We start from the raw sequence: 232,615 nt of genomic DNA, 5'->3' as shown, positions 1-232,615 counted from the left end.
CTCCACCGGGCGTCTCAGCCCTTGCAAAGGCTTTGGGTTTCCTGAGGTCCCTGCCATTTCTGGGCGTCTGGAAGAATCTGCAACCTCTACTTACTTCTGCCGCTGGCCCTTGCTCACGCGTGGCTCCTACCGCGTGTCCACGTGCTCAGGAAGTTTCTTGCAGCAAAGGCCTAACCCCTTTGAGATAAAAATCGCTCCCGTTTCCCAGATAAAGAGATACAAACACTGAAGTCCCTTTGCCAACCAGCCAGGCCACTATGGTTCTTGCATTCTTACCAAAGCTGGGTTTCTCAGCCATTTGGCTATGGTTTGTGTATTGAAAGAGTCCTCTACAGCTGTCTTCCGTGACTTTTCCTTCAGGCTGCCATCTCTAGCCTTCATTTTGTCTGAGTCATTATCTCCTGAGATAATGTGCAATACCGTATGTTCTCCCTGTGCACTTGGAAAGTGACTGACCTGCTTTCTCCAGGCGTGTTTACATTTAGACTGATGGCAATACCAGAACATTCTCTTGGTTGTTTCAGAATTGAAGTGCTCAATAGCAGCTGCCACCCCCTAACATGGGCCTTTCTACCCAGTCTCCTTCTGCCTGGTGTTATCTAACACTGTTACACACACACACACACGCGCGCGCGCGCACGCACTCACACACACACACATACACACACAGCCTTCCTCACTGCACAAGCACCTCACTACCTCCGTGGGGTGCCTGCTTCTCAGTGTGACGTACAGGCTTGGAGGCCATGTTTGCACACCCTTGCTAACACATAGATGCCCCTCCTCTGGAATCCACTAGGGCAGCTCACGGCTCCACATCCTCCCTTGTGTCTCACCAGGTTTTTATCGCATCATCTCGAAATGTCTCTCCTAGCTGGCATCACTGCCTGGTACATCCTATCCAAGTCTCTCAGCCTTCCTCAGTCTTTGTCAAGTCTCATGCCAATATAATCCATTTTCTGAAACCTGATTCCTCAGAGTACCAGCCAGTATTCGGGGCTGATGGCGTTCTACCTGGCATTGTTTTATCTGAGTCCCAGTCCTGGCTTATCTCACAAGACCTGTGTCTCACCCTTTGCATCGCGTGCTTGAGAGGCACCTTGCAGATATGTTATGCCCATATAATAAATATGCTCTGTGCAAACTCACGGAGAATCCCAGGAGTTGGGAGTCATCACTATCTCTCGCTCAGAACTTCGTCACATGGCCAGCATCTGAAGCATCACTTGACACATGCTACGTCCAGGCTTTATGGGGCAAATACCCCAAAATGGGTAAATAAGAATAAAGTACGACTCCCATTTTTAAAAGGGCATCTTGGACCTTTGAAAAGAGTCCATTTAGGAAACCTGGCCCCCAGGAAGAGGGCCTAATAGAGAATAAAACATTCCCTTCCCTTTGCTCACCATCTCGCCCCTCACCCTGATACCTGAAATCCCCAAACACACCGTAGTATGTGGTGGCCAGTTTGAGCAAGGTAGGAATGGTGTCCTAGTCCCAGCTGCCTACTCTCTATAACAACCCCACTCCCTCCTCAGGACTTCTGTTTCTTTACCAGTAAAATTCAAGTACAAGAATTTTGCAATATTTTTAATAGGTATCCTAAAAAAAAAAAAAAAAAAAAAAAAAAAAAAAAAAACAGGGGAGAAACTGTTTCATGGCCACATCTTGGAAAGAACACCTTTCAACAAAGTTAAATTTTCCTTTACTCCTAAACTCTGTGGCAACTTTGGTGGCCAGGCTAAGAAACCCAATGTCTCTCTATTAATATCTTTTTCTTCAAGATATCCTGGAATGTGGTACAAGAAACCAGTTTGGGAACATAGGTAATGTCAGCCACTATCACCGACGTCCCTTCTAGCCACACTGGACCCTGACCACCGGTGCTTTTATAGCTAAATGTTCTAAAAGATTGAAACTAAAAGAAATACACTAGAACTAGGAAAGTAGCCAGGTGCCAAGAACCCTTGCCTAGCAAATCAATCTGCAAGTATTTATCGGCTGCCTGGTCTGTGAAAAGCACCTAATTAATCCAGCTGTGTTCTTGGCAAAAGGCATTTTCTTTTTTTTTTTTTAAATTGGGTATTTTATTTATTTACATTTCAAATGTTATCCCCTTTCCGGGTTTCCTCTCTGGAAACCTATCTCATCCTCCCTCTCCCTGCTTCTATGAGGGTGCTCCCTCACCAGAAGTGTCAGCAGAGCCTTTACCATGTGTTCAGACAGACATTAAATACCCTCCCTTCCCCAGGAAGCCACAGGTCTGAGCAGCGATAAGATGCACAGAGCAGGTGTATGGCTTGTTAAGGTTTGTGAGAAGAAGAGAAACAAAGTCCCCAGTTTTTGCTTTTAAGATATTGACTTTGTTCCTAACTGCATTGCTTGGGGCATTTCAACTTCTCTTCCCCAGATCTGGACTGTAAAAGACAACGTAATCTACTTCAAGGGTTCTCTGGAACTCATTCAAGTCCTGACACCTTGAGGGGCTCTGCAAAGAACTTAGGTACACCACAGGAGTCCAGGAAATGAAAACAAGAGAAAACCGAATTTTCCTCTAGTATTGAGAAACGACTCAATGACATACGGGCAAAATAGTTGTGGCTCTCAATCTAGGATCTGCATGTGGATGCAAAGCTTTGACGATAAAACTTCCCATCATCCCACTGGCAAGAGTGACAGCAGTTGCCAAACATGGTGGTCACACCTATGATTCCAGCAGTTAGCAGAGGGGCAAGAAGACTGCCATGCATCCCAGGCCAGCCTGAGCAACAGCGTGAAGGCATCCCCTAATCAGAAAAAGGGCAGAGAGATGGTTGGTGTTAGGTTTGGCACATGAGTAAACTGCCAAGAAATACACAAATAGAAGACAAACTGCCGAAGTTCTTGCGGTGACCTCCGGGCTCTTGACAGCCTCTCCATGCTCTGAACAAAGCCACATTTGAAATCTGAACTCTTAGCACTGTTCTCACCCTTGCATGAAACTGGAAAACATCCGTCTTTCCGCAGTGAGAGTGGTCCACTTCCTTCCAGAGAACTTGCAGATGGGATTAGCATAGGCATCAGCCCCGTTTGCCCGCCCTGATCTCTTGGCCTCCTTTTTCGGAAGACAAGATTTTAGGAATTTCCATAAGAAGCTATGTCTCCTTTAGCGCAAGTGGTGAAACTTGAAACATAGCCTGAAGAGGAAGCTGCAGAAAGAGTCTCAAGGAAGACAACTGACATTTGCATTGCTTTAAGGTTTACTGAGCACTTCTCTGTATACTTTCGCCTTCCCCCCAGTATGTGGGTAGGACACTCTGTGCTTTAGCGGTGATGGAGGTGAAGCATAAGCGGGTCACTAGGAATCATGGGGCTTTTGTGTGGAAAGCAAATCTGGGCGATTCCCTACTTGAAACCTCTCATTTGATGAGTAGAGAGACAGACGCAGAGGAATTTAGTGAGTTGCTTCCTAACCAGAGCCAGGAGAGGAAATCCAGTTTCCCTGCCCAGGCCATGTAGGGATCCTATGGACAGGAAGACTGGCTGTCCGGAAGCCAGGTTGCACTAGATTCTTTCTACTGATCAGCTTTGAGTCTTTCTAATGGCAGTCAGACGTCTGGTCTCCAGAGCCTTCTGGAATGGCGTAGCTAGAGCAGAGCAAAAGCGCATGACATTAAAAGTGCTTCGTATGGGGTTGGGGATTTAGCTCAGTGGTAGGGCGCTTGCCTAGGAAGCGCAAGGCCCTGGGTTCGGTCCCCAGCTCCGAAAAAAAAAAAAAAGAAAAAAGGAAAAAAAAAGTGCTTCGTAGACATTTCCAAGAGCCTCATTCTGAGCAAGAAGACCACAGTAAGATCAGAAGCACAGCACGGATATGATAGATGCAACGCGTCGGCGCAGTATATACCCAGGAGTGTTCCATAGTTCCATAGCTTTTACCTCAGCAGTTCGGCTCTGAGAGGCTTTCGTGGCATCTTGTCTTTTATACGGCTTGTTTGCCAAATCTGCCCTGCTACAAGTTAGGAACAAGCTCACCTAGGGACAAGGAACGCCGGAAAAACATGTTCCCCTGAAAAATAAAATAAAATTTTGCCACATCTACACCGTATGCCTACACCTACACCCGCCCTGACTTCCAAGCCTGTGCCGAGGCCAGCTCCTCCGGTCCAGCTCCTCCGGCCCTTGCAATGATCGGTTGGGGAACCCCGTGCTTTCCTGTGCTTACTACCACTGGTGTTGGGCTCCTCCCATTGTATCTCTGGGGGCTCTATTTGCATTTTTTTTGGAACAGTGGGTTCTGGGCCAGGCTTCACACATCTCAGAATAAACCCTCTCTTCTCCCTCTTAGTCGACATTATCCTCCCTCGCCTTCCAAACGCCAATCATAAGGCTAGTAGCACCAAGAGAGCCTCCGAGAGTTGTGATTCAAAGAAGCAACTCTACTAGGAAATGCAGAGAGGGCTGGAAAGAGGTGCTGGGTGGGCTCAAGAGAAAAGGGGTGGAAATTGAAGCTGATTAACAGTTAATCAAACTTGTATTTGTCCTGATCAGAAAAATCAAATTAGTGACAAGAAAAAGGGGAAAGCCAAAAAAAAAATGATATTGTAACCAATTTTTATGAGTGTTTGTGCATGCACAGTTATATGTTGCATACACGCATGTGGACGCTGGAGGACACCCTCAAATGGCATCTTCAGGAACATCCCCCACCTCCTTTGAGACAAGGTCTTTCTTCTGCCTAGAGCTCACCAATTGGGCTCCATGGCTGGCCAGCAAGCCCCAGGGTCGGCCTGTCCTCACCTCCCTAGCGCTAGGAGTATCAGTCACATCACCGTGTCAGGTTTTATATGAGTGCTGGGGATGGAAATGGGGTCCTGGTCCTAGCAAAGCAAGCTCTTCCTTGACTGCACCATCCCCAGTCCCTAGATATTGGACTCCACAGAAGGTCAGAAACTGGAAGGGCAATGGAGGTGGCCTGGTGAAGACAGTTTGCCCAGGTTACAAGAAAACAGACCAAAACCAAACCCAAACGAAAGAGAAATCTAGTGCCAGGCAAGTGCAGGCCACTGAGTGGTCTCACCAACTGCGGCCACCTTCCTTTCTTTTCCCCACGATCCTTTGCTTGTGGCTTGCGCCTCTCCTTATGTTTGCAACACACCACATGTACACATACAGACACACAAATTCATAGACACACACACACACACACACACCTTTTTCCTCCTTGCAAAAGTCTAGGAAGACCACTTCTAAACAGAAAAACTAGGCCTGACATTTTGACACCACACCTCCAGGAAATCCCTGGACTCTGCAGCCGAGCAGAACCAGAAGCATAGTTGGCAGTTCTTCAGCACAGCGGACAAAGCTGTCCTCCAGATAGGACCTAGCAGGCAGCAAGTTCCTCTGGGAACTACAAATGCAGAGGAAAGAAAAATAACTGCAAAGGGGACAATAGGTCAATATTCCTGCATACATACATGTGTCTGTGTGTGTGTGTCTGTGTCTGTGTGTCTGTGTGACTATGTGTGTGTCTGTGTGTGTCTGTGTATGTGTCTGTGTGTGTGACTGTGTGTGTCTGTGTGTGTGTGTCTGTGTGTGTGTCTGTGTGTGTGTCTGTGTGTGTCTGTGTGACTATGTGTGTGTCTGTGTGTGTGTGTCTGTGTGTGTCTGTGTATGTGACTGTGTATGTGACTGTGTGTGTCTGCGCATGTGTCTGTGTGTGTGTCTGTGTCTGTGTGTGTGACTGTGTGTGTCTGTGTCTGTGTCTGTGTGTGTGTCAGTGTCTGTGTGAGTACCTGTGTGCATGCCTGTGTATGTGTGTCTGTGTATGTCTGTATCTGTGACTATGTGTGTGTGTCTATGTGTCTGTGTCTATGTATGTATGTATGTATGTGTCTGTATCTGTGAGTGTGTGCATGGTATTTTTAGATAGTTCTCTTTGAAGACAAGGAATCTAGGTCGATGTTTTATTGATGCACTTCAAATGGTGTAAAAGGTTTTCTAACTTTTATGCAAGTTTAATTATGAACATGCATTTGATGCCACAGCTGCTTCATAATATTTTTCTAAAGACAGCAAAAAGGATCACATCACCAAAATGGTCAAGGTTTGGGAAATGGTACCTATTCTATCTAACACTCGGGTCTCCGTTGAGGTTGAGGGCGAGTGCTCCACCAGAACGGCCCATTCCTCTGTAGGGTGAGCCAGGAGCAGCCCCAAATACTAGTTAACTTTCCCAGGAAAAGAGCTGCAGCCACAGTGAACACCTGACAGAGCTGCTTAGCTGGTAGAGCGTCAGCAGCTGTGGAAAGGGTGGGACGTTGCAGGTCCAGAGATAAATTCTCTCTGGCTGTTAACCCCTTATGTGGCAATTTACTGCCCACCTCTGTGTGTGACCGCACATCCTTGTGACTTTTAGTTCAATTTCTTTGGAATGTACAGAATGCCACCAGACGGCTTATAAGACCTAAACCAAGGGCTTTCCTCTTCCTGTTACCACCTACCTGAGGAACCCGCTGAAGCATTTGAAAATTATTTTAACATGACCTTTGTTCTGTCAGCATGAAAAACTAACTGGAGCTGGACAATGGTGGTGCACACCTTTAATCCCAGCACTTGGTACAAAGGCAGCCAGACCTCTGAGTTCAAGGCCAGCCTGGTCTACAGAGCAAGTTCCAGGATAACCAGGGCTTCACAAAGAAACATTTGTCTTGGGACAAACAAAACAAAAACTAACTGGAACAGTTCCCATGTTGAAACTGGTATTTACTGTAACCTAAATTTGTGTTCTTAGGTCATGATCATATTTGGCTCCAGAATAAATTATCTCTCATTCCCTTTGAGACAAGAGCAGTGCATTTATTTTACATCATCACAAAGCTTTTTTTTTTTTTTTTTTTTTTTTTTTTTTTGTAGACCGGGCTGGTCTTGAACTCACAGAAATCGGACTGCCTCTGCCTCTGCCTCTGCCCTCTGCCCTGCCTCTGCCTCTCTGCCTCTGCCTCTATCCGCCTCTCTCCCTCTGCTCCTCTCTGCCTCTCTGCCTGCCTCTGCCTCTCTGCCTCTCTGCCTCTCTGCCCTCCTCTCTGCCTCTCCTCTCCCTCTGCCTCTCTCTCTCTCTCCCTCCCTCTCTCCTCTCTCTCCCCCTCTCTCCCTCTCTCCCCCTCTCCCCCTGCCTCTCCCCCTCTCCCCCTCTGCCCCTCTGCCTCTCTGCCTCTCTGCCTCTCTGCCCTCTGCCTCTGCCTCTGCCTCTGCCTCTGCCTCTGCCTCTGCCTCTGCCTCTGCCTCTGCCTCTGCCTCTGCCTCTGCCTCTGCCTGCTAAGTGCTGGGGTTAAAGGCATGTACCACCACAACAGGCCCCATCACAAAGCATCTTTAAAGGAACCCCAACTTTACTAGAATTACGGTGGAAATGCTACTTTAGGACACCCCAGTAGTTACTCCGGTTACGCACGGAAGCTACCTCCACTGAATCACTATGCCAGCCACAGAGGTGCAGTCTCCAAAAGCTTTCTAAACAAAGGCACAGCCATGCCACTCACGAATTTATTGTTTAAAATCCTTGAAGTTCCTGGGGAGGGACACCACTTGATTCCTCTGGAGATATGCTCTGCAGCATTCTGCGAGTTTCCTGTGATTTTCTATAACGCGGGGCAGAGTGAACGCCTTCACCCTGGCCCTCTTTGTGCCCATTTCCTATTAACACCTTGTGGGGTGCACAGAGGAAAACACCAACGCAAGGGGATGGAGTTTGGTGCGGTTTCCAGGTCCACTTCGGAGGCTCCTTGTACACGTGGCCTTAGGTTTCCACCCTCATGATCTCCTCCTAATACTTGCTTTTTAAAAAGTACGTATGTGTGCATGTCTTTGTGCAGATTCATGCACATTAGAATAGTGTCCACCAAGGCAGAAAACAATGTTAGATCGGCAGAGCTAAAGTCAGAGATGGCCGTGAGCCTCCTGGTCATCGGGAAGACCAGTCTGCATTCTTTTTTTTTTTTTTTTTCTTTTTCTTTTTTTCGGAGCTGGGGACCGAACCCAGGGCCTTGCGCTTGCTAGGCAAGCGCTCTACCACTGAACTACATCCCCAACCCCACCAGTCTGCTTTCTTAAGCACTGAGCCATCTCTCTAGACCCCCAAAATAATCTTAGCAGACGATGTAAGAGTCTGCTTCTAGGCAGCCCTTGTCCACATTTACACACATTTGCAGCCAGGAGGCTGCATGGCAATCAATGTTTGCTCATAAGCCTCCTTCTCTTAAGCGCCCCACAGAGCAGCGCCTCTCAACCTGGGGTCACTACACAAGGGTCACCTAAGACCATCGGAAAACACGGATATGTATATTACAATTCATAACAGTAGCAAAATCACAGTTATGAAGTAGCAACAAAAATAATGTTATGGCTGGGGGTCACCACAACATAAGGAGGGCCACAGCATTAGGTTGAGAACCATTCTGCTAGAGACCTCAGGAACAGGCTCACTGGGTAAGAGTACTTGTTCTTTAGGCAAAAGGACCAGGGTTCGATTCCCAGCACCCACAAGGCAGCTCACAACTTTATGTGACTCCAGTTCCCAGAGAACTTAGACCTTCTTCTGACTTCCTTAAACGCCAGGCACATGCATGGTACATATACACACTCACACACGGGCGAAACACTCACACTCACGAAAACTAAATCTTAGAGATATAAGGCAGGTGTTATAGGACCGAGAGGAACCAACACGGCGAAACTTTGTCAGCATCATGCATGGTGAATACTTGTGCTCAAAGCCACAAGGTGAACTGGATCTGGCTGGCTGGTGGCTATAGACATTGATGAAGCTGGTTGGTTTGGAACTATACAACTGCTTTGAAACCAAAGTTTACCAGGCACGGTCACGTCACAGGACCTTCACAGACAAATGTGACTTCCTTCAAAGGGGCAGTTGCTCCCAAAAATACTGTTACCGTCCAGAAGTAGATCTCCTCCCTCAGAGTGCTGACTCTAGCTGTCTTTAAAGATGTCTGAGTCACTGACAGCCCTGAGAGCGACTTTCCCAGGGGACGCTACAGGCCTGAGAAGACGTTTAAAAGTACTGCCTCTGAAATGGCTCCAGCTCTTGCCTAATCGGTAGGGAAGTAGCCCCGGGGTGGTACATTAAGACCGTGTTTGCTTTCTGGATCCTAAGTCCAGGAAGCCTTATAAAATTTCTACAGGCAGAGAGAAGGGAGGAAGACCTATTTGAAAGTAGAGGCCGCAGGCCTCGAGGGAGCAGGGCCAGCCACAAGCTAGAACTTGTTCCATGGAAAAACTTGTTCCCAGCCACAGCCGTGGTGGTTTATGTGACCTGGTAGCCAGGGAGGACCGCGTGTCCAAGCAGGCTGTGCTCAGCATAGCCTCCGCCTCACTCAAGGAGCCGTTTGAAAACACCAATCTTATCTCCTCTCTGCTCCTTAGCCTCATGAAAGCTAAACGGGTTACTTCCCAGATGAACTTTGCTCAACAAATAAAATCCTCGCTCTGAGCAAGTCACCTCTCACACCCACTGTCCTCGGCCTCCTCTCCTGAAAACAGAGAGCCGTATGGCGTCTTTTGCACTAGGGCCAACGTTCGAATTAAACGAAATAGTATTTGTAAGGGTCTTAGTGGGGGAGCCTGACATCTTGCAACACCTGGTAAATAATGGTGTTTGGCTGCCATCAGCGTTTACTTCTCAAATCCTGACTGAGCCTTCGGAGTTGAGTGATTTTTTTTTTCCCCTGGCTGAGCCAGGGTGGACAGGTTCCACCATTCCCTAGCTGTCTGTGTAGCCTCATGCTGGCCTCTGGGCTCTGCTTTTCGTTTTGACATTGGTTGTTCCATCGGAATTGTGGATTTCTGAAAGGCCAGACCTTGGTGCCTGTAGGCGCTTGCCAGTAAATGTTTGGTAAAAGAGTAAAGGAACGAATAAAACTTCTATTTCCTGTTCAAGAGCTATGTGGGGCTGTCCTTAGGGTTTCACTTCCGGGTTTGGCCCAGGCCATCCCTGTCGTTTGCTGGGTCTGCAGGGAGCTGTTCAGAGAAAAATACTGCAAGCAGTCTTGGAGACAGCTTGCAGCGGGAGCCTTACTGTGTTGTGAACGAACGCGCAAAGAGAGGGACTGGTGCCCTTCTCTCCCCCGCAGGCCCACCCCAGGAATGCAGGAAGCTGAAGTCCTCCAGGGCCCCCAACCACAAGGGATCCCAAGCATCAGGATCAAGTTGACACGCCCGGCTGGCCTGGGCTGAGGCAGAATTGAGAGGCCAGTCTTCTTCCAACCAGTGAGCCTGCATCACTGGGGTGAGGCCTGCTTCAGAGGAAGAGCTGACAAAAACAAAAACGAGGTGGCAACAAGCTACACAGGAAGTCGTGGGTCTGGGAGCCAGAACAGAACACAGTTGTTTAGGTGACTCGCCACAAGAAAAGCTCACCGACGGCAGACGCAGAGCCAAACCTGAAGTCTATTTGCACTCAGGAGTCCCTTCACTCAGAGGGTGAGCCTGAATGCTGCTGTTTTGTTGTTGGGTAGATCTAGGCTCAGGGCCACCTCTACCAGAAAATCGGGTTGGTCATCCCACAAGTGACCTCTCCAAGACTCGCTTTCCTTATCCGAGAGCCACTGGGAGAATTACAGAAGATATGCATATGCTAAAAGTAAAGATTTACATAAAAACATTTTTGTCCTTATTAAAACACAGAAAGTGAAAACAGCCAAGGTCTTACTATGCAGTCTTACTATAGACATAACACTACACACCACACCACACACACACACACACACACACACACACACACACACACAGGAATCAAGCACATGTACATACAGTTGCACACACTGTACATAGGCTACACACATGTACATCATATACAACACATATACACAGACATACCCCCTCTCTCTCTCTCTCTCTCTCTCTCTCTCTCTCTCTCTCTCTCTCTCTCTCTCTCTCTCTCTCTCAGTTGAACTTTGACACTTATGAAGCAACAACAACTGTCCAGTTCTCCTGTTGGCTGTTTGTTCCCTAACTAGAAACAGACCGTCTCCCACTCAGCCGCAGTTCCTCTAAATGTGGGTCTGCTCACGATGGATTTTGCTTCCCTTTTCTCCATCCACGGTCTTTAGACACTCTTGTGTGGGTGTCCTCTGCAGCCCTGACCTTTTCACTAGTTCACAAGTCTAGGAACCAAAGAGATACTTAAAGGAAAAATTCATAGGGACTCTGCCACTTACTGGCTACTATGTGCCTAGCACGATACGGCGTCTCTGTGTCTTTGCCAAACCCGGGAAAATGCTGCCGTTGTCCTCTTTGTGCAACAGATAAAGAAGCTAAGGCTAAGAGGTTAAAAAACAAAAACAAAAACAAAACAAAACCGACTCGCCTATTCCCACCCCAGCAGTGACAGGCAGGGCTGGGATCTAAACCATCAATCAACACCAAGTTTTCTGCTGTCATCTGCTGCCTTGTGACACAAAACCTAGTTCAAGTCCTCAAGGAGCCCCTTATTTGCCCTGAATACAGTCCAGACCATTTTTCCTTCGTATTTCCACTTAGGCTTTGCTTGGCCCAAGCCACCCCATCACTCCCTCCCCTTTGCTCTCTTGGAGTAAAAGGTTCAGAGGCAAAGAAGACTGGAGACCCTCCACTTCCCTTGACCCCTAGCACCATGGCCAACCTAAACTCCTCACGGGGAAACACCACGGCTGCCTGCTGGGTCGTCTGTGAAAAGCCCCAGCTGGGGTAGCTGGGGTAGCTGAGGTGCTGGGGCTCAGACAGGCAGAGTACATAAACAGCTCCTCCAGCCACATAGCTGGAGGAATGGCCTGCAGCCAGCTGCTGCCTGTCTGGGTGCCTAGACCCTCCCAGGCCTGGCCAGCCAGAGCCCTTTTCTGGGAAATCAGCAAAGCAGTTGGATCCTCTGGTGTGGGGTTATGGAGTCATTCATGGATGGAAAGGGGGGGGGGGCTTCTATGTCAGGGAGAGCCTGGCTTAAATGTCAGCTCCCCCACCTCCTACCTCACTTCTCCTGGCCAAATATTGATTCTCTTGGTTATAAATGAAGTTAACCACACTAACTGTCCAGCCCTGGCTTTCTGTCTCCTTGTTTTGGAGGAACTGAGGCACACGACACTGAGGTCTCTGTCTGCAATGTTCTCTGGCCAGGCTAGAGTGGAGGTGTTCTTCCCACAGTGGAGAACTGGGGTTCCTGGCTGCACATCTAAGGGTGAACCCTGTGGCTCTGTTCCTGGTCTACTTCAACTGCATTGAGCATCTCACAGCAAAGAGCATATTAAGGCTTTGGGCACATAAGCTAAGCAGAGGTCTTACCCTGAAGGAACACACAGATTAGACCAGCGGGGAAAAGACGACCCACAAAAATAAGTATCGTGTGCGGTTAGGAGTAAAGAGTACTTTAGGAACGCCTCAGATCAAAGCCTAGGAAGGGTGAAAAGCAGAGAGGAGGACTCGAAGGGAGGGAAAGTCACAACTAATCTCTCATAATCTTAAGTGGTAGGTCAGACATGTGAGGACCAGTGGATGGCTAGCAGCCCAGGGTCATAGGAGTTGGAGCAGGGTGGAGTCTTTTGATAGCCCTCTATAGAATTTCCCAAAGTGAGAAAAAAAAAAAAAAAAAAAAAAAAACCAGAAAACATTTTCCCAGTGGGTATTTTGTTCTCTGAATGAAATAGCTCAGAATTAAAAACAAAAACAAAAAATAAAAACCGTGCAGCCGCGGAAGGCTGCGGCTTGTTGCTGGCCAGCTCGGTAGCCTTACGGCTTTCTTCTCTGCCCTCTCACCCAGCCATCTCCCTGCTCGAGAGAAGTAAAAGTGAGACATACTGCGTGGAGAGTCCTTTCTTAGTAGACAGACTCCCTCGGGGCCTTTGTTGCCCTGGCCTGTCTTGGCCCAGTTCTCCACATTCTAAGAAGTGAGCCTTCTGGGGACAGGATGTGTCAGTGAGAAGCTGCTGGCTTCAGTTGTGTGGGGTGTGTGTTCTGGACTAGGTGTTTTGCAGCTGATTTCCGCCTGGGTCGAACTGTGCAGCCCTCAGCGCATGACTACCTAGAGGAGATAAGCCTGAATCGCCGCCGCCCAGCAGGACTCACCTACAACAAACCAGCACTCCAGAGATAAACACGGCAATCCAGAAAACGAATTCCTGATGCTTTATCAGCAGAAGGGTTCCGAGAGGATCATGAACCGCAGTGAAGCTTCCGGGAGACACGGGGTCTACATCTGGCCCCTGCTGCTCAACAAACAGTCTGGGACGGTTCTAGGGAGCTCTGCTCCAGCCGAGCATGCCCAGGGTCTCATAAGAGTCCAACCTCAGGAGAGAGAGCATGGGATTGAGGCAAACACTACTGTGTGTCACTCACTTGCTTTGTGTTCTTACCTGAGTCACTGTCTTACTGGTATGCATTCTTCAGCTGTAAAGTGACAGTATCTCATCGCTGTGACAACCAGGAAGAAAATCCCCCCTCAGAGACCTGTGAAGGAGTAAGATCGAGAACCCCAATCACCTCAGACCTTACTCAGACAAAAGTCCCATTAGGTTTGCCCCCGGAGAAGTGCTTTCTTTGTTTGCATACTGACAATAGGCTTGGTGTCCCCTACCCCCACCCCCGCCCCAGACCGATCCGGACCCTTGGTGACATGTGATTATTAGCATGAGTTTGGCTGCTGGAGATAAACGCACTGATTATTGATGGAAGTGTTAAAAGGTAAAAGGAAGGAAAACAAACTGTAGAGAGGAGGGGAAAAACAAACTGTAAAGAGGAAGGAAGACCCTGAAATGCAACAGGACCAGTTTGATCCGGGACAAACAGGTCTATACATGTCGCTCACTCGGACAACGTAGTGGAATGATCGCTCTGGGGGCTTTGAAGACATTTCTAATGGTAGCAAGTCTGTAGAGTTTAACAAGGCGATGCTTTACAGAATGTCATTTTAGAAAACAAATTATCTTCAAATATCTCCACGCATTAAAGTTTGAGTATTTAAAGGGGAAACTCTCTGGGGTTGACCTCCAGCCCCAGGGAACAGCAAGCCTCTTCCACAGTGCTCTGGCCACAGTTAGGTCAGCTGACTGCCTATCAAGAGTGGCCCCGGGGATCATGCAAAAAGTCAGAGATAGAGACGGTTACTCAAAAGGAATAAAGGCAACCCCAGCTAACCACGGGGTGGGGACGGGCAAGAACGTTCTTGCCCAACTGTATCCGCAAACAGGTCAGATGGACCAAACAGGCATGCTCCTTGATCAGTTGGACCAGGATGCAAATCTGTTTGACCTTTACCCACGGTTTTAGAGGGTAAATTTCCTCCAAACGCATGTGGTTTACCCAGCAGGGGAGGAAAGGGGGCGGATCAGGAAATAAGATTTGTGGCCAGACCAAACACCTAAGTTCAATGAGTTGATCTGTTGTCATTACATCTGTGTGAATCCTGTGGGTTTTTAGAGAAATGGAACCAACTGAGCAGGTGTCTGCCATGTTTCAAGCCCAGTGTTTGAGGGCAAAAGGCACCAACCACACTGCCCAGGGCTGTCCTGGTCAATCTCCAGCCTTCTAGCCAAGACAGCTGGGCTAAAGGGAAGTCCTGGTTATAAAAGCACCTTCTTGACACTGTTTCTCTAAATATATTTCCGTGTCCAAGTAAATATCATTTATGTACAACAACACAAAAATACAAATAAAAAGAAGAAAATTTAGAAACATCTGCAATCCCATTACAAATAACCAGTTACTGCATGGCGTACATTAATAACCACTGTTAACAAGCTGTCACGTCGCGCATGTAAATGAGTGCATTAATGAGAGTTATTTATTTATTTTGCCCAAAAATAAAAACCTTCCAGAAGGGCTGCAAAATCCCACCTTCAGGGCAAGACACGCAGTTACGGTCACAAATCACGGCAGCTGCAGATGCCTGCAGCTTGTAAAAGGACGGACCCATCAGTAGACTGGAAAGCACAGGGTATTCAGGGGTCCCTACCCCTCACTGTTGATCTATTGGCTACTGATAGATTCAGGGAGAAGGAAGATCATTGACTTGGGGAAGACCAGGCCACTGATGGTTCCAGTAGGCACTATTCGATAGTTCTGATCCAGCGGCTGACAAAACCAACCCAGAAGGCATGAACTGGGTAAGGGCTTGGTCAGGACAAGGGCAACAAGTCTGGTCCTTTGTGGTCTCCAAGTTTTCAGGGAGAAACCCTCACCAAAGCTGGATAACGTTTTCTCAAAGGAAACATAGCTTTGACAGAACAGCAGATACCTTTGTAACGGCCCCAGCCACTGACTCCTGTAACAGGGGAATGGGTGGGAAGGAGAGCGGGCACTTAATAGGGATGGAGGAAGAAAAGGCAAGGTACGGAGAGAAAGAAAAACATGCTGTGTATATCCATGCCACCACCAAATAACAAAGTCAGTTAAGAAACCGTCTCCCTGATGCACTTAGGGATAAGAGAAGCAGCTCTGACAGTATGACCATGACTATCCCGCCAACTTCTATCCCTCCTGGGTTCCCAAGTACAAACCCCTATGCCCTCAACACATGCAAGTAAATAAATGAAAGCTATAAAATGAAGCTATAAAAAATACTGCCAGAAAACCCAGGAAACAGCTTGCATAACGAGAAGATGAAGAGGCCGCTTAAGCAAGACAGGAAGCCCAGAAGCAGACCCTGAACACTGGAATGTTCTGAGCTCCTGCACGAAGAAAGATTAGTGCAGACCAAGCTCAAAAACAAACGGCAGGCTAGGGCAAAATATTTTCAGCTTTCAGCGGACAGAGGATTAATGTTTCTCACCAAGCACACAGATGCCTGGTGCCTGCTACAGTCAGACTCTGACTTCCACCCCCGCCTGGGTGCTTCAGAACATTGTCTTTTTCTTTCTCCCTCACTTTCTCAGTGGATAGATTTCCACACATAATGTCCAAAGAGTGCCCAACTTAAACATCTGAAAGGGAAAGTAGGTAAGAAATATAAATAAAGAATTCAGAGAAAAGGGCAATGGTTAATAAACACAAAAAGATGTCCAACCTCACTGTTGTCAAGGAAATACAGAAGCTCAAAAAGTAGTAAGACCCAGTGCTTATGGGAATATGGAAACAAGTGTCCGTCCGCTGCCCTTGTGAGTTCAGATCAGCACACTTTAGAACAAGCCGATCTGGCAGGCTCTTCTAGAATGTTCAGTGTATGTCTACCTTTTGACCCAGCAGTAGCACTTTTTGAGAGATCGAACTCACACGAATTCACACCCACGTGCGTGCCCATCGCAGATAAATGAACACGCTGAATGTTCATCAGTAGGCTGTGCTAATCCACATATGAGGAAACACTAGTCGGTTAACGAGAAGTGTATTTTGTGAGTGCGGTCTTTGATCTCCCGTTCTTCACCTATTCATGTCAATACGAGCTTTGGGGGAAGCCTCGGGGCATCAGAAGCGAAGTACTAATGAAACGTGCCTGGGGATGGGGAGTTAGTTGGAGAAGAGAGGGCTTTTCTCTGTCTTCTTAATAGGTTCGTTTGTTATCTTGACGTCAGACATACATCTAACTTAGAGAGGTTATCGTGTGCGGGGCTTAGGAGATGGCTCAGCGGATAAAGGGCTTGCTGTGCAGGCATGAGGACGTACATTTGGATCCCCAGAATCCACATAATAGCTGGGTACAGCTGCACACATCTATAACCCTAGCACTGATGGAGCAGAGGCTGGGAGATTACAACTCGTGGAGCTGAGCCAGTGAGCTCCAGGTTCAGTGAGAGGATGTATCTCAGAAAATATACAGGGGAAGGATAAAGAAAGACACTCAGTGTTGACCTCTGGCCTCCACATGCACGCATAGGTATGTATATGGACATGCGTGAGTAAGTACATGCTGCTTATATATATGCACATATACCATATATATGTACATATACACATATTCATACATGTATATACATGCACATATTCATGCACATATACATGTACATGTACATATACATGCGCATATACATATATACATACACATATACATGCACACATATACATATACATGCACATATATAATACACATATACATGCACAATTAACATATGCATGTACATTTACACCTATACATGCACATTTACACATATACATGCACATATACACATCAACATCCATACATATACATAGCAAGCTGTTACTTGCCAATTGGCAAACCACTAAGAGACAAAACCTGGACTCAAGGTAGCTTTCTTCTGACCCCAAGCCTACCTTCATTCCACATTGCCAAGCTATTCCCAGGGTGGCTTAGCAAAAATAGCTTACACCCTCTTGCCTAGCTTCTTAAGGACCTGCTCAGGCAGGGGTCAGTCTGTAATCAGCCCTACAGTCATCTCCTCAGTGGCTTCTGATAGCACTGGGCTAGGACGTCCTTGGTCATGCTCCTCTTCCGACCTGATTCCCTCCCTGTCACTGGAGGTCAGAATTACATGGCTTGTGCTGGGATGATCACCAAGGCACCCGGATGTTCTCTCAAAGCACAAGCAGCAACATACCCACAGGCCTTTGCCCTGAGAGGGCCGCCCTGCACTCCTGCTGTACTAAGCCATCCTGGAGCCCAGGAAACTGAGGCATCAACTTAGCCACTCTCTCTAGAGAGTGGAGGGAAAGCCACTGGCCAGGCAGAGCTCTGAGTCCCACATACTTGTTTTCCCTGGGCTGTGCCACCTTTGGCTGACTCTCTGGCCTCCTGCCTGAACCAATATCACAGCGCCACCCCATCCTGGTTGACTTCTGGTCTTGGCTTCTTCCCTGCTGGTCTCGTGGTTCTCACCTGATCCAATCTTCCTTGTGCACACGGAACTGCTCCAACAGATCCCTTCTGGGAAGACATACTCTGGCCAAGACAACCCAGTGACAAGCTGACACATTGAAAGTCCTTAAGCTGTTAGGGGCATTTCGTCTCAACAGCCTATCCACAGCCAGCCACTTTCCACTGTCCTACTCTGGAGGGTAAGCTCCCCAAGGACAGGACCCCGCAGGACTTCCTACAAGGACTACACAAATACCGGATCAGCCTACTTACACCCCTTCTTCCTTGCCACATGCGACTCCTAAAGATGCTGTAGGTGCCCCATTTAAGCACAGACTGGCAACAAAACAAAACAAAACAAAAAAAATATAAAAACAAAATAAAAAAACAAAAAATTAGTAAATATTTTAGAGTCTGTGGGTCTTAAGAGCTAAAAACCAATATAATTATCTAGGTACTTAAAAAGCAACAGGGAAAACAGATTTCTATGATATGGGGTTTTATTTTTCAGGTTTTGTTTGTTTGTTTGTTTTATTTTGTTTCTGTTTTTTTGAGGCAAGGTTTCTCTGTGTAACCCTGGTTATCCTGGGACTCGCTTTATAGAGAGCAGGCTGGCCTTGAACTCAGAGATCTGCCTGCCCCTGCCTCCCAAGTGCTTGGATTAAAGGAATGCGCCACCACCGCCCAGCTAGATGTTTTCAAAGAGAAGGGTTTCATACAGTGCAGGCTGGTTGGGAACTCGATGTATAACCAGGGGAGAACTCGAGACCTAGATCACAGGCACGTTCTGCCAAGCCTCGTCGTGTGGGGTTGGAGATTGGACTCAGGGCTTTGTGGATACATATTCTACTGTGTGAACCACATCTCTAGCCCTTTAAGGGATTCTTATTGGTGAGGTTAAAAGAGTACTAATAATTAAGAATAGCTTTTTATCATACAGGTCTCCTAATGAGAAAAGTTAACTTTCTTTTGAGGAATAATTTTTGGCCTAGTTGGGATTCAAAGAAAGTGTTTTCTATTATTAAAATCTACTTCAAATGTTCATCTACTTATGTAACAAGATGTTATTCTTTGAAAGAAGCAGGTAAATTTAACATAATAAGGATATCATAAAATATTCCTTTTTTTCTTTAAATATTCTTTTTTAGTTGGAAGATGGTAAACTAATGTGTCAATCCTTTCAAGATGATATCAATTAGGATACATTCATTCTTTCTCCTGACTCTGCCTCTAAAATCGCCTGCAGGAGAATGTATTATTATTTTAATTTACATGTGTGCGTGTTTTGTCTGCATGTATGTCTGTGCACCATGTACATGCCCGATACTTACTGAAACCTCTTCTGGATTTTAATTCTTCCAGAACTTGATTTAGAGATGGTTGTGAGCCACCATGTGGATGTTGGGAATCGAACCTGGGTCTCCTGGAAGAGCAGCTGGTGCTCTTAACTGCTACCTCTACGTCCCTGAAACTTTTACACTTTTTACAGAATTCTTCAAGAAGGAAGCATAGACCTAAGAGCTCAGAAAAGCACCCAGGAACATATATACATGCTTCCTGGAAAACTACTGCTTAACAGCAGAGTTCCTGCGGGTTTTTCCTTCTCCATGGCTGGCATTAACACTTTGCCTAATAACACGACAACCAAAAACCACTGACTCTTCCCTAGGCCAGACCACCAGGAGACTGGAGGCTTCCCAGAGGCCGAGTTTAATGGAAAACAGTTGTTCTTGCCGAGTCCTGGCAGCGCAGGGAACAATTTTGAATCTAAAAATGTCATTGCATCTTGAAAAACATATCATCGGGGAGGACAACTGGGCACAGCGCAGAGTCCAGTGCCCGCAGCAGCATCAATAATGTAGGGAGGGATCTGGCTAAGGGGCTTGGAGACTAGAAAGAGCATTCCTCATCCATTGGCTTTTTATTCAACATACTTCTCAAGGGTCTGTGATGGACTGGGCACATATCAAGGCCTAGGCGTACATAAAATCAAACAGACACAGCCTCTCTTCCTGTGGAATTTATGGTATTCATCCCTCAGGATGTTGATTTCAGAAACCCGAAATCCACAAGCCCCTGTATAAAATGGTATAATGTTTGCATAAACCTACGTATATCTTTTCATATACCTTAAATGACCTGTAAACTGTTTGCAGTTATCAATGTAATGTCAATGTTAGGTGACTAGCTATTGAATAGCACCCAGGGAATAGTGTTTCTATACATTCAACACTGACACACATTTTTTCCGTAATCCTTTTGATCTATAATTGGTTGACTACATAGATGTAGATGGGTGTGGAAAATTGAATGACTATTTTTATTTTGACTTCATTTAACTGCGGAGACAGGATCTCTTGAAACCTGGGCTAAGGGCAAACCTCATATGTAGCTGAGGATGGTCACAAACTCGTGGAGATCCTTCCTCTTCCTCCTGAAAGCTGGAGTTACAAGCGTCTGAGGGTCCTCCCAGTTTATAAGGTCCTGTGTGTTAAACCAAATGCTCTGCACATGCTAGGCAAGCACTCTATCCACTGAGCTACATCCCAAATCCATGAAATATCATTCCATGAGGTGCATTTTGGGCACCAAGTCACAAGAAACAGTCCAGAAAACATGGCTCTCAGAACTATTGTAAACTGGCATGTAGGTTGTACAAGAGACAATGCCAATAATAGCATTTACATGGCTAGATAGATAGACAGACAGACAGATAGACAGATATCCATGTAACCCTGAAGTTAAAAAACATTTGCCATGACATCTGCAACTGCAGAGTAAAACCTATATTGGCAGCACAATAGTCATATGGCTCAAGGCCTACTTCTTGATGGTTACTGTTAACTTGTGTGACAAACTTTTCTTGTAATACACATACCTACTCACCCCAGAGAGGGAGCCGATGATAACCTAAAATGTGGCTACCACCACCGAAGTCTAACTTGGTGAGCCAATGAGGTTTCTTGGGACGACTTACGGGGGTATGGGTGAGGGGTTATTTACAGGAGCCGAAATGACTCAAAGAGTTCTGCATCACCAAAGCCCACTCCGGCATGAGTGACAGCTCAAAAAGCTGGGAACCTGGAGTATACTACACAGCCTGCAGGCAGATCAACAGGTTGGAGAGTGACTTTTCCAGGTACCCCAGTTGTTATAAACCGCTTCCAGGCAGCTCAGCTAGTTTCTGCTACTTCCAGGCATCTAGTCTGGTCTCAGACTTCCTTACAGCTTGGCTTGCCTGAATCTTTGCAGCTTGGCATCCTTCAGTGTAGTGAGGATTCTCAGCTTTTATTGTTTACTCTGGGAGGGAGGGGTCTACTAGATCTGCTCAGTTTCAGGGACTTCCTGAAGCTATTTTGAGTTATACACTTTCCTGTGTGAATAGCTTCCCTGTAGTGTGGGATGTTTCAGTCATGGAGGAACTTTTAGAACAACAACACTGTTGAAAAGAAGAACTGAAGCTACTTGACCCTCGGTGCTTTCCCAAAGAAGAGCAGAGGCACCCATGGTTGAGGCACCCAGAGTTGTTCTCTTTATTGCTTTTGTCCTGTCACTTTAAGTGTCAACAAGTGAGAAAGGCAAATAAAATATGATTTCAAAGGGGGGGGGTCAGTCTATCTATCTATCTATCTATCTATCTATCTATCTATCTATCTATCTATCTATTTTAATTTTCCAAGACATGGTTTCTCTGTATAGCCCTGGAGCTTTCTCTGAAGACCAGGCTGGCCTCAAACTCAAAGATGCACCTGTCTCTGCCTCCCAAGTACAGGGACAAATAAAATCTTAATATGACTGCAAAAAATAGTTCTGACCTTATTTTATACAAAGATCTACATTCAAATGATCACAGACATAAGCTGAGTGAACTCAGAATAGAACTTCTCTTTTGTTCACTTTATATCCCATTCACTGCCCCACCTCCCCTCCCCCTTCTCCCACCATCCTTCCCCCTCCCCCATTCTCCTTTGAGTGGATGGAGGACTCCCTGGGTATTCCTCCACCCCAGCACCTTCAGTCTCTATGGGGCCTGGGACATCCTCTCCCACTGAGGCCAGACGAGACAGCCCAGCTAGAACATACCCCATAGATAGGCAACATCTTTTGGGATAGCTCCCATGGTAGTTGTTTTGGAACCCACATGAAGACCAAGCTGCACATCTGATACATATGTGTGGGAGGGGGTGGAGGCAGGAGAGGCATTGACACTATTGGTTTTCCTGTGACGTTCTCCTTTGATGCCTGCAATCCTTCCCCAACTCTTCTTCCACAAGAGTCCCCAAACTCCATTGAATGCTAGGCTGTGGGTCTTTGTGTCTGTCTGAGTCGGCTGCTGGGTGGAGCCTCTCAGAGGACAGCCATGCATGGTAAGCACTCACTTATAAGTGGATAAAATGCACAATACTCATGTTATACTCCATAGACCCAAAGAAGCTAAACAAGAAAGAAGGCCCAAGTGAGGAAACTTGAATCTCACTTAGAAGGGGGGATAAAACAGTCATAGGGGGCATATGGAGAGAGAGCAGAACTTTTTAAAAAAGGTTTATTTATTTTATGTATGTGAGTACACTGTCGCTCTCTTCAGACACTCCAGAAGAGGTCATCAGATCCCATTACCGATGGTTGTGAGCCACCATGTGGTTGCTGGGAATTGAACTCAGGACCTCTAGAAGAGCAGTCAGTGCTCTTAACCACTGAGCCATTGCCCCAGCCTGAGAGTAGAATTTTCCAACTGTCCCTCTCCCACATCAATGAATAAGGATGAAGTGTTCCGATTGCTGAGGTCTAGCTCTGGTTAACAGCTGCCCGGGAGGGATAGGACAGACTGAGTCTTGCTGTTCAAATTATAGGGAAAGGACTCCTCAAAGGTGCAGTCTCTTCAAAGTATGAAGAAGAGAGGGATGTGCTGGGGTTTGGTCTCTTGCTATGTATTGTAATGCTAAATACTAGTCCCCAAGATCTGATGGCCCTCAGGAATGAGGAAATCCTCAGATACACCAAACGATGCTAAGTAACCCCCAAGTTATCCCTGATTGGTCAATGAAGAGGCCTAGAGCCTGTAGCTGGGCAGACTAGAGGTAGGCATGGCTTGAGTTTCCGGGCTTGGGGTCAGAGGTGTTCACCGTGAGGAGAGAAGGGTGGAGAAAGAGGAAGACACCTTGGGGTAAGGGATTCTGAGAACTGACCGTGAGGGGCAGTCAGAGTAAGGGAGGTCCCAGCAGAACATGCCAAGTCGCATCTTAGCATTGTTTGTCCGGGAAGAAGACAAAATAGCTGAGAGGATTGATATCTGCCCAGCTCTTGTGATATTAAAGCTTGATATAAATGTAAAGCTTTTATATTATTTTATCCAGGAACTAAATGATCAAAGGTGGGGTAGAAACCCCCGATTAATTATTTACTACAACAGGGACAGTCATACGAAAAATCAAAGTCTATGTGACTCAGTAAGTAGGTTGGCCTGACTGGGGATTAGATCCGTTTTAGAGGGAGCTTAAGGCCAGCCGCAGCAGACTAGAGAGGGGATAAAAGCAGAGAGGCTCCCCTCCAGGGCCGCAGCTCCCGCAGCCTGTTCAGCAGGACTCAACTGGGCAGGCAGGACCCAGAAGCCAGAGCCCGCGTTGGTCAGACCACGTGTGTTCACAGAGGTTGGCTTTTTTCTTCCTGCAGCAATTCTCAGCAATGGTGGGTGTGAGTGTTTATACATTTCCTATCTTGGTCAGGCTTGGCTTGAGAATCCAATGCCAATGGAGTCTCCAGGGGCGGTTGAGAGCTGAATCAGCCACATGCAACCTTTTGATTTGTTTGTTTGTTTTATAAAATTGCGTGTGCATGTGGGGTGTGTGTGTGTGTGTGTGTGTGCATGTGCATCTGTGCGCATACATATGTGTATGCATGTTTACATCCATGTGGGAACGTGTGGATGAACCTTTGCATATGTACACATGTGTGCACGCCACAGGCTGATGTTGAATATCTTCCTCAGTTGCTCTCTGCCTTATACCCTGAGGCAAGGTCTTGCTCTTGAACCCAGAACTTGCCAGTTGGGCCAGTCTGCCTAGCCAGCCTGTTTGGGGGATCCCCATCTCTTCCCTAGAAAGCGCTTCAACATGAGTCATCTTCACACCCCATGCCCAACCTCTTAACGTTGCAGCATGACTTTTCCATCCTCAGAGTTCATAGTCAGACTTTCAAGTAAGCTTAGGGATTCGTGCTTGGGCCGCACTCACGGCCATAGACACACGTGGCTGACAGGCCACAGGCCGGATATGCGTTCATCTACCGACTGAGGAAAATTAGCTGTGTCGCCCCAGGCTCGGCAGCTCTGAAAAGGCCTTAGCTCAGACACAGCGCTCCCTGTGTCGCCTTTCCCAGTTACCTCTCTGCCCAGCCCAGCGTATGCTCAGAACCACAGTGTGCCTTGCAGATTCCTCAGGACACACACATGGGGAAGCCCAGGCCTCCCCCACTGGAAAGGCTCCCATGGCTTTTTTTTATTTTAATTTAATTTAGTTTATTGTATGTATGTATGTATGTATGTATGTATGTATGTATGTATGTATGTATGTATTTTTATACTCCAGATTTTATTCCCCTCCTGGTTCACCCTCCGACTGCTCCACATTCCATACCTCTCCCCCTCCCCCCCGGTCTCACAAGGATGTACCCACCCCCACCCACCCCACCAGACCTCTAAACTCCCTGGGGCCTCCAGTCTCTTGAGGGTTAGGTGCATCTTCTCTGACTGAACCCAGACCCAGGAGTCCTCTGCTGTGTATGTGTTGGGGGCCTCATCTCAGCTGGTGTATGAGACCTGGTTGGTGACCCATCGTCTCAGAGATCTCGGGGGTCCAGGTTAATTGAGGCTGCTGGTCCTCCTGCAGGGTTGCCCTTAGCTTCTTCCAGCTTTTGCCTAATTCCACCACAGTGGTCAGCAGCTTCTGTTCATTGGTTGGGTGCAAATATCTGCATCTGACCCTTTCAGCGGCTTGTTGCTTTCAGAGGACAGTCAGGATCGGTCCCTTTTGTGAACGCCCCATAGCCTCGGTAATGGTGTCAGGCCTTGGGGCCTCCCCTTGAGCTGGATCCCCCTCTGGGCCTTGCTGGACCTTCTTTTCCTTAGGTTCTTCTTCCCTTGGCTTTTCTTAATGTCATGCTTCCCCAAATTTCCACCTACCTTTCTGGTTGCCTCTTCCCATACCTCTCTGCAGAGCCCTTAAGTGATGCCAGGAGTGGGGGGGGGCTCCACCACAACCCCCCATTCTTCCCTTTAAGGGTAGTCTGATCTGTCCCCGTGTCCTCAATTTCTACCACATTTCTTTCTTAAAACAGCTGCAGGCCGCCCCCACTTCTGCACGCACAAATACATTCTTTGTGTGCTCATGTCTCTCTAGAGCCCGGGATAGTCAGAGCAAGTGACACCGAGAACGTCTGTCACAGCCCAAACATACAGCAGGGGGGACTGAAACCAAACCATTATGAACTCCCTGGCGTGTAGACTATGCTGTGGCAGGCGTGTGAGGGTGCTCATGTGACATGTTTTCTATCCACATTTCAGCTTGACATTCACATTTCTGAGTGTCTACGGGGACATTGAGAGAGGACTGGGCGTTCCTTGAGAGAATGCCATTGCTCCTGTCAGTTGAGTCCATCTCATGTGGCAAGCATGAAGAGAAGGTGTCATAAGGACACAAGGTGAGGAGAAGCACAGATACGTCTGTCTCCGTGGATTTGAAAAACCTGCATAGCCATCCTTGCCCAGAACATTGCTGGATTTTAAAGAATAACTGGCCCAACTCGAGGTCCACCCCATGGAAGAGAGGCCCCCTGACACTATCGCTGATATTCTGCTATGCGTGCGGACAGGAGCCTAGCATAACTGTCTCCTGAGAGGCTCTACCCAGCAGCAGATGGAAACAGAGCCAGAAGGGTCAAGGACACCACAAGAAGATCGACAGAGTCAACTAACCGGAGCCCATGAGGGCTCAGAGACTGAACCACCAACCAATGAGCATACATGGGCTGGGCCTAGGCCCCTACACATTTGTAGCAGATGTGCAGCTTGGTCTTCCTGTGGCTCCCCTAACAATTGTAGCGGGAGGGAGGGGAGGTGTCTGTGACTCTGTTGCCTGTCATTGCATCCCCTTCCCCTAACTGGACTGCTTGGTTGGGCCTCAGAGGGAGAGGGTGCGCTTAGTCCAGTTGTAACTGGATGTGCTGGAATGGGTGGTACTCAAGGGGAGGGGGTGACTGGGGGAGGGATCCATGAGGGTGGGACTGGGCAGGGGGGAGGAGGGGACTGCGACTGGGGTGTAAAGTGAGTAAATAAATGCATAAGTCAATGGAAAATGAACCCAGAAGTGACGCAACGCACGTGGCTGCCGTGATACGTGTTTCTTTTTCACACTTGAACATCCCCGGAAACTAGACGCATCTAACTAATGATGTGTGTGTGTGTGTGTGTGTGTGTGTGTGTGTGTGTGTTAGAGACTGATTAACAGTACTGTTTCCTTTTCCAGTTATCTAAAATGTAAGAGAGAGACTTCTCACTAATAAGTTAGTATTGTCTTGAAGTAAAGGGAAAGTAGAACACGGCTTCCCCTGAAGAGCATGAAATGAGATCAGATCTATAATCCACAGCAGTGTTTCTACGTTTCCTATTCTCCAGCCATATGCAATAAGCCAGCCACGTAATTGTCCCTGGAGAAAGAAACCATTCTTCTCTTCCTTTTCCTCCTCTTCCTCTTCCTCCTCTTTTTCTTCCTCTTCTTCCTCTTCTTCTTTCTTTCTTCTTCCTCCTCCCCCTTCTCCCCTCCTCCTCCCCTTCCCCTCCCCCTCCTCCTCCAGCTGCCAATCTCAGCCATCTTGGATATTTCCCAGCCTCCCTCATCTCTTTTCTCCCCTCTAGGCCGGCTTTTAGTCGGTTCTACTGAACAGGAAAGAGAGGGGGAAAGCTGGGTAGATAGAACTTATTTAGAAAGGAGGGCTGGAAGGAAAGAAGCTCTAAGTAGTCCCATAAGAATAGCTGGGGGCTGGAGAGATGGCTCAGCGGTTAGAGCACTGACTGCTCTCCCAGAGGTCCTGAGTTCAATTCCCAGCAACCACATGGTGGCTCACAACCATCTGTAATGAGATCCGATGCCCTCTTCTGGTGTGTCTGAAGACAGCTACAGTGTACTCATATATAATAAATAAATAAAATCTTTTAAAAAATAGCTGTTGGGCTAGGAATGGGGGCAGCAGGCAGAGGGAGGCAGGTTCCCTAAGCTATGTACAATGAAGGTCAGATGGGTGAAGGGGCAAGGGGCGTTACCCACAGGCATCCGAGGAGTCCTTAGAAGGTAAAGCCCTTAACCATGACAACTGCTCTGTGTGAGCTTCACATGCGCAGTCACACACCTAACAACTGCCCACAAATGTACATGCACATACATGCTTGTGCGTGTGCTTAAACACTAGGTCAAAGCCTTTCTGTGACCATGGATCCTACCTCGAATGACGGAGTGAGAAAGACGGAGGAAGACATCCTGGGAAGAAGTGGCCCCATTAGGTGACCCAGACAGTCAGGGGGAGAGGCAGGTCAGGAAATGGCCCCCGTGTGCTGGCCAGGCTGACTGAGGCAGACAGACTGAGCAGAGAGGTTGGGAATTGGTCTCGTCCTGAGGAGGAAGGCTACGTTGACCCTCCTGGAGACTGAGTTCCATTCCTGTTTTTGTAGATAAACAGTAGCCGCCAAAGGCTGGACAGCAGCTAGGGAGACGGCTCCGCGGTGAAGAGCAATTACTGTTCTTTCAGAAGGCCTGGCTTCAGTTCTCATGCCAACTCACAAGCACCTGTGACTCTAGGTCCGTGGGATCTGACTCCTCTTTCTGGCGCTCGCATGTAACTTATGCCCATAAACTCATCCACACAGACATCCATACACATTCATTACATAAATAAACAAACGTTTTAGAAGTCTGGACAATAAACGGCAAAAAGGCAGAAGCCTTCAGTCAACGAAGAAGGCTTCAGAACTGCTGTGGGAAGCTATAGGGTTGTAAGGAGAAAGAGGAGGCTGGACTCTGGGAGATAATATATTCCCAGGACCCTGGAGAAGTAAGGCCAAAGCTGAGAGGCATCATCTGCAAAAGGGATAAGGGAGGGAGCTCCAGTTAGTCCATCTTATGCACCCCGGTGTTTAGGCCCTCAGCCTCTAAAGTGTCTGTGAGTAGCTGGAGGGTAAGGGCTAGAGATAGACTCTGGGATTTAGATCCCTGCTCATGGTGCGGGTGCAGCCTGACTGGTGGATCCTGCCTCTCTGAGCTAAATGCTGTTCACGGGATAGCATAAGGCAAGGAGCCTGCCCACAGCATGCTGAGTGTGTCCCTCCCTTTTGCAGGGTGCTGGGCAGTGGGACTATCAATAAGAAAGGGAGTGGCTGGGCTCAGGAGGAGCCCACAGGGAAATGGGGAGTCACGCTGGCACAGCTGAAGTCCCTGTCTGGTCTACAAATCTGACCAGAGAGTGGGGCCAGTGATAGCCGCACCCTCGCAGGGGCCCAAGGCTTCCTTGAGTTCAAAGTCTTCGAAACAGTGTAGAAAGGATTCTTTGGAAGAACGTGGAAAGCTTAGGTAGAAGAGTCAGAATCCTCAAGTCCCTGAGGCCTTGTTCCTTGGGAGCTTCCAAGACTGGGCCGGGCTGAGACTCAGCACGGCTCTGAGAGTTGCCATCTGTAGGTGAGCTCCTTCCAGAAAGTCAGCTTTACCTCTTAACCACCTGGCCCATTCCTCCAACCCAGACTACGGTCTCTCTCTGCCAGGGCTCTCCTACTCCATCTTCTGCCCACCCCTGTACCCTGTGCCTTTTAGGGGATTGGAGGAAAAAGTGCCAGGAGCTCCCCACAGTCCTTGGACTGGTATGAGGTGTGGGCATTGGGTAGGCAGGTGTGGTTTCCCAGGTTCGAGGTGAACCAAGGCCATCCATCCAGTGTTGACACAACTATCACAAATACTGCTTTGTTCCAAGCTCTACCTGGGAAGGTCCCGTGGAACAGGGTGAGCCTGGCTAGGTCAGGGATAAGACTTGGGGAGGGGATGCCCCCCAGGGACTCGGAGAGATGGGTCTGTTTAGGAGGCTGCATTTGGGGCAACTAAGCAGGGCTCTGAGACCATCAGAGGCAACTCCCAGCCCTTGGGTAGGGGGAGCTAGAGATGGAAAGATGGGGAAAACAGTGCAGGAATTAGGTGTGGTACCCTAGGGCTTGTAACTACAGTCAACTAGCTAGACCAGTCCTCGTGGTGTCTGGTTACTGGGCAGACACTTGTTCAGGACACTTCTTCTGTAGCTGGTCCCAGGGATGAGTAGAAAGAAGCTAATGATTCTGGTTCTGTGGTAAAGAAAAAATAAACCAAGACCTGGGTACCAGGGTAGTGGCTCCCAAGAAACCCTGGCCTGGGAGGCATTTTGTGTGCTGATAACTGACCCCTTATCAGATTGGGAAGACGAGAGCCAGTGGTGTCCCTCTCCACTCTGCAGCCAGGAGTATAAGGGTTATAACATTATGACACAGTCTGAGGAAGGAAGCAGCCGCCATATCTTATTGGGATGAACTGTCTCAGATTTACTGCAACACCACGGGCAAGGGCGGGGCACACAGGGAGACGGAGGTGGCAGTAGGCGACATTTCCCAACCTCATGACGGATTTGCTCTCTAGGGTCCTGACCCAGATAGAAAGCCATTCTCCTGGGCTTGAGGGCAAACCAAAGGGTTCCTGCAGTCCTCTCTGAGCCACACCTTCTCAGACACCTGGGGCTTCTCACGTCACCTCGGGGACTCCTTACTTCCCAGTAGGCAGCAGTCATCTTTTTGCCAGGACCCCAAGGAGGAATTGCTGGAGAAATTTATTTTCCCCCCAGAATTAAGATATGCAGGCTCCTCACGCGGGCTCTCTGTTGTCTGGAATGGCCAGACACAACAGGGACATGTGAAGGGATAACAGCAGCCTCTTCCACATCGGATGGACATCGGTCCCGGGAGTTCAGCCAGACACAGGAGACAGACAGAACAGGAAAGCTCTGCTGACTGTCGGTAAAGCGGTGATCCTCAGGTAGGTGGGAGGTGGGAGTTTCTGGACACACGGATGTCCCCTGGACAATGAGACTTTCTTAACACAGAGGAAAATGTATCCTAAGGACCTCTCCAGAGAGCTTCCTCAGAATAGAATAGACTCGGTGAGAGCAACCTCCCCCCAGTGGAGATTCTAACAAGGAAGAGTGGCTAGACCACACTTCCTCTTTTGAAGCTCCCAGCCACAGGTCAGTCACCTCTGACAGGTCACACTCTTCTTGCCTTGAACCTTCTTTGGTTATCATTTAACAGGTCTCGGTTGGCTTAATCTGGTCTCCTCTGACTTGCATTGCGCATCTTGTCAACTCCTTGGAAAGGGGTTAGCGGGCAAACAGTTTTCACTGAAGAAGAGGGGGCGAAACAGCTCAAGGTGCTGGCCGCTGCTCTGAGGCCGAGGGAAATCACCTTTCGGTCTGAAGTCCCCTAAAGCCAAGAGAGCAGAGAGCAGGTGCCTTCATTTCCTGACCTGCCTGTTCACGAAGGTGAACAGACCCTTTCTTCTAGTTTCCCCTTGTCCCCACAAGACACGGGCCCTGGGTCAGATCTTCAGAGTAGAGAACAGGAAGAAAATGTTTTTTCCCTCCCTTCTCCTTCCTTTTCTTGTTTCTTTTTCTCCTTCCTTTTCTTCCTTTCCTGTTTCTCCCCTGTGTGGGGTCTTTCCTTGATCTTTCTAGGAAGGGCAGGCATGGGGCCATTGCTGTCTAGAGTTCAGTAATGAGAAAACTTGCCGTGAACACCTGCAGAACAGCTAAGCAATGCCGTTCTTGGTTCACCCAGAGCCAATGGCCTCTAGGAACAAAAGGCAGGCTTGAGATGGGCAGAGGAGACAGAGGTCAAGAGTGTGTTTTTGAAGCCCAGTGTGTGGTAGCATATGCCTAAGTGCCAGTACTCACCAGACTTGGGTAGACGATCATAAGTTCAAAAACAGCCTGGGATACATAGTGAAAACTTAGCTTGAAAGGAAAGGCAGGGAAGGGAAGGGAAGGAGGGAAGGAGGAAGAGAGGGAGGGAGGGAGGGAGGGAGGGAGGGAGGGGAATTAGGAAGGAAGGAGGAGGAAGGAGGGAGGAAGGAAGGAAGGAAGGAAGGAAGGAAGGAAGGAAGGGGGAAAAAGGACATGAACTAAATGTTTCCTTTAGAGTTCAGTTTCCCTACCCACAGCTTGTCCAGTCCTTTGCAAATGACTTTTGTCTCTCAGAGCCTCATTTTCTCCCGTTAGGGAAAATATCAGTACCTATGTTTCAGCACTGTGAAGAAGCCAAGGGACACGGTCCCTGCAGAGTACACACAGGTGATCTGCAGAGGGCCTCGAGAATCAACAGGGCTAATGCTGGGTCCACTGGTTCCTGCAAAGTAGGGAAGAACATACACAGGAGCCTCAGGACTCCTGCTGACATGACATGACCCTGCTCAAGCTCCTCTTCCTGCAGTCTCCCCAGAAGGACCATCTCCAAGGGCTAAAGAGTGGACACTTGCAATCACTCACAGAAAGAGACCCCAGAGAAGAAAGAGTTCAGAGGGGACGGGAAGGGATAATGGGGAATAGCTATAATAATCAAAATACATATTATACACGTTTAAAATTTTAAGTTTATAAAGAAAGAGCCTAAAGGCTATGCCCAGTAACTATGAATGCCTTTAAACAAATCCTGCCTCATACCTCACCCTCTGGCCCTCCACCATACCAGTTCCCACCAGCTCCTGCCAGAGCCAGGCCAGTCTTTCACTAGACCACAGTGCTCTGCACTCCCCTGAATCGTCTCCATTCATCTCTCCCCTGTGTGTGTGTACCTAGTATAATAAAAGTCCCTTCTATTCTAGGAACTGATGGGGAAGTCCCTAGTTGTCATAGAAGGTCACTGACACCATCTGAATTCCCTGGAGGCTTGCAGAGAAGCAAACGTCCGGGCTTCAACTTGACTAGACTCTCCAAGGGAGGACTGAACCTGTCATTCTGGCAAGTTCAAGGTGATCTAGACCAAGGATCTGTCTTCACTGTGCTGCTGACTGTCAATGTCCTGCAAGAGGCTGACCTGAAAAAGTCCCTGGATGATGTAATAGCACCCTGGGTGGCCCAGTAGTACTAACTACTCAGAGTGAACGCCAAGAAGCTGATTTGCTGTAGGCAAGTCACTGCCCCTTTCTGTACCTGCCCCTGTCTTTTCTAGCCCTCTTGCAAAAAGAAAGACTATGCTGGGCCCAGGAGCATGTGCTTGGAGAAGACCTGGGTAGGGATTGAGCTCAGGAATTCAAAGCAGGATGGGTAACATAGTAAGAACCTGTCTCAAACACCCAGTCGATAAACAAAGTAGGAAGGAAGGATCAAGACCTTAGGGTCTTTGAGGTCATCCTACCCTTAAATGCTTGGGGTTCTAAGAGCATCACGGTAGACAAAGAAACTGAGAGCTCTTGGAGGTGTGCCTAGACACCCCACCGCTGCCTATGTAGACATCTGACAGACAGCACTTGCTGTTGATGTTCAAAGGGCACAGAGCAGAGGCTAACATCAGCATCCAGGAGCCCCCTCCTCCCACCTCTGGTGTCCAGGGTCAAACCCAGGGCCCTGCACTTGCTAGGCAAGCTCTCTGCCACTGAGCTAAATCTCCAGTGCCCTCACTAATGTACTGTGAAGAGCGACCCCAGCCTGTACCCCATGAAAGCCAGTCAGGAGAGGTGTGTGTACAAGGTGGGATCTGAATGTAAGGGGATTGGCCCAGAACCAGGCTTTAGGGACTTCAGAGAGCAGATAAGAATGCATAGGCATGGGGAAGCCTAGGGCAAGTCTTGGTCAGAGTATCTACACTGCGTAGCCCTGGAGCCTGGGCAAACAGACTGTGTTCTCCAGAGCTGTGCACATCCAGCAACACTCTGGGATTGAACACCTGACACTGGCCCTGACCAAAGGCAGAAATGCATAAGAACAAGTTCTGGCCCATTCTTGTCTTTGGTCAGTTAGGATACAGACAGTAGCTACCAGGATGTTTTCCAGCCCTGTTGGGAACTAGAGGCCTGGGCTTGGCCCCTGGCTGGCCATACTGAGACTGGGGTATGGGTGGGGCCATAACAGCCCCAACAGAAGCATTTGTTAGATCTGTAATCTGCTACAGTAATGACGGGTGGCCCCACTCTGCCCTCTGGATCCAGGCTGCCATCCCAACCTCATTGACTCATGGGTACTGCTAACAAGAAAGAAGGCATAGAGAAGGTTCTAGGCCATTGGAAACCCTAGCCAAGAGGCCCAGGAGAGGCACATAGCTTCACATGAACAAGCTCGTGAACAGGGGAAGGTTGAGGCATAAAGCAAAAATGTGTTGCCTGCAGGATACCAGAGGCTCTTCCCAGCAAACTACCTCAACCCTGGAGGTGATTAATAGCATCACTTCCTTCTGGGCTCAAGAAAATGGACCCAAGCAAGGAGCTGACAGAGGTGACTACAGCAAAGATAGGCCTCTGCTAGGGACAGTGTCCACAGCAGCACTGACCACCAGATCTTTCTTATCCACCATCAAAGACAGTCTGACCCTACCTCAAGACAAATGGTTCAGCCACCAGAAGATTGGGGAACACTGAGTGACAGCACTACAGGTTTGTGAGGAGTTCCAGAAGGGTACCCTAGACCCACTAGGCCACTGAAAGCCCCATTCTCTCTGGTTACCTAGCCAGAGCCCTAAGTGGGGGCTGGTTTGTAGTCTCTACTCAAACCCTTAGAAGATTCGAAGGCTTTGGAGATGGTGACATTGGCAGTGAAGTGTTGCCCTGCCAACCTGGGCATACATACACACACTGCAAACACATACACACTGCACATACACATACACACACTGCACATACACATACCGCACACACATTGCATACACACATACACACAGTGCACACATACTGCAAATACACTGCACATACACACACTGTACATGCACACACTGTGCATACATACACTGCACACACACACTGCACATACACATACATACACACTGCACACACATACACTGCACATACACATACATACATACTGCACACACATACACACACTGCACACACACACACACACACACACTGCACACATTGCACACACACTGCACACACACACTGCACATACATACACATGCACACACACTGCACACACACTGTACACACATACACATACACACACACTGCACACATACACACACATGCACACACACATACACACACACATACACACACACATACACACACATGCACACACCACACACACACATACATACACTGCACACACACTGCACACACACACACACACATACTGCACATTGCACACACACTGCACATACATACACACATGCATATACACACACATACACACACATACACACTGTACATACACATATTGCACACACACTGCACACACATACACACACACTGCATGCACACACACTGCACACACGCATGCAAACTAGAAAGTCAGAAGACCAAATGCTGGCATAGAGATGCTGTGAGCCCTGACCAGATATTGAATGATCCGGGCATGACACAGCCACTTACAAGCTTTCAAATTCTCTTTATTAAAAACCATTTTTTCCTTTTGTAAAAACAAACACTTTAGGTCAATTATATAGATCAGAAAAGGTGGTGACAATTTATATAAGACACTCAAAATACTCTAATACTTTACAAGTTCAAACTTAACTGATAGTTCTGTTTTTCAAAATCTCACAGAAACAAAGGAACTCTGGTCCAGTTCAAGTATAACCTTACAGATCACCGCCTCGGACTGTCCAAGAATGGGAAACCTGAACGCTAATGGCTGCTGCTCACCCAACAGGTTCACTACAGCCTCTGGGTGTGCCACCTGGAGGACCATCAGGTACCAACAGTGAGCACTCAAGGACACTGGCTTGCTGACACATTAACCCAGGGCACAAATGAATTTTTTATACAAGGTAGCAACTGTTTACGAGCGACCTTGGGGAGAGACGTTTTATAATGATTGACAAGACACTGAATTAATGTTTTAAAAAAAGAAATAAATATCTTCCTGGTTGTCTTTAATACTGCGATGCATGGAACACACACAGGAATTTTAAAAAAATGCAAGGACCATGCCAATGGAATTATATAAAAATATACATGTATATACACACACACATGTATAGGACCATCCATGACTTTAAATATAGAGACTGCTGTTTCTTTAACCCTTCGGTTTTGCTGATATTTATATGATGGTCAATGTATAGCCAAGGGAGCCATCCCACTGCTGAGAGCTGGGCCATGTGGCTTCCTTTAGAAAGGCCACTAGCAGGGGAGCCAGTGCTGTTGGGAGGTCTGCCTCACTCTGCTGGAAGAGAAATCACGTCCAGCCTCTGATGGGGGTGCTGATGGGTGTAGGGATGTGGGCAGCAGTAGCTGTTCCCAGAGGTCAAAGGTTTTCTGAGAAATAGCAGAGACTTTGCTCATGACCACGATGCTAGGTTACCTCCTGTGGGATCCACCAGGGGATGGATATCACCTTCCCGAAGCCCCAACTTCTATCACTCCTTTCCAGACCGGCCCCTCTCTGTCTAACTCCTCTTTCACAGATCCCAGAAGTTCCTTCTCTCCCGCCCAGGAGCCACAGGCCTCCAAGTGGACACATGGTTATTTTAGGTTCTATGCCTGTCTTCTTTCTGTGCCTCAGTTTCCCCGATGATAAAATGTTAGCACTGAACTAAATCATTTCTCCACAGCCCTTCTGTTGGTGGAGAATGCAGAATGTCGGTATAAGGGGGACCAAATAGACGTGCTCCCTGTCTGTTCTACCTTCCTTTGCTTGGGAACATAAACAGGAAACTCATGCAAGCAAACCATCCACATGGGGGGGAGGGTTGGGGGAGCCTTAAGGAGGCATGCCTACCCGTGAAGACAGAGCCAGGCTCTCTGATTTGGGGGTCCACTCTATGGCTCTAGTGGTACTCATGCCTTCTGGTACCTTTGTCCCAAGACCTTTCCCTACAATCCTTCAGCCCGTATGGAAGGGGACCCTGCTGGGAATCAGGGACCTGCTCTTTCTAACGTTTTAACCTCCAAGTCGGCATAAGCAATCCCTCCGTCTCTTGGTTTCTCCTCTGATGGGAGAGCATTTTCAAATCGTTCTAATACCGAGTAACCCAAAGCAGAGGCACCAAGGATGAATGAAGGCCAGAGGCCAGTCCCTTGCTCCTGGGTTAGGCTGATGCTCATCAGCAGGGCAGAGGGCAGAGGGCAGAGGGCAGAGTGCAGTGGTCAGCATGTGATGTTCGTTAGGCCTACATTGATTGCCTCCTTGAGGGAGGAAATCCTCTAGAGAGAAGACATGGCTGACCTCGAGCTTAGTCAATGTACCATATTCACTGTCCTGAATAGAACAAATCCTGAATAATCCTTAAACCAAGAAGCTTGGATTGAATCTATCGGAGCTTCTTCAATACAGGGTTCTTCTTCACTCCATAAAATGAATGTGAATTTAAATACTAATGATGTACAATAATGCATTGTTGCTATAATATGGTGCAATCGCACATTAAGGCATAGCCCAGTGGTTTTCTAGAGTAGCTGAGGATGAATGACTTCCTCAAATAGCGCTGTGGCTTGCCACTTGTGCTGGAAGCCCTGGGTTTCACCCCCCGGCACAATACCTGGGATCACAGCACTCAGTAGGTAGAAGCAGGAGGATGAGGAGTTCAAGATAACCTTGGCTTCAGAAGAAATTAAAGGCAATCCCTGGACTACGCGAGCCCTGTCCCTGGGACATGTTGACTAGGCAGACAGCTCATCGGGAGAGCACCTGTTTAGAATGTACGCCCTTCTGGGTTCCATTCCCAGCACTAGCCAGAAACTGAAAAGAAATAAAGAAGCCTTTTCGAGGATCCGACTGGAGGAAACCTTAGTGAAACCACTTCCACCTCTGCCAACTGATTCCTTGGTTGCAGAACCTGACAGCTTACCTACCCTTGGGATGCACAGAAGCCAGGGTCCAAGGCCACCTCAGGTTCACTGAAGTAACTCTAAGCCCAGACCTTCCACTAAACTTTTTTCTTGTGTGACCCAGCCTCACTTGACGGACCTACCACATCCAATCAAAACTTGAAACACAGCGACAATCCCTGAGAAGTTGGGTTTTATGAAAAGGAAATAAACTTTGGCACAGAAGGGATAGTGAGAGGGAGAGAGGAAAAACAGACTGAAGGAATCAGGAGGCCATGGGAAGCTGGTCACCCTTGGTGGCTGGGCCCGGAAGGGGGAGCCAGCTCCTGGAGAGGCTTCAAGGTGTTCTTCTCATCTCCCAGAACAAGCCCAGGCAGCATGTCCTGCCTGGCTCTCCTTCTTCTCTGGTCTCAGTTCTGTCCCTGAGGCCAGGCTGGCCTTAGCTCAGCAGGCTTCCCATCCACCTTCCAGAGACGGTGGCAGCCTCGGTATCATAGTTTCTTCCTTTCCAAGTGTGGACCAATCCCGCTGCGCTCGGGGCTTGGGCTGTCTGCCCCCTCTGTCTCCTTCAGTCCCTCCTCTGCCAGCTGGGACAGGTACTTCTGCATGGAGAGGGACATTACAGAGAGAGAGATGTTAATGGATGTGATGTGTATGTGTGTTTGTGTGTGCATGGGTGCACATGTGCGTGAGTCTGACTGTCTGACTCTCTGTGTCTGTTTGACTCTATCTCTGTGTGTATGTGTGTGTCTTTCTCACTCTGTGTCTGTCTGTGTCTCCCTCTCCCTCCCTCTCCCTCTCCCTCTCTGTCTCTCTGTCTCTCTGTCTCTGTCTCTCTCTCTCTGTGTATATGTGTGTATGTGTGGGTATACATATGTGTATGTGTGTGTATGTGTGTATGTGCAGGTGTGCATATGTGTGTGTGCATGTGCGTCTGTCTCTCCCTCTCTCTTCTCTCCCTCTCCTCCTCCCCCTCTGTGTGTGTGTATGTGTGTGTGTGTCTATATGCATCTGTCTGTCTCTCCCTCTCCCTCCTTCCCTCTCCCCCCTCCCTCTGTGTGAGAGTGTGTGTGTGTGTGTGTGTGTGTGTGTGTGTGTGTGTATGTGTGTGTGTGTAGGACTGCTTTGCTGTCACTTTTGGCCAATGGGGCCATGTCACTCCTCTCCAGCTATCTTAGGGCAATGGGACCACATTATATTAGTTCACAGACAACGTGAGTCTCCTGTGAGGAAAGTGGAAAGTGTAGATACTAACCACAGCAAACGACCCTCTGGCCCCTCCTCATTGCCAAGCGCTTAGTGGCTGCCTGACTACATGAACACGTTCTTCATGACAATGCTTCCTGTTTTCTAGAGAGAGTGGCAGAAGGAGGGAAGGTGGAGGGCGGCAGAAACCCAGGACTGGTCCTCTGTGAAATGTTGACATCGGAGATGCCCAGCAATCCTGTAGGACAGGCTATGGAGAGTGGGGGTGGGCAGCTAGAGACTGAGAACAGCATGGCCTCTCTCCAATGGAGGACCACCTCCGCAGTGCTGGGAGCACTCAGGGCTGTGAACAGCCATGGCTAACAAGTCAGCTGGGGCTGGTCTGTGCTTGTAATGCATGGGACCAGGGCTGTGAGATCAGATGAGGAAAGCCGTGACCGTGTTGGAGAGGTAAGAACAAGGCGACCAGCGCTTCCTTTGGTAGTTAGAAAGGGTCAGGTCCAGTTCGGTGGTCAAGTGTGCCGTCCCAGCTAACAGATGTCCTGGGTTCAAATCTTCTGTCTCTGCAGACAAGTGACTGAATCTCCCTAATGTCTGTAAAGTGAGGGTAACCATGGCAACCTTGCAAGGAGTCAGGGAGTGGGGGCACAGTGTTTCCTAAGAGTGGGGAACTGACAGGATGCCTCACAGAACATTCGGCATGATGCCTGGCACACTGTAAATACTCAGGAATGTCAGGCTGGGCTAAAGTAGATGTAGGACTGGGGGAGCCCCTCACCTCTCCCCACCCCCACAGACAACGGATCTGTGGAGTGAGAGCGACGTCATCCTCACCATTGGAAGTGGGAGCAGTTTGACTTGGAGAAGGGCCCCTAGCAGACGCCTGTGGGCGAGGCTGCAGCTGGGGAGCCCCAGTTCCTCCTGTGTCTGACTGGAGAATTCTGAGGGGGTGAGCACCCTGTCTGTGTGCATTCTTCTCTGGGGTCTGCAGCCACGTTTGACCCGGTAAGGCTACACTTGTTTTGCCACTCCCCATGGGCTCACAGAGCCATGCCCAGCGACGGCATAGTGAGATTTCTAGAAGCTGCACTGAAACAGCTTTGACCGGCTCTAGCCTCCTGGGGCATCCCAGTGAGACCCCACGTCAGGTCTCCTGATGAATGGTAACTTTCGAAGTTGCCTGACTCGAGTCAGACAGCACATGCCCCATGGGCCAGACTTCATCACTTTCCACACTTGTGGTTTGGAGTGAAGTGGGAGAGGCTGTAGAGACAGAAGCGTTCATTCAGCCAAGGCCCCTGAGAGAAACGCTACCTGAGATCGCTGTGGCCGAGGCTCCTGGCTCCCTGACGTAAGGTATACCAGTGAAACTCGAGCTGAGGCAATGTCTACACCCAGTGCATCTAGGGAGCTCATGGCGGTGCTGGTCTGCTGTGGGGTTGGGAAGCTGCCTGGAGTTTGACCCTAGAGGCCCTGAACTCAGTGCAGGCCACTGCCCTGGAAGTCTCTGAATTCTTCCTACAGCTCTTAGTGGGAGTGAACTTGAACTCTGGGGTCTCCCTGGGGGCTACACAATTCCTCTGAGACTAAAGAGTGAGGAATTAAGACATTCCCGGGAAGTCTGTGAGACACGAAGATTCTTGGCCTTGGTGTGTGGCCCAGGTGCACAGAATAACACGTACCCCGGGTTCAAAGCCCTGGGCTGGGCCTTTAGCGCCATACGCCTTTAAGAATGAAGATTCCTGGGTCTACACTAAAAGGAGTGTGCAAGCAGGGCAGGGGAGGCTCAACGAAGATGCATTTCTAGAAGATGCCAGCAAAGTCGATGGGAAATGAGGACCAGAGAACCCCATGACCCTTCCGGCGAGCAAAAGGTCTAAAAAGGATGATTTCTTTGGGTTGGGTGGCTGAGTGCACAAGCAGCCCTGCAGAGCCCAGCCCGAGGTCCCTGCCCTGGACAAACCAGGCCTCCACTCCCTTTCCTCCCTGAAAGGAGCCAGAACATGGGACCGGTGTGGTCCCAGAACAGCTGCTCCCTACAGGGAGATCCTGTCCCCTACAGGGAGATCCTGTCCAGGTTCAGTCAGAGACAGACTCTACCGGTGAGAAAGCCAGGCCGAGAGGCCACAGCCTTGGTTCTGAATATTAACTATTGGAGTAACAGGAAGAGAGATCAGGGATCAAAGCATCTGCCCAAGGCCTAAGAACTTGCTTCAGCTTCCTCAAGGACAAAGCAGACCCAGGATTCTTAACAGGATGCCTCCCCACCTCCCAATGTGTGTAAGTGTGAGTGTAGATGTTCACATTGTAACTGTTTAAATAATGTTCCCAAATGACACGTTACCACTCCACCCCAGTGCGTGACTGATTACACATGTGCTAAGATTCACACTCCTGCTTAAGAACCTCTAGATTGGGTCCAGTGAAACGGCTCCGAGGGGAAGGGTGAGGACCTGAGTTTGATCCTGGGAACTCAAATGGTAGAAGGGGGAAAGGATTTCTTTAAGTTGTCCTCTGACCTCCACATGTATGTTCCTACTTTGAATACAAAATAAAATAACACACACACACACACACACGATTTAAAAAGAAACCCTGATCAGAGCAGTCACTCTAAAAGACTAACTATAAGAGGAATGCCTGCCCCGAAACAGTGGCAGCAACACTCCATGCACTTCTTGGTCTTGGATTGAGCCATGTGGAGCAAACACTGGTTACTTATTTAGTGTGTGGCGTCCGTGTGTGTGTGTGTGTGTGTGTCTCCATGTGAGTGTGTGTATAAGTGTGAGTGTATGAGTGTGTAACTGAGTATGTGAGTGTATATGAGAGTATGCGTGTGTGAGTATGTCTGTGAGTGTATGTGTATGTGTGAGACTGAGTATGTGTGTGTGAGTGCGAGTGAGTGTGTGGGATTGTGTGTGTGACAGTGTGTGTGTATGTGTCCGTGTGTGAATGTGTGAGAGAGTTTGTGTGAGTGTGAGAATATGTGTGAGTGTGTGTCTGTGTGTATGTATGTAAGACTGAGTGTGTAAGTGTGTGTAACTGTGAGAGTATGTGTGAGTATGTGTGTGAGAAAGAGTGTGTCCGTGTGTGAATGTGTGTCTGTGTGTCAGTGAGTGTGAGTGTGTGACTGAGTGTGACTGTGTGAGTGTGTGTGTGTGTGTGTGTGTGTGTGTGACTGATATTAGGTGTCTGCTTCTTTCACTCTGCCTTACATTTTGAGACAGGGTCTCTCACTGAACCTGGAACTCACCAAGACTGCCTGCAGTGAGCTCCAGAGATTCTCCTGTCTCTGCCTCCCCAGCCTCCCCAGGGCTAGGACTATCAGCGTGTGCCACATCACAGCCAGCTTCTGTGTGAGTGCCCAAGATCCAAATGCAGGTCCTCATTCTTACATGGCAAGCACTTTACTGCCTGACCCAGTCCCCACCTCTCAACTCTGGTTCTGACAGTAAAAATGCAGTTGCCTTGAGGCACCCACTCCCCCCTACCCACTTCAAGAGAGAGAGACAGAGAGACAGAGAGAGAGAGAGAGAGAGAGAGAGAGAGCGCCCATAAATGAAATACATGCAAAGCCCAGCTGTGCCAGAACTTACTCCTGAAAACATTAGGCGCAGACATTGCCTTAGCTCTGCCTCACCTCTGTTCGAGTTTCCCTGGCGTACCCATGAGGGAGCCAGGAGCCTCTGCCATCTCAGATAGGGTTTCTGTCAGAGGCCTTGACAGAACGGGCGAACATCAATCAGCACTGCGCCCTGACTTTAGATACTTATGAAAACCCACAACATCTCTGAGTTAACTTGTATCACTTTTCCTAGTTGGTGTTGAAACAGTGTATCAGGCTGGGGGTGTGGCTCAGAGGCAGCGTGGGTGACCCGTATATTTAAAGGTCCAACCTCCCGTGTGACAAAGAGTAAACATGAAAAACAAATGGTATTTGTAGGTAAAAGCGTCTTAGCTTGGATGACATGTGTGGCTTAGTATATCTGTAAGTGATATCTTAATCAGTTGGCTGTTTCGTTTTGCACTGGTATCCTACACTGGACCAGAAGCCCTACGAGAGATTTGCCTACGTCTGTTGCTGTTGTATCCGCAGAGCCCAGAACAGTTCCGAGTGTGTGCACTGCCTGAGACAACCATTTGTTATGCTATCTAGACATTTCAATAGAAGCGAAACTGTGATTTTTATTCCATTGTGTATATATATAGTTACCTGCGCAGAGGGAGAGACCGGGGAATACCTGCAGCTGAAGGCCCAGGGCCTGGCTGAGAGCTATACCAATGTGTCAGGAGAGTACCAGCAGAGCGCAGAGCGTGGAACTTGATTCTGCTCTACCTCACTGGGCGTGGCAGATGTTTAAAAAGCCACCAGCCGGTCTGAGTACTGTTGTGGGGTTGATGCTCTGGGTGCCCTTAGGAGGAAACCTGGCAGTCGGGTGTTGTCTGCATATTCGGGTTGGTATTTACAGGAGCACCTCAGGAAAGAGTGTAGAGGTGGGGGGGGCGGGGACAAGTCGGCTGGGAGATCTCATCAGGGGCGCAGCGAGCATGGCGGCTGGTTACCTGTAAGTTCCTGTAGTGTACAGTGCTGCGGCAGTGGCTCACTTTGGCCGCCTCCTCGCTTGTGTAGAACAGGCCACACAGCTTGCAGTAAAAGCCAGTCCTGGGAACCACGAACTCCACTCCTGGGGAAGGGTGGAGGGAAGGATAGCGTTAGGAAGGTAGTAGGAGGCCCCGTGGACCCCGCCCCTTCCACTGCCCCGCCCGCCCGCCCGCCCTCCTCCTTCACTGTTGACTCTGGTGGTGAGCAACTCCTCCAAGCCTCACCACATTTACAGCAAGGCTGGAGAGAGACCGCGCCTACTCCATTCACAGGTGGCTGTGAGTGTCAGGGAGTGCCACAAGCAGCAGGGAGGGTACTCAGCAATTATACGCTGAGGCCCTGCCTTTCATGTGTGGGTCCATCAGTCTACCTGGGAGGAGGCAGCGGAGGGGAGGTTTCTTTCCCAAGGATTTCACTTCTGCCGGGTTCCCCTCTCTGCATTTGTGGTCAGTTATAGAAAAATTCTCTATATTTTGCATTGGTTTTTAGAATTGTTTTTATTAAAATAAGAGTAAGAGGAAAGTTCACCCATTCGCTCTAACGTAAACACGTCTTTCCATATGATTTGTTGATATGCAGGACTTTGGGGGGCAGCTTTTGTTGTTGTGTTTGTTTGAGACTGGGTCTTACTTTGTGGCCTTATCATCTGTCCTGAACTTGCTCTGTAGACCAGGCTGGCCTCGAACTCACAGAGATGCACCTGCCTCTGCCTCCCTCCCAGGAACTGGGCTACATGTGTCACCAGAAGAGCTAAGCCTAGGGCACTCAGGTTCTACACCCTTGAAGGAAGTCTTCAAGAACGCAGCAGGTGGTGGGAGAGGGTGCTGCTTCCATCTCCTCTGCTGGGACAATCTGGGAAACCAGTTTGACTGCGATGAGGTACCCATTCCCCAGGGCCCTGAGACAGTCTCCTAACCACAGTCCAGCCCCTGTTCTTTCTCTACTTGTGCTCACTGCACGGGAGATCCTAATTTTGTAAACAGAACTTTCCTTTACATCTCAGTGATAACTGATGGTGGTGGTGGTGGTGGTGGTGGTGGTGATGGTGGTGATGGTGGTGGTGGTGATGGTGACGATGACAATGATAATGATGATGGTAAATGTATTAATGTGAATGGGCAGCTCTGAGGGAGGACAGGGAATGGCTTGCAGCCTGCTAGTGCAGAACTCCACACTGCAGCCTGGGACCCGGGCTGCCTCTAAGCCATGCAGCTGTCAGCCTGCTGTCTGCAAACCCCTTGGCATTCACCACCAATCCCCAGAAGTGAGAAAGTGTCGCTTGGTTCAGCTGCCCCGAGAGGCTGGATGTCCTTCTCCTTCACCCTCTGTGTGCAGAGGGTAGACACGTGGCCCGGCCTGAGGGGGAGGGGAGCTTATGGGATGGGGAGGAAGCTCGAGGCTGTTGCTGGGAAATGGGCATCGAGCGAGACCCACGATCTCCTTCTTCTGTTGTTGTTGCAAAATAGTTGTGTGCTCACTGTCCCTTCCCAGGAGCCTCAGATGTATTGGGAAAGAACTTCAGTCAGAGCCCAGCCTCCCATCCTGTCCCAGACCCTATGGGCGGCGGGGTGCAGCTGGGCTGTACCAGGAACAGAGCGCCGAGGATTCTAGTATCAACCAGGTTCTCCTCACCCTGTTCTGTGGTTCCCAGAACAGGGAGTATAACCACCTCAGGGGAGTCCATGGAGGCTGAGGCAGGAGCCAAATTGAGCAGCCATGGCTCCTTTCGACTAGAGAGTTACAGCTACCAAATATAGGGAGGACACTGCTATGTGGTGTTCTGAGGAAGCACCTGTCACTTCATCTGGTGCTCAGAAAGCATGAATTTAGGAACACAGGAACCAAGCATCCGGACGTTGGTCTTCACCTACCCTCCAGCCTTGCTTTCCCAAGGCTGCTCGGAGAAACGTTTCCATGTTTTGGCAGTGACTTTCTTCCCAGGCCCTGCCCAGTGGGTTAGGTCAATATCAGTAATCAAAAGACAGCATAGCATTAGAGAGAGCCGAGTGGAGGCAGGAGGATTCTCAGGCCACGGTACAGCCCAGGGCTTGGGAGGGCACCACAGGGCCTGCTACCATGCTCTCGGCAAGCCTGAAATGTGAGGACCAGAGAGTGGCAGCACCCATGGATCACTCCCGTAGCCGTGGTGAGACCAGGAGCCACCGAGTCCTCCGTTCCTTCGGGTTTTATTAAGTACTGTCATTAAAGCTGCATTTGCCTCCTAATAATAGCTCCTGGCATGGGTAATTATGACTCCGTCATCCTAGTAAAGCCTGTGTTGGAGAGAGGGGGGAAGCTCACTTTTTGCCAGCGATGCTATTTGGTTATAGTAAGAGCAGGCCTTGGCAGGCTCACGCTGGCTGGCGCTGGCCTGAATCACACAGGCAATGCCCTTCTCCAGCCACGAACACCCCAGTCCGTGACAAGACCGACCTCTCGATTCTCCCACGGGGTGCCCTGTCCTTGGCATCCTGTCTTTCACCTCTGTGCTCTCCACAGGGACCTGGATGTTGTCTCTCATGTTTCTGGAAGTCTCTTTGTAGTAGTGACCAGTTCTGGGGTGTAAAAGGTTTGCAGTCCCAGTGAGAAGAAGCATGGTGGGCCTTGAAGAAGAGTAATTCCCAACAACCTGTCAGCCATTCCTAAGCTTCTGCTACTGGAAAGCTTCGAGACGTTAATTCATTTCCTCCTCGAAATTAGTCTACACAGAGGATTCTTTTACTGGGTTCCTAGAGTCAAAGAGCTTAAAGCAAAATGGCCAAATAAGTTGCTACTCATCCGTCATCCAGCCATCAAGCGGCAGAGATGGGGTTTGAACCCAAGAACACACATCTGTGCTCTTCAGCACAGAAATGGCCTTTACTGTGCCGGAGCCAAGGGCAGATGGCAGCATGGAAAGAGAACAGACACCCCAAGTTCCAGAACTTGGTGTACGATCTTGAGAAAGGCTCAAAAGCCCGTTCACCTGTCTAGCACAGAAACGGTAGCATCCCTTCCTGGGGGTGGGGGTAGGGGTTGGAGCACAATAAGCTATCAGCTTTCTAGACTAAATGAAGATGACGTATAATGGTCCAAGCTAGCAACATCTCCAGTGTCCATCACCAGGCAGACAAACAGAATGTGGTATATCTAAATCCATAAAGCGGCATAGATATACGTATATGTCCAAACTGAGCAAACCACGCTCTCTAAATATGGGACCTTTGTTGTACGCCAATTACACCGTAATCTGGCCCTTTACAAAAACAAAATCAGATACCATTTTCTTCCTAACGGCTTGATAGAGATTAAAGACTGCTATCTGGATTTGGTGAAGAGATAAGAGGATGGGAATTCTCCCCGGAGTTGGCACTGAAAGCTGTTGCCCTCCTTTTGGAGTGTAATTTAGTAGCAATTATAACATTCTCGATGCAAATATGGCCCCACAATGCACCCATGATTGGCTAGCATCCCATCTCCCGGGACTCTGGCGTGTGCTTGAAGAGAACCAAACCACGGCATGTGGACTGCAGCAGAACAGAGACTAAGGCACGGCCCTAGAATCTGAATCCTGTATCAGCCCTTCCAGACCAGGAGGTTTGTTACCGCATCCTAGATTTCTTACCTGTAAAGGGGAAATTTAAAACATCGCCCATTTCTTCAGTGTTTGGGGAGTGCTCAATAATGCATACAAAGCAAACACAGGGCAGTGACGACAAGATACCAGCTTAGCTGTCACTGCATGCTCATAATAGAGAAACAGACAAACAGGAAACCACCCAAGTGCTCACCGGTAAAGAATCAGCAAGTGTGAGTCAGATGGAGTGGTTCAAAAGAGTGTGCACTAGGTGTACCGACACGGAGTGATCCCTATGATCTACCACTGGAAGAAACAAGCAACGTGGACAGGAGAAAACCTCTGAGGCTGGGGAGGGACAGTTAAGACCATCAATGTTGACTTTTTATTTGGTCTCTTATTTTTAATTTGCTATAATAAGTTTTGTAGAGTGAAACATAACAATGAGAAGACATGTTTAATAGGGAAACACTCTCAATTTCTGCTGTGTCATTCGATTCCCAGTTCCTGCTTGAGACTTTCTAGACTCTTGGTTCCCTCAGGGTACAGGGAGCAGCATCATGTGATCCAGTGAGTGCTAATGGCTGAGCTGAAGCCTCTGAAAGGCAGGTTCTGCAACCTCTGAGTGCAGAGTGAGAGTGTCTGAGAACACCAGGATTCACTCTAAGGTCTGTCTGTCATCTTTAAGAGTTTGCATTGAGAGGATCGGGGAGCTGGACCCCTATGCCTGAGTGCTTGCAGCATAAGCATACTGACTGGAGTTCTAATCCCTGACACTCTAGTAAAAGGCCAGGCATAGCTAGTTGCACATTCTAATCCCTGACACTTTAGTAAAAGGCCAGGCATAGCTAGTTGCACATTCTAATCCCTGACACTTTAGTAAAAGGCCAGGCATAGCTAGCTGCACGTTCCCAAAACCTCAGCACTGAAGGACAGAGGGGGCAGATCCCAGGAGCTGACTTGCCAGTTTAGTTGTAAATGCCTGTCTCAAGGGAATAAGGTGGGGAAGACAAAGGAGGATCCATCTGATAGCCCTCCAGACTCTGTATCACATGCACGAGTACACATGCCTACCCGCACTCATATGTGTGTGTGTGTGTGTGTGTGTGTATGTGTGTGTGTGTGTGCACGCACGTGCATGCACGCATGGGTGCACACGCACACACACATATGCTCGTGCACATAAATTTTGTTTGAGAGATACTACTCAGCAACTTTTTAAAGCAAGATTTGTCATGTTTCAAATCTAATTCTATGCAATGGCATACCGAGAGTAAAGAGATAGAAGAAAGGTAACGGAACCATGGCTGGCAAGGTCTTCCCTGGGTGACGAAGGGGTTCATCGGTTCCCCAAGCTTCCTTGCAACATTATCCCACATGTCCCCTCTGAGTAGCGGCTCCTCCTTCATCCCTTTAGCCCTGAGTCTTTCAGTCAGGGCAGAGCTCCGGTTGTGGTCTAGGAAGTTCTTACTAGTGCACCACCCCGATACCTACTGCTGCTTCAGCCCCTGCTGTTGATGGGGAGGCTGGGGCTCAGGAAGGCAAGACTTGTCTGAAGGTGCAAGAGCATCGATGAACAGAAGGACGAGGGCTTGGGTCTCTTCCCCGTACCCTCTATTCAGCGGCTCTCGCTGCTCTGTCAAGGACAAGAGTCATGTGGCGTTGTTCTGGGACAAGGACTTGTGGGAAGATGGCAGAGATGGGGTTCATTTCAGTCGACAATCTGGAGGTGCCTGGGCTCCTGCTTTCCTGCCTGAGCAAGGCCTGGGCTTAAAGTCTCTGCATGGTCAAGACTCAAGCACTCCCTGACAGGGAAACAAGTCTTGCCTGGCAGAATCTTACTACCGTGCCGTTCACGGCTCTGTCGCCTGGTGCCTGGAGCCACAAGCATCCTGACCATCCTGCAGATCGGGGCTCGTGCATCACGCCTTAAAAGCAAAAGCAACACAAGGGAGGAGGCCCTCTTGAGCTCCTCCATACTGCGTTAGAACTGTCCTTTCCTGGAGCTGAAATTCAGGAAGGACTGCGGATTTCACATACCTAGAGGAATGCTAAGTTCACTGAACACCTCTGGTTCCCAGGAAGGCAAAGAAAGGGGCTCTTTCAGCTCTGCTTCGGTGAATTCTGGTGATCTCGCGTTCAGAGATCTCGTCTCCGTGTACCTGGAGTTTTCTGCAAAACATGAGCCCGTGGGATAGGGGATGGGGACAACACACACGCGCGCACACACACACACACACACACACACACACACACACACACTCACTCACACACACACTACTCAAAGAGTCCCTGTAATTCTATTCTGTGCACTGTGTGATTGGGAATTGTCCCTTGGACTGCTTAATCACATGATGTTGGGGGTAGGACTGCTAATTAGAACCAAAGTGCTATAATTAAGAGCATTTTCCATTGCCAAAAAAATGCCACACGCAATAAAACTTGGCACATCTTTGCGCTTGGCACATGGGGACGGATTGTTAATGCCTTCGCTTGGATGATCCGCCCTCCACTACCCCTCAAATCAGTATTGCCCCATCTCTACAGGCAGAAAAATCCTTGAAGGGCAGAAATTAAGCCAACAACTGCCAAGACCAGCCAAAAAGGCCATGCGGCTCTCACCCCACGCTCATGAAGCAGCACTATTAAATATAAGCCCCAAATACTGGGAAAGTTAATAAACCCCCGAGATCAGCACTGGCTGAGACCCATATCACAAAATAAAATGGGCTTCATCAGAGCTAGGGAAAATGCCAGTGTGCTTTATTTATGCCTGCTCGGGATGGGATGGGCCTCTTTGTTGCTCTAGCAACAAGCAGGCAGATCAAGGCGGTTTCTATGGAGACTCAGATCAGGTGAAAGCCTACTCAGGTCAGCTTGACATGGAAGAGAGTCCAAGCTTCCGGCCACCCATCAGCGTGGGCTAGCACAGGGCTCTGGGTTGGAATGTTTAATTTCCCAGCCTTTCCTCTACAGTTTCTGCTCCACAAATCTTACTTTAGCCTCGGTGATACTGGGAGCTTTCTATAAAATGAATCTCTCGTTATTTCCACTGTTAAGAGTCTTAAGGAATACTCACCGATCTCTACTCCCCACCCCCAACCCCGCCATACACATGTACGCCCTGGGTGGATCTGTTTCCATCTGGCAGAGAGGCCACGGCTTAGCCCATTTTAGACTACTTAGTTCATGATGTCATAGCGCTGAGCAGAGACATAACATCAAGTCCGGTGGAGGTGGACTTGTTTCTGGGATAAGTCCTGCTCCACTCTCAGATCCTGGAGGAAAGCGGGTCTGAGATAGTTAGAAGGGAAGCAAGCCAAGTCCATTACAAAGCCTTCGTTCTGTCCCTGTGTGTCATTCTGTCGCCCCCACCCCCCTGTCCCCTCCCCACGTCACAGAAATAATTGCCAAGGGCCTCCACCATTCAGGAAAGGGCAGCAGACCATCAAAAAGAACCCAAACGTTTCTGTACTAGAAACCCAGCCTCATCTTAAGTTGCCCATGCCTAGGAGGGACCCCACAATGCGGAGAAATCAAGTCCATCTGAGGCTGCTTCTCGGAACACAGGGGGCGCCTGCTGGGACTTCTTTTATACTATTTCCTCTACTAGTCTAGCCAGGCCCTCGGAGGCTTGCTTCTGTTTGTACTTGACTTTCTGTCTGGGCTTTACGGTAACTCCCATACATCTGTTCCAGCCTGCACGGACTCACACGTCCTGAGGGAAGTGGTGGTCCAGTCCACCCAACCACCCACGAGGGAAAGGAAGGTAGTCACCCTCAGCCAACACACCTTGGCAAGCCTGGCGTTGGAGGTCGCTTTCAGTAGTGGGGCTGGCTTTTTCTTCCAGGGGGCTGACTTCACGAGGCCCATCTTCTGGGGACCCCCTGGCCTTGCAGTCATCGAGAAAAGGGCTGGACTGCCGGGCCCTCTCATCTGCTGGCTGAGGGGAGGACATTCGCTGGGCTGCAGGGGCCAGACGCACATCTGAGCCCTCCGCTCCTCTTGCCTCCTTCTCGTAGCAATTTGAGACCTCCAGTGAGAGGCCTGTCTCGCTTTCAGCTGGCTTCCGCTCAGCGTCCAGATTTAGGCCAGGCATCTCCATGTCCGTGTCATTGGGACAGCTTGTGGAAGTAGACGGCACTTGTCCCGGCAGCTTCGGGCTGAGTTCTGCGTCTCCGTTCCCTAGGGTCTCTCCCTGCTTGGTGAAGTCTTTGGCCAAGTCCAAACCTAAGGTGGCTGTTACACAGGGACATATTTCGGGGAGGATTTTGTCTTTCTGGTCGATGGGCACGATTTCTTCCAGCTCTGGTATGTCTGGTTCCATGATGAAGTCTTCCTCCCCTACTTCGTCCACTGTGACCAGCTCCTCCATGTTGGTGGGGTACCAGCTGTCTCCCTCAGGGTCACTTCCACTGTCACAGTCTTGTCCCTGGATGAGGATGGAGAGCAGGCAGGTGTCAGAGGGTGGGACCCTCATGTCAGAAGGACCTTGTGTGCTTCTCCTTCTCCTTGGGCTCTTAGGGGATGTGAGTCCCTCAAGCTTCACTTTACTTAGTCACCCTCAGGACGGGGCCCAAGTGCCACAGGCTTCAAAAATAAGCCCTCGCTCTTTGATTTGCCATGTTTTAAACGGCACAAAGAATCCTTAACCCTGCTATGTGATAGGTATTCGTAAATATTTTTGAACAAATGGATACATTACAAATGCTGAATGCTTATCAGAGCCTTTTCTATGTGTGGATGTCGCTAAGGGGACTGGAGAGAATCCACTCACAAACTTCCTCCTCCAAACTCTCCCTCTCTCAGCAAAGGTGCAACGTCCACCCACACTTGCCCTCTGGTATTTTTCCCTTGGTGTTCCCAGCAGCCCTCGGGCTTGGCACAGAGATTCGGAAGATTAGTGTCCCCTGACCGGAAAGGCATGAAGCTGGCCATCATCCAAGGACATTTCTTTTGCCTGTGGAAGCCCAGCCCAGGAGGACAGTAATTGGATTTTGATTTTTAACTAAGTAAAAATGATCTCTCTAAAACACAGATTGTGTCCCGTCAGTCTCTCGGGGTCTGGGCCTGCTGAGGTCAGGGCTCCGAGTTGACTACGTGTGCGTGGACCCACTATGGGACCTGCCTATTTTGGGAGCCTGGCTCTGAAGCCTGAGTCTTTTTTGGGCATGTGTTTTCTTTTAGCAGCTCAGCCAAGTTGTAGGAGAGGGGGGCGGAGCCCAGACACACAGCTGAAGCTCTCCCCGGTGAAGACATCTGAAGATGTCCACTGAGCCACTTCTCCAGAGAGCGCTGGGGCCACTGGTGCAAGTACTTGTGGGGACTTGCACACATTCCATGTGGCCGCTGTCAGGCAAAACCATCTCTCGGTGACTGAGTCCCCGATGCTAATATATGACACCACCACCAAGATGGGGGACAAACTCACCTTCTTTGTCCTTGTGTTTTCTGGATCAGAGGACTCTGTCCCTTCCTGCTGTATGCCCACCGCTGTGGGGCTCTCTTCCATGCCTTCCTGTTCCTCAGTCCCAGCCTTACAAGGGGAAAACAGAGCAAACAAGACTAAGGGTGAGCAGAGGCAGGAGAAAGAGAGAGAAGCGGGGGGAGAGATTGACATGTTTCTCCCCTGCTCCCTCACAGTGCTGGGAGGCCACTGCTGGGGAAAACGAGGTTCAGAAAGAAACATTCTCACTCACATTGACAGAAAACATTTAAAAGTAGGTCCAGTAGCTTTCAGGGGACAGAGGCCCCAGGTGACCAGAGTGTCTGCATCGAAGATGAGAATAGCAAGGCAAAAGTAACTTGAACGGGGAAGGCTGGGGTGTGGAGTGTGGTCACTGTGGGGGCATCTCCCCCAAAGACATCGTTTCCATTAACACACGCATGTGTACACACACACACACACATGTGCATAGGCACACTCATGTGCATACAGACACACATGTGCACGCACACACATACACACGATGGGCATGAGTACAGGTGCCCATTGAGGCCAAAGACTTCACATCTCATGGAACCACGGTTATAGGTACTTGAGTGCTGGGAATCGAGCTAGGGCTCTTTCTCTGCAAGAACAGCATGCACTCTTAACCACAGACCCCTTTCAGCCCTGCCAGGTTACATTTTAGATAATTATGTAAGTGAGTGCCCACATAAAATCTGCAACTTTGCCTCATGGCCTTCTTTGACTAAAATATTACCAATATGATCTTTTGGAGAAGGCTTTGGAGCCTCAGTGGTTAAGAGCACTGACTGAACTCCCAGTTTAATTCCACATGGTGTCTCACAACCAACTGTGTCTCCAAGGACTGGGAATGTGGCACCCTCCTCTGTCCTCCACACAAGGCATGGAAGTGCTGCCCAGACATGTGTGCAGGCACAGCACCCACACATATAAACAAACAAGCAAATATTTCAAAAAGTAAGGGCTAATTCTCACTTTAGAAGCTTCTAGAGCTCGGTCTTCCCATAAACCCTTGGCCATAGTCAAGGCTACTCCCTGGGCTTCTTTGGCATAGGTAAGTTGTATTTTTATCAACACTTGTGGGGCCCAGGTTGGTTCAAGGTAAAAGCTCTGGTCTTAATTACACGCAGCCAGACACACCCCCTTGAGCTGATAAGGAGCCAATTGGAGCAGGAACTGGGGGCTGACTGGTATAACTGGTTATTACTGGACGGGGACAGTTGAAGCAGCAGAATCCTCTCGGAGCTTTCTTTCTTTTCTTTCTTTCTTTTTTTTTTTTAAGATTTATTTATTTTACGTATATTGAGTACACTGTCTCTATCTTCAGAAACACCAGAAGAGGACATCAGATCTCATTACAGATGGTTGTGAGCCACCATGTGATTGCTGGGATTTGAACTCAGGACCTCTGGAAGAGCAGTTGGTGCTCTTAACCACTGAGCCATCTCTCCAGCCCCCTCTCAGAGCTTTCTGACTAGTCCACTGAGTGCAAGCCCAAGAGCAGGACAGCTCCAGCCGTCCTCCCAGCCGCCAGCAGCCTGCTCCAACTCAAGGTTGGCCATTTGCGTCTTTGCCTTAAATTGCCCCTGTTCCTCCCTCGTGGAAATGAACTGCCCTTCACTGCGGCTCCCACAGACGTGCTCCTGATCAGTCGAGTAAAGCATTCTCTTCCTGCTCAAGGTGGCGGGAGAGCAGAGAGCAGTCTGAGTGGTGTAGCCAGACGCCCTCACCAGAAAACCTCCAAAAAGGAGCAAGGGACAATGCACCTATAGGGGAGCAGACAACCTCAGGGGAACAGAGAAATGCACTACACACATGGCTGCCTGCCTCCCCTCTCACTTCACAGACTATGGCAATGGGTCACAACGGTGGTGAGCAGGTCTTGGCCACCACCCGGCCAGGAACCCCGCTCAGCTAAGACCTTCTCTCTCCTGATCTCTGCCCTCCCTGCAAATCTATTTTCTCGAAGGCAAATTGAAAGGATCCTCTAAGATGAAAAAAAAGAGTTGCATCCTCACTGCACTTTCCTGTCGGAACGCTTTGCACACTTCCCCTTTGCTGAGGAGTAAGAATCCTCAATCTGCACACAGGACCCTGCACAGTACAGCTGCTGCGGACAGACCCATCTCGCCTCCCAACACGTTAACTTGGTGCTCCGCTCCAACCAATGTTGGCCTCTAGCAGCACAGAGGCTTTGCCTATGTTGTTCCCTCTGTCTGCTCTTCCTCTGCGCTCCCAAACTGTGGAGGCTCACTCCAAAGGTCCACAGGGAAGCCTGGATACCGACAGCATCTTATACAGCTGTCCTTAGCATGGACCAGAGGCTCCTCCGTTAACGTGAGGAGGAACTTGGTCGTTGCACCGTGTTCCCGAACGCTGGGCTCTCTGAAGTGAGCGAGTGCTTCTATTCTTCCAGATTTTTTTTTTCTGGGGTTTGTCTTCTGCAAGTCTCTGGCTGTGTGAGACCTACAGGCATGGTCCAGACTATCCATTTTCTTGTGTGTGTGCATGTTTGTGTACAGGCACATATATGTGTATGTGTGTACATGCTTGTGCGCAGGTACATATGTGGACAGCATATATATGTACATTAGAAGACAACTCAGGTATTGGTCTTCATTTCCTACATCACTTTAGACAAGGTGTCTTTCTCCTTTGCCCCTGTACTATGATAGCTGGCCCATAGGCTCCTGGAGATTTGAACTCAGGTTCCTATTTTCGCAACAGAAAACCCACTCACTGAGCCATCTTCCCCCCACCCTGGACTTTGTAAAGCATGGAAGACTCCATACAGAGCTGTGGGGCTGGGTCTTGCTGTGAGGAGAGGGCAGAGGGCAGCAACCCTCTGGAGCTGAGCAGTGGCTGGCATCCTCCGACAGTCATCATGATGTGCTTGGCCTCACACCACCTAGCTGGCTTAGCTTCCCTGGACGTATATGGTTGGGGAGGCCTCCCTTCTAGAAGGATGGACCTGTGCTTCTGTCCCTCATTCTTTCTCCATGACCTGGTTTCCTTACTTCTTTCTGGGGTTCTAAGGGCAGGTCTGGACCTGTCCACCCGTCACCACCGGGAAACACAGAGGGGTTCTCCACCTGGAGAGCCCTCAGAGGGTCCGTCATGAGCACACGCTCATTAAAGCACCACGGTAGCCTGAGGATCACACACCCAGCTGAAAGCATAGGGAAAGGGGTGTGACCTGGTTCTCAGGAGTCGGGACTTCGCCCCTAAAGTCTGCTTAGTTATTGCCTTTCCCACAGGTATGCATCTAACACCCACTCTCTACTCCAAGGACAGACAGGGTCAAGGCGATGAACACAAAAGATTCCTGCTTTGAGAGATTGTGTTTGGGGGTTGTAGGGTGAGGGTAGACAGTACATTAGATGAGGATGCTCAGTGCTCTGTGCCATGGAACACAGAAAGGGAGGAGGAAGAAGTGGGTTGGGACATTGAAATGTTACACAGCGGTCCTAAGTAATGACGAGGATGCTAAGAACAAGCAAAGTGGACCCCTGGGGAAGGAAGACTGCCCATGATCGTGTGCAGAGGCCTGCCCACTCACCCTGATGGCCTTTCCTGGAGGCCCCAAGCCACTGCCAGCTCTGTGACTACTTCTGAGCAAAGACAGCTGCCCTACGGTATCCCTGGGGGGTTGGGGGGATTCCAGACTCCTCGAAGATAAGCAGGATTGCAGGCGCCTAAGGCCCTTGCATTAAATGGCTTCCTATTTGCCTATAACCCACACATGTCCTCTTGTAAACCTTAAATCACCCCAGATTACTTTTTATCACTGTTGTCATGCAAATGCTGTGTGAATAGGAAAATCTGCAGGCCTTCACTATTGACCCTCTTCTTAAAATTCCCGGCTGGCTCTCAGGATCCAGTGAAGTCTTTAACAAGGCTTAAAGGGAAGCCTACCCCCATTCTTCTCTAATCTCGGTTTCTGTGCTTTTCCTGCTTTGCCATTGAGAAAACATGGCAGAGTGTGAAATGGACAAAAGAGATCTCTGGGTGTCCTTTCTCTATCTCTGTCCTTCCTCTGTTACAGTGGGGCTTGAATCCAGGGCCTCTTACGGACAGGCAACACCCCATCACGGGTATAGCCACTCATATTTGGGGTCAGGATCTCACTAAGTTGGCCTGAGAGGCCTAGAACTTGAGATCCTCCTGCCTTTGTCTATCTAACAACTGGAACATCTGTGCCACTAGGCCTGGCCCTGGTATCTTTTAAATAGAAAGCTAGGCGTTCATCTGCCACAGTCTTCTAGGGTATCTGACTCTCTGGCAGTCGATACTTTTCATGATCTTTACATCTGTGCTATTTGCTGAAGTCTGGTCAGTGATCCCAATGTAAAGACCTCACACTCCTCAAGATGCAGGTGAGTGTTATCCTGAGAAGCTGCAGTGGGTGCCCTGTTTCCTGTGGAAGACGCCAGTTACACCTCGGTAGCAAAGTCCTTTGTTGACTGTTGACCCGAGATGTCTATTCTTTACTCTCCCCTTCAAACTGACTTTACAACATATGCCGAAGAATGAAGGGCTTACCAAAAGTCTTTGACCTGTGCTCACCATGTGCTTACGCCAGAATTATGATTTTATGTTTTCTTAAATAGAATCTTTAAATATATCCTTTAAAAAGCAGACATGTTGAAATAGCTCCAGGTTTTTTAAGAACGGCCACTTGTTTCGCCTTTGCCAGCTGCAGCCTCTACCGAGGGCACCAAACCGGTTTTTGCCCGTTTCCAACACCCAGCTCAAACACACTCTGCACGCAGCCTGCATTTTACAGCGTTAGTCGCCTACAGAGCTGCTGGTCCAGCTCCTCAACGTGGGTTCTATTGTAGGCAGACTCTTTCATAAGTGTGTCAGCCCTTGGTCTCTGCTGCATACGGGCTCCCTCCTATGTACCTCGAATTGTCTGTGTCTAGGCCACCACCTGGCCCTCCTCCCACGCATGTGGGAGTAAAGGCTGAAATGATGTAGCCCAGAGTGACTCTTCAGTGTTCATGGAATTAAGGATCGGACTCTTTATTTGGACTGTCACCAACTCCTGGGTCAGGGTAACTAGAAGATATGCACAGATTTTTAACGATGAAGCGTCTTAGTGAGAATCCCCCCCCCCAAAAAAAAACCCCTACTATCTCACTCCTATTTAAGAGGATGCCTCAGTTAAAAGTAAGTGTAAGGGGTTGGGGACTTAACTCAGTGGTAGAGCACTTGCCTAGCAAGCGCAAGGCCCTGGGTTCAGTCCCCAGCTCCGAAAAAAAGAAAAGAAAAAAAAAAAGTAAGTGTAAACTAATTTATAATCCAAGCATGGTACCCAGAGCTCCCCCAACCCTCTCAGGAACTAAAGCAGTGTAGCAGACACTTGGATATAAGTGCCATTTTATAAAATGAAATTAAAGCCCTTTATCTGGAGAAGCTCACCACCCTCAATTTCCCAGTATAATTTAGGGGTGGCGGTCACTTCTCCTTACATGTCATTGGAGCTCCAGCATCAGTAATACTTTTGGCACACAGAATGGACCAAAGATCTAATCTCCCTTGGGTGACTCCGTTGAGTGTCAACACCCCAGGAACACTCCACCCTGGGCAAACACAGAACTACAAAAGGCTTTTCCATCCTGCCTCTCCTTAACTTCCAGCAAAGGCAACAGGGTGCCTTGGGACTTGGAGCCAGACCACTAGCTCAACTCTGGCTGTCCCTTTTCCTAAGCCTGTCTCCTTGGTCAGATAGCACAGTGTTCTGTTTTACTCTCCACCGCTATGGTGATGATAACCCTAGCTTTGTAGGGCTGCTGTGAGGAGTAGGTGGTATATTTGATAACTGTACTTAGGACAGCGCCCCCGCACGTGACAAAAGGGCAAGAAACATACACCATCAACAAATGAGGCTTGAGACTCTCCTCTCCGCGGCCTGGTGGCCTGCCTCACCTTACCTGGGCTCACAATCACATCCTTACCTCATTCTCTGCCACTCGGCCTTCTTTTTTGTCATCAGCTCCTTCTTGGTCTCTGTCGGCTCTCTTGGTTTTACTTTTCTCACTTTGCTTGGACTTGGTACCCTCGGGGGCCCGAGTGACCTTGGGCTCCAGATCCTCTTCCTTGCCAGAGTCCTCTGGGTGAGGGTGTCTGGGCTCCCGCAGTCGCGCCTCTTCTTTCCTCCTGGATCTTCCTGGCACATCCTGCTGCTGCTGCTGCTTTGGGTGTTTGTCCAACTTAGCTTTAGGCTCTTTTCGATGGTAGCCATCTTCCCGGCCTTTGTAGCCAGACGCAGAATGGAGTGGGCCGGGGGACCCTGACTTCAAGTACTTTTCCCGGTAGCCCCTCCCTCCTTCGAGTCGCTCATCCAACTCGGCTTTGTCCAGCTGCCTGGGATAGTGTTTCCGGTCATGTGCCCAAACATCCAACCTGTCCCTCTTGTCTTCCCCGTTCTCCCTCCTGGGCACGGTCTCGCGATCCTCGTCCTTCCATGCGTAGGAGTCACGGCCATTGCCCCAGTCAGCCCGAGAGGGGCCTGGAGGACTGTGGGATCTCGGGGAGAGCGATCGGCTCATTGGACTTCGAGAACGTGGTCGCTCTGGACCATATCTGGGAGGAAGGGAGGAGACGGGGTTTAGACTCTGCAGAGCTCATACTCCGCATCACCCAGATGGAGACACACGGAGATCTCTCAGGGAAATCCTTGGCACAACCTGCCCACCTAGGCGTTCTTCAGTCACAACCCAGTAGTACACACATACAGTGTCCAGGAACCAGCCTGTCCTCTCTCTTTGCTTCTGTGGGCACGGACTTTTCCCCCCCGAGACGCTCTCTGCTCCCTACCACAGTCTGCTTCTGGGAATCAGGAAGAATGGCTACATTGGTTTAGCTCAGTCCTACCTAACTTCTTCTTGGAAGCTATGTCCAGGTATAGATCCCCAGGAAATTCTCTTCCTGGGCATCTACAGGGTGAGGACTCTAGAATGAAGAACTGAGTCTGAGGTTGCCATGGTCTACCTTTGAGGCACTTCCCTAGATCCAATTTTGCTTGTTTATAAGACTTGAAGCCATGTCTCCACTTAGACCCTGTCTCAGGATATAGGTGACTGCTCTCTCTCTCTCTCTCTCTCTCTCTCTCTCTCTCTCTCTCTCTCTCTCTGGAATGAAAGGAGGATGCTCACAGTTGGGGAGCAGCAGGAGTGGGGAGACAGGTTCAGAGATCCGAAAAACAAAGAGTCAGGAAGACATCTAAGGGTTGGGAAAGGTTTCAGAACTCAGAGCTATTCAAATTTGAAATGAAGACATTGGAACCCTCAGGAAGTGGATCTGCCTGAGATTCAGGGTAAAAACTTCATAGTCTCCCCCACTCTACACCAGCATGGTCTGTCTTTACACATACCATTAAAACCCCAAGTAACCACAATTTAAAAATAAAAGCAGACGAACAAATCCCTCTAAGCCCTCCGAAGGCTGATGATTGATGAGCTCATGCACCTGATATCCTAGAAGGATAGAACATTTCCATTTGGTTCTCACGTGCTGAACAACACTGTATCCCTCACTGACTGGCAGAGAGGGGCGTCCTGTCTAGGACTGGGCTGCTAGTCTCTTAGCCAACCTGGGAAACGGGCTGGGCTGCTCTCCTCTACAACAAGGTTAGAGCACCCTCTGTGGCTGTTCTGGAGACTGCAGGCCTGGTAATGCATGCAGTCAATGTCTGGAAACAATGGTTGAAGGAACTGAGTGGTCCCCCGGCCCCCATCTACATTCTTAGTTCTGTGTCTGCACTCAGCTCATGAGAAACCGAGAGCTGGCCACCTCTAAACAGAGTCTCCGCTGTTACCACGTGCACCAGGGACGCGTCAGTAAAATATAAACGCGCCCCAAAGAGCCAGATATCAACTCTCCGTTCTGTGTTTTCCTCTCCAGCTCAGGGGGAATATGCAAGAGGAAGCCCAGCATTTCCTGTGTCCCTGTCTTAGCTGAGCAGCAATTCTGAACTACAGTGGTAATGCCCATCTGAACAGGGATGAATGGAGGCTAGAAAGCCAGGTGGCTGGGTCGGGGCTACGGGTAGGCCATGCTACAATTCAAACCCCCTGATGAGTAATGTCACGTCGCCCTGATGCAGGCTAGAGTCATCTGAGAGAAGGGAGCCCTGATGAGAAAATACTTCCCTCATAAGATCAGCCTGCAAGCAAGCCCACAGAGCGTTTTTTAAAATGTGCGATTGATAGGGGAGGGCTCAGGCAATTGAGCAGTGCCACCCCTGGGCTGGTGGTCCTCAGTTCTACAAAAAAGCAGGCTGAGGAAGCCACGGGGAGCAAGCCAGGAAGCAGCACCCCTCCAGGGCCTCTGCATCGGTTCCTGCCTCCAAATTCCTGCCCTGTTAAGGGTTCCCGCCATAGCCACTTTGGCTGATAAACTGTCACAGACAGTGTGAGTGAAAGAAACCCTTTCCTCCCCAAATGGCTTTTGGTGATGGTGTTTCATCGCAGCAATCGAGACTCTAAGATATCCCCTAAGAACCAGAAGCTAGAAGGTGTTTTTACCTCCAGGCCTCTGACCTAAGCCCCAGAGCCTCACCTGTCAGCTTCCCGGAGCATGTCCCTCTCCCTCTGGGAGTGGATGTCCTGGATGATAGCAGCCACATTTTTCCCAGGTTTCTAGGTAAAGTCAGAGAGATCATTAGAGAACACCTCGAGCACCAGCTATGGCCAGCCTTGCTCCGTGCCTGTCTGCCAGAGCGGGGTGGATACATTTTGCAGGAAAGATAAGGGATGGATCCAAAAGATAAGGAGTGTGAACACAAAGAGTAACAGGACAGGGTTTAGGATTCAGAGAGCAAGGTGTGTGAGTTATGTCTTAATAAGGCAGATATCTCGACCATCCATGCCAAATGCTGATAGAGAACTTTACTAAGGAGGCCAATCAACTGCTCTTTTGCCCCTTACTTCTATGTCTTGTACAATGACCTCCAGAGCCATCCAGACACCAGAGAGCATCATGTAGCTTATGCTGGGAGACCCAGGTCCAGTCTCAGCAGGGCATGACCTGCTGCTAGGTCGGGGGAGGGGGCACCTCGTAAAGCTAAGAATGGAGAAGGGCCTGCCTGTGGTTTCAGGATGAGAGACGAGGGACACAGGGAAAGGACAGAAACTGTTTCAGCCATGGAGGGATCACCTGTCAGATTGAGACACAGAGGAAGGGACAGAGAGAAGGCAGTGACTCTCAAAAGTAGACTCAGGGATTCAGCATTGGTGGGGTGAGCCACCCCAAAGGGTACCTCCCACCTTGGGCAAACAGTACTTATATTCAGCAGAATGTGTAAACCGTCACGGTTATGTGCGGTGTCACATGCAAGCAGCCGGGTTACCCAGACTACACATCGTCAATTCTCCGCGAGCCTCAGGAAGAGGCTAAGGCTGGGCTAGGGCTGAGAAGAAAGCTCCTGTCCGGAACATTTCCCTCACCCTGCACAGGGCTGCGGGTAGTCTTTCCGCCTTCCCTCAGAAGTTGGCTACCGTTTTCTGCAGCCAACCCATGAGAGACAACGGAGCCTGGGAACACTGACGGGGCTGCCAGAATCAATCAAATCTGTGGGACAAAACACGAGTCATGCAGGAGGCCGATCCCAGGCCTCAAGTCTGTGGCTCATGCTGGAACAGAGGAAGCTACAGAACATATCCCCGTACAGGGCCACCTTTCAGAACACAGTAAAATCCCCAGAGTGAGTTGGATAAGAGTTTTACTTAGTAAAAGGAGTCTTGGGGGTTGGTGTATTCTACTTTTCTGGAACTTAATGCCTTTCCTAGTTGCTCCTTTCAGTTCCAGGAAAGAAGAGGGTAACCTTGTGAGATAGCAGGTAAGAGGTGACTGACTGGGCAGCCAGCCAATGTCAGGGACAGACACATCCAGCAGCTTCTCGCCCCTAGAGCGCAAATGTCCCAATGCTGTCATCATGCCAGAAAAGTGGAGGTAAAAAAAAAAAAGAGTAAAATCAATCTATGAGGAAATTTGGGGTTCCTTGTTATTGTGGGAAAATTTGGGTATGCAACAATGTAGAATGAATGCATAGAGAATCCCACTCTTGTGACGTCTGCATTCTGACCTTCTTTTCACACCTTCAGAACTTATGTTGAAGCAAATCTCCAACGCCGCCATCTCTTCCTCTGTTTTATGAGGACGGTGAGGCCGACCAACAGCCATCTAGTACACCAGGCTGTTTCCTCTGTCAGTGCACCTTGCTGCTCCTAAAACAGGGTAAAGGGTCTGAACTCAAATCTGCTATGCGTCTGCACTCCATCTGAACCAGGCTCTGTTCATGCCGGCCCAGTTGTTTCCGACATGGCTGGGTTTCCCAGCCTGTGGGCCTCTCTTTTCATTCAGTTTCTTCCTGGAAACACAGTCTCTGTGCGGCTAATTCTCCCACCCCACGAGGCCCTGCCAATCAAACCACAGCCTTCTCCCTGGCCACAGAGACTGGTTAGGGGACGGGCGCATGTGCTGAAGTAGCCCAACGAGAACGGCTGTCAGATGTTTTGTGGGAGCTATAGGAGAAAGCCTGGCTCTCTCTCATGTGGGAGACGGGCCATGGAATCCGAAGGTAAGAGGGCTACCATGCCATCTAGAGGAGGGAGCCTGAGTCTGCCGAAGGCCGTCCCATGAAGCACCCTGAAAACAGAAAAGCCATAGACAGAAAGCAGAGCAGAGCACATCATCTTGATGATGTCACTTGGGTCCCCGAAGCCAGCTACTCCTTCACGTTGCATTTGCGGAGCCAAGGAACCCCTTTCTCTCACCTACATCAACAGGCTGAATTACCACGAGCCTCTGTTACATGCGGAGAGCGTCTGAGGTGATTCCTATCAGGGTAGGGGATATAAAGCCTATTACTGCACACTTGGAATATGCTGACGGTCACGATGACCCAGGGGGACGTTAGGACAACATGAGGAGCAGAAAACCCACACCAAAGGTCAGAAAACAGTGCGTCCTACGTCTCTGCTACTAAAAGTGTGCTCTTAGGACCAGGAGGGACAGCATCTGCTGGAGGCTTGATAGAAATGCAGAACCCTAGCCTTGCCCAGACCTGCAGGGTCCCTGGAGACTTGCATGCACCCTGAACTTTGAGAGGCTCTGTCAGCACATTGTCTCTACAGCGTCCTGCCTGGGGGACTCTGAACAAAAAGCTAACTGGGTTCTCTGCCTTTTTGGTTTTGTTTTCATGCGGAAAACCTAATATTGTAATGTAAAAAAAGATACCAATCATATTTGGTGCAAACGAGTGTGGTCTCAGGGTTTGTTTGTTTGCTGTTTGTTATCATTGTGTGTTAGTTTGTTTCACTGTTGGTGTTATTGAGACAGGGTCTCACAAGGTAGCCCTGGCTGGCTTGGAACTCCCAAAAACAAGGCCAGCCTGGTCTTGAACGTATAGAAATGCACCCGCCACTACCTCTGCAGTGCTGGGGTTAAAGGTAAGCACCACTACCTGAGACAGCCAACTGTCTCAGGTTTTCATCCTAGATCATCCAGTAACTATGGTCTTGGGCAAGCGAGGGAACTTCTACCAGACTCAGTATCTCCATCTGTAAAATTGAGATTATAATACCTGTCTGGCAGGATTGACGTCAAGATTAAAGTAGATAACGTATGGAAAGTGCTTAATACATTACCTGCCCCAGAGTAGCAGGGCTCAATTAAAGGTATACATTATGGTGTGCTCTTGTAATTACTATGATTATCTGCCCTGCACGCCTCACAGGATAGTGATTGTGAGACAGGGAAGAAAATGCATGGGAAAATTTGTTTAAAATCAAAGAACCCAAGTGTAGTCTGGCTGATCTCAGTATGGAGGTTCATAGAGGTTGGGCAAGTCGGCTCAAAGCAGAGAGGGGTGGAGCCAAGGATGGTGTGATCATTTTCCAACAGAGGGTCACCTTTGCTGGCTCTGTCTCTGTGTTTCTCTTCCTATCAGATGAAGTTCCTCACGCACTAGCTCCTTCCGTGCCTGTTGCCCACCCACAGTGGGACTCAATGACCATTTGGCTGGATGTGAGCCTGACGCTCCATGACGTCTTTAACTGCAACTCCCGCCACCTTAGCTGTCTCCCTCCGCAGAGCGTTACTGTGCCTTGGCGCTTCAAGAAGCTACTGTTGTCCGTCCTAATTAGAATCTCATGACACTTCACTCGGAAGCCCAAGCTGCACTGGGAACTCCGTGCAGAAATTTCATTCCAGCCCCTGGGGGAGAAAACAGGAACTGGCTAGGTACGGAACAGGGTGGGGCTTTTCTCCTGTCTGATGCTTTAATTACAGAGAAAGATGATCCAGGCTGGGCCTGAAGCAGAATTGTTGGGAAGGAACTGCAGAGGCTTATTGCTATCAGAGCAGAGGGGGACCAGGTTAACTGGCTGACATATTAATTACCCAGCTCTGCAGATGCTGACTTGCTGTAAGCCACTACTTAACCTTTGTCTCCTGACGTCAACCCTCAAGACTGAGGGCAGATTAAGGGCTGGTAGGTGTGAACAAATTGGACCCTAAGTAAAGATGGAAATGAGTCAGAAAAAAAAATATATATATATATATTAGGTGGAACAGTAGAATGCCTAAATAATACAGGGGGTTAGATTTAAACACCAACGTGACAACAGCTACAATGACCCCCAAATGGACGTGTGTTCCAGTTAAGAGAACGGCAAATCAACAAGAAGACCTATTACAAAGAAAACCACAGCCTTGGGAAGAAACGCCCGCCAAGAAAACCGGAGGCAGGAACCATAAGGGAAAAAGTACTCAATGTTACAAGTCATCAGGAAAATAAATAAAATTCTGATAAACCAGGATGATGCACCCATTCCATGGCCAGTTTAGAAAGTCAGTCAAATCAAGGTTAGCAAGACCAGGAACCACTCAAATCCTTATATGCGACAAGGAGAGTGCTATGCTGTGACAAGGCGCTTAGGGGAGAACTCACCAGAGCTGAGGTGAGCCTGTCCCGTCTAACAAATCCAGCCCTAGTGATTCACGCGTCCCCTGGTTAGATGCCCATGTGCATTTCTATCACCATAACATGTCTGACAAGTAGATTAGTACTGACCTTAAACTCCCCAAACTGGAAGCAACCAGAGACCTTTAACTACAGGCAAACAGGCAGGGCACGTAACATTTTATAGAGCAATGAAAGTAGACATGGGATCATGATGGAGTCTATGGAGGAAAATGGTTCAGATTTGGGTGAACTGGATAGATTTCATCTTGTCTACGTTTATATAATACAGAATGGAGCAACCAGACCAAAAAAGCGGCCCTGACAAGATCCACCTTCGGGGATAGTGAGCCATCTGATCCTAATCAAACTGCCTTAATGCTGTTTCCTCAAAAGACTTCAGCCTTTCAGACTGATGCAGGCAAGACTTCACTTATGCCTGAACTTTCACAGCACCCAGGGACTGGACAACTAATGCCAGCTAGCTTTTTTTGACTTAACCACTTTCCCAATTACCTTTGGGCCCCTAAAAGGGAATTCTTCACTTCAATTCAGCAGGAAATATTTACAAAAGGACCATCACCCATCCCTTTAAATTGAGATAAATGGTTTGGATCATTGTGATGGTTTGTATATGCTCGGACTGGAGAGTGGCACTATTAGAAGGTGTGGCCCTCTTGGAGTAGGTGTGTCATGTGGGCGTGGGCTTTAAGACCCCCCTCCTAGCTGCCTAGAAGCCAGTATTCTTCTAGCTGCCTTCAGATGAAGATGTAGGACTCTCGGCTCCTCCTGAACCATGCCTGCCTGGATGCTGCCATGTTCCTGCCTTGTCAATGGACTGAATATTTGAACCTGTAAGCCAGCCCCAATTAAATGTCCTTATAAGAAAAAAAAAAAAAAAAGAAAGTAGACATGGATTATAAAATGTTGAACAGAAAAGAGAAGACAGTGTGATTCCCTCCATATAATGTTTAAAGATGGGCAAAGCCAAACTCCACTGTTTAGAGTAACATGAACATAAACACAGAAAAAACACAGGAATGATTATCCTCAGAGCAAGGAGAGCAAGCTGAGCATGGGGGCCTGTACTTCTGCATATTGTCCATATTGCTTAACTTTTGTGGTGATTTTATGGGGTGAGATCTGACTCAATATTAGTAGTACACTGACATATATATATCAAGAATAAAAGGGAAAAAAAAAGCAGAACAAGCTAACAAAACCAAAGTCCAGGTTGGAACTGGCTGAACGCATCTGAGTTCTGAGAGGGGCCCAGCCAGCCAAGCATTGCTTAGAAGGACATATATGAGATAAGATACATATGGAGTATATACCATAGGCAAATCAGATACCATGGACTATATATACCATAGTTATATGAGGTACTTATGGAGTATATATCATAGATATATCAGATACCTAAGGAGTATATACCATAGATATGAGATACTTATAGAGTATATATCATAAATATATCAGATACTTATGGAATATATACCATAGCTATATGAGGTACTTACATACCCATAGAGTATATAACATAGATATATCAGGTACTAATGGAGTATATACCATAGCTATAGCAGGTATTTATGGAGAATATATCATAGTTATATCAGATACTTCTAGAGTATATACCATAGACATATAAGATACCTAAGGAGTATATACCATAGATATGAGATACTTATGGAGTCTATACCATAGATATATCAGATACCTATGGAGTATATACCACAGATACAAGACATACTTATGGAGTATATACCATAGACATATCAGATACCTAAGGAGTATATACTGTAGGTATTTCAGGTACCTATGGCTGATGAAAGAGAACAAGAGACCAAGAGGAATAGTAGAGAAGAAAAAGCTAGCAGTCTGAATGCCCAAAGAAGTTGCATTCAAGGGTAGGATTATCCTCATCAAACTACAACTACCCTTCTCCTTCCTGCTTACTCTTTCAAGACTTCTGTAAATATCTTTCCCTCCAGAATCCCCCGAGCTCCCAGCCAGCTTTATCACCCCATCCTCTTATACTTACTTCCGTGAAAGTGTTTTATACTTATTTTATTAATTTATTGAGAATTTCATATATATTCATATATAAATTTATATATGTATATACTGATTGATTGATTAATTTTCCCTTGCCCAGCCCTTCCCAGATCCTCCCTCCCTCCTGTCGTTGGGCACTTTTCTTGCCATATTGTCATTTCCATTTCTGAGTGATCCCCGCGAGAACAGTCACTAAGCTCCTCGTTGTTTTCTAAGGTCTCCTTCCCAAGCATCACCGGCAAGCAGGAGGGGTTGCTGAACGACTGAGTGAAAGGATGCTGTACCTTCAGCTGCAACTCCTTGTATCTCGTGGACATCCGAATGAGTAACTTCTCGCCATTGATAAGCGCGGGCTTTTCTTGGTAGTACTGGACCATAGCTTGGGCAGCTTCTGTGTAAGCCATCTCCAAGAAAGCCTAGGGTGGAGTAAGGCAGATAGTGGGCTTCACTGCAGTCATCTTAAACACGATCGGTATCGGGTGTGATTCCGATATTGATGACAGGTGACACAATCAGTGGGAACAAGCAGAGTTGCGAGTGTGGGTCCTTAAAGGGTGGGGGTGGGGAGCTCACGGGAAAACCTGATAGTCTGGAAATGTCCTTTATCTCAGCCTGACTGTTAATTATATGGGTTGCATGTGTTAAAAAAAATTAATGGAGCTGTACAATGAACACGAGTCTATTTCATGCACTTGAGAGGATCCGTTTTATAGCTCAATAAAGAGAGGAGGAAAAAAATCAGCTCGAGAAAGAACTCTCTTTGATCGCATGCGTTCAAAGAGAACTTTTTATTAACTCCACCAAGAGAGCTCATTACAGGATGGCTCCCATCCTGGTTTCCATGGTTACCAAACAGTATACTTAATTATGTATGTCCATCCTGAGTTACATCATCCTGTGGAAGGCTATTTAGGATGGAGGGGTGGGCTCTAGGGCATGTGGCCGTGGCTTGCCATTTGGTGGTAGTAACAGCAGGGTACAGTACCATAAGCCCAGGGCCCTACTTGAGCTCCTATTGGTCTCATTAAAGAGAAATACATTTGAAAGTGCAGAGGCCTATAAACCCCTCAGCTGACAGGATGTCCAGGCTGTTTGTGGCTTGGAGAAGAGAGGCTCCTGACCTTAGCAGCAAGGCAACCTTCCCTCTTTATTTAACTGTTTTGATAACTCAGGGAAATGGGCTTTTCCCACTCGGTCCACGCACACGGTTTCTAATAGACTGTTTTAATGGACTTGTCTGATTACCCAGTAGCTGCTGGTGCAAATCCAAAGCTGTTAGAGTTTCTCAGTATGTTTGGTTTACCCAATGTAGGACCCCTGAGAAGAATACACAATGAGCAACCTATCTGTCTCCAGAACGAGGGATGGAGAACGAACACCCGTGATCCACTGGGGCTTCAAGTTCTAGAGTTCAGACCTACACTGGAGAAAGGACTTCTCATCTACCTGATCGATAGCTTTATAAAGTAAAAACAGTGACTGGAATAAAAGACTAAGTGGGGGCTGGAGAGGTGGCTAAGTGGGTAAGAGTGCTTTCTGTATAAGCGAGAGGACCTGAGTTTGGACCCCTGCGCCCATGTAAAAGAGAAGCCCCAGTGCTGTGCACAGGCAAAGATCAGGAGGATTTCAGGAACTCACTGCCTGCTTGCCTAACTCCAGGTTCGGTGAGAGATCCGGCTTTTAAAATTGTGTGTGTGTGTGTGTGTGTGTGTGTGTGTGTGTGTGTGGCCGAGAGTCATTGGGCAGGACACCCAACACCTTCCTCAGGTGTCCTCACACTCAGGAGGCTTCTATCAATTCCCCTGTGGTCTCCTGTTAGGTGACCTCACACATGGACACCAAGAACAGGTTAAAACATCTGTTCCCAGGCAGTTCTTAGCTGGTTCCACACCCAGGCAATCAGAAGTAATGAGCTTAGCAACCGGAACTGTAGCATTAGCTCAGGAGATCCGTAACACTGCAGTGATTGGGAGTCTGTCAACTCCTATTTGGAAGCCAATTAACTTTCCTATGTTAAGGAGTATCCCGGATAAAAATGACACCTCCCCTCCCAGGCAATTCACAGAGGCCTGTATTCCCCCAGCACAAGCAGGGATTATAGAACCCAAGGAGGAAGGACAGTGACAGTCCCAACACTAAGCCTCTGTGCCTTGCCTGCCAGGGACGCCAACCTCGCTTCACCTCTTTACTTAAAAAGATGCTGACAGTCTCCTTTCCCCACCACGCAGCTCAGCAGGCATCCCGCAGGGTGACTGTGTGAGGCCTACCTGATTAGTTGACTTCATGAGGATGTAATTAGTGACCTTGCCAAAGGGCAGCCCCAGGTTGATGACGTCATTCTCCGTGCAGCTGCCCTCCGGGAGATTGCAGATGTGCACCACTCGTCCAGCACCTTTCCTCTGTGCAAACTGCTGGGACAAAGAGCAGGGCTGAGTCTTCAAAGGACTTCTCTCCCGACCCCTGTCCCAGACATTCCGAATGGCCATCTTCCTCCAGATAATGGAAAACGGTCATTTAGGAAAACCAATGCAGAGAAGAAACACACTCACAGATACGCACATCTTTATGCCTTCTAACTACAAAGGGGATTCAGATTCCCAACAAGGGGTAATATTGTGGGAGTTGTGCATTGATACCCTTTGAAAATGTTTTCTCAATATTAAATAAAACTTAGAGTACATATGGGTTCTGACCCTGAGAGCCTGCTTTAGGAAGACTGTCTAATAAAAATAAAAACCTAAGTGAATTTAAAGGTATACAGGTCACAAGATATTTACTAATTATTTTGTGGTGTGGCAAAATGTTCTAGGAACAGCCTGCGGGTCCAATATTAGGGAATGCCTAGGTAAATGACGGCTCAAGTGTATAATGAAAACTTCACAGGCATTAGAAGGGAGCCAGTGTGTTGGTACGGAATATTTTTAAGACAAAATTGTTAGGTGAAAAACAGGTCACCGCTTAGCATGCTTATTATAGTGTCGTCTTTTGGAAGGCAAAATTATATGGAAATAAAAGAAAACAAGTCCTGTAAATTTTTGTCACTTATTAGCGGTGAGTGACAGGAACACAATAGTTAATTAGGCTCACTTCTACAATTTTTAGATGTTTGAGCTGTGTGGTTTGCTTGCAGGGAGATTTTTGAAAGATTATCAACAAGGATAGAAAGGCCTAGAGCATGTGTATCAACCTGTCAGGCTGGTTACTCTCAGAGAAGCAGAGCAGGACGGGGGACACGCAGAAGCAAGGACAGACACGCTGAACCTGTTAGAGACAGGCCTTACAGGGTTCGACTTACACTTTAAAATTTTTTCAATTGAGTGAAAAAGAGATAAAAGTATTTTGAAAACCGAATGTGGGTACAGATATTCATGGCACCAACCTGTGGTTTAATGGCAATGATTTTTCAAAAACATTCTTCAGCCTTGGGATCCTTTCATTAGACAAAAACTTGCTCAAGAGCCAGATATGCTCAGTAAATAAAAGGGGCTGTTCTGGTCAAATTTGGGGTTCCTGAACCCCACCAGAGAGACCTGAAGGCAGATATAAGGAACGAAGCTTGCAAGCCAGGACCTGGCTCTAATTCAAGCTCCTGGAGGAAGCTTTGGTCAAACTTTAATCACCCCTAATCTCTAAGAGCTCAGGAATTAGGAAGCACAGATCAACCGACCTGGGAGAGAAGGGTGTGGTCTTCCAGACCAGAAAGCCTACATTAGCAGTCATCATTTCTACCACAAAGTGAATTTCAGCATCTAATTATGGTCTGACTCTGCTGAGGTAACAGAAAGGGAGTATTTCAGGTCTCATCCCTAACAAGAGCTAGTACTTAGGGAATGCTACCATGAAAAGCCCTCTTGTCTTATCTGGGCTGAGGACAATTAGACTCAATTATCATTTCCTTTTATGGTTCCACCTTGACTTAGAGAAGCTTCAGGTGCCCCTTCTCCACTCTACCCCCAACAGTGTCCAGATGTCAAGCACCTTCACAAGGGGGGAACGCTGATTCCTTGGCTTAGAGGGGCACAGACTTTCTATATCCCAAGCCCCAACCCCACCCAAGGGCAAGGACTCTCTACAACCCAGGAGAGTCTGAGCCTGGAGAGCAAAGACAGAGCCTTTCTGTGGTGAGGACAGATGGAGGGCTCAGTCTTCCCTCCCATCGCAGTGACCTGAGGCAGATCCAGGTGACAGAAGAAAGAAGGCAGCTGGTTCCCTGAGTTCATTACCAGGAAGGTTAATTAAGCCTGTTAACTCAGCCTGGTCTACTCTCAGCACTGCACGTTTCTGCCCCATGTGACATTGTTGCAGACAGCCTGAGTAACATAGCCACATTGTAGCCAGACATGCGGGGTGACTTTGGACAATCCCTCTCCCAGCCTGTCCAGTTGCCTAGTGACCAGGCACAACAACCAGCTTCCCTTGCATTGTGTACACTGGCCTGAAAGGATTTAAGACCCTTATCTGTCGCCTAAGATCTATCCATGGTACAGACTTTCACATCCAAAGCACTGAATAAATTCATCATAAGTTCTCACATTTTAGAGGTTCAACCCTTGAACTCCTCACCAAACTCTAGTCAGAGAAATGGATTCTTTATTGATTCTTAGATGCTATAAGAGATTAATATTCTTCTAGTTAACAATCTCAATTTGAACTTTCCAGCCAGCGAACCACACCCAGGGTTTGGATGTACCAAGATACTGATTTTCCCAGCCTGGACCATAGACCTCCACTGGCTGATCTCTCAGTCATTCATTTCTAAGTGAGCCATGAGACAAAACCTTGAGAGGCACAGTATATTCATGGTTTGCTCAGAGTTGCCTGATTTCGGAGTATGTGAGAAATCCTATACAGTCAAGTGTATAATCCCATACAAAAAGACAAAAAAAATTGACCTTAGGTAGCAAGAACCATACAAAGTCAAACTAGGATTAAGGGAGACTACTGTATTATGTTTTTATGTAAATTAAATTCTCTTGCTGATTATTTAGAAAACTCCAGCTTACATTCTTTACTATCTATTGTGTAGATATTAAACACAATTTAGACGCAAGCCATGTTTGACTTGTTAAAAAAATAGTGAAGTAATCAGTATTACTGCTCTGTGCCTGAAACAACTTATATAGACATGGCCCTATTTCCTATCAAAGACCTTAATGAGAAGAGAGACAGATGGCCAGAGGGAGGGGCTAGGTCCCTGAGTAGTACATCTAGAATTAAGTTTGATCTCTGAGGACCCTGACAACTGCAAGTGCTTTTGATCAAGCAATAGGATGCTATACAGCGATGCTCAGAGTGGGTTTGCTAATTAACCCTAAATGGCCTTTGGAGTTAATGATAGAGTAGTCCTTCCCTTATCTGTAGGGATACTTTCCAAGGCCCTCAGTGAATTCCCAAACCACAAATAATACCAAATCCTGTGTGTACTAGTTTTCCCTTCACATATATATATCTATGATCAAGCTTAATTTATAAGATGGACATAATAAAGGATCAATAATAATTACTTATAAACTAGAATGATTATAACAATACGTCACAGCTAAAGTTACTTAAAAGTTAAAAATAAAATATATAGGTCGCTTTTAAGTTCCCATTTACTGTTCTTAGACCTCAGTTGACCTTGGGTAGCAAGAACCGTACAAAGTCAAACCAGGAATAAGGGGGATTACTGCTTTATGGGTAGCAGGAACTACACAAAGTCAAACTGGGTATAAGGGGGACCACTGCATTATGGGTAGCAGGAACTACACAAAGTCAAACTGGGTATAAGGGGGACCACTGCGTTATGGGTAGCAGGAACTACACAAAGTCAAACTGGGTATAAGGAGATGTACTGCATTATGGGTAGCAGAAACTACGTAAAGTCAAACCGAAGATAAGGGGACCACTGCATTATGGGTAGCAGGAACTGTGCAAAGTCAACCAAAGGTAGGGAAACATGGGTCCTCCAGCTCGGTGTACTGGTGAGTGAATCGCTTGCCCCGCACTCCCTGTGATCAGCTGTTCAGCCACTCTTGTTCACAACCCTGTCCGCCTTTCAGCTGGTGAAGATGTCATCCTCACGGTGTTGCAGATACATCTGTGCTCTAGGAGTGACTGCTGCCATGGTGTGGGAAAAAACTCAGATGATACTTTGAGATGCACTGAAGACACATGTATCTGGGGTATCTCTAGAGGGTATTTTTATGTCTAGTGCATGCTTGGCTGAAACCAGGCACCAGGAGCAAGATACTGGGAGAAAGAATTTGTATCTACACCCCTGCAGCTCACGGTGAGCCACTCACTGCTACACCCCTGCAGCTCACTGTGAGCCACTCACTGCTACACCCCTGCAGCTCACTGTGAGTCACTCACTGCTATACCCCTGCAGTTCACTGTGAACCACTCACTGAATTCTTCTAGGCTCAAGTTTGCTTGTCTATAAATCCAGGAGAATAAAATTGATTCCACAGACTTATTGAGAAGATGAAATACCACGTCACATGTGAAGTGCTTTGGTATATAATGCCTGACCTAAATAAACGTCTGTCTCCTCACTTCCCCTAAGGATGCTCTTAGACTGAGAAAAAATATCCCGGAATGATATTAGAGAATATGCATCTTCTTAGGAAATCGAAATGAACAGTGTCTTCAAGCTATTCTTAAAGGACGATTCGGGGAAGAAAATGGCTACCAGACAGACAGACAGACAGTCTGACCACAAGACACAGAAAAGCAGGAAGAAATAGATGGCAAGAGAAAAAGATATAGTCAAGTCCTGGCAAGGGCCATATAAGAGTCCCTTGTGTTCTCTTTTGTTAGTTTGAAGTATATCAAAAAGTATCAAAATTTTTAAGAGGTGTTCTAGAATAGAAACAGATGGATCATCGGGAAATGCTGGTCTCTCACTAGCCTGAGTGTCTGCCTGTGAGGTGCTGATGGGTTCAGTTCACACCCACCTCTAGGCTCTGCTGCCCAGCTCCCAGGAGACACACATGTGACAGGTGCACTTGAGACTTTCCAGCCCAAGGTCAGATCCCTAAAAGAGCTAAGGTGTCAGGGCTGTAACCAAAGCCCTAATTACCAAGCTCAAAGGACAATCATCCTGGCTAGGGGAAACTAACCTCAGATGCCCCCATGTGGGATCAGTGGCTCAGGCTGTGTATTCTAACACGCTGGGGCTACTCGTTTGCCTGATGCTGCTTCTGATGGTTCTTAGACCGGATCCCAGACTTCTCAGCTTACCCACAGATCTTTTATAGCTGGGTGGAAACGTTAAAGGAGCAAACAGACTTGTCTCTGAAGGTTCTGAGACCTTCGGCCGCCCTTTAGTGCAGGTAGAAACAAGCTCTGTGTGTGAGCTCAAAGAGGTTCTGTTCTAATACCTCAGAATTATACTGAGGACGTGGCTCGGGGCAGCAGGCCTGTAGGTAGGAGGAGTCTCTGGAAGCGTTTCCTTCAGCTACAGATTATAGATGCCACCTTCAATAAACATTTTTTGGGCTCCAAATGGATGTCTTTGGGTGTCCTCACTTTATATGGTAGACATGTAAATAAATGTCTGGAAATCTGCCGGTTGTGTGTGTGTGTGCTAAGGGCACATAGAAAGAGAGAAAGGACAAATGTTTATTCTTCACAATGGTGATTCTGAACAGAACATGCAGACAGAACCAAGTGTGACCTCCAGAGCTATGTATCTTGAATTAACATAGAGGGTGGACACAGATGCTGTTTTGATCCATTTTCTCAACAGTCTATCCAGCATACTAGGTTTAACTTAAGAGTAAACCACTTCTACCTGGGCCAAGCATTTGTGTGTGGCTATTACATTGTTTCCATTCTGGGCTACTTTATCTCTGTAAACTTCAGAATCATCATACAATGTTAAAACTGGAGGCCTGGCTGAGTGGGGTAGCATATGCCTTTAATCCCAGCACTCAGGCAGCAGAGGCAGGTGGATCTCTCTGAGTTCAAGGCCAGCCTGGTCTATGCAGTGAGTTTCCAGGCCAGCCAAAGCTACGTAGTGAGACCCTATCTCAGAATGAAAATAAGACAAGGCTGGAGAAATTGCTCAGTGGTTAAGAGCACTGGCCATTCTTGCAGAGAACCTGGTTCAGTTCCCAGCATCAACATGGCAGCTCACAACGGTCTGCTGTTACAGGGGAGCCAACTTTTCCTGGCCTGGTGGTCACTGGGCATGCATGTGGTACACAGTCACACATGCGGGGAAAAATGCCCGTACACCAGAAAAAGTAAAACAAGTTACATTTAGGGTTTTTTTTATAAATTAAAATAAAATGGTAGAATAAAACGTGCATCATGATCTGACTTCTAAAGTACCTTTTGTTGCTGAACACTCTGTAGACAGAAGTTGCAGCAAATTTAGCTTGCCTTCAGTTTTCTTTACAAAGTAGGATGTGTGTGTGTATGTGTGTGTGTGTGTGTTAGAATTCTTTCTACATCATGGTGTACTACTTTTGTAACAAGAAGAAAATAATGAAGATTTATTAAAAGAAAATTTTAAAATTCAGAAAGTAAAGCCTGCTTCAGCTCTCCTGTCTTCTTTCTGTCAGTCTTTGAAAATGCAGGCTGGTGGCCTGGGCTGAGGGGACAGGAGCAATGACAGAGCTAGGATGGAAGCAGCCAGGGGACAGTTAGTGTGGACCACACTAACCCTCATGCACAGAGATGTCGGGAGACAATCACGCTCTGAGCCGTGGATTCGGAAGGCCTGGCAGGACAGGGAAATGCTCTAGAAATGCCAGCAACCCGAGGGACAATCTATGCCTCAAGCCTGTATCCTTCCACAAACATGCTGCTTTCTCCAGCCTCGGTTTCCTGATTTATGGGTGCTGGGATGCGGGGTATCGGTAAGAAAGCAAAATTAAAATGTCATCTATGACTCTGAACCCTGCAGGGTGGCCTTACAGCTACACTCAGACAAAATATGTCTTCAGCGGGTGTGAGAAGCCTATTTACGGCCCGGGGAGTCTGGATGGCCCTTGCAGAAACCTGATTACTCTGTTTATGACGACTCAGACAGCCAAGGAGAAGCCATGGGTCTGTGAAATAGCTCGGCCTAAGTGAAAAGCAACACCCATCCCTGGGGACCCTGCATTGAGTGACAGGGGCTGGGGACACACACAAATCAGATGCCACTAACAAACATGGCATGCAACTGTCTCTCCAAGGTCCCATTTCTGTCAAAATGAACCTGGGGAAGAGAGACTCCGACTCAGGCAGAGGCAAGGCCAGTTTAGATGCAGCCCAGCTGCTGCCAGATCGCAGCAGCCACACCGGCGGCTGGCACTTAGATTTTGTGGCACTTAGGGTATGTTTTGCACTCTCCCTTCTCCAGCCCCTGTGTCACTTTGCCCTCCTGCTTAGAAAGGGAGCTTTTGGAGTAGCAGTGGGTTTTTGGTGGTGGTGGTTCACAAACAATAGTACTCCCACTGGGACACAGTCTTGGTCCTGGAAAGACTGCATAAATGGACTCAGAAAGAAAAGACCCTGGTTGTAAGCCTAAGACGTGACTGCAGAGAGACATGCGTCATAGCCCATTGTCTTTGCAGGTCTCTGTAAGCAGGGGCAGAAGTCCATGGTTGCTCTGAGGGGCTGCCCTGAGCCTTCACAGAAGAGCTCTGCTGAATGGCAGCATAGTGTAGGAACTGGTGGGAGTCCATGATGCCCCAGGTATCCTTGGGGAGGATCACGTGACCAGCATGACATCATAAAGCTTATAATGATAAAAAACCAGTCAAATGAAACGCCTCCCTCCTGTGGGATCTACAAGAAGCACTCCGATGTCTGTATCCATCTTGGGAGCTGAGGAACCTGAATGTCCCACAGTACCGGAATCTTTAGCTTGTTCCATGGCTGCCCACACCTAAGGTTGTCTCAGCTCTTCCTCCTCCTCCTCCTCTTCCTCCTCCTCCTCCTCCTCCTCCTCCTCCTCCTCCTCCTCCTCTTCCTGAGGAGCTTAGGGGTAGAGTGTAGGGAGAAGGAAGAGAAATTTACTAAGGAAAACAGTCACTGTAAGGAGGAGTCCTCTGAGAACCTGGGAGAAGGGCTCTGTGGCTCCATGGTGAGGTGCAGGGCTCCCGGATCCAGGTTGCTTGAGTCTTAAACCACCTCCATTTTCCAGCAGTGTTACCTCAGGAAAGGTGCCAAGTCTCTCTCGGCCCCAGTTTCGCAACTGTACAATAAGGGTACCTATATATGGGGCTGTCTGGAAGACTCAATGAGCTAATATGTTGCAGAACAGATTAAATGAGCTAATATGTTGCTAAGAACAGATTAAACACAACAGAAATGTTCGCTGCAGTTTGTGGCATCTGGGATCTCCTACCAGCTGTCTTTGTAGAAAGCACAGTGTTTTATAAGCTTCCCACCTCTAGGCACTTAGACGTGGTACTCGGAGATTTTGGGGTTTTTTTGGATTAACTCAAAACATCAGAACCATCATCCTTGCACATCACCACATGGCTCATGTGTGCCTGGCTTGTACAGTGCCTCCATGGGAACCTCAGATCATCCAAAGAGAAGCAGATAGGACAGACAGACCAGCGTAAGACTGTTGGCACAGAAACCTGGGTAAAGTCGCAGCCAGTACAAAGTGGTTTCCCCAGCATTCTAGGTAGAAGAACGTATTACCTGGTAAAAACCATTGTTAGTTCTGTGGGTCCTAATTAGTTGGGGCCGTGTGCAAAGCATCGTCACATACACCATCCATGTAGGAGATGGACACTCGGTGGTCTATCCCACCCCGTGGGATAGCCTCACCCTCTGCTTTGGCCACTGGGCTAGAAGGCCATGTATGATATGCCAAGATGTACGGCATAACACAAACAAGTTACAGATCATCTGAAAACTTAGAATCCCCTACTTTTCAAACTCATCATTTGGAAAGCTACTATCCATGTGTCCATAAAGGAATGGAGTTTTAGGGAAGTAAAATGACCCGTCTGTGGCCACACAGCGGTCAGCTCTAGTCCTACGACCTGAATTTAGATCTTTGACTCCAAGGCCATAGTCTCAGTGGTCAGGCCTGGAGGGTGGGAATGATGTGTGGGACAAACTCAGAACTGTCCTGCCCATGGCTCTTACAAACTTTTCTAATTGCCCCCGTAAGGGGCTCAAATGATACCAGCTCCCATCTTATACCCAAAGCTCAAGGAGATGTCAATGTTCACGCTCTGACCCCAGACCACCTGTCGCCCCGGCCAGCCTCCCCCAGCCAGCCCGGTAAGAGAGAATGGTAGAAACCACGGAACTAACTTGGACTAAAATATGAACTTCCAGATAAGCACTCTTTCCTAAAGGGTTTGTACCCAACACCATGGATAAACAGACAGGGGGAACAGGAACCTGGGTCAGAGAGGCCTACTGTGTGGCCATGACTGTCACTCCCAAGTCTAGAAGCTACACTGTGTGGCTTGCTTTTCTGATGTTTGTAGAGATGCACAACACACGGAGGGGGCAGCGCATGGAGGCCTGCCCAGCAGAGCTTTCGAGAGAAGAGAGGAGGAGGCTACAGCTGCTCTCAGCACTGAATAGAAAAGCAGAGGCAGCAGCTGAGCCGCTCCCTCACCAGGAGCCTCTGGTCGAGCTTGGCCAGGTGCATTTGTTTTTTTAGCAGGCGCGCGGGCAATAACAGAAAAACATCAGAAGAGGGAAAGAGGATGTCACGACTACAGAAGAAGGACGGCGAACCCTTAGGCCTTTCAAATATCAAAGCGCCTGCTACAGAGAAAGTGAAGGAAGAACAGAAAACAAGACCCAGTGCAGCGTCCAGGGAGATGCCTCAGCTAGCAACACCGTGGTGACAACCCAAGGTTGGTCCTTGGAACCCACGTGAAAAGCTGGCGTGGCAGCCTACATCTCTCCCAGCTCTCTGCACTCAAGAAGAGAGGTAGAGACAGGAGAATGGCTCTGAGGCTCACAGGCTAGCTAGCCTGGAGTACATGACAGCAGAAACAAGAGAGGTAGAAGGTGAGCACTGACTCCTGAAAGCTGTTGCCTGGACACACATGTAACTCCGCCCCTGGCTCCCCATCCTCCCACCCCCACACCTCACCCCTCCACACACAGTTAACTGACCCAGTCAGTAGCCTGGTAGTACCAGTCGCTTTCACTCTTTGTCTCTAGAATCACACTCTCAGTCAAAGGGACCCATGGTAATAAAATACTAAAAATTATTTTAAGGGCTCAAGAGATGGCTCAGTGGCTGAGAGCACTTCAGGCTCTTCAGAGAACCTGGGTTTGGTTCCCAGCACTGACTATCGGGCACATGCTGGCCTCTGGGGGCGTTTCTCCCCTACCTGTGCCTTCACTGACACAGACGCAGACATGTACGTAGATAATCTGGGAAGGGACATGCTAAGACAGGGTTTCACTGTGTAGCTTTGACTGACTTGGAGCTCCCTGTGTAGCTCAGGGCAGCCTTGCACTCACAGGGTCAGGCCTGCTTTTTAGGGTCCCAAATGCTAGGATTAAAGATGTGTAGCAGCACACAAAGCAATACATTTTTTTTTAGTTAAGAACCTTTAAAACATATTAGCATGTGGCTTTCCCCCTCAATCACTGTGAAGTGCTAGTCAGTAAGTATCTTTGATTTTAGGAACTTAGGTCAGAAAGCGCAACATTGTAGCTCATGGCTATCATCCCAGCATTCGGGAGGCTCAGGCAGGATTGACATGGGTTTGAGACCAGTTTAGATTACACATTAAGTACCAGGCCAAGCGGGGCCACACAGTGAGACCTGCTAGAACAAACAGGCAACAGTAAAGGAACACAGAGCATCGTTTTCTGTGTTTCAATACTAGTAGTTTGGATAAAGCACCTCCTGGCCTCTGTCTAGGGATACTATCTGAATGACCCAAAGACCAAGCTTCACCCGAACTTTCTCTGCATCCCTCTCTCTGTGGAGGTGTAGAGGATGTGAACACTTTGGGGACAATGAAGAAAATGGAGGAAAAACCTTTCATACTCACACTCGTCCCAGAGGAAGGCGAAGGAAACATGGGGTTTGATTGAGCAAAGGCCCTTGTTGGAATGGCTGCATATGACGTTCCAAGAGTTGAGGTATAATCTGAATGATGAATGATACCAGGTTAAAAAAAAATAACCTAGTCACAAACCTGACTTTCAAAATTCATTAATGGGGAGGTGGCTTGGTCGGTGGATGCTTGCCTTGCTGGCCTTAGGACCTGAGTTGGGTCCCGAGAACTCACAGGAAATAGCAGGTGTGGTAGCACTTGCTTGTAATTCCAGTGTTGGGGAGGCAGAGACAGGAGTATCTCTGAGGCTCTCTGGTCAGTCGCCCAAGCCCAGTCCATAGCTGGAGACCAACAAGGGGCAGTCTCACCACATACGCACACATATGCTTACATGGGTATTCACAGCTCAGACGTGTGAGAAGAGAACACTGGGTATTTTCACTTGCTATACTTATTAGTGTTTGGCTCACTGTAACTGACACAGGGAGGATCTAAAATACCCCAGAGAACATTGTCAGCGCTGGGATCCACCCGTCTGCACATGCTCAGGAGGCTCCTATCAGGGAAGAACTAGAGCTCAGAGGTAGAACATGAACCTGAGGACTGCATTCTGTGCCCAGCTGCCGTCTGAAGGCCTCTTCCACTCACCCTCATTTCCAGTGGGGTTATAAACAGCTGTGCTGTTTGCAGAGGCAGACAGCGTCCCTTCTCCCGTAGCACGTATACTCCGGAGGCCAGCACTACAGGAAAGGGAGAAAGGAGGGATTTATTTTCTTCAAGAAATCCAATGAAAGCAGAAATGACTCACATGCCCATCAACAGATGAGCGGCCATGCTGTATGCATGCTTAGATATGTAAGAAACCGAATATACTGTTTATGTAGTATGATGTAGGTGAGTCTCCTAAATATAAAGTTTAAAAAACAGCCATGAAAGGCCATATAGTATAGGATTCCATCTACATCAGACGTCTGTTGGAAGGCAAACCCATCATCAGAATGGACTGCTCCCTGGGGCTAACGGTAGGGAGGGCGGGGCACATTAGTGAGACTGGCACAATGGTGAATGTGCTAAACGTTGCTTAACTGTGAGCTCTGAGATGGTTTACGTAATGAGCTTTACCACAAGAAAAGGGAGGCCTTCATAAGAATTCTTTTAATTATGGTGAGGTCCTACGACATGAAGTGCACTGTTAGCCGTGTTTAAGGGCACAGCTCTGTGGTTGATGGACAGCAATCATGCCCAGCCAGCCACACAACCCTTCACCTTACCAAACTGAAATCGTGCCCATGAAACACCCACTCTCCGCTCCCCACCAGCCCCAGCCTGTTTAGCCTCCAAAACACCTCACTAGAGTGGAATTTTACAGCTCAAAATCATGTGTCAGAGTTTCCTTCCTCTTAGAGACTATGTAACATTGCATTGTGTGGATAGCCCACATTTAGTCGTCCTGCCCTCTGTTAATTGGCCGCCCAGATGCTTTCACTTTTAAGCTGTTGTGAACGATAATCTAGGCCACGTAGTTGTCTGTTTTACAGCCTTGGGCCAGACAGGCTGTTCCCACTGATCTCTAACGCATACCTTTCCCCAGAATCTATTCTCAGCATAAAACCAGCATCTTGTTCTGACGTCCTGGGGCATCTCTCCTTCCTTTCAGCCCCCACCAGCTCCAGTCACACCCACAGCAGCAGCAGCAGCGGCGGCAATGACAACAAAAGTCTTCACACCAGGGATCAGACCTGGGACTCGGAACCTCCCTGGCCCTCTCTCTTTCTGTGCAGATCAGAGTTGACACTGCCCTGTACCCCAGGTCTACAACAGCTGGAGGGCTTCAAACCTCTAAAACCGGTTCTGTCTGGTAGGAGTGTGCTTGTCTCATATAGCCACCTCTCCTGAGGTGACCTCAGTAAGGTATGGCCTAGATGTTCCATTTGCAATACAATGTGCCCAAGAGCTATGTACACATGTGCACCTCCCCCAACCCCAAATGTGGCCTTCTCATTGCACCAGGATGTGAGCTCACGGTACTCACATTAAGTGGAGCTTCTGGGAGGCAGGGGCTTTCTTCCCCTGCTTGGCTCTCTGCAGTTTTCCTGTACCTAGCTCTGTGAACACCTGCTGAGTACACACACACACACACACACACACACACACACACACACACACACACAACCATCTGGACAGCACTTACCTTTCTGAGAAGAGCAGGCATTTCTGGGCATGCAACTTCCCCTTCACATGTAGCTCCCAGTCCTAGAAGACCAGAGAAAGGACCAGAGTTGAACTGAGTCCATGGGGAGGCAGAGGATGAAGGCAATTACCACCAGCCAGTCAGGGAGCTCAGAGCACCTAGGGGCTGGACCACCAGAACACCTCATCTCCATCTCTCCTTCCCTATGCCTCCTCATTCCAGGTCTGCTACCCAAACACCAGTCTCTCTTGTCAACACCTTACTTGCATGCCCTGTGTCCATCTTGGATAGCTACCCAGACTTGAAGTCAGATTCCCTTGTCGCCTGCCCGTAGACCCCTGACCCATCTCTGACCTCATGCTCGTCCTTCTCTCTGGTCTACGGTGCAGTGACTTATAGAGCCTCAGAAGAAGAGTGTGAGGTAGAGGCCCACAGCATCACCTAGCATCACTGCCCTCACGTGTGGAAAGGCGTGTCTCACTCAAGTTGGGAGAAGCACCTGGGAGACATGACCTGGGCAGTGTGAAAGACACTCATGCTGCTGCGACTCTAGGGAGAAACTGTTTTGTGCTCTGGGACAGGCTGGCAGAGGGCTGGCATGACAGCAGGCTCAGGGGAGGTCACACCTATGACTAAACCTTCTCTCTGTCACTCTCTGCCTAGGTGGTCTGGGACAACTGTCATCTGTGAGAAGAAAGAAATGACAGAAATGGCACATACCTACAACCCCAGCGCCCAGCGAGGCCGAGACTAGCCTCAGCTATGAGTCCAAGATCAGCCAGAGCTAAATGATACCCATTTTCAAAACACAACAAAGCGACAAGAAAAAGCCAACCTCAGCATCTACCTCATACAGTCACGAGTAGCACACTGAAAGAGTTTAATGTCTGCTAGCTGTTACCTATGTCTTCTTATGGCTTTGAAATACTTCACTGTATTATCAATAAACCTTGGGGCAAACATCCTTCCAGGCACGTTCTTATCTACAGCAGTACCAAGCACCTCGCCAACGGGAGGCTTGGGAGTCTCTGCCTCCACTTGGTTTATTTTGAGTCCTCTTTGATGGTTTGTCGAGGTCTGGTCTAAGAATTGATCTTTTCCCTTGACCCAGAATTCCACTTGTCCCTCTTTCAAACTCAGTGCAACATATTTATCAAAGGAACTGAAGCTTCTAGAAAGTCCAAAGGAGAAAAGGATCCTCAAAAGGAAAGAGGAAACCACTGCTTTTTCACTGTACAGGGGAAGTATCATCTGCCTTAGAGAAGAGAAGGACTGGATGTAATTCTAAAACTCCTTTGGGACTGGGGAGATGGCTCAGCGGTTAAGAGCACCGACTGCTCTTCCAGAGGTCCTGAGTTCAATTCCCAGCAACCACATGGTGGCTCACAACCATCTGTAATGGGATCCAGTGACCTCTTCTGTTGTGTCTGAAGAAAGAGACAGTGTATTCATATACATATAGTAAATAAAACTCCTTTGGGTCTACAACCTATGGCACTGATGAGTTTAGCGCCCTAGTCCTCAAACAAACTTCTAGATACCACTAGAGTCTGTACTTGGGTCCCAGCCGTTCTTGGGTAACTCACCTTCAGGTCAAACACCTTCTTGTCACAGATGCTGCAGATATGTGGCAGGTGGAGTGGAGCCAAGCCTCGGAAGTCATTCAGTTGATGACCCTGCAGGGGCCTCACGGACAGCATGGCCTGCCCCTCCTTTGTCCGCCGGCAGGAGCAGCTGAATCCCTGCTTGCTGCTGTTAAGTCGAGATCCAAAGGCAGGAGGGGCCCTGTCTGAGGTAGGCTCCTCGGGATCATATAGTTCATAAGGCTGGCTGGCAGGTGGAGCCCACAAACCGGGCCCGGCTGTGATATCGGCCTTGTTCTGGCCAGAGAACCCAGAGGGCCTCTCCCACTGGCTGTTGGTACCTTGCAACAGCCCACCGACGTCTCCTTTCATGCTCCCAGCCTGATCAGCTGGGAACCCACCTGCTGCATGTGACCCTTGGGCACTGGGTCCATAGAAGTCTTTAGAAAAGGCGGCTTGGCCATCCTGCCCTGTGTGGCTATAGTGCCCTTCATAGGTCACACCGCCTGGTGCTGCGGCCGACGCCGAGGCTGGCAAGAAGCCCGGCTGGCCCTCCGTCTCAGAACCATAGGCCTGGCCGGGTTGGCTTTGCCATAGTCATAGAACCCTGTAGTAGCAGGTGTCGGCCCCGCCTTCCCGATGCTTAGAATGACTGCTGGCTGGGCAGGGGTTTGAGGCACCACCCCACTGAAGGTATGCACTACCATAGCATTGGGGGGCTGGCTGGGGAGGCTCACAGAAGGCCCCGGGCCTCCTGCCTGGCTTGGGGGCGAAAAGGCGATTGCAGTTGAGGGAAAGTGAGCGCTGGGAACGGTGGCAGCGTGCTGGGAGACCCCAGTAGGGCCGTGTGTGGTGCCGAGCACAGATGGATGGCGAAGCTGGTTGAAGAGAGGCTGGGACATGGCCACTTTGGAGAGGACTTGGTTGAGGACCGTCGCGGCTGCAGTGTTGTTGGTGACTGCGGTCTGTGCCATCTTCAGCCGATGGAGGGTGAGCTGGGCCTGTATCTGGGCCAGCTGGACACTGGCTGGCGAAGTGAGCAGAGGGTTCTGGCTACTGACGGAGAAGGGGTTCTTGTCCAGGAGCTTGGCAGCACTGCAGGGAGACAAGTGGTCCACATACATTGCTGGCTTTCAGTGAATGGCAAGGGGTTGCACTTGCACATCAGTGGCCCCTTTCCCCACAGAAACAAGACCCTGCTTCCTAGGTCCTACATACAAATGCTCACACATTAGAAAATGTCCAATAGAAAAAGACTCGCAGTGGAGGAATAAGGACACCAACCCACCCACAAAACCTTCGACCCAAAATGTGTCCTGCTTACAAAAAGTGCAGGGACAAAGATGGAGCAGCGACTGAGGGAGTGGCCAACCAATGACAGGGCCAACGGGAAATCTATTCCATGGGCAAGCACCGATCCCTGACACTAATGATGGTCTGTTATGCTTGCAAACAGGAGCCTAGCATAACTATCCTCTGAGAGGCTCCGCCCCAGTAGCTGAGCAAAACAGATTGCAGGGCCCCACATCCAAACATCAGATGAAGCTCAGGGAGTCTTGTGAAAGAGTTGGGGGAAGGACTGATAGCCTGGGAAGGGATAGGAACTCCACAAGAAAACCAACAGAGTCAACTAAGCTGGACCCTTGGAGTCGGGAAATTGAAGCACCAATCAAAGAGCTAGACATAGCACCCCACCCCCCAAGTATGTAGCAGTTGTGCAGCTTGGTTTTCATGTGGCCCCCCCAACAACTGAAGCAGGGGCTGTCCCTGAATCTGTTGCCTGCCTGTGGATCCTGCTCCCCTAAACTGGCTGTCTTGTCTGGCTTCAGTGGGAGGGGGTGTACCTAGTCTTACGGTAACTTGAGGTGCCAGGGTGAGTTAGTATCCAGAGGGGACCTCTCCCTTCTCAGGGGGGAACTGGGAGGAGATGAAGGGGCTGTGATCGGAATGTAAAGTGAATAAGTAAAAATAAATGGGAAAAAATAAAAGAGCAAAGGCCGTATGGCAGGAGTTCAGTCGCCCTGGTAATTAGAAGCAACCATTACAAAAGAATACTTGACTAGCAAAACCACCAAAATTAAAAACACAGATTCCATGATGGGGAGATACAGTAAAAAAAAAAAAATGTCTGCCAGGTGTGGTGGCTCAAAGTGAGAGCCTGCCTTAGAAGGACAAACCAAAGAAAAGGACATAGAGTGAATTACAGCTTATGCTGTAGCTTTGATACCTTATGTCTTTGATAAAGGTGGTTTGGAAGACCCGGTCTTTACTGTCATAGTCTGACTCGATAATTCAACTGTGCAAATATATACGTAGGCAAAACTTGATAGCTAAAGTGTTCCTATGGCATTATTTAACAGCCGAGAATTATAAAATCCAGTTAGAGGCAGACAGAACCTGAGCTGTGTAAATTACAATGTGTCCATATAACAAAACATAAGTAACTGCTTTCTTATTATTGTTTAAATGTATACATTTTTTTTCTTGCAACATTTAAGGCTTCAGAAGTTGTGCACAGGGACAGCAAGATGCCTCAGTGGGAAGAGGGATCCCGTACTTTTAAACATTAATTGATCATTTAATTCCCAAATGAAAGACACACAAGCTTAGTATTTATGATAAGCCTTAACGCACTAGAGCTGGGTAGGCACCAACCCTGCATGTTTTTTCTAATTCCCTGTCAATAATCACTCCGTAATACAACTTTCCATCTCCTACCTGGGCCTAGGAACCCCAATTGGCCAACTCTCATGGCCATGTTCTCACAATTAACCTACCCCAAGGAGTCCTCTCCTCTCTGCTGTCCTTGTTGTCTCTGCTTCAGACCCCAGCCCAGGGGACGCGAAGCACAGCTTACCTCTCTTCTGCCCAGCTATAGGCTGTTGGCATCTTTCTTAACCAATAGTTCTAAATTAAGGAGCAAGGTTTGCACTCATAGGCTCAGACCTTCCGGTACAGAATTTAGCATTACAATACATAGCAATGGACTAAACCTCAACAGAATTGCCATTAATCCTGACTACCTGAGTTTGATCCCTAGGGAAAGAAGGGACTCTCATAGGCTGTCCTCTGGCTTCCACAGTGTTATAACACATGTGTGTCCCTGAAATAATAACAATAACAATAACAATAACGGTAGTAAAATATTTGTAGAGATTGTCTTCTGCACCATACGTAAGATAAAATCCAGCCTGTGTGCTAACTCCCCACCCCATCAGTTTGGTGGCATGAGAAATTCCAAATGCTCCTTGGCTTGCAAAGTATGCCAGAATGAACTGTGTATGTATTTATGACACATTTACATCCTAGTCTTCATTTCAAATCCCAAAACAGTACGACAGCTTTAACATATATACAGCATATACAACAACCAAAAAAACTTACAAGTGAAAAAAAAAAATCTAAATTTGAAGTCGTGTGTGTCAGTCAATTCTCACAGAACCTTACGAGAAACGGGAGGAGTTGCCCTGCCACATCTCTCTCTCGTGACCTCGTCAGTTGGCTATATTGTGTTTCTGGGCAAACCAAGAACGGACTGTCTATAAATGGGACAGACTTTCCTGGTGAGTCTGCTGTAAGTGGTTTCCACAGTCGAGGCTTTTGGCTAAGCCATATTTTCTGGGTCTTGAGTTCCCCTTGTGGGAAGTGGGTGTAACGGAGAAATGTGTTCGGGATGCTGGTGGAATGGAATTCCGGGGCACCTGAACGGGGCTGTGAAATCCGAAGTCTGGATTGATGGAGCAGCCGGGCTGCACAATCAATCTGCTTATAAAGCAGGCGCTGGGAGGGAATGCACAGCTGGGGCACATCTGTCTCGGCTGCCACAGGAACCGTGCAGTAAAGGCTCGGAGATGAGGAAGCAGAGTTGGGGAGGGGAGGGCGGCAGCAGGCGGAGAGACAGAGGGAGGTGGAGAGGCTGGGGTGGGTCGGGGCTCGTGAGGAGAGACAAACAAGGGTGTGGCATACCACACCTCCCTCTGTGCAGCTCCTTTGAGGAAAGGGAGCTCCTGCTTTGGTTTGTCTTGGAGGAGGTAACTGGTAGGACCACCTACTCCGGTAAGGCTCCTAGGATCAGTGTGAGCTTGTGGGATCAAGAGTCACAAAGGTCAAGGGTCACACAGGTCAAAGGCCACACAAGTCAAGGGTCATATAGGTCAAAGTCCGTATAGGTCAAGGGCCACACAGGATAGGTCACAGGTCAAGGGCCATGCAGGATAGGTCATTTTCTTCTCAACTTTCTAGAGCAAGAACCTAGAGCTCTAAACACTCACTGTCATTAAGAAAAGTGGGGTGATCCTATAGGACTTGAACCCCAACCTGGCAATTAAAGTAGGAGCCTCACAGCCCTCACTACTTACATCCTCCTGGGCTGTTTGCTTGTTTCGTTTGAAGTGAGATCCCAGAACATGACACACACCCACACTTAAGTACAAGAACAAAATACACTGCCAAGTCAGATTTTAAAAAAAAAAAAAGGCTTTGTTCTTTACCTCTTGTGTGCAGAATCAAAAACCTCTGCAAGCTCTTGAAGAGATACCCAGTTAGCAGGCAAGCTCCACTCTGAGGCATCCCGCATTTTAAGAGATGGGGAAAGAGGAGGGACAGCCTTTGCACTCATGGAGTTGTGCTGGTAGCATCCAAGCTTCTCGAGCCCTTGTGTGGTATAGCATCATCATGGTGGCAGTAACAGAGTTGGGAGTGGCTAACAATCATTTACTCTGTCTAGAACAAGAAGGGACGGTTCTGACAGGTGAGTGTTAGGTACCGTAGTTTTAGAAGGCAACCCTGCCCAACAGGGCAGCTCTCCCCCCAGGTTGTCCGCCACACAGACTGTCCTTACTGACAAGGTGTTAAGGAGGTGTCAATGTGGTTTTTACGACCAAAGGAACACAGAGTTGGTTTTGTTTTTCCCAGAGAAGTCAGCTGTGTTTTTTTAAACTTCAGTTCTGGACGGGAGCAAGTTCTTGCTAGAGCTTTTGCTCCTGAGTGTTGAAAGGTTATTTGAAGAAGAGCCATCTCCCCAACAAGGAAAACCAGCCATGCAGCGTCTCAACAAGTCAGATGTGGGTAGACTATAGGACCTCACTGTTCAGACCAGGCACAACCAGACCAGGACCTCACTGTTCAGACCAGGCACAACCAGACCAGGACCTCACTGTTCAGACCAGGCACAACCAGACCAGGACCTCACTGTTCAGACCAGGCACACAACCAGACCAAGAACCAGATTCTCTTCCCTGTTTCTGCTTTATGTTACACATTCTTATTTTCCCAGCTTTACTTAAACTTGCACAGAAGTGATTTCACACAAATCATCCACACAGAATATAGCCCCTTTAAACCAAAATCTTAGGTGAGAAAAAGAGCATTCTGTTGAAGAAAATGAAAGCTGTAACACACTTAGTCTGCAAGAGTTAATAACCTAGCCGGGCTTGGTGGTGGTACATGCCTGGAGTCCCAGCACATGAAAGGTAGAGACAGAAGGATCAGATGACTCAAGGCTACTGTTGAGTTTAAAGATAGACTGGGTGTAATAAAACTTCTACCTGGGGTTGGGGATTTAGCTCAGTGGTAGAGCGCTTGCCTAGGAAGCGCAAGGCCCTGGGTTCAGTCCCCAGCTCCGGGAAAAAAAAACAAAAAAAACAAAAAAAAAACTTCTACCTTAAGGGGTTTGCAACAATATCAACCAGCCAGACCCCACCAGCGTTCCCAGGAACTAAACCACCAACCAATAAGTACACATCGGGGGACCATTGGCTCCAGCCACATATGTGGCAGAGGATGGCATTGTCCAGCATCAATAGGAGGAAATGTCCTTGGTCCTGTGAAGGCTCATTTCCCCAGTATAGGGGAGTGCATCCCTGCGGACAGCCTGACTGCAGGCCTACCGAGAGGGATCTTAGAATCTGACTTGTCTGTGTTGCCATGCGCTATCAGGTTTGTGGTGGTGATTTGTTACAGCAGCAACAGCAAATGAATAAATACAGTTTCCCCAAGACGGACAGGTACTGCGGGTGATTCCGTTAGCTGAGGTGGGCCTGGTGGGCTGGAAGTGATCCTGCTAGGAGCCTGGGTAGGTACCCAGAGTGGATAATCCAAGGGCCTGGGAAGCTAAGGTTACATAAGTCACAAAACAAGGTCCTCAGTCTTCTCCCCACTCATTAGAGCAGTGGCAAACAGAGAAAACTTAGAATTAACTTTTAGGGTCCACTCAATCCCTTATTACAACACAGAAAAGTTTAACTTGTCCCACAACACACAGGTGGCTGCTAATTAAACCTCATGAAAATTTGGATCAGCCACCTCAGCATCCCAGGCCTGGGAAGATTACCTATCCACCTCAGCATCCCAGGCCTGGGAGGATTACCTATCCACTCAGCTTCCCAGGCCCTCGAGGATTACCTATCCATCTCAGCATCCCATGCCTGGAAGGATTACCTATCCACTCAGCTTCCCAGGCCTGGGAGGATTACCTATCCACCTCAGCTTCCCAGGCCTGGGAGGATTACCTATCCACCTCAGCATCCCAGGCCTGGAAGGATTACCTATCCACTCAGCTTCCCAGGCCCGAGAGGATTACCTATCCATTTCACCTTAAAAGATTATGCTCACCCACACTGATTTACCATTCACTGAGTACTTTCCACATGCAGCACTTGCAAGCCAATCACTAAGAACTGGGAAAATAGAAAGATGTTTTTCCTTCCCTCCTTCCTTCCTTCCGTCCTTCCTTCCTTCCTTCCCTCCTTCCTCCCTCCCTCCGTTCCTTCCTTCCTGCCTGTCCATCCGTCCATCTGTCAGTCTGTCCATTCATCAATCTGTCTGTCTGTCTGTCTTTGAAACAGGGACTCTATGCATAGTTCTGGCTGTCCTAGAGCTCATGGTGTAGACCAGGCTGACCCTGAACTCACAGAGAGATTCTCCTGCTTCTGCCTCCCAAGTGATGGGATTAAAGGTATGTGTCACTATGTCAGCTTGCTGGGTTCTTGCCCCGATTCTCCAGATACAGTGGCTGCAAGGATGCCCCTAGATGTCTAGAAAGTGGGTGGCTCAGGATTTGATCCACATCTTCTCACCCATACCAGGTACAGCTGTGCTGTTTGCAGCCATCCCCAGCAGATGTGAATCTGGGCAGCAGAGAGAGCAGCACAGTGGTACACATGATCCTGACCCAGAGTGACAATGTCTGTTAGACGCCCTCCCTGAACCTGATCCCCTCCCAGAAACAGCAGCTGACAGCATAGGCTCTGATTTACCAAGCTTGGGAGGGCTGCAGTGCCCCCAGGCTGAGGTTCAGTCTCTGAGCCATTAATGGCTACAAAGAATTTGCAGTGTATAACTAGATTTAAAACTCTAGCAGTCTGTTTAGAGGGGAAAAAGTAATGAAAGCAGTATTTCCCTGAAGAGTTTTCAAACCAAAGCATTACAGAAAGACAAACTAGTGACCTTTATTTTGTTGGAAGGTAGAGCTGTGGAAGAAACCATACCTCTGGAGGTCCATTCTACCGTGTGGGAAGGACATACAACCTGTTCTTCCTATCAGGAGCTGCCCCAACTAATTGTCCCAAGAGTCAGTGCTACAGTAGGAGCCTTTGGCCAGAAGAAATGGGTTGCATTAGCCACAGTGACACATGGCTAATTCTATAATTAGTTCTAGCACCAAGAAGGTAGGAGGTCAGTAGAAGTTCGGGGCTTGGGCTATAGCTTTTCTAGGTTAACCAGGGCTACAGATGGAGACCCTGTCTCAAAACACAAGTGTGCGAGGGAGGCAGGGACTGGGATGCTGGACCTCTCCATCCTGCTCCAAAAGGAAGACGCCAACGACATACACAGGACCCTATGACACACACAGGACGCTACGACACACACACAGGACCCTGCTCTGTCTGACACAGTCTCTCAGTCAAAGGACCAGATGTCCCTTCAGAACTTTGATCCTTTAGCCCATGTCCATTGGCATCTGCTGTGAGCTATGTAAAGCTTCCAGATGTGGAGACATTAAAGTGGAGAAAGAGAAATCAAGGGGTGGGGTGGGGAAAGAAAAGACTTCCTGAGATCCCAGAGAGGAGTGGGATGCGCTCTGACTGAGCAGGCTCAAGACAGGACAGATTCACACTGCACTTTGCAAGAAATGTAACCAATGAGAAAGAAGGGCTTTCCCCTCAAGTCTGAACAAGGGGAAGGTCCTAGGTTTGACCCAGTGACAGATGTGGAGAAACATCAGCTGTGTGTGTGTGTGTGTGTGTGTGTGTGTGTGTGTGTGTGTGTGTGACTGGTAGAGGGAGGGTCACCTGTGGTCAGGGTGCCATCTACCTGTTAAGAGATTAGGGGAATGTTGCTTAATTTCAATCCTTGGGGATGATTTTTTTTTTTAAATCTGTGACAGAAGTCACAGTGTCCAGGCAATGTCTCAGGCTGGGGTGGTCACAGCATCACTTTGCCCTGGTCACAGCAATTGCACGGACACTCGATATCTTGTTGATGATGTCAGGACAGAGATCCACTGTCGTGCCCCGCTGCTAAGCTAGCTGTTAAGCCATCACATAAGGAGAGGCTGATTAAGAATAAAGCTATCCCAGAGGGCAGTGACTTTGAATGGGGCAAAGACAGCAATGGAAGATTCCAGGGAGACCCCGGAGACCGCTGTGCCTGGATGTACGCCAGAGTCTCCCAGGACAGTTCCTTAGTCTGTTCAATGACATGAGAACGTTGGTCTGGAGAAATGTTTCAGCAGTTAGGAGCTCTTCTGCTTCTGCAAAGGACTGTAGTTCAGCTCCCAGCACTCAAGGCAGACAGCTCAAAACTGCCTGCAACTAGCCACAGGTCTCTATGGTAAACATACCACACCCTCTTCTGGTCTCTACGTGTAAACACACACGGACACGGACACGGACACGGACACAGACACAGACACAGACACACACACACACATATGCACACACACACACAGGTACATACACAGACACACACAGGCACACACACAGACACACACACAGGTACACACACAGGCACACACATGCACACACATACAGACACACACACAGGCACACAGACACATACAGGCCCACATACACACACAGGCACACACACAGGCACACAGACACACAGACACACAGACACACACAGACAGACAGACAGACAGACACACACACACACACACACACACCCTACATGCACATAAATAAAAATGAACCAATAAAACTGGAAACCATTCATGTTACAAATTGGATACAGTGACATCCTGTTATTCCAGAATTTGGATAACTAAGACAAATGAGTCAGAACCCACCTTGGGCTACACAGCAAGACCCTACCCCAACAATGACAATGCTAAAAGACCACCGCCTGCTAAACTGATCTGCATTTAACTCCCTCTGCTCCTCTCCAATGCCCACACTGACTAGGACTCCCTGAATTCCACCCGTATCTTGTGTGGAGCGGACTTAAGGGCAGAACTAATGGTCAGAGCCAGGGGAACCCTAGGCTATAACTTTGGTATGAGCATGTTCTAGAAGGTACTGAAAATAGAATACTCCCTCAACCTTAGATAAGAGCACGGCACGACCGCAGAGCCAGGGTGAAAATGAGGTTTGGGCAGAGAGGCCCCTACAAGGTGAAGTATGGTCTGAGGTAATCTTTTCCAGGGTCAGGCGTCCAGCTCTGGCCACACAGATGTTCCTAGGAGCAGCAGAAGCAGTTATGGGGTCTATACAGTTTCCAATGACTATGACACCTTCAACACAGGACATCATGTTTATAGCACTGGGCTGGCTTTGTGCCAGACATTTGCTGTCCCTTCCTAGGTTCACATGAGCCCCTAAGGGAACTCCTGTGGGTTTGGTCCCTGATGGTGGCTCTGTTGGCGAGTGACTGGGTCATGAGGATGCTTACCTCATCGACTGATTAATCAATCCATTGGCTCAGCTCGCAGCCAAGAGGTGGGATTGCTGGGAGATGGCTGAAGAAAGGGGTCATTGGCCACATGTCTTTGAAGGGTGTCCTGCCCTAGTCCACTGTAATATGACTTTGTTTCCAGCCGCCATGAAGGAACGGCTCTGTCCCAGCATGTACTCGCCACCGTGAACCTTTGACTTGCCACAGGTCCCCAAAAACAATGTCATGAGCCAGCGTGGCTGGAAACACTAGAGCTACACGCTGAGATAAATTTCTCTCCCCTTAAACTGGGCTTGTTTAGCTCCCCTTTCACAATTACTTATTTGTTTTTACTTTTATGTACATTGGTTCTTTGCCTATATGTATGGCTGTGTGAGGGTGTCAGGTCCCCTGGAACTGGTGTTACAGACAGTTGTGAGCCGCCATGTGGGTGCTGGGAATTGAACTCAGATCCTCTGGAAGAGCAGCCAGAGCTCTTAACTGCTGAGCCATCTCTCCAGCCCTGTAAAGGCTTTTTAAGGCTAGAGAGTTGGCTCAACAGAAGAAGGCCCCTGCCACCAAGCTGACCAACCTGGGGCCTATGTGATTGATAGGCATAAACACATTGTTGCAAAATGCCCTCTGACCTCCACAGGTGTCCCCTGACATATGTATCCCTCCCAACAAAAATTAGTTGACTAATTAATTAAATTGCTTTTCCTCAAATATTTTTGTTACAGTGATTAAGGAGGTGTGCATAATGTATTCTTCTAAGAGGAAAGAATGCCATTGAAATGGGATTATTTCTTGGTCTTCTGCTCATCGAGGTGGTAATGGCACCTTGTGTGGCCATGGACTGTCCTGGATGAGTTGGGGCAGGGACCAGGCCATCATGGGTCTCTCATCATCTATGTGACAGTGAGAAAGGAAAAGGCTCGCTTTACCTCAGCATATCTGTTTATGCACTTAGTTAGAGACAGGCTCTCGCCATCAGTCCCAGGTAGGTTTGGTACTGGCTATGGAGACCAGACTACCTCCAAATTTGCAGGGATGTTCTTGCCTTGGCCCCTCAAACAGTGTACCCACTTTGTTAAAAAAAACAAAAACGAACTGTTACACTCTTCCCATTTAAGGACCACTGAGGTAAAACACTCTCTGGGTGCTCTGGAAACTGCCAGGTCCCATGTAGCTATAGTGTTCTGCAGAACATTCTTGGGTGAATTTTCTGTGTTGAAGAGAACCATTTTCGTTTTAGGAAATAGTCTTCATCATTCAAAGGGAGACAGTTGTATCCCGGCCTCAGGCTCGTTCCGAGAGTGCAAGGGTGTGTGCCGTATTTAGCCCAGTTCCTACCACACAGCAAGTAACCACTGCTGAATTATTCCTGCCGTTGTGTTATCACTGCTAATATTACCCTTATCAGTCGCCCTCAGTACAGGCAGCACGGGAGCTCTGCCAACCAACCAGCGAGCTAAGAATGTAGAGACGTGAATGTGGAGAGAGGAGGAGAGGCAGGCAAGGGGTGGACGGCCTCTATAAGGAAAGAGCAGAGGTGGGGTGAGGTGCACAGATAGCAGCAACAGCCGTTGGGTGACCCAAACCAGGCAACGCCACATTTGCAGGACTGCTGAGTAACAAAGGCTGAAGGTCCGTGCTGTGACCATGTCCAACTCAGCCATGGCTCCTCCCTGGTGATGTCCCGATACCCAGCCGGCAAGCCGAGAGTGTGTTGGTGCCCAACCAACAAAGCCAACTTTGTTCGTGATGAACATGATGGCTTCCCAGAGAACGGATTCAGGAGTTTAAAACCACTGAGTTCATCTCAGCTCACTTTCTGGGCTGTAACGAATGTGCCCTTCCTTGTTGGTGCTAAGATACACAATATGGTTCAGGTGAGAGGAGGGAAGCCAGGCAGGAGGTTACTACTCACTACCGACGTGCCTTCACAGAAGACCCAAGTCCAGCGCAGGGGTCGGGCCTCTGCTGCTGTCTCCTGGAAGCTAAATATCTCCTAGATCTTCAATGTTCAACTCCATGGTTGCATTTGACTGCATGCATGTATGCAAATTTTAGAAGGGTACAGAGAAGCTCGAGATACCCCCCAGGTGAAAAGGCCATAAACTTTGAAACGCCCCCTATTTTTCTACAACACTGCAATTCACAATTTACCAATTATATGTTTCGAGGAGAACCAGATAGGAGGAGGCCAAACGGTTCCAAGTATAAAGAAATGCTATTGGGTGGAAAGACTACACCACCCTATTGGATCAGTACCGTTGTCAGCCGTGACTGAAATACCACAGGCAGTCTGCTGTAATAAATGAAATAACTGCTTGTAAATTAAAAGGGGGAAAACCACCTTTACGGTAATGCTCTCAGAAATCAGGTCAGGGTATGCAGCACAGAGGGAGGTTTCAGAATGACGGGTTACAAAGATGCTCCTTCTAACAATCTGGTCCTGTGCAGGCTACGGGCTCAGACTTCTATCTAAACGCCATAGGTTTGAGAAGCAAGAAGGAGGCTCAGAGATCACCTTGTGGTCACAACCCACTTGCCCAACGGAGGGAGGAAAGCAAAAGCCAGGGAAGGTGGTGAAATACAGGAGTCTAGTCGACCCGACCCCGGTCAGACTCCTAAAGAGAGCAGAGCTGGAGACTGGAGGCCCAGAATGGTGTGGGGGTGAGAGTGGGACGCTGCCACACCATCCCTCAGCAAGGGAGTCTCCTCCTTCTTGGAGACAGGGCTGGGGCACACTCTCTTCACAAACAATGGTGCTGCTGGGTCATCATTGGCTAGGCCTCTGTGACTAATTTCAAGATTACCGGGCCAATGCTGCTAACCCGTGTCTGGGCCTTTGCCACAACATTACCATAGGGTGATTCATATCACTGCGGCAGCTCTCGAGATGATTCACGGTGTTACATGATAATCCTGCTTTCTCTCCGTTGTTCTGTGCTCTTCTCTTGGTGGGTTAATAAGAGTCACCCACTGCTGCGACACACATGTACACACAAAGGCACACATTCACACACAGACACACACATGCACATGCACACACAAACACATATGCACATGCACAGACCAGACACACACATATACACCACACACACACAGGCACATAGACACACACGCACACAATCACACACAGACACACATGTACACATGCACACACAAACACATACACACATGCACAGACACACAAACACTACATACACACAGGCACATAGACACACACAGACACACATTCACACACAGACACACACGTACACATGCACACACAAACACATACGCACATGCACAGACCAGACACACACATACACACCACACACACACACAGGCACATAGACACACACAGGCATACATTCACACACAGACAGACATACACATATGCACAGACAGACCACACACACACACACTCAATCTCCAGAAGAACCGTATGGGTAGTGAGGTCAAATGTGATCATTTCCAGTTCACACTAAGAAAACTTTAGGTCAGGCATAGTGGTGTGCACTTAGGCAGGAGAACTGAGAGTTTGGGAGCAATCTTGACCACATGGTGAGACTTTGTCTTAACACAGACAGACAAAAAAAATAAAATAAAAAAAAAAGCACAGGACCAGGGAAGACATGGTGAGTCACCTGGGGTCATCCACAGAATAGAGGATTTTTAGCAGTGGGCCAATGTATTCTGTCTACACAGTCACTGAAGGGAGCATCTAAGCTTTATTTTCAGCCCTACTTCCCTGTGTGACTTTGGTCTCCTGTGCCCTGCACCACTCTTATCTGACAGTGCAAGTCTCGCAAAGGGGACCCAGTGGTTTTCTAACTGACAGGGGTTTTCTCTAACTAACACTGCCTTTCCTCTCAGGGCGAGCAGAGCTCGGGTGTGCACCAGGGATACATGATAAATCCACGCATGCAGAGACAGCAGCATACATTCCCCAGAGCCCCACCATGCTTCCGTGGAGATCCAGCCTCTTGACATGGTGACATGACAGACAGGGAACCATCCTGACACATTCATAACCATCCTGGGACTGCATGTGTCTACAAGGCTGAGTTCCACATGCCTGGAAGTGTGGGCTAAGTTACACTCACTTTTTCTTTTCTTTTTTTCTTTCTCCCAGACCCTACCATTCTCTTTCTTAAGGCTTTAAGTGCTGGGGACATGCGGAAGACATGTGTCTGATACTGAGCTGAATCTCCCAGCTACTCATGATTCTTTCCTTTAAAATACGTTTTCTTTTATAAAATTATGAACCAGATGTGGTAGTGCACACCTTTAACCCAGCACTCAGGAGGCAGAGGCAGGCAGGTCTTTGGGAGTTTGAAGCCAGCCTGGTCTGTAAAGTAAGTTCCAGGCCAGCAAGGACTACATAGTGAGGAAAAACAAAAAATAAACGATTTGATATTTTGCTGTTGTTGTTTTGGTTTTTGAAACACTGTCTCTCGATGTAGCCCTGGCTGTCCCGGAGCTTACTATGTAGACCAGGCTAGCCTTGAATTCAGAGATCCTCCTGCCTCTGCTTCTCAGTACTAGAGTTAAAGGCGTGTGCTGCTATGCCTAGCTTATAATTTAAAATTACCATATTAGAGAAAGAGATTTATTTAGTATTCATGTTTGTTGTGAATTTTAAAAATATAAAAGTAAGTTGGGTGGTGGTGGCACATCCTTTAATACCAGCGCTTGGGAGGCAGAGGTAGGTGGATCTCTGAGTTCAAGGCCAGTCTGGTCTACATAGCAAGCTCCTGTAACAGGTAGGTCTACACAGAGAAACCCTGTCTAGAAAAACCAAGAACCAGTGTGTGTGTGTGTGTGTGTGTGTGTGTGTGTGTGTGTGTGTGTGTGTGTGTGTATGTGTGTGTGTGTGTAGCAGGAGTCTAAAACTCTCATCACCAATCCCCACGACCTCAAATGAACGAAGGATGCTATTGTAGTCATTTTTACTCAGAGCTATAGGTGAACAAAGCCAGCCTGGGCAGCACACACATGCTGTCGTAGAAGTCAGAGTCAGCCTGGATACACACTGAGACCCTGTCTAATTCCCCAACGTACAGTGATAGCCCTTCAAGATACTGCCCAGACCAGTCCCACTCTCCTTTCTCCCGAGACAATTACAGGTGGCTTGTATGTCTCCCTGTCTATTCTTGTATCCATCTACGCATAAAAATACAAACATGAACCTCTTTTACATGTATGTAGGGTTAGTTGCAACAAAATTTCTCCCCACCACACACACACACACACACACACACACACACACACACACACATACATACACAGACAGAGAGAGAGAGACAGACAGACAGAGACAGAGAGACACAGAGAGACACAGAGAGAGAGAGAGAGAGAGAGAGAGAGAGAGAGAGAGAGAGAGAGACACAGACACACACAGAGAGAGAGACACACACAGAGAAACACACACAGAGAAACACACAGAGACACAGAGACACAGACACACACACACACACACACCCCTACCTGCCCAAGTTTCTTTCAGAATTGAACACAGCCATGCTGGAGTAAAAAATTATTCAGAAACATCAGAAGGCCCCAAGCTGATCCTAAAAACAAGATTTATGCCCTATGGGTCTCTGGGCTCTCCCTGTGGATCTGTGGGTCAGCCCGCTCTCCTGGGTCTCAGAGCTTGTGTTTTTAATGAGAAAGCTGGATGAAAGGAAAGGACCTCTGAGGTCCCGCCCACCTTTGAAATCTGACAACTGTGAGGTTCAGTTTCCTCATCTGTCACACACAGACATGGATGCCTGCCCTGCCTGCTGCTGCACGGACTGACTAGAGATCAAAGTGGCTGTAGGTGCTTTGAGGAATGTATGGTCATCCTGACCATACCAGCATTCTCACAAACCGGCTGTCACTAAGATCCTGGGAATATTTCTAAAGAAACTATTGTAACATATGTGTGCACAGGACTTGGATTGGATGACTATGTGGCAGGCCAGGATGTATGAAGTAATTTTCTTTGGCACTATTATCTGGGACAAGCGGTTCGACGCAGCGGTCCCCTTAGCTCTATTGGAAGATTTAGTGAGCAAATTCTCGAGTGTTTTCTTCTATACTCCTCTCCTCTGTGAGGACCAGTCCAGCCTGCTCTGGACTTCCAGACAGAAATGAGACAGGACCATTCAGGGCTGGAATTGCTTTGTCAGATATGTAGGTTTTTCAGGCAGAATTACACTTGTTTTATGAAGATTAACAACAATCTAAGAAACTGGTTTGACCTCAGGACTAGGGAATGTTTCCCAGTTTTCTCAGAACCCTGAGATACAGTGATCCCTCAGCTGAGACACTTTGCTGGAGGGCAGCAGAGACGCAGGGGAGAAAACCACCTTCTTGGCTCTATACTGTAAGGCTCCAGTACACTTCCCTAAGAAGCGGAACCGTTCGTGTTTATATGTAAATATGAGAGAAGTGTCAGGGGTTCTAGGCAATGCTGCTCCAGTAGAACTCGCTGTGCACAGAGGTGTCTATGCCTTTGTGTGTTCTGCTCCATACGCCTGTACCGTGTCTGCTGGAGAAGCCATGAACGCCCACGGGACACCTTGTCCAGGCAGCCTTCTCTCCATCCACCCAGCATGCTCAGGAGGCCACCACTCTCCACTGCTCCACCACCCTCTCACATAACTGAACTCTAAGCCAGTTGCCTGGCTTCCCCAACACCCCACGGTCATTTGAAAGCAGATATAACGTGACCCAGTGCAGGTTATAAGCCCTGGCGACAGGTAGAAATGTAGAACACCTAACATTTCTTTACTGTGGACATACTGTTCCACGTGAGTTGTCGATCACTTTCTCAATCAGCTTTCCTGACCAAATGGCTCGTGTGAGTGTTGATATAACACTCGGAAAGGCGAGTCTCTGAAGAGAATTTAGATTAGATCCAGTCGCTGAACACTGTTAGAATTACGTAAAGGCCACCAAGCACACTGAGGAGAGAAGTGTAAAACAGTCAACACATAGATCCGTTGTCACATTTCCCCTTTTCATTATATCTGAAAAAAAAAATGCCACTCTGGCGTGTGATCTGAGGAGATGTGTGTAATCTACACGACTGGGACATGAAGCGTGGACACAGGAAGGGTCCCCATGTTCTCTGGGTGTTCTTTTTCAGGGGCTGGAACTTTCTGTGTAAATGTACAAGATAGTTATGATGTTCAAGCCCATTTTAAAGTAAAAGAAAAATCTAGGCTTGAGAACTCTCAAATGAGCTGATCTTTTCCTAGAACTACCTAACCCGAAAACTTGAACGGATGAGCTTAAAGCTAAGGACCAGGCAGGGATCTGTACAGAACTGAAGAAGTAGAGGCAGACTAACGAAAGGCGATGTTTGGGTTATAAATAGACTCCCTACCATACATGTTCTGGCTCTAAGAAGTTATGTGCTCTTTTTGTTGTGTTGTTTTTGGGGCAGGGTGTTTCTACCTAGTCCCAACTGTCCTGGAACTCACGCTGTAGACTAGGATGGCCTCGAATTCACAGAAATCCGCCTGCCTCTGTCTCCCAAGGGCTGTGATCCAAGGTGTGCACCGCCTGGCTGTTAACTAATGACCTCACTGAGGTCACTCTTTCTGCTGCTGGAGATCTGCATCGGCTGTACAATGAGAAGACGAGAGGGTTAGATGAGACACCCTGTCTCTCTGCGCCTTCTGGGTTTAGGATGTTATCTTCTGTACACGGTCATTTATGACCCCTGTAATATGAAAACGACCTTGGTACTCTGAATGTCAGGACAGAGACTTCGGTGCCAGCGCCTGCTGTTCCCTTATTTCCAGGTAGCTTCAGGAAACAAACTCTTATGTCCGTGTAAGTGTACGGCTGTAAAGGGACAAGGGGACATAACAGCCGTGATTCTCCAACTCTGCAGAGACCAGAACTTGGAATACAGACTCTGAGGGGCTGGGTTCTCTGTGCCTGGCTTCGGACTCAGGCCTGGGAATGAGCGTCTGTGCCAAGCCCAGGTGACAGTGATGAGCATCCTGAGCTAGGACATCTTAAGAGACACCTTTTAATCCTAGGAATATGGTAACCAGTGGGGAATTCAGGAACACCTCCACCTTTATTTAACGAGCCACTTCTACCTATTACAAGTCCAGCCCACCTAGAGGGGGTTTTCCTTCTACAAGTTTCAGACTGCAAAAGTAATCAAGGGGTCAGATGCAGTTAATTTTCTAAAACAAAACAAAAACCTCCTTTTGTGAGACTCAGTCAAATTTGTCAGCCTCCAGCTTCTAGAGTGAAAACACTCAAGGTTCAGAAAACCTGAAGTGATTTTTGTTGAATGATCAGCATTGTGGCACAGGAGAAAAAAAAAAAAACAGATCCATTTACTGAATGCCGAGAGCAGAGACTGGCCTCTTTGGGTGAACATCATAATATTATATATATATATATATATATATATATATATATTTTTTTTTTTTTAAAGTCCAATTTCATATGCACCCTTGAGGGCCCAGTCTGAAAAACCAAGCATACAAACCAGGCCTGACGGCAATGGCCTGTGATCCCAGCTCTCAGGAGGCTGAGGCAGAAGGAACATGAGTTCGAGACCAGCCTGGACTAAATTCAGAACCACAGGCTTAGCCTAAGATGTAGGATGAGGCCTTGCCTCAGAAGACAAAACAATAAGGAGGGACTTGCTAATATTGTCATGTCTTAAGATCTGAAACTTGGTGGCACTTTTGGAATCATAATATACAACACTTAGGTCTCACCTCCAAAGGTCTTAGTGTCCTGAGGCCCAGCACTGGGGTATTAATATTAATATCAATATCAATATTAATATTAATATTAACAGCCACCCAGGGAAACTACATGAAGCAAAGGCCCAAGGAGAGGTATTTTAAAGAAATCTTTCACATTCTAGAATCTTTCAAACCTCCAGCTGCACACAGGGCACAGTGCGGACAGGAACAAATGTCTTGACTTGATGTCTCTAAGGACTCGGATCTCAGCACAGCAGGCTGTCCATTGTGAAGTACGGGGTGTGTGTCAGGAAAGTAGCTTAATGCCTTTAGATTCTTTTGTTTTCCTTTAGATCCTTTAGACTCAGAGAGAACATGAGGTCTGAAGCTGAGTCATAAACTATAACTATGTATCGAGAATGTATAGGTTTCCCAAAGCCAAGGAGAGCTTGTGCCTCAGCGACTTCTCTGAATATCGCACACAAAACCCGGGTGCCTTCCAAGGCTCAGAACAGTAAACCTGGGTCAAGTTCTGTGCCTGTCGGCTCCTATCTCTTTAGACAGAGCTGTGGCCGTATGACAGTTACCACGGAGCACAGATCAAAAGCCAAGTAGCAACCGTGAGAGGGACAGGCCCACCTATGTCACATTTGAAGGAGTCGCTCACACTATTTTCTCAGAACACCACAAACTAAAACCTGTGGTCTAAGATCCAAGCAGATTGAAAACTGCCTTGGCTGAGCCCATGGAGGCTAAAATTCGAAGACTGGTTTTCCACCCCCCTTGAAACTGCCTCCAGCTCGGCCCTCCACCCCATGCATTGCTAATTAGGAGAGGCCCACGCTTGACATGCACACAGCCGTCTATGGTGAAATTGATTATTCTATTACTACGGAAAGTAAGGAAGTCATTTCGTTCAAAATATCAAATTCCACAAAATCATACAGGACAGCTGTTGGTGTGTGGGTGGGGAGAGGGGCGGGTGTGTGAAAGTATCAGTTCTCCTCATATCTTTGCAAAAAAAAAAATGGAATGAGAGTAAGAAGGTGGGGGAAGAAAACAGGAGCCTAATGCACAATGCACTTAAGGCAGAAACCAACAGTGAAGCTAAATAATAGATTTTTTTTAAAGGTTCAAAAACAAAAACCCCATAATGCACCATGCATGTGCTCCTGCCGTTTTATGAGAGTGGACCTGCTGCCCCACACTTTCAAGCCGAAAGTCAGTATTCTCCCATCCGGGTACTGAAGCTACTTTTAATTACATCAGTTACAGAATAAGGTGAGTCATGGCCGGTTGTGTTGGAGCCTAGCAGATCATCAGACCCATGTCCAAATATGTCCTGGAACCTCACTGCTGACGTGGGAGCACCCACTTGTTTATTTGGAGAGTTTTAATACTGTTTTCCTTTAAATTTTTAACTTTCCTTGAGGACCACTAAAATTCCTATTAGGACCAACTGCAGGTTAGTCAAAAGCAACTAACTGATAAGAAGGAGGTCTCTTGGTGTAATTTTCCCCGGCTTCTAACTGTTACCATGGCATTCCCTTCCCCAGTCAGAATGGATCCGAGCCTGCGCTCAACCGATCCGGAACATTTAAAATTCTATGTTCACATTCCATGGCTGGAAAACGCCGTCCATAAACCCGGGGCACCGCAACCTGAAGAGATTCCCCGGCGTTCCCAGGGTTTCGGGGTTCTGAGCGCGTCCACTTTCAGTCTCTCAGACCTGAACGCAATCTGATTCCAGTGGCTACATCTAGACTTACTGACATCAGGATCGCTGATTTCACTGGGGTCATGGGATGCTGCTTTAGGTCACATGTTAAACTGCCCTTGGGAATAATTTATTAAAATTCTTTTAAACCAGAGTGGGTGGAGATACCAACAAACCGCACACTCATACACAGACGCTTAGCGCCCATGACGCGGTCCTAAAACGCCGCCGCCGGAACTAGAGGATAAAACAAAACCCCTAGGTGGCCCCCCTTGCCTTAGGGACAGGTAAAGTGATGTCATGCGACCTTACCTTTCAGAAGCAGACCAGGGCGCCTGGCACGAAGGGCTGCTGACCTGCGGCCACCGAAGCTAGGAGTCATTTTGGGTGTCGCACATGTACCGCCCTAGAAAATTCCAACAACATTCTACCGGCTTTCTGCGTGCCAATCATGACAAGCCTCCATCCACTCGAGCGCTCAGGAGTCTGGGAAGGGGCAGAATGGGGGGGTGGGGGTGGGGGATATGAGCGAGCGAACCAGCGAAAGAGAAAGAGCGTCCCGGGCACTGCCTACCGTCTGCAAGGAGAGTCACATGCCGCTGAGAAGCCATTCCTACTGCATTACACATGCTGAGTGTAAATGGCAAACAATATCAGTCTACGTTCGTGCCTCGTGTTCTCAGTCTCTTCACATAGCAACACCCAGGCCAGCTCCGTGCAGCGGTCTCCCGAGACTGCGTCTGAAGGAGGTGGTCTTAGGCTAATCCTGCCCTGCATTTTTAAGAAAATTCCAAAGCCTCTGGGCCTTGTTCACATCCCGTTTTCCATCGCTGTCGCTGCCGTGGCCGGTGACGACTCCTTTTGTTCTCTTTGTCTACTTTTATAAGTTCTAGATTCACACTGGTGACAGTTTGGCCCTCTCACAAGGACCAACAACCCTGCACGCTCTGGGCTGCTAAGTTCTGTAGAACTGGATGCCACACTGAGACCCGCTACTTCCTGTGTGCTAGTAACTCAACGACCTCCAGCAGGGAAAATGGGTTCTCCATTGCCCGTTCCTACAAAGATGCCAGACACGCATTTTGTTTGTCAGAACTGGGAGCAAAAGTGGCAAGTGGCGTCCACTGGGGCAGAGACCAGGGATGTGCAAGTATGAACAGTGCTGGTGCTGAGGAGACTAAGGTCTCTGAAAACTTCCGTGCAGAAGATACAACTCACCCCCCAAAGCTCCTGAAGGCCCTCCCGGGAAGATGGCAGTTAGACCTACACGACAGCCAGAGGGCTGCTCTTCCCTACCTGTGGTTTAATTACCCCTGAGCCTGCTCTGCTTTCCAGAAACCAGTTTCTCTTGCCAATTGTAATTTCTCCTTCAAAAAGCTCACATTTAAACCGTCAAACCAAACTACACTTCTGAGTGACTTGTGGAATCAGAACCTGCTGCTGTACTGTCAGGTGAGATAAAGCCAGCATTCCAGTTGGCCTTCCGTTCAGCCGTGTGATCCAGCATCCATTCACTATAATCCCCTTCCAAAGCGAGCAGCGGGAAACGCTTTCTTAGATCAAAACCTCTCAGAGAGCTCACACATGGTGGGCGTTGACTGACTCTCATTTTCTTAGACCCTTGGTGGGGGGTAATGAGGAAGATAGTCTCCCATCTTTACTAAGCCTAGGGGCGTCGACAACAGGGGACAGCAGTTACCCTGCTGCCAGGAGTGGATTGGACCCACCTGGTGATACTTCAAAGGCTGACAAAAATGAAGTAAAAGCCAGCCCTATGTATCTGGACAGCTTGGACCCAGCTGCACACCAGAACCCCTACCACCACGACTCCTCCCCACTCACTGACCACCTGCTACCCTTGAGCTCCCTGGAGAGCCTGGGGGAACCTCTTTCTAGGATAGTCCCAGCTCATGGGCTGCCCCAGGTCTGTGTATCTCTCAGCCCCAGATACCTAAGGACACCAGCCCCAGACCCTGACCCCCGAGCACCGGCCACATCTTTGCATCTTGGCTCAGGACTCAGGTCCATCACTGACTTAGGTTTACCAAAGCATAAGACTCAGAATGATGACCTCACACTTCCTCCTTCCCACTTTCCCTGGGGTTCTCACAGAAAAGTATGCCACACTATTCATGTCCTTGAGCAGGAGGCTTTGTCCTCCCTCTGTCATTAAGGAGACTTTTCAGAGAAGTCACTGGAGCTGACTAACAACAGGCCAAGGGAAGGAGGCCCCACTCCAGGATCATGAAGACTGTTCATCCCATGACAGTGCTGTATCTGCTACAGTGAGTGCCACATTGTGATACTTAATGTGACCTTGACACAATGTAGATATCAAAGGCTGTCCTGACCTATGTCCTGGAGTGTGAGTCCTAGGAGAGGAAATTTCACAGTTTCAAAGAGTTTTCCTATTGTATGGTCCAGGTAGCGTCACAAACTGAAATTCAGCCAACGTGACATTGAGTAACAATGCTGTGCCATTCAAAGAGGAGAGAAGAGTGGAGAATATGGAAGATGGATACGCAAAGACACCACGCTTCTGACTTCATATATTCCCTCTTGCCGTGTGTCTTAGGAACTAGGGCCACTCTTGACATTAAGCAAGTGCTTTACCACGATCTACATCCCTGGCCATCTGACCCAAATAAATAGTGCTACTCACTAGGACATTATGGGTCTCTCTAGCTGCCATGATAGACGGGGATAATTTCACCTTCAGCCCTGGGGCCATGTCTTGCAGTGGACGCTTTAGCAATCCTTGGTGAATGGGAGAGAGCATTGAATGCAGCGGTGTAACAAAGAACAAAGCTGATAGAAACCTATCACAGCTGTAGCCGATAGATGGGGCAAGTTGAGGACCAGCAAGGATAATGATACATTGTTAATGATACATTGTTATCCTATGATGTAAGATAAAGGCTGGGCTGCTCTCATCACCTACTTGCTGCCAGTCCTCGAGCAAGTTTCCAAGGTCCTGCAGTTCAAGACACACGAGTGTAACATCCACAGGAATTTCAGGACACAATGTAGATATTTAAATGTGTCCTAAGGGTTAGAGGGTAACTCGGTTGTTAAGAGCTCTGGCTGCTCTTCCAGAGGACCCAAGGTAAATTCCCAGAACCTACATGGTAGCTCAAACCAGTGTGTAATCCAGCTCCAAGGGGTTTGACACCCTAGCACAGACGTGCGTGTAAGCAAAACACCGGGCACAGGCACATAAAATAAAAACAAATAAGTCATTTTAAATGTGTGATTATCTAATCTATTTTCACATAAAAAGGCCATCATAGTGTGTGTGTGTGTGTGTGTGTGTGTGTGTGTGTGTGTGTGTGTGTGTGTGTGTGTGTGTGTGGGATGATTCCTTTTCCTTTCTCCCATTAAAAAACTTCTACACTTCCTTAATAAATACATTTTTAACTAAAAATATTTTTCCAACACAAGTGGCGTAGTTCAGCCACTACTACTCCATCCCATCTCGCTAATGGAGTCTTCAAATGAGTCCCTGGAGGAAGTGTTTGAATTCCTCACAACAGGCGCTCCCTAAGAAGTACATGCTACAAATGAAGGACAAGTCATGTGTAGAAGTAAGTGTCCAAGTGAGGCACTGGGATGCCGGGCTTCACCTGAAGGGCAGTCTCAGCACACGGTTCAGACGCTTCTCACACTGGTGATCTAGAAAGGCTCTCCGCAAAAGGAGGCAGATGATGGCAGCACGTTATTACAACCTCAGACTTCTCCACCAGGGTCAAGGCCATCAATGTCTCCGCATACTGAGCTTGACATCTGTAGCCTCTACACTGTCCCCTCCTGCTCCCACACCTGGAAGAACTGTTGCCACCACTGCCCCGGGTTCTTCTCAATAGTCACCTAGGACAAGAGGGGGGAGCTGGGGTAACAGTTCACGCAGACTTGGCTACCGGCTCCAGTTGGACAATTCGATCCTCTTGTTTAAGGTAACTGTCAGGGCGGTGCTAGGTAAGTGTGGTTTTCTTCTGATTATGCAAGTGCAAGGAGAATAGTAACTAAAGACGAATCCAGGCCAGCCCAGGATTACAGGATCTGGAGCTGGGCCTCCTCTAATCTTCAGCACACGAAGCCAGGATTGGCTCCCTTGTCTGTTTTCTCTTGGGAAGCCTGTTGAAGCAGAATCCCCTTCTGTGTGCAGGGCTGGAGTGTGCCATGGCCCTCCCCACTCCCCCGCTGCCAGGAAAAGCCAGGAGCCACCAGAATAACCCGACTGTTGTCTAAGAAGTACAGTAGCTTCTCTCCTCTCTCCCGAATCTGTTTCTTGGCTACCATTCCTCCTCTCTCTCTCTCTCTTTCTTTCCCTTTTCTTCCTTAACTCTTTCTACACAAAGTGGTAATTAAAGGTTAAGCCATTTTCAAACACCAGCCCCTCTTGAAAAGCCAGAGGGTTGGTGGCATTGTCTTTATCAATGTGGAGCAGAGCTATTCCTGCAAAAGATAAAACGTCTCAGGCCGGGGGGGGGGGAGCAGCAAGTAGAGGACAAAGTGACCTTGAGAGAGCTGTGGCGGAGATCAGGTATGCAAGGGAAAACAAACTCTGGATTTCTTCCCAGGATGCACAGCTGGGCCCCTAGAGAGGCTGTGTCTGTATCCTGTGCAGACAAGGGCCTGCCACAGCCCAGTAGTTGGGGAGACCAAAGCGGTGAGTCACACGATGTGGGCCCAAGCCCATCCTAGGAAAGGAAATGGGTTCTTTGTTGCACAGGACTTTCAATTCCCATCTAGCCAAGTTCTATTCCTCTGCAGGTTCTCCAGGGACCCGGGGAACAGAAGCAGGAAGCGTCATTACATCTTATAGGTTTGCTCTTTAAGAGAGGAATGTAACACCCAAATGCACCTTGGGATTGCAACCTTGTACAAGCTGTCCTGGCTACTGGAGCTTCACTGACTGGTAAAATATCTACTAGCCACACAGATACTTTTCTGTTGGTGTCATTAATATTAAATAAAATTTTAATCTCAGGGGCTGGGGAGATGCTCTGCGGGTATAGTTCTGGCTGTGCTAACATGAGATCCTGAGTTCTGATCCCCAGGATTCCAATAAAAGCCAGATGTGGAAGCGCATACCCATGACACCATGCTGAAATACAGAAACAGTGAACCTCTGGGGTTCATGGGCCAGCTAGTCCATGAGTTGCAGGTTTAATGAAAGATCCCGTCTCAAAAGAAGAGTGGAGATCAATAGAAGATATTGTCCATTGACCTCCAGCCTTCCCACGTGTGTGCATAGGTACCTGTAGCTGCAAACACACACTTTCAACTCTGTTTCTCTCTGACTAGCTACACTACAGGCACTCAGCAGCCAAGCGTGACTGCAACGGACAGTGGGATGGAAAACTCCCAGCACTCAGAGAACTTGATGAGACAGAACTTCTTAGGACTGTCCTGTGACTGACTCTAATCACCTCAGGCCTCTGTGCTACTGTCACCTCAGAGAAGCAAACCAGCTCTTGGAAATAAAACAGGATGTATGGCTGCCTTCTGTCCCCTTTCCTTAGAATACCTTTATCAGTCAGGCTGGAGAGATGGCTCAGTGGTTAAGAGCACTGACTGCTCTTCCAGAGGTCCTGAGTTCAAACCCCAGCAACCACATGGTGGCTCACAACCATCTGTAATGAGATCTGATGCCCTGTCTGGAGACAGCCACAGTGTATATATCATATATATGATAAATAAAATCTTTTAAAAAAAAGAATACTTTTATCAGAAAGAAGTTATCATTTTTTTATTTTATCTTGTTCTTGAATACCATTAGAATATAAGAACCCCAGAGCAGGCTTCTTGCTGTCTTTCTGACTGTTCAGTGTGCTCAGAGCAGGACCTGGCACGTGTACACTCATATAGATGTATGTACGAGACTAAGTAACAACAGGCTGGGTGACTGGCTGGGAAAAGCACTTGCTGCTAAACCTGATGACCAGAGTTCAAAAACCCTGGGATGTACAAGGAAGAAGAAAACCAATTCTTGAAATCACCCTTTGACTTCCACACATGTGCCGTGACTCATACACATGCAAATACATGTGTGCACACACAAATAATGAATGAATCAAACAAGTAGTAAATGAATAAAATAAGAAATGAGTCCAAAGTTGAAAGAAAATAGGAGTGAACAAGAGAGCTGAGCTGTAGCTCAGCTGGTAGAGTGCTTGCCCAGCATACAAAGCCCTGGATTTGACCCACAGCACCACACCAATTGTATGTGGTGATACACACCTTTAAGCCCAGAGCTCGAGAAATGGAGGCAGGAAGATGAGGAGTTCAAGCTCATCTTAAGCCACATAGGTAGCAAGTTCAAGGCCAGCTGCATGGACTCTGTCTCATTCAAACGTCAACACAAGAAATGACCGGAAGAGACAGATCAATTTTGCTGAATAAAGTGGCAGTGGGGTCTCTCCATCACTCTGAGATTGACATTAGCCATGCCAGCCAGCTACCACATATCTTCCCAAGGACCAAGATAACATCTATTCATAGACCCCCTTAGAGGCATAGGAAGCTACCATGCCGAGAGTGCTGAGGCAGAAACAGAGTAGCTGAAACTGACTCTCAGTTTTCCTCTAGGACCTAAGTACCTTCCCCCACCCTCACCATCAGTGAAACCCCAGCAGGTAATACTATCTTTCTTCCTTCTTTTGCGAAGGACCAAGATACTTACTAACAGGGCAGCAGATACACTGTAGCTTGGTCTCTGTTTTCTTCTATCTGTGTGTATGTAAACGTGCGACTAGATGGGTTGGACCCTAGGCTGTGAGGCTGACACAGCCTGCTGTGGAGGAGTTCTGCTGGCTCCAGAGTAGCAGCTCCACTACAGTCTTACTTTAGAAGTTACTTCAGTGAAAACGTGAATGGCTTACTACAGTCTTACTTTAGTTGTTACCTCAGAGTAGCAGCTCCACTACAGTCTTACTTTAGCTGTTACCTCAGAGTAGCAGCTCTGCTACAGTCTTACTTTAGCTGTTACTTCAGGGTAGCAGCTCTGCTACAGTCTTACTTTAGCTGTTACTTCAGGGTAGCAGCTCCGCTACAGTCTTACTTTAGCTGTTACTTCAGGGTAGCAGCTCCGCTACAGTCTTACTTTAGCTGTTACTTCAGTGAAAATGTGAATGGCTAGAGTAGGACATTGAGCAGATACAGTCTTCACAGCCCAACACCACAGCACAAGGATGTAAAAGCCGTAATGCACACCATGTGTTGCAGGGCACCAAGCTTGCATAACAAGCTGAGTAGAAAAGTCACCTTTGATTGGGATCAAAATACTCAGCCACATGATCAGAGACCCATAGGAGGGGGGAAAAAGAAGCAGCAAATAAAAAAATCAAGCAAAAGCAGATGGGAGCCATGCTGTGAGCCAAACTAGGGAGACGTCCTCACAGTCAAAAAAGTTGGGGGTGGGGCTAGATTCTAAATAGCCCCATATTTCACCAAGAAAGGGTGGACAAGTTGGCACTTTGCCAGTGCACCCTTCAGTCTGGGTTGAGGAAAGAAATCTAATTCTAAGCCATCTTTCCTTCTAAAGACCCTCCAGCCATTGTTCACTGAAGTTTTAGCTGACCCTCTTCAGCAGTGTTTTATAAGCACATGAACGCTGTTTGTGTAGGAGTTCTGCAGGGCAGCGAGCCTTGAAAGGGTCGGTGAGAACTAGCCCCCAACGTTTTATTAACTTGAATTCCAACAGCCATTTGATGTAATTTCCAGGAAATTGGGTCTGCTCTGATGCTTGGCTCATGAATTAATCATAGAAGTTGCATCAACTCTGGCCAGAAGCAGCAGAAATGGAGGTAAGAACATTGGGCTTTTCCCCCACTTTGAGTCTTAAACACAGAAGCACAGCTGCCTCAGAAAAGAGAACTGACGCCAGCATCACAGCCAAGTCACCTTGCCAACCATTCTCAGGGGCGCCTCGGCACCTCGGTCTCTGTGTTGTGGACTCTTTTGTGCTCCTTTGCAGATATGTTAAACACTCAGAGGAAAGGGCCCTATCGTGCCCAGCACTGAGCTTTCCAGAGAGAAGCCCATTGAATGCATCTTGAATGAACAAATGATTTACGGTATATTCTCATGCCCACGACAGTTTCTCGGGTTTCTCTCCTATTGTGGAATCTGAAGGCCTGTCAGTTACAAATTCATGGTCAACATTTGGAATTCATGTGTGTACATGTGTGGCACTGAGTTTGTCTGTGTGAACATGTGCATGGAGACCTCAGGACCATCTTAGCCACCATTCCTCAGACACCATCCTCCTTGGAGACAGGGTCTAGGCTGGAAGACCAACATGGGTCTGTCTATATGTTCCTCCCCTGCACGGGAATGTCGAGTCCAAGCTGCCGTGCCCAGCATTTTAGTGTGAGTTCTTAGGATCAGGCCAGGTCTCATGCTTGCAAGGCAAGTCCTTTGCTGCCTGACGTATCTCTTCAGTTCTGACATTTGGAGTTGAAAGTTTGGAAATCTTGATCCAACACCAACTGGCTAAAGCGTGACATTTATGGGGAGGCCAGAGTCTAGACTTGCAAACCCCATGAGTGGCCCGAACTTATCTGCTGATGAACCCTAAGCTATAACGAGAAGCAGGAATCCACCGTCACAGTCACAGATACACGTTGGAGTGTTAAGGATCAGGGTAAGAGAGAAGACTCCTCTGACTAACGTGGCCTCTCTAGGCTGCATCAGAGCCGGTTCCCCTTACAGCCACTCTTGAAGAGGCTGGACCTCAGCCACTACAGAGAAGTTGAAAGCCAGGCAGGGGCGGGGGTAGGGGTGGGGGTGGGGATGGGGGTGGGGGAAGCCAGCTAAGAGCAGTGTTCCTTCGATGGCCCTTTTTTCAAGGCCAAGATGAACTCACTGCCCAAGAAATAACCTCACCCTCCATAAAAGCAGCACACAGGAGGATGGGCTCTTCAATTCTATTCTGCTGAGAAGCAGTCAGGGAAAACCTAGCAAACATGGCTAACCTGGAGTCCACGAGTCCTCTGCAAGCAAGATACCTATGAGTTCAACCCAACGCATCTCTAGGTAACAAACATCTGAGCACAGTGTCAAAAAGTTGGGCATCCCTGAAAGTCTACACCAGATCAGTTTTTCTCACTGACCTCTTAGAACTAATACAGATCTGTGACCCTGTGTTCCCTTGATCATTCTGCCTCTGAAATTTCTGACTTTCCTAAGGATGACTATAACTGTCAAACACATATGCATGATCATACACAATGGACATGGAATATCCTTTTCCCAGAAGAGCAGCTGTGATGGGTCAGATTGTTTGGCCTGCAATCTCTAGTTGAAAACAACTAGGCCTGGATTAGCTTATAAATAGTAAAAAGTTATAGGCACGGTACAGCCTGATAGTTAGGAGACATATGCATGTGAACACAAAGAAACTAGAGTAGTATTGTGGTGGTTTGAATGAGAACAGCTTCATAGGTTCATGTTTGAATATCTGATCCCTGGCTAATGGAACTATTTAGGAAGGATCAGGGGGCGTGGCCTTGTTGGAGGGGGTGTGTCACTGGGGTTTGCCTTTGAGGTTTTGAAATACCTGCACCACTTCCAGTGCACTATTACTTATAAAAATAAATCTTTTAAAATGTATTTTATTTTATGTGGTGTGTGTGTGTGTGTGTGTGTGTGTGTGTGTGTTGCACATGTATGTGAGTGTCCATGGAGGTCATTAGAAGGATTGGAGTTAGAAAGTCACTAGAAGGAGCTGGAGTCAGTGCATGGATGCTGGGAACTGAACCCAGGTCTTCCCTAAGAGCGGTATGTGCTCTTAACCACTTAGCCATTTCTCCAGCCCTATAAGTAAAAATTTTAATTAAAGAGTTTGCCAAACACTAACATAAGGTTGGATTACCAAAATTATCCAGAATATAGAAGAATAAATGTGAAAACACAGTCAAGCAAACTTAGAAAAGTCCATAGAATACAGCAAGAAGGTCCCAGGAGAAAACAGCGGAGATTGGCTATAAATGATGCCTGAGAATTTTCTAGAGTTGTAGAAGGCACCATGAAGTCAGAAGTCCAGAGAACTCAAGCTAAAGAAGCACAGGAATATTGCTGACATGAGTGAGCCTAGCGACCACAACCAAGAGAGGAACTTAAAGGAAAACACACATTACCTTCAGGGAAACGGAAGAGTGAAAAATGAGGTTACAACATCAAAAATGGATGGCAAAGACAACTGAATATCTTGAGTGTACCAAAAGGAAGAAATGGCCAAGCTGAGTTAGTGTTGGAGGTAAGATATAGCTTAGTTAGTGCTGAAGAGACAATGTACCCCAGGTAGTGCTGGAGTTACAATGTATCCCAGGGAGTGCTGGAGAGACACAATGTACCCCAGGGAGTGCTGGAAATATGATATACTGCAGGTTGTCAGGCACTTGCCTAATCTGTACACAGTCCTGGCTCTATCCCTAGCACCACACAGACTGGGCTCGGTCGTATACACCTGCAGTTAGGTAAGTAGAACTACAAAGGATTGTACTAAGTAAGGCAACCCAGACTCAGAGAGTCTCTCTCTTCTGTTGCTCCTAGCTCTAAATCTCAAGATGTGAATTGTGGTGGTTTGAATAGGAATGGTCCCCATAGGTTACTATACTTAAATGCTTAGGGAGTGACACTACTTGTTGAAGTAGCTGTGACCTTGTTGGAGGAAATGTGTCATGGGACATGAGCTTTGGGTTTTCAGAAGCCCGAGCCAGGCACAGTGGCTCACGCTCTCTCCCTCCCTCCCTCCCCTCCCTCTCCCTCTCCCTCTCCCTCTCCCTCTCCCTCTCCCTCTCCTCTCCTCTCCCTCCCCTCACCCCACCCCCATCTCTCTCTCTCTCCTGCTAGCAGATCTGAGTGTAAAACTCCCAACTTCTCTAGCACCATGATGGTGGCCTATGTGTCACAATCCTCCCTGCCATGATGACAATGGACTAGACTTCTGAAACTGTAAGCAAGCTCCAATTAAACTCTTTCCTTTCGTGGTCATGGTGTCTCTTCCCAGCAATAGAGCACTGACTAAGATATGAGACTACAACCTGTGTAGAAAAGGGAAAGCAAAATAAAACAAGGTGGGGGGGGGGGGTTACAGGGAATAGCACGGTGCAAGTGATTTAAAGGGGGAAATGGGAAAGAGGAACTTTTGTTGGAGACAGGGAGGAAGGTCAAGACTGAAGGAGAAAGAAGGTAAAATACGATTAGAGAATGTTTGAAAAGCCACAAGGAATCATATTATTATTTACTTATATTAAATTGCATATAATCTGTATGTCTACATGTATGTACACACACACACACACACACACACACACACACACAGAGTTTAAATGAAATTTACCCATCTGATCTGACAACACTCATCCTAAAAGCCATGGACTGTATAACAAAACCCCCATCACCAAGCTTGAGAAGCCCCCCCCTTCAAGCTGTGGGTCAGGGGAGTCCAAGAGACTCCCAAAACATGATAGGCTGTTGCTGTAGCCCTTGCTTGCCTCCCAGGTATTGAAGATAAGTCCCTATTGGTGAAGACACCATGCACTTCAGACCCTCAGGATCTGACCTAAAAGCCTCCTCTGGGTACTAGCTTTCCCGATACCAGAAGGTGCTATGCAAGCTTCCAAGTGAGGGAAAACCCACAGTCCTACCCAGCTACGATGCCTATGAACCAAAGCAACAGCAAATACGGCGCAATAACCCACAGTAGTGGGACTCATATGTTGGTGTAACCAGTAGCTCTCTAATTAAACTTAAGACACACTCAACAGAAGGGAAATCTGGTACTGGAGACCTAGCCAACTACTTGGGGTTAGAGAGGTCAGGTCTTGGAGGAAGCCCCCTCTTTCTGCTACTTCCCTAAAGCAGCATAATCCCCAAGTACATTCTAAACATCTGTCCTTTTCCCACAGATAAGTGTGGCTCTCTGCTAGTCACGACTGCTGTGGTGAGGGATGTTGACAAGGGTGGCCGCTATGCACGGAAGTGAGGCTGGGATGTATGGAAAATCTCTAACCTTCCTAACTTTTCTATGAACTTATAATAGCATTTAAGGGGTGACGGCGTGCTGCAGGAAAGCCTTGCTTCTCGGTGCCCCCTGTTTTGTTTTCCAGCACCCAACAGCAATAGTTTTCTATTTAAACTTTTTCGTGCCCTGAAGGCAAAACCCATAGATGAGTCCCTTGGACAAGTACATTATGATTATCATTATGGGAGTTGGAAATGAAGTCTGATGGAATTAAATGGTTGAACCAAAGTCACAAGGACTTCATCTAGACAGTTTGGAATACCATTCATGTCTTTCTTAAAAAAAAAAAAAACATAAATGTTTTTATATGTGGTGTGTATGTGTTCATATGCATATGGATCTCTGCATGTGTGTGCACATGTGTGTGGTCCGAGGTTGACATCAGTTGTCTTTCTCAGTAGTTTTCCATTTTATTTATTAAGGCGGTATCTCTCCCTGAACCTAGAGGTGTCCTATTCAGCTATATCTAGGCAAAGTCTCAAGGAACCTTTTTCCTTTGCCTCCCAAGTGCTGGGTTATGTGGGCTATCATGTCTGTCTGGCTTTTATGCACGCAATTACGTTATCCACTGAGCTATCTTTCTAGTCTCCAAGTTTTGTTTTTTAAAAGAATATTTTTATTTCGTGTGTGTGTGTGTGTGTGTGTGTGTGTGTGTGTGTGTGTGTGTGTGTAAACTTACATGCACCATTACATTCAGGAGCCTGCAGAGGAGAAGAAACAGCATTGAGTCCTCTGGAATTGGAATTAAGACTATTGTGAGCTACCAAACTCAGGCACCAAACTCAGGTCGTCGGTAAGAGTGATAAGCACTCTAAACTTCTGAGCTCTCTCTCTCCTGTCCCCCAGATTTGATTTTTTACCGCCTTCACATACATACTCATATATCACAAACGCTGAAAATTGTCTTAGTTTTATAGATGGCCCAGAGTTGACTCTGTCTCCTCTTGCTGCTAAGTGCTCTACACATATTTTTAAAGACTACCGGTAGCCGCAAATGTGTAAGTGTATAATTACCAGTGCTTTTGCAAGACTCCAATATTTATGCAGTCATGCAACACGATGCCCCAACAATGGGGATTAGTGTCAACAGGACCTACAGTCAGGCCTGAACTCGAACTTCCCAATGAGAAGTTCGCCAAAAACAATGTTGCTGCTAAAATGAGATGGGTGAGATATACCCAGAAATGGAACAGCCCGACCAGGGAACAGCATTAGCTTCCCTGAGAGAGAGGAGGTACCACGTAATGCCTGGTAAAGGGGGAGGGGGACACATAAGTAGTAGCTCTGGTTTAAGAACTAACTCTATAAAGACTTTTTAAGAAACCAATTTTATCTTAATAGGGATGGATTTCAAGAGCAGCTTCCCCTGGCTGCCAGTTTTCTGTATAATTTCTCAACAACTTCCATAAATCACAAGATTTCAACACCGAAAAACAGGAAGCCCACACTGGCTTCTGGCAAATCCCTACTTTTCTCAAGTCCTTTTCTCCCTACTGATTTTACAAACTTGAACTTGCCACTTGAACTCTTAGCTGAGGTCATTCTCTCCACACAGGTCAGCAATCTAGCGGCAGAGCTAAAAAGTTATGAAGCCAAATCCCAGCTTGGGCCTTGGGGACCACAGCTTTTAGAAACGGTGCCATCTTCCTACTTCTTGGAAGACAGTATTGATATGTAGCCCAGGCTGACCTTTGACTCAAGACCCGCCTGCTTCAACCCACTGGGAGCTGAGACTACAGGTTTACACGATCATGCCTGGAGTATTGTCCGAGTCACAGACAGCTGTAATGGGCTGGTCCTACAAAATTCCGTGTGAACAGCGTGAAGTCCCACTGGTCCTTCATTTCTCAGGCCACCCTGCAAGGGGAAAACCTCGAGCTCAGTGAAGAACAGTTGCCTTCATCAAGAAACAGAAATGACAGAGGAAAGATGAGAATTGCACATAAAGAGATGAGCCTTTTTAACCGCTGCTGTGTTTGTCTATATTCCTGCCTGACCCTGATAGACTTGCCTCTCAAGTCAGATTTAAAACCGAGTATCTTAAGACTCATTCTTCTTGGGTTGTGGAAATCGTCAGTCAGCAAGGTGCTTGCTAGGTAAACACAAAGTCCTGAGTTTCATTACCCAGAACCTATGCCAAAGACAGCCTTGGTCTTCAAAGACAGAGAGATTTTCTTGCCATCTGCTGTGCAGACCAGTTTTGCAGGAACATCCCATACACTTCAAAGAGTCTGTACACACACACACACACACACACACACACACACACACACGCACACGCACACGCACACGCACACATGTGAGCATGCACTCACACATACATCACTTATTTAAGATCAGCAACATCCTGGCTCTACTCCCTTCAGGACAGATCGTAGTGATAGAAATAATCATATAACTCAGACACAATGGAAGGGCATGCACGTCTTTATCTTTGAAGCCTGTTGGGCAAGAGGCATGGTGTCCTATATCACAAATGACAAAACTTAAGGCTTCAGGTGAAAAAACATTCCAAGGGACCTATCTTCAAATGACCAGGTCCCAGAGAATCACCTTGACTGAAACTCTGGTACCTCTATAGGCACCCATCACCCCCTTCCTCGAACGTCACACCTGGGTGTACTTACTCCTTGGCTCTCTGTCAGGTCTTCTGACTCCACAATAATGGAGTCCAACTATGCAGGTTACTGGCAGCAGATACAGTCCCATCTAATTAGGAGGCTGTGTTTGGTCTTTAACACCCTTATCACTTAAAGGTAGGCAGAGCCACCTGTCACATTCACATTCAGACGTAAGCAAAGCCAGTGCCTTTGAAGTAGTCTAAGGTCTACTGTGACCCTAAGAACGCCTCACCCCCGAGCTCAAGCTGAACCCTAAAACCTCACCTCCTCCTCAGGGCCCCTGTCCTGCTTGGAACTCCTCAGTGAGAACACATAAACACAGCTTACGCATGGCCAGGCAAAGACCAGAATCTGTCTTTGGGCCTGACCATTTCCCCTTTATGTATCAGCTTCTGTGCTGCAGGTGGAGGGTAGTTGCTCTCCTCTTCCTTGAACAATGGTGTGGACATAAAGTGTTTTAGGGCTGGGCATGCAGCTTACTCTTAGTTGTTTGCCTAGTTCACTGCAAGGGTCTTGGTCGAACAGTGGAGACTGTTGAAGAATAGCCTATAGCGATCCCTCATGCTCCCAGCGTCCAGAGTGAGCAACTGTAAAATGTGTCGTTTCAATGTGGTGGCTAAGGTTTGATACCATTGCCCCATAGTTTCTGGTTCCTCTCTTCCAGGGGCAGCGTTAGATACATTTCCAGGCCATAACCTTCCACTGCAAATCCACCAATAATCACACTGTAGCTCAGTCAGGCCTCTCAACCTTTTCTCTTCCGGGTACAGCTTCAACATCTTTCCTAGGAAACCTTTAAAATTTAAATTATCATTGAACCATATACATTCCTGGGGTTCAGTATGGCACCATCGACACGTATGTAAGGGACAATGATCAAATCAAAGACCGTATGCCCCACCAAGCCAAGCTTTTGTTACTTCCGTGTGTGTCGGAAACATTAAAAAATCCTCTTTAGTGGCTATCTATTTTGTAGTGTACAAGAAATTGTTGTGAATGACAGTTCCCCTACTGGGCTGCAGCAGACTTTTCAGAACTCAGTGTTTTTGTCTCTGTGTCTCTCTGTACCTTCAACCAGTCTTTATCACGTCTCCTCCTCTTCATAGCAGTCTCCGGGGGTTACCACTGTTCACCGACATTCCATTTTCAACTTATTCCTTTTACATCTATTATTTTCAGTGCATGGGGATCGAACCCAGAGCTCTGCATATATCAGGGCATCACCTTCCCACTGGGCCAAACCCCAACCCCACTAGTCTCAATTTCTATGAGGTAAGAGCATGTGGTGTCTGTCTGTCTGTCTGTCTGTGTCTTAATTATTTTATCTAGCACAAAGCTTGGATTCATTTGTGCTGCTATAAATGACAGTTTTGGTTTCATTTTAATGGCTAAATAATATTCATGTGTGTGTGTGTGTATATGAGAGAGAGAGAGAGAGAGAGAGAGAGAGAGAGAGAGAGAGAGAGAGAAAGATTTTCTTTATCTCATTTTAAGAAATTATTTTTAATTCTTAAAAGCAACGCTGGTTATTGCTAACAAGGTTAAAGTTCCCATTTGCACATTGTCACATGGCTGAGATATACTTTTGAACATATTGTGAGGTACAGCTGTACACATATAATCCCTGTGCGGGGGAGGTTAAGGCCAGAAAATCACAAGTTCAAGGCCAGGCTTAGCCATACCCTGAGGATTTATTTCAAACAGCCAGAAACAAAAACAAAAGAAATACAGAAAAGGAAATCCAGTTGAGTCTAAGTGAAGGGCACAGTCTCACACACTGAGTTAAAAATCACAGCTAGGATCAGTGAGAGGGCTCAGTGGGTAACGGAACCTGTCACCAAGCTGGACAACCCGAGTCTAATCCTGGAACTTACATGGTAGAAGGAGACTCCCGCACACTGTCTTCTGGGCTCTACATGTGACATAACACGCGTGCACACAAAATAAACAAAACCCAAGTTAAGGTCTGTTAAAGGCACAGCTCTCCTGGTCTAAGCTTACAATGATGCCGAAGTTTGTTCCCCAGCTCTCTGGTGTCCTGCGCTCGCAGCTTGCCCACAGACAGGTCGTTCTCTCTGTGCTTTGATAGAGCTTTCTGAGTTTCTCCACTCAGGTCTCTGCGAGCATTATTTTACTCACAGCCATGAACCCTACATACATGAACCATAGCCTTATTTGAATAACATGACCCAGAGGTTGCTGGAGATCTTGAAACTCCGTCTTCCTCTTGAACACCATGTAACACTTTTGGAAGTTCCAGGACCTCACCATATAACATCGTTACATGGTGACTTCCATGTAACAAGAACATTGTCTTCTATGTCCTGCCACTTTGTTTCATTTCTTTTTCTTGTCTTGCTGCTGGGGAGCTCCTCCAGCATGACGCTAGAGGTGGCAGTGGGAAAGAACTCACCTCATTTCTGTCTTAGAATTGACAATTCTAAGGTTTTCCTTAGAAGTAAGCTGGCTGCTGGTCACAGGGTGTCACTGTCCTTTCAGATCATAACTAATAGTTCTAACTAACTATAGCTAATAAACTCCTTTAAAGCAGAGCCTAAACCTCATACATTTCTTTTCATACCATTGCAAAAACTCACTACAGGCTAAGAGTACACATTAAATGTTTGCTAATGTATGTCTAAAAGTTAGGATGTCCTGTTGGTTCCACTTGGCTGCACTACAGCAAAGGTTTCCCAGGGCTTTTCTGACTCTAGAAATCACAGTAGATGCTAGGGAAGGTTTGGGCGGGTGATTGTACAATGAATGTTGTGTGTGTGTGTGTGTGTGTGTGTGTGTGTGTGTGTGTATTTATGTGTGTATGTGTGTATGTATGTGTGTATGTATGTATGTGTGTATGTATGTATGTGTGTATGTGTATGTGTGTATGTGTATGTGTGTATGTGTATGTGTGTGTGTGCACACACATGCATATGCACACTTAACTTTGGAGCAAGAATAGTTCATTTTGCCAGGCCCTGGCATTTCATGGGGTAGAGGACAGAGGAGTTTGGTTTTTAAAAAGCCAATTTTCTCAGGGACTTGGGATTTGACCACCCCCTGGAAACGGTTGGCTCTCCCTCATCCTCCTTGTTTATCTTGTATGAACAAGAGCTAATTGAAGGATTGGCTGGCCCCTCACATGGGTCACTGACTTCTCAGATACAAGAAGCTGCTCGTTTATACAGATCAGCGGCTTCAGATAAAGGAGGTAGCTGCTCGCACAGCCATCTGGACTAATGCCACCCACCTCTGGCTTCTCAGGGAGAATGCAAGTCCTGGGAAGGCAGCCAACACAATCCCCCTGAGGCTGTGCACACAAAACCAGCAGGAATTCCATTCAGTCCCGATGAGGAGAGAAAGCAATGTTCCAGCCTTGTTCCCTGCTCAGGCTGAAGGCCTCCTCCCCCAGCCCCTGCTCCCTGTGTTCAATACACTGGCTGAGGTGGGAAAATGCAAGTGGTTAACTCTTGGTTAACACACAGGTAAGATGACTGCAGCCACGTCTAAGACACTGGCACCCCCAACTCTGTTGAACTTGTCTGAACAAAGAGTTGGGAAGACAAAAACCAGGACTCATCTGTTGTAAAACAAGGAACAGGAAGCAGTTGCCCACCACAAGAAAGCACACAGGGCTCAATGGGGAGCTGGAGCATCTGGCCCAGAGGAGCAGAAATCAGAGGACCTAGGCTCGAACCTTAGCCCTTACATCACTTGCTTTGTCTTCATGGGCAACCCTTCGACCTCTAAGTACCTCATTTACATACAGCTTAAAAAAACCCTGCGTGGTTATTTGTTTATGTGTGTGTGTGCGTGTGTGTGTGTGTGCGTGTGTGTGTGTGTGTGTGTGTGTGTGTGATTGGTAATTGGGACGTGTGCACATGCCACAATGCATTTGTAGAAGGCAGAGGACAGCCTTTAAGTGTCAGTCATCGACTTTCCACCTCTTTGAGATGGGAGAATTTTCTCTTCTGACGTCTATAACACCAGAGAGGCATGCTGTAATTACACTCAGCCCTACTGAGACCCGCCTTCAACAAGACTTACAAGGATTTCAACTTACGTCATCGGGTTATTGAGGCAAACTCACTTACCCACTGAGCCATCTTGTAGACTGAACAGTTGGTTTTCAGCACAGGGATGTGTGAGGAAATGGGACACAGTGTTAGCTGGGCTCTTCTGAGAAGACAGCGTATGTGGCTTTAAGTGCTTTCCTTTGTTGTCCATTAAAAATCCTTTTATCACTACTTTCTCGGCACACAGCCAGCCCCACACAGGATGAAGCACTATTCCCACTGCAAACACCTGCGTTTCTGCATCACCCTCCTGAATAGCTCATAATATCCACCCATAGCCCCAGGCCCTAACTAAGTTCCAGGAAGCCACCAGAGTGCCTCCCAAAGGGTGTACTACAGCACATCCACACTTCAGCTTCAGGGGCTCCTACTCACCATGCCCAGAGTTTTCAGAAAGAAATTCATCTTACTGGCATCTATCCTCCCTCACCTCTGCCGGCCTTTCCAGTCAGCCACTCTGGCCACCCGCATACAGACATACCACATAGCTTTCTGGCTCTGAACTGTATTGAATGCCACTGTCTAATACCAGAATTAGTGGGATTCACACCTCCCTCCCCCAGTGCTGTGAGGCTTTTGAGCCTTGACCTCTTTCAGCCCTGCCTCACGATGCCTTTTGTGTAGTAATGCTTCAAGACTATGAAACAGAGACCAGAACCAAACAACACGGCTCGACTTCAAAAATCATCATGCACAGCGGTAGGAGCTGTCCACAAAATACCATCTACTGGGCTACTCCATTTATACCAACTATCCAGGGGAGCTAAATCCATGGAGACAGAAAGCAGACCCATGGTCACCACAGGCTGAAGAAGAAAAAGTTGTTTAATGAGTAGAGGGTCTCCTTAGAGAAGGGTGAAAGGAAGATTCCAAAACCAAACGGTGGTTGGACTTATAGCGTGTCATTCGTTGTCTGTTTAATGTTATGGGTGTTTTACCATCAAGAGGGAAAGTCACAAAACACAGGCAGGGAAGGGATAAACAAATGGTTCAGGTGTGCAGAACTAGTGTGGGCAATCATAAACGCCCGGCTTTTCAGTGAAATTCTAGGGTCCGCACAGAGTTCTCCTCCAGCTCTACATCCACACCAAGTCTAGCGCGTCCTTCCTGATGCCACCTCTGAGCAACTGGACCTTAACAACCTTCCTTTTGAGAGATGCTCTTGCCACAGAAGTCTTGCTGCCCGTGGTCACTCTCTGGTTGCTGGGTGCCTGCTGGTTTAGGCACCACAGCCGGCTAAACCGTTAGAGCCTTCCCCCAGGCAATACTGACCCGTCTGATGCAAGAGTCCTGCCAAGCACATTAGAGGCTGTTCATATTTTTCAGCTTTTACTTGCACTGTTGCTGAGAACTTCTCACACTCTGTTGGCCTTGGTTGGCAAAACATAGCAGTCTCCTGTTGGTGGATCAATCTCAGGAAATGCCTTCTGACCTCAGAACAACTAATCCCCTGCTCCCCATTGTGTGCTCTCTGAGGGAAAACAAAGTTAGCTCCACTCTGTCCAACACTCACAAGGGAAAGTTTCATTTCTCCGCCTCGGACGCTGCCCACCATTGAAAATGTTCAGAGTGGTGTTTTATTAGGTCAGGTCAGAAAATGTGAGCACGCGAGATTACAGCTTAGACGGTTTAAATACGTAAAGGTAAATAAAATGAGTGTTGCTTCACATGCAAAAGTTGCTTTTCTTGGTGTATTTAAGGACCAACAAGAGAAACACAGCCCTGTACAGAGAAGAAGAGAGGGGCCATCAGCCGGGTGCTGAGGGAGGTAAATATGACAAGAGCACGCTTTACACACGTGTGAAAATACAATGAGCCCTATTATTTAGAACAATTACACACACTAATGAGGTTTTGGTTAAAGGTAAAAATAACATCCTTCCGTCTACCCTTCCACCCGTCACTTTGTCGAGGCCTCCGGCGAGCGAACCCCTGACCCCTGACCTTTGGCTCCCAGGGGTGAGTTGTCCTATCAACAGATAGGAATAAAAATGCTTCCCCATGAAGCCTCCCAGGATGGAAGTGTTCCCCTAAGGGCAGAGGACTGACTGTTGGAACAGAAAGAACTCTGTGTCCAGGAGGAAGCGAGTTCCCCATGCACCTGTTCACCCTCAGTACTAATTCTACACCAGGGTGGGCCAGGGGAAAGCAGCGTTGGCATCTGAAGCAGCCTGAGAAGCCAGGGCCGGTGACAGACCAACCACAGGGAAAAGGGTGCTTTGTGTGAGTTACTTTTTTTTCTTCTCAACTGATATTCAACTCCCTTCTCCCTGGTGATGCGCAGCCAATTGGAGGTTTTCAAGAAGTCTCACCTTCTATTCAAAAATAAATACGGATGCTCAAGGACTTTCCAGAGTAGTACCAAGGGGACTTCTCCTAACATTCAGCCTCCTGTGGGCTCTCACACAGAGTGTCCTCTGCCTCCCATGGCATTACCTTCTGTGGCTTTTAGTTACCTCTGACCAACTCTTGTGTTAGTTTTTATTTGTTTCGAGGTGATTATATACCCTAACTAGAAGTTTATTTCTCTCACAGTTCACAAGACAGCCTCTTGAGTGAACGGAAGGCAGAGGGAGCTTGAAGCAGCCAGCCATGTTGTACCCACAGCCAAGAAACCAAGAGATGAATGTATGCTGGTGGTCGGGCGACTTATCTTATGTAGTCCAAGATCTCACTTCCAAAGAATGGCTACACCCACAACTAGAATGGTTTTTCCTTCATCAGTTAACAGGATCAGAAAAATTCCCCGCAGCCAAGCCTAAGAGGTCCAACTCCTAGGTGATTCTGGATTCCTCTAAGATAGTGAATGCTAACCCTCAGAACTCTGCTGTGAAAGCATCAAGTGGGAAATTCCAGGAGGAGACAATTTATACGTTTTGAGTCGTGCGTTTCTGAGTGGCATGATGCACTGCCCCACTATCCTACTGTGTCCTGTGCCAGTGTGAACTGTCCTTTATCCAGCATATCCACATGGTACAGACTTCCTGCCGTAGGTACCTAGTAGCCTTGACTGTCAGATGAACTACTGGGCTACCACTGTATGCCTGTTTTACTTTGTCCTGTCCCAAGACTAATGAAGCTGGCAATTTCAGTAGTTTATTTTATAACTGTTTCATGTTGTTTCTACTTGTTGCCGATCTCTTATGTTTCAAATAAAACTTTAATATAAGTATGTATACATGTCCGTGAGTATGTGTGTATAGGAAAATATACACGATGAGAGCTCAGAATTAGCCCGTGGTTCTAGGCATCCATGGGGCCTCAGAGTGCAAACTCCTAAGTCAGAGGGAATTTCTGTAGTCAGATCAGTGAAACTAAGGCATTGTCATGGACAAAATACAACGGACTAAATAAACTATAGGCCTTAATAATGGGGGTATTTTCACTTTGTGCACACACTATTGTTTTTAAGGCTTGCATGGGTCATAAACAAAGCATGGTGTAGAGTTATTTATACCGCCGTAATAAAATCGATAGCTACGATTTCAATGTTCAGGCCATGAGTGAACCAACAGTGCCTGCTTTATTAAAGGGAATCTTGTTCCCATCCCAGTGGGATATTGGCAGCAAATTCACATGACCCTATCTCTCTATCTCTGTGTGTCTGTCTGTCTGTCTGTCTCTCACTGTATCTCTGTCTCTCTGTGTCTCTCCCTGCCTTTTTCCCTTCTTCTCCCTTTTCCCCTCCCCCTCCCTCTCTCTTCCTCTGTGTCCTTAAGGCACCATTACTGTTTTTTTTTTAACTCATATCTTATTTTATGTGCCCACATGTTTGTCTAGTCAGGAAGAGGGCATCCGAACCCTGGGACTGGAGCTATGGATGGTTTTGAGCATCATGTGGGTGCTGGGAACCGAACCTGGGCCCTCAACAAGAGCAGCAAATGTTCTTAACCCTGATCCATCTCTCTAAACCCATTTTCCCCTGAACCATCTCTCTAAACCCATCTTTCTTTTATTTTGTTTGTTGTTTTACGGAACATTTATTCCTTTTTCAAATGTCATAGTAAATATAGGTGGGAAAGAGTGGTTTTAGCAAATTAGAAGAAAAAGTAAGAATCTGGGGTTTAGCCATTATGTTATTTACAATGATGGGAGGGAAACATAGTTATTTCACATCACAGTCCTCCCTGCCCTCCCCACCTCCAGGCCTAATACTTGCTTCCCAAGTTGAAAAAGAGACATGTTTGACTTGTAAGCTGGAGGTCTGAGCTTGAGTGCGACGTGTGTCCCCTCTCCAGCCCAGGAGCCACCAGGCACAACAGGAGAGAGCTTTAGGGATAAGCTGGGCACTCAGGGTTTAGGAGTGCAACTTCCCCTTCTTCTGGATCAGGGGTTCAGGGTGCAAGATAAACAAAACCAACTCAAAATGAGTTTGGAAGGAGGAGGGGCTGGATTTCATCACTAACCTAGGGGAGCCCAAGGAGGCCATCTTCAGTTGGCCTGAAGAGGAAGACCAGATGGCTTGGGAGAATCACCAAGAGGGAGGAGAGAGACAGTGTATCCAGAAAGGGAGAGGACAGCCAGGTAGTGACCCAGGACTTAGACGGTTTTCAGGGTGTTACAGGGTGGAATTTGGTGCTGTTCTTGAACAATGCAAGGCATACTGAACAATGCCACCACCTGGTGGTCAAATCGAAAATTAAGTAAAGCAGAAACGGCTCTCCATTTGACTGCCAGGAGCTGAGTCACCGGTTAAATCTACTCTGAGGCAGGAGGTGATACTTAACTCACCTGTCCTCAATGCTGCACTAAAGAACGTTTGTAAGGAGAGTAGTGGCTGCCTGGTGGATTAAATAGAACTATAAACGCTTCGAAGCTCTTCCCGTAAAGAGGGAAAACTACAATTCCCTGGCGTTGATCTGGACCTGCCTCCCAGTTGAATTTTGAAAATGAAGACACAGAAGTAAAGCTAACATCCACACCTTCAGCTCAGGAAGCCGTGGATCTTCCCTCTGCTTTAAACAATGCTGACTTGGAACGAGCCCAGGCTAGCCTCCGAGATTAAATGGTAAGAGAGGAGGAGGCCCCTTTGGTTTCAGCTGCTTCTGAGACTGTAGACATTTGCCAACGTCAGCAGGGCCCGCGCCCTAACTGCTCCCCAAGGTGGCAGTAGTGAGCCTATCCAAGACCATGTGAGACCTACTCAAGCTGTAACCCATGGGAACCATGGGAAATAATACATCGTTTTAAACCACCGAGTTGCGGGATAACTCAGAACGCAGCAGCTGATACACGCCCTCCAATTTAAGATGAAAATCCCGCATGCTGGATGACACATTTAGGCTGGTTATCACTATGGTATACTGGGGCATAAGGCAAAGCATAATCGGCTTTACCCTATGGCAACTCTTTGCTGGCACGGCCTTGGTGAGAGCAGAATGATCTGGTTCCTGCCCCTGGGACAGGACCAAGAGGCATGGCCTCCTTGAGTGTCGATGGCTGCTGTGGTGTAAGGCTTGTTTGTGTGATAATGTACACATTTTAGATCCCCCCTTCAAGGAATGTCCTCCCTGTTAACGTTAATGACTCTGTGATAATCAGAGACAGTATGAATCCGGGAGGCAAGGGTGTGGCTAATATCAGCAAAATAGTGAACGCTGGCACCTTCAGGACAGCTCTTAAGGCTGTGGGAAAGAGCTCTAAATACATGGGTTCAAAATTATATAATTTCTCAACTACACAAGTTATAAGGATGCAATATGAATTATTCAGGGCTTCGCGGATCTAAAGGAACAAAAGCAGCTGTTCTGTGAGACAACTCACCAGGAAGATACAAAACCCCAGCAGATACAAATGCAGGCAGATTCCAGAGTTCAAGGTCAGCCTGGGACCGAGCTAATTTAGATCCCTGTGTGGTAGAAATAGTAATTTCAGGATGGGTTCCCACCCAGCTAGCTTATTGTCTTTGCTTAACAGAGGCAGGATGTAGGTTGATGTCATTATGCAGATGAAGGCAGACAAGTTAGGGCAAAGCCATGATTGGACAGTAAAAAAAATAAGGCCAGGATAAAGCTTTTGTAAGGTGGGAGAGAAGAAGAAAAGTAGAATCAAGATGGAGATGGGGAAGGATGACCCAGATCCGGGTGGTCTTGAATTGCCAGGGGAGCTGGGATGGATTTCTGTAGGCAAATTTATCTTATCTAGGTGGGCAGTTTACATCCTTATCAATTGGTTGTGAGTTTATTGTGTGGCTGTATTGGATGGAGAATTTAATATATATATATATATATATATATATATATATATATATATATATATGATTGTTGGGTTATGGTTTGTTGAGTCTTGATTTTACTAGGTAGTTGGGAGTTTATACTTTAACTACCAGGGGGCGGTTGCTAGGAGTGTGGGCAGAGTCCGTGGCAGGGAACTGCGTTAGGCCAGCCACTGCTGGACTTCTAGTGCCCTGATTTTACCGGGTGGCTGGAACCAGAGAGCTCACCAATAGCAGAGAGGCTCGGGGAGAGATACTAATCTGAGATGAATCAGTGCTAGTTCCCATGGCCTCTTGGAGCTGAAACCAGCAACCTCCAAGGTACACTTGGGAACCAGTTCTGCTGGTTTGTTTTGTTTTGTTTTGTTTTGTTTTTTGAGGGGGGGGTTGGTTTTTGTTTTTTGTTTTTTTACCGCAACAGCAGGCAGATCTATGAATTTTTTTTGCAATGTTAAAAGAAAATGTGTACTTGCTGTCTCCTAAGAATTAAGGGTCTTGGGTCATGGGATGCTGATTCATAGGATAATGTAAAGGAAAACTTAAGTAAATGACTAGATCAATATGTAAAATAAAGGACCATAAGAGATGAGCTATCCAGAGAATTTTTAGCAAGAGAGAAATGCTTGGAGAACCGTCTCCAGCAGAACATAGAGAGAGGACTCAGTCCTCCTCGCACAGCACTGCAGGTGCTGGGCTAAGGCCGGCCCTGCATTCCATGACAAGCAGGGAAGGGAACGGGAGAGCCTCACTCATGCTGACAATGATGCAGGATGATTGACAGGACCCGCTAGCGTTTCAGCTTCACCTCTTGGCTTTGCCACTTGCTGTCCACAACAATGTCCTTTGTTTCCCCACACAAAAACTGGGGGGAGGGGTAATGACCTCTCATTTACAAGATTGTCGTGAGGATCAAGTGATAATTGCTCCTTGAGCTCCTGCTGGATATAGGGCAGTGGTTGTCAATGCGTGGCTTCTGCACTAGCACCACTAATACCACCTGGATTGGTTAAAGCTGAAACCTCTGGGCTCAGCTCCAAAGTTAGCAAGTCAGCGAGCCCAGCTACCTCACTCTGAGCTGCACTCTAAGGCTTCAGGTGCCAGCTGAGCTGACGTTGGGAGTCACTGGTCTAGACAGACCACACCTTCAACAGACAGTTTCTGCTACCCCTGTGTTTACAGAGTCAGGAAACAGAGCTGGAAAAGAAAAGGTTTCACAATCACCAATGTGGCTAAAGCCGCTGGAGATGAACCGGAATCTCAGGACTCCCAAAGCTTTATATTTTAGCAACAATGGTAGAAGTGGTTTCCAGATATTTCTGTGACACGGATGGCTGAGACTGGTCTCACTGACCAGAGAACAGGCTGTCCAGACCCCAGCTGACCTACACCTGCTTGGGACTGTCAATAATTCTGCTTGCTCAAGATGAGACGCCCTCCTCCCAAGAACTACCAGAATAACTCAAATGGAGTGAGGAGAAAAGAGAGGGTTGTTTTCTAGAAAGGGGAGAAAGAAAGAAAGAAAGAAAGAAAGAAAGAAAGAAAGAAAGAAAGAAAGAAAGAAAGAGAGAGAGAGAGGGAGGGAGGGAGGGAGGGGAGGGAGGGGGAGGGAGGGAGGGAGGAGGAGGGAGGGGAGGGGGAAGGAAGGAAGGAAGGAAGGAAGGAAGGAAGGAAGGAAGGAAGGAAGGAAGGAACATCCAAACCTGATCACACCGAAAGTGCAAAACTGAGAAGAAATCTGCCCACACAGAGATTTTTGGGATAATAAAGCTGAGACAAGAGGAGATGACAGCTAAAAATTAGGCTAAGGGGCTCAAAGTAAACATGGAAAGTAACAGAAATGTTACAGATTGAGGAAAGTAACAAAAAAAGGAAGTCTGGGAGGTGAGTCTGTCTTGGGTATTAGAGTCTGCAGGGGGCAGGGAGGTGAGTCTGTCTGGGGTGTTAGAGTCTACAGGAGGCAGGGAGGTGAGTCTGTCTGGGGTGTTAGAGTCTGCGGGAGGCAGGGAGGTGAGTCTGTCTGGGGTGTTAGAGTCTGTCTGAGGCAGGGAGGTGAGTCTGTCTGGGGTGTTAGAGTCTGCAGGGGGCGGGGAGGTGAGTCTGTGCTGGGTATTAGTGTCCGCCGGAGGCAGGGAGGTAGGGAGGTGAGTCTGTCTGGGGTGTTAGAGTCTGCAGGGGGCAGGGAAGTGAGTTTGTCTGGGGTATTAGAGTCTGCAGGGGGCAGGGAGGTGAGTCTGTCTGGGGTGTTAGAGTCTGCAGGGGGCAGGGAGGTGAGGAGTCTGTCTGGGGTGTTAGAGTCTGCCCTTTCCTGATGATGGTGGGGTAGGGTTGTCAAATGGAAGCTGTGAGCACCAGTGCTCAGACGGCTTAGTAGCCACTAGGTGGGGGTATTTTGCTAAACTGGGTGGGAGGCACTTTCTGGAGGCAGAACCAGAAGACAGGCTCCCCAGCAATAGAGTTGGTCACGGTAGGAATTGTGGGGGAAGGATGAGGCTGGAGAAGACAGAAAAATCCTTTCTAGCCTCGACCCTGGCCTGACAAACCAGGGTTATCTCTGCTTCTGCACACGGAGCCTGGGACTTGGTTTCTTTTTTGTGAACGTTACCGAAGCCACCATACCCAGGTGAAGTAGAAAATACTCAGGAGAATTATTAAAACAGAGTTACTCCAGGTGACCATGTGGCTCAGCTGACAGACAGCTTTCTCAGCCTGGGGTGCCTGAAGCCTGGGTTTGCTCTGCATAAACCTGGGTGTGATGGCACAGCAGGGAGGGGTACGTGGATAGTCCCCAGTTCAAGGTCACCCACTTCCCAGCTGCATATGGCCAGCCTGGGCTAGACACCCTGCCTCAGAAAAATAATAAAAGGAGCTCAGAGGTAAGTCAGCTGGGGAAGTGGTGGCCTCAGAAGCAGGACCGGAGAGAACCCGTGAGAAACACATGGTGCACACCAGTCATCCCAGTCCTGATGGTTGAGGAAAACAGATGCCTGGGCCTCACTGGCCAGCCAGGCCAGCTTCATCCATGAGCTCCAGGCCAGTGAGAGGTCCTGCTGTCAAAATAAATAAGCAAGCTAGACAGTGCCTGAAAATGTGCTCATGCATTCTTGTCTCTGTCTCTGTCTCTGTCTCTCTCTCTCTCAGACACATACACAAACACACACACACACTCACACACTCATACACACATTCACACATACTCACATACACACTCTCATACACATACTCTCACACACCTACACACTCTCACGTATATACTCACACATACACACTCTCACACATACACACACACTCTCACATACACACTCTCACACTCATTTACACACTCTCACACTCATTTACACACTCTCACACTCATTTACACACTCATACACAAACGCTCACACTCACACACTCACACACTCACACATTCACACACACTCACACACACTCACATACATACCCTCACACACTCACACACACTCACACATTCACACGCACTCACACACAAACGCTCATACACTCACATACTCACACACACTCATTTACACACACACAAATGCTCACACTCACACACAAATACTCATACACGCACTCACACACACTCACACACACTCTCACATATATACTCTCACACACTCACACACACTCACACTCACTCACACACACACACACACTCACACACCCTCCACAACAATAATAATAAAATAAAGCATGGAAGCACCTGTGGCTAAGCACAAAGAAACTACAAAAGCAAGCCTGCTGCAAGGCCAGGTCCGTCCTCAAGAGAGGGGCCAGATGCCCACATTGCTAAGGTTCCAGAAACTTCAAAACCATCCAGGTTCTCTATCTTCTCTTAGAGCACGACTAGGTCTGCATGCGGGCGACCTGGCCTTCAGTCCCAGCAGCTGAGCTTAGCTTAGGATGAAACTCCCAGCCCCTGATCAATGGTGGATGATGCAGAAGAGTTCCCATCTGAGGGTGTGGGGTGGGGAAGTCGGAAGGAAGCCAGCGGGTAGACCCCACTGGCTGCGGCCAGGACACCAAAACACAAAAAGATTCTAGAGGTCCTCAAAGACCGTCTAATCTACAAGAAGACTGGAGCAGACCTTGGTGAGTACTCATGCAGTGAACAGAGATGGAAGTGAGGGAGAGAAAGGAATCCAAGGAGACTCGGGAGTCTCTGGTTTCTGGTTGTAGTGGATGAGGAACAAAGAGAGCTTCCAGGAACACAGCAAGCCCAAATGAAGACATGTACAAACCTTGGTGGCGGGAGACTCAACAGAGAACCAACAGCAGACCTCAGGATCCCCACTCAGGGGACCAGCAGAGTCAGAGACCTGTATTTCTGAAACATCCGTGCTGTCTCTGTGAGCAGCCGCTTCTCTTACCCTCCCTGTCCACACCGACATGTCTTGAAGCCTAGTGTTACCTAGATCCTGGGTGCTCTGCCCTGGAAGAAATAGTAGAGAATCCTGATACAAACTGGCATCAAAGTTAAGAGGAAAGAATGTGCTGACGGGGGCAGGGGATGGCTGGAAATACAGAGCCAGCTAGAGCTGTGCTTGGAGGTGGTGAGGGGAGCTCAGCCTGACAGACAGGGTGCTGGAGAGAATCATCTTGAATGGACAGAGAGGCCCAGGATGCCGACAGAATTAACAAGTCACCTGCAGACATTAAGCAGGTAGCAGAGCTGGATCTTGGGTAACAGCATTTACCTCGGACAGAAGCATCCAACAGTGGGGAACTCTAGTGGTTATTTCTTTCAAGCGGCATTTAACAGACCTCTGCAACCTTCCTCCGAGTCACAGGAGTTAGCTTGGCTGACCATGCACCTGCTGAACTATGTCCCTTTCCAGTGAAAATATTCACACGTTTTCACAAAAATGGAGGCGTTCTCTTTCCGGCCACACTCCTGAGCAAGGCGAAGAGGGAAGGGAAGGAAGGCCACCTTCTCCAGACCTAGGAGAGTCTTTCCAAACCTACTAAAGACCAAGGAGGCTACAATCCTGCTGATCCCATCCAGGCAAGCTCAGAGGTAGACAGTTCTTGGGCTGATCCACAACTCAGTTCCCTCACCAGGCTCTCACTAGCTCTCTCCTCAGCTGAATCAAGGCCGGACTTCTCTCCCCAGGTTTCAGTTTACCCACGAGACCCTCGGACCAAGCCAGTGCTAACCTAGAGACCTAGTTCTACCCAGCCAAGGTTTGGGTAATACGAAAATATCCCACTTAAGGAAAAACAACAAACGGAACTCAGTTTTCTCACTACAACACAAGCCTTGAAACCTATATTCCACCATCACACCCTAATCTTCCAAGGTCAACATGACTCTACCCAAGTCAGAGCCCAAGGACGCCAGACACACACCCAAACAACAAACGTTTTACAACTTAAACAGCCCTCTTCCCAGACCTCTGGAGTGAGCCCAAACTAGACCTCCCTCCTTGACCCTGGCCTTGCCTGTGAACCAACTACAGCTAGGCAGCCGTCCCGAAACACCAAGGTACCTCAGCGTCCAAAGACATGGAAAAGAGAGGACTGCGGGTGAAGCTGGCTAGTCCCCACCATGGAAGCAGACCCCGGCCGGCAAGTCGCTGGGTACAGTTTTCTATTTGTGGGACACTCCAAACACACCAGGACATGTGGGAACTTCAGACATGGCAGTTGTAGTGGCCATCCAAGATCAGGTCATGGTCTGAGCTACTTGATCTCAGTGTGCTCTCAGTCAGTCCCATGGGGGGTTATAAAACTCTATTTCCAAATCTGAGTTTGCAGATGAACCAATTTAAACTTATCCCCGTCTAGCTGACAAATGGACGAGACTCAGACTATGGTTATTTTATTTGGCTCTGATAATTACAAGACAGTTACCCCAAATCTACTTTTCTAAGAGCTGACCTGGCTACACCTGGCTACTTTCCCAGCGGTGTACCCCAAACACTTACTGTTTCACCTGTCCATGTGCCCCTAGCCCATCTCCTCTCATAGCGCCTTCCTCCTCTCTCCAGAGTCCTCCTCCTCCTCTTCCCCCACCCTCTCTCTCTCCTCTCTCTCCCCCCTCTCTCTCTCTCTCCCCCCCCTCCCTCTCCCTCTCCCTCCCCCCCTCCTTTTGTAAGCCCCAAACCAGTAATTCCAAACCCACCTACCTAGCCACTTTTCCTTAACCAATAGTTTTAAAATAAGGAACAAGGTTTGCAACAACAGAAGCTGGTAACCGTGAGAATTCACTCTCAGGCCCACACCTTCACCTTCCGGTACAGATTTTAGCATTACAATACACAGCAACAGAACAAACCTCGACAGAAGTTATCTCATTTTTTCAAGATTTATTTATTTATTTATATGAGTACACTGCAGCTGTCCTCAGACGCACCAGAAGAGGGCATCGGATCCCATTACAGATGGTTGTGAGCCACCATGTGGTTGCTGGAAACTGAACTCAGGACCTCTGGAAGAGCAGTCCATGCTCTTAACCACTGAGCCATCTCTCCAGCCCAACAAACAATATTTAAAGTTACATCACCAGGAAGGGTGGGAGGGACTGGGACAGGTCATTCAAACCTACGCTGATGCCTGAACCTCTTCCCCACCACATCAGTCTTCAAGCTGGTGTCTTCTAGAAGGTGCTGGAAAATGGGTTCTCAGCTTCCAAAGTCTAAGCTTTTTCTCTTCTGCCAATAAGCACTTTTTCTGTAATGTTAAAAAAAAAAATCCCTAGGGGTCAAAAATCCATAGCTCAATAAAAGAATCCTATTTTGGGAGATAGTCCTCGGCACATGTAAGTAGAGAATGTCTGTTTAATCATTGCTCAGTCCCATGTCTAGGACAGTACCAAACATAGCTGACAGATAGTGGGTGCTGACACACAGTGGGTGCTGACACAGTGGGCGGTCAGTAAATGTCTGTGAAGTAAACAGCCTCATAGACTGTAGAGTATAAAACCCTATGGCTTCTTACTTAAACCTGTTCCTAAAAACAAGGCAAGCTTGCAAGAACCCTGAGCGGCTGTCGAAAGCAGCGACATGCACACACACACATGCACGCGTCCGTGCACACACAGCCTAACTGAGAGGTGTGTCCAGGGCAGCAGGCTTTCCCTAGTGGTCAACAGGGCGGCTTCATCTCATGAGGTAAGCAGTCAGACACCTCCCTCAAGTGGGACTATACGTGAAGTTTTGCACTAGATTCATGCTTTAATTTTCTTAATTTATTAATTCTTTAATTTCTTAATGTATTTACTGCTTATAGGCTAAGTAGTTCAGGGACAAGCTTTCAAAAGTAGGCTACGACATGAAAGCCAGTCTGATGCAAATACAGTTTTAATGAGCGGGAGGAGACGCCTGAGCAGAGGGAATTACTTCAAAGAGCACTTCTGGTTCAAAGACCACTCAAAGCACTTGTGTAAGCAACAGACTTGAAAGTCACTGCGGACCTGAGCTCCCACAGTTACTCTCCACAGCTGTCCTACGGGGGCTCATTTTCCCTGTCCCAGAGCCTTATTTATCCTTCCTTTACAAAGTGTTACACACGTATTTATTGTGTGTGAGAATGCATGCGTTACATGGCATGCACACAGCTTTGTGCATGTGTGGAAGTCAGAGAACAACCTTCACAAGCTGGTTCTCTCCTAACGCGTGGGTTCTGGGGATCAAATAGGGTCACCAGGCTTGGCAGCAATCTCCCTCACTCTCGGAGCCATCTCGCCTGCCCTCTGCCCCTCGCTCTCCTGCTACCTCGTCATCCTTGTGTTAAGACCGTCATCCAAGGAAACTCAGACCAGCTTTTTCAAGGACGCAGATGAAACTCTCTTACCAAACACTGCTCTGTGACACTATAAAATTCAAATAAGTCAGGGAGACATTCCAAGTCAGCAAGTATGTTACGGTGAAAAAATACTCATAACAGAGTATCGCCCGTAAGAACCTCACCTCCTCATTCAAAAGAGGAAAGAGATGGTTTCTGTTTTTACTGAGAAAACAAAAAAGGGAAGAAATGTTCCTGGTGAGTGCGGTTTAACAAACATCCCCGAGTGGGCTGTATCTAAGAAAACGTCATTTGTGATTAAATATGACACCCGCACACAGCAGTTAGCTTTAGCCGAGTGTCCCACTCTGTCACTGACTGCCTGGCTTTGGCGGCAGCCATCTCTAAAGGGAGAGCAATGGTGGCTGAGAGAGCAGTTCCCAGGCATCCTCTAGAGTCATCACAAGAGGTCGAAGGCACTGGAAAGCAATGGAAGTGGGAAACATGGGGAAAAGAGCAAAGCCAGTGTTCCTGGAGCTACACAGATTCTGCAGAAACAGTCTCCAGGAATCCTGACAGAAGGAAACATCTTAAACGAGACTTAGCATGACTGCAAACGAGACTCATAACACCAAAAGGGTACCCGGGCAAGGACAGGTCTATTCACAGCAACCACAGACCAGTGTTTGCCTGCTCTTTGTGTCCAGAGATCGTTTATCCTGAGGTGTATCCCCCACAAGACACCTGCCAGGTTGGATGTCAGGATGCCACATGAACCATCCTGCCAGCCAGCACCCGGCTCTGTGCTCTGTGCTTCTCCTCACAATCCTCTTCAACACGCATTTCACGAGCAGTGCGTAGAAGGACCAGTTACTCTTAAGGAGTGCCAGAGGCTCTGGTCTTGTAAGATGCAAAGAGGTCCCAAGAAGACATTTGTCATTGGGTAAAACCCATTTTCTGAAAGCATGGGGGTGACCACGGTGACAGGTGTCACTTCTGCACCCTGCCCGTCTCCCGCCTTGCTGTACTTGTAAGGCAGTGATGGTGTTAAGAAGGACATAAGACAGGAAGGGAGCAAAGGGTCTTGACAGAACTGGACTTCCCAGTAGGAATTGGCCCTACAAAAATTGGTTTTAGCTGTGCATGGTCACATGCACCTTTGATCCATCCAAACAGGTAAATTTCTGTGAATTTGAGGTTACTCCAGATAGTGAGTTCAAGGCTAACAGGGCCTACACAGTGAGCCCTGTCTCAAAAACAGAAAAGACTTTATGTAATAAGGAAAATACTGGTAAGAACAAAGACAGATGTTTCTGTGCATGTTTCTGATATACAGGGGGCATCTCCTAACTGCATCCAGACTCAGCCTGCTGTCTGGGAATCTTCTGAGTCCTCTTGACCCAGCTATGGGGGGAATTGTCTTGGTGCTGGGGTTCTGACGCTCATCACAAGTCAATGTTTTGCAGTGAGAGCCTTTGACTTCTGAACTCTGAAGAAAGACTTCTCATCTTAGACTGGCTTCGTCTTTTCAGGTCGAGAGTCTACTTCACTTCAAAACGTCTGCCCTTAAGTAACTGCAGGGTTAGACTTCATGTGTTAGCAATCGAGCTGGCTTTCATAGTGGTCTGGATGTGAATGCCCCCCACTGGATCATCTGTAGGAATATTTAGACCCTGAAGATGGTGCGGTTGTGAAACACAAGGGGTAGGCTGTGAGTCTGGTGGCCCCCAATCCCCAGATGCAGTGTACTTTCTAATTATAGTTGCACTGTCCCCAGCTGTCCCTCTGTCCTGCACTATCCCCAGCTGTCCCTCTGTCCTGCATTATCACCAGCTGTCCCTCTGTCCTGCAGTATCCCCAGCTGTTCCTCTGTCCTGCACTGTCCCAAGCTGTCCCTCTGTTCTGCATTATCACCAGCTGTCCCTCTGTCCTGCAGTATCTCCAGCTGTTCCTCTGTCCTGCACTGTCCCAACCTGTCCCTCTGTCCTGCAGTATTCCCAACTGTTACTCTGTCCTTCAGTCTCACCAGCTATCCCTCTGTCCTGCACTATCCCCAGCTGTCCCTCTGTCCTGCATTATCACCAGCTGTCCCTCTGTCCTGCAGTATTCCCAGCTGTCCCTCTGTCCTGCAGTCTCACCAGCTGCCCCTCTGTCCTGCAGTCTCACCAGCTGTCCCTCTGTCCTACACTATCCCCGGCTGTCCCCCTGTCCTGCACTATCCCCAGCTGTCCCTCTGTCCCACAGTCTCACCAGCTGTCCCTCTGTCCTGCACTATCCCCAGCTGTCCTCCGTCCTGTCATCACCTGCCTCCATGTTCGATCGAATCACCTGTGAGCCAAAGTAAATCCTGCTTCTCATTAGTAGCCTTTGTCTGGTCTTACACGGCACAGCAATGAGGAAGTAATGCAAACTCCAGACATAAGAACAGGAAAGGAGAAAGCTGAGGGATTTAGGGAATAGTTTCAAAACCTCCCAGACAGTGACGCCTAACTGCTTGGGTCAGAGCAGGAAAGTGCCCTTGAAGACCTGGTTTTGTCTCTGCAGAGTAAGGATCGAGGCACAAGGGACATGCCCTAAATAGAAATAGGTAAGGAAAGACTGTGGGAAAGGAAGTCTGTTATACAAGAATCGGTTCTCATAAGAGAGAAGTCAGAATGTGTGCAGAACTACGGTTGGCCAGCAGTCACACCGCAGAAGCAGCAAGGAAAAGCAGACGCAGCAAACAAAATGATAGCACAGAAATGCTGAGGGCTGGGCTGAACAGACACTCAACAGTTACCAGCACTACTGCTCTCGCAGAGGACCCAGGCTGTGTCCCAAGACCCACAACCATCTATAACACCAACTCCAGGGGATCTAATGCCCTCTTCTGACCTACACGTGTATATACACACAACACAACACAATACAAAACATGTGCACACGCGTGCGCAGACACACACACACACTTACAATATTAAACAAATCCCTTTAAAAATCTCATAAAAAAATCAATACCCATGACAGCCCACTGTTGGGTGTTGTCTCACAGGTCCCAGCCTGTGGCACCCTTACACAAACCTTTCCCTTGCCCCTGTTTAATTGGAAAGAAGAGAAAGAAGGGGGAGGGGGCAGGACTTGGGCTTAGCGAAGGATGCAACCCCATGGTGTGAGGGGCGGGCAGTCGGACCCTCTTACAGGTCCAGTTTTCAACTTGTTCAAGGTCTACAGTGGGGCTTAACCCAGAAGCAGCATGGGCTTTCTCTGAGACAACAGAAGGAGTATCCACAGCAGAAGTGATTGTCTGCACTTCAACAGCCACAGAAGGAAGCAGGGCTCTTGGTCAGGGTGAAAGCCTCTGTTCTCACGCTCTTCCCCGCAGGGTCTCAGCCTGGTGTCCTACACCAATGCACAGTCTGCCAGGGGAAAACCTAGGCAACCTCGGCGACCATGCCGACACCGCTCTAAGCAACCTCTAGCGAAGGTTTTCTCTCTATGCAGTGTTTCTGCCATGCAACCTGCAAAGATAATACTGGAGTGGGTAATAATTAAACTTAAAGATTTTTTTTTAAAGGGAGTACATTGAAGAGTACTGGCTGCTCTTCCAGAGGACTCTGGTTCAATTCCCAGCACCCATGTGGTAGCTGACAAATGTCTGTACCTCCAGTCCCAGGGGATCCAGTGCTCTCCTCTGGTCTCCTTGGGCACCAGGCACACATGTGGTACACAGACACACATGAAGATAAAATAATACACCTTGGGGACGAGATGTCATGTCTGCAGCCCAGACCTACACAAGGCAGTCATTCAGCTAATACCCGACTGGTTCCTTTTGCAATCAGGACACAGAAGGTTACCTTTACCATCCCCATCTCCCTAGAGGCGACTAAGCACAGAATTTAGAAACATGAGGTTGGCAGGGGTCAAAGGAGGAGCTGAAGTTTGGCTGGAAAGGCAGAGAATATTTATCGTCAAAGAACTTTAATGAGGCCCATTCTCCTGCAGTCAGCTGCAGGACTTCCCACGGAGGTGAGCAGAAGGTATGAGTGTGCATGAGTGTGCACTTGTGTGCACTCGTGTGCATGTGATGTGTATGCATGATTCCTAAATTACTTCCCTGGCCCAAAATACTCCAAGCCAATGATGCCTGTCTTAGTCAGGGTTTCTATTCCTGCACCAGCATCACGACCAAGAAGCAAGTTGGAGAGGAAAGGGTTTATTCAGCTTACACTTCCACATTGGTCTTCATCACCAAAGGAAGTCAGGCCTGGAACTCAAGCAGGTCAGGAAGCAGGAGCTGATGCAGAGGCCATGGAGGGATGTTACTTACTGGCTTGCTTCCCCTGGCTTGCTCAGCTTGCTCTCTTATAGAACCCAAGACCACCAGCCCAGGGACAGCACCACCCACAATGGGCTGGGTCCTCCCACCCTTGATCACTAGTTGAGAAAATGCCTTACAGCTGGATCTCATGGAGGCATTTCCATAAGGGAAGCTCTTTCTCTGTGGTAACTCCAGATGTGTCGAGTTGACACACAAACCAGCCAGTAGAGTATGGTATTTGTGTCATCCCAAGAAAGAGAAGTCAGAAGAACACCTCTCAGAACCCCCACACCCTAGGAGAGCACAGATGGACATACTGCCGTCCAAGACATGAGGGTGGTGGTGACTCTTCACAACCGAAGATGTCTGGGGATCAACCCCAGGGCCTCTACTCTGAGAGAGCCCCACGAGACTTTTACCGCTGTGCTGCATCCAGTAGCGACGGGCCTGAGAATGGTAACTCAGTGTCCACTCAGGGATCACAGCCTCGGGGAAATGTCAGACTGTCAGGTAAACAGGAAGTGGCACACCAATGAATGCTTCTGCAGATGGGGGAAATAAGGGATATAAGGGGTGGAGAGAGCGAACCCCTTGCAGGAGGGATCTTGGAGATCCTTTGGAGAGCTTTGTAAAGTGTGTAGACATTACCTGGCAGCTACTTTAAAAGCTTTTGTGATATCACAAATATTCTCTGTATTCGAGGCACCTCCCCTTTCTGGTCTCCCCACACACATAATAAAATGCTTGGGGAGGTTATTGAAGGTGAGTCGTGGCAAGATCGTCACTGGTATAACTGATAGGATAAGACCCTGCAGCTAACAGGACTATGAGCCCGTACTTCATACACTTCATTCTGAGAATCATCCCACTCGACAGGTGAATGGAGGGGGAAAAAAAAATAATCTGCCCCAAGTCACACAGTCTGGATGTGGTGGCGAACCAGATTCGACCGCAGACCATGCCCAGCTGTTTCAAGGCTGGCTGGCCACATCACTAGAGTGACACTTGGGTCTGCAGCTGGCAGGAAGACATCCAGGGACACACTCTTATCCCCGGTCAGTCCTGAGGCGTGCACGGTGACTTAGAAAGTGTCCTTCAGCATCATGTGTGAATTTGGAAGGTGACACCCGTCTGTCTGCCCTCCTCATGGTTCACAAGCACATGTGAACCTGACAGGTTTAAAACGGTGCACAAACGAACAGCGTTAATCTTGACCCAAAACACATCCTGATATCGGCTTCAAATAGGCAAGAGGCTGACACACTCCTAACCCGTTTAAGAGAGGAAAGGAAGCCCACCTGGACCCAAGGGTATAAAACTGAGCATGCTCAGAAGTCCCCTTGAAGTCTACCATGCATCAGGCTTAGTCTGAGACATTCTCCCTATCCAGGAAATAATTAACGTCCCCCAAAGACAGGCCTAACCTTTGCCCTCTTTAGCTCTGAAAGATGATCTTTAAGCCTGTGAATTGTCCTACATTGAGACACAGCAGGTACTCTGCTGTGCTCTATGGGAAGGCCTAGAGCTACACAGTACCAGTTTGAACCTAGAGAGTAAGGTCAGCCTCAGGGACACCAAGTCCCAGTAAAAACGTCCCAGGGCTGAGCTTCCTTACCCTACATGTGCGGTAACACCCTATACATGTGGTCACCCATAGAAGCCACACATCAACGCTTAACGCGATTCCACTAAAAAGGCTGGAAGCTTTATGCATAGAACTCTCCAGAACTCTGCAGGCATCCTTTCTCCTGGTTTGCCGAAGCTGTTCCCGTTCACTGTACCGGACTACAACGTGGAAGACGACAACTTCCGATAGGATCCGGAAGTCTTACCGGTGAGTTACACGCGAGTGAGGTCCTGTGAACTCTCACCTCTCAGTTTGTGTGGGAAGGGGATCTTGGGACCCCTGACTTTGTAGTCCCTCCTCAATATCATTTGATCCTCATATAAACCTCACAGACAAGGATAGCAAGTGACTGGGAGAGGCCATCCCTCGGCCCTTATTCGCATCTAGCAGGTCGAATAACAGGACTTAGATTCCAGACTGCGGCGTCAGTAACACTCACCGGGGTACTCGATGGTTCGGCCTCCATCTGTTTGCTCCATCTTAGTCTTCCCCTGAGTAACAGAGGGTGGGTAGAGGACCCTGCTCCACGCTGACCGAGGCAGGGGAGGGCAGGGAGTCTTAGTGCTTTAACTGGGAGAACGTACAATGGGGCTAGGTGACATTTTCAGCTCTGAGACGGGCCACATAAGACAGATTCCCCCACAGCAGTTCTGAAACCCAAACCTCATCCCTTTCTTGGTCAGAGCAGAAGCTGCCACGGAGAGCATGAGGCGGATTGCAGTGACGCAATGCCTCCTGGGAAAGGACATTCCATCAAGAGGCTCCTGGGGGGGGGGTGCTCGCGGGGGAGGTGCAGAGAGGGCAGCCAACACACATCTGTCCTTAAAACAGGGTGTCTGTCTGTCTGCACCTGCCAGGATTGGGGGGGTTAGGGTGGGGCAGGAAGGAGTCTGCACACACAGCAGATTCCATCACAGCACAGGGACCAAGCTGTGGCTGTCAATCCTGCCGCCCGTCTCCGGAAACCTGGCACAGTCAGGGCCCTCAGCCTCCTACACACACACACCACCCTAGCGCTGTGCCATTAAATTAGTTTTACCACAGTAGAAGATTTAAAACTGTCTCCTCCCCTGCACCCAGCTCTGAAAACTCTGAACCCTTCGATATAAGGCCCAGCAAGATGGCGTGCTTAACACGACAGGTTTGCCTGCCTTGCTTTATATTAAAAACATATTTATCTATTCATTTATTTATTTATTTTATGTATGTGAGTGCATTGTCTAGTTGCTGTCTTCAGACACCAGAAGAGGGCATCAGATCTCATTACAGATGTTGTGAGCCACCATGTGGTTGCTGGGAATTGAACTCAGGTCCTCTGGAAGAGCAGTCAATGTTCTTAACCCCTGAGCCATCTCTCCAGCCCCATATTAAAAACGTTTTAAACTCTACTTCTATGCAAGTGTTTGTTTGTTTCTTAGTGTATCGAAGAAGAAAAATATGGTCATTGTTTTCAGATGACTCTTGTTCTGTTCTTAGAGAGCTTGGGTCTAAATCATGTGTGGCTAAGTGGGCATTGAGTAAATGCGTCTTTAAATTAGCATCTGACAATTAGGTATATGACACAGTGTGATGTTTCTATGTGTGTATACACTAGATATACTAGATGGGCAGCATTTCTAACACTTCAAATATTTATCATCTCTTTGTGTTGCAAAATCAGACTCTCGTGGTTGCTTTGAAATAAATTCTAGCTAAAGGTAGTCACCCTAATGCATTCTAGAATATTACAACTTACCTCCTCTGTAACTGGACTTTAGGTACCTGCCATTCACCCCCTTCTGTCTCTCTCATCTCTGTTCAGCCTCCAGTGGCCATAGCTCTACTCTCACTTTCTGTGAGATCAGCTTCCCAGCTTCCAGCTCTCAAGTGAGCTCATGTATAAGTCATCTTGCTGAGGCTGGCCAGTTCCACTTAGCATGATGTCCTCCGAGCACATCTGTATCTCCACAGACAATGGGATTTCATTCTTTCCTTTGGCTGGATCAATGCCATACCACAGTGCTTATTAATCAACTGATAGACACCTGGATTTTTTTTGACGAAAGGGGTTTATAACACAGAAATAACTGAGAAACGTAGTATTCTTTTTTATGATTGTAGGTGCGTTTTGCCTTCATGAATGTCTGGGCAACATGTACATGCAGTGCCCACGGAGACCAGAAGAGGGCGTCAGATGCCCTGGAACTAGAGTCACAGACAGTTGTGAGCTCTCATGTGTGCGCTGGGGATCAAGCCTGGGTCTTCTGAAAGAACGGGTGTTTTCAACTCTTGAGCCATCTCTTCAGTCCCAAGAAAGACAATATTCCTAGTTAAGGGTTTCCGTGAGTTCATCTGGGCTTTAAAGACAATAATACATTGCTATGCCCTAAGGCTGAGGGACCCTCAAGAAGAAGAGAAGGAAAAGTGTAAGAGCCAGAGACAGCAGTGATGCTGGACAAATAGGGCAGTTGTGCAGTGAACAGTGATCGCAACAATGTATTATATGGACAAAATGTATTCATGTGGACAAAATGTATTCATATGGACAAAATGTATTCATGTGGACAAAATGTATTCATATGGACAAAATGTATTCATGTGGACAAAATGTAGCAGATGTGTTAGGCAATTTGCTCCGCCTCAAAGTGAGAAGCTCTCTGCTTTGATACCTGCTAGGAGAGGAGAGTCAGTTTTCTTTACGGGCGTGGCATCTGGTAGGTCCACCAAAGAGAGAGACAAAGGGTGGGGAGGAGGGAGAGCAAACATAAAATTGTGTGGATATAGAAAAGGGGTGAATCTGGGAAGAAAATGGGAAGGAGGGAATACTATCAAAATATATGAAATTCTCTATGAATTGATAAAAGTATTTTTAACCCTTTAGGAAATAAGCTCTGAAAACAGTGTTATGAATTGACAGGTCCCTGCAAGGTTGGTTTTCAGCGTGGTCATAAAACCAAGGAATTGACACCCTGAAATCACACAGGTGCACATTCCAGGGGACTTCTGAGCTACAAATCCAAAACTTTCACCAGCATCTGAAAGGGATTTCCAACCCAGACACATTAGGGCCACTGACCTGTTTGGACCTGGCACATTGGTGGTACTGAAAGTCTTCTGTGAATTGCATGGGATCAGAGAGGGTAGCCTGCTGGGAGGGAAGGGCTGTGATGGTCTAAGTGTGCATGGCCGTGGCTGCTGCTTTGTCAGTGGGAGCATCTATCACAGTCCACCCTGCTTGGTGGCCCACACAAGTAGCTCTACCCACAGAATTTAAACTTCTTTGGGGCAGACTGGGCCTCATGCTGGAACGCCACACACATGCCAGGCACACCATCGGGGTCTGAGAGGTCACGTTCCCCTGCGGGCACTGCCTAGGAAAACCTGGTACACTTAGGTGGGGGCTTGACAATCCTTCTCGGTGATTATGATGATCCCGCCTTCTCTGCCTGCTATTCTCACTCCTCAGATGATTCACACGAAGCAAAAATATCTGCTTTGGCTACAAAGAAAGAATGTACCCTCTGTGAGTCTGGAGGTGCCAGCCTGCTGGCCGGACAACAATGTGGCCCAGCACACCCAAGGCTGCAGGAACATCGCTGGGCAGCTTTGAGTCTGTTCTGGTCTCAGAAGCCAACAGTTCCAGAGGACAGCATGCAGTTTGATGCTCAACCGCTTTCTCTTCACTCCCAACCCTAATGGGATTCAGGGTTAGGATTCCAGTCACCCTTCGGAAACACAAGAGCTCCACATGGTGGTGCCCCCTCGTGCTTGTACCTTGTTAGGTAATAAATGTGAGACCTCTGCAAGCATCTGTGGCTCCCGCTTCAACAGGAAGAGGCAATTCCTCCTCGAGGGCTTTTTGCTTACAGTTCCCAGCCCCCAGCAGCTTCGCCCTGAGCAGCTGCAGCCTGTTAGAGCAGGTCTGTCCATGTTCGGCTGGACAGCAATTCAGAAAATAGCACTAACCTGAAGCCTTAGCCTCAGGGTCTGACCAATGACCCAGAGAGAGGTGTATTCTTCACAGACATCAGCAAATGGGATTGGTTGGTCTGTTTTCCCCGGGGTTGTTGGTAAGAAGTCAGTAGACCTGGTTTCACCTCCCACTGTGTATCTTTGGTTTAAGAGCAGAAACTTGACACTACTTTTCTACAGCAGTTTTGTCTTTCTGGGTGTTTTGTTGTTGTTGTTATTGTTCCTTCTTTCTTCTTCTTCCTCCTTTCTTTCTTTCTTTCCCTTCCTCTCTTCCTCCTCTATCTCCTCCATCTACTTCATCCACTTCTTCTTCCTCCTCTTCCCTCCTCCTTCATCTACTTTATCTACTTCTTCCTAATCCTCTTCTTCCTTTCTCTTTTTTTTCATATATGTGTGTGATGGATTTTGGTCATTTTAGCCTCTCACAAACCCCCCTCCTTCCAAATCCTTTCTTTTTCCCAACAAGTCCCCATTTTCCCATTTTGCATGGTGTGTATGTGTGTGTGAAAGAGAGAGAGAGACAGACAGACAGACACAGAGACACAGAGATAGTGTGTGTGTGTGTGTGTGTGTGTGGTGTGTGTGTGTGTGTGTGTGTGTATATGTATTCAGTGTGGTGTGGAGGACATATGTGTGTATGTGTATTTGGGGGTGTGGTATGTGTGGTGTGTGGTGTATATGATGTGGTATGTGTGGTGTGTGTGTATGTGTGTGTCCCACCGAGTCTAATTACGGTTGCTTGCATGAGCATGGGTAGAGAATTATTTACTGAATCATGAGTGACATCACGGGAGCTACAACCCTAGAGGAAATGATGCCCCAGTAACCATTAACTGCCAACAGACCCCCTTGGAAGAGGGCGCTCATGAGCTCCTCCCACACATGATGAAATGTTGGCAGGCTGCAAAGTTATTTTAGTACAGGAGTCTGTGGAGAGCCTGGCACACACACACTGGGTATAAGTTAATGGAACTTGTATTGTTCAGACCTGGGAATGCAGAGGGGCCTGCAGTCAAAGCAAAACTCAGTCCTGGGATTGAGCCTGATCCTGCGACTTGAGCGGCATGTTTGTCTGTCACCTTCAGAAAGGGAAACAAACTCACTGAGAAGACAAAGAGCCCAGCTAAAACAGAGGCAGGGGATTAAATGGACATGTCTCCAAAGAAAAATGACCGGAAGACACAGAAAAGATGCTCACCGTCATCAGTTACTCAGAAAATACAAATGAAAACCATAGTGACGCCTCCTTCGGACCCACTCAGACGACTAAAATCGGAAGGCTGAGCAAGAGCAGCAGAGTTAGGGAGAAGGTGCGACCCTTCAATGCAACAGAACTGTGATGTGGTAATCTTGGTAATTCCTCAAAACATTATATGCGGAGTCACCACATGACCCAGCAACTCTACATGTATGAAATGTAAATTAACTTGTGAAACTGACTGACTTATCAATGGTGCAGTACAGTGCTGTGGATATGTGAAAACCACTGACTATATAACTTGTGTTTTCAGTGACGGGGACTTATTTTCTACCTCTAGAGGGCAACAAATGACACTACTGATAACCTGTGAAGTTTGGGGAGTCTCTTGGACAACCCTGACCAACAACTCAAAAGACAGCCTCTCATGCCTGCTGTTGGAAGGTTTTGTTAAGATGGCCTATGGCTCTCAGAGGGTACCATTGTCATCCTGGATGGGAATGTTTCATTAAACTGTGTATATGTATATGTATATGTATATGTATATGTATATGTATATGTATATGTATATGTATATGCATATGCATATGTATATGTGTATGCATATGCATATGCATATGTATATGTATACACTGACTTAAATTTCTGTCTTAGGGTTTGTATTGCTGTGGTTAAACACCATGACCAAAAGCAACTTGTGGGGGAAAGGGCGGGAACCTGGAGGCAGGAGCTAATGCAGAGGCCAGGGAGGAGTGCTGTCTACGGGGTTGCTCCTCATGGTTCGCTCAGCCTAATTTCTTAAAGCACCTAGAACCACCCGTTTCTCTAGCATCATGCAAAGAGAGCAGGACTCTCCCACATCAATCATCAAGAAAATATGTCATGGGCCAGTCTGGTTGGAGGGCATCTTCTCAGTGGGGTTCCCTCTTCCCAAATGACTGTATTGTTTCTAGTTTATAGAACTCTAGTCAGCACCATATGTTATGGGCATTTTTTAGGTAGGTAAGTAATAATATGGCTCCTTACAACTTTTCAAACATCCTGGCTATTATTTTACCTCTGTCTTAGTCAGGGTTCCTATTCCTGCACAAAATATCACGAGCAAGAAGCAAGTTGGAGAGGAAAGGGTTTATTCAGCTCACACTTCCACATTGCTGCTTATCACCAAAGGAAGTCAGGACAGGAACTCACACAGGGCAGGAACTTGGAGGCAGGAGCTGATGTAAAGGCCATGGGAGGGTGGGTATGTGTGTGATGCTTACCAGCTTGCTTCCCCTGGCTTGCCCGGCTTATTGTTCTCTTATAGAACACAGGGCTACCAGCCCAGGGATGGCACCATTCACAATGGGCTGGGTCCTCTCCCTTTCATCACTATTTGAAAAAATGCCTTACAGCTGGATCTCATGGAAGAGTTTCCTCAAGGGAGACTCCTTTCTCTGTGATAACTCCAGCTTGTGTCAGGTTAACACACAACACCAGCCAGTACACCTTCCTTCTTCTATACTGACCCCCCCCAATCAGAGCTCATCAACTAGAGGGAAATCCTGCCTGGCACCAACTACCCCAGAGATAGCAATGTCATGGATCTTGGCAGAGAACCTAGGACCACTTTACTAAACCAGCATAACCCCTAACTGCATTCTAGACACTAATCCTCATACCCACAGATGAGTGTAATCCCCGCCCCTCATCAAGGAAGTGTCTCTTCACAACAGGTGGAGACCATTTTGGAGCCCAATCTGATATCTGCAACACAACTCCTGTAGCCAAGGCTCAGAGATCATTGCAGAAGGGGAGACAGAAAAACGGTCAGAGGCAGAGGGGTGGGTGTTTGCTGTGTGTGATTCTCCTAAAAATACCAGAGAAACCACGGCCATGAAGTCTCACCAACATGGCTTCCTGAATATGACCTGAACCAACAGACATGCTTCCACTGGGAGTGAAAGTTCATGAGGTCTCAGGCCTACACAAAGAACTCCAGGCACCAGAGGGATGCTGGGGTGGAGGGGAGGGGTGGATAAGCCTCTGCAGGGAAGAGCGCCTAGCTGGTTATCCAGTAGCAGATGGTCGGCCCTGAAGTCACATACACAAAAGAAACATAGGGACTTAGCAGGTTGTGTGCACACAGTTGCAAAAGTTAACGAAGAAGCCGTGGGGGTAAACGTTGGGTTGGGGGAAGAAGGGAAAGGAGAAATTACTTAATTATTATCTCAGAAAAAAAAGGTTGATTTTAAACTTTTAAAAAGGGCTTTAACAGGTTAATGAAATATGACTAGTACTCCCAATGAAGTTGGTCATAACAAAATGGTACTCATTCATTCACTGCTTTGCTGGGTTTCTCTGAGCTGACGAGACACAGCCCATAACATATGTCTGCTCCTAGAACTCCTTTGTCATTAGTATTTAGTGTCATACTGCTTCAGGGTTACCAGGGGTGCAAATGGAAAGACACAAGAAAGTTTGTGTCAGGCCCCGAGGTTGGAGGTGGTAGAACAAGCCAACGTTATCATATCTGTAGTGTTAAAACATATTGGAGAAGGCACAATCACGTGTGCCTTTTTTTGCAGTGCTGGGACCATGGCTCAGTGCTTAAGAGTGCTGGCTGCTCTTCCAGAGGACCCCCCCCCCAACACACACCTTTAAAACATTTTTTTATTAAAATGAACATTTATCTTGCATTTATTAAATAATTTTTCCATTCATTCATTCATTCATTCATTCACTCATTCTCTTTATATCCAGGTCACAGCCCCCACCCAGTCCCCACCTCACACGGCCCTTCCCCCAGAGGACCCATGTTTGATACCCAGCACCTACACGGTGACTCACAACCATTCACCACTCCAGTCCCAGAGGCTCTAATGCCCTCTTCTGGCCTCAATGGGCACTACATGCATATAGTGCACAAGCATACATGCAGACAGAACACTCATAGATGTAAAAATAACTATATTCCTCAGACTAATATCACTGTCGAACACTGACATTCCTTGTGTGGCACTGTAGCGGTGGGAACGCAGCACTGTGCACCTGTCGAGCTCCCAGAGTGAGCACCACCAGGAGAGAACGTGGATGCCAACTGTGGACACTGGTGATAGACATATGTAGCTGAAGGTTCATCCCATGTGAGGATTAACCCCAGGCAGGGAATGTGCCTGCAGCGGGGTATACGGAAAATCTACAGCTTGATTTTGCTACGAACCTAAAACTGTTCTAAACATATTAGCACTAACTTAAAAACTCCCGTCTTTATGCCTCAAATACATTAATCAGACCACAGCATCTCACTTGACAGCCAGAATTAGACATTGGTGCAAACCTCCACGGTGGTGGTGATGTCGCTGAAAGAAAGTTATTTCTTACACAGTCAACCTAACTCTTCTAAATTATATCCTCCGCACATGCAAAAAAATTAAAAATCAGAGAAAAGACAACGAGTAGAGGTGGGGGAAAGACAGGTGCCCCAGGAGGGGGAGGGCAGGTGCCCAAAGTGGGCGGGCAGGTGCCCAAGGAGAGCAGGGCAGGTGCCCAAGGTGGAAGGGCAGGTGCCCAAGGGGGAGGGCAAGTGCCCAAGGGGACAGGGCAATGCCCAAGGGGGAGGGCAGGTACCCAAGGAATGGGGCAGGTGCCCAAGGAGAGCAGGGCAGGTGCCCAAGGTGGAAGGGCAGGTGCCCAAGGGGGAGGGCAAGTGCCCAAGGGGACAGGGCAATGCCGAAGGGGGAGGGCAGGTACCCAAGGAATGGGGCAGGTGCCCAAGGGGAGAGGCCAAGTGCCCAAGGAGACCAGGGCAGGTGCCCAAGGAGGGGGGTCAAGTACCCAAGGAGGGGGGCAGGTGCCCAAGGAGGGGGAACAGGTGCCCAAGGAGGGAGGACAGGTGCCCAAGGGTGGAGGGCGTGTGCCCAAGGGGGAAGGGCAGGTGCCCAAGTGGGGGGGCAGGTGCCCAAGGGGAGCAGAGCAGGTGCCCAAGGACTAAGCTCCCCCAGGTGGAAAAAAGATAATGTCCCATGCATGCCGATCTTCCTCCTTCCAGCACCTGAGGGCTGGAAGTCACTTCATGAATGCTCTGTGCTCTGGGCTGCAGGTGAAGCGAGGAGGACGCTCCACCATAAATTGCCTTCATCTGCCACCCTGCCTATTTTTAGGGCTCCATTTTACAGCGTGGTGAAATGAGCCTGTGTGGCCGTTAGCATGCCAGGCGTCATTAAGACGTTTCTCAAGAAGTGAGGAGACGCTTTCCCAAGCAAAACTGAAGTCACAAGCCACAGGTTGTTTTCGAAGATGACACCCGTGAAGAAGCTGCTGAAGCGCTCGCTGAGGCGCCCTTTGGTCATGTGACGAGGCACAGTCTGAGCTGCGCTGATTTACAGCTGGCGCGGAGATGCCCGGGCGGACTATACTGGGCTCCAGGAAAGAGCGGTATGGAAAACAAGATACTCAAATCGCCCACTCTGTAGAGGACCCACAGAAAGGTCACTGAGGTTTCAGGGGCAAGCTGGGTCCGTATCAGAAAAGCCCAGGGTTGACGCTTGTGTATTCATTCATAAATGGGTCAGGGCTTCTGTGTGCTGGAAATTGCTGTGTGTCCTGGAGATTCTTCAGCAGGGATCAAAGAAGTTGCTTTTTCCCCCCATGAAAATCACATCTCAGTTTGGGAAGAAAGAAAAAGACAGGGAAATGAATGTGTGTCAGAGAAAAACTGAGGAAGCAAAGGAGAACAGAGCCTGAGAGAAGCTGAGAAGGATGACCCAGGGCCAGGGAAGACCTCTGCATGAGGGGCAAGTCAGATGGTTATATGAAGTACCACTGAGAAGGAGGTCACTCCAGACAGCAGCAGCAAAAGCCCGGATGTTCTGGAGAAAGAGCAAGCAGCCAATGGGAAGAGAAAGGACAGAAAACGAGGTAAGAGGAGGAGGAGGCCATGGGGACCTCACAGGCTGTGACCGCACCTCTGGATCTACTGTGCCCTGAGCAGAGGACAGACGTAGCTGGACTCTGGCTGCTCTGGGAGAGAACAGAGGCAGGATGGGCTGGAGGAGAAACTACTGAGGAGTAGTCAGATTCTTTTTAAAACACTAAATTTATTTTTATATGTGTATTTTGTCTAGGAATCATATGCATGACTGTTGCCCGAGTGGCTGAAGAGAGCATCAGGGCCTGTGGGACACTTATGAGCTACATGGGGGTGCTGGGAATTGAACCTGGGTCTTCTAGAAGAGCAGCTGGTGTTCTTAACCACTTAGCCATCTCTCCAGCCCCACAGCTGAGATCTCTACTGAGGAATTAGATGGGGACAGAGAGAAAAGAGAATCCAGACCACTCCAAAGTCATTGGTCATAGACACCAAGAAGAAAAAGACTAACAAATCAGATTGTGTAAAACTTGGAAAAATCTACCCGATCAAAGAGAAATGGGCATCAACCCTAAAACCACACACACACACTCACACACACACACACACATTCACACATGTCACACACACATGCACACATCACACACACACATTCATGCATGCACACACACACACACACAGACACACACATATACACACACACTCACCCATACATACACACACTCACCTACACATACACACACATATACTCACACATGCACACACACGAACACACATACTCACACACACTCCCACACACTTGCATGCATGCATACACCCCCAAAAGACAAGCAAAACAAAACAACAACAAACAAAAATCATTTTCGACAAAGCCAAGTACTGGCCGAGTGGTTAAGAGCACATGTTGCTCTTGCAGAGGACCCAGGTTTGCCTCCTGGCATCCACACGGTAACTCACAGCACCCATGACTCCAGATCCAGGAGTCCAATTGCAATCACTGCATAAAATACAATTAATTAAGAAACAAAATACCCCAAAACTAAAACAACTATGAGAAAATATTTACAACAATAGCACAGCGTTGAGATCCATTTCACACAATTAATTTAGGTCAATGAGGAAAACATAAGCACATTTTTCCATAAAGTAGAAACATTGAGTATTAACTAACACAACAGGAAGCACAAGGGACCGTTACAGTGTAAATTGAAATGCTCCATCGAGGTTCACGTCTTTGAGCTGGTTCCCAGCGGGTAGTTCTGCCTGGGAAGCTTGTGGATGCTGGGCTGTGGTCTGTCCAGTGGCCTCGACAGTGAGACCTACCTCTTGTTCCACAAGAACCACTTTGCTTCCTGTCTGTCCCTGCAGTGGGACACTGCACCTCGGAGTCCACGAGTCAAACCGAGGGTCTCCTCCCGTGAGTTCCTCATGCTGGGTGTTTGTCACAATGGTAAGGAGGGGCGCTACCAGGAGAAGAGAGTGTGTCCTTACCTGTGTTTAGGAACACACAACTTCATGCTTTTCACACAGGGGAGTCTGTAGAATAAAAGTGGGCTCCCCCTTCAGTGAGAGTCTGCAAAGCAAGCGTTCTCCCACTCTGTGGGTGGGAACACCATCTTTGAAGTGCCATCTGGCAGAATCTAAATATGCGACTCAGTCATTGTATTAGAAGGTGACCTGTGAGCTATGTCTCCATATGTGTGCAAGACAAAAAACAAATTTACTTGCAGTGTTGTGTCAGGCACACCCACAAGAAAAGGTCGAATAACAGCTAACTGTCCATTGGCAGGGGGTTATTCCGGGGAAGTATTTGTGTCCTCAAATCTCTGAAGTACTTGGTAAGAATCAAGAAAAATTATATGTGCTGACATCAAAGAACTAAAAAGAAAAGCAAGGAAATGATTTATGGAACAATGCTCAAGAGACGCAACGCCATGTATTAAAAAACAAGTTAAAGTGTACAGGTTTGTATACATGAGGCTGGGAACACACAGAAAAGAGGTCGATGGAACCTTCCACTCACCGATCAAGGAAAAACAAAGGTGTTTCCATCTTTATAGTCATGGACCCATCCACTGCTTACAAAATACGAACGCCTCACAATCTAGAGGCTGTTAATGCAACATATGCATCTTCCAGATGCAACAGAAACCTTACCCAAAGTCACTGGGACAAAACAAGGACACTCTGGCCCCTGGATTCAGGAACCAAGGCGTCCTGAGGCTCCAGCTAAGCTCTGGTCTCTGCCTACCCCTCTTTCTGCCTCTTTCTGTTCTTCATTCTCCAAGGAAACCTGCAGATGGCAAACAAAAGCCCTGGGGCTCCCCAGATTTCTATCTCAAAGCAGCCTTAGTTCAGAAGGATATGCTTCTCCCCGACTAGTTCTGGAGAAATGCTGTCTGGGAATGCTTCTGGATGCTATGCCTTCCAGAGTTGGTGAGTAAGACCTGTCCAGGTGCTCTCCATGACTGAGGAAGACCATGGTTACACAACCAACGACCTCAGTAGAACCACATGGGATTGAGGAGGCATTTCCCCCATGAGAACCCAAACCAGAGAGAAAGGAGAGACACAGGGTGGGAGGCAGACTGGGCAACAGACACCATAATCCATAACTCGAAGGGGCATGACCTGACCTTATCACCCCAGCCTGAACACCCATGTGGCTGAGGTGGGTTCAAGGGAGCTGTGAGAGGACTCAGAGGCTGGCTTGATGCCACGCTAGGCTGCCAGGGACAAGGATGACATTTTGACAATTTTGACAATAAGCCCTGTATATGTGAAGGGGCTACGTGGATCTGTCATTCCCTCACATAATATATATATATGTGTGTGTGTGTGTGTGTGTGTATATATATGTATATGTGTGTGTGTGTGTATAATCCCTGGAGATCACCGCTCTCTTATCACAATTATTTATTTTTATGTGGGGTTGGAGGATGTGCGTGTGCCACGGTGGTGTGTATGGAGGTGAGAGGTCAACGTGTGGGAGTTGTCTCCTTCCTTTCACTGGGTCCTGGGGATTGAACTCAGGATAGATGGTGAGCTCCTCCACCCACTAAGCCGTCTCTCCTCCCTAAATGATTACTCTTAAAATGAAATTTGCGAAGATGGAATTGTATAGAGCAAAGGAGGCAGAGGGGGAAGATGGCATATAGTGTTTATGACACTAAGTAAAAAGTGAAATAGGTCCCAGGAGTATTTCTAAAAGAAGAGGAATGCACGAGGCTGTGCTGGCTTCAGTACAGACGCCCTGTAGCCCACCCTCACCAGCTTGGTCTCTGTGTTGTGTGAAGAGAAGGCAGTAGGGCCATGCAGACCTCAGAAACCTGCATTTGACAGACAGCTACGTGGAAGCAAGTGTCCAACATAGGCACAGGCAGGACAACACTGTCATCAGTACTGCCAACCAACACTTCTTCATCACGAGTGACGAAAACAGCCTAGCCACACGGTGCTTTAAAAACGCACGTATGAGGAGGGCGAGAGGTGTAATCAATGGAAAGTTTCCATAGTTGTAATCCTGAAATGTCTGCCCTAGCCCGGCTAACTGTTAGCGCTCAGTATCCCTGCCTTACACGTCCATATATTGCTATTTCAATCTGGGACACAATCCACACCTTGAGATAAATATTAAACCACCCCAATCTCAAAGCGTACTCTTTTCTGTATGAATGTAAGCTGACATGCGTGGTAAGGTTGTCTTGGCTACAGACTACCCTAGGCCCACAGGGAAGGAGAAGCCAGGTTCTCTGGCACTCTCCAGTGGAATGGGGTCATAGTCACCGCACTTAGTCCACAGCAGAAAACGAAGCCAAATATTGCCCTGCTTAGAGACGCCTGGGGTCTGCTCACAGGGTTGTTTGTTCCTGCCCCAACCGCTCAGCCCCCATCCCATGCCATTCCTACCAAAGGAATAAGGCAGACCTTCACAGAAAGGACGCCTAATTCAGTTACTACCACCCTTCCCATACTGGGCAACATGCACACATTCACATGTACATGCATGGACACACACACACACACACACACACACACACACACAGTGCATCTTCCTTTTAGCTGAACCTCTGTCTATGAGAACTACTCATTATCCATGGTTTAACAGTGAAGGCCCTGGACTTCAGGAATCGAGGCAGTGAGCAGATGAAATATTACAGGATATCTTCTGGGAGAAACTCAGGCTTGCAAAGGAAGAACTCAATGCCTAGTACGTGCACCAAGGACGGTGAGACGAGACCGCTGACAATCGTTTAGACGCACTCATGGGTGTGCAGGAGAGTCACGGACAAAGTAAGATTCCTGACAAAGTGATGTGATCATATCTGTGTGTGTATCTGCGTGTGCCTGTGTGTGCGTGTGTGTATGTGTGCATGTGCATGTGTGTTCGTGTGTGTGCATTGCTTGTGTGTATGTGTATTAGACATGTGTGCGTGTGTAAGAGAGAATGTGTGTGTGTGAGAGAGAGAGAAAGAGTGTATGTGTGTGAAAGAGAGAGAGAATGTGTGTGAGAGAGAAAGAAAGAGAGTGTGTGTGAGAGAGAGAGAAAGAGAGAAAGAGGGGGTGGAGAAAGGGAGGGAGGGAGGGAGAAATGAAAGGTAATTACTGGAGGCTGGAGAGATTGCTCAGTGGTTAAGAGCACTGACTGCTCTTCCAGAGGTCCTGAGTTCAATTCCCAGCAACCACATGGTGGCTCACAACCATCTGTAATGAGATCTGATGCCCTCTTCCAGTGTGTCTGAAGACAGCGACAGTGTACTCATATACATGAAATAAACTTTTTTTGAAAAAAAAGAAAGGTAACTACTGGAGTCTTTAGAATAACCTTTATTAGTCTCATTCAACCACAACGGAAACATTCAGGACCTGGTGCCATGCCTAGACCATTACAGCGGCTCCTGAGTTGTACTGGCCTGTAGTTTAAACTCTACTAACGCGCTCAAGTAATCCCTTCCAACTCACGTATGCACACGCAGTACTCAGGATGAAAGATGTGGAGAGAAGAGCTGTGTGTGGCCCCAAACCCACACGATTAGCTAGCAGTCATCTAACTGTGGGCCTTGTGTAGTTCGTGCATCATCTCCTGCTCTAAGAATGACACAGAGTAACACAAAACATGACTTCGTGGGAATTCAAAGACATGGAAAGCAGGAAATGGATTGATTGGATCTCATCGCCTCTCCTGAGGTTACAACTGCCAGTACCGAGATGGTTCTTTGACCTAAACCAAAGCCAACCTTCCTAGGAGATGGGAATAGAAAAGCCTTACAATGAACCAACAGCAGACTCCTTACAACAGCAAATGAGTAACAACCACAAGAAAAGGTGCAAACCAGGTGTAATCCTGGGGGTGGCAGGTGGCGGGGCTCCGTGATTAAGATCACTGACTGGCTGCATTTCCAGAGGACCTAGGTTTGGGTCCCAGCACCCACAGTACAGATTATCTGTAAAACCACCCCACCCCAGATATCTCTAAACAGAGCAAAGTCTCATTTTCTGTCACGGACCAAGTGCCATGGCTGTGAACCGGTACCAACGGAGAGTAGCAGAGAACCTGGCTTTTCTTAACAATTTTCTGTAACTCCAGTTCCAAGGATCAGACGCCCTCTACTGGCCTCCATGATAACGGCAGCACAAGATGCTCAGCAAAATAGCCATAGGCATAAAAGAAAAAAGACTCTTAATATATTAATATTTATATCTGAATCCCTATCTAGGAATTCAGAATCCTCAGAGGTAAGTAAAGGACACAGTTGGAAAGCCCTGGATAGTTGATGCCCGGCATAATATGCGGGGAATTCTTCAGTAAGCGATTTAGTGGGTATTTCTCCTGGGCCAGCAGAGGAGAGCCTCAATTTCTTATGTAGACACGTGGATGCTTTCAGCTTTCCACAGCTGCCCCTCTGGGCAGAACAAACTTCCCTCCCTACCCCGTTGGTGAGAGCTTCCTTAAAGTCAGCTTAACCCAATTCTTTAATCTTTCTGCCACTTCCAGTCTTGCTTAGATTTCTAAGACAACGTAGTTCAAAGCTTTCCTCTCACCACAGCTGCAAGGCTTTCGTGCTCCTCTCCTTCCAAGCCAGACAGAGCTATAGCTGTGGTAAAGGCTTCAGGTTAAAAACAAAAACAACAACAACAAACAAAAACATTGGTCTGCCATTCTCACGGCTCCCTACGCCACACCACTCCTCCCAGCTTCTCCCAGGCCGGCTAGACGAGGGTAGCTGAGAGACAAAGTCTGAGGTCTCCCTTAGCACCTGTCACTTCAAGTCTCACAGAAACAGACTCCCATCCTGAGACCTTCTCCATGCTCTCTCGGTTCTGTGATACCAAGAGTCTTCTTCTCGTGCCACCTCTCTCAAGAGCCTTGGAAAGTCTGTATCCCCCAACCTCAGGATAACATCTGCTTGCCCCACCCTGGGTGACATCATCTGCATGCCCCACCCCCAGGGTGACATCATCTATATGCCCCACCCTGGGTGACATCATCTATATGCCCCACCCCCAGGGTGACATCATCTATATGCCCCACCCCAGGGTGATACCATCTGCATGCCACACCCCCAGGGTGACATCATCTGCATGCACACCCCAGGGTGATTTCACATGTATGCCTCATACCCACCCACCCACCCCACCCCGGGTGACATTGAGAGATGATTTTCTTAAGAGTCTTCACGTTCCCTCAGCGATGCCAGCACAGCAGGCTAACTTCTGTCTCACCTGGTCTCCTTCACAATCCCAGCGCCTGTGGAGGCCAGACGCAGGTATTGGGTTCCCTGGAACTGGAATTACACATGGTTGTGATCCGATATGTAAGTTCTGGGAACCAAACTGAGTCTTAACCACTGTGCATTCTCTCCAGCCCCAAATAAATATATTTAAAAAAAAAAAAAAACACATCTTTAGGTGATGCACTTCTGCCTACAGACACATAAACAGAGACAGAAGATAGCCTATGTGCCCTGTCTCCTTTGCTGGGTTTTGCTCACACGCGCTGGGTGTCTACTCTGCTGTGCTGAGCTGGCTGTGGAATTACTGTCTCCCAGGCAGGCATGCAGCATCTAAACACCGGAGTCATCCTGTGGCTCTTTGACTCCAGATCCCAGCATTTAAATCCTGGCCATCTCGCGAGCAGCAGGAGGGCATTAGCAACGCCACATTGTCCAGTGCGGATGGCATGTCAACACGGGTTTAGAATCTCAAGCTGTTTATCTCACACTGAACCTGACCCCGCTTCAGAAGGACGGCCGTGCCCTGGTTCAAAGGCGAGCTGAGGTGTGGGCCAACAGCAGCCCATTCCTGACCTGCAATTAAGGCATGGGGAAGACATGCTTTAGAAATGTTTTAAATTAAAAATAAGAAAGAGGGGCTTGGGGATTTAGCTCAGTGGTGGAGCGCTTGCCTAGCCAAGCACAAGGCCCTGGGTTCGGTCCTCAGCTCCAGAAAAAAAAAATAATAAATAAATAAGAAAGAATTATTCATAGCCCAGGATTTAAAATGAAATAAAATTCTATCTATGCCTTATTTAAAACTGTGTCTTGGGCCCACATCACCCTTCCTAAGTTTATGAACACCCACTGAATATTTCTGGAATAGTCCAAGCCACCCTCAGACACCTGCCTGCTGGTTTCAAACTATGTCCTGAATTCCACTTCTTTTCCTGTGGTTGATTTTGGGGATAGGAGTTCTAGCCCCCCAAATCCTCAAGACTGCTCTCCTGAATCTAAGTCAAAATTTTAAGTGTTTGTTTCTCCCTCTATTCGAAAAATAATTCTTGCTTATTGTAAAAGTTCGAGGGATAAGTTCTGGCTTGGCCTTGATGAAGTCGTACGTCCATTAGTGGTTATTTTTTTCCAGTTGAAATGAATTGGCCATGCAGCTAATACTACAGAATATTTACAGTGCGTTCTGGAATATCGGGTTAGCAGAAGTAAACGCTTAAGCTCCATTTTATGTCTGATGATGTACATCTGAGATTATTTACATCAGAAGATGACTTCCGTAGACTAGATTTGTACCACGCTTCCAATTTTCTAAATGAAAAGTAATTTTCTTCACGCTACTCCAAGTAAATACACACTGAGTACACTTCCCTTGAGCAGGAGAAAGAAAACCTTATCAACTGGCAGATTAAACTCCGTAAAATTAAGAATGCTCTTTGGCCACTTAAACTGCAAAACTGGTTCGTTTTACAATGTAAAACCAGCCGTGCAGAGAGTCCCTGGACCACTGAAGTTCGTTTCCTGTTCAACATGAGCTGGGTCCTGTATAAGCTCTTAAACATGACGAGAATACCAAGGATTCCTTCCTAGCTGCTATAATGGGCTCTCAGAAGCCACCAAAAGGCCTGGACACATTCTTGGGCAATTATGAGGACCAGGAGGAGGCGGGATCAGGCCAGAGAGAGAAAAGTGGTCTGTAACCGCTCTCCGCTATAGCCAAGCCTCTGCTATTCCGGGAACAGCTGCAGAACCCTAGCACCCCCAGCTGAGGAGAGCCACTCATACTCCTGGGGTTTACCCTTCGGACAGCTCAGCACCCTGGCTTGGATCCCCATCCCTTCCAGCTCAGGATAGACCAGAACAGCTCTTGCCACGCGGGCCAGATTCTGATACATGCATCTCAGTGCTGGTGTCTGAGAATGTCACCAGAATGGGGTTCAGTGAATGTCTAACAGAGCTGTTTAACTGCCTGGGGAAAGGCAGGAAAGGGGTTACAGCTTGGTAATAAGAATATTCCTAAGTATGAGGCTAGCCCAGAGATATGTGGGTACCTTCCAGGTATGAGGCTATCCCAGAAATGCATGGGTACCATCTATGGAAAATGAAGCAGAAACTGTTTGCGTTTCTTGAGAACTTTCCACCTGCCGGAGCCTCCTCTAAGTACCATGTGTGGATCACCAGCCCACACCAAGGGCTACAATTTTGCAGAGAGAAAAAAAAAAAGGCAGAATCCAACCTTGAAGGCAAGTCAGATCAAAGCCAAACACAGCTACCGACAAGCAGGGATGAGACTTAAGAGCGGTCCAGAATTTCCAAACATCCTGACCTTTGCGAGACGTAGTGGGACATAGTTCAAGCAGTCAGAAAAAGTATTGTCTCCAGAGGTTCCCTCACCTTGTTTCCATAGAGAGGGGTCTCACTAAATACCTGTGGCTGGCTTGGACCTGTCTACGTAGACCAAGCTGGCCTCAACCCCGCCAGTAAGTGCTGGGACTGGGATCAATGGTGTGCGCCAACGCACCCTGTTCCCGAGAAAACGTTTAAACGGCAGTAAACCGTTAGAAGTTTCTAAGGCGCCACATGTCCACAATCCTAAACAAATATTTCGTTGGCTTGGGTTTCTAAATGATCACAAAAGCTCTTGTTCAACTTGAATGGCAAGCACGTGGTTCAAAATCACATCTTTCCCTCAGTAAGTCCCGCTGGCTAAGCGTGGCGTTGGGAGTGAGCGGATAAGTCTGTGGCACAGCATTCAAGAAGCCCCACGGTAGAGCCCCTGAACTGGAGGAAAATTTATTTAAATGTTATTTTATTTAATGTTATTGGCAAGACTCCCAGCTTCTAGGTTCCTTTGCAAATTCAGACCCAGCTACACACACTGACTTCAAAAAATGTAGATTTACAATACTTTGGAATCTTTCATTCTCCCTCAGACACTGCAGTGCTATATGATCTTGGGTTTAAATCGATTTAAGGAGAAACGGTGGTAACAAAGACTGGGAAAACGCGCTAGCTCTGTGGCCACCTGGAGCTTTTGTTTGTGTTCAAAAACTTAACACAGTAAAGCATCAGAGTGTAAAAGACAGTCATTTCTTCATTAAATGAAGCATTTTTAAAAATTCATTTATTTATTATATATGAGTACACTGTCGCTGTCTTCAGACACCAGAAGAAGGCATCAGATCCCATTACAGATGGTTGTGAGCCACCATGTGGTTGCTGGGAATTGAACTCAGGACCTCTGGAAGAGCAGTCGGTGGTCCTAACCACTGAGCCATCTCTCCAGTCCTAAATGAAACATTTTAATTAGGACACGAAACATTTTATGCTTTTTCTTTTAATTTAAATGTGCTAGTCTTCGCTCATTTTTTTTTCAAACTAAAGAAAAGTCAGGACAACAATGAAGACAGTTTTCATTCAAACCAGTTTATCAAACAGAGGAGAGAAGTTATGTGGTTTGGGTGTTACTGAGTTTTGCTTGCACACCAGGAAGAAGCAACAGAAACCCACACGTGCCAGGAAAGCATGTTAGTAGCTGGCTGTTCACAGTGCTCGCCCACCTCCCTTAGATCTCCCCTCCCGCCCAAACACTGAGAAGTGAACCCACGGCCTCACCATGCTAGGCTGGATTCCCACCACCAAGTTACTCTTTCTTGTCTGAGGGGTTACTTTTTTTTTCCTTCTTTCCTTGCAATTTTGATTTTGAGATATGGTCTCACTGAGTTTCGAAGGCTGACCTTCAACTCACACCTAGAGCCTGACATCCTCCTGCCTCAGCCTGCTGTAAATAGCCTAACAAGCAGGTGCCATGGTGCCTGGCCCTCTGCCCTCCTCTTGCAGATAAAGAATATCCTTTTGGATGAATCCATGGCTCTGCAATGACCCTTATCTTTAACTAAAACACTTATCTTATTAATAATAATAGTAATAATAATAATAATAACAATAATAACAACAGTGTAGCTTTTCTTCGGATTCAAATACTTCAGACATTTTCATGATCAATCACCCAATCTCAGGCCCTGTGGACACCAACACTATCGACTCTGTCTCAGACTCTACTCTTCCCTCCTCCGTCACCTCCCACCCCACCCCTTTTATCTTCCGGGCCTTTTCAAGCCTTCTATAATCCGACTGCACACAGTCTAATGGCTTTTGTCTCAACTGTTTGAGACCCAGACGCATGATAAAACATGTCTTCCACACAAGACTCATCTCGGAACTCCTTGAATCTCCTGCCCTCCTTATACAGTGCTGGGCACAATGGGAAATCTGGTGTCCTGCTTTAATATTTGCAGAACGATTCAATGCCTTCTATAAATTCAAAGGTAGAAGGAAAGCTTGGCCTTGTTGCCGACACCTGTAATCCCAGAGACTGGAAGTTGAAGGCAGGAGAACCGGGAAGATCCTACCTCAAAAAATTAAGTAAATATAAAGAAGAGAGGAGAGAGGAAGGAAACGGAAGGGAGAAATGATGGATACATTGGTTGCCAATTCCGAATCTGCAGATACATTTTTGGGCATGTCTGGAGAATCTTCTCGATTATGTTGAGGTGGGAAGACCTACCCTCACTGACAGCTGAATAAAAAGAGACCGGTGAGCCAAGTTCTAGCATCCACCCCTCTCTGCCTCCTGACTGTAGATGCAGCCTTCCCAAGCCGGTTGCCATGATGGGCCGCATCCCTTCAAACCCTAAGCTCCTCCCTTGGGTTGAGCCTTGTAATGGGTTTTGCCACAGCAACAAGGAGATCAATTAATACATAGAACTGGCACAGAGAAGCAGAGCCGTTGCTGTGCCGGACCTGACTATGTGGTTCTTGGGCCTTTGGAACTCATGCGTGGGAGGAATAAGGGAGCGCTCACAACTTTGGACTAGAAACGTCCCGAATTTCATAAACAATTCTTAGTGGACCATTCTGGGAGTTCAGAAGGCCCTAATGCAAATAGAGACAGGGCAGAGGCCCAGTTCATAGACGCCAGATGAACAAGCACTCTGTTGGGAGCCGGCCTCACAGCCATTCATGGGCTCTGAGGGCAAAGAGTCTGCATTCTGCCCACGTGCTCAGAACGTGAATGAGGCTAAATGATTTATTTGTCCTGTGGAGGGAATTTCATATAGGAATAAGTAAAATGTATGTAGAGATGAGTAAGAAAGAGTGAAGTTGGGAGATATAAGTCGGGTAGGTAGATGACGGCCGTGCTAACATCGGCCTGTCGGAGTTTACGGTGTGTTGCAAAGTGTTACCTCTGGAGGACTGTGTAAGTGGTGCGTGCACACAGCTAATGTTGGCTGTCACCTTGGCAGGATTTAGAACTGCCTAGGAGATGAACCCTGGTGTTTCTACGGAGGTTGGAGTGAGCCGAGAAGCCCACGTCCTGAATGTGGTCACTGTTGCTGGCTTTCGTCGCTCCACTTTCCGACCGACAGGGGGCGCAACGCGACCAGCTGCCTCACCTGCTGCCTGCCACCTTGCGTCCTGCATCCTGAGCCAAAGCAAACCTCTCCTTAAGTTGATTTTTGTCAAATAGTTTGTCATGGCAAGGCAAAAAGTAAGTAATACAATACATATTTTGTTGGGCTATATTGTGTGAAGGTGTTTCTCTGCACATTCAATTGTTAATTCTGTATCGGCAGAGAGCTAAATACTAGCCGGATATTGGTATTGATATTTCTACGGTCCATCACTGGTCTTGCGTTTCGTAAATAGTTGTTCCTTACTCATCTGCCTAAGGCAATCTAGGGTTGTGTCTGGTTGGCTTTAATCAAGAGCTGACGCCAATAGCTGAACAGGAAGCAGACGGCAGATCTTCCAGGCAGACACAGAGATACAGGAAGAAGAATTGGGAAGCGGGCAGAGCAGAGCGGAAGTGCGCCTAGCCTTGTGGCTAGACGTAAGGTCAGGATTGGTCGGGATAGAGCAGTCAGGAGACTGCCCACTTAAGACCCAAGCTTTAAAATATTAATAAACCTCTGTGTCGTTATTTATATTGCTGGTGGATCCAAGAAAGTCCCGCTATAATATCTAAATAAACAAGTATTATTTTATATCTATTTAAATGTTGGATTTAAACATATAATTGTCATGGGACTTGAGCATTTATCCCAGAGAAGTGAAACACTTGCTTTGCAAAAACCTGCATGTAAATGTTTAGAGCGCTTTTATTCACAATAGCCCCCAAACCAGACCAGGAAGAGTCCAGATATCCCTTACGCAGCAAGTTGGTAACAAGATGAAATACATACATAGTCTCTGGAAAACCAATACGAAGGCTAAAGTAATGAACTTTGACAGATGCACCCAACAGCCTGGGTAAATAAACTGAGCTAAATAAAGAAGTTAACCCGGTGGGTTGAGGGAGAGCTCAGGCAATAAGGTGCTAGCCACCCACACACGGGAACTTCAGTCCCCAGGTCCTACATGAGTAGCATGTGGATATAGTGCCTTGAGTTCGCCATGATCCCAGGGCTGGGGACGTAGAGTCAGGTGGGCACCAGCCTAGGCTATCTGGGGAGCGATTCTGCCTCAAGCAACAAGACAGACAGACCTGAGGAATGACACCAAAAGTTAACCTCTGACTTCCACGAGCACACACATGCATGCACACCTACATGCATGCACACCTACATACATGCAAATATGCTCGTTTGTGCACATATACACATGCAAATGCTAATCCCAAAAGCTTACATAACTATATTACTCCATTTATATAACATTTGAGAGGTGGACATCAGATTAGTCACTGTCAGGGTCTTGGTGGCAGGGTGAAGGGAGGTGGCCGTGGTTACAGAAGGGTGACGGGGGGACCCTAGTGATACGGAACTGGGCAGCATCTTGGCTGGGGAGGGGAGCCATGAACCCACACGTGAGAGAAAAGTATACAGGACTAAACACAAATGCACAAACCGATGCGTGTGGCCCTGGGAAACTGGAGTAGGGTGGGCAGGCTGTGCCTGTGCTGGCATTGTAATGCTGTGCCACAGCTTTGCCAGCATGGGGAGGGAATGGATAAATGACATATGTGGGTCAGAACTCCACTCTCTCATACAGCTGAATCCCCGTATACAACTACCAACAACAAAACAGAACAACTAGAACTTAAGAGCTAAGCCTAAAACAACAGAATACCTCAGACTCCAAAGATCATTTTTGAGACAGGGTCTTGTGTAGCCCAGGCTAGCCTCCAACTTGTCTTGAGGCTTAGGATGATTTTACCCATGATCCTCTGCTTCCGCCTCCCTCCCCAGTGCAAGGTTACAAGGCATGCAACAGTTATGGCACGGCCGGGGGCTGAACCCAGGGCTTTGTATATATTAAATAATTGCTCTACTAACTAACTGGGCTTCTCCGTGCTCCCAGCTTTAAGGGAAGTAAGCTCAGTGGCCAGAATCTCAGGGTAAACCTCCCAGTCAGTGGGAGATGAGTCCCGTGACCACATCAGCGGAGATTGGAAACCAGAGAGAAGGGCTAGGCACATTTAGGGGCGTGCTCCAGAGGGAAAGGCTAAGGGGCCATAAAAAGCAAATGAGTCTGGGGATGGATAGAAGGGAAGGCTGAGGCTGGCTGAAACCAAACCACATAATTGCACCACGCTTAACACAGCCATCCCAGCCCTGCAGCCCTCCGGCTCTGTAGGCCTGGGACCACCTCTCCCTGGTGTAAACCCCCCTGCCTTATCAGCGTCAACCCCGCAGGCTCTCGTGAACCTTGGCCTTGCTGACGTGGGCTCTGGAGGCTGACCTCGGAGCTGAGGTGGCATTCCAGAGTAGGCCTGTGGTAAGGCGGCCTGGCTCAGGAGATTTTCAGATTATCAGTGGGGAAGGTAGGAATGTCGTAGCCTGTGTACTGGACACGGGGACATTCATCAAAAAGACAGCTGCCATGAAATCGCTGCCTCCCCTTTCCGCTGAAATGGGGTGTCACCAGCGTGTGTGGGGCGTGGGGGGCGCTGCGTGTGGACATGCACACACAAACCCAAATATGGAAGAGGAATCATTTCCCAAAACAGGGCTGAGGAGGGCTAGACTCAACCATTCAAAAGGCAGACGCCCAAAGAGAAGGATGCCAGGCCTTAGCAGTAATCGTGAGAGCTCCAGCCCACACAGTTCCCACTGAGTAAGCGATGGGACCGTCGCTTACGGTCCAGGTTGACAGGAGGCACCTGCGGTATGTTTAGTCTGTCTTCACTGGCTTCCAGGGAAAGAACCTTTTGAATCCTGGCTGGGCAGTTGAGGAAAATTAAATCCAACTGGGAATTCTGTATTGGGGAAAGGTCGTAAGAAATGATTCTTGGTTGTGGTTGTGAGAAGGAGCCTTTCTGGGGTACATTTGGAAGTAGCAAGAAGGAAACTCGAATCTCATTTCACCAGGTCACAGCCCAAAATGACTCAGGTCTCCACCCACGGTGGGTTCTGTCAAGAAAGGGCATTTTCTGCACTGGTGAGAAATCACTTCCCACCAAACCTAAAAACCTGACTTCAGTCCCTGAAACCCTCAGGGTAAAATGAGAGAACCCACTCTTCGAAGTTCTTCTCCCACTTCTATACATATGCCATTGCATGCTCGCAGGCATGCGTGTGCGTGAGCACGCGTGCTCGTGTGCACACACGCACACACACATATACACATATATACATACACACATATATACACACACGTACATAAACACATGTATATGCACACATACACACACACATATACACACATACACACACAGACATATACACATATATACATACACACATATATACATACACACACACTTGCACACACATACACACACATACACACACAGACATATATACACATATATACATACACACATGCACACACATACACACACATATATACACATATATACATACACACATATATGCACACACATACACAGATACACACACACAGACATATATACACATATATACATACACACATATATACACACACATGCACACACATATACACACATATATACACATATATACATACACACATATATACACACACATACACAAACACACACACATATATACACATATATACACATATATACACACACATACACACACGTATACACACACATATATAGACATATATACATATACACATATATACACACGCATGCACACACATACATACACACATATATATGCACACATATATGCACACAAGTACACACACATACACACAAAAATGCGTGCACACACATACACACACTTGCACACACATACACACACACACACACACACACACAAACACACACACACAATATAACAGGGTCTTTGCAACAGATCTAAAAACATTCATTCCCAGAGTAGGTTGCCCACCAGCAGGAGCAAATCCAAATTATTTCTTGCTTTGGTTCCTGATATCTTGGTGCCCTTAGACACCCCACCCCCACCCCCATATCATTCACTGTCTGTGAAGAAAAGTGTTCAGGTATGAGAACCAAAGGTAGACAGTCTCTGAGCCCCTTAGACCTTGTGGAGCCTACAAACCAAGCCTGGAGCATCTGCCTCCAGCCGTCCCATTAAGTAAATGTCAAATGTCCCTCTAATCCACAGACTGCCGAGTTTTCTGTTGGCAGCTAAACAGGTCTTAATCTTAATCCATACAGCTTTCCCATAGTGAATCGCCCGACGATCATTTTATAGTTGCTAACGTCCACCTAACTTGCCCAAAGCAGAAACTTGCATGAAACCTTCTGTCCTGTCCTTATCTAGAGGGGAGACTTGGGGGTGGGGCTGGGGGAGTGTAAACCTAGACAACTTGTCAGCTGGAAGTCTGGTGTTGGTGACAAAGGGGAGAACTCCAGACAAGCCCAGTCATGGGGCTAGGAGAAAAGAAGAAGGAACAAGATGGATGGAGGGTCAGAAGGGACGAGGAATGGGAAACGGGTGTCTTTGAAATGTGCCTTTTGAAAGGAGAGGACCTTCCTGCTTTTCCGAATCCCATATTCTGCATGAGAAGCGTTATATCTCCATCATCACTGGGTTCACCCATGAGCCCCGCAGACACATGGTACATGGTGAATGACCGATGGCTTCTTAGCACTGCCCGTGCGTGACTTGGCTGGGCAAGACATATTTTGCATTAGCTTAGGTCCTGACATTCTATCATGCTCCCTGTCAAGGGTCCAAGTCATTCTTGGAACCCTGCACATGGAGAGACATAGACCAGAACCCCAGCCGATGAGGCGGCTTCTCTGCAGGACAGTGGTCTGGCCGACTGCTCTGCGAACAGAGGTTTACCAAGGAAAGGTCAGCAGCCTTGGCCGGCGTCAGCGGCGCTTTCCGAGGGGGCTGTGTTACGAGGCGTGGCGGTGTTATTTGTAACCGAGTTGCTTTTAGCAATCAGCATCGCTGTGTCAGAAGCTAAAAGTGGGACAGAGCTAGGTGCCCAAGGCTCTCAATGGAGCATGGCAGAAGGCTGAGGGAATGGCCATCAACATGACATCTTCCTTTCCCAGCTCCAAGCTGCCTTTGGTGACCCTTCCCCCGCCGTCCCCTGACAGGGCTGCTCTCTCAGGCTGAAAGGGGAGAACTCCAGCGACACCTTACGTGACACTGTCTGGGATGCCTGTGGCTGGACAGGCGTGTGTCAGTGCCTTCCTCGCAGGGTATCAGCTCTCTTGTAGGGATGCATACAGGGTCCTTGGGACATGCAGGCTTCCTATGGGGGCCCCTGTGGAGGGCCCCTGCTAGGAAGAGGCTGGGAATCCTCCTGACTGGCTGTTCTCCACTGGCCTCCCCTGCAGCCTCTTCTGGATCTCTTAACCCCGGTTCATCACCTGTGTTCCTGGGGCCTGCTTCATGCTCAGAGCTGTGTGGAGCATCATGGGATGAATTCAAGAAATAAAACGAGAGCTTCCCAGAGGCCACGTGAGCTCGTTTTTAAAAAAGTAGACCTTTGGGGCTGGAGATAGAGCTCAGTGGTTAAGAGCACTGACGACTCTTTGAGAGGACCCAGGTTCGATTCCCATCACCCTTCACAACAGTCTGTAACTCCAATGCCTGGGGATCTGAAGCCCTCTTCTGGCTTCAGTGGACACCAGGTATGGACACACATGCAGAAACACCGTATATGCATTTTGTAAACAGAAACAATTGAAATTAAAAATGGAATTTTTGTTCTGCCATGTAAGTGAACATTGCAGTATAATAAAAAAAAAAAAAAAGCACATGGCTGGTTCCCACGAGTTCCCACTCCCCGCAGATCAGCACGCTCTAGCTGTTTCTCTGTCAGCTGCTTTCACACATTGTCCCCTGGGGGGTTGTTACCATGGCTGAAACACACATCCAGTTCAGCAGGCTGTGCTAGCGTGGCCCCACGCCACACTAGCATTCTATAGCCCAGCCCAGATTCCTGTCACAGACTCTGCTCATAGTCCCATCCACCTAGTGAAATCATGAACCCAACAATCAGGTTTATATGTTAAATGTTCAATGTACAATACATCCACACGATTAACTTACAACCAATTAATACAGATATAAACTGCCCACCTAGATAAGATATAATTTGTTCATCTAGACACACAAAATCTTGTACACATCCATCCTTAAGAACAGTCAGAACAACCTGGAAATGGCTGCAGAGAGCACTGACTGTTCTTCCTGAGGTCCTGAGTCCAATTCCCAGCAACCCTGGCTCACAACCATGTCCAATCTCCCTCGGCTGAAGGCAGCTAAATAAAATCTTTAAAAAAAAAAAAAAAAAGAATAGTCATAACCCCCCCTGCCCTCCCATCCTCCATGTTCCCTCCCCTCCCCCCCCTCCCCCTCTCCCTCCCTCCTCCTCCCCTCTCATCTCCTCCCTCTCTTTTCTCCTGCCCATATTTCCTTCTCATCCAGTGACAGGCCTCATTCTATCCTGTACTTGCCTTCCTACATAATGACATCAACCTACAAGTGAATGCTTGAGTTGGGACGGACTGGTGGTGTGGACAGACTGGTGGTGTGGACGGACTGATAGTGTGGGTGGGTCAATAGGAAGTCAAAGGTGGCATTAGCGAGAGAGGCAGGGGCTGGTGAGCAGAAGCTTAGGAGATGGGATATGAGCCAAGGCTTGAGGAAAGGCTCTGTGATGGTTGTGAGAACCCAGGTCAGCTCAGGAGCCAAGTCACAGGCAGTGCGGTGGCTCTGAGGGGTCAGAAGTGACTGACAGAGAAGGACCGTATGTACCACACTCTGGTTGTGTGCATGACAGCCTCACAGGCAGCACCCCAGCTCTCCTGTCTGTGAACAACTGCATGTGCCTGCACTGCAGTCAGCATGCCATGAAAGCTGACGGATGGACGAGGACAAACCGCCCGACGCCCTCGTTCACACGAGAGCCCCAAACTAATACAGTTTTCAAATGCAGGGATTGCAAACTCAAGGGTCTGCGCAGTTCAGGCACAGTGACGGGGCTGGCTGGAGGTAAGCTGTAGCAAATGAGGAAGGGATCAATAAAAAAGGGGGGGATCTACCTTTAAAGGACCGGCCTTGTCTGGCTGCAGCCCACTGCTGCTGCCAAGGAATGCCTGCCTAGCACTGCCGTGGAGGTCTGGTCTCATGTAGCTCAGGGTGGCATCAAACTCAGTCAACGGTGGCCTTGAACTCCTGATCCTCCTGCCTCTACCTCCCCCAAAGCCTGTGATTACCAATGTGTACAACCGCATAAGGTTTCTGCAGTGCTGGGAATCAAATCTAGGGCCCAGCACATGCTAGGTAGTTCTTCTATCAACCCAGCCGTATCCCCGGCCCCACGTCCAACAATCTGAATATTATGTGAACCCCCTCCCCATTTTTAAGTGTTGGTAGCGTTCTGTTTTAAAGATGTACTTTGTGGACCAAGGGAACCACATACTCTAAAGCCATACTCGATCTGCTGGCGAGCTTTGGCTCTGAGGATAAGAAAATTTGGGTTCGAAAAGCCTACAGGCTAAAAAGACCCCAGCAAAATGAATTTATGGTTACGGAGGTGAGGGGAACCAGATGGTGCAGACGGAAGGGGAAACGGAGAGCCTGCCTAGGGGCTAGGAAGGCCTCGCATCTGAGCCGAGCAGCATTTGCAGGGGTGAAGACGTTATGTGAACGTTCCTCAAGATGGAGGCCTACAAGGTGTGTGCTGTATGCAGTGTGAGTACGGCTCAGTGCAAAGAGTAAGCAAGACAGGAAGAGATGGCCCAGCGGCCAAGGGCACCGGCCGCTCTTCCATTCCCAACACCCAATGGCAGCTCATAGCCATCCCTTACTCCATTTCCAGAGGACCCAGGGCTCTCCTCTGAGCACCAGATGTACAGACATCCATGCAGAAAACATCTATATACATAAAATAATTTTAAAAGTAAACTAGAGAGCCCCACCCCTGGTGGCTGAGGAAACCACTTTAGTAAAGCATTCCATTCCCTTCTGCCTTTCTGTTGGTAGCCTGCTGCCCCCGACTGGCCAACAGGACACTGTCTAGGCCAGCACTTTCTCCATGGAGCCTTTCCTGACTGCCACCCCAGTCCGTGTGTGCCCTTGGTCCATCTAGATCCTCCCAGATCTCCTTTAAAGTGGCTTTGTGAGTGCCACTTTCTCTCTCAGTCACCCACAAGGTGACCTTCCCTGTATGTCTCCCCCAGAGCTCTGACCTTGGGAACGAGATGTCATGTCTGCAGCCCAGACCTACACAAGCAGTCATTCAGCTAATACCTGACTGGTTCCTTTTGCAATCAGGACACAGAAGGTTACCTTTACCATCCCCATCTCCCTAGAGGTGACTAAGCACAGAATTTAGAAACGTGAGGTTGGCAGGGGCCAAAGGAGGAGCTGAAGTTTGGCTGAAAAGGCAGAGAATATTTATCGTCAAAGAACTTTAAATGAGGCCCATACTCAGTCCTGACTGCAGGACTTCCCACGGAGGTGAGCAGAAGGTATGAGTGTGCATGAGTGTGCACTTGTGTGCACTCGTGTGCATGTGCATGTGTATGCATGATTCCTAAATTACTTCTCTGGCCCAAAATACTCCAAGCCAATGATGCCTGTCTTAGTCAGGGTTTCTATTCCTGCACAAGCATCATGACCAAGAAGCAAGTTGGGGAGGAAAGGGCTTATTCAGCTTACACTTCCACATTGCTGTTCATCACCAAAGGAAGTCAGGACTGGAACTCAAGCAGGTCAGGAAGCAGGAGCTGATGCAGAGGCCATGGAGGGATGTTACTTACTGGCTTGCTCCCCCTGGCTTGCTCAGCTGCTTTCTTATAGAACCCAGGACCACCAGCCCAGGGATGGCACCACCCACAATGGCCCTCCCCCACTGATCACTAATTGAGATCCCTTACAGCTGGGTCTCATGAAGGGATTTCCACAACTGAGGCTCCATTCTCTGAGGTAACTCTAGTTTGTGTCAAGTTGACACACAAAACCAGCCAGTACAATGCCCAAACTTCAGCAGGCATCAGAATCCCCCAAAAGGTTTGTTAAAACATGCCTGGGCCCATCTTACAGATTGGGTAAGTACATCTGGCCTTAGAGTTTGCATTCCAACTTCCTACCCCATGCCATAGCTGCTGCTGTTCCCAGAACCTGCTGCCACTGGCACTGCCCACACAAGAGCATGCTCTGGAAGCACAGAGCATCACGGCCCGTTAGCCTTCTTCTATTGGCACTCATTACATTGTGCTGTGTGCACAGCCACATGAACGATGCAGACAGACTTACGGCCAACAGTTGTACTCTCACCTTTGCTTACCAGAAAAGGAATTGCTACTTCTGAGTGCCCTTCACAGGATTTGCTGTTGAAGCAGAAAAATGACACCCACTTTTGGTCACTCCCCAACAGTCACATGGTCTCGGGTTCAAACACATGACTCTGAGAGTAAAGATTTTGAAATCCATGTCCATCGGTGAGCTTGTCCACGTCTCCATAAGTCTCTGGTTAAATGAGCCATTTGCCAGGTTCTCCTTCAATAGATTTCCCCACCTCGTTCAACCGTAAGAGGTATCCATCATGGGTTCCGGCCACTGTACTAGGTAGGGGGCTAATGAACTTTCTCAGAGACTAAGCCAGCCAAAGGGTCTCTCTAGCAGCGTCAGAGGGTGGAGGCAGCCTTCCAGCAGGCAGGCTAGCACGCTACTCTGAAATAGCAGCCCTCGCTGTCCCTGGCAGGAGGTGTACTTTGACGTATTCAGTTACGAGTGAATGCCTGGGCATTAAATCTAAATGGCCCATGATATGGAATGCCCGGGCTTGGATTATTTATGCCTCTGCACCTGTGGAAGCAGAGACTTAATTATTTATTTCGTGCTAAGTTTCCAACCTCGGCCTTCCAGTCTGCAGATCAATAAAGCACGTGAGTTGAACTACAGGCGTCTGGGGGACACCGCTCAGCAGGAGTCAGAAAACTTAAGAACTTCGATACCCAGGATGCCACCTTTCTTGCTGTCTAAGGATGCCCTAATGAAATTCAATCATGTGTGGAGAAGTCTTAAAACCTTTGAAATAATAACGCCTGAAAGACCACATCTGTGATCTCTCCATAAGAACGGGATGCAGGAGGTGAACGTACAAGGCCTGGACCACAGATGTCTCTGGTCTTTTGAGGGATGGGGAGGCAAGGTTTCTCTGTGTAACCCTAGCTGTACTGGATCTTGCTCTGTAAATCAGCCTGGCCTCGAACTCACGAAGATCCACCTTCCTCTGCCTCCCGAGTGCTGAGAGGGAAGGCATGTGGCACCCACTGCTTGGATATCTGTTGGTCTTTCTCGACACACATCTGACTTGCTGTAGGAGGCCAATGGCTCATCTCGATCCTATGCCTCCCCAGCATGGGTAGTGGTGTGCTTCAAAATCATTATAACTCCCAAGTTGGCCCCCCCAGCTCTCCCTGTGATGTAAGAGGAAGGCATGCTTTCCCACATGGAAATACTTCCTTACGGTAAACATCAGTGCAGGGAGGTCAGTGGGCCCGTGGTGCAATAATTACTATTTTAGCCCAGGCTCTCACCCGCCAATCACTTTAGTAGAGCTACTGAGAATTCAAACCTCTTCACTCACCTCCTCTACACAATTCCTTCCCTGAATTAACTGGAGTCCAGCCTCCTATTGTGGTAAGATAGATGGATTCCCACTTTGTCTCATATTCATCACTAGAGGGGTCAGTTTTCATAGCTAGCTTTAGAAAGTTCCCAAGGACCCGGCAAATATTTACCTACAACTTTACTACAGCCCCTAAAGAAGGCTCCTTAAGCTCCCAACACAAGGGCCATGCTAACCCAGCCAAGCAGCCACGCTGAGGATAAGAGCAATGGGAGCAGGTAGAACAGGCCTGACCTCAACTGTGATAGCAGGACCGTGTCCTTGGAGGATTAAGGTTCCTGCTTCGGTTTGATCTTGGTCCTTGGTTCTCCCAAAGGGCAAGATGTTGCCTGCGTTGTGTGAGTCTATCCTAGATCACAGAATCCCTACAATTACTGAAGAGCTGGTCTCATGACAGGGATTCTCCGTAAACACTGGCTGGATGAGTGACTCTCTACCATAAAACACCTGCCTAAGGGCCAGCAAGAGGGGAACCCATGAGCGTCCGCCCACACAGGTGCTTCTGTCCCTCCTAACTCTCTGACCCAGTTACTGAGGAGAAACTTGAGAAATTTAAACTTGAGCCAAATATATCACTGGTTCATTCTGTCGCACGGACTTAAGTAGGTTACGGACCACATGAAAACCAAGCCAGTTTGCCAAAAGTAAGGCTAGCTATCCCTCAACGATGATGGTTTGCAAACAACTTATACAGGGTGGTCCTAGAGGTTAAACTAGGCCATTGGTCTGTTAAAATAGTTCATATGTAGTTTGATAAATTCATATGTATTCTCCCATTTTAATATGGCAAGAATAGAATATATATTAATTTTAAATATAGATAAGCAAAATCTTCCTATTCCTTGATGTATTTCTTTAAAAGAGATAGCATGCCATTTAAAATGAGTATCACTCTTAGACAAGAAAGTAATTCAGTAAAACAGAGAGGAGTAGCTAACCTCCCTACCATGCAGTTTTAAAATGGTCATGCTTGGGTCATGCTCAGTGGGAGAGCAGTTGCCTAGCATGTTCAAGGCCCCGTGTTCCATCACCAGCACTCAACATGTAAATAATGTTGACGGTAATGTTCGTGCTCAAGCTAGAGATGGGCAAGCACCTAGAAACACACCATGCCATGGAAAGGCATAGACCAGAAAGGACTATGACAAATAAAGCCATTGAATCAACTTCCTCCCAATAAAAGAAACCATTTAGCTAGAGGGATCTGCTGATGCATGCTGAGCTTGCAAAGCACTAACACGAACCTTTCCTGAAGTGCTCTGCAAACCAGAAAGGGTAAAGAAACCCTTCTTGTTCTCTGAGGGCAACCATTCTAGTATCAAGATCGGAAAAGACGCTAGGAGGAAAGAAATCTGCAGAGCAAATTGTCTTTGTGAGTGTGATACAATCAACAGTGGTTGTAGACAGTTGACAAGGTAGTAAAGAAGTAAACAGCGTGTCTGTCCCGGCTTAAATCAACTGTCAGCTTAGCAGGATATGGAGTCACCTTGAAAACAAACCCCTGCTCATGTCTTCGGGATTTCTGGGTTACGACAACTACAGTTGGAAGACCCTAACCGGGCAGCACCCTTCCCAGGCTGGGTACCTTGTGACCAGATGGCCTCTGGTTTCTGCAACCGGGTCATCCTCACTGTGATGGACTGCGTCCCTTCACGCTATGACAACACAAGCCCTTCTTCCCCCCGAGTCGCTTCTTTTCAGGAAAAGAAGCTGATGACCTGACAAGCGAGACTTACTCCCAAAATGCAAAGGGTGGGTCAAGATTTTATAAATCAATAAATAGAACCACGGCACATTAACAACTCAGAGAGAGACGCACACAGTCATCGGCTTGAGGCATTAAAAGTATGTGGCAACAATCCAACCCCTGCTCATGATTAAAAATTAAAACTCGGTACACTGGGATAGAATGAGCCTTCTCAGCATAATAAACGTCTGTGAGAACCCCCCAGGCCGAAAGCTTGCCTAATGTCAAAGACTGAAAGACTTAAGGGCAACCGAGATTGAAATAATTTTCCTGTGTATCCGGAACCAGGTAAGGATGCCATCTCTTCAGCATATGGCTAGACACTCTAGCCAAAGTAATGAGGCAGGAGAAGAAACAACAGTCAAAGTGAAATTTAAGAAGTAAAAGTTGTTTTCACAGATGATATGATGCTACATGTAAGAAGACTTAAACGTATTTCTGTGTGTCTGTGTGTCTGTCTGTCCATCTGCCTCTCCTATCTCCCTTCCTCCTTCTCTCAATTTTATAGCTAGTAAGCACATAATCACGTTGTAAAACCAAAACATAAAATATTTTTATTCAATGCCATCTTACCAAAATGGAACTCTTTCAAAAACAGAAAGAAGAAATCACAAAATTCACACAGGCTCTCCAAAAACAAATAGCCAAAATAATCACCAAAAATAAGGATAGGTTAGAAAGCCCACGCTGCCTGATTTTGAAGTGATCTCCTAGCTATAGTAACTAGAGAAAGTAATACTGACAGAAAGACAAATGGAAGACCAATGGACTCGAACAGTCAGCCCAGAAAAAGAAATGCATGCATGCTGGGTTAATTAATTTTTAACAAGTGTCTCAAAAAGAAAAAATCTTATCGGTGAATAATACTGGAAAATCCGTAGGGCCGGAGAGATGGCTCAGCAGCTAAGAGCACTGGCTGCTCCTTCAGAGGACCCAGGTCGCATCCACAGCACCACACGGTGGCTCACGACTATGTGGGCACTGCAGTTCCAGGGCATCCAACGCCTTCTCTGGCCTCCGCAGATTCCGGGTACACACATGACACATGTATATGTGTGTAGGCAAAACACCAAAACACAGAATGAAGAGAACGAGGAAAATCTGGATACCCACATGCAAACAAACGGACTTCAACCATTCCTTTACACACCATACAAGAGCTTGCACAAGTGGGCTCAGCGGTGAGGAGTGCTCACTGCTCTCTGGAAGAATGTTCCAGAGGACCTGAGTTCAGTTCTCAGTGCCCACAGCTTGTCAGCTTGTAAGTCCAGCTCTAGGGCATCCCACACCCTCTTCTAACATCCTGGGTTACTGCACACATGACATTGACTCACACAGACACATGAACATAAATAAAAATAAACACCAAAGGCCTAAATCTCAGAACGGAGCCATTTGAGAAGGAACATGGGAGCCGGCCCCTTACATACGGCTCCAGAGCACAAGGCGAAGGAAGACCTGGGTAAATAAAACGCCATCAAGATAAAAGCTTGTCTGCAGCAAAAAAACATCCAGTTGGTGAAAAGACAGTTCCCAGACTGGGAGGAAATACATACAAACCACATATACCTGATAATGGGTAAGCATCCGGAAGAGACTAAAGAAATCCTACAACCCTCGTCTTTAAAAAAAAAATCAAATTCAAAGTAGACAAAGGTCATGGTAGGTATCCCTGCAGAGATACACGAGAGGCAATTAAACACGTTAAAGGGTGTCATTAGCTGTAAGTGAAACGCAAATCAAAATCACAGTGTGCTCGCTTCACACCTGCCATGTCGGCCGCTGCTGCAGTGCTGTCTGTCACTTCACACCTGTGACGGTCACACCCGCGATGATGGCCACCACACTTCTTAGAGTTGCTTTCCTTGGTGCTGTGATAGGACACCCGACAGGCGATTTCAGGGAGGAAGAGTTTCCGTGGGCTGGTGGTTGGAAGGGACAGAGTCCATCATGGTCCAGAAGGCAGGCTTTATGGCCACAGAGTATGCAACTGAGATTCCTCACATCTCAGTAGAACAGGGAGCAGAGACGGGACAAGATGTGAGGAAGGCGGGGTGGGGGGTGGGGGGGTAAGGTGTCCTGGCTAAAACCTCAAGGCCTGTCCTTTAACATCTTGTTCTAGTTAGGTCCCGCCTCCCAAAGATTCCACAACTTCCCAAAAAAGCATCAGTAGATGAGAACCAAATTGTCAGACGAGAGCTTGTGGGGGATATTTCATAGTTAAACAGCTACAGCCGTAATAAAAGCAAACAAAGTGAGTCCTTTTGGAGTAATTCAAGATTCAGGAGGTTGAGGGTCATCACGAATTCAAGCCAGCATGGAGACGCTGTCTCAAAAAAAAGCAAAACAGGGTTGGGGATTTAGCTCAGTGGTAGAGCGCTTGCCTAGCAAGCGCAAGGCCCTGGGTTCAGTCCCCAGCTCTGAAAAAAAGAGAAAAAAAAAAGCAAAACAAAATTTGAAAAAGTTCTTTTTAAGAACATGAAGCTTGGAAGACAGGTGGGTCTGAGTTTGATGCTGGCCTGGTCTACATAGCAAGTTCCAGGTCAGCCAGAGCTACATAGAGAGACCCTGTCTCAAAACAAAACAAAAACCATACAAGAACGTGGAGAAAACAGAACTGCTGACGGGGATGCCAAGCTCGTCCTGCCTCTGTACAAAGTCTAGCATTTTCTTGAAAAGCTAAACTGAAAGTTACCCTATTATCTTAATCTGTTTGATCAGTTACAACAAATCACCGTAGACTGTCACATACACAAATGAAACTCTTACATATGCTACGCCATGAATCAACCTGAAAAACATCTGTTTGATTTTACTAGCTACATAAATAAAAGGGCAAATGTTACAAGTAAACTACAAATGTGCTTACATGAGATATCTAAAATTTATACAGACCATGGAATAGAGACTAGCAGGGCTGGGCAGGAAAGAGAGTGCCGCTGTCTAACGGACAGAGAACATTTCTGTTGGGTGACAGAAGTTCAGTAACTGTGAGACAAGGACACAGCACAACGTCACTGAACTACATATGGTTGTGTATATGTTCTCCTAATAAAAGTGCCCTCATACATACAAGGAACACTAAACAGACTCAGCAGACTGTATTCTGTATTTATACATACATATGCAACAATAATAAGGAAAGGGAGAGACCATTCCACACAGTGACTCACAGCTAAAACACTAAGTATCCAGAATGAAGAACTATATGAGAGCTGGAGAGAAACACTCAAGTATAGGAAGGGTCATCAGAGCAACCGTTCGTCTCTCAATGGAAATTTTGAAAGCCAGAATCTTTCTTATTTCAAAACACAAGCAAGTAACTCCAGGAGGTCCAGGCTGAGCCAATGTAAGCATCTCTTCAGGAAGATTCATGGAGAATCTATCCCACAGGGTCAGTCTTCAAACAACCTTTCCTTTCAAGTCCAATTTTACTGCCACGCTATCCCCTTCAGACGTGAACACAGAGACTCCCCTCGCTCGGTGCTCTCTGGATCTGAGTATGACAGAGAAGACGTTGTAGCCTGAATTAAAGGGATTCCAAATAAAAGAAACTTCAGATTTTTAATCTGCTAAACTTCCAAAAGTTATCACTGCAAAGATTTTCCCCTCTCCTGCTGCATTTAGGTCTTGTGCTTGGGACACAGAGGGAACACACAGGGGCTTCTGGGAACTTAATGTGTTCTCTTTTTCTTAAAATTTTTTAATTGATGTAAAATCCACTTGGGCTGCTCATGGGATGAAGCACCACGGCTTAAACCATCTATATGATACGTGGTAATCAAACCGGGGTCGTTCATATTTTAATTCCTCAAACACTCTCAGTTCTAGATACTGAAACACCTTTTTCCCCTCTGTACAAGAACATGAAAGATTTTTATTTATGTAAGTTGTGTTGTTTTTAACCCAAGGGTTAGGTAAGCATCCATTTCTGTACCCTTCTCTGGGGGTCCTAAACGTCGAGCCCACACCTTTACAGAAGCAATCCTATTATTAAAGACACACATCTTAACCAGGAAGACCCCTCTCCTGGAAACTACACCATAATGTCACCTGCCCATAATTTCACAGTGCCCAGCGATGGAATAACCTGCCTACAGTCTCAGCACATTACTGGAGAAGAGTGGAGACTCTCAGTTCATCCTTGGGTCTGTTACCAAAAATATGAAACTTCTTTCCAGCGCTCATTCTACAATGTGTTCCTAGTCACTGGCAAACCTTGTAATATCATCTCGCTGAAGCTAATACAAAACATTTTTTGCTCATTTAGATTTATTTTTCCCATGAAATTACTCAACTGAGGTCTGGATCAGATATCTCTATTTAATCTGGTGGAACTGCACTTCTCTCTAATACTGTGTAAAACCACCGTTGAACATAAATATGATTAGAGTGTTCTGTCGTATCACCCAACTTAATCAATCTGCTATAAATACCTCACGGATGATTTGAGGCACATCGAATGGGCTCATTGCTTTAAAAAGAAAATAAAATCAACCCTCTGGGGAACTCTGACATGTAAAATATGGAAAGGGAGACAGGGTTTGGGCTCCCTTATTGTACATTTGTAACATCTCACTGCTCCCCCTACTCCCCTCAGCACCACACAGCTCAGATTTTCCTTTTGCTTCGGATACTGTGGTACTAGAAACACATGCGCTTACTTTTTTTTATATAACCAAATTAAATTAATTTTAATTAAAAAAGTATATGCGAGAAAATAATTTTCAAAATATTGAGTCATATATATCTTTATATTTTTTGAAGTAAAATGCTTTATTCTATTGACATTTTCATTTTTTTTCTTGGATATTTTTTATTTACATTTCAGATGTTATTCCTTTTCGCAATTTCCCAGACATAAGCCCCATATCCTATCCCCTTCCCCTTCTTCTATAAGGGTGTTTCCCTCCCCAACCATTCCTCTTCCTGCCCTCCGATGTTCCCCTACACAGGAGCCTAAGGAAACCAGAAGCATGCACCAGATTTCTTGGATCTGGAATCATGGAAGATCTGAAACATTTGATGTAGATATGAGGAAATAAACTTGGATATCCATCAAAAGTAGTGAAACTGAGAAAACAGTCCAGGTCACACAGAAGATGATAATGCTCCGTTATTCCTTCTGTCTTTTAAAAGTGAGAAAAATCCCTGCTATGATCATGGGGTCACCAAAGGGTTCTATGGAATTATAAGCTGGTAAATGAAGTCTATATACTTTCATATTTTCATTGTTAACACAATTCACTTGGTGGACTGATTCATATATGCTTCTTGTTTTGGTATACATGGGGGTTTTTTTTGTTTGTTTCATTGTTTTGTTTTCTTAGCACAGATATCTGTACATTATCAAGGATGTTCTAAAACTCAATATATAGACCTGACCCATTGGCCTAAAACTCAGAAAGATGTTCTTGCCAACTGTCCTATCGATCTCCAATATCTGTTCTTTCATGTTTTCAGAGATGGGCTTTGATATGCAAAGGCTTTATATGACATTGATTACACCCATGGACTTTCTCTCCTGTCTATGTTGTTTTATTTACTTGGAGATGATACTGTCTTGATAAGGTTTTATCACATTCATTATATTCATAGGATTTATCTCCAGTATGTGTTCATTTATGTCTTTGGAAATATTGCTTGCAAAGGCTTTACCATATTCATTACATAAGTAGGTTTTCTTTCTAGCATGTGGTCTTTTATATACTTGGAGAAGACACTGTTTTGCAAAGGCCCTTATCACATCCATTACATTCATAGGGTTTCTCCCCAGAATGGGTTCTTGTTTTATGTACTTGGAGATGAGACTTGTGCAAAGACTTTATTTACCACAATCATTACATTAATAGGGTTTTCTCCCCAGTATGTGTTCATTTATGTCTCTGGAGACTTTGATGACTTACAAAGGCTTTACCACACTTGTTGCATTCATAACGTTTCTCTCCAGCATGGATTCTTTTAAGTATTTGGAAATATTGCTGACATGCAAAGTCATTACCATATCCGTTACATTCACAGTGTTTCTCTCCCGTATGTGTTCTTTTGTGTACTTGGAGATGACACTGCTGTGCAAAGGATTTGCCACATTCATTTCATAATGTCTCTCTCTATTGTGTGTTCTTTTACATGTTCGAAGATAATTTTTACATGCAACAGCTTTACCACAGTGATTATATTCGAATGGTTTCTCTCCCTTACCAATTCTTTCATGCCTTTGAAGATGACTTTGATATGTAAGGGCTTTATCACACTGAGTATGCACACAATGGTTATCTTGAGGATGACCTCTTTCATGCCTTTCATACATTCTAGAACTTTGACAATGTTCTTCCATATGCAGTCTCCCCATGTGTAACCTACAGCAGTGAGGTTCTTGTAGGTCTCCAGCATCACATCTTTGTAGAGCCTCTTCTGAGAAAGATCCAGCAATGCCCATTCATCCCAAGTGAAATTTATGTGAACACCATCATAGTTCACTGCATCCGTTTCAACATATCTAGGCTTCCCATCTCACCGTGAATGCACCACAGCTCTCAGTAGTAGCCCAGAAAGCTTTAAGCTACTCGACTTTCAAACCAAGCATGAAGGAAGTCACCGCGCTTACTTTTACTAATGAACATAATTTGATTTTTTTTAAAGAATAAATGATCAGGGCTGGAGAGAGGGCTCAGGGGTTAAGACCACAGACTGCTCTTCCAGAGGTCCTGAGTTCAATTCCCAGCAACCACTTGGTGGCTCACAACCATCTGTAAAGAGATCCGATGCCCTCTTCTGGTGTGTCTGAAGACAGCTACAGTGTACTCACATATATAAAATAAATAAATTTAAAATATAAATAATCAAGAGAGGTCAAGCAATAGCAACAACAAACAGTATACAGTTGGGTGCAGGCAGGAAATTCCAAGTGCAAAAACCTAATCCTTTTCAGATAAAGTCATGATCTCCATGAAGGAAAAGTGCGTGGGAATGAGAGGTTCCCTGGAGAACACTGTGTTAAATGAAAGAAGCCAGATTCAGAGAAGCGGACCTGTGAAAGGAGAAAAGGAACAGGAGAGGGAGAATGGATACATAAGACGTGAAAACAGGGAGGGTGCTGTTTGGAAGGACTTAGCAAGATTGGGGAGGAGGTACAAGGGAGGGCAAATAAAACAAACTATAATGTCATATGTGCATATAATATTATAATAAAATCCATTTATGTATATGCTAACTAAAATAATAGCAATTTTTTTAAAAATCAGAGGTTCTTAATTGGACCTCAGAGTATGGACCCTAAACATAGTGTACTAAAGTGTGTGTGTGTGTGTGTGTGTGTGTGTGTGTGTGTGTGTGAATCATAACCTTAAACAGAGAAATGAGAAGAGATGTCACTAGTTACTATAAAGAAATGAACAGAAGAACGTGGGGTTTGGGCGTGGCGGCCCTGATTTCTATAATAGATTTCACCAACACATTGTACAGTGGATCTTCCCAACAGGCCTGCGAGGCAGGTAATAGACCCGCCCCATTCTGCAGAAGAGGAAAGAATTCTAGTCAAACCCCACAGCTAGTATGTGCAAAGGGCTGGGGAGGAAGCTCTGTGCTAGCTCCGTGCCTAACACAGAAAGGCTCTGGGTTCAGTCCCCGGCACTACAGTCAAGCAGTTAATCAATAGGTCTGGCAATGGATATAGCATGCCCAACATGAGCAAGCAACAATTCAATCCCAAGTCTATCAACCAATCAGTCAGCCCATCAGTAGGCAGAGCTCAGTGCTAGAGTTCCCATCTAACGTGTGCAAGGCTCTGGGTCTGATCCTCAGCACAGGAACAGAGAGGCAAATCTTTTGTCTGAGGACGGTGTGGAGTCAAGGGGCTTGGCCCCTGCACAGCATTTAAGTCTGTGGTACAAGGTACCAGTGGGCATTTGCACAAGGCACAGAGGTAGAACCAGCGGGAATTCCAATGGTCTCTCAGAAGCTCTCCCGGCACACAGCTGTACCACTGAGTTTTTAAAACAAAGACTCTGCTTATAAAGCATGATGGAAACACAACACTTAGAGGGTGAAGTTTAATTTACACTATGTGCAACATGCAAAAATGCTTGCCCTTGACCCTAAATTGAACATGTTCACCTTTACCTTTTTTTTTTTTTTTAGTTTTTTTATTTATTTTATTTTTTATTTTTTGGTAAACACTAAAAGCCCTCCTGAGTAGAGAGTCCTGCTCCCACAGCCTTCTAAGTCTGAAGCTGGTCGCCCTGATCTTCTCAGGGGTTTCTTCCTCCCCTCTTGTCAGGGACAATTAGTGACTTACTAACCAAAATAGAAAGGAAAAAAAATAACCCTTCCACTGTACCCTCCCTATCTAGGTGTTTAAACGCCGGCGTTATCTCCCAGTCACCTCGTGATCACTCTAAACTACACAGCTGTCAACAAAAGGACAGAAAATCAGAAAGTCCTGGTTGACTTGACTTGACAGAACACAGATTTGTCACCAGTTAAAAATAGATCACCCACCACTCAGAAGGGCCCAGGACAGCTTTCAACCTTATCTCTGTGGCCTCCAGCCGTCCAGGGAAACACACCAAGCACTTCACCGAGTGAACAGACAACCAAAGAGCCTTTCAGAATAGCTCCATTTCAGCGTGCTCACCAAGGGCAAGATGACAGTGAACCCATGGGGCCGCATATGAAAACCCTCACATCTGAAGTGATCGTAACCATCAGAAAGGACAATAAAGGCACACACGGGAATCTTCCCAAACCAGCAGCTGCTCCAGCTGTCACATTTTGGAAATGAGCATTGTCACTCAGCCTACCAATGAGCCACCTCCATCACCCTTCGGGTGGGTTGCCTGCCCTGACATAGGCTGTTAGAATATAGACACTTCTCAAGAGGTCAGTGCCCTGGCACTTAGCTCGGTGGCAGAATGCCTGCCTAGTATGCAGACACCTTAGTTTTGAGTCCCACCATAGCCACCACCCCTAAGAAAATGGTTGAAAAAAAAGAGTTAATGGAGAAAATGTAAAGACCACTATAACCATCCAGGGTTTTTGATGTGTTTGGTTGTTGTTTAGAGATGCAGTCTCCTGTATCCCAGGTTGGTCTCAAATTTATGGCCTAAGGACGGCCATCAATGTCTGCCTGCAGCTCCCAAGTGCTGAGACCATGGACACATGTCCTCCCGTGCTTAGTTCCTGCTGTGCCTAGAACCTAGAACTTTGTGCATTGAGGTGGGCATTCTATCAACGTCATCCCTAGCATCGGGCAGATTTTGTGCCAACAGCTCTTTGTCTCACCCACATGTTAGCAGAGGGGGTTGTTCTCAGGGTCCCAAGGCCAAGGGATGCAGTGCAGGACTATCACGCTGCTGACCGCTCGGGAAATAACTGACAGACTGGCTCTGCTGTTGCAATGTCTTAAGTATTGACTGATCAATCAACCTTCCCACCCAACTGTAAAGAACAAGATGAGCGAGCTCTGTCCAAAGGCCGTTCTAGCAATCCAAATGTGGCTTCTCATTCCTAGCAAGAACCCGTCTGTGTGCCCACAATGCTTTGCACACGCGTTTAGTGACTAAAGAATACACCTTAAACAACTCTTTATAAGAGTTTGAATCTTGTGTGAGGACAAAGTGAAGCTCTCCAAGTCCTCTGTGTTGGTTGTGTGTCTGTTTGGGGCTTGCCATCTTCATAGATCTCCTAGGAGATAGACAAGTTCTTGTCTATCTCCACCTTAAGTGACACCGTGGGACCCCTATTTGCAAGAATCTCTCTAAAAGTCAAATAAATTTACTCACACACTCATCAAAAAGATAATTAATTCAAATCTTTCAACGTAAAAACTGTAATCTTGTCATCTGACACAGGTGTGTCTTACTTTTTTTTTTTTTTTTGGTTCTTTTTTTTTTTGGGGACCGAACCCAGGGCCTTGCTTCCTTGACCACCAAGCTAAATCCCCCAAACTTTTCTTTTTTTTTTTTTTTTTTTTTTTTTGTTTTTTTTTTTATTTTGTTCTTTTTTTTCTGGGGAAAATTATAGGCAAGTGCTCTACCACTGAGCTAAAAACAGTCTTACTTTTCTTGCTTGCTTAACCACAAACTTAAGTAAACGCATTTTCTAAAATTATATAAAAAGCTAGCAAAACAGAATATCTGTGCTCGCTGGCTGTTCAGTGAACCATCCTTTCAATCCCTATAGTTATTTATTTACTTATTTATGTATGTATGTATGTATGTATGTATGTATGTATGTATGTATGTATTATGTAAAGTGTCTTTGCACAGCCTTGGATGTCCTGAAGCTTGCTATATAGAGCAGGCTGCCCTCAAACTCACAGAGATTCTCCTGCCTCTGTCTCCCCAGTGCTGGGATTAAAGGTATGTGCCACATAGTAAGCACTTTAAGTTTTTGGAGCATTTGAAGGTTCTCTTCTTCTAGAAAACTAACTTATCATACTCAGTTTGTTTTCCAAAACAAGTGAAGTTGCTACCAAGCCTTGACTGACCTCCCGACTGAGACAAAGCATCTAAACAAGTGGGACATACAACAATGAGAGACTGCACTGAAGGAAGGGGTCCCTTAAAGAAGCAGGCGGACGTGAATATTCCCGAAGAGCAGGAAGCAGAGAGTGGCTCATTATCTGAAAGACAGATTCAGGCTGTACAGAATTTACTTATATCCTCTAAAACTCTCTTTGCAACAAGATTAATGAAACTCAAGGGCCATCTCCCCCCACCCTGAGACTAAAATTGTATGAGACAACAGCAGGTCAGATCACACATCCATGCGGTGCTTTGAGCTGAAAAGGACTGCTTTTGCCATTCATCAGTGTTTCCTGTGTTGGGACAGAGTCCAGAATCTTGCATCTGCTGGACAAATACTCTACACCATTCAGCTACAAACCCAACCCTTGTCGTTAATGATTTGAAATTAAGGAAGTGAAGATTTATTATTATGCCTGATGGACCAAATGTCCATAAAGCTGAAACTAGATAAAGGCAACTGTGAAACCCAGAGGTGGTTAGGAATTAGATGAGGTGCCAGGCATTGCGATACATATCTTTATTCCCAGCACTCTAGAGGTAACCTGGTCTACATGGAGAATTCCAGGCCAGACAGGCCCTATAGTTTAAACCCTGTTTCAAAATTAAAATTAGATGAGACCAAAACTTCAAGGTCTGTTATCATCATAACCCAAAATGAAAGGTCCCAAATCACACCAATACAAGTCACATTGATACAAGTCACACCAATACAAGTCACACCGATACAAGTCAGTGCCAGATAAATAAGTGAGAGAGGGAGGGTGGCTCCTTCTCACCAGAAGATCCCAACTAGTAAACGTGGGAAGAATGAGTATCCCAGCAACCCATCACAGCAATGGTAACTGACTCCACTAAGGACAGCTAAAATTAGTGGGTAAAAGTTTGAAAGAAACAGTACATTTGCATAATCTTATACCTCCCCCTGGAAATTATTTTCAATTAAAAAAGGGAAAAAAATGCAACTTTGAACTTCACAGCTGACATCTCCTTAATCACATGCAGAGCCCAGATGCCCACTAAGGACTTATTTCGAATTACATGCACACTAAACAAACTCAAACCCAGGAAAGCCACAGCCTAAAGACTAAGCCTGAGCCTCTGCCTGTTTCATAAACGATGTCATCCTGGGACACAGCCCCGTCATTCACCCGAATCTTATCTGAGGCTGCTTTTGTGCTACAGTGAAGGTGAACGGCTGCAACAGAGACCACACGGCCTATGAAGCCTGGAACGCTTATCTGGCCCTTGATAGAAAAGACTTGGCTGATCCCTAGGCTATGAAATAACAAGTCAATCTCTTGAAAGTGTCAAAGTCACAAAGAGAAGGAAAGACTGAGAACGTGTCACACAGTGGAGATGTAGCAACCCAAAATCAGATGGGATTATGAATTACATCCTGAAATAGAAAAAAATAAAAAAAATAAAAAGACCTTGGCTGGCTCAGTGGCTCAGTGGTTAGGGCCACAGGCCACCAAGCCTGACCATGTACATTTGATTCCCAGAGCCCACACGGTGCAAGGAGAAAATTAAGTATTGCAAATTACCCACTAATCTCCACCTGTGCGCTCTTTTCTCTCCTTTCTCTTTCCTTTCCCCCCACCACACACACAGTTAAATAAACATAGAAAAGTTTTACAAATCAAAACAAAGGCTGGAGGGTTTTCTGTGTGACTGTTACTAGTATCAATATCCCATTCTTGGTTTTCATAAATGTATCATGCTTATATACAATATGGATATTTGAGACACTAAAGTGGAATGTATATAGGAACTTTATGGAGTGTTTGGGATTTTTTTTTTGCAAGTTTTCTGTGATCTAAAGTTTTTTCAAAGTAAGAAGTTGAAAAGAAAGAATGGCTGTGATAACCTATCAGCCTGTGCCGAGCTGAGCAGCTGCAGCTGTCGTCTCTTGGCCACCGACCTTCTAAGATTCATGTTCATGGGGCTTAAAAGCAACTGTAAAAATAATTCCAGTGTCGGCAACACTTCAGGCCCGAGCCCGGAGGCAGGCAGGAATAGTGAGGAGCATCCCCTGCTTCAACCAGCACTGCCTTTTGGACACATTTCCGCTGGGGACCCCTGTGTGGACGCACATGGTGGCAGCTCTCTCCCATGCCATCTCTTGAGAGCTAGAGAGAAGTGGACTGTGAAGTTCTTGGGAGCCTCAGAAAGGGAGGTCAAGGCAGACCCTGGGGCAGAGGGCATCAAGTCTGACAGCAGAGGGAGACAGCGTGTCCTGGGGATTCAGGGCCAGTTCTGTCACCAGCTTACTAAGCAGTCCTGACCAGGGAGTGAAATGTCTTCAGCTACGTATCACTTCATTGTTCAAAGGCTGTCACAGTATGGTCAGTGGCACGTGGAGAGAAGGTGGCCACGTCTCTCTCCTCTCAAGCAGGTAGTCACAGAGCAGAGGCATGCCACCTCAACTCGATATCTTTCATTTAAAAAGACTGAAAGAATCGGAGCCCTGGGTGTGGTACTTACACGGTAAGCTGCTACTCGTCTAGCAAGCAGGAAGCCTGGGCTCCCATCTCTGGCACCACCAAACTGGGAATGGTGACACATACGTGCTATCCCGCATTCAGGAGGGGAATTGGAGGACCACGAGTTCAAGGTTATCCTAAGCTATAGGGCTGCAGTTTGAGGCCAGCCTGGGCTGCATAAGGTCCTAACTCAAAGGAGGGTGGGAGGAGGTTACAGAGCTTGAATTTGGAGAGTGGGAAGAGGAGAGTATTTTTGTAAGCTCCTGTAAGCAAAAGCTGAGCAAGTCACCTCGTCAGAAGAGCCCACCCCCTTCATCCACGACATCACCTTTAGGTCCAGCCACACCAAGCTGAGTCATGCAAGGTGGTTGGGAGCCTTGCTCCCCGCCCCAACCACACCCACCAGCATCCATCCTTCCATTCCCAGGCGCCATGGGCAGTGCGCAGACTGGTTAGCTGCGAGTGCCACTCTCAGGATTGGCCAAACACCCTTGGCAGGTTCCGATTCACAGCTGACCGTGAGACTCTGAGAGACTGAGGCTATCCATCATGCAGAGTCTCGGAGCTGAACAGATGAGGCTCCTGGCCCCTTTGCGTGGCCTGAGCGCCTCCTCCGGATCTGAAAGCCACACCCCAGGGATGAGGAAGAACGGGGCAGGGCCAGTGGCCTCTGGAGACGGAAGAGGAGGCAATTTATGAATGAGCCATTTGGACAGGAAATCACCCAACCGGGCTTCCCGGGCGGAGTCATCTTTGAAAATTCCTACACCACATCTGCTCAGAAGGAGGCGACACACCCTAGAAGCAAACCCACCGCCCACTCCCTGGCTCCAGCCCCACCGGGGATGTTTCAGGGTTGTGCCAAGCAAACTAATCCTAATTGCTTTCCTCCCGAGCAGCCTGTGTGACAGCAGGTGCCGGCTGGCGGGCCATGACTCCAAGTTTGTGGGTTTCGTTGTTTTTCAATTAGCTTAAGTAATTGTTTTCAAGTCATTTTGCCCTTCCTAGGAAGCTCAGATGAGGAGGTGAGAGGCAGCAATGCTAATCTAGAGACCGAACAGACCTCTGCCACCTGTGGCACCAGAGGACACGAGCTGTGAGTGACAATAGCCAGATGATCCACTCTGGGGCCATCTGCACCGCGCTGGTCTGCCCGAATGGGAAACTGGTGGGCGCGAGCCCAGTCTGTCAGGCTTCTGGAAGGCAGTCCAGCCACACAGTAGCCATGCGCTAGGCTGGGACTAGCCACGCCCTCTCTGTGGGAAGCCCCAGCTGCAAACATATAGTTAGGCCTCTAGTTTTCAGTTGCGCATCTTTCCCTCGGGCCTTCTGATAGGACCTAAAGGTTCACAAAGGGCTTTAATACCCATGCTGTGGGGCAACCATCACAGACCCGAAGGTAAGGGTTTACAGGATGCACCTTGCTAAAGAACAACACTAACAAATGCTGTGGTGATTATTATCAGGAAAAGACATCCGGCCAGCAACATCTTTTGATATTTATCCAGCCAGCAAACATCTTTCGAGTTCATCCTATGCAGTAGGCAGTGCATGGGAAGCATTAACATTCGCTCATTCTTGTCCTAACTCTCAGAAGTCAGGAGCACTTGCCAACAGAAACAGAAGTTCCTTTTGTACTCTTTCTTTCCTAATTCACTCTGTTTGCTTGCAATCTTCCAGAAGCTGGGCAAAAATGTTCTTCCAATAAACTGCACTCCCAGCCTGGAGGCTCATTTTATAGACTAGAAAATTGAGACTCAAAACAGCCAAAATTTCTGCCCAAGTCCACTAGGTGACTTATCAGATATACTGGCCCGCTGGTTCACCACATTGGACATTGGTGGTATCCATACTTTGGTCTAGCGTGGGCTCTCTATCAGGGGTAAGTAGATAGATATATATGTGCTGTATCACTCCTGGAAAAGTCCTATAGCATCACATTAACTCGCAGAGGTGCTCAGTATAAACTTCTCTCGGTGTTGAGAGAATCAAGGATGAAGTGGCCTCTGGTTGGCTTGGCTGGGGAGCAGCAAGTTCTAAAGGGCGCATGGCTCCTTTGCTCCAAGTGAATTAGAAAGCCACTCTTTTACCAGGCAGGTTGATACCAGTATTCTTGAACAAATACACGTTGTATAAAGACGCATATGAAATGCATGCCCACTGAGACCACCACATGTTTTGAGATGCCATGTGTGACAAACTTTTCCTTGGGAGACATAACACACCCATCTACTCACACCAGGTAGGGATCCCGCAGCAGACAAAGTGCAGATCCACCAAAGTCCAACTTGGTGAACCAATGGGTTTTACTGGGGTTACTTACAGAAATATGAGTGAGCGGTTACTTACAGGAGCAGAATGACTCCAAGACAGCTGCTTCACCAAAGCCGACCCCAGCATGGGTGACAGCTCAAAAGAACTGGGAACCTGGAGCACACTGCACAGCCCACAGGCAGCTCAACAGGTTGGAGAGTGACCTTTCTAGGTGCCTCAGTAGGTCTAAACCTTTTCCAGGCAGCTCAGCTGGTTTCTACTTCCATAGGCAGCTGGTCTGGTCAGAGTCTTCCTTTGCAACTAGGCTTGGCTGAGTGTTGTCTTTGTAGCCTGGCTTCTTTTGCTTAATGTGGCTGGGAGGGACCCAGTGAATCTGGTCAGTTTCAGGAACTTCCTGAAGCTAGTTTGAATTGTCCACCTTACTACTCAAGGAGCTTCCTTACAGGATGAAATGTTTCAATCTTGGAGGAAACTATTTCACAACAAATACAATCATTGGGTGGGTGAAGTGGCTGGCTCAGTGGATTAAGGCACTTGCCACTAAGTCCAATGACATAAATTTAATCTCCTGAACCCACAGGGTGGAAGAAGAGAACAGACCCCAATAAGTTGTTCTCTAAGCTCCACATGTGCACTGTGGCACACATACATACACAGATACATTATGCATACTCACAAAATAAATAATTTTTAAATAAATAAATCAAACATACTTAGTAAAATAATAGTAAAAAATAGACCAGGAAGATGTCTCAGTGGGAGAGAAACCAAGCCCATGACCCAAGTTCAATCCCATGGTAGAAGGAAATATCAACTCCAGCTCTAAATTCCACACATGTGCCACCACCCTTGCCCAACACCCCTGCCCGCATATATGCACTGTAAATAAATAAGTGCGCATTTTAAAAGTTATTTTACTATTGTATGTAAGTGGCTGTTTTGCCTGTATGCCTGTCTGGAAGGGAGCATTAGATCCCCTGGAACTGGAGGCTATGAGCCATTGTGTGGGTGCTGGGAAATCAAACCTGGTCCTCTGGGAGAGCAGCCAGTGCTCTTAACCACTAAGCCATCTCTCCAGCCCCAATTTAAAAAAAAAAAAAAAAAAAAGCACTTCTTAAATGCATAAATAAACTCTGAAAAGTAGTGGATAACATTTCACTTTTCCCAAAATTCCAAATAGTTCAAATACATCTTCAGATAGCACCAACCTAACCCTTGGCCTCATTTTAAAAGTTAAAATTTTTACAGAGTTAGGTTTTAATAAAATTTTCACATTTTCAAAGAAATTATTTTTTTACCATATTTTAACTTCTGTTTTTGTTTGTGCCTCTTATAGCCCCAAAAACTGAAACCAAAATTGAGTCTGATGCTAAACATATGTATATTATATGCTAAATATATAATATATATAACCAAGGGACTGGAGAGATGGCTCAGTGGTTCAGAACACTGTCTGCTCTTGCAGAGGACCTAAGTTTAGTTCCCTGTACCCACAGGATAACTTCCAGCCATCCGACACTGTCTTTTGATCCCAACAGACATCAGGCATACAGACAGACAAATGCTTGTACACATAAAATAATGAGTAAAATCTAAAGGAAAAGAACACATACACTTGTCATTACCAAGGACAAGTACTTGGTCTTCTCTCTAGACCACTGGTTCTCAACCTGGGGGGTCCTGCTCCCTTTGGGGAAGTCAAGTAATCTTTTCACAGGGGTCACCTTAAAACATCCAAAAAACACAGATATTTACATTATGATTCACCACAGTAGCAAAATTATGGTTTAGAAATAGTAACAAAGTAATTCTATGATTGGGGGCCACCACAATATGAGGAACTCCCATTAAAGGGTCTCAGCATTGGGATGCTTAAGAACTACTGGTACAGACTCTCGTAGATAAAGCAATGTAAAGGGAAAACCACCTATAACCACAGACCATCACTCAGGGGAAAAGCACCACGTAGACTGTTCTGGAACACAGGACTTTAGCATGAGAGGCACGAAGTAGCTTTGGTCATTGCGACTGAGACTGGCATTCCTAGCTGCTGTGCCTTTCTAGGAGCATTTGTAAAAGCCGCTCTTGCTCGGTTAAGTTTAAATATCTTGGCTATAATCACTCCCTGCATTGACTATGGACTACTGAGAACGCTGCTGTCAGTCTCTCCTGAGAGGTACGGGGCACTTGGCTACGGTCGGCGCAGACAGGAAGCAGGATCTGGCAGAGAGAGGACACTGATAATTTCAGCAGATCCCCATTTTAGGCCCTGGAATGCACGACGGGTGCCCGAGCCTGTGCCAAATCCCAGGACAATGGCAACGTCCTGGTTTTACCCTCGGCTTCTGGAAGACAAGGAGAAAGGGATGCGGTTCTTAGAGCAGCACAAAAAGACAGAGGGAACTTAGAGCCCATTCCTCAGAGGCCCTGGAAGGAATTCAGCACAGGATCCTAGGATCTGCACCGACTAATTATTGCAGTCACTTGTCAAATGAATCCTACCTGAAGGAGACTTCGTCCTTGTCCCCTCTCGTCCTCAGGGACCCTACATATATCTAAGAACTGCAAACCCGCAGCAGCTATCCTCTCTTCCAATGAGTGTATCTCATTCACACATGAACAAACACGAGCTCAGAGGCTTTGGAAGACAGGACAGAGCTAACAGGAGACATTAGCAAAGATGAACGCAGGTCTGTGTGACAAGCAGCCTGACCGGTCCGTCTGAACCCCATCCCTGCCATGCACCAGTTGAAAGTTACTTCTGCATATTCAGGTCCTCTGCTATGTAGGAGACATAAGAACTACCTATTTCAGAAGGTTTTCTGAGGACCAAGTAAGCGTCATTTATATTAAAGCCATATTTTGTAAGCCCACAATACATGTTAGTTACCAATAGTGATTGGAGTGGTGATGGTGGTGATAGCGGTGGTGGTGATGATGCAGATAGTGATGGTGACAATGGGGATGGTATTGGTGATGGTGATGGTGGTGGTGATAGTGTTGATGATGTGGATAGTGATGGTGATGATGATGATGGTGGTGGTGGTGATGGTGATGATAGGGATGGTGGGAGTGGTGATAGTGGGGATGATGGTGATGATGATGATGGTGATGGGGGTGATGGTGATTGTGGTGGTACCAAGAACAAGCCTCTGGTCTTGACATTGAAGACTCCACCCAAACCTAAACCATCATCCTATTTATCAGCACAATTATATAATAAACCCTAATCTTGAAAGGAGACTTGAAGTCTGTCTTTTCACCACATTTCACCCTGGACATGTGGTAGTTTGAATGAGAATGACCCTGTAGGCTCTCACATTTGAAAGTTTGTTAGCGGAACTGTTTGGGGAAGGATCAGGAGGCGAGGCCTTGTTGGAAGTGTGGCTTTACTGGAGGAAGTGTGTCACTAGGGATGGGTTTTGAGGATTCAAAAGCCCACGCCAAGCCTGGTTTCTCTCTCTCTCTCTCTCTCTCTCTCTCTCTCTCTCTCTCTCTCTCTCTCTCTCTCTCTCTGGATCAGGAAGTAAACTCAACAGCTACCGCTCTAGCACCACACCTGACTACCTGACCCCCCTCCATGAATATCACGGACGAACTCTCTGAAACTGTACGTTAGCCCCTAGTTAAATGTGCCCCTTTATAAGTCACGGTGACTCTTCACAGCAATAGAACAGTAAGACAGAAGCAGCTTCACTGACTGCTTCTGCTTGTCCAGAACTTCTCCCAGCTCCATGGATCCTCCGATCCTACCACTCCCATGAAGCGTTCCCCATTCCTCCCTGGTGCTGTACGCAGTGTTCTCTGACTACCACATAATTTGCATTGCACAACTCTGGTGGTCAAGAACATCGTTAGCAAGCAATTGTGCCCTTGAACAGAGAACTCCACCCTTCACGAAAGAGTCATTAAACATGCCAGCTCTGTTTGTGAGCTCATCATGTGTGAGGCAGACACTTCCATATTCTCCCAGTCAATGACACAAAGCTGGTGTGTACACATGGATACGCATGCACTCATATAGAGCAGACATGCTCCCTAGTGGGGAACTCAGAAGCTTAAGTTGCTTCAAATTCCAAGAGGGCAAATGCGATGAAGAGAGAGCCTACAAATGCAGACCAGATGGTCTCAAAGATCCAGGCTCTGCACATGAGCACAGGGGTCATCTAAACACATGCAGTGCTACCAGCTAGTGAAGATGGGGTCTCCCAGACTCAACATCAATCCAACGAGCTTCCTTGTGATCCACAGAAACTTGGGACACACAGCTGAGCTCCATGACTGTAAATAAACGTCTGTCTCCCGATTACATAGTTCAAGTCTGCCCATCATCTAAGAATGGCTGTGAACCGAGATTGATTCTAAACTGATGCTTGGGATGTGTTTAGACTATAGGCTGCTTGGTTCCTCAGACCTGAGAGTAGCAAGAGGGTTTTCATGAGTTTACCTCTGTGAGCAGTGTCTGCAGATGCTCCAGCAGAGAACCAAGGAGCTGGGGAACAGGCGCAAGGGAATGCTCCTGGACTTGACCATGACAACCCCAGTATGAACCCTACATGACACATGCCTTTGTTAGTGAAGCCCAGTTAGCCACCTGAAGGGAGGCCCTCTCCCCCGGGCAAGCCTCTAACAAGCAATACCACCACATACGTGTCACATGTGACACACTTTTGGGCATTGTCTTACTTTGGGTTCTATTGCTGTGAAGAGACATCATGACCAAAGCGACTCTTATAAAGGACAACATTTCATTGAGGTTGACTTACACGTGGAGTGCAGGCAGACAAGGTGCCAAGAGGGCTACATCTTAATCCTTAGGCAACTTTTTCTTTTTTAAAAAAAATTACTTCATACGTATGTTTGTATGCATGTATGTGTTTGTATGTGTATAGTAATATAAATCAGATTTTTATAAATTTTTATTAATTTTATATATTATATATGTGTATACATATATATGGTTTCTCTTCCCTATGTCTAGGGCTTCCCCCCTTCTGAGGGCTGGGAAGATCGCTCAGTCAGAGGAGAGAACTGTGCCCTGCAGGTTATCCTGACTTCAAGTGCACAGTGGCATGTGCATACCCATATGCCCTTGGTCTGAGGTGACTCTAGAGGCTATGTGGAGTTGGTGCGCTTAAAGGGAGCTGTTGTCAAATGTTGTAGCTTTAACCTATGAGCTTGAGGCACATAAGTCAAAGGTATCATTTTCCAGCCGTGACATACTTTGGGCGGGGGGGAGGGTTGTAAACAAGCCTTCCTTTAAAAATTACATTCATTTACTTCATGTGTGTGTGTGTGCACTCGCGTGTGTGTGTGTGTGTATATGTGTGTAGTGTATGTGTGTTTGTGTGTTCGTGGGGGGGGTGGGTGTGGGCGTGTATGTGTGTGTGCGTGTATGTGTGTAGTGTATGTGTGTGTTTGTGTCCCCAGTGTGGGGGGCTGTATGTGTGTGTGTGTATGTGTGTGTGTGTGTGTGTGTGTGTGTGTGTGTGTGTGTGTGTGTGTGTGTTAAGCAAAACAAGGAATAAAATAGGATCCTCTAAGGTGGAATTAGGCAGTTCTGAGCTCCCCAGAATGAGTGCTAGGAACCAAACCCCAGTCCTCCAGCAGGGCAGCAAGCACTCTCAACCGCTGAGCCATCTCTCCAGTCCCCAGCCCCTTACAATTTTAAACAAAAACAAGCAAAACTAAAACTAAAACCTAACAATGGAATATATATATATATGTATATATGTATATATATATACATATGAATGACAGAATATTATAAGACAATGAAAGACTCAGACGAAAGGTAGAAAGTTTCTGCAGACTGATCCCTCCTCCCAGGATTTCCTCTGACTTCCATAAGTGCCTTGCATTCTGCATGCTCACTCGTGTCCCTGCACTCACGTGTGCAGAGTGGTGGGGGGGGCGACATACAACAAGAACAGGAGAAGAGGGAGGAGAGTGACTAATTTATACCAATGCCAAACAGCATCTGATTGGAGAGTGGAGCCTGCTTTCCTGACGCTGCATAATAAACTTGGACAAGAACTAGAAAAGGGCAAGCCCATGCTACAGCCTGGCACTTCGTGGGAGGCGGGAGGCGGGGCGGGGGAGGGCGACTTTGATCCTCCTTCAGCTTCGAGCCCTCAACTTGGAAGTGGGGGGAGGAGTCCTGGATAGCGACACCCCAAATCCAGTAGGTGGAAGCAGAGTAGGTCCCCACCCACCTACCCCCAGCCCCGTGATGCGTGATGCATGCGTGATGCGGCATCTGCAGAGTGCATGCTGGAGTCCTGGAGCATTGGTATAGAGGCGTGAGGACGATCCCTTCTAACCCGAATGCTTCTCCGACTTCCAGTTTTCAAGCATCTATCAAGGTTGAACGTTAGATCTGATAAGCTAGATCTCAAGGAAGAGGGCTGGAGCCGACCCATGCCACAGTGGTGAGGCCCCTGCTGCTCCCTTCAAATGCCAGGGTGGCCAGGTCTCACCACGGCACTCCTCCAGCTGCGTCACCTCGCCTCCAGGTGGCGACAAACTGTTCAGTGTGCTCCTGGACTCAGTAAAGTCCAGGAGGTGGGTAATCTTAGCAAACCTTAGTTCTCTGGGAACAGTCCATCAACGGGAGAGGAAAGGAACCCCTATGCAGGCCCCTCCTCACAAATAAACTCCTCACCGAAATTCATGCTCCAGGAGAGACCCCTCGGCATTAAGGGCGCCAGCTGCTCTCCCACAGGATCTAGGTTCCATTCCTAGCTCCCACAGATTGGCTCATAATGCCTGTAAACTCCATTTCCAGGGGATCCAATGCCCCATTCTGCCCTCTAAACACCAGACACATGTGGCACACGGACATCCAAGCAGGTATATATATATATATATATTATATATATATATATAATGTTTTCAGTGCTAGACCTGTGGAAAGGATATTCCATGCCCAGCATTTCCGTTCCAGATGACCCTAGCACAGAAGACACCGTCCAAAAGCCTAAAAGAAGAAGAGCTGCAGCGATGCATCCGCAGTTCACACCCGTCTGTAATTCACTTCTAGCGTCCAGGACCCTCTTTTCCGCCTCCAATGGCTCCAGACGTGCACATAGTACACATGCATGCAAGACACTCACACCCATAAAACAAATAAATGACAAGAATTTTTAGGCCTAAAGAGTTCTTAAGGGATATAAATGCATAGCTATATAAATTAACAATTAATTTTTTATTATCTTTTCCAGAAAACAAACTTAAAAGAAGCCAGGGATGGTGGGTCATACCTGTAATCCCAACACTTGGGAGGCTAAGGGAGGAGGGGAGGAGATGGGGGAGAAGTCTTGCAGGAGGTGTTTCTTGGAAATAATGTTAATAAAAATGTAAAACTATGTCTTGGTCGGGGTATCTACTGCTGCAACCAAGCTGAGGAGAAAGGGGTTTATTCAGTTTACAGCCCCATATCCCTGTTCATCACTAGACGACAGTTCAGGAACTCAATCAAGCACAGCAGGACCTTGAGTCAGGAGCTGATGCAGAGGCCATGGAGGGTGCTTCTTACTGGCTTGCTCAGTCTGCCTTCTTATAGAACCCAGGACAACCAGCCCTGAGGTGGCACCACTCACTACAGGCTGGGTCCTTCCCCATCAATCACCGATTAAGAAAATGCTGGTCCTATGGAGGTCCAATTGAGGTTTCCTCCTTTCAGATAACTTTAGTTCGTGGGTCAAGTTGACCTAAGACTGGCCAGCACACTGCCTTTAAATACTATGCTAATTCTTAGCTTTGTAAATCTTGATCTACAGTACTGTATTTATTTAACAAGCACGGTACTAGGGCAAGCAACCTTCTCAGTACCACACCCATGCTTACTGCTCTGTAGTATTAACTTTTAAAAGGTAGGTACTACCTGTCATAGAGGGTCTTCTGTAACTATGACAAAATACTTAAGGCTGGGTGTGTTACACAGAAGAGGTTTATGCAGTTCGCAGCTTTGGAAGCTCAAAGTAAAAGATTAAAGAGCACGGTGGATAAGCCTCGGATAAAGGCCTCCTGGGCCACATCTCCACAGGACACAACATGAGGGAAACAAAGATTTAGGAGTCAGGCTCTCTGTGGGAACTTACTGGAGTCCTTCAGAGCTTCCCTGGTCCCTTCCCAAGGCAGTGTCTCTGAGGGATTAACCACAACCTTCCAAGAGTTCCTATCTTCAACAGGCGTCACCACCTCTCCACACTTGGGAAGCACACTCAAGCTATATTCAGAGCATAGCACCCCGCTTTACAGCGACCGAAACTGAGGCATAGCAAGACAAAATATCCTGGTCACTATCTTAGTTGGTGTTTCTTTTGGTGCACAAAACATCATGGGCAAGAAGCAAGTTAGGGAGGAAAGGGTTTGTTCAGCTTACAGTTCCACATTGCTGTTCATCACCAAAGAAAGTCAGGACTGGAACTCACACAGGGCAGGAACTTGGAAGCAGGGGCTGATGCAGAGGCCATGGAGGGATGTTACTTACTGGCTTACTTCCCCTGGCTTGCTCAGCCTGCTTTCTTATAGAACCCAGGACTACCAGCCAGGGATGACACCGCCCACAATGGGCCTACCCACCTTGATTGCTAGTTGAGAAAATGCCTTACAGCTGGGCCTCATGGAGGCATTTCCTCAAGGAAGGCTCCTTTCTCTGTGGTAACTCCAGCTTGTGTCAAGTGGACACACAGAACCAGCCAGTAGAGTCACACTGAGGATAAGTGGCAAACTAGGATTCACACCCAGGCAGAGAGGCCCGGTTATGGTGAAATTGAAACCCCCAAATGTTACTGGTGACGTCTTAAACTGGTAGCATTACCTTGTAAAGCATTTAAATATGGTCAAGACCAATTTAAAAATATGCACATCCTTTAAAGATCTGCCCACTTCTGCCACATAGGTGCTGGGATTAAAGTCGTGTGCTACTGTAGGGCATATGGGACCTTGTCACCAGACAGGCATAAGAATGGTAAAGTTGAATGGGCTCAAACCCCGGGAATCTCAGAATTGAGAATGGCAGGGGTGAGCCATTCCCAACCTGCCTCTTCCTGCTCTGGAACACAACACCCCAGTGAGGACCAAGGTGCTGGGTCCTCATGTAGCATAAACACCTGGAGTTCTTCTCCGCACTAACAAGATATCTAGATGGCCCTTGTGCATTCGTTCAGCCAATGAGTTTCCCTTCATGGGCATTTCTTCCTGCAAAAGATATTTAATCTCTGGTTCACCCCCAAATAAAGTGTATGCATTCACATTTACCATCAAATAAACTGATATGGACAAGCAAGGATCGCCCAGGGGAAGGCCTTCCTCTTAAAGAGCCATGGCTAAATCTTCCAAGGAAGGCCCTCTCTCTTCCCGCACCCCCTTCCCTGAACTATCAGCACTCACTCAGAATCCGACCAAGTTCTGCCTGTCCTGGGCCCTGTCTTCCCCTTCCTGCCCGGTGTGGGATACCCTAAGAGGAAATGGGGATGGGGAGCCCGTTCCTGACTCCCATGGGTATGCCAGCAGCACCCAGGTACACAGGAAACCGGGAACCACAGCATATGCCCACACTCTGCTGTTTCCCCTTCCAGGCCTGCAAAGGACAACACAGACTGTGGGCCACATGTTTCAGACTGGACTTCGTTATGCCTCTCCTGAGTGGCACGCCAGAGGCGACCCATCAGTGAAGAGGCAGGAAGCAGTAGGACCAGAACGAGATCCCTTACAGCTGCGACGGTACCCGTCCATCAGTAAGGGAGTAATGATATTTCAGTAGGACAGCCCGGTGGCACGTCAAGCAGTTATAAGAGTTAAATCATACAACTACAGGATATATGTTTTAAAATATAATATTAAGAAGAACAATACAATGTTGGGAAAGCTTAAGATGCCTTGCTCTACAGGACCTACAGGGAGCAGCTTAAGCATGATGGATTACCCATTCACTTCCTCATCCATCTTCCCGGCTAACCAGAGGTCCCTAGAGAGACCAGAGTGACTGAGGCCACTATTTGCATCCAGGCTAAAACTCCTAGAGGGAAAGCCCTCAGATTCCTAAGAGAGCAAGATGAAGCGAGCAAAGACTCAGACAAAAACATCCCCCAACGGGGACAGTCAATGGATGTGAAGCTAAAGACTTTGAAAGAAATGACACTTCAGAGACATTAGGTAAAATAGAGTCAAGAGGAAGAAAACAAACAAACAAACAAAAACAAAAACATCAGGAAGAGCCCAAGGCATGAAACGGAGAAGAAATATCGAATTATCTCGGCAGCTCTAACAGAAATTTGTCAATTTACCACCAAGTCCCAAGTTTCATCCTGAAGTCCCCATCGGAGTACTTCAGAGCTGTCCCCCTCGGACCTTCCCCACCCCCACCGCTCCCTTTGCTCAACTGGCAGACCCAAAATACTTAAAATTTACTGCAAGCCCACGAAGGTGTGAGGTTTGCAGATCTGAAACCAGTCTGCCCAGCCTCAGCCTGATGTAATTTAATCCAAAGGCTTTTGTTTTTTTAAAGAAGCATTAAGGCTTATAAGAAACTACTGGCTTGCTGAATGACAGGCAAAAGCCCCCGAGATATTTTTCAGACAGATGGTTGTGGCCTTTGAACACTTCATTCTTTATCTTGAGTGCTTTTAACAGAAAGTGCAAAGGAATATGCAGAAGGAGCTTATTGTCTAAATGCCATTGCTCTGCCCCAACATGAAATGAACATGTGTGCACACACCCCACCCCATGCAAACATTGTCACAGTTCTCCAGCTGTGGACATCAGCAGCAGATTGAAAAAGTAAATAGCACTCATTTGGCCACTTATTTGTTTATTTAATTTTTTTATTAAATTTTATTTATATGAGTACGCTGTAGCTGTCTTCAGACACACCAGAAAAGGGCATCGGATCCCATTACAGACGGTTGTGAGCCACCATGTGGTGGCTGGGAATTGAACTCAGGACCTCTGGAAGAGCAGTCAGTGCTCTTAACCGCTGAGCCATCTCTCCAGCCCGGCCATTTATTTATGTATTAATTATTCATCTGCTTATTTATTTATTATGGTGCTGGGAACTGAGCCAAAGGATCCCAACTTTATTTTAGTATTTATTTATTTTTAATTTATTTATGAGACAGAAACTTAATCTGTAGCCCAGGCTAGCCTGGAGTTCACCATGTATCCCAGGCTGGTCTCATACTTTCAGCCATCTTCCCTGCTTCTGAAGTGGGACTCAAGTCTGAGCCACCACACAGAGCTAACCATTTTAAACTAACTGCTTACTAGCCCACTTACCCTCCAGGCCGCCGGGGGAAACATGAAGTTTTTTTTCTGTAGTTAAAAAAAATTAACACATCTTTTTAAAAACTTTTTTGAGATAGTCTTACTGTGTAGCCCAGGCTGGCCTTGACCTCTGAGCCTCCTGCTTCAGTCTCCCCGGTGCTGGGATTACAAGTGTAAGCCACTGTGTCCAGCTAAAGCATTTCTTCTAAAGAGGTTCAGCACTGCACGGGTTGCATGTGTATTCAGATAAACAGCGAGGAGAATGATATCCCCTTGAGCTGCCTGATACTTTCCCTACACAAGTCATCGTATCTACATTTTTTTTATTTCAAAACAATGACAGGCAAGGGTCGGGATTTGTTATGATCAGGAAGATTTTTTAAATGTTTTATCAAGACGGTCTCGGGAAACTGCCATTAAGAAGTTCATGAGGACCTTTGTCCGGATTGAGCCTCGGACAACGCTCTGCCTCTTTGTCTGTCTTCATGGTCCCGAAAGGGCAGATGTTAGACTTCTAACAACTGGGGCTTTCTGTCTCTCATCAGAAGCTCTCCGGGCAGAAACACTTGCTAGGTTTGTTCCCTCTCTCCCCACCCTCCACCTGTCACCCAGTCTCCTCTGGAATGCCAGGCCAGGACCTTGCTCGCCCTCAGCTTGAACGGTGGAGTCTCCCCTGTAACCCAGAGTCTCTCCTTTAACCCAGGTGACTGGCAAATTGAAGCCCCTAGAAAAATGTGCTCTATAGGGGTTGGGGATTTAGCTCAATGGTAGAGTGCTTTCCTAGCAAGCCCAAGGCCCTGGGTTCGGTCCCCAGCCCCGGAAAAAAAAAAAAGAAAAAGAAAAATGTGCTCTAACTTCACAGCCAAGCATCAAGCACATCGACGGGATGTCTTTCCTTTGCTTTAATATGTTTCAGGGTGGTGGCAGAACACACCTTGAAACAAGGGACACTGCCGCGGGGGCGGGGGTGGGGCGCACAAATAACCAGAACGGGAGAGGGGTAGGCAAATATGGGGGGGGGGGACACAAACCCAGAGCGGGGGGATGGGGTCACAAATACCAGGGGGAGCCCATACAAATACATACAAATACCCAAAGTGGGGGCCACAAACCCCCAGAGCAGGGATGGGCATAATTACCCGGAGTGGCGGGGTGAGGGGAAGGCTCCTACCCTCTCCAAGCGGATGGGGGCTCAGGACTCTAGGTCCACAGCCACTGCTCGGGAATTCCAGGCATAGATGCTTGGCATAAGTAAGTAATTGAGTTAGGAGAGATCTAAAGAAAGACTCCGCATTCACATTCATGCTAAACTGAGTTAAAAATAGGCTCACGGAGGGCCTGACTTCACTTTTAATTTTAGCCGGGTGATCAGCGTGCCCTAAAGACAGACCGTCACCCGGCATTTTCCTGAGTGCGATGATCTTCATATTTTTATAAAAAGGAAATGCAGCATGTTCTATTAATAAAAGTGCTGTGGCCTCAGTTAAATCTGGACAGTTCATAAATCAAGGCTCCCTCTGGCCTCATCTCCCTGGGCCTACAGCTTCACTCACACCCAAGCCCCCTGCAACTGGGCAGGTCACGTGCATTGGGAGAAAGGAGCTCCAGGTGTCATGTGACTGCGTCCGTGATCAGTGAGGCTCCTGGGTACTTCCCAGGTGACCATTGCATCTGCCAGTACCTCTTAAAGGGCACGTGGAATCACTCCCCTTGCCAAGATTTCAGGGCCCTGTGTGGGTCGGGATTTAGTGACAAGGGTGGGGCGGGGACTAGGTAATGTTCTAACAGGGAAACGGGTAGAAAGGGCTGACCGAGAGAATTATGGTGCTTGCTTTAGATGCTTGTTAGGGAGGGCAGTGTTACCTTTGGCCCCCAGGCTCCAAGCTCACCTCCCCGCCTTCCCACCCAAGCGGTCCTTCAGGAACCTGTCAGATCACACAGCAAAACAAATGAGACTAGGTGGAAAAAAAATGTGTCCTGTAGGGTGCCTCCATGTCTAGGCTAAACCATAAACCTCAGAGCCCCAAGTAAAGCGCTAGCCAAGATGGTGTTCAAGTCACAAGCTACTTTCAAACTCTCAATTCCCCGGTCCAGCTGTGGGATCCTTGTAAGCTGCATTTCTACATTTTTAATGACTTTTTTTGTTTATTCATTTGTGGGGGAAGGTGTGCATGTATGCCACAGCTGGTCATAAGATAACCCTATGTGGCTGGTCATCTTTCTCCTTCCACCACGTGGGTTCAGACTCAGGTAATCAGGCTTGGTGGTGAGTTACTTCACCCAGTGAGCCATCTCACAAGGCCCCACCTGCTCTCTTTTATACATGAAAGATTCAGCCTTAACCCTTGCCAAACACTGCATTAAATATAATAGGGGTCATTCTGTGTAGTCCTTCAAATGAAGCTGGCCGGAGACACTGAGCTGCAGAATACTGGTCCCACAGACCCTCTATTTAAACAATCTTGCAAAAATCTAGGCCCAAGACAAAGAAACATTAAGTTTTGTGGAATTAGACCCTAAACTTTGGAGTCTGAGAGATGAGAGTCAGAACCTGTCACAGTTCTAGTCATCAACTTGGCAGAATCTGGGGTCGCCTTGGAGACAGCTGAGGTTGTCCCAATTGTTTTAACTGATGAAGAAAGATGTGTCTTAACTGAGGGTGGGACCATTCCTCTAATGGGACCCCGGTCTATGTAAGTGCAGAAGGAGAAGTAAGCACCAACATCCTCTTCCCTTTCTGACTACGAATGCAATGTGATCAGCTGTTCTAGCTCTCGCCCCCTTGGCCCAGACGTGGTGGAATGTATCCACTGACTAATGAGCCACAATAAACCCTTTCTCTCTTCAATTGCTCTAACTGGAGTATCTTCTCGCAGCAACAGGAAATAACAAAGACAGGCTGGCCAGACGATCACAGAAGGGATAGCCGGAAGCTCAACATCTTACTCAGGGATGAACAGGCTGAGCTGGAGTCCTGCCTTAATGTTTATCACAAACATTTTCAAACTATTCAAAGGTAGAGAAAGAATAATGAATCCCCAGGGACTCATTGCAGGCTTCCAAAACTATCAACCCGAGGCCAAACTTTGTTTCCTTCTACTTCCAAAGCGCTCCACAACGTGCTACTTTTTTGAAGCGAAATGCATTGTCTCATGTATTTACTAGTAGACAGCTCTAGCTTATAGTGATCTTTAACATAATCACCACAGCATCCCAAGTACCACAAGCCACTGAAAGCCAGGCATCAGGGCATGGTACTGTCAGTCCGATGTTGTTTAATGCCCAAGTTGTTTAGTGTCTGGGCACTCTTGGAGGCCCTTGGAGCCTCTGAGTCCTTTTGACAAGACACGGTGACATGTGACAGTTTCCCACTCTGTGTTCTGGTAAAATAAGATATTGTTTGTTTTCTGTCCTGGACCTGGACTCAGCCCTCAGTAGAAAACCCTTTTAGACACTACAATCTGGTTGTTACAGGAGTTTCCTCTATCAGACTGGTCATCATTTCTATACCTTCCAGGGGACAGAACTAGAAAATATTTAAGAGAGAATCCAAAGAGAGCTTTACATGAGAATTTGCAATTTAAATTGTATATTATGTGTTTCTCTCTCTCTCTCTCGTTTTTATAAATTCCAAATTAGACACAACTACTTACCTTGTACATATTCATATGTGTATATATAGGGTATAATTAATGACTTATACACACTACACATATATATTAGTGTCAGTATGATAATATCAATATTATCACTAAAAATATTACAGAAAACAGCTTCAGATTTACCCCTCATTTTTACCATGAGTTATTTTTTCTGGATGGCTCTGTGAATAAAATGCCAAGCTACACAAACAGGAGGACCTGAGTTCAGATGCCCAGCGGTCACACAGAAGCCAGGTGCAGCAGCATGCATCCCTGTAAACCCCTGGGAGATGAAGGGAGGCAGGGCCTAGGGATTCAGTCCAGCCAGTCTAGTGCAAATAACAAACAGCCACCTCTAGGTGCAGGGAGAGATCCTGTCTCAAAAGTACGGTAGAAAGTGGTGAAGGTGGAGACCCAATGTGGACCTCTGGTCTCCACATGTGCAGACACAGACACACACAAACACACTCACACAAAAGTGTATATTCTACTATTGTTTTATGCTCCATGTATTGCAACTTACATTTATCTGAAATAATTCATCATCTTGATACCCAAGGGCTTTTTATGAGGTTACCTTAATTTTGTTTATAATTAACAAAAAATATAGGATGTAGGATTCCAGAGTCAATCTATGAAACAAAATTAATTTAGAGAAGTTTAACTTCTATTTAATCTATCATTTCCTCCTTCCTTATGTAGGAAACCCTTCTGACTGGTTTATTCTGATAATTTCTTTTAAATGCAAACAAGTTAGATATGTATTGCTTAAATAAAAGCACGCTAGCTTTCTCTGTTGAGTCCTTGTTTATATCACAAAATGCCCTGGAGACCACTGCATACTAGTGTGGTAGATGCTTCCCCTCCTTTGCTACAGTCAGAACACAATGTATCGACATGACTCTCACTCCAACAACGGAGAGTTTGAATGACAATGTCCCCCACAGGCTCCAGTATCTGAGCACTTAGTCCCCTGTAGGTGGGGCTGTTTAGAAAGGCTGTGGAAACTGTAGAAACTAGGGTCTTGCTGGAGGAATTATGTCAGCAGAGGATTTGAGAGATTATAGCTTTGCCCAACTTCCTGCTCATTCTCCTCTCTTCTCTTCTCCTCTCCTCTCCTGTCTGTCTCTGTGTCTCTGTCTCTGTCTCTCTGTCTCTGTGTCTCTGTCTCTGTCTCTCTGTCTCTGTGTCTCTGTCTCTGTCTCTCTCTCTCTCTCTCTCTCTCTCTCTCTCTCTCTCTCTCTCTCTCTCTCTCTCTCTCTCTCTCTCTCTCTCTCTCTCTCTCTTCCCTACTTCCAGCATGAGGATGACAACAAGAACCATCAGCTTTCTGCCTTGGTCATGATGTCTGTTCACAGCAGTAAAGCCCTAACTAAGACACCATGACCAAGGCAACTCTTTAGTTGGGACAACATTTAATTGGGGCTGGCCTACAGGTTCAGAGTTTCAGTCAGTTATCGTCAAGGTGTGAGCACGGCAACATCCAGGCAGGCATGATGAGAGCAAGAAGTGGAAGCCAGGCAGCTAGGAAGAGCTCCAACAAGACCACACCTACTCCAACAAGGCCACACCCCCAAATAGTGCCACTCTCTGGGCCAAGCATATTCAAACCATAACATCCTCCCCACACTGCCTTCCAGGTCAACACTTGATAATATTCAGACAGTTCCCTGATTTGGAACCTGGAAGGTCACCAGGCTGGGAAGGGTGACTGTCCCTTTCCCTAATCCCCCTACATCCTTTCTAACAAAACACAGATCTGATTTGGAATGTAATGGCACCACAGCCAAGTGCTGGCTTCTATGCATACCACAGCACTGAAGACCGTCTTCCCAGCATCCCTCCCACTGCTGTTCCTCTTAGTCTCAGATTAGGCAGCACACAGACCTCTGCTCAGTCCTACTTTAACCACCTCTCAAAACTGAATTTCTGGGAAGTAGGAGCAATCATGAATACATATTCATCTCCCCACCCCGCTTTCTCATACCAACTTTCTACACTTTCAATACAATGCTTTCTCCCACTTAATAATATATACTTGAAATTTTTTCATATCCGTACTCCAAGATGGTTGGTAGAATATTGGGAGGAAATGGCTGAATTAAATTATTAGCCCCCTTTTGCTGGCCATGCGATTGTTCTAGCCTCTTTTGGTCTCCAGTTTAAGAGCTTGAGACCAGGCCTGCTGGATTTCATCTGCTCTAAAGATCTCACAAAAAACAAGACTCCAAGGTCAGCCGATAGAGTCTAGCTAAAATGGTGACTACAGAATCGGACTTGGATCACACAGGAGCATGGGCTCCAAGTCTCTCACACTGTATATGTTCAACTTACTGCATTGCAAAACAAAGACCCTAGAACATATGGGCTCTGTCATGGGAGGACTCACAAGACATTTATTAACCACTGGAGTTGGTATGTTATTACAGTTCACTTAGTCATTCTATAAAGATTCATGAGCCCCTTCTAGTGACAGAGAGAGAGAGAGAGAGAGAGAGAGAGAGAGAGAGAGAGAGAGAACAAGCAAAATCCAACTGTCACTAGAGAGAGAGAGAGAGAGAGTGTGTGTGTGTGTGTGTGTGTGTGTCTGTGTTAAGTGCTACTATGTTTACATAGGACAACAGGAAGGAATCAGGTCTCTTTCCCTTCATATAAGACTCTGGGATCTAACCCAGGCACATCAGCCCTGGTTGTAAGCTCTTTTACCACCGAGCCATCTCACTGATCCAGAAAACTCTTTTTTTTATTGGATATTTTTTTAATTTACATTTCAAATGTTATCCCCTTTCCCAGTTTCCAGTCCATAAACCCCTATCCCATCCCCTCTCCCCCTTCTTCTTTGAGGGTGTCCCCCACCTATCCACCCACCCCAGAAAACTATTCTTAAGTGCTGGATAGAGATGGGCGGTAAGTCCCTCAATAAAACTCCCAATGCTGTAGAACTTCTGTGGAGAAGGCCAAAGTGGGATATGATACAAGCAAAATAAATAACATTTTTAAAGTGGGATCCTGTTTGTTTGTTCATTTGTTTTTAAGACAGGATCTCACTATGTCGTCCTGGTTGGCCTGGAACTTGCTATGTAGACCAAGAAACTAAGCTGGCCTCAAACTGACAGAGATCCTCCTGCCTCTGCCTCAAATGCTGGGATTAAGGTGTGCCCCACCTTGAAATGCAACTTTAATAGGATTGTTGTCTGCGTGGGTCTTGCTGAGAAATCACAAGTAATGGCTCATTTTTCAGGTTCAGTTGCTGGATGTCTGCTGATACTATGTTACAATAAGACAAGGCCCAGCAGAGGGTTGGCACAGTGTTACAACTGAGTGACAGTGTTTAAGAAATGCCTAGTAATAAAGCAACTTGTTTGCTTAGGGTTCAAAAACCTGTTTGTTGTCAATTAGAAACATTGTCCTTGAAGCTCTGGTGTTGTGGGGTCTAAGGAGTTCCTGTGGTATTTGACCATGTTTCTTCTCTGTGGCAGAGTCTGACAGAACTGTAGCCTGGAATTGTATCTATGTAGCCAGACCCTTGGCCGAGCATGACTTGAGGCAAAACTTAAGTCAGCTTCCAGCTTCATTCTTTCTGTCTTAGTTGTTGGTATCTTGCTTGTCAGTCTCCATGAAACACTATATTCTACTCCATCAGAAGTTTTGTCTGATTCGGATAAAACCGCATTTCGCCCTCACTACACAGTAAGGAGATCTTTTAGGCCTTCTCTAAACACCCTCAGTCCTGCCTCCTCAGGGTTACTTTCACCAGACCTTTTAGGACTCTCAGTACTCACCAGCAGATCCTCTCACTACCCAAATCCTATCCCACTAGAACAGGACTTCCTGTTCAGTTCAGTGCTGGGCCCTGAGTTCTCCACCTTCAGTAGCAATCATCCCACATGGCCTAAACAATGAACACAGCACACACATGGACTCCCAGCAGGTAACCCTCTTTACTCAGAAATCACAGGCCAGTACAAGGGCCCCTGTGACTACTGAACAGGAAGTGTCTACCATACGACTCCATGCTGTTCACCATTTACAATGCATTGAGAAGGAATTCAGGAAATTAAAGGTCTTCTAGATTTCTCTCTGGTGAGATAAAACATGACCAAAAGCAAGTTAGAGGAAGAAAAGGTTATTTGGTTTACACTTCCACATTGCATCACTGGTGGGAGTCAAGCACGAACTGAAGCGGAAGCCATGGTAGAACACTACTTAGTGGGTGCTCCTCACGGCTCACACAGCCCGCTTTCCTGGGACCATCTGCCCGGGCTGACATCATCCACAGTGGACTAGACTCTCCCATATCAATCATTAATCAAGAAAGTGCACCACAGACTTGCCTGCAGGCCAATTGGATGGAGGAACAATGTCTACTGAGGTCCCCTCTCCTTAGATGATTCTAGCTTGTGTCAAGTTGACGTGAGACGACCCAGCACAGGTGTACAGAATGACTTCAGCCTCACAATTCAGTGCTTTATTCTAGTAGTACACACTCTTGTGTTGGAATAACACTCATACCCCTTACACCCATAGTGAGTCTACACACTCAAGGCCTCTTTCAAGTAACCAGCCTTATCCCCAAGGTGGATATATCAAAATTCAGGTTTCATTCTAGTTGCTCATTGAGCAAAGATCTCTCCAGGGATCCCAGGCCGTCCTAATAACACTAAAATGGAGCACAAGAGCCTGGCTTGCAGCAGCTTTGCAAGGACTCTTCAGGAGGCAAGAGATAAACATGGAGTAAATGCTACAATGGTATCATTAGGCATCCCCAGAGACAGTTACTATCTCAGTTGCTTTTCTATTGTTGAGGTACGGCATCAACATGATGAGCAAAGCAAGAGTTTGCTGGGCTTACTACAGCTTCAGAATGACGACCATGGCAGGAAGCATAGCAGCAGGAAGGCAAGGTGCTGGGGTAGTCGCTGAGAGCCCTTCTCCTGAACCACAAGCAAGAAGCAGAGAAAGCATGCTTACAATGCCACACATATTTTGAAACCTCAATGTCCAACCCATTGATGTCCTCCAACAAGGCCACACCTCCTAATCCTTCCCAAACAGGTCCATCAACTGAGGACCAAATATTCAGACATATGTGCCTATGGGAGCCATTCTCATTCAAACCACCACAACTACCTAGCCTGTTACTGCTTTAGGTCAGGGAAATGGCCCTGGAAGAGGTGAGGTCTAAGCAGAACCCTTAAGAATAAACTAGAATGTTCTAGGTGAAGAGTGGAGAATGGAGTAGGCAGGCAGAGGGAACCAGAAGGCAACTTAGACAGGATTGTGAGACCAGGGCTGGTGAACTAAGTAAGAGTTGATCCAGAAAGACCTGCTTAAGCAACCAGAATCTTCATCTCTAGTCCTTCAGAAGCCACAGCAGTGATTTAAGCAAATGAATGACAAATATGAGAGCTACCTCAGTGTGTGTATGTGTGTGTGTGTATGTGTGTATGTGTGTACTGTGTGAGTATGTGTGTGTGTTGTATGTGTGTGTATGTGTATATTGTATATGTGTGGTGTATGTATGTGTGTGTATGTGGTATGTGAGTATGAATGTATGTATATATATATATGTGTGTATATGTATATGTGTATGTGTGAGTATATATTTATATGTATATGTATGTGTATGAGTGTATGTGTATGTATGTGTATGAGTGTATGTGTATGTATGTGAGTGTGTATTATATGTGTTGTGTGTGTATGTATGTATGTGAATGTGTGTATGAGTGTATTGTGTGAGTTTGTGTGGTGTGTGTGTATGAGTGTATGTGTATGTATATATGTGAGTGTGTGTGTTATGTGTGTTGTATGTGTATATGTATGCGTATGTGTATGTGTTATGTGTATGTATGTGTGTATGTATGGGTATATGTATGTATGTGTGTATTGTGTGAATATGTGGGGTGTGTGTGTGTGTGTGTGTACACACACATATCTGCAGGTGTCTTGGCACTCAACCTGGCACTCAACCTGGTCAACAAAAGAAGGTGGGAGGCCTGAAATAAGGGAATGGCAGTGGGCACAGAAAGGGCAATGGGTTCACAAGGAAAGAGAGGAGGAATCACTCAAGTAGGAACAGTCTGGAGGCCTGGCTCCGAGCTTGGACATTCCAGTCACAGCAGAGGACCCCACGCTGCTACTCCTTCCTTAATCCTTACCTACTTTATGGGCTGTCAGGGGACTAAGAGGGAGAGCCTAGGAGGAAGCAGAGTTCTCTCCAGCCACAACACCACAAGTGGACAGCACTGGCTTGGCCCCAGCACAGCCTGGGGAACTGGAGGACTTCAAATTACCCTCAAAGTGCAGACCTTGTCCATGATCTATGTAACATCTTTGGTGATCAATAGCTTTTGGACAATCCAGTCTCCTTTCTCAGACCATAGATAGATGATAGACAGACAGACAGACAGACGGACAGATGGACGGATGGACGGATGGACGGATGGATGGATCATAGAGAGGGAGAGAGATGTAGCACGACTTTCAGGAGTCGGCTCTCTCATTCCGTCCTGTGGGTTCTCCTCAGATCATCAGCTTGTCAGCAAATGTCCTGACCCACTGAGACATCTGTCTGGCCCCTGACTTTCTTTTCCATAACAAGAGCTAAATGATTTCCACGGTCCCTTCCAGCTTGAATTTCTGTGGCTTTGCAGTCTCAGTCACCTTGCCCTCCATCTTCCTTGATAATACTTTCATGCAAAAGGGAAAAAAAACACCCATTGGAGAGAGATTCTGATCCCAAAAACTGCAATGGGAAAGCAAATATGCTTTGTGTGCCTGGAAGGGCCATTATTGTGCTCTATTCAAAGGTGCCAGGAAAGAGCTCAAGAAAGCTTCATTTAAAAAGTATTATCATGGGTTTGGGGATTTAGCTCAGTGGTAGAGCGCTTGCCTAGCAAGCGCAAGGCCCTGGGTTCGGTTCCCAGCTCTGAAAAAAAGAAAAGAAAAAAAAAAGTATTATCATCCTTCTACCCTTCTAATGGGGTAAATTATCACTGGACTTGATATTTCCTCACAACCGAGTCTACGTCATGTCCAGGTGAAGCCGAGCAAAAGGGCTGTTCTTAACCAGCTTTGTTTGAACAGAAGCAAACTGGAAAGAGTCTGCAGGGTCTGTGCGCGGATGGGTGTACTGTCAATCAAACAGCACAGCACTCAGCACTTGAAAGACGTGACCTTTAAAGTTGTGTGTCTGTGTGTGTGTGTGTGTGTGTGTGTGTGTCTGTGTGTCTGTGTGTGTGTGTGTGTGTGTGTGTGTGTGTGTGTCTGTGTCTGTGTGTGTGTGTCCATCCCCATGTAGGTTATGTGCACAGGAGTGTGGTTCCTATGGAACCCAGCAGACGGAGTCACAGGCAGATGCGGGCTGGTGACAAGGATGCTGGGAATAAAACTCAGGTCCTTGGGCAGAGCAATTGTGCTCTTAATCATTGAACCAAAAGGCTCAAACTTTTCATACTGGCCACATGGGTGAACTTCAAAACCATTACAGTAAAAGAAAACCCTAAGCATATGGGGAAAACACATATAAAATCACACATTGGATAAGCGTGTGGTATCCAGGATTTAGAAAGTACACCTACGGTTCTGCAGCAAACACATAAACAATTTCACTTAAAACTGAATGATGGGCTTGGATAAAAAAACTTCCCTAATGAAGACGTAAATGGCCAATGACCACATGACAAGACGCTCAACGGCATCAGTCATCGGTGAAATACACGTTAAAAGCTACAGAGAAATACCGCTCCATACGCACTGGAACCACGGAAATAATAATAAAGGAATATAGTGGGCGTGGGCATCGGCGAGAGGGACTTAAAATGGTGCAGCACTTTAGGAAGCAATTAGGAGGTTCCTCGAGAAATTAAACAGCATCAGCATATGTCTCATTAATTCCACTCCATGGCGCATAGTCAGAAGAACTGATGCTTCACTGGAAATTTGCTCACAGGGTGCTGGGAAGACAGTTCTGCAGGTAAAGTGCTTTTCGTGTGGCTCGGGTCACAGCTCTATTGCTGTGAAGAGACACCATGACCATGGCAACTCCTATAAAAGAAGGAATTAAATTTGGGATTTATTTACAGTTTTAGAGCATTATCTTCCCGGTGCTGGGAAGCAGACAGGCATGGCACTGGAGCAGTAGTTGAGAGCTTTACATCCTGATCTGTAGGCAGGAGAGGGAGAGAGAGAGAGAGAGAGAGAGAGAGAGAGAGAGAGAGAGAGAGAGCGAAAAGAAAGAGGGAGAGAGAGAGAGAAAGAGAGACAGAGAGAGAGACAGAGAGAGAGAGACAGAGACAGAGAGAGGACAGAGACAGAGAGAGACAGAGACAGAGACAGAGAGAGAGAGGCGCCAGAGAAACACTGGGCCTGGATCCTGGATTGTGCTCCTGAAACCTCAAAGCCCACTCCTCAGTAACACACTTACTCCAACAAGGCCACACCTCCTAACCCTTCCCAAACAGTTCCACTACCTGTGGACTATTCTCATTCCAGCCACCACACCATCCAAATATGAGGACTTGTTTCCATTTCTAGCAACCACACAAAAGCCGGGAGATAGCAATGTCTCTGTAATCCCAATCCTATGGAGGCAGCAACAGGAGGAGTCCTGGGGCTTTCTGGTCAGCCAGCCTAGCCGAGTCCATGAGTTCCAGGTTCAGTAGGATGCTCTGTCTCAATAACTAGGGTGGGAACTGATGAATGACCTCTAGCCTTTTTTCATACCTGCACACATATGCATGTACACACACACATATACACATACAACATACATAGATATACATCACACATACCATACACACATACACACCACACACCACACATACATACCACATTCACACACATATACACACACCACACACACTACACATACACACACACCACACCACACACACACACCATAGTATACACACACTACACATATACACACACCATACTACACACACACCATAGTACACACACATACACACACACTACACACACATATACACCCATGCCACACACACATACACATACACCAAACACATATACACACACCGCATACACATATACACACATATACACACCACACACACATACACACACACATACACACACCACAAACACACATACCACACACACTCATACATACACACGTACACACCACTTAGACACATACCACACTCACACACACACACACACACACACACACACACACACACACAACAGGAAAAAAAAAGAATGTGCATAGCAGCATTATTACCACAGCCAAAGGAAATAACCCAAACGCCCATCAAAGGAGGAATGGGCAAACACATTATCTACCCGCTCACCGGAATACTAATACCCAGTGCGTGAAGCCCTGATACATAATGAATAGAAATGAATCTTGAAATCACTGGGTGACACAGGAAATCAGACAAATAGCTCAATTTACATTAAACATACAAAACAGACAAATCCACAGGAGGAGGAAATGGAGCAGAGATTTTCAGGAATAAGAACCAACTGCTTAACCCACGGGCTCAACCTTCCGACCTCGTGACATGGCATCGGTCGTCTACAAAGTTAACTCTCCAGAACCGCGTCATGAAGTTAGTAAAAACCAAACCCGAAGTGACCTTATTAAACATTTTACATTAGTTTACGGTTTCACACTGGGTCACATCCATAGCTGGCCTCAGCCGTGGGAGGCCTTCAGGCTGCGTTGGGTGTGTCTGGGCTCTAATGGATGGCCAAGTGTCCCTTAGAAGTGATACAAATGTTCTGGCACAGGATGGAGGTGACAGTTGTGCAACACCACGGATGTTCTCGATGCCACTTTAAGAGAGTTAAAGGGTCAATGCTGTTGCTATGGTTTGCGTGCAGTTTGCCCTCCACGGCTTCCTGTGCTAAGAGCTTGGTCATCAATGGCAGTGTGGGTGTGTCAATTACGTGGTGGGTCCTTTAGGAGAAGGGACTAGGGAGGCACTTAGGTCATTGTTGATACTCCACCACAAAGGACTTCAGTTAGTTCTTCTGGGACCCCAGGCAGTTCCCTCAAGAACAAGTTGGGGTGAAGTGGGCCTGCTTCCTTCCTACAGTGGCCCTCTCCTGCATGCAGGCGACCTCCTTTCTACTTCTCTACCATGAAGCAAGGCAGCCGAGAAGGCCCTCACTACGGCCTCCAGATCATGGACATGCAGCGTCTAGATCTAAGGAAAACTCTTCTTCATAAGGCATGTGTCTTCTGGTGTCTTGAGATAGAAACAGAAGACAGACACAAAGGAATTATTCCAAAAAAAATTGGTTACGATGAGTAAAAGGTCTGCTTCCACCAAAGCACACTCTGAATCTACATAAACTAATCTACAATAAAAATTATACCAGTGGTTTTACGGGTTAGGGGATCAATAGAAGAGGGAAGGATAAATTTTAAAAAATCAGGTTTGGCAGGTGCTGATAAATGCCTCACATACAGTTTGATCATACCTCCACATAACTGAGGGGTAACTTTCAAAGTTTTATAAATTTTGTCCTTGCACCCCCTAATCATGGAGTCTTTAAAACACTGCCTGAGACACACAGAGGAGGCGGGTGCCTCAGTGGCCTCTCCTTCAGCCTTTCTGCGAGTCAAAGCAGGCGGTCCTTTCCTGACTTCTTTCCACACAATCCGTCTTCGCTTCTGTGGTCTCCTTAAGGCAGAAGAACACCTACGACAGTGCCCGCAGGCTGGTGGGGAGGCTCATCTGGCAGGGAGGGAGAGCCATGTGCCAGCTTTCAAGTCAGGAATTCCTTCAGCTATTAATAGGAGGCGAGACACTTTGATCACTGCTGAATCCTGGTTTTCTGAATCGGTTCGAAAGTGGTCCTGGTTAGAAACTTGGCAGGACGCTCACTTTGCAAACCAAACTATCGTATCTGCTATTATTTTAGTGCATGCTGAGAGGATTATGAGTGTTTATATATCCCCCGCAGCATCAAATTCAGGTCCTGCCCGACACGCACAACAAGCAGAGCAAGGCAGCGCGTCCAATGCCAACCCTGGATTTGCTCATGGCCTTTAGACCGAGATATAGATTTCACTTTAAACCAAAAGGCACACTTGAAGCCACGAGAAGGAAAAAGGAAATGGAAAAAATATATTAATCTTAATGACTGTCTCAGATAAAATCCGACCTACTTGGAAGTGATTTCAGTCCTATTTTTTTAATAATTTTATAAGGAATAGCTTTTCTATAATTATTTTGATGATAAATATATTTTTCTCTAGCGATGACAGGGTCACTTGAAGTTGCGTAAGATTCTCCGTTCTAAGCCACACCCCGCCAGCTATTGCCTAAATATTACCCTCTTGGCTTTCTTCTGAGTGCTCCCTAATAAAGCTCTGACTCAGTTTCCTTATCTGTCAAATGGGGAGAACAACAGCTCATATTTCCCAGCATCATTATTGGACTTAACACGTATCAAGTACTTTGAGAAGGAACTGGCTTGGGGAAGTGCCCTGTGAAGGTTTGTCTGCTTGCTTAATTGTTGCTCTGTTTGTTCCCTTTTTACAGAGGGGAACAGTGAGGCTCAGGGTCAGTGGAGACAAAGTCGAATCTGGAAGACGGTGCACACAGAGCCTTACTCGTTTCGTTACTCCTCGCGCACACCACGTCCTCACCTACTCCTGCTTTGTGTATGAAAATACACATTCCAAACCAGAACAGGCAAAAATAGACTGTAACTTAAATCTGAAAAGCACAGAGAGGCAGCCACAGCCAGCTCCTGACTCAGCCAGGGGCAGGGCAAGTCATCCGCCAATTTTAATGTCACTTTCATATAGTTATTTACAGAAGAGAGGTAAGCATGAGGCAGGAGGATTGCCCCAGGCCTGGGCTGCATGGTGAATGGTGAATAAGTGTGGGCTACAAAGTGAGATCGACATTCAAAGCAGAGAGGAGAGGAGAGAGTGCAAGCAAAGGGAGAAAGGGAGGAGAGAAACCAACAAGGTTTCCACACAGAGCAGGACCTGCAGGAAGATACCTCAAAACACAGTGCAGGACCTAATGAAAATTACACTAATCGCCTCATGGGCACCACACAGGCTTCATGGTGAGCTGCTGCCCGGCTGGCTGGTGAGACAGTTCAGCGGGCAAAGGCACCAACGCCATCCCACGTGGCAGCCAAGCCTGACGACCCAAGTTGGAGCCTCAGAACCCATGCGATGGGAAAGAAAAACCAATTTCTGCAAGCTAGCCTCTGATTTCCACGTGTAGACACACAAAATCAATCGATGTCAATAAAATAAAATAATAAAGTAGGAGCTTCCTGTGGGAAGTGAGTCCTATGAAGTGAGATCTAGAACACGCAGAGGCTCGAGATAACACTTAAGTGCTGCTATCTGAAATCGTGTCTTCGAAGCTGTCTGGTTTGGTCTGGCTCCAAACTCATCTATCCTAGAAGGAATATTTATTTATCAAAACGCATCTGCCTTTCTAGTTCTGCATACTTCACTGACAGAATCCCTTTAAGTTTAGTCGAATTAGAATATAAAACCAGGCGCTAGCGGAGCAGCACAGAAGTTAGGAGCACACACTGCCCTTGCAGAGGACCCAAGCTTGGTTCCTGGAGCACATGTTATGTGCACATGACCAGCCACACCTCCAGCTACAGGGCATTCAGCACTGGCTTCTGGCTTTTAAAGAAACCTGCACACGGGGGATTTGGCTCAGTGGTAGAGCGCTTGCCTAGCAACCGCAAGGCCCTGGGTTTGGTCCCCAGCTCCGAAAAAAAAAAAAAAGAAACCTGCACACACACACACACACACACACACACACACACACGAGAGAGAGAGAGATTTAAAAATAATAAAGCTATTAAAAATGTGTTGGAAACAGGATATTGGCAGGATATTGATCATAGTATCATCTTACAATAACGTCAATCAAGAGGAAAAGCCCCTGGTGGTCACTATGATAACCACAGCCTCTAATGTAGTGGGGTACAAGTCACTTATAGTGCACATTTGCCAAAGGCCTACCTTGTCTCTGTCCAGTAAACCAGAATGAATTCAGGTTACAGTCTATTCCATGACCTGAAAATCTTTGGTCAAGAACAAGAAAAAGTGGGTGTACTTAGCAGCTAACATAAGCAAATGCTTTTGTGAACCCAATGTGGTGGGAGGGGTCCTAAGAGAGCTACAAGAGACATTTACTAAGCCTGGAGAAGTAGCTCAGTAGAGCATCAACCTAACTTGGACCAGGCCTGAGTTCAATCTGCAGCACTCCATACACACACCATACACACATACACACATACACACACACACAAACAACCATATACACCACAGACACATATACATCACACACACCCACACACCACATACACCATATACACCACATATACCACATACACCCACACACACACCACACACACACATACACACACATATACACACATACCACACACACACACACACACACACACACACACACACACACCACATACACCATACACACACCCCACAACACACACACCACACACACACCACACACGCCACACACACACACACAGATACCACACACCACACACACATACACACCACACACACGCACATATACACACACATCACATATACACACACCACATATACCACACACACACACCACATACACCACACACACACACCCCATGCACACACCAAACACACATATACACACCACACACATATACACACAACACAGACATATACACATAACACATACACACCACACACACACCATCCACACATACTACACATTGTAGTATTTTTTAAAAAAATATTTTTATGAGACTAATTTCCTTAGATTTGCTAATATGATTATGCAAGTAATTCCAATACTTTGGACGGGATGGAAGATATAAGATAAACATACAAGAGAATCCAAAAATACGTACGTCATTCCCTCCTAAGGCAAAATACACTATAACACACTCAAATTCATGTCTTTGTTATGAATTTAATTTATAGCAGAGGGAGAGATGGGGAAACTGAAACTATAACAAGCATTCTTCTCCTCCCCATGAAAGGAAGAAGTGGGGTATGCGTGGTTCCTTTAAACGCAGGCATTAGCTATCACTTGACGTACTAAAGGGTCCGTCCTTATCTAGGTTCCACTCCTCAGAACCTGGAATAAAGTAACTTGATGCAAGCCGGAGAGAAAATGCAAGACCTGGCTTCTGCTTGGCAGGAGGACAAGATGGAGATGCCCTGCAGAGCCCCCATCTCTTGCTATACACGGAAAATCTGGGCACAGCAAGGGGATAGCACACAGAGAGTCCTCTTCTCCTCTGTCCTGTGGGAGGGGAGTGGGCAGCCCAGTCATCAAATAAAGATAGAATCACAAATGGCTTTCCTTTCTCTCTCATTTCCACACTAACAGAAACATATCCCGGTTGAGAACAGAGTTAGGGACGCCGGCAGGGTGTGACCGCCGTCTCACTCTTCAGCCCTCCATGATGCACTGAACTTCCCCGGTGCTCTCTCTAAGGGGACAGCATTACAACATATTCCCTAGGTACAACAGAATACCGCGATTGTGTCACAGACCCACTACTGACACCTTTTACTTTAGATTTTCCCTCAGGCTCGACTGACATTCATGCTTTTGAGATGGTTTCTGCCTGTCCTGGAACTCACTCCATAGACCAGGCTGGCCTCAAACTCAGAGATCCTCCTGCCTCAGCCTCCCAAGTGCTGGGATTAAAGGCAGGTACCCCACGTTCCTCTAGTTAATAATATATGAAACTTACTTTATATTAATAAATGTAAGACAATGTCAATCTAATGTTTATACATTATATATATTTATATATGACATTTACACAAAACATAATTCATGTTTCCAAATGAAAAATACTTAGACTGTGTTTAGTTTTTTTCTCTTCTCAGCCATACTACAATAAATGTTTTTGTTTGTCCTATACATGCACATAACTTACATACAACCCAACCCCCTTTTCCCTTTTGTTTTGATTTGTTTTTGTTTTGTGTTTGGTTGGTTTTTGTAACAGGGTCTCTCTCTCTCTCTCTCTACATAGCCCTGGCTGTCCTATCACTCTCTATGTAGACCAAACTGGTTTCAAACTTGAAGAGATCCACCTGCCTCTGCCTCTGCCTCTGCCTCTGCCTCTGCCTCTGCCTCTGCCTCTGCCTCTGCCTCTGCCTCTGCCTCTGCCTGCCTGCCTGCCTCTGCCTCTGCCTCTGCCTCTGCCTCTGCCTCTGCCTCTGCCTCTGCCTCTGCCTCTGCCTCCCAAGTTCTGGAATGAAAGGCATGTGCCCCCGTGCCCAGGTATCAACGCCCATTCAGGACAGACTAAGGCAAGCTGTGAAGATGGCAGAGCAGGCAATGTCCTTGCTGCTGAAGGAGAAGGACCTGAGTTCGAATTGCCAGTTCCTATATAAAACAGAGGCAGAGGCACACATCTGTAACCATAGCACTTGGAGGAAGGAGAGACAGGAGGATCCCAGGGTTCAGAGAGTTAGTCTAGCTGACACCATCAGCTCCTGGTTCAGTGAGAGATTTTGGCTCAAATATTGAGAGAGAGATTGAAGAAAACACCTAACATTGACCTCAAAGCTCCATATGTGTGGGCTCCCAAGCATACACCACACACGTGCGCGTGCGCGCACACACACACATCTTTTCAAACATCAAAGTTTTATGCAGCTCTGTCCTCTGCTAGTTAGTAGACTACATGCCTGTGACTGATGCTCCCATGTCCTTTCTGAGGCTTCGGACCCATTTCGCTGGTCTGTGGATGGGTGAGGCCACGTGGAAACCTGAGGACTCATTTTAGAATACCCATAATTTCTGCAGATCAGACAGAAAGTCGTTCCCAGCAGATCAAGGTCTGCCTCCCTCGGTCTCTGCAGCGGTTGGCAGCATGGTTGGCAGCACGGTTGGCAGCACGGTTGGCAGCACATCCCCACTGAGCACGGGGGCTCGGCCGCACTCTCTTCTGCTCCTAAGTTTACATTTCTGTCAGCAAAACCAAGCATATTCCCACCTGCCAGAGCGAAACACCTCCGGTTCAAAGTGAGAACGGCAGGACCGGGCTCTTAAACTGAGAGTGGGATCCCTTCCAGCAAATCTCAATGCCTTTCAGTCATTAGCAATCTAGAATAATGCATTTATAACCTCCGAGTTTTAAAGATTAAATAACAGAGCTTTAACCTCCTCCTTCCCGCTAACATTGGCGGACCTCTGACTTTAAATCACAGCACTGAAGCAAGTACATTGCCAATGCTACAGGAAGTGTCTCTCCCCACGGCTATGTCTGTCTCACAGGGATGTACCTGTGCCCACAGCTCAAGGTTAAGCAAACCGTAACATATGCCCTTATTAGGTGTGGAGCTGGAAGGGAAGGGAGCTCTGCACGAATGATCACCCAGCAGTAGTTCCCCCTGAATCTGGTTCTAGGACGGAGCTACCCATCATTTCCAACCCACAGGGAGGCTGGATTAGGAAGGTTGATTGGTTTGTCCATGTCACCTACTCCCAGGCTGCTGCCCCGCCCCCAGGCTCTTTACAGAAACCCTATTATAAATTTAATCAAAGATGCTCATTCTACACTTGATGGTGTCAGGTTGATCCTAAGTTGATCTGCTTAGTAGTAAACTAAAAATAAACATCCCCCTCCCAACAAAAAGAGATTTAAAGAAAAAAATACACAAGTGCACACACACACACACACACACACACACACAGTGCATGCCTACATGAGTGTACACAATCATTTTCTATTCCTAACTCTGGAGGTCAGGCTTAAAGGTGGGTCTAATAAGCTGGGCTGTGGTGGTACATACTCAGAATCTCAGCACTCAGGAGGGAGAGGCAGGAGGACCATGGGTTCAAGGCCAGCCTTGGCTATACAGCGAGTTTGAGGACAGCCTGGGGTGTATAGTGAATTTGGGGTTTGCCTACGCTTCATGATATCTTGTTTGTTCTTAAAGGTTGAGGGAGTAAAATTCAGAAACATCTTTAGGGAAGATTCTTCAGAGAAGTTACAAAATTGAGATGTATTTGAGGTGTCTAGGTGGCCCGGAGTAGGGTCTTCTCAGTTGGCCATAGCGGAGAGTGGCAACTGAGGCCGATGGGTGACGTGCGATGGGGAGAAAGCAGGTGCGAAGAAAAGACTGAGGCAATGGTCCCCGGTACATCCTTGAAGCAAACACCCAGATTAAAGGAGAGGAAAGTAGCGTGAAAGCTGTATGATCGAGTAATGACCCCCCACTCCCACCCCAGACACATGCCCAACCCCCAGCTTCTGTTTTTGAACACATGGTAAGATTTATTCCGCAAACTGAGCTGCGGGTTATTAACACAACATCTTCATGCAGGCTGTTTCACGGCCCCCTTCCTGCCCATAAAGCATCAGCGCGCGCCTCATCCCTCCAGGTCCCCTGTCAGCAAGATGAAAACATTGCCTTGTAAACCATCAGGGGACCTCTCGTGTAAAACCCAGCTGTAGCCCTGGGACTTAAGGAAGGTTTCGAGTATTAAATGTCTGTAACGTACCTAAAACACAGGAAGAAAACGCGGGGGGAGGAGCCCTTGTCTTCAACCACCTCCTCGAACGGCAGGAGGTGATAGCAGTCCCCAAACTAGCCACGTCGAAGACTGGAGCTTTTCTAGCTGTCGGGTTGGGTAAGATGCAAACAGTGACCACCCACGGAGCCTTCTCGGAGCCCACCAGTGGGGCTGGAGATCCGGTGTACACTTCAGACTCAAAACATGCTTTGCAATTAGAATCAGGAAGTCCCTGCCCATGACAGGTGGGAACAGGCCACATGAAGCATGGTAGCAGACAGAGTACCAAGATCACCCCTGTTCTTAACTAGAGAAGGAAGGACTGCTTGCTGTTTCCGGCTGACTGATGGTTACCGTATTTTCTCTAAGCCTACATTATAGATCATTTTACTTTTAACAAAACTTCTCAGCACTCCAAATACTTCCAGCCGCCCCTTACACCCGAAATAGATCCATTGAAACGTTATGCTAAAAATATAAAATAAAATCAATTAGACCATCCCCAACTAGATCACGGCAGGGTAGAAAATTCCTCTTAGTGCTTTCTGAGTCACTGTTTCAGGTTCCTCCTATCTTTAGCCTCTATGCTTCTGTAGTCCACTTTAATTTCTATCTCTTGGTGACATCCCGTGGGTTCCCAGAATTTCTTTTGCATTTTTGTTTATCAAAGTTGCACGTTTCAATTACATTGTACGCTTGAGGACTGGTCATGTGGGCAAGGGGAAAAATCAGTTTAAACTGCCGTCTAGAACATTACAGCAGCAAGAAAAATAAATCAGAGGAGAGAGGGAAAACCAATAACGGGGTCACTTGCCTGTTGGCTAAGAACCCCCAACCCCAGACTGTGAGGGCAGGCAAAAGGATCTCAGCCAGCCAGAGTTCATGTCCAGGTGACAAATGCCTCTGCTACATTGTTAGTTTCTTAAACTTCCAAGGTGATAGCGAATGAAGGAGTGGATAGAAGAAAAGGCCAAAGCAAGTTTTCTCCTTTCCTCTGCACAGGCGCTCAAGCCAGCAGTGTGTGCCCTGTGTATAGTAGCCCTTTACTGTGACTAAAGGAAACAATGTTCTACATTTCATAAGACTGATCTTTCGGGCAACTTGAGAAAAACTCAAAACTACACCGCTATCTTATTATCCAGAAACACTTATGGGGGGAAAGGGGAGCTTTCGAGTAAAATTTCATTTAAAAAAAAAAATGGCTTCCAGGGGCTTTCTGGAGAAGCAGACACTTCACAGCTTTAACACGGAGTCTTTTCTCTCTCCCCTGCTCGGGCGGACTTAATCCTTGCAGATGTTTTCCCTGCCAAATACTTGTCTTGCGTGTAGTCTAAGACGGTGTTTAAAATTTCCAAAATTCCTTCTACAAATGTATTCCTATTCCCCTGGAAAATGGGCTCAAATTGATGTTAGGAACTGACACAGATGTTAGAAACTCCATCTGCTTTCCAGAAAAGTACCAAATGCGTCTGTGAGGTAATATCCCCTCTTGGCAAATTCTTAATTCCTCCCCCTAATTGCAGATAGAATCACTAACATGCCCATCAAGTAGATGGATATCACGTAAGATTAGAATCTGCCTACACGCTATGTAGCCCTAACCATTACATGGAGATCCCTCAGAATGGGGGCAGTCAGTTACATTATCTGCCATTGGAGAGAATACTTTGTAGCATTTTCTATTCTAAGTACTTAGCCTTTAAGCACAGAGAACAGGCTAACACTAAGTGATCGCTGAAGAAGAACTTAAGCTGGACTGCTCTCTTTAACAGCACTCCCATGCTGGGATGCTAGCTATCAAACGCTAAACCAATTGTTTTTTAATTGCTTGTGAAAGTGATCTGGAAAGGAGAAAGTAACTCATCCATACTCAGATTAAATATGCAGCATGCTAACTCAAATTTATATTTAAAAAAATCCTGCAGCAAGTCAAATAATTTAGGAAGGAAAATCATCTTTGTGATTTGCTCCCTAAGGTGTTGTGTGTTTGGTTTTTTTTCTCGTTCTGAGCGGTGGCTCTTGCAATCCCGCCTGTCCATTGACATCCACGTTCTACAACTGCAACTGTATCTTTATTCTGATACTTTAGAATTTTATAATCTAGAATTGAAATGCCCGAGGTCCATCAATGTTTAGAATGTCTTATAAATCAAAGGTTGTGTTCAAGGTTAAAGCACACAATTAAAACAGAATCATCTTGGAAACTAGCATCAATAGTTGGAGTATAGGTCCTGATAAAACATTCGCCAACAAACGCCAATGTTTTATTCTGCCACCATGAAAAATAAGTCCATGTCTTTTTTTTTTTTTTTAATCTTCAAATTATTTCGATTTTTTAAACTCATCTTTTCTTAGGGCATTTTTACATTTCTTATTTTCCGAAGGGCTTAGAATGAGCCTTATGTGATACAAGGATACAAGAACAGCTCTACTTTGGCCAGTTTGCAGAACACACATTTAAAACAAAACATTCCCAAGACCCTAGTTATGTAATTGTAACCTGGCCCATGCCTCTCAGGTCAGGACAGATGGGAACCACAGGGGTATGGCTAGCTCTTAACTAATGTTAAGAACACAACGACAAGAAAACCAAGATCCGACCTGAACAGAAGGACCCTACAGATGAACCGCAGACACAACCACCCGAATAGTGAGACAGGCTGCAGTAAAACAAAGCCCGGGCCGTGTCCCGCTATTCATGGCGTGGCAAGCGTTCGTCAGCGAAGCGCAGCTCTAAGACCCAGTATAAGCCTGGTTCATCTTTGCCAATGACTTTACCAAAGTCAATGACCTCGCTCAGAATGAAAACCACTGCTAATCAGCCAACGCTTCCCATAATCCCTAACTGCTACACGACCAAAAGATTGATGTCTCCGTCATTCTGAAAGAGAATGAAACTCGGGGATGACTTACTGACCTCGCCGAACTAACTTCAAAAACTGAAGATTCGCTTAGAATATTTAATATAGGTTTCCATTTAAAAAAAAAAAAACCTTTTTTTTTTTTTAAATCCACAGCTTTAGTTCACAAATGCCTCCAAATCCAGGGCCAGACAATTCATTTGCGGCCAAAGGCAGGCAGCCCGCTACCTCTTCTCAAAGATGGTTGACGAAAACAGTACCCCATAATAACATAAAAATGCTCGCTCAGATTAAATTATGCAAACGTAGTTTCAAAATAGCCCACTCGGGTTTCAGCGCATTAGAGATGGGCCGGCAAAACACTTCGCCGTGTTGTGCCTGGTTCCAGCGGAATTTCTGTGGCACAGAGGAGACACAAATCCCCCAAATCTTCCTTATAAAGAAAAGCTCTGAAATACAAGAGCATGAACATCAAATCCCATGAGCACATCCACCCGCCTTAGACACTGGCCTTGAACATGGATCTGTTCGTGGGCATCTGCAGGGCTGCATCCTGGATTCTAAGCAGGAGGAGCCATCTTTGAGAGGATCCCTAGTGTCTTAAAAAGAACATATTCCTGAGATGGAATTTTCCTAATAGGATGACAAACGCGTAGTTTACATTATTAATTACATGAAGAAACTAAAACGTATCTTAAATTATTCATTTTCACAAACTGACTTTTTCCCCCTACCTGGCAGTACTTCAAATAGCCATCTGTGAAGTATTTTTGTTTTGTTTTGTTTTTTCTGGGAATAAGAAGTTCCTAGTTTTCTTCTACTTAAAACTGAGGGGAAATGCAGGGCAATTGCTAAAAAAAAAAAAAACCCAAAGCAGTTTTGATAAATTTAACACACAGGCTGATTTCAGTCCACGGAGAAAGGTAATAGTTTCAAATTCATAGCTGGTCAGTTTGGATGTTTTAGTAAGCAGACTTTAGACTTGAGCAGTTTTTATCAGTTGTCTTCTATCTACGGTGAGGATCGAAGTGAAACTTCAGGAGTTACATAAAGTGTCAGTTCTCTTTAGTGTTTGCTGAAACGCTTTACAAAGAGAGGGAAAGGGGCAACCCTAGGAAATGTTTTCACTTTTAAAAAGTTGCAAATTGCCAAGTAGCTAAAAGTTATATAAGATATCAGAGTTTAAGGCCCAAAGCTTGATAAGTGAAATAGGACTTTAGAAGTAGACCAGCCAACAGATAGGGAACCATTTTGTCCTGAAACGCGACACCCCCGTTATTGATGGCAAATTTGAATTCTCACTCTTTTCTATTACACACCTCGCTTTTTAAAGCCATCCATAGTTGACATTTTGCTTCCATTCTTCTCACGTTTGCTTTTTTCCTTAGTGCACGGTAGTGAGTTTACAGAATCCCCAACATCGGAACAGCCAACAGACAAACTTCAGCTCCCCATGTGGGTTTTCCTGAGTTTACATGCTCCAATCTAGACTTGTGGACGCACTCAAACTATTTTTCAGGACTTTGTCACAGGCTGACCAAGCCTGAAGCAAAGTAAAGGGCCTTCACACAATTCAACATCCTAGGCCTCAAACTGTCAAAACAATGCTTTTAAGGAGCGGAGGAAGCAAAACACCATCGGTTTAATTTGACGCTTCCCAGACGGGATAAGGGGCTTCCTGGGACCCCTGACCACTCCAGCCTACCTAACCAATGAAAAGATGAACTGCAAGATTCACCACGGTATCTAGTGGCAACCTTTTCTGCGGCTGAGAACTCCTTGCAAGGGCCATGTTGTAAACGGTTTGCCGGTTGTTTACAGGCCCTCAACTCCCTTTGCCCCGAAGTCTCTAGTCGACTCCACTAAAGGTAATTTTGTTCTCAGTGGCGACTTATCACACAACCTTCGCTAGGTGCCCACACTCACGCTTGACTCGTCCTCGTCCTCGTCATAATACATTCCAGTGGTCTCTAAGGACCAGAAGGATGAAAAATTAGTCTCTGGGCCATTTCCCCCAACTTCGAGCTTATGAAGTTAAAAAGATCCAGCAACATTCAGAAGAGAACAGAGAGCACATAGGAAAAGGCGAAAATTATTTGGCCACCCCCACCCCCCCGCCACGAATAACTTGACTGCGTTCTACCCAATATCACCAACAAGCCAGAATGACACCGACCCTGCCCACAGGGCCAACAACACTTCAAACGCAAGCCCGGCGGGCGAAGTTTAGCTAAGGATGGAAATGAAGCCACAAAAGAGGGCCTCTGGGGTGTGTCCCAGGCTCGCACCCAGGCAACATTCCCTTCTCTCTCTTACTTTTGGATGATCTGGGGCAGGCTGGATTGAGGCTGAGGCGGTGGCGGTAGCGGTGGCGGCAGGGGCTGCATCCCTTGCTGGCCCTGGGGCACGGGGGGCCCTTGAACACCGGGCACAATGCAGGCATCTCTGTCGGGTTGCTCCGGACCGCTGGGATCCGCGTCCTGGCTCATGGCTGCAGCCAGCACCATGCGCGGCGACACCGACCCGGGCTCGCAGCGAAAGAGCGCGAGGGAGGGGCGGTCCCGGAACACAGGCGCTCACTGGCCGGGGTCCCTGTACCCAGTCCCCTTGTCCTTCCCGGTGGCGCGGGGAGGAGACGAGAAGGGTGGGGAGGAGACAGTCCCTGCGGCGCCGCCTCCTCCACCTCCCGCCGCTCCTGCTGGAGAGGTTGCGGAGGGGGCGGGGGACAGGGACAGGAACAGGGGGCGTCCCGGGGCCCACGGGAACCACGGGACGCCCAGGAGCTGCTGCGTGAGGAGGTGACCTAGACAACTGTGCCTGCCCACCCGAGACGCAGTGAGCTGCAGAGCAGCGGCCGCCACCCGCCACCGCGAGCCCTTCGGGGTGACCAGCCAGGCGCTCCTCAGCGCGACAGCCTCGTGAGAGGGCGACACGCCGACCCGCCCGCCAGCCGCCCTCCGCCGTCCTGTAGCTTCTTCCAGAGCGCACAGGCTGCCCGGCTCGGGCCGAGCCCCGAGGACATCACCAGCGCGAAGTGCACCGGGGGTTTGGCATCGTCCTGAAGCTGGAGTCGGGCCAGCGCCACTGGAAGGACCCGACGCTGCCACATCCTTCCCTAGGTGGGTGGGACAGCAAGTTGGGGGCTCAGATGATCAGGTCCCGGAACTCACCACACTGACAGTTCCAGCTGTCGCTTCGGGGTCCCAGAGGCAACAGGCGGGGTAGCAGTGGATTCATTTCTTTTAATTTTCCCCGAAAGACCCCCACCAGGACCCCATGAGAGCAAAAGAAAATCAGGCACACGTTTCTTTCGTATTTATTGGCACGTCTCCGTGAATTTAAAGGATGGGGCGCAGAGTTCACCGGCTCTGCTAACTGCGCGGAGCCCACCTGCGCCAGGCACCTGTGTGACCCCGGGCGGCAGCTGTGCGCACCCACCTGTGAGGCTCAGAAGGCGGAGCAGCTGGGGACCCGGCGGCGGGGAAACACCTACTCCAGCAGACCCTCCCGCCCCTGAGCCCTGGCCAGGGGCGTGGCCCCCTCGTGCTCCCTCGGACTATGCTGTCCCGGTGCTCCAGACATGGACGCCCGCAGCCAAGCTCCTCTCTCGTGCGTTACAAGCCAGAGTGCAGTGAGCTGACCCCAAGGCTTGAAGTCCTGCCTGCCTACCTGCTACACCCACCAGATGGCTCAAAACCTGACAACTGCTTGGACTCTCTGAAAGATAGTTTTTGTCCCTCCCGACTCTTGTGTCAATTTCCCCGTGAAATTGCCTGCTCTACCACCCTACCTTAGAGAGCTCCTCTCTCCCTCCTCCCCCTCCAATTGCCAATTGCAGTTACGATTATTTGTATCCTTAAACATCACAGCATCCACAGTTCACACAACTAAGTCTGACAAACAAAACAGCCTGGCAGCGGTGGTGGCGCATGCCTTTAATCCCAGCACTTTACTAGAGAGGCAAAAGCAGGGGGGATCTCTGTGAGTTGGGGGTCAGCCTTGTCTACAGAGCAAGTTCCAGGACAGCCAGGGCGACACAGAGATAGCCTGTCTCAGAAAAAACAAAACCAAAAATCTCTCAAGTAAACGCGGCTTACTTGCTGGCCCCTCTCTCACAAGCGGAGCACGTTGTCTCAAGACGCGGGGCTAGGAAGTCTCATGCCGTTTTCAGTGATTGATTTCTGTCACTAACTTGAGTGTGGTTTCAGCCCACTCCATCTTACCCACTCACACATACACCCTCCCTTAACCCTGGAGGGAATCGCCTAAAACTAACATTGCGACTCTCCCAGAAAAGACTATAAATGAAGTCTTCCCAGAAGTTTCCCTTGAACCCTCTAAACCTCTGGAAAGGGCTTTGTAGTCGCGAGACAGATCTGTTTACTGTCCGGACTGCAATGCGCCAATGGAAAGGTATCCTCTCTGAAGGTTGGTTAGTAAATGTGACGGAATTAGGAGTAATGAGGCCCTGGCTCCAAGTTAGGGATGTTTCTTGCACGAGAGGTATTCAGGGCCGGTTTTATAGAGGTGGGGCTCTACAGTTTAATCATGGCCGGCTTGAACGTGGTCTTTTTAAAACTCCGAGGAAACTGAGCTCTTATTAAAGACTTAAGAAACATAAGATTCTGTGGGGACGGGTGGAGAGAGGCTGAGGTGTGGGGGTGAATTTCCGGTGTCCCTCCTGGGAAAATACAGAGCAAGGGGAGACTGCATTCACTGGGCTTTTTCCTCCTCCTTTTGAGTTTAAATTTTAAAATAAATATAATAAAAGAAAAACCAAAGTCCGCGGGCCTTTCCCCCCCCCCAGAAATGCTATTTGCATGATTACAGTTTAATATTTGTCACTTGTGATGTGGAGGGTACGCTAAAGCAGAAACCTTGAGCTAATTCAGCCACATCTTGCAAAAATGTTGCCTAGGACTACTGTGAACAACCACGTCTGTTTTCCAAGTCCAACATTACATGCCTTAACCAGTGGGGGACGCCGTTACTTTTCCTTGATTTTTATCTAGGAGTGACACAATAAAACACACACACACACACACACACACACACAAAAGATAATTAGGATCCAAACTGCCCCTCCCCCACCCCCTAAGCGTGTGCGCTTCGCCAAGAGTACAGGAGAAAGGCTGAGTCACCCACCTCACTTCACAGTGGGGAGTCTGACTAAGGGGACGGTCGGCTGGCAGCAACTCCTCAGGAGCATCCTGTCTCTCCTTGACCCA

The 232,615-nt window shown here is 47.3% G+C and overlaps 1 protein-coding gene across 1 annotated transcript; it reads right to left on the bottom strand.

Moving 5' to 3' along the window:
* Positions 1–36,965: 36,965 nt before the first annotated feature.
* On the bottom strand, positions 36,966–229,894 carry Rbm20 (RNA binding motif protein 20). The gene is given in 15 exon segments (XM_032895534.1): positions 36,966–37,391; positions 42,559–42,680; positions 48,195–48,326; positions 49,947–50,586; positions 51,586–51,690; positions 57,585–58,212; positions 60,190–60,269; positions 66,937–67,068; positions 68,920–69,063; positions 79,624–79,721; positions 80,278–80,369; positions 81,821–81,882; positions 83,407–83,984; positions 83,987–84,498; positions 229,704–229,894. Coding segments are annotated over 15 exon segments (3,627 nt in total). The 3' UTR covers positions 36,966–37,280.
* Between the last annotated feature and the right edge of the window lie 2,721 nt (positions 229,895–232,615).

The sequence above is a fragment of the Rattus rattus genome, chromosome 2, assembly GCF_011064425.1.
Source record: "Rattus rattus isolate New Zealand chromosome 2, Rrattus_CSIRO_v1, whole genome shotgun sequence".
NCBI classification, from domain to species: Eukaryota; Metazoa; Chordata; class Mammalia; order Rodentia; family Muridae; genus Rattus; species Rattus rattus.
This window is presented reverse-complemented; position numbering and strand designations above follow the sequence as displayed.